General features: G+C 41.4%; 3 protein-coding genes across 5 annotated transcripts; 1 reads left to right on the top strand and 2 right to left on the bottom strand.

Annotated features, from left to right (window-relative positions):
- The first annotated feature begins 12,045 nt into the window (after positions 1-12,045).
- On the top strand, positions 12,046-87,621 carry HOOK1 (hook microtubule tethering protein 1). The gene is made up of 22 exons (XM_079776860.1): positions 12,046-12,252; positions 16,767-16,852; positions 24,832-24,904; positions 28,616-28,666; positions 30,696-30,828; positions 40,234-40,301; positions 41,544-41,606; positions 44,652-44,735; positions 47,756-47,922; positions 54,363-54,503; positions 55,621-55,822; positions 56,367-56,477; positions 60,728-60,815; positions 61,124-61,184; positions 63,172-63,312; positions 70,166-70,259; positions 72,839-72,873; positions 73,749-73,831; positions 74,443-74,543; positions 76,100-76,201; positions 78,730-78,798; positions 83,913-87,621. The coding sequence occupies exons 1-22, from the start codon at positions 12,190-12,192 to the stop codon at positions 84,081-84,083; spliced, it is 2,187 nt and encodes a 728-aa protein (XP_079632986.1). The 5' UTR covers positions 12,046-12,189; the 3' UTR covers positions 84,084-87,621.
- Positions 85,392-123,788, bottom strand: CYP2J2 (cytochrome P450 family 2 subfamily J member 2). 3 transcript variants are annotated; one of them, XM_079776862.1, is made up of 9 exons: positions 123,328-123,788; positions 121,243-121,405; positions 118,619-118,768; positions 117,160-117,320; positions 110,808-110,984; positions 107,799-107,940; positions 105,714-105,901; positions 102,174-102,312; positions 85,392-85,486 (listed from the first exon to the last, which is right to left on the bottom strand). In XM_079776862.1, the coding sequence occupies exons 1-9, from the start codon at positions 123,523-123,525 to the stop codon at positions 85,410-85,412; spliced, it is 1,395 nt and encodes a 464-aa protein (XP_079632988.1). In that variant the 5' UTR covers positions 123,526-123,788; the 3' UTR covers positions 85,392-85,409. The 3 variants fall into 3 exon arrangements, with proteins under 3 accessions (XP_079632988.1, XP_079632987.1, XP_079632989.1); XM_079776861.1 differs by lacking the exon at positions 85,392-85,486 and adding an exon at positions 93,000-97,159 and having other exon boundaries at positions 123,328-123,778; XM_079776863.1 differs by lacking the exon at positions 85,392-85,486 and adding an exon at positions 102,550-102,598 and having other exon boundaries at positions 102,235-102,312; positions 123,328-123,780.
- A 40,689-nt stretch (positions 123,789-164,477) lies between these two features.
- Positions 164,478-238,522, bottom strand: LOC307102523 (uncharacterized protein C1orf87; the record flags this gene model as incomplete). Its single annotated transcript, XM_079776118.1, has 11 exons — positions 164,478-164,638; positions 172,000-172,207; positions 175,483-175,562; positions 181,601-181,665; positions 198,779-198,876; positions 207,331-207,520; positions 211,054-211,175; positions 213,732-213,995; positions 214,558-214,686; positions 222,069-222,282; positions 238,416-238,522. The coding sequence occupies 11 exons, from the start codon at positions 238,520-238,522 to the stop codon at positions 164,478-164,480; spliced, it is 1,638 nt and encodes a 545-aa protein (XP_079632244.1).
- Positions 238,523-243,793: the final 5,271 nt, after the last annotated feature.

Raw genomic sequence — 243,793 nt, 5'->3', positions numbered from 1 at the left:
TTTATGGCCTAGATATGGTCATTTCTAGAGAATGTTACATGTGCACTTAAGAAGAATGTGTTTTCTGCTATTGTTGGAATGTCCTATATATGTCTCTTAGATCCCGTTGGAGAAGAGTGTTGTTCAGGTCTTCTCTTCCTTGTTAGTCTGTCTAGTTGTTCTCCCCATTATTGAAATGGGGTATGTAAGTGTCCTACTATTATTGTTGAACTACTAGTATTTTCCCTTTTTATTGTCAGTTTTTTGATTCATATGTTTTGGGGCTCTGTTTGTGTGTGTATAATAGATTATCTTCTTGACGGATTGATCTTTTATTTTTAAAGGAGGGAGAGGGAGAGAGATGGGGGAGAGGAGAGAGAAAAAAAAGCCTATGTGAGAGAGACACACTGATTGGTCACCTCCAACATGTGCCCCGACCAGGGACTGGGATCGAGCCCATTACCCTTCAGTGCACAGGCCAATGCTCCAACCAATGAGCCATTATATAATATCCTTCTTTGTCTGTTGTAACAATTTTTTTATATTCCATTTTTTATGATATTAATATAGCTAACCCAGCTGTCTTTTGGTGGCATGGAATGCCTTTGAACATCCTTTAATTTTTCAACCTAGCTTGTCTTTGGATCTCAACTGAATTTCTTGTAGACAGTATATAGTTGAATCATGTTTTTGTAAAATCCATTCTGATTGGAGTTTTTATTTCATTTACATTTAATGTTATCCTATATAATAAAAGCCTAATATGCTAAGTACCTGACTGTTCAACCATTCAACCACTTGCTATGATGCACACTGACCACTAGGGGGAAGACGCTCTGATCGGTAGGTTAGCTTGCTGCTGGGGTCCGGCCAATCAGGACTGGGTGAGACAGGCCCGACCTGCCCTGGAGCCTTCCTGCGGTTCCTCTCCGGCCCTGATCGTGCCCTGGTGGGGTCCCTTGGCCTGGCCTGCAGGGATCAGGTCAAAACCAGCTCTCCAACATCCCCCGAAGGGTCCTGGATTGCAAGAGGGCACAGGCCAGGCTAAGGAACCCCACTGGTGCACGAATCCGTGCACTGGGCCTCTAGTTGCTGATAAGAAAAAACATCTATTTTGCTATGTTTTCCATATGTCTTATACCTTTTCTTACTCCTCAATATCTGCATTACTGCATTCTTTGGTGTTAAATATATATAGATATTCATGTGTCCCAGATGTGACCTAGTTATATATATTTAACATGTATGTATATATATACAGGTATGTATATATATTTACCATTTCAACTCCTTTCTCATATTTTTCTACACATTTTAACTTATTTTCTTAGTTGGTTTCACTGAGGACTACAGTGAACATTTTAATTTATAACAATTTAGTTTGAATAAATATCAACTTAATTTCAATCATATATAAAAAGTTTGTTTCTATACAACTCCATCTCTCCCTTTATGTTATTATTGCCGCAAATTACATTTTAATGCATTATATTCTCAATATATATTTATAATTATTATTATTATATGAAGTTTTCTTTAAGTTATACAGGAAAATAAGAAGTTAAAAACTAAAAATACATAAATATGGGCTTTTATATTTACCTATGTAATTACTTTTGTTACTCCTCGTGTGTTTTTTTCCCTTTCCTTTCTCCCTTCCCTTTCATTTATTCCCTTTTTCCTTTGTTTTTTAGTACATGGTTAGGAAAAAAGAGAACATTGTATTTTATTATTATTTTTAAGTGGAAAGCTTATAATGTTCTTGGTGATCAATCCTTTCTCTTGTCTTTGACACTCAAAGATGTGTTGCAAATATGTCTCTGTGTTATTTGCCTTTTTTATATATGCAAGTCCAGCATCCCCAATCAGATGGTAAGCATAATAAGAGTGGAGACACTGCCTTATATTTCTCCACATTTCCAGTGTCAAAGGAAATGTTTTATCTAGAGGAGTTACTTAATAGGTGTTTGTTGATGTTGTCCTAGATATCCTGCCTCCTTTCTTCGGGCAGGCAAGCTATTATTATCCTCCTTTACAAAGAGAAAACAGAGAACCAAGAGAGTTCAGGAACCTGACCAAGGTAATAATAAGAAGGGGAAAAAAAAACTTGTTCTTTTGGGCTTTGTACCCAACCTTGTTTCTTAGGCAGCTTGCCTCGCTTATCTCTTACAAGACTACAACAGGCCTTCCCACCACCAACACTAACTTTTGGCAACAAGCAACACTTGTAATGAGTAATCCAACTGAGACTGCATTCAATTTGAGATGCCTATCTGTTCTTTTTGAAAAAACACTGAAAGCAAATAAAATAGAATTGTTTCCCACAGACTTCCTGAGCGGGAGAGAGAAACACTTGGACCTTATTCTCAACTGAAGGACAATGTTTGTGAGGGTGGCTCTGCATGCAAGTCACAGTGAGCAACTTCACATGGATCAGGGAAGGCAGCACAACCATAGTTGGCCCTGCTCAAACCTTGAAATGGGTGAACCTGTCTTCTTAGTCCAAGGCTCAGAGAATGGCAAGGGGTAGTGGAAGGTATCGATGAGGCTTTTGGGGTCAAACAAAGAAAGGGTTTGGTTCTTCTTATCTGCCATGCACACTGCAACTTTGAACAAGTTAGTTCCTCATTTGCAAAAATAAATATCATTGTGAGGATTCATTTAAATTGTGAATGTGATTGGTGCCTGGAATAGGAGAAGTTAATGTTATCTTTCCTTCCTTATCCATGGGCCCATCTCACTTCTCCATTGCCCCTCCCACTCTCACCTTGTCCAGTGTCCTCAGTCTCTCAGCCTCCAAATCCTTGTAAAATAAATTGGCTGTTAATTACTTTCACCCTAAAGTGTGACTATTATGTTCAGTATTTAATTTTTACTAGGATGCATTTGTTTTAACAGGGACTAAAATCTAATATCCAAGAAATGAAATGCTAATTATAAAATGGAACCTACTTTGGCCAAAGACATTCAGCCTTACTAAACACCACTCCCCGCAAAATGGAACCAATGCTTCTGGAGAAGGGCTGATTCCAGGATAAGGACAGGAAAGTACAAAGTGAACCTGGAACATCTTGTGCCAAGAAACAGGAAGTGGTTTTAAAAACCTGTAGAGGTATGCAGAAAGAACACAGGAGCCAACCTGAAGGGGTTCTCACTGGCTGAACTTGGGACATTCTGATGATTAAAATGAATAGTGATAAGAATGGATTATATCATATTGAATAAAAGTAAATCTGAATTCATGTTTACATTTAAAAATTTTTAAGGTGGGTGTAAAGAGAAGAAGAAAAATTCTTTTTTTTTTTTAAACAGAATGCCAACTAATGGATATAAATGGAATAATGGAAATAGAAAACCACCATTTTATGATCACCACAGTAATAATTAATTCAGGTGATAATTAACAATGGATGCTAAAAGCATTGGGTGACAAACTTTGGGGGGAATCATATACTCACACAGTCTCAAGTTAACTTAGTAATTACTAAGAGAAAAAGATCTTGACAATGGAAAAATCTGGTGGGCATCCATTCTAACCAAATGATAACATTTAACGTACACCATATCCAGTACTGTATTCCTGCCAATGTGATGTACTAAGTTCACAATATAATCTCTGCTAAAAATGGTTAAACCAAATCTGATCACAAAGAAATAATCTGACAGATTTTCCTGGACTAAACAATTCAAACACAGTGCTGTCATGAAATCTCTCTCTCTCTCTCTCTCTCTCTCTTTGTCTTACACACACACACACACACACACACACACACACACACACAGAGGCTGGGGAACGGACCTAGATTAAAGGAGACCAAAGCTACATGGCAATAACCATAATGCACAATCCTTGATTATTTTCTTTTGGACCCCAGAAGAAAAACAAGAGAAAAATAATTGGAGACAATTATGTAAATGTAAAGAGGGATCACATATTAAATAATGTTGTATCAATGTTAAATTTCCCAAGTGTGATAATTATATATGGTTACCTTATTCTTATATATGCTGAAGTATTTAAGGGTAAAGAATAATTATTTTTGTTAGCCTTGAAATATATCTATATCTATATCTATATCTATATCTATATCTATATCTATATCTATATCGAAAGAAAGAGAATGAGTTATGGAGCAACTATAACCTTAAAAAGTTACATATCTAAAGTATAGAGAGTGAGCAAGATATGTATCCTTAGGCAAACATTAATGTATTTTCAGTTGATATATATGTGGAGGTTTTAGAATAGCATATAGTTTTCTCAAACTATAATAAGCAGGATTTTTAACACAGAGATCCCTGTCTGCTTTAGAAATCCTATTTTTATTTCTGACTCCTATCTTATGAACATAATATTATCCACTTTCCATTTATACAGAAAATTAAACAACTTCTTATTTCCAAATATTAATTTTCAATATCTTTGCAAACAATAGGAAGTACCTTGGGTAGTTATAGTGTAAAGTTAGATTGTGCTTGCTTTTTAGAGACAAATATCTGTGGATTAAATGATTCGCCACTATGTGTCAGTGTTTGGTCTTTATTTTTAAAATCTGCTTACGTGGATTAGAGGAATTTTGTACATAAAAAAACTGGGTCACCAGCTGAATGAGAAGCATGGATCATCTCTTCTAACAGAGTGTAAAATGATGATGTCTTATGATTTACTTCAGGGGTCCTGCCCGCGGGTGGTATAAGGCCCCCAAAATCATTTGGTCTTGCCATGCCAAGGCATTAGGGGTGAGTTAATTAAATGTTTGACCAAATATAGCAGGTTGAATTTTTAGGTTGATAATTTTGTATGGCCCTTGAATGATGTTATAAATATCCAAATGGCCCTTGGCAGAAAACAAGTTCTCCACCCCTGTTAGGTAAACTGATATATAAAGTACAGGATTGATACTTTAGATTAGTTATATTATCAGTGCATTTTACCAAATGTCTATTTTTGTTACCTGTTATTTTTAAATTTTTAGAAATGTAGTGCATATACTTGAGTATTAATTTTTTTCTCATCTGAGTTATTTAGAACAAAGATAAAATAATTATGTCTAATTTTATTTAACTTAGAGCTTTGGGTGAGTTTAAATATGTTCAATAAGTGGAATGGTTTTATATATTCCACTCAGTAAATGGCAAAATAAACATTCTTTCCCATCAGTTTAAATTACAATAGGTATTATTACCCTGCAGTTCTTTACTTCCTCCCTCCTACTTCCTTCCCTTCCTTTACCCCTTCTCCCTTCCTTCTGTCTTTAAAACATCTGTAGGACTTCTGTTTGAGGGATGATGGAAGGGATAGCTGCATTCAAGCAATGCTGGAAGGATCCTCTGTATGTGGGCCCAACAAGTTGCTTCAGGTATTCACTTTTCTGGTGAGTCCACTTGGACTGTTTGTGGCTGATATGGTCACTCTGCTAGCATGGCTGCTCTGTCTGAATGTCTAGACGGGTGCCTGTTCAGGCCAGACTTTTCTTCTAGTTGGTGTCTACCCTCAGCCATCCAGGGTATCTAGATATCATCAAGGAAAACCTTAGACTTCTCCATTTCTTTATTCCATCACTTGTATGTGCAAGGCACGGAGTTCCTCTTCACAAGTCAAGCCTACCGGAGTTCTGTTTAAAGTACCTAACTAAGGTACTCTCTTGTCATTTCTTCATCTGCTTATGCCCACTTCAGAGCTTAAAATCTCATCCTGATTTTGTTTTTCTCTCTCTTAAAATAAGTATGTTTTTATTTTTGTAAAGGTATTTGTCCATTTTGGTGAAGCTGGAAAATAAAAATATTAATAATCACCATGAATAACTACTATTAATATTTTAACATATTTTTTTCAGGTCGTGTTTTAAATCAGTATTAAACACACACACACACACACACACACACACACACACACACACACACACACACCAAGACATACATACAGTGTATATAATAGCTAAAATGTATTGAGCAACTATAATGAGCTAGGATTTCTGTTTAGCATTTTATCCCCACAGAAATCCTATGAAAAGATGTGGATAGAATTGTTTTTGTCTTCAGGCATCCATCTCCCCACCCTCCATCTACATGGGGCAACTGCCCTGTGATTTCACCTGGGGTCTGCAGTCCTGGTGGGGTAGCCAGTCTAGGTGCTCTATCTTCTTTTGGCAAAGGGTTGGACACATATCTTATGATAAACCAATAAGATGCTTTCCCTGGGACTTGACTCTTGAATAGAATGACGCAGACAGGCTTAGTCACCATCTTATTCTATTCACCCAGGTAGTGCTGTCCTGACAAGACTTCCCCTAGTTTTGCTGCTAAGTCTGAGGAGCTGCTCTGGGACCAGCCCTGTCTCATGATGGGTTCCTCAGATTTTCCTCTGAACTGTGATCTTTCCCATATTCTTACAATAACATTGCAGCGGGCAGGAGCCAAGGCAGAGGCAGCAGAGGTCCCTGGCCATGGCCGTGGCAGGTGGGGGCCGGGGCCAAGGCCCTTGCACTAATTTTGTGTGTCGGGCCTCTAGTTTTTAAATAAAGTTACCTGATTTGATTTATTCCACACACTACAAAAAAAAAACAAAAACCCTAAACAATATAAAAATGCACAGAAATATACAAACATTATTCTAGTTTACAGAGACTGAAACTGAAGCTTAATGGAATTAAGCTGATACCCCTTTTTACTTGCCAGGATCACCCAGGCAAATAAGAAGGGGTATCAAGTCTCTGTAATACTAAAGTTTGTGCTTAATTTTAACCACTCTCTTCTCAACCTCTCTGTGTATATAACTCAGATGTAGTATGTGTATCTTTTTTTAATTAATATATTTGTATTAATTTCAGAGAGGGTGATGGAGAGGTAGAAATATCAATGATGAGAGAGAATTACTGACCAGTTGCCTCCTGCATGCCCCCTACTGGGGATTGAGCTTGCAACCCAGGCATGTGCCCTGACTGGGAATTGAACCTTGATCTCTGGGTTCACAGGTCGAAACTCAACCACGGAGCAACATCAGCCAGGCAGTGTGTGTGTGTGTGTGTGTGTGTGTGTGTGTGTGTTTATATGTATTCTTCAACAGTTGAAATCTGAACATAGTCACAGTTTTAAGCATTTTCAGCCTTTAGTTTTTTTGTCTGATAATAAAATTACTTTAGAAAATGACAAGATTACTGTAAAGTACAAAGAAGGTAAAACCCATTATTCCAACACCTAGCTATCATTATACGACTATTAACATTTTGGTTTATTTCTTTTAGTCTGTCTCTCTCTTGTTGGGTGTATACACACACACATGCATAACAAATACACACACACACACACACACACACACACACACACACACACACACTGAGTGACCAGATTATTATGATCTCTGAATGCATAATAATCTGGCCACTCAGTGTATATCCTATATAATAAAAGGCTAATATGCAAATTGTCTCCTCAACCAGGAGTTCGACCAGCAGGCAGGCCGGCCAACTGCCCATGTCCCCTCCCCCTGGCCAGGCTGGCTGGACCCCACCCATGCACAAATTCATGCACCGGGATATATATATATATATACATATATATATATATATATATATATATATATATATATATATATACACACACACATACATACACTGAGTGGCCAGATCATTATGCGTTCAGAGATCATAATAATCTGGCCACTCAGTGTATATATGTGGGCAAAAGTAGGTTTATAGTTGTTCATATGGAAAAATATATAATACAAGAATAAACAAGAATTAACTGTTTCGTGTATTCACAACTGTAAACCTACTTTTGCATATGTATATATATAGAGATCCATACTGTATGTACAGATTTGTATCATCCCAGTTTTTTCTTTGAACATTATATTGTAAGCATTTTCCTGAGTAATTAAACTTCTTTCAAAATATTTTAATAGCTATAATATATTTCAATGTATGGCTATATCATAATGTATTTAATCACTCTTTCATACATTCAATGGTTGTTTCTTTTTTTGCTTTAATAAATAGCACTGCAATCAACAAATTTGTAAGCATCTGCTTATTTTATTAGAATATATTCTGGAAGGGAAATTATTGGCTTAAAAGTCTTGAACATTATAAAGACTCTTAATATATATTGTCAAAATTTTTTCAGAAAAAGTGTGCCAATTTACAATCCTGCAATGAATGTTTAAACGTTAGTTTCATTCAACTTTCCAAATTTGAATGACAACTTTTAGAAATGAATGCCAATAGTTGGAAAATGATAGCCTACATTTTATTAGGCATTCCTTTTAATATATTTTTTTTTCTGATTATAAAGTAATGCAAACTAATTGCAGATTGATAAGTATAAAAGATTACAGAAAATAATAACACCATCCATATATAAAAATGACATAGTAGTGTGACAAGCATGTGTCTTCTTTCTGTGCACATGTGAAATACATAAGTAATATTTATAATGTTGAAATCTTGACTCATACTTTTATATCTAAATTTTTAATTTACTGTTATATATTATGAAAATTTTATGAATATCAAATATTCTCCAAACCATTATTTTTATTAATTGCTAAATAGTCTATCTTACAAACTTTCTATAATGTAGTTAACCTTTCTTGTTTATTGGACATGTAGTGATCAGTATATACAGAATATCAACACATATCATTGTTCAATAACCTTTGACTGCATTTTTGATGATTTCAATAGATTTTATGATAGGAAGTGGAATTATGGAACCACGGGTTTAAGTAGTATGTATATTTTAAAGCTTCTTGATATTGATAAAGATTAGGAAAATTTTTCTAAAATGCTTGTTCTAGTTGTGTATGAAAGTGCACTTCACTCTTCTTGGCATTATTTTTCCTATTTCAATGGTTCATATTTTACATTTTTCTAACTTTTTCATATTTGTTTGAATGTTTGTATTTCTTCTTTTAATTCACTGATCATGTCCTTGGCATATTTTCCCATTAGATTTAGGATCATGAAGAGCATTGAGCATCCTTCCCCGAGAAACTATTCTCTGGACAGAGCCCAGGATAACTCAATTACTCCCAGAAGTTCAATCACCTGTGGCTCTTAGTGTTCAGTGTTCTCATATGCTTCTCAGCATATACTAGTTGTACCGGTTAATAATGCGGATTTTTTTTCACGAGATGGAGTTACACATATGTTGATATATATGTGATTTGATATGTATGCTATTTTGTTGTATTGACAACAAGCTTCAAAACTTCATATGTCAAATTTGCTGAAGGTGTTAACATCATAGATATTTTTACACTTAAAAATGTCTAATTTCATGCCCCCCCCCCCAAAAAAAAAGAGCATTTGCGGGAAGTTTTAATTCATTACTTTATTTTGAAGAAAAGTGCTGCTGAAAGTTATCATATACTTTGGGAAGCTTATGGTGAACATGCTCCATTTCAAGATACTTGTGAATGCTGGTTTAAACGCTTTTGAAGTGATGATTTCGATGTGAAAGACAAAGAACGTCCAGGTAATACAAAAAAGTTTGAAGACCAACAATTACAAACATTATTGGATGAAGATGCGTGTCAAACTCACAAACAACTTGCAGAAAGATTAAACGTTGCTCAGCAAACAATTTCCGATCATTTACAAGCAACGGGAAAGATTTTAAAGGAAGGAAAATGGGTGCCACATCAACTGAACGAAAGACAAATGGAAAATCAAAAAGTCATCAGTAAAATGTTGCTTCAACGGCACAAAAGAAAGTCTTTTATGCATTGAATTGTGACTGGCGATGAAAAGTGGATTTATGTTGAGAATCCCAAATGCACAAAATTATGGGTTGATCCATGTCAACCATCAACATCCACTGCAAGGCCAAATTGCTTCGGAAAGAAGACAATGCTCTGTGTTTGGTGGGTTCAGGAAGGTGTGGTGTATTATGAGCTTCTAAAACCAGGTGAAACTGTTAATACTGATTGCTACCGGCAGCAAATAATCAATTTGAACCCCGCTTTGGTATGCACAAATTACCTGAAAGATGGGGAAATGTGTAGCTAGTGATGGATATTACTTTGAATAAAGTACTTTTGATGTTTCTCTTGAAATTATCGTGTTTTCTTTGATTACAAAATCTGCATTTATTAACCAGTACACCTAGTAATTGTAGTAATGCAGTTTGCAAAGGAGTTTTAATTCATAAAATTCTTCCACATCCATTATATTTTTGCCCACCTGTGAGGTAGGCAGGGTGGGCTAGTGTCATTAAGATTATTTTGGAAATGTGAGATTAGGTTCCAGTAAAAGACAGCTGTCAACAGCCAGTGGGGAGTAAAGCCAAGACTCAGACCAGGTCTTCAGTTCCTACATTCTTTACTTTTCATTGTCTTATTGCCAACGTTGCTAGGGACCAGAGATAAAATGACTCCACACAGGATAAGAAAGTTCTAGAATAATGTTAAGGGACTTGATAGCAAATGCATGCTATCAAGAATGAGATGTGGCCCTGACTGATTTGGCTCAGTGGATAGAGCATCAGCCTGCGGACTGAGCGGGGGGTGGGGGGGTGGGGTCGCAGGTCCCAGGTCCTAGGTTCGATTCTGGTCAAGGGCATGTACTTTGGTTGAGGGCACATCCCCAGTAGGGGGTGTGCAGGAGGCAGCTGGTCAATGTTTCTAACTCCCTATCCCTCTCCCTTCCGCTCTGTAAAAAATCAATAAAATGTATATATTTTTAAAAGAATGAGACTTGATTTTCATGCAGGGGCTTTTAATTGCAGTCATCCATCATATTTAAACTTTCAATGTCTAAATATAAAGATGCAGTGATATAAATGAGCCAGCTGCATTTTTACAGACTATGATTTGCTGAATTTATGAATGAGTTAAGTGATGGAAATCAACAGCATGAGTAAAAATATTCTAGCCCATTTCAATAGCCTAAGCCAGTGGTCGGCAAACTGCAGCTCACGAGTTACATGCGGCTCTTTGGCCCCTTGTGTGTGGCTCTTCCACAAAATACCACGTGCGGGAGCGCACGTACAGTGCTATTGAAACTTTGTGGCCCATGAGCAGAAGTTGGTTTTCGGCTCTCAAAAGAAATTTCAATCGTTGTACTGTTGACATTTGGCTCTGTTGACTAATGAGTTTGCCGACCACTGGCCTAAGCCATATATCAGTACTTCAGGAGGTTCCAATTTGCACCACCCCTCCGCCAAGAAGGTTCTCAGAACACAGGTTTTCAAACCACCAAAGGAAAATAGGATAGGTTGCACATTGATATCCTCTATGTTTTTTGAAAACAATCACTTCATTTTCCTACCTCAAATGGTCTTCCCTTTTGCCCCACTTGAAATAAAATTGCACATGGTTTGTGACCTTTTGAGAGCTTTTCTGACTTAAGCAGCTTTATGGTGTATTTTCCTCCTTGGGGAACACGTCTGTGCCACCTCTTCAAATTAAAATATCCTTTTCCAATGAACGCTTAGGAGAAAAATCAGCTCTCCCTATCTGGACCGGGTTGTATTCATGGGTAGGATCTAACTCTGAAGACCTAATGGAAGCTGAGTGTGGGTCTCCACAGGTGAACCCAGCGGTGCTGCCCTACCGCGAGGTAGGCGGCGGAAAGATGCCCCAAACTGAACCCACAAACGCTTGAGGGGGGACCCTCCGCCGCCTCTGCTTCTCCACTGCCCCGCCGCGCACGCGCGCTCCACCCCACCTTCCAGACACCTGCCAGGTCACAAACCCCTTCCCACCGCGCGTGTCCGCACCGGAGGCGCAGTCTTGTCTCACGTTGATTGGTCAGAACCAAGGGAGCGCGTCCCTCCGGAGCAACCTACTGGCGCTCTTCCCGCCCCCTCCCGCCCCCCTCGGGCTCCCACCTTCTCTGTGACTGGCGCGCGCCCAGGTCACTCTGCGCGGCGGGGAGAGGTGTGCTGTGGGGAAGGAGGGGCGGGCGGAGGGCGGGAGAGGCGGGGCGGGAGAGATGGGTGGGAGGAGGCGGGGCTCAGGTGCGGCGCGGCGGCCCGGGCCAGACCGGGGAGGGGGCGGGCGCGGAGCAGGCGGGCGGGCGGGCGGGGCGGGGCCAGGGGGCGAGGAGGGGGTGACGCCGCGACGTCGGCAGCGCCAGCTTCGCGCGTGAGCGGCGCGGGCGTCGGGCCTGGCTACCGAGCTTTCCCGGCGGGCGAGCAGGTCGTCGACGCCGGCTCCGGCAGGAGTGCGGGGGAGGTGTCGGGTCCGCGGCGGAATCACCTGCGGCCATGGAGGAGACGCAGCCGCTTCCGCAGTCCGAGCTGCAGCTGTGCGACAGCCTCATCATCTGGGTGAGTACAAGGGGGCGACGGGTTCGAGGGGCCGCGGCGAGTTGGCCCGGGGGGCGGGGGTTGGTGTCCCCCTTTTCCCTGGGGAGCCTGAGGAGTAGCCAGGCCACCTGCACCGAGGACTCGGCGCTTCGCCCTGCGCACCTCCTGGCGCCCTTGACCGCGAGAGTGCCACCTGCGGGTCGCGGGGCAGGTGTGTGTGTGTGTGTGTGTGTGTGTGTGTGTGTGTGCACGTTTTTACGTTTGTATGTGGGGGAGGGGACGGGAACTCTTGGGGGGGCGGGATGGAGGAGGCTGGTCTTAAACCCCCAATCCTGCTCCTTCCTAACAGCTGTGGCGCCCAACCCCTCTACTCTTCCCTGTCCCATTTTCTCCTGCCCCGCAACCAAGTGCTGGACTCTTGGATCACAGCCTCGCTCATCTTCCATCTGCTGTACAGCCTTCTCACAGGGACCTTTGTGCCACTTGGGAGTCAGGACCCCCTCCGAAAACCTCCCTTCCACCCCAGCCACCTTGCTCCCTGTATACAGGTGGCCAGAGGAGGTTTTAGTTCATGGATTAGTGCTGCTCCACGCCACCTGGGCATCCGATTTTGTAGAAGCCTCTTAGAAGAGATCTTTACACCTATTTATTATGAGGAGAAAAAGATGTTGGGGTGGGGCCTCCTATTCCCTGTTTCTCGCTGCCACCGCCCCTCCCCCCCCCCCCCAACCCCTCCAATCGACAAGCATTTTCCTGAAAGGAAAAGTCTTGGCATTTTTGTTTGTGCTTGAGCCATGCTTAGTATTTCTGTTAATTTGTGTTGGGTTTGGGCAGGCAGGATCTGTCCCCATTTATTCCCTTCCTCAAAATGAGGTCTCACCTTTTGGAGGTGCTCAGCTATCAGAGAGCTGGCATGATGTGGTTTCTAAGTCGGTATTGGATGATCCATAAGGATGTTGTTATTGATGCCCATGCCCAAACCAGTTGTTAAGTTTTGTGTAAGGTACTGTGTGCAAAATGGAATGTAAACAGACTGGATCGGGAGGCGGCGATTGGTTGATGAGATTCCCAAGCGATCTCCTAATGCACATAATTCAAAAGAGTGAGAAGTCAGGGAAGGTTTCTGGCGATTTGTGAAGTGTATTGGAAATTACCATAATTTAAAGCAACTGGAACACTTTGGAGGTAATTAGCTTGCTTTTAAGCGGAATGCAAGTATTCAGGGCTTCTGAGTTAAAGCAATTAGCTAACTGTTCATGTGTATTTTCATTTAAAGTAAGTATTGGGGTTTAGGTACTGTATTTAAGACTGTCATAGACAAGGCAACATTACTTTTAATGATGTGTTTTGTTAAAACAGGTGACTAATTAAAGAGTGTATCCTAATCTGTTGCATTGTTGCGCTAAACATCGATAGCGTAGTAAATGCAGTCTTTATGATGTCATTGACTTAAATATGAAGTGGTGGAGAAGTATAGGATTTTCTTGAATTGTATTGCAATATTTTTAAGTATTAGGTGACTATGTCCATTCTTTTTTTTTAATTGATTTTTTACAGAGAGGAAGAGAGAGGGATAGAGAGCTAGAAACATCGATGAGAGAGAAACATCGATCAGCTGCCTCCTGCACACCCCCCACTGGGGATGTGCCCACAACCAAGGTACATGCCCTTGACCGGGATCGAACCCGGGACCCTTGAGTCCGCAGGCCGACGCTCTATCCACTGAGCCAAACCGGTTTCAGCTATGTCCATTCTTTTAACCAGTATTTATTGAGTCCCTACTTTGCATAAGGCACTGAGGAAGACCAATATCAAGAAAAATTAAAGAACTTTCTATTTTAATTGGAGTCGTTGGCAGAGCTGTATATTTTTACAATGAAGGCAAAATTTCTTAAAAACTGTACAAACATTATAAACCAAATGATGAAGAATCAAAGATGGCAGAGTATAATTGGTCATTTGCTTCTCCAGTTCTCTCTCAGGCTGCTGAAACACTGGAGAAAATGGAATTACTGTGCAGGCTCGTCCCTCTACAAATGCCGCTACAGCCAAATCCACGTGTACCCATAACACTGCCCAGCTTTAAGAATAGCCACACAGTTCCTCTTACATTTCTCTTTGAAAACCTTTATCAGTACCCTATTTGAGCCGCCAACATTTCTCCCCCTCAGGAAAACGACCTCCGCATCTTTGTTTCTGTCTCTACATCCCATCCTTTCCACCTCTTCTAAAACTTGGCTCTTTCTTATCCCCTTTCCGTATTTACAACTTCTTTCTCTCTCCATGGGCTCCTTCTTCTCCACTTGCAAACTTGCTCCAATCTTCTCTATCTTAACAAGAGAGAGCGGAGAGCCACCACTTCCTGTATTGCCCCTTCCCTTTATGGGCACATTTCTTAAGTTTTTTAAACTTCTTGACCTTACATCGACACCTCAACGCACTGTCCTTAAGCTTGTTTTCTCTAAGACCTCTACTTCCTTACTCCATTTTGTCAACCATTTTGTGCATACTACAATACTCTTCCATTTTCTAAAACGTACTAAAGATGTCACTCTCGTCATCACCCAGAGCAGTGTTTCCACAAAACTGATGTGCATAAGAATCACTTGGGGATTTTCTGATTTAATATGTCTGGAGATTGTGATACCTATTGTTCTTAGACCCCACACATCCAGAAACCTTGAGTCATAGCGAATGTGCTAACAGCTATTGAGTTTATACCATGTGTCAGGCACTAATCTAAGTACAGTGTTTACCAATTCATTTAATTCTCAAAACCATCTTGTGAAGTAGAAGCTATTCTTACTGTTTTTCATTATATCGATGACACCTTTAAGGATAAGTCTGAACTTTTTGTCATGGCTCTTCAGAGGCCTGACCCATGACTGTACTCACCCCTTCCCCGTCCCTCTTTGCACTAGAATTCCAATAATACTGAACTGCACATTGCCTAAAAATACCATCTCTTTTCCTATACTTGTGCTTTTATTATGTCCCTATTTCCTGAAGTTTTCCTTCCCCTGACCCTTTCTTTACTCAAGACTTTCCATCTAGGAACCATCTCTAAATAGTCTTAAATACAAGACCTAATTTGATTAGTTGACTGGTATATTTCAGAACACTTTGTGCATACTATAATCACGGGACTACAGATCACATTTGCTAGAAATGATTTTTGTGTTCTTTCTCTTCTCCTTATCTCTTGATTGAGGCTACTTCAGGGTAGAAACCTGATAATTTTCCTTAGTAAATCTGTCCTGTACTACAGTGTCCCAATAGAGTAGAAGCTCAGTAAAGTATCTATGTGTACTTTGAAAGTAACTGTGGCTAGATTTAGTTTGTCTGTGCCATTCTTACATGTTGTATTAGGATAAGGGAGACATTTATAGAATCTCAAAATACACACAACCACTAAAGGTGAATTATGGTGGGAGAGAATTTTATTGGTTTAACATAAGTGGTAAACTAAAGGAGATGAATATATGTGAGAAAAAGAATCAATCATAGTATATTGAGTTAAAGATCATTATGGGTTGAGATTAGATTTCTAGAAAGTAGATGATCCATTTTTTGCTCTGTTATAATTTGCTTTATAAATCCTCACTGTAGGTCATGCTTATTCTAGAGAGAGTGGATGAGAGGGAGAGGGAGGGGGAGGGGGAGAGAGAACATTGATTGGTTGCCTTCTGTACGTGCCCCAACCTGGGGTTGAATCCACAACCTAGGTATGTGTCCTGACCAGGAATTGAATCAGCAATCTGACAAACTTTTAATATACTGGAAGACTCCAACCAACTGAGCCACACTGGCCAGGGCTAATTTGCTTTTTAAAAATTTGTCTATGTTGTGTTTGCTTTTTAGAAAAAGATGCCACCATTTTACTTCCCTTTTTAATATGTACATGAATGTTTAACAAATAGAGCTTTGAAAAGTTGTAATATCTCAAGCCAAATTAGATAGAAACAACTTGACATAGTAGGTGGGCTTTATTCTGTCCATGCCCTAAGGCTAATTGTTGGATAGCAGGCAGAAGTCCAGCCTTATTTTAGAGCTCATCAATAAACTAAGTAGTAATTTTAGACTTGACATTTCTAGCCTTTGTTTTCCTATCAAATGATATGACTGAAATTTTCACTTGCAAATGTTAGGTTATCTTAAAGTTCTTTTTCTGATGTTATTCTCCCCAAAACAGACAAAACACATACTATACGTAGGAGTTCTATACTTGGCTTTCAGAAAGTCTGAAGTACTTCATACATGACATCAGTATATTTGACTTAGGTATATTTTTATGATTTATGAAATGTTAAATATTTATTTTTATAAAAATATTACACAGCCACAGAAACTTATTAGTATAGTTTTATTTGTTTGGCAGGGTCTGAATTTAAAGAAAACAGGTCAGTTAGCTATTTTTCTCTCTAATTTTCATATATATGTTTATATATATAGATAAATATTTTTTGAGGGAGGTTGGTAATGCTACCCTGTAGGTATAAAGAGGCAGTAAAGTCATTTGCTTTATGTCCTTTTAGCTGCAGACATTCAATACCCCTGCACCTTGTCAGGATGTAAAACAGCTGACTAATGGAGTTGCCATGGCACAAGTTCTTCATCAAATGTAAGTAGTGGTCCCGGTTCTTCCTGAAAGAATTGTAAACCCAATACCAAGGAAGAAAACTTAAACTTGTATTTTAAAGGTTATTGAAACTTTATTCTTTTCAGTGATGACTCACATTTGGTATCAAAGCATTCTTGCATCTACGAAACAAAAAGGTGTATCACCCAATTAATCTTTGTTAATAAAGATATGTCTTAATTAAATGAGCAATCAGGATTTCTATTCCAGAGATGTTAATTTTAAACTTGTTCTGATTACTTTCACAACTTATAGTAACTGAAAGGAACAGGTTAAATTAATGGTATAATTGCTTGAAATGTTTTCTTTGGTTATACTCTTATCATTTGAAGGTATCAATGCAAACAAAATATTGGATTTAGAAAAAATATTAGATGTTTAAACCTATATTTGAACTAAGAGTAAATGTATTAATCCACTAATAATGAAATGTTGTATAAATGAAATTTAAAGTCACAAATCCTAGGGAACCTTAACTAATAAAGCAGTTCTCTTTGGGTTAGGCCCATTTTACTTAAATACATAATATCAAAAGTTCTTAACCCCATTATTTCCTGATTTTTGCCAAACATTATATAAGAATTAGGGTTATGACATCTACAATATGAGGTATGCACTTAGTAGAAAAAACATGGGCAATTCTGTAGTCATAATTTATTAATAGTCATTGATTTTGTATAAGCTTAACTTTCATGATAATATATCTTCAATCAGACCAGAATCCTATCTCTGCTATGTTATTTTGTAGCTGGAGATTTTTTTATTGAATTGTTGCTATTATTTTGTAAAGGTTTCTTGTAATTGAAAACCCCATGGATGGTTTAGCAAAAACCATTCTTTACCACTCTTAGAAAAACAACTTAAACAGTATAAAAATTCTCATTCCTTGGAATATTCAAAATGGTCTAATTTAAATAGACACATAGTTAACTCAAGATTAAATAATGTTTTAAGAGATAAGCTTAACATGTTAACTTTTTTTGGGAGGGCTGTCATTCTGAAATATGCCTTATTCCCTTGCTTTCTTAAAGATGTTTCTTAAATGTTTTGTTTATTCATACCCTGATTGGTTTCAAGTGATTTAATTAGCCAGAGCCAAGCATTCTGAATATGATTCTTTCTTGATGATTTTGGGATGTCATCATTATTTTTTTTGTCATAAGGATATACACCTGGCCTTTTTTCATTGCAGTATGTTGTAGGTATTAGTGTAGATACAGCTACATTGTGGTTGGTATGGATGTAAGGCTGATGTGTGTTCACTCCAATAGTGCTAGCCGAAGGTATCATTTAAATATATTGTGGTGCTTTTAGTAGCTTTATATCAAACCACGATAGAAGAGACCCGTTTTGACCATGATATGGTGCAATGACTCTTTGATTTCCTATCCTCTAGAACTGTACCTCATGTTTAGTGTAGGGTCAGCTTCCATACAATGAAATCTTAAAAGTCATTGCCTGAACTATATAACTTAGACATGGGAGTCATGGGGTTATTGCTTAGGGTTCTATAGTTCCTTCGTTACGTTTAGTTTGACTGCATACTATGTATCTCTCTGTTTTAAGTGTATGTAGGAAAACTGTAACCACAACGATATTAGTTTTCTGAGGTTGCTATAACAAAATACCATCAGTTTGACCCGACTCTAAAGCCAGTGCTCTGAGTCAGCTATAATCATTGAAATCTAGTATCTTGATCCCCTCCTGATAGATGAATAAATGAAAGGATAGGTGTCCAAATTACAGATCATAACTTCTGTATTAGGCACAGAAGGCCTTTTGATTATTTAAGCAGAATAGTATCAGTTCATTGAACCAATATAATTGTGATAAACATAGTAATCAGTAGGCATTAATTACTACCTGAGTTTAGTTGGTAAAATTGTCAGAAGACAAATACCATAGGTGGAGTTAAAAATTGTGTACTGATTCTCAGTTTTATTTGAAGACAGTTGGATCATACTTTGCTTTTTTAGTCTTATATCTCCTCCTTATTTGAAATTGTTGTGCACAGCCGCAGTTTAGGTGTTTACCTAAGCCGCCATCTTGGGTTCTCCCCTATATAATTATTTAGTAATTAATTTAGAAAATGAATCTGGGGATAACCTCTTCTAATTTTTCATCCTTTTGTCTTGCATTCCTCCTTGCCTTCCTTTCCATCCCAAATCAAATTTAGCCCTATACTTATTATGCTCAGATTGCAGACAAATTCTATAGACTGATGGCTTAAACAACAGAAACTTATTTCTCACTAGAGGCCCAGTGCACAAAATTTGTGCACTCAGCAGGGGTGGGGGTGGTTACCTCCTTAGTCTTATATCTCCTCCTTGATTTTCACACAAGTTCTGGGAAATATGAGAAAAGGAGCTAACTGCTGGGGCCAAGAGTCTAATTAAGGCACATAGATGTGACAGTGCAATAAGTAAAAGGAAGATATATGTCCAGAGAGTTCTGAGGTTAGGTTTAATAATGCCAAAGATTGGCTGTCATTTTAATTGTTTGAGAAGAATGGATTTGTTTATAAGAAAGAAAGTGGGAAATATATATTTATGGACAAGTCAGCAAGTATTTCTCAGGGACTGAATATTTGTGCCCCTTCAACATTCATATTGCTGAAGACTCAACTGTGTAGGGCTTCATTGTGTATCTGTATTGGAGATAGGGCCTCTAAGGAAGTCATTAATGTTAATCAGATGATAAGTGTGGGGCCCTGATCTGCTAGGATTAGACTTCTTATAAAAAGAGACATCAGAGAGGTTACTCCCTGCAAACATACAAGGAAGAGATCATGTGAGCACATACAGCAAGATGGCAGCTGCCTGCAAGCCAAGAGGACAGACCTCAGAATGAAACCTACTTTGCCAACATCTTAATCTTGGACTTCTTAGCCTCTAGAACCATCCTATATAATAATCCTATATAATAAAAGGCTAATATGCAAATCGACCAAACGGCAGAATGACTGGTTACTATGATGCGCACTCACCACCAGGGGCAGACGCTCAATGCAGGAGCTGCCCCATGGTGGTCAGTGCACTCCCACAGGGTGTGAACGCCACTCAGCTAGAAGCCAGGCTCACGGCTGGCGAGCGCAGCGGCGGTGGCGGGAGCCTCTGCCGCAGCGCTAAGGATGTCCGACTGCTGGCGTAGGCCCGGGTAGCAGACCTAAGTTGGCAGTCTGACATCCTCCGAGAGCTCCTGGATTGAGAGAGGGTGCAGGCCGGGCTGAGGTAACCACCCCCACCCCTGCTGAGTGCACAAATTTTGTGCACTGGGCCTCTAGTGAGAAATAAGTTTCTGTTGTTTAAGCCATCAGTCTATAGAATTTGTCTGCAATCTGAGCATAATAAGTATAGGGCTAAATTTGATTTGGGATGGAAAGGAAGGCAAGGAGGAATGCAAGACAAAAGGATGAAAAATTAGAAGAGGTTATCCCCAGATTCATTTTCTAAATTAATTACTAAATAATTATATAGGGGAGAACCCAAGATGGCGGCTTAGGTAAACACCTAAACTGCGGCTGTGCACAACAATTTCAAAACTACAACTAAAAGACAAAACCTCTATCACCCAGAGCCACGGGAGGGCTGGCTGAGTGGAAGATCTACAACTAGACGGAAAGAGAGAGGAGCGTTCAGGGCACAAACACTGAAAAGCTGAAGTACGGGGGCGCGCGCGCGCGAAACGGGCTGGCGGCGGATCCCAGCTGGTGGCAGTCGTTGCTTTCTTCAACCCGAAGGGGAGATGCGCGGGATCCAAACTCCTACGGGGAGAAGCATCCTCAATGCTTCTCTGTCTCTGGACGGTTTGCCATCGGGTTGGAAAGTGAGGGTGGCTTGCTTGAGGAGCTATGTGGAGGAATAATTGTTTGCTGCGCTGGGGCTCAAGACGCAGGACGTGGTCGGAGACACGGGAAGGCTGGCTGCCAGCCATTGCTGTTTGCCATGCCGTAGCCTAGTGACGCCCTGAGAGCCCGCCTCGCACAACCTACAAACCCACCCAAGCTCCAAGCAGCAGCTTTTGCATATGAATGGATCGTCGCTTAACCTAGCAACCAGTTCAGACAGCTCCAAAATCTCCAAATCCCAAGCAGGGAGGAGAGGACTGGAATTCTCCTGTAGCCCCGGCAGGATGGCCTCAGACAGTAGCTGACCTGCACCCCATTGGAGATCCAGAAGCCAGTGTACCTAGTGGTCAGTGTGAGACACAGATTTCAACTCCTCACATCCATAAGTGACACATTCAGGAGGCGGACTCAGAGAGCACCAAAGCCCCACTGAAACAAGCCCTGCACCATAAGCGTTTCTCTAGTCCAGCAGTTATAAACACAGCGGGTCCCCACAGCCAATTGCCCTGGAGGACAATTCCTCCCAGTGTACCAACAGCAATCAAGGCTTAACTACACCGAGACTTTGCACTCAGCTCATAAAGGGGTGCACCAAGACCATCCACCTCAGGTGATTAGGGAGGCTGAGCTACTGGCCCTATAGGTCACCTACCACACAAAGCCGCTCCATCAACACAGGGAAGCAGCCAAAATGCGGAGGCACAGAAACATGTCACCAATGAAAGAAATGGAGGAAAGTAAACTACGGGACGATATAGAGTTCAAAACCACATTTATAAGGTTACTCAAGAATCTTCTAAAAACTGCGGAGAAACTTGATGAGACCTTCAAGGACCTCAATGAGAATGTCAAAAAAATGGAAAAGGACCAGTCAGAAATTAAGCATACACTGTCTGAAATAAAGAATATACAGAAACTCAACTGTAAATCAATGTACCCCAAGAATCAAACCAAAGATCTGAAATATGAAGAAACAAAAAACACCCAAGCAGAGAAAACAAAAAATATGAGGAAACAAAAAACACCCAACCAAAAAGAAAAAAGGATCCAAAAATATGAAGATAATGTAAGGAGCCTCTGGGGCAACTTTAAGCATACCAACATCCGAATTTTTGGGGTGCCAGAAGAAGAGAGCGAGCAAAATATTGAAAACCTATTAGAAGAAATAATGACAGAAAACTTTCCCCACCTGGTGAAAGAAATAGACTTACAAGTTCAGGAAGCGCACAGAACCCCAAACAAGAGGAATCCAAAGAGGACCACACCAAGACACATCATAATCAAAATGCCAAGGGCAAAAGACAAAGAGAGAATCTTGAAAGCAGCAAGAGAAAAACAGTTAGTTACCTACAAGGGAGTACCCATACGACTGTCAGCTGATTTCTCAACAGAAACTATGCAGGCCAGAAGGGAGTGGCAAGAAATATTCAAAGTGATGAACGGCAAGAACCTACAACCAAGACTACTCTACCCAGCAAAGCTGTCATTCAGAATTGAAGGTCAGATAAAGAGCTTCACAGACAAGAAAAAGCTAAAGGAGTTCATCACCACCAAACCAGATTACATGAAATGCTGAAGGGTATTCTTTAAGAAGAGGAAGAAGAAGGAAAAGGTAAAGATAAAAATTATGAACAACAAAAAGACATCAAATACATACCTACCAACGAGTGAATCTAAAAATCAAGTGAATAAAAAGTCTGAAGAATAGAAGGGACTGGTGAATATAATGCAATCAGGGATATAGAAAGGGAGTGTACTGACAATTCTCAGGGGGAAGGGGATCTGAAGGATGTGGGAAGAGATTGGACAAAGGTCTTACACCTATGGATAAAGACAGTGGCGGGGGGTAAGGGCATGGGGTGGGGTGGGGAATCAGGTGGAAGGGGGGGGAAGAACACCTGTAATAATCTGAACAATAAAGTTTTATTTAAAAACATTAAAAAAATAATTATAACCCTATTTGAAGTTTTTTTAGGGTCAAAAACTGTTGTAATAGGGTTCTCCAGAGAGATAGACCCAATAAGATACTGTTGCAGCTAGAGTGTACAGTCAGAATTTGCACTTTCTCAGGGGAGGTCAGTCTTTTTCTTAAGGCCTTCAACAGATAGGCCCACCCACATTATGGAGAGCAATCTGCTTTATTCAAGGTCTACTTTTTTAAAATGTTAATCTTATCTAAAAAATACCTTCACAATAACATCCAAGCATGTGTGACCAAATACATGCCAAATATGTGGTTACTGTGGCCTTGCCAAGTGGACATAAAATTAACCATTGCAACTGACATAGCTCTTTTATTTAATCTGATGTCAAGAGAAAGTAAATTTACTTTTACAGTTTTGATTCATTAACTAATTTCAGTCTTTTCAGTTAAATATCTGGTAATATAATTTATACATTTAGCCAAATTATTTTGGTAAATTGTAGCCTCAGGCATCTGGGAAAAGTTGAACATAATTAAAATTAGTTAAAAAACAACAACAACAACAACAGTTAAGCCCTGGCCAGTGTGGTTCAGTGGTTAGAGTGTTGGCCTGTGTACTGAAGAGTCTCGGGTTTGATTCCTGGTCAATGGCACGCACCTGGGTTGCAGTTTCAATCTCTGGCTCCCTGTAGGCGTGTGTGTGGGAGTCAACCCATCAATGTGTCTTTCTCACATGGATGTTTCTCTCTTTCTCTCTCCCCCCACTCCTGTCCTCCCTCTCTTTCTATCTCTCTCTTCCGTTCCCCCTTCCTTCCACTCTCATCCTCGGGTGAGGATTAACAGAAAAAAAAAACACAGTTAAAATTCAAAATAAAGGAATTTAAAGTGGTGAAGCCATTTTTGGTTACTCCTGTCAGAAGTGAGATCTTCTGTATTAGAACATCTGAGGCAGACAGTTTCTGAAAAGCTAATCACTGTGTTCTAATTTCAGCTTTGCATTCTAAATTCAAGATACTGCCATGGAAAAGAATACTTTGATTTCTTTCCTCACTTTAGTTGCTGATCTGTAAAGTCAAGATTTCAATGGGACCTTTAAGACCTCTTCTAGCACTGTATTCTGATTTTGTCGTGTTGGCTTAACTCTTAAAGCATTTATCACATTCTCCTTTGAGTATAGTTATTTTTGCTTTCTATTTTTCCCTTTAATAATTATTTCTCTAAGAATCAGAATAGTAAATTATTTATCTTCAAATTAACCTTGCTCAATACCTTACTCAGAGCAAGCATCCAAATATTTGTTTTAAATATAATCTATTAATATAGTCAATTGTTTATAGTTAAATGTCATTCTTCAAGACCTTATTTATTTAATACATAAATATTGATATAGCAATTTTTTTGTGTTGATCTTCAATATCAATAGTACTTAGTTTAAAACTAAATTTGTCCTTATAGATTTCTCATTATACTCATTCTACTCAGTTACAATGAGATTTATTTGGGGCTTTGCCTGATACTAATTTCACTTGGGGCAAATTACTTAGGTTCTCTCATCCTCAGTTTTCTGAAGAGTAAGATTGAAAATAATAGATCCTTTGACCAAGTTAATGTGAAATTTATATGAAATAATATGGAAAAACATCTAGCACAGTGCTTGAGACATAGTAGACATGAAAAACTAGTTTTCTCTTTTTTCTCTCCTTTCTAGAATAGGGCAGTGGTCGGCAAACTCATTAGTCAACAGAGCCAAATATCAACAGTACAACGATTGAAATTTCTTTTGAGAGCCAAATTTTTTAAACTTAAACTATATAGGTAGGTACATTATTATTAACTTAATTAGGGTACTCCTAAGCTGGCCTTTGCTAAAAACTCAAGGGGCCAAAGAGCCGCATGTGGCTCGCGAGCCGCAGTTTGCCGACCACTGGGATAGGGACTTTCACATCTTCCTACTATCAGGGCACCTGTTGACATATTTATTAAATGTTTCTTAAATTGAAGTTGTTAATGACTTAAGTAGTTTATTATGGGAATTTCTGAAATGAGTCATTAGGAATAACAAAAAATTTAGTGGATCTTCTAAATAATATGTACTATTCTTATTAAGGACAGGCTTTAAAATATGAAATAACTTTCTCTGTTGACTAAATTTGGTATTTTACATGTTTAGCATTTCTATTTTTGTTTTAGTGATGCAGCGTGGTTCAATGAATCTTGGTTAAGCCGAATTAAGGAGGATATTGCCGACAACTGGAGGATAAAGGTATGCAGAATGAATTGAAGAATCCACTTGATCAAAGCATTGGTTCTAAAATTAGTACTAAGCTCAACTAAATCTTTTTTAAAAATTAACTTAAGGGTGCACTTATTGTATGCAGTTTGAGTTTTGACACATGTATGTTTCCTTTATAACTATCATCATAGTTAGAGATAGGAAATTTTTATTAATCCAAAACATGTGTTTATGCCCCTTCCCAATTAATTCTTATTCTTTATCTTGGCCCCAGTTGGCCACAGATCTGCTTTCTGTCCCTAAAGGTTTCATTTCTGGAGTTCCATGTGAATGGAATCAAACATTTTGTACTCTTTGTCTCTAGCATCTTTTACTCATTATAATGTTTTTGAGACTCATCCATGTTGACTGTATTAACAATAGATTTGCTAAGTATTATTTAGTTACATTACTATACCACATTCACCTATTGATGGATGTTTAAATTGTTTTTTTCCCGATATTGTAATTTATGTGTCTTGTGTTTTTGTCTTGATAAGTCTGGTTCAATCTTTTTGAATTTTATTGTGGATTTTTTTCCCCAAAGAACTAGCTTATGTTTTGTTTTATTGGTTTTTCACTTTAATCTTTTTTTTTTTTTTACTTTCTCCTACTTGCATATTCACTTCTTTTTCTTACTTCTTAATGTGGAAGCTTAAATCATCAGTTTTAGACCTTTGTCCTCTTCTCCCCCCTTATTAAGCATTGCCTCAGCCACATCCCACACATTTTTGACATACAGTGTTCTTATTTTCAGTCATTTCAAAATATTTGGTAATTTTCATTTGACCCATGGATTAATTAGAAGTAATATTTTAAATTCTAAAAAATTAGAATTTTTAAGTAACTTTTAAAAAATGTCTTAATTGCTAATTTAATTCCATTTTGATATTAAGAAATTCCTTTAAATTTAATGGACTGACTTTATAGCCTAACATCTGATCTGTCTTTGGTGAATATTCCATGTATACTTGAAAATAACATGTATTCCGCAGTTCTACAATTTATGTCAAGTTTATTGATAATACTGTTTGTATCTTTTATATCTTTATTGATTTCTTGTCTGATTATTTTATCAAGGTAGAAGGACTCCTTTAATTTTTAATGATGATTGTGGATTTGTCAGTTTCTCCTTTAAATTCTGTTAATTTCTAAATCTCATAATTTAATCTCTATTAATAGGTTTATATACATTAATTTTATGTCCTAATAGATGAATGAATATACTTATCATTATGAAATATCTTTCTTTATCTTTTATAATTTTCCTTGAAGTCTTTTTTTCTGATACTAATGTAGCCACTTCATTTTTATGATTATGTTTTGCTTTAGTGGTTTTTTATTTTTTTTTATTTTAATCTCTGAGTTTTTATATTAGAAGTGTTTCATGGAGACACCTAATAGTTGGGTCTTGCTTTTTTTTATCCAGGGAACAACTCTTTATTTGGTTCTTAAAAAAACAAAAAACCTTTCCATTTTTTATATCCCTGGTTTTTGTTTTTGTTTTTTAAATTTTATTTTATTGTTTAAAGTATTACACATAGTAGTACATATGTCTCCTTTATATCCCTGTTTTTATTGAAATCCTTGAACATTTTTAAACTAGCAGTTATAACATTATCTTCTAATTCTTTCATTTCTCATTTCTAGGCCTATTTCATTGACTTGAGTTTTGTCCTCGTTATAGTACACATTTTCTTGCTTTTTCACATGTGTAGTAATTTTTTATTGGATGCTAGACAGGTTGAGCATTATTATTTAGTGCTGAGGTTTTTTTGTATTTTATAGTGTGGTGGACTTTGTTCTTGCAAGCAGTTAAGATACTTGTGAGTCTTAAAAAAACAAAAAACCTTTCCATTTCTTATATCCCTGGTTTTTTTAAATTTTATTTTATTGTTTAAAGTATTATACATAGTAGTACATATGTCCCCTTTATATCCCTGTTTTTATTGAAATCCTTTGTTCTTGCAAGCAGTTAAGATACTTGGTTCTTAAAAAGTAATTCTTTTTTAAAAAAGTAATTTTTTAAAAAAGTAATTATTGTTGAAAGAATTACATATGTCCCCCTTTTCCCCACATTGACCCCCTCCAGCCCGCTCCCGCCCCAGCACCCTATTGTCTGTGTCCATGAGTTATGCATATATGCACACATGGTCTTTGGTTGATTACCTCCCCGCCCCCCTCCTACTCTCCTGCCTTCCCTCCGAGATTCCACACTCTGTTCTATGCTTCAAGTCTCTGAATCCACTCCATTCATCAGTTTATTTTGTTCAATAGATTCCACATATGAGTGCGATCATGTGATACTTGTCTTTCTCTGACTGACTTATTTCACTTAGCATGATACTCTCCAGGTCCCTCCATGCTGTCTCAAGGGTAAGCGATTCTTCATTTTTACTGCTGCATAGTATTCCATGGTATAAATGTACCACAGCTTTTTTATCCACTCATCTACTGATGGGCACTTGGGCTGTTTCCAGATCTTAGCTATTGTAAATTATGTTGCTATGAACCTAGGTGTGCATACATTCTTTCTGATTGGTGCTTCAGGTTTCTTAGGATAGATTCCTAGAAGTGGGATCACTGGGTCATCTTTTAAAGGTTTTGGGGTGTGGAAAGCAGATTCTCTACATTAGAGGTGGGGAACCATTTTTCTTCCAAGGGCCATTTGGATATTTATAATATAATTCTCAGGCCATACAAAATTATCAGCTTAAAAATTAGCCTGCTATATTTGGTCAAACATTTAATTAACTCACCCCTAATGCCTTGGGCAGAGCCAGACCAAATGATTCTGCAGGCCAGACATTACCCACCCCTGTTCTAGGGCTAGGTTAGACCTACTACTAAGTTGTGATTTTTTGGGAGTTATTAGTGAAAGCTTGTCTATACAGCATAGTCTCTTCACCCTGGCTGGTGGGAATTTCTTCAATTTCTGGCTTGTATAATCATTGAGAATTGTTCAGATTATAGTTACCAGGATTGTTCTTTCCTTGGAAATTATTCTTGTAAATCTCATTGATTTTTACCCGTGCACATACAAATTAATATTCAGGCATAGAGTCAAAGGAACCATTAATGCAGATTTCTAGAGTTCTTTTTCTCTATAGCTCTCAATTTTTCATTTGTCTGCCCTGTAAATTCTAAATATCGTGATCTTCATGAACATCTTATGTCTCTCTCCTTAACTCAACAAGAACATCAGGCCCTATGCTATGGTGTGAAATTGCCTCTAGAAAGAAATCTTGGATAGTGTAGGGGTCATCTTTTTTTGTTTTCCTTCTCTCAGAAATTATAGTTCTATATTACTTGTTGGCTACAGCTTGAAAACAATTGACCCTTGTATTTTCTCCTGTTTTCTAGTTGTTTGTGTCAGGAAAATTAAGTCTAGACAAGTTACTCGCTCATGAATGAACATGGACATGCTCAGTCTTTAAAGTTGGTACTTGACTTCATTCTGTCTCGTTTTAAATAGAATTACTCTGGTTAAACTTTATAAGCATGCAGACATTATTTTCTTTCAGTCAAACTGATTAACCCTTCAATGTTTAAAAATTATCATGTACTTATATTTGTAGAACTCTAACATATAGTATTTTTGTTGTTATTTTTATCAGGGGGCAGTTTATGTTGTCTTTCACCTTAGCATACATTTTCTTTCATTATGAAATTCTTGAATTGTTTTTTTTTTCCCCCCATTAGGCTAGTAATTTAAAGAAGGTACTTCAAGGAATTATGAGTTATTACAGCGAGGTATGAGAAACATCTGACTTTGTTTAACTACAAAATGCTATGTGATAATTATATGACACTGAAAAATGACTTGGCTTTTAATGTATAACATATTACTGGAAAATAATTTATAACGAATATATATATATATATATATTTTTGCCATTTTTAGAACATTCAAATTATGTGAACATAAACAGGCTTAAACTTAATATATTGATTTGGGAAATAATGTTGCTTCTATATTGATACTGTTTAAATTGATTATATTTTGAAATAGAATTGCCTCCAAATGATTTGATTTTATGCAATGCTGTAAAGTAGACCTTATAATGAAACTAGAGGCCCTGTGCATGAAATTCATGTACGGGGGTGTCGCTCAGCCCAGCCTGCACCCTCTCCAACCTGGGACATCCCTCTCACAATCCAGGACTGCTGGCTCCCAACCACTCACCTGCCTGATTGCCCCTAACTGCTTCTGCCTGCCAGCCTGATCTACACCTAACTGCTCCCCTGCCGGCCCAATTGCCCCTAACTGCCCACCCCTGCTGGCCTGGTTCTCCCCAACTGCCCTCCCCTGCAGGCCTGGTCCCCCTCAACTGTCCTCCCTTGCAGGCCTGGTTGCCCCAACTGCCCTTACCTGCAGGCCTGGTCCGCCCCAACTGCCCTCCCTGTAGGCCTGGTCCCCCCCAACTGCCCTCCCCTGCAGGCCTGGTCCATCCCAACTGCCCTCCCCTACAGTCCTGGTCTGCCTCAACTGCCCTCCCCTGCAGGCCTGGTTCTCCCCAACTGCCCTCCCCTGCTGGCCTTGTCCCCTCCAACTGCCCTCCCCTGCAGGCCTGATTCCCCCCCACAATTGCCCTCCCCTGCAGGCCTGGTCCCCCCCCAACTGTTTTCCCCTGCTGGCCTGGTTTCCCCCAACTGCCCTTCCCTGCAAGCCTGGTCCCCCCCAACTGCCCTCCCCTGCAAGCCTGCTCCCCTGCACCTGCCCTCCCTTGCAGGCCTGGTCCCCCCCAACTGCCCTCCCCTGCAGGCCTGGTTGCCCCCAACTGCCCTCCTCTGCCAGCCCGGTCACCCCTAACTGCCCTCCCCCTGCCGGCCATCTTGTGGCAGCCATCTTGTGTCCACATGGGGGTGGCCATCTTGTGTTGGAGTGATGGTCAATTTGCATATTACTGTTTTATTAGATAGGATTGCTATTATTTCATATTTAAAACATTGCTTTGATAGCTGTTTCTAATGCAAACAATAGCACAAATATACTATGAAATTATACTGGTGCAAATGAATTGGGGGAAAATGCAAAGTAAAAATAGTATTAAACACCTTAGCTAGTACATTATTCAGGTTTTGGTTTTTTTTTCTTATTCAGCATCATAAGTTCACTGCTAGGATTATTTGATATAACAAGGTTTATTGCTTAATGTTTGGGAATGGCAGCAATTGCCATTACATAATTATATTTGTTTTTTAAAGTTGTCACAGTTTAGCTTGTTATTTCTTCCAAATAATTTTAAGACTGAAATTTTTCAATTTATTTATGCCTAAAATCATTTTGAAGCTTTTTCTAATGCCACAAAAACTCTTAATTAGCTAAAAAAGAAAGATCAGGTCAGAAAAGATTAATTCATTGGATTTATTGTTTATGTGTGATTTATTTTGTGATTCTCTTAACTGATTGTATATTAAAATATCATGAATATTCCTTGGCATAACATAAATCTTTTTTTTTTTTAATGAAAAGGCCTAAGTATTGTCAAGATAGATCAGGCCAGGGGCTTCTTAAACAATCCCTTTTTTATAATGAGATCAAAGGATATTTTGTATAAAAGCATTTTAGTTGCTTTTGGTTTGTTACTCAAAATTTTGGGAGGTGGCTTGAGCTTTACTAACTGGCTTTAGTCAGTAATTTTGGGTGTATCATTTGTTAATTTATCTGAGTCATTTTAGGAACCTATTTATAATTTATTTTTCTAGTAATAATTAAATGTAGTAAAATTTTTGTAGCCTATATAAATAAATGATTTAATTTATTGTTTCAATACCACAGTTTTTGGGGCAACAGATTTCTGAAGAACTTATTCCTGATTTAAACCGAATAACTGAAAGTTCAGATTCTGTGGAGCTTGGGAGGTTACTGCAGCTTATTTTAGGTTGTGCGGTCAACTGTGAAAAGAAGCAAGGTAAGCGAGTTTCTGTCATATGAGAATATGTACTTTCTATAAACAACCTACATTTCTGTAGAAAGTAGCACTAAATGTACTGTTCCTGGTTGACACCACCCTGAGATGTAAGCCAGAAGATAGGAATTCTAGCACAGCTCTGCCACTAAAAAGCTACCAATCTTGAGTATCATAATGATACCTGGATTCTGAGATTCATATTCAGTGGCTAAATGTAATGTATTTTAATTTAATTAGTTAAATATGTTCATTTCTTAAGACTTAGTGGATAATCAGTAAATATTGTACTTATTCATTTGATACATTATCTCTTTCACTTGCAAGATCTAGAACCTTAGGTTGATTCAGAATCTATACTAATAAAAGCATAATATGCTAATTAGACTGGATAGCCAAACAACCTTCTGGACGTCATTCTGGGTGTCCTTCCGGACAAAGCTGCAGTGATGGAGGCCGAGGCAGAGATGGTTAGGGGCGATCAGGGCAGCAGGGGAGCAGTTAGGGGGCAATCAGGCTGGCAGGGGAGCAGTTAGGGGGCAATCAGGCCAGAAGGGATGTAGTTAGGGGGTGATCAGGCCAGCAGGGAAGCAGTTAGGGGCGATTAGGCCAGGAGGGGAGCAGTTAGGGGCATCAGGCAGTCAGGCAGAAGTGGTTAGGGGCAATCAGGCAGGCAAGGGAGCAGTTAGGGGCATCAGGCAGGCATGCAGAGTGGTTAGGGCCAGTCAGTCAGGCAGGCAGGTGAGCAGTTAGGAGCCAGCAGTCCTGGATTGTGAGAGGGATGTCCAGTCGAATTGGAGAGGGTACAGGCTGGGCTGAGGGATCCCCCCTCCCACCTCCCCCCATGCACGAATTTCATGCACCGGGCCTCTAGTTTTAGAAATAAATATGCAGGTGTTAAATTATAATTCAGGCTTCTTTAGATGATATTCTGCTCTTCAGAAGAATGCCTGTCCAGTGAATCCTCCAAATAAATAGTCTAATGATATAAATGGAATTGGTATATTATATTGATAAAAACAAACACAGTGATCCATGTTCTACTGAGTAGAAGAAGAGCATTTTGGTTGAATATAGTGAATAAGATGATGAACTGAACAAACCAAGATCTACTTGGCTGAAGGGCTTACCTTGATCTAGGTAGTAAGATTTTTGATGCTGGTGTTTTTTTGCATGATTCAGCCAAACTTGGCTTTAGTAAATTACCTTTAAAACAAAATGTTGGATACTTAACTTGTAAAATATTTTTAAAATATGTTTTTATTGATTTTTTTTAGAGGGATAGATAGAAACATTAATGAGAGAGAAACATCGATCAGCTGCCTCCTGCACACCCCTGACTGAGGATTGAGCCCACAACCCTGGGCATGTACCCTGACTGGGAATCTAACTGGTGACCTCCTGATTCGTAGGTTAATGCTCAACCACTGAGCCATACCAGCCGGGCTAAGTTTGTAAAGTATTTTAAGCCAGGTCCTTAGAAAACACATTCCATGTTATCTAATGAAAGAAGAGAGCATATGAGTCAGGATAAATTCAATAAAACAAATTGAGGAAGGAGAAAAATAAAAAACCTGACATTAATCCTATATAATACAAGGCTAATATGCAAATCGACCAAACGGTGGAACGACCTGTTGCTATGATGCACACTGACCACCAGGGGGCAAACACTCAATGCAGGAGCTGCCCCCTGGTGGTCAGTGCGCTCCCACAAGGGTAGCGCTGCTCAGCCAGAAGTCAGGCTCAGGCTGGCAAGTGCAGTGGCAGTGGCAGGAGCCTCTCCCGCCTCTATGGCAGCACTAAGGGTGTCTGGAGTGGGCCTAAGCCATAAGTTGGACATCCCCCAAGGACTCCCGGACTGCAAGAGGGTGCAGGCTGGGCTGAGGGACCACCCACCCCGAATGCACGAATTTCAAGCACCGGGCCTCTAGTTACAGTAGGTCCTTGGGTTACGTTGGAGATTCGTTCCTACAGCGCGACATAACGCAATTTTCGCTGTAAGTTGGAACCCACCTACATAAGCACCTATGTCACTCACATGGAGCACATACACAGCAGTAATGAAGTGAAACAGTAAAAAAAAATTAAAAGAAACATAACAATTTCTGACCTTTACTTGTGGTAAATAAATAAAAAACATAAAGCACAAATGTACATATGTCGAAATGACGGAACTCTTTTTTTTTTTTTTTAAATAAATGGGAGATGGCGATGTAACAACGAAACGACGTATGTAGAATCCAACGTAACCCGAGGACTGCCTGTATCAATAAAAAGGGATTGAGTATCTGGAAATTTTGATATTAGTCCTTCCATCTGTCATTAGCTATTTTGTCTATGGCACATCAGCACTACTCTAGAGGCTTTTATTTCTAACATAATGTCAAAGGTCTACCTATTGGAATGTAAGGAATGTAAAGTTAAAACTTCAGTAAGTGTTTAATTAAAAATTGACAAATCGAAGCTTATTTTTAGCAATGTTCTGTTATTGTGATCTTTTGAATTTTTTCTTTAATCCTTGTTTCTATTTCAGTTACTGGGTATATATAACATCTGTCAAATAGTGGGCATTGGCACTAATTTAATGCCAATAGGAATCCTCAGTTTGGGTGCTGTGAAGAAGGAAACTATATACAGTGCAAAACAGCTCAACTGTGATACAGCACTACTATGAAAACAGCAGGGCTGTGAGGTCGACTTGGGGTCAGGCTCCTCTCCAGCTAGACACCTCTGCTCTGCTCCTCCATGGTCTGCTTTGGGTTGAGCTGGTCTGCTCTGCTGTGCTTTGGTCTTTTGGTCTGTTCCTCTCTGGCCCATTCAGCTCAGCCAGGGAGACTCAGTCTTCAGTTTTTGGTGGAAAGGGAAAGTGTTCTCTAAGAGCTAGAGCGGAGCTGGCTTATATGGAAAGGAGTGCTTGCCTCTGCTCCCTGATTTTTCTGTCCTCATTCAAATGAGGAATCTAAATCCTCACAGTTTGGTCCAAAAGGCACTGTCTCATTGATTAGAATAGAGCCACTCTAGTTGGTTGGAGCTTCGCATCTCGGATTGGATGGAGAAAGCCTCAGGAACTCCTTTATAAGTTGGCTCTTAATGGAAGAAACACAGTGCAGGCAAGCAGTTAAGTGCAGATTCTTCCTGAAGTGCAGTTTGCATGTGAGGTTCCTATGTAGAAATGGCTGATAAACACTTTTATTTATTTATTCTTTACTAGAGGCCCAGTGCACTAATTCGTGCACGGGTGGGGTCTGGTCGGCCCGGCCCCTATCATCAGATCGGAGCTGGGCCGGCTTGTGGGGAGGGACCACAGGCGATTGGCTGGCAGGCCCTGTCCCCGATTGGGGTAGGGGGGAAACTGGGCGGGGGGAGGGATTGTGGGCTGATTGGGGTGGTGGGGGCCCATCAGGGGAGGGGCTGCAGGAGTTTGGCCGGCAGACCTCACCCCCTATTGGGGTGGGGGGTGATCAGGGATGGGGCCGGCCGGGGGTGGGGGAGTGCCTCGGGGGGGTTGTCCGGTCGCCCCCCCTCGATTGGGGTGGGAGAGGCTGATCAGGGGCAGGGTGGCAAGGAGGAGGGGCCATGGGGGGTTGGCCACTGGCCCACCCCTGGATCTGGCCAGTTTGCTGGCATCAGTGGGCATCATAGTGACTGGTTGTTACAGCATTCCGGTTGCTGGCTTTTTATATATATAGATTGATTACAGTGAGGAAGAAAGGGAGATAGAGAGATAGAAAGATAGAAACATCAATGATGAGAATCATTGATCAGCTGCCTCCTATTGCATACCCCCTACTGGTGATTGAGCCTGGAACTCGGACATGTGCCCTGACCGGGAATCAAACTGTGACCTCCAGGTTCACAGGTCTATGTTCAAACACAGCCACGCCGGGCGGGCTGGGCTCTGGTTTTTTAAAATTTGAGCCCAGTTAGCCACCAGGAGCCCTTCTTAGTAGGTGTCTTCTTTCTCAGGGTTCACACATTATTTTTGCTTAATTTTAGCAAAATTTTAGTTTGTCAGTTTTAATACTCTTTTTTTTTCCAATTTTTTTATTAAGGTATTATATGTGTACATATCTTACCATTGCCCCCCACCACCCTACTCCCATATATGCCCTCACCCCCCAGAGTTTTGCGTCCATTGGTTATGCTTATATGCATGCATACAAGTCCTTTGATTGATCTCTTATCTCCCCCATCTCTCCCTAACCTTCCCCCAGTAATTTGACAGTCTGTTTGATGCTTTACTGTCTCTGTATCTATCTTTTTGTTCAATTTTATAATGTTCTTTATTATCCATAAATGAGTGAGATCATGTGGTATTTTTCTTTCATTGACTGACTTATTTCACTTAACATAATGTTCTCCAATTCCATCCAGGTTGCTGCAAATGATGAGAATTCCTTCTTTTTTTATGGCAGCATAGTATTCCATTGTGTAGATGTACCAGTTTTCTGATCCAGTCATCTGCTGACGGGCACCTAGGCTGTTTCCAAATCTTAGCTATGGTGAATTGTGCTGCTATGAACATAGGGGTGCATATATCCTTTCTGATTGGTGTTTCTAGTTTCTTTGGATATATTCCCAGGAGTGGGATTACTGGGTCAAATGGGAGTTCCATTTTCAGTTTTTTGAGGAAACTCCATACTGTTCTCCACAGTGGCTGCACCAATCTGCATTCCCACCAGCAGTGCACAAGGGTTCCTTTTTCTCCGCATCCTCGCCAACACTTGTCGTTTGTTGATTTGTTGATGATAGCCATTCTGACAGGTGTAAGATGGTACCGCATTGTTGTTTTGATTTGCATCTCTCGGATAATTAGTGATGTTGAGCATGTTTTCATGTGTCTCTTGGCCTTCCTTCTGTCTTCTTTTGAAAAGATTCTATTTAGGTCTGTTGCCCATTTTTTTATTGGATCATTTATTTTCCTTTTATTAAGTTGCATAAGCTGCCTGTAGATGTTGGAGATTAAACCTTTATCAGTGATGCCATTTGCAAATATGTTCTCCCATGTAGTGGGCCTTCTTGTTGTTTTGTTGATGGTTTCTTTTGCTGTGAAAAAGCTTTTTATTTTTATGTAGTCCCATTTGTTAATTTTCTCTTTAGCTTCCACTGCCCTAGGAGCAGTGTCAGTGAAGAATTTCTTTTGGCATATGTCTGAGATTTTGCTGCCTGTGGATTGCTCTAGTATTTTTATGGTTTCCCGTCTTATGTTTAAGTCCTGTATCCATTTTGAGTTTATTTTTGTGTATGGCGTAAGTTGGTGATCAAGCTTCATTTTTTTGCATGTATCTGTCCAATTTTCCCAACACCATTTATTGAAGAGACTGTCTTTATTCCATTGTATGTTCATGCCTCCTTTGTCAAATATTAATTGAGCATAGTGGTTTGGGTCAATATCTGGATTCTCTATTCTGTTCCATTGATCTATATGTCTGTTCTTGTGCCAGTACCAGGCTGTTTTGAGAACAGTGGCTTTGTAATACAGCTTGAAATCTGGTATTGAGATCCCTCCTACTTTATTCTTCTTTCTCAGGATTGCTGTGGCTATTCGGGGTCTTTTTTTATTCCAGATGAATTTTTGGAGAGTTCTTTCAAGGTCTGTGAAATATGCCTTTGGTATTTTAATGGGGAGTGCATTGAATCTATAGATTGCTTTGGGTAGTATGGACATTTTAATGATGTTGATTCTACCAATCCATGAACATGGTATGTTCTTCCATCTGTTTACGTCTTCCTCTATCTCTTTTTTCAGTGTCCTGTAGTTTTCCGTGTATAGGTCTTTTACCTCCTTAGTTAAGTTTATTCCTAGGTATCTTAATTTTTTTGGCGCGATGGTAAATGGGATTGCCTTTTTAGTCTCTCTGTCTGTAAGTTCACTATTGGTGTATAGAAAGGCCATAGATTTCTTGGCGTTAATTTTGTATCCTGCTACATTGCCGAATTCCTTTATTAAGTCTATTAGTTTTTTGACGGAGTCTTTTGGATTTTTTATGTACAATATCATGTCGTCTGCAAATAAGGACAGCTTTACTTGTTCTTTTCCAATTTGGATGCCTTTTATTTCTTCTTCTTGTCTAATTGCAATGGCTAATACTTCCAGTACTATGTCAAACAGGAGTGGTGAGAGTGGGCATCCCTGTCTTGTTCCTGTTCTTAGGGGAAATGTTTTTAGTTTTTGTCCATTGAGTATGATGTTTGCTGTGTGTTTATCATATATAGCTTGTATTATGTTGAGGTATGAGCCTTTTATTCCCATCTTGTTGAGAGTTTTTATCAAGAAAGGGTGTTGGATTTTGTCAAATGCTTTTTCTGCATCAATTGATATGACTATGTGATTTTTATCTTTCAATTTGTTTATGTGATGTATCACGTTTATTGATTTGCGGATATTGTACCATCCTTGCATTCCTGGGATAAATCCTACTTGGTCATGGTGTATGATCTTTCTGATGTACTGCTGGAGCCGATTTGCTAGAATTTTGTTGAGGATTTTGGCATCTATGTTCATGAGGGATATTGGTCTGTAATTCTCTTTCATTGTGTTGTCTTTATCTGGTTTTGGTATTAGGGTGATGCTGGCTTCATAGAAGGAGCTTGGAAGTGTTCCTTCCACTTGAATTTTTTGGAATAGTCTGAGGAGGATAGGTTTTAGTTCTTCCTTGAATGTTTGGTAAAACTCTCCTGTGAAGCCATCAGGCCCCGGGCTTTTGTTTGCCGGAAGCTTTTTGATGACTGCTTCAATTTCGTCCATAGTTATTGGCCTATTGAGCTGTTTAGATTCTTCTTGATTGATTTTTGGGAGGTTATATTTTTCTAGGAATATGTCCATTTCCTCCAGGTTGTCCAGTTTGTTGGAATAGAATTGTTCGTAGTATTTTGTAACAATCCTTTGTATCTCAGCAGGGTCTGTTGTTATTTCACCTCTTTCATTTCTGATTTTGTTTATTTGGGTCCTCTCTCTTTGCTTCTTGGTGAGCCTGGCTAGAGGTCCATCAATCTTGTTTATCCTTTCAAAGAACCAGCTCTTGGTTTTGTTGATCTTATGTATTGTTTCTTTGGTCTCTATGTCATTTATCTCCGCTCTGATCTTTGTTATTTCCTTCCTTCTGGTTACACTGGGCTTTTCTTGCTGCGCTTTTTCTAGCTCTTTGAGTTGTAGGGTTAAGTAATTTATTACCATTGTTTCTTGTTTTTTGCAATAGGCTTGTAGAGCTATGAACTTCCCTCTCAAGACTGCTTTCGCTGTGTCCCATAGATTTTGGATTGTTGTGTTTTCATTGTCATTTGTTGTCATGATGTTTTTTATTTCTTCCTTGATCTCTCTGGTGACCCAGTCCTTGTTTAATAGCATGCTGTTTAGTCTCCATGTGTTTGATTTCTTTGGATTGTATTTATTGTAGTTGATTTCCAGTTTTATGCCACTGTGATCTGAGAAGATGCTTGATATAATTTCTATCTTCTTGAATTTGAAGAGATTTTGCCTGTGACCCAGCATATGATCTATCTTTGAAAATGACCCATGTGCACTTGAGAAGAATGTATATTCTGTGGCTTTGGGGTGAAATGTTCTGAAGATGTCAATTAATTCCATCTGGTCTAGTGAGTCATTTAAGATTGCTGTTTCTTTGCTGATTTTTTGTTTAGAGGATTTGTCCAGTGGTGATAGTGGGGTATTAAAGTCTCCTACTATGATTGTATTGCTAGTAATCTCTCCCTTGATATCCTCCAGGAGTTTTTTTATGTTTAATACTCTTTTTTTAAACAAACAACTTTGGCTTTGATTCTCTTCTATTTCTACTACTAAATATTCATTCTTCTATCTTGTTTCTTTCACTTGAATAAATCAGTTCTGTTTCAGTCTATGATTGGCATGTTAAGCTAGACTTTTCCCTTACGTTATAATTTTGTTGCTTCCTACAAATTTTAATGTAATATGTAGTATTTTCATAATTCTAAGCATTTCTTAGCAATTTGGTTCTTATATTTTTAAAATAAAATTCAATTCCTAGATACATAAATAAAAGCTTAGAAAGTAGTAAATATAAGGAGATAGTTTAATTTTCATTATTAAAAAATCAGGACTATCTACTTGGATTTATTTTTGGAGGAATGTGTCTGGGTTTTAGGAGTAAGCAGATAAATGAAAAAAAAGTCTTTAAGTAACAATTAAAATTTAAAAATAAAACACAGAATATAATGCAGCATCTACATCTTCATGCTTTGCAAACTTGATTTTCAAAATGATTCCAAAGTATTGCAACATTCTAATTATGAATGAATGAACTAGTTTGGTAAACAGTACCCTGTATATTTTGGTGAGGAAAATGATCATTCTTTTGACGACTTTAGCAAACTGGAAGTACTCTATTATCCCAAAAACTCAGTTAAAGGAAACCATTCCACTTCTTGTGCATTCTCTAGTTAATTCTTCCCCCTCCCACACTCTTATAGCACTTAGTTGTCAGGTACATACCAGAATCAGAATCTGTCTATTTGTTGGCTTCACAAATAAAAGAAAGACTTAAATAACTTCTTAGAAGTTTCCAGAGGATTTATTAAAATAACAAAACTATTAGAAAATAAGAAGTCTTTAAACTTGTTAGAAAATTGTTTTAGCTAGAAAACATGCAGTTGAAATGGATTTAAATCTGCAAATACATGAACGACGTTTTCTCATCATTCCTCCTTTCTCATTGGGATAGTATCAGCTTAACTTATTGCATGTGTGCTTGTAAGGTCTAAGTATCACCTTAAGATGAGACTTGGTAAATGTTAGATGGGCTTTTACAGGAAGCTAAATAAGTTCCTTCTTTGAAAGCCTTCCTGAAATGAACTAAATAGGCAATCAAATTAAACTTTCTGGGCTTAAGATTTTAGGAGTTCATTTAATACATGTGAATTTATTCCATAATACTGAATATTTTAACAAGAGGGAAGAAATTGTCATAATTGTTTTAAGGTTAATTGCAATCTCTTCTCTTCCTGTTCCTTATAAGAAAATTAGAAGTTTTCTTCTTTAAAAATAAACCATTTAGCCTTGGTTGGGTGGCTCAGTTGGTTGGAGTGTCATCCTGTACACCAAAATGTTGTGGGTTTGATTCCTGGTCATGGCGCATTCGGGAGGCAACTAATCAATATCTCTCTCTCTCCTCCTCTTCCCTAAAAATCAATAAAAACATATGCGTATATGAGGATTAAAAAATAAGTAGGTAAACAATTTAAAAATATTTATATGAATATTTTCAACTCTGCTTGTTTTTAATGAACATATTTCTTGTGGGAAAATAATGTACTTGCATAGACAATTGTATGTGGTAAATGCATTTTTATGCTATTAATTGAATGGCTAAAGCACTATGGGTAAAGAGTAGATTCTTTTTCAGATCTGGTTTCTTTTTTAAATCATAGAACATATTCAAAACATAATGACACTGGAAGAGTCTGTTCAACATGTGGTCATGACTGCTATTCAAGAGGTAAGTTATGTCATATTCACATATGTATGAAAATCTTAAACCAAATGTTATAAAACTTTTCACATAAATTTTATGGATGTTTATTTTTCTGTTTGTATAAATTTGCTCTTTGAAGCATGTTTACTTGCTTTTAGCTATTGTGTCTTCCCTGTCCCCCCAAATTTATATCTTAAAAGGACATCAAGCCCAATATTAGTTTCTCCGCATTTAAAAGATAAATTGATTGTCAAGATCTTTTAAATAACTTCAAGTAAGCAGGATAAATAATCTCTCTCTTTGTAGGAATTTTTATTTCTTCTCGTTTTTTCTGCCAGTTAGAACAATCTCTCCTGAAATTTTAAAGTGTGTGTGTATTTGTATTTATGTGTGTGTGTATGTATGTGTATGTGTACTATTTGCATTTTCAGAATGTTAGAACTGTGAGAAAACATGGTGATACTTACTAGGTTTTGGAGCCAAGTAGCCTGGGTTCAAGCCAGACTAGTTATCAAAGTTGAACTATAAAGTTTCAAAAATCATGTGATGCATGTTTATTCTTAAAATCAGACTAAAAAGGCAGAGATACAGAGCAGGGGAAACCTGAGGGAAATTAGAGTGAAGGATTACTGAAGACAACCATAGTTTGGAAGGGGCATTATATAGGACTTTAGAAGTCTGTATACTCTAAAAATGCATTTTTGGTTTGAATTCAAAGTGTCACTATATATAAATCTGCCTTTTATATTCAAAATAACTATTTTACGGAAATTTTTTCATATAACTCCTACTTTTAAAATCTCTTTAAATTAGTAATTTTGCCATATCACTCATTTTTTTCTTTTTTCCCTTTGATGAAATTACTGGGGTGTCACTGGTTAACACAATTATACAGGTTTCAGGTGCACAATTATGCTGTATCACTCATTTAAAGGCTGTATTTTAAAAGTTAATATTTATTATGGAAGAATCATTTTATTATGTTCATTCTTCTTTTAGAACTTGGATTATAATTCTTTAGTGCACATATTTTCAAGATGTGTACCTATTTTAAGCCTACTTAACTTATAATGTTCTCACTTGTATAATGCCTTGATTATTGTATTATTTAACTTAAACCTCTGTAAAATTTTTATTTGAATAATATTCTAAGGATTGTCAAATTAAGACAAGGAAAAATTATAAAGTATTCTGTCCTTTCAAGTAAAAATTTTTACTGTAGAAACATCACTTTATTGTACTTAATTTACTATTTTAATTTCCTAGTTGATGAGTAAAGAAATATTGAGCTCTCCTACAAATGATGCTGTTGGAGAATTAGAGCAACAGGTAAGTATTTCAGTATGTGAGGAAGATGTTGAAAGCAATGATATAATACTTTGTCAGTTACTATCATAAAGCTTACAGAGAACATATACAGATTATTTTCCTCCATGAGGTTTAGATAGTTTATGAGATCTCAATTGAATATTATGCATTCCTTCATGAATACAAGTAGTGATGGTCTGCAGAGCTTTTTATGATCATTTGAAGAGCTGAGAGGTATCGAACTTCCTTCCTACACTTAAAATGCATACTAGAGGCCTAGTGTATGAAATTCGTGCACTGGGGTGAGGGGTCCCTCAGCCCGGCCTGCGCCCAGGAATCGGGCCTAAGCTGGCAGTTGGACATCCCTCTCACAACCCGGGATCCTTCTTGCAGTCTGGGACCCCTCAGTCCTTACTGCCCACCAGTTTGCTGCTCCTTAGTGCTACCGCGGAGGCAGGAGAGGCTCCTGCCACTGCTGCTGTACTCGCTAGCTGTGAGCCCAGCTTCTGGCTGAGTGGCACTCCCCCTGTGGGAGTGCACTGACAACCAGGGGGCTGCTCCTGCGTTGAGCGTCTGCCCTCTGGTGGTCAGTGCGCATCATAGCGACTGGTTGTTCGGCCGGTCGTCCCGTCATTTGGTCGATTTGCATATTAGGGATTTATTATATAGGATGTGACCCATTTTATATATATACACACACACACACACACACACACACACATATATATATATATATATATATGTATATGTGTGTATATATATATATATCCTCTCTAATAAAATGGTAATATGCAAATTAACCATCACTCCGCTACATAAGCCACGCCCACCAGCCAAGCCACGCCCACCAGCCAATCAGGGCGAGTATGCAAATTAACCTCAATCCAAGATGGCTACAGCCACAGAGAGCAAGGTTTCCCAGGTAACAGAGCAAGCCAAGCTTTCCATAGCTGTTGCAGGCCTAAGTCTCCACTCAAGCTACAAAGTTTCAATTATAGAAGGTAAACAAATTCAAACAAATGGCAGCAGAATGGAGCTTGAGAGATCAGGCCAGGGTTGCCGGCGGCAACAGGGGAAGCAAAGCTTTCTGCACACCCTGGCTGGGCTCACCCGCTTAAGGCTACAAAGTTTCAATTGTAGAAGGTGAATTAACTGCCACAGAAATGGCTGCCGCCCCAGGCTACAAAGTTTCAATTGTAGAAGGAAAATAAATTCCAGATACCAGGGCCACCCCTTGGGTTGCCAGGAGGCGTGGCCGGCCTGCAAACCACCACAGGCCCCTCGCTCAGGCCGCCCCACACCCCAAGGAAACCCCCACCTGATCCGGGACGCCCTTCAGGGCAAACCAGCTGGCCCCCACCCCTGTACCAGGCCTCTATCCTATCTAATAAAAGAGTACTATGCAGATTGATCATCACTGCAACACACAATATAGCTGCCCCCATGTGGTCAAAGATCCTGCCCCCATGTGGACACAAGATGGCCACCACAAGATGGCCAGCAGGAGAGGGCAGTTGGGAGGCACCCGGCCTGCAAGGGAGGGCAGTTGAGAGGGACCAAGCCTGCAAGGGAGGGCAGTTGGAGGTGATCAACCCTGCAGGAGAGGGCAGTTAGGGGTGACCAGGCCGGCAGAGGAGAGAAGTTGGGGACAAACAGGCTGGCAGCAGAGTGGTTAGGGGGTGATCAGGCTGGCAGGCAGAAGCAGTTAGGGGCAATCAGGAAGGCAGGCAGGCAAGCAGTTGGGAGCCAGCAGTCCTGGATTGTGAGAGGGATGTCCGACTGCCCGTTTAGGCCCGATCCCAGGGATCGGGCCTAAACGGGCAGTCGGACATCACTTGAGGGGTCCAGATTGGAGAGGGTACAGGCTGGGCTGAGGGACAACCCCCCTCCGTGCATGAATTTCGTGCACCGGGCCTCTAGTATATATATAAAAGGCTAAGTGACCATCGCATCCAAAACAACCGAATGGACGACCGAACAGGCTGTGTGGGGCGACCAGGCTGGCAGGGGGTTAGTGAGGGGCGACCAAATGACTGAGCAGCAGGCTGCATGGGGCTATCAGGCCCGTGGGGGGGGGGGGGAGTTGCGGGCGACCAATCTGGCGGGGGGTGGGGCAGTGAGGGGAGACCAGGCTGGTAGAGGGAGGCAGTGAGGAGCGACCAGGTTGGTGGGGGGGGCAGTTGGGGGTGATCACGCCGGCAAGGGGTGCCCTAAGGGGCCACCAGGCTGGTTGGGGGGCAGTTGGGGGCGACTACACCTGCAGGGGAGGCTGTTGGGGGTGACCAGGTCAGCAGGTGGGGCAGTTAGGTGCGATCAGGCAGGCAGGCAGGTGAGCAGTTAGGAGCCAGTGGTACTGGATTTTGAGAGGGATGTCCCACTGCCGCTTTACAGATCGGGCCTAAACTGGCAGTCGGACATCCCCCGAGGGGTCCTGGATTGGAGAGGGTGCAAGCTGGGCTGAGGGGAAACCCCTCCCCCCCGTTCACAAATTTCGTGCACCAGGCCTCTAGTATGGTTATAAAATAGTAGACAATTTATAAAAAATTTTGCTGAGTTCAAATTTATGTACTAAGGTAATATAATTTTTGTCACATTTGCTTTCCTCTCTTAATATTGAAGAAACAGCTCAAAGACCCTGTACTCGAGTCTCCTTTCCGTGGCTCTATTATATGACTTTCTTAATGAGAGAAAATACCCTCTCCGCCAGGATATAACCCATTCTGGTTATAAAGGAAAGGGTATTTTTCTCTCAGAAAGATTTAAATTTAAACTTGTATTCTAATTTTTTTCTTTGTTGAAATTAAACAGTGCATCCACTAATACTCTTTTGCTTAAATATTTCACAAGGATTTACATAAAATTTTATTTCTACGTTACCTTAGCCTTAAATGTTAATGATATTATGTAAATATCACATAAAAACAAAATATTAAGACTTATTTGTTAATAGGTAAAATTTAAATACCTTTTCCAATATCAGTGTACATCTTATGTTATGATAAAAGTATATTTTTCAGTTTGTATCAAAACATGATTTACTAACAATTAGGACATTTTATATTTCAGCTTAAAAGGGCCCTGGAAGAACTTCAGGAAGCACTTGCAGAAAAAGAAGAACTGAGGCAGAGATGCCAAGAACTGGATATGCAGGTGCGGAAAAGAAACCCAATCTAAGAAAGTTCCCATTTTAAATGTACCAGAGTTTAATTTTAATTAGGTAATTGGCAAAGTGTATTGGAGGTTGGGTTTCATTTCATAGAGGGCCCATTAAAAGACTGTATTAAAGGTTTGAATATTCCAGCATGATTTTCATAATTATTTTTCTTTATAATTGAAAATTGCTGGCTTAACTACTTTGAAAAGATCATTCTAATTATAGAATTTTAACTAGTATTTAGATGTGGTCTTAGTTTTTTCTTTTGTAAAAAGGGGAAATTAAAGTATCTACTTAATAGTTTTTGTATATTAAGTGAGGTGATGGTTAGAAGTACTTAGAAGTGCTTGACTCCCAATAACTGTGAGTGTCAATTTTGTTTTGCTAACATGTATGTGAATATTAACACATGCATATATAATTCTTGTGTTTATCTGTTTAGCAGAATAAACTTGATTTAAGAAACAATAATGAATGGTTAAAGAGATAAATTTTCAAACCAGGCCACCTATATCCAGAACCTGGCCATGATATTAACTGTTTATATCCTCTCAAGCAAATCACTTAATTTCTATACTTCATCTTAATTTCTATCACATCTGTCAAGAAATGATGTGATAATATTATATATCTCTCAGAGTGATTATGAGTATTAAGTGAGTTAATATACATAAAGCACTAAGAACAAGGCCTGGCACATGTTTGCATAGATATATCATTGTTGCTATTATGTGAAGATGCAATTGTAGAAGTTATGCAGTAAGTCTTAAAACTATACAAATGGTTAATTGTACCATCATAATATGCTATGTGTAGACTTAATTTTTGTTTATGTTTCTATTGTAAGGATCTTAAGGGCACAAACTCTTATTCTTTTTTGTATGTCAGTCACTTAGGATTATACATGACAGATAATAGTCACTAAACTGCTTTCATGACAAGGAGGGATAATTGTTTCCTTCTATAGCTGCCTGGGGACAGTTTTCCAGACTTTTTTTGTGTTTCTCATTTGGAGGACAATGTCTGTAATTTTCCTATAAGTGTATTTAAGGTAAAATTAAGAATTTTAATTTCCTGTTATTAGCTCAATGTGTGAATATATAGTCTCATTCACATAAGTGGATTACGTTAAATATACCTTTTGAAAATAAAAATACCAAACTTGTACAATATGTCAAAAATCATGATAGGTCAAGTTTATTTTTGCGTGTGTGTGTGTGTGTGTGTGTGTGTGTGTGTGTGTAAATCCTCATTCAAGGGTAGGGTATGTTTTTATTGATTTTTAGAGAGAGGAAGGGGAAGAGAGAGAAACATGGATGTGAGAGAGAAACATCAATCGGTTGCCTCCCATATGTGCCTGGACTGGGCAGGGATCGAACCTACAAACTAGGTATCTGACTGGGAATTGAACCCAAAACTTTTTGGTGTATGGGACGATGCTCCAACCAATTGAGCCACCTGGCCAGGGCAGCTCCAGTTTTGTTTTTTTGTTTTTTTAAAAAATCTCAATAAAATCAAATGTAAACTTATGGCTTTATAAAAAGTCACAGCCTTGCTGTAAAATTTTAAAGGTGTTTTAAAATGAAAACAAGTAGAACAAGAGAGCAAATCATGCTTGTTACATAAATATGTAAGTAAAGTAGGAAAACATCTGGTACTAATATTGATGTGATTTTAAAGTTACATATTGTTACCCATCCTATATAATAAAATCCCAGCCACCACAACAGTGTAAGGACCAGAACGACTGCTCGATCAGTCGCTTTGAGGTGCACTGACCACCTCTCAGTCCCTCCCTCCGGCCCGCAGGCTCCAATTGCTGGATGGTGAACAGGGAATCACGGTGGGTAGCGGCGGCAGGGTGGGACTGGGGACGGGCGAGCCGGTGGAAGGTGGCCCTGATCGCAGGCTAGGCCTAGGGACCCTTATCACGCATGATATCATGCACCGGGCCTCTAGTTTTAAATAAAAGAACAGTCTCAATGTACATATAAATTTAATTCAGATTGTTGTTATTGATTCATAAACTAAATAATGTATTTGTCCCCTGAAGACTTGATGTACAACTGATCATTTTCTGCTATGAAACTAAAATGATAACTTTGTGCATATGTCTATGTATTTTGGCTTACTAGGTAATAGCATCCTAAAAATAAATTTATAACTAAAATGGGAACAAATTAATTTTCAAAGTTAATTGATATATCACAGTTTAGAGACTTAGAAAAATTTTCTTTTTGGAACCAAGGCAAGCATAACATTTTGGAAATATTTTCCTTATCCTATATAATAAAAGCCTAATATGCTAAGTGTCCGGTTATCCAGTCATCCATTCAATCAATCAAAGCGTAATATGCTAATGATATGCTAAGGCTGTTCAACCACTCACTATCGTGTGCACTGACCACCAGGGAGCAGGCAGTCAACAGGTCGACCAGTCACTATTATGTGCACTGACCACAGGGGGCAGAGCCAGGGTCCGTAACGTCCAAAATGACCAGTAGGTTAGCTTGCTGCTGGGGTACAGCTGATAGGGACTGAGTGAGATGGGCTGGACATGCTCTGGAGCCCTCCCACAGTCCCTCCCTGGCTGGCCAACCTCCTGCGTCCCTTCCCAGCCCTGATCATGCACCTGTGGGGTCCCTCGGCCTGGCCTGCGCCCTCTTGCAATCCGGACTGAAAGACCAGGCCCCTCCGCCTCCCCCCCCCCCCCCCCCCCCAGTGCACGACTTGCATTCACCGGGCCTCTAGACTCTAGAGAGTGTGTGTGTGTGTGTGTACACACACACACAATGTATATATACACACACTCTGTTTTCTATGTTAATCAAATTAATCTTATTTCTTCTGTTTGGAACCTCCTAGACCCAGATTTCCAGATTTCTAGAGTTGGAAGGATCCTAGAAATTATTTTGCCCAAGCTAATTTAATGGGTTTGCCAGAATTAGAACCCGGAACTCTGGACTACAAGCTTTTTGCTATTGATGCTTATATTTGTGTATTTGTCTTTTTTTAGGTGACTGCACTTCAAGATGAAAAGAATTCACTGGTTTCTGAGAATGCGATGATGAATGAAAAACTTGACCAGTTGGATGGATCTTTTGATGATCCAAACACAATGGTTGCAAAAAAGTTTTTTCATGCACAGTTACAACTAGAGCAATTACAGGAAGAAAACTTCAGGTAGCATTTTTAGTTGAAATCATTTTATAGAGTCTTATTAAGCTGATAGCTAAAGAATCATATCTACAACTAATCCTATCTAATAAAAGAGTAATCTGCAGATTTATCATCACTGCAGCACACAATATCGCTGCCCCCATGTGGTCAAAGATCCTGCCCCCATGTGGACACAAGATGGCCACCACAAGATGGCCAGCAGGAGAGGGCAGTTGGGAGGCACCCGGCCTGCAAGGGAGGGCAGTTGAGAGGGACCAGGCCTGCAAGGGAGGGCAGTTGGAGGTGATCAACCCTGCAGGAGAGGGCAGTTAGGGGTGACCAGGCTGGCAGAGGAGGGAAGTTGGGGGCAAACAGGCTGGCAGCAGAGTGGTTAGGGGGTGATCAGGCTGGCAGGCAGAAGTGGTTAGGGGCAATCAGGAAGGCAGGCAGGCAAGCAGTTGGGAGCCAGCAGTCCTGGACTGTGAGAGGGATGTCCGACTGCCTGTTTAGGCCTGATCCCACCGGGCAGTCGGACATCCCTTGAGGGATCCCATATTGGCGAAGGTACAGGCTGGGCTGAGGGACAACCCCCTCCATGCACGAATTTCGTGCACCGGGCCTCTAGTTACATTATAAAGCATGTTTAGGACACTGATTAAGCTATTGTAAGTGATTCCTGACCTCACAGGGCTTATAGTCCAGTAAGGCAAGTGGGATACATATATAAAAGTGAACCATTTAAAATAACATGTGATAAGCGCCAAATGAAGGTCATAGGCAAGTTCACTAGGAGTTTAAAGGAGTGATTGCTGAAGCCTAGTGAGAATGGGGTGTTACTTAGTACAGGGAACTTGATAATAACTTGAAAAAAATGTAAACCTGATACTAAAGAGTTGCTTTTGATTTTCATGTACATCTTACTTTTAGTAAACATTGATGGTTTTGCCGAAACCGGTTTGGCTCAGTGGATAGAGCGTCGGCCTGCGGACTGAAAGGTCCCAGGTTCGATTCCGGTCAAGGGCATGTACCTTGGTTGCGGGCACATCCCCAGTAGGGGGTGTGCAGGAGGCAGCTTATCGATGTTTTTCTCTCATCGATGTTTCTCTCTCATCGATGTTTCTAACTCTCTATCCCTCTCTCTTCCTCTCTGTAAAAAATCAATAAAATGTATTTAAATAAAAAAACAAAAACAAACATTGATGGTTTTTTGTGTGCTTGCCACTGAGCCTTGCACTCTGTGGCCTGAGAGCAGGTACTCTTGTTATACTGTATATGCTCTTTTTGTTTCTTTGTTTGGACATAATTTAAACTTACAAAAAAAGTTGCAAGAATTGTATAAGGAATCCCTTTATACCTTTCACTCAGATTCAATATTTTACAGTTTTCTTTCTATTTAGCAGTGTCTCTATATTTTTATATACTAGTGTATAAACATATTTTTTTCTGAACTATTTGAGAATAAGTTAGAGACATTCCCCTTTATCTCTATCTGCTTTGGTATGTGTTTTCTAAGAATAAGGACATCCTAATATATAAAGAGCCAGGGTCCGTAACGTCCAAAATGACGAATGCCAGGCTGCATGCGCAGCAGGCTTGAGAGGGCAGGGACTGGTGAATGGGCTGAACTGCTGACCTCTCGGTCCCTCCTGGGTTGAGGGCGCTGCAGCGACCCAGCACTGACTGCTGGCGCCAAGGCGGATGTGATGTGATTGGTCGGGGGCCCCACGATCGCCTTGCAGAGGGAGGCCCAGGCTACTTGGCCAGCGGTAGTGGGCGGGGCCTCACTCTGCGGGGCGATCAATCACGGGGCTCCGGGACTGTGAAAGGGCGCAGGCCAGGCTGAAGGACCCTCCCACCCTCCCTGAGTGCACGAATTTCCTGCACCGGGCTTCTAGTTCTCTTATAAATAACAGTATATTGATCAAGTTTAGAAAAATTGACAATGATGTAATATTATTATCCAATCCACAGATCATATTCAAATTCCATCAGTTATCTCAATATCTTTTATAGCTATTTTTTTTTTTCCTGATTCAGAATCTGATTTAGGATCATGCATTGCATTTAGTCTGGATTCTTAATGTACTATAAATCCATTTCTGGCATTTATTTTAATGTTCATATTGTCCCACAGATTTGAACACGCTGTGCTCTTTAAATATGTCACTTTTCTTCTTTGAGCATTTTCTTCCATTCTGGCAATACCAGTGTTCCCGACTCATCTCCTTTCCCTTTCCCACCTCTGGAATCTGCCATTTCTCCAAGTAGCCTGATTTCTTTTAGTGGAGAATGGTATTTAGAAACAAAGATCTATGCTCCAGATGGATTTTTCTATCACTGCTCCTAGGCCACTCTGGTGTACAGAGCAAGTAGATGCACTTGCACAGGTTCATACTTGCCCACGTTCACACACTTGTGTATAAACATATCTGGATTTATTTTTTATGTTTACAATTATGAAAAATCAGTTTATATTGACCTCTTTTATTTTAGTCCAGTGACTTCAGGGTTCATTCTGATCTCCATTTTGATATGGTAACTTCCTACTCCAACAGCCAGAAACCTGCCTTACATTTTCCTCAGTATATTTACTCAACCCCAAAATACACAGAAAGTAATTTAAGAATTGCTAATGCAAGCTAATAATAGACTTCGGTATGTTTACAGTTCTTTTTACAAGATAACATTTACATATTGTGAAATGAGTAAATACTGAGTACAATTTGGCATGATTTAACAAATGCCGACATCTGTGTAAGTCACACTTTTATCATTGGATAAATCATTTCTGTCACTGCGTAGAGTTTCCTTATGCTTCTTCCCAGTCAGTCCCTACCTCCCAGAGCTATTTACTCTTCTGATTATTTTTCACCATGGATTCCTTTTCTCTCATATAGAGCTCTCCATATAAATTGAATCATGCAGTATGAACTCTTTGGTGACTGATTCTTTTGTTTATTAGCATGTTTGTGCGATTCATGTTGAATGTATCAATAATTCATCATTTTTTATTGTTGAGTATTATTCTATTACTAGAGGCCCGTTGCAGGAAGATTCCTGCAAGAATAGGGCTTCATGTGGCCATCTCCGCTGCCTTGCTCCCTCCCATCTCCGCTGCCTTGCTCCCTCCCATCTCTGCTGCCTCACTCCCTTCTCTGCCGCTTCACTCCCTTCTGCAGTGCTTGGCTTTCTTCTACACAGTCTTCAGCCTTCGCTCCGTACCTGCATATGCAAATTAACCTTCATCTTTGTTGGGTTAATTTGCATACTCGCTCCTGGTTGGCTGGTGGGCGTAGTGGAGGGACATTCAATTTGCATGTTTCCCTTTTATTAGTGTAGATATGGAATTATTCCACATTATATCACACTTTGTTTATCCATTTCCTTTATTTTTTTATATTTTTATTGATTTCAGAGAGGAAGGGAGAGAAAGAGATAGAAATATCAATGATGAGAGAGAATCATCCATTCGCTGCTCCCAGTACACCACCCACCTAAGATTGAGCCCAAAACCTGGGCATGTGCCCTGACCAGGAATTGAACCTTGATCTCCTGGTTCATAAGTCAGTGCTCTACTGCTGATCCACACTGGCTGGGCTATCCATTTTTCTTTAGATGGACATTTGGTTTTTCAGATTTGGGCTAATAGAAATAAAGCTGGTATGAACATTGGAATACAAAAAATTTTGTAAATGTTTTCATTTTTCATTGGGAAATGCATAGAGTGATATTGCTGAGTAGGTCAGTGTTTGGTTTTAAAAAAGACTGGCAAAACTTCCAAAGTGGTCATACCATTTTACATCTCCACTGCCTGTGTTTACTGCTGGTTGCTCTAGTTGCTCTGCTGCATATGGTCTTATCAGTCGTCTTAATTGTAGCTATTTCACGGAATATGTTAGGGATATCTAATTGTGGCTTTAATTGGCATTTTCCTGATAACTAATGATGGGTTAAGCCCTTTTTCATGGGCTTATTGGCAATATATCATACTATGTGAATTATCTCTTCACACAGAAAGCCTATTTTTAAACTTGGTTGTCTTATTTTTAGTTATAGGAGTTTTAAAAATACACATTCAGGATATAAATCCTTTGTCAGATATATGTAATATTTCACCCATTCTGTGGCTTGCCTTTTCATTTTTAAATAGTATTTATAAAGGTTCTTAGATGAAGTCTGATTTATCAATATTTTAAGATTGTTGCTTTTTGTGTTCTGTCCAAGAAATCTTTGTCTGCTTCCATGTCGTGATGATAGTCTCTAGTATTTTCTCCTAGAACTTCATGGTTTTATCTTTTACGTGTAGGTCTGTGGTTCATCTTGAATCGATTTTTGAAAATAGTGTGAGGTGATCAGGTCAAGTTTTATTTTTATTGTGCATCTGAGTACCTACTTGCTCCAATATCATCAGTTGAAATGATTTTTATTTTGCTTCATTGCTTTGGCACCTCTGTGAAAAAAGATCTAAACATAAAATTTGGGTCTTTTTCTTTTTCATTGGTGGGTTTGTCAGCTAGTCAATTTCTGTTAAAAATACCTTTTGTGATTTGGACTGTATATAATTGATATCAACTATATTGAGAATTTCTATGAATATGGCATCTTCATTTATTTAAGTCTTTAATTTCTCTCAGCAATGCTGTGTTGTTTCCATAATTGAAGTCTTATATGTCTTATTAATTTTATTTCAAGTATTTTTATTGTTGATGCTATTACAAATGAACTTAAAACGTTACTCTGAAAAGTTGCTTTTTACATTATTAGTTTTAGATATATTCTTTATTTCTTGCCTTTTACTTTGAATTCAATTTATTCTTTTTCTAGCCTCTTAAGGTTGAGTCATAGATGATTAATTTTAAATTTTTCTTCATTTCTAATATAAGTCTTTAAAACTATAAATTTTCCTTTAAGCACTGTTTTAGCTTTGTTCCCAAAACTTGTTTGGCTGTATTTTTGTTGTTATTAAGTTTGAAATATTTTCTAATTTCCTTTGTCATTTCTTCCTTGACTGATGGATTATTTAAAAATGTGTTGTGTAATTTCCCAATATTTAAGGCTTTTTTTAGATTTCTAATTTAAAAAAATATATATTTTTATTGATTTCAGAGACAAAGGAAGAGGGAGAGAGAGATAGAAACATCAATGATGAGGGAGAATCATTAATAGGCTACCTCCTGCATACTCCACACTGGGGATCGAGCCCACAATTCGGGCATATGCCCTGACCAGGAATTGAACCGTGATGTCCTAGTTCATAGGTCTACGCTCAACCACTGAGCCATGCTGGCTGGGCCTAGGTTTCTTATTGTGACTGATTTCTGATTTAATTTTTTTGTCATTAGAGAACATATTCCATGAAATTTCAATCTTCTTATATTTCTGATCCTTTTTTATTGCTCATCATATTTTAGTGTGGTCAGTATTCCATGTGTACTTGCAAATAATGTGTGTTCTTTAGTTTTTGACTGATGTTTTATAAATGTCAGTTAAATCAAGCTGGTTAATAGTGTTATCCAGATCTCTTCTACATTTTTACTGATATTTTTGTTTAGTTCTATCATTTATTGGGAGACTGGTGTTTAAAATTTTCAACAATGATTATGGATTTATGGATTTCTAATTTTGATTTTGTCAGTTTTGCTTCATGTATGTTAAAACTCTGTTTTTAGGTATACATACTTTTATATGTCTTTCTGATGAATTAAGCCTTTTATAATTACGAAATATTTCTTTATCTTTGGTAATGCCTTTTGTCTTATAATTTATTGTTTAATAGTAACAAATCACCCTAGCTTTCTCTTACTGTTTGCATGTTATTTTTTTATCTTTTTACATTTAATTGTGTCTTTATGTTTAATATGTCTCTTGTAATTAGGATTGATGCATTTTAGTCCCTTTGCTTTCATGTAATTTTTGATATGGTTATATTTAGGTCTGTCTGTCAATATGCCATTTTTATTTTTCATATCTATTGTTTTGTGTGTTTTTTTCTTCCTTTCCTGCATTTTTGGAGATTGGTCAACTAATTTTTTAATATTTCATTTTAATCACTGTATTGTCACTTTAGTTTTTGTTGTTGCAGTAGGGCTTGAAGTATTAATTGTTAATTTATCCCAGTCTACAAAGAGTTAATATTTTGCTACATTATATGCTATGTATATTTTTGAGTAATTTTAATATATATCTATACATCCTCTTCATCTTTTGAAATTAAATTCCTGTTTGGACTAGAGATAACCAAACACAAATGTTTCAGAAGTGAAAATGAAAATTCAGAACATTATTTACTTCTCATGTCTATTTGAAAAGCAAGAACTCCAAAGTACCTTATTTCTTTAGTCTTTCTTCTTTGAATTCAGGATTTAAAATAATGTAGAAGTAAGTCTTGTTAACCTCAAGTCTCAGTGAGAAAGTAAATGATGGAAATTGAATTATTAATATCTAATTTGTTTCCTTTATGCAAGGCTTGAAGCTGCAAAAGATGATTACCGTGTTCACTGTGAAGAACTTGAAAAGCAACTAATTGAATTTCAGCATAGGAATGATGAATTGACTAGTCTTGCTGAGGAAACAAGAGCCCTGAAAGATGAAATTGATGTTCTTAGGTATGGCATGTCTAAGTAGGATTGTCACTTCTAAGTTATTACTTTCATTTCAGTATTCCATATTTTAATCAGTGATTCTTAGATTTACCCCTGTGTGTCGCGTATTGATCAATTTTTATTCAAGCTCCTAGTCTTTAAGGCTTGTTGATGATAATTGCAACTTAAAGATAATTTTCAATTCTTCTTAGGACAATTTTATATTAGAACCGATAAACCTAAATAAAATGATACCTTTTTTCTTAAAAGTTTGTAAGTTACTTTTATCTTTACCTCTATCTACTCATTAGTTTATCCTGTTGAATTTTTATGTAAGGAAATGCACACTCTCACAATTCATATTTTGGTATTTGCTAAAATAAATACATAAATACAGATAAGAATGCTAACATTTATTTCAGGATCATCCCAGCGTTCTCTTAATTGTATTTGACAATATAAAATTTATAGTTAGCTTTGCTTATAAAATGTTGTTTAAATAAATAGACTATCCACGTGCTATTTATAGTTTCGGTTACAATTTCTTAATCAGCCATTTTGATGCACATTTTTTAATGTCCATTTGAAACAAAATCCTTATAACCATTTATTTGAACCTGCACCTGAGAGTGAAGTGATTTGGTTTGCTTGTTTGTTTTTGCTCTGGCTCAATTGGTCAGGTAAGCACAACTCTAAAGGGAAGTGCTTTACGAGACAAAGTATAAATTGAATTAACATACAAAGCATATCACTTACTTGAAATAAAACTTCACTAAATGTTATTTATGCACAAAGCACAATTGGTCCATAATCTATAGAGTAGCTCAGAATTGTTCGATTATATTTACAAAACCATTCTTTTTATACAGCATGCTAGTCCTTGAAACAGTTTTATTATTTAGTGTGTCAAATTTGAAGCCTTTTTAAAAAAAGCCTTTGTAACAAAAAGGCTGAATTATAGATAGTGTTATGCCTGAGTCTGGTTCCAAAGTTCTCACAAAGTTTATTACTCTGTCTCTCTTTCTTTCTTTTCTTTTTTTGCCAATCGAGAGTTTATTTGAAAGACTCATTTTTCAGCCAGAAGAAAATGATGTGCATTTGCTAGTTTTCACACAGTAATATTTAGTCTTTATCATTATAGGGCTACCTCTGATAAAGCAAATAAGCTGGAGTCCACAGTTGAGATATATCGTCAAAAGCTACAAGATCTGAATGACCTTCGAAAGCAGGTGAAAACGTTGCAGGAAACAAACATGATGTATATGCACAATACAGTCAGCTTAGAAGAAGAATTAAAGAAGGCAAATGCAGCACGTACACAATTAGAAACATACAAGAGACAGGTAAAAAAAATCTTAATTTTTTTAATCATTAAAATCTAAAGACCTCAACTTCGTTATTCCATTTGCACAGAAGTGAAGAAACATTGCCTATAGTAAAGTGTGAACTTATGATAAATTTCTTCTATGTATAATTTCAGTTCAAGGGTTGATTTTGAGTTTGAATTATCTAGGTCTTTGATGTTTTTATTGGATCTGAGTGTATATATATTTTTTTAGATAGTTTATTTTTATTTTTTTAAGATTTCTGGCAACCAGTGATAAAAGCCTAGATAATGGAACTGTAACCTAAAAAATTCTGTTTTGTTATTTATCATCCAACCTATGGAAACAGTAGAAGGCTGATAGTGTTTTTTGTCTAAACTGTTATTTGGGTGTTTTAAAATTTGTTAATTCTTCTTATCTACATGCTATTTCCACAAATGTTTAGACTTAGACTATAATCTTACTATAATTTTATTTACAATCAGTTTTTCATTCATTGAGCTCTGAAATCAAACGATCATTATCCTATATTCTTGTGTTTTACTTTTGTTTCTGACAAAAGGTTCAGGATCTACACAGTAAACTTTCCTCTGAATCCAAAAGGGCGGACACACTAGCATTTGAAATGAAGCGGCTTGAAGAAAAACATGAAGCTTTACTTAAGGAAAAAGAGGTAAACATCACTATAATTGATAAATAATATGTCTGTTTGCTTTTAGATTTTAATGTGATCCTTGCTCTTCTAAGAATAGAAGTGATATATATCAGTTCTTCTGTCTTCAAATTGAAGTTGTTGGTGTAAAAGAAAGTCTTGTAAAAATTCTTCATGCAGTTTTGATAGTTTTCTTCACAAGGGAAGATCAAGTGACAGAGCCGAGGTCATACGTCTTGATTTAATGTTATTCAACTCAGGACTATCAACTCCTTGAAAGTGAGGACTGTAGATGCCGTTTTTAGCAGCTTTATTAAGATATTAGAGGCCCAGTGCATGAAATTTGTGCACTCGGCGTGGAGGGGTCCCTCAGCCCATCCTGCGCTGTCTCGCAGTCTGGGAGCCCTTGGGGGATGTTTGACTGATGGCTTAGGCCCGCTCCCCATCTAAGCCAGCAGTCGGACATCCTTAGTGCTGCTGCAGAGGCAGGAGAGGCTCCCGCCACCATTGCTGCGCTTGCCAGCCATGAGCCTGGCTTCTGGCTGAGTGGTGCTCCCCCTGTGGGAGCGCACTGACCACCAGGGGGCAGCTCCTGTGTTGAGTGTCTGCCCCCTGGTGATCAGTGCCTGCATCATAGAGACCGGTTGTTCCACTGTTCGGTCGATTTGCATATTAGCCTTTTATTATATAGGAAAATTTACATACCATAAATTTTGTCAACTTACAATATACAATTCAGTGGGGTTTAGTATATTCACAGTTTGTGCAACCGACACCACAATCACATTTTAGAACACTGACAGCACTTCAGAAAGAACCTTATGCCTCTTAGTGGTTATTCTGCATTCTGGCCCCCCTCACTCCAGCTGTTGCAACCAGTAATCTCTCTCTATAGATTTGCCTACTCTATCCAGAATATGTAATCATACACTTGGCGGTCTTGTGACTTGGTTCCATAGTTAGCATAATGCTTTCAAGGTTCATCCATGTCATAGCATATATCAGTGCTTCATTTTTACTGCTGAGTAATACTCCATTTTATGGATATACGACACTTGATTTATCTGTTCATCAGGTTATGGTCTTTTGGGCTATTTCTACTTTTTCATTATTAAACAGATAATGTGGCCATGAACATTTATATGCAAGTTTTTTATTTGGACATATGTTTTCATTTTTTGAGACTGGAATGGTATTGCTTGGTCATATGATAACTGAGTTTAACTGTTTAAAGAACTAGACTGTTTTCTAAAGTGGATGAACCATTTTTTACTCTCACCAGCAATTTTTGAAGGTTCCAGTTTGTACATATCCTTACCAATACTTACTATTTTTAGCTTTAATTTTCCCCTATGTATGAAGTGGTATGTCATTGTGGGTTTGATCTGTAGGTTCCTAATGACTAATGATGTTGTGCATCTTTTCATGTGCTTATTGGCCATTTGAATAGAAATGTCTCTTCAGATTTTTTGCTCGTGTTTGATTTAGATTATTTGCTTTTTAATTATTGATTTTTAAACTTCTTTATATATTCTAGATACATATCCTTGTCAGATATATGACTTACAAATATTTTTCTTCTATTCTGTGCATTATCTTCTCACTTTCTTGATGTTACTGTTTACCAAATAATTTTTATTTGATGAAGTCACAATTATCTTTTTTTTCCCCCCTCTTGTTATATGTGCTTTTGTAGGTAGTGTTTCTGTGAAAGCATTGAATAATTTGAGGATATAAAGATTTACTCCTGTGTTTTCTTTTAGGTGTTTTGTATTTCTTGGTTTTATATTTAGTTTGATCAATTTTGAGTTAATTTTTGTATATGGTGTAAGTGTCCTAGCATGATTTGTTGACAAGACTGTTCTTTCCTCCATTGAATTGTTTTGGTACCCATGTTAAAAATCAATTGGCCATGAGACTGTAATGATGGATACATTATACATTTGTCAAAACTCATAAAAGTAAAGTAGAGTGAACTCTAATGTGTAAACTGTAACCATTAGTTAATAGTAATAGTGTATCAATATTGGTTCATCTGTTCTTATAAGTAACTATACTAATGCAAGATGCTAATAATGAGGGAAACTAGGCAGCATAGGAGTGGGAGAAGGGAATATTCCACCTCAATTTTGGGGGGCAAAATTAATATCTATTAATTGATTATTAAAAGTAAAAATAATTTTGACCATAAATGTAAGAGTTTATTTCTGGACTTTATTTGTCACTGATTGTATGTCTAGCTTGATGCTAGTACCACTAAGTTTTAAAATTGGCAAGTATGAGCTCTCCAAGTTTGTTCTTTTTAAAGATGGGATTGTCTGAATCTGTAGATGAATTTGGAAATATTGCCACCTTAATGGTATTAAGTTTCTCATCCTTAAATGTTGGATCACATTCTATTTATTTTGGTTTTTAGCTTCTTTCAACAATGTTTTATGGTTTTTATTATATAAGATTTAGACTTTAAAAATTTTTATTTCTGAGTGTTTTATTTTTGTTGCTATTATAAATGAAACCAGATGCCCAATGCACGAAATTTGTGCACAGCGGGGGGGGGGGGGATGTTCGTGAGCCCGGCCTGCACCCTCTCACAATCCGGGACCCCTCGGGGGATGTCCCTCTTACAATCCAGGAACCCTCATTCCTAACTGCCTGTCTGCTCGCTCCTTACCACTTGGCTCACTGCTCCCTTAGCACTGCCTCGGAGGCAGGAGGGGCACCCGCCACCGCCGCTGCGCTTGCCAGCCGTGAGCCTGGCTTCTGGCTGAGTGGCACTCCTGCTGGGGGAGCGCACTGACCACCAGGGGGCAGCTCCTGTGTTGAGTGTCTTCCCCCTGGTGTTCAGTGTGCATAGTAGCGACTGGTCATTCTGGTTCTTTCGGTAGTTCTGCCTTAATGGTCACTGGGCTTTTATATATATAGATTATTTTCTTTTTTTGATTTTTCTATTGCTAATGTATAGAAATACAATTTATTATTGTACATTGATATTGCATTTTGCAATCTTGTGGAATTCACTTCATATTTCTCATAGTTTTTAGTGGGTTCTCTAGGATTTTATAGATAAAAGATCAGGATATCTGCAAAGAGAAATAGTTTTATTTCTTGCTTTGCACTTTGAATGCCTTTTTCTTTTTCTTGTCAAATTGCCATGGCCAGAACTTCAAGTACCATGTTGAATAGAAGTATCAAGAGTGGCCATCATTCTTTTGGTTCTAATATTAGGGAGAAAGCGTCATTCACCATTATGCACATTTTAGCCATGTGTTTTTTATTGCTGTTGTTTTGTTTTGTAGATAACCATTTATGAAGTTGAGGAAGTTTTTCGTTTCATATTCTTATCATGAAAGGGTGTTAGAATTTGTCATATGCTTTTTCTGGTTCATTGAGATATATGATTTTTGTCTTTTTTTGTATTAATGTGGTTACTTAGTAGTGTGGTTAGTAATTGCAATGATTTTAAGATATTAACCCACAAATTCATACTTCCAGGATGCTACTTATCACTTTTTCAGTAGAGTTTCACACCAGTGATAAAAAGAAATAACAATTCTCCAGCATCTTTTACACATAAAACTATATTCTGTGTACTTGACAAACATTATCTTATTTGTTGCTCAAAACACCTTTTAAAGGGTTTGTATATGTCAGTATTCCTGTTTTGATAATGAGGATACTAAAGCCAGAAAGCCACATCTCTTGTCCTACATCAGGGTCCTCAAACTTTTTAAACGGGGCCAGTTCACTGTCCCTCAGACCGTTGGAGGGCCGGACTATAGTATAAAAAAAACTATGAACAAATTCCTATGCACACTGCACATATCTTATTTTGAAGTAAAAAAACAAAACGGCAAAAACACCCGCATGTGGCCCGTGGGCCGTAGTTTGAGGACGCCTGCCCTAGATAATATAGCTAGGAAGGAGTGAAACTGGAATTCAAGCCACAGTCTATTTGCTGCCAAACTCCATGCTTTTTTTTTAATTATTATTACTCTGCAGTTGTATATTTGTACTATGTTGCATAATTACATTCATTTGGTTCAGAGACAAACTATGTAATAGGGAGATCACAAGCGTTGTGTTATACAAAAACTATATAGTTATATGATTTATACAAGAGAAAATTACTCCTTAGCACTAAAACTAAAACATTGCCATTTTAAATTAAGCAACAATTATCAAATTAACTTAAAATAAATTATTATAAGCATACAGTATACCACCTATGGGCATAATTAAAAATTTTGCTTACATGAACAATTCTTTTTTAGAGACTAATAGAACAGCGTGATACACTGAAAGAAACGAATGAAGAGCTTCGATGTTCACAAGTACAACAGGATCACCTAAACCAAACAGGTAAATTTTGTTGAATTCAGAAACTTTTTTTTTTTAATATATTTTATTGATTTTTTACAGAGAGGAAGAGAGAGGGATAGAGAGTTAGAAACATCGATGAGAGAGAAACATCGATCAGCTGCCTCTTGCACACCCCCGACTGGGGATGTGCCCGCAACCAAGGTACATGCCCTTGACCGGAATCGAACCTGGGACCCTTGAGTCCGCAGGCCGACGCTCTATCCACTGAGCTAAACCGGTTTCGGCAAGAAACTTTTTTTTTTAATGGTAGAGATACTGAAATATTCATCTATTTTGTTGTTATTTAGATGCATCTGCTGCAAAAAGTTATGAGAATCTTGCTGCTGAGATTATGCCAGTGGAATATAGGTAAATTTGTTTTTATTAATTGATAATCTATACTTAATATTAGAAATATATGATGTCTTTTTTTGTTGTTGTTAGTCCTCATCCAAGGATCTTTTTTCCATTGGTTTTTAGAGAGAGTGGAAGGGAGGGAGGGAAGACAGAAGGAAGGGAGAGAGACACACATGTATTGGTTGCCTCCTGCACATATCCCAAGCAGGTGCAGATTGAACCTGCAACGCAGGTACATGCCCTTGACTGAGAATTGAACCCTCAGCCCTTTGGTGCTCAGGCCAACACTCCATCCATTGAGCAACACCAGCCAGCGCTGCTTAAGCTTTCTAAGTCAGCTTGTTATTGCTACTATACCAGTTTCAAATTTATGATAAGTAAAATTTTACAACCTAACTGACTGAACATATTCTAGTTTTTAAAATATGACCCTTTATTGTGTTGAACTTTTTTTTTCCCTTATTCTGAACCTCTGGAAAATCTTAATACATGGCATTCAAATCCAGATGGTAAAAAGAAAAGGACAGGAGCTGTCAATAATAGAAGGAGGATTAAGCAGAAGTTAAAATACAAATTTAGAGGTTCCTCTTGACCCATCTTTTATCTTAGGTTTTACTGCTATGTTTACTTAGACATTTGAATAATCTGGTATTTTTATGTTTTTCTTTTCCTTTCTTTCGTGACAGCTGTATTTATTCAGTACTGCAAACTCTATACTTTATTTAAATGGCTTTATTGAGATTCACCTATTTAAAGGTGTAGAATTTGGTGGGTTTTAGTCTAGTCATGAACTGTGCAACAATTAATGCTATCAAATTTCAGAACATTTTTTATTCCTCCAAAAGATAACTTGACATAAATAGCAGTTATTTCCCACTCCTGCCTCTCCTCTATGTCCATCTCCAGGCAACCAGTTATCTACTTCTGTCTCTGTTGATTTGCCTGTAATGGATATTTTATATACATGGAATCATACAATATGTGGCCTTTTGTGACTGGCTTCTTTTATTAAGCATAATGTTTACAAAGTTGTTGATTTTTATTTCAGTTTTTGGTCATGCTGAACCGGAAACCATTTGTACTTTTTAGTTATTAATATATAGTGATATTAATATTTTTTAAATGGCCATATGAACCTATTTTTTAAAGTTTAATATAGTGCTAGCATTCAGAAGAATAAAAATAGAGATTGATAGTGGTTATTTTGAGGGAATGGGACTTAGGAGGGGAGCAGGTAGGCCTGCATTATTTATTTTCATTTTTAAATATATTTTTATTGTTGATAGTTACTTTTTTATTTAATACTAGAGGCCCGTTGTACGAAATTCGTACATGGGTAGGGTCCCTAGGCCTGGCCAGCGATCAGGGCCGATCAGAGACTTCCTTCCCCCAGCTGCCAGCCGGGGCCTTCCTTCATTCCACACTGTCCCCTGGTGGTCATCACATGTCATAGCGAGCGGTCAAACTCCCGAGGGGACAATTTGCATATTAGCCTTTTATTATATAGGATCGTTTCTTTCATTTGTATTTTAAAAACTTGTAAGTCTTTAATAAATTTTTCTCTAAAAACAAAAATATCTAGAGATAGTTATATGACTGCAATTATCACAAGAGTGTATTTAAAAATTGTATGCCAACTGTGGTTTCTTAAAACTATTGCTTTTCCTGAACATGTTTTTTAAGGATATGCTCTATGTTAGCTTTGGTAAATAGTTTCTAAATTATAAAATTAAAATAATTCATATTATCTCAGGAATTTGCATAGTCATTTAACAATATGTAGCATAATCTTACATCTTTACCTTAAAATATTTACTAATTGTTTTTGAGACATAGTCTTATAATGTACATAGCTTTTTATTTAAAAACTTTCAGAAGCTTTGGTAACATTTTAAAATGACAGCTATTGAGTTGCCAGGCGTTTCCCTTTTTAGAAAGTTAATGTAAAACTTCTTACACTTAAAACAATTTAAAAACAAATTTTACTTGTCAACATCAGGGAGGTGTTTATTCGACTGCAACATGAAAATAAGATGCTTCGCCTGCAGCAGGAAGGTACTGAGAACCAGCGCATCGAAGAACTCCAAGAGCAGCTAGAGCAGAAGCACCGCAAGATGAACGAACTGGAAACCGAGCAAAGGTGACACTCCTTCACAGTGAACAAGTCATGGTGATTTAATTACCAACCACAAAATCGTGGTTCACAGAAGTGGAAAATATCATTGTCGTTAACATAATTAGGATTTTTAGAAGAAGATTAATTTTTGTTGTTTTTAGTCTCGTACTACCATTTACTTTTAGCAGACTCTGTTAACCGGGTTGCTTATCCTTGAATTTTGTTTGCATGTCTTCACAATTGAGAGAAAATATAACAAATGAATAGATGACAACCTGGCTTTCTACTACAGTCTGGTGCAGAGATGGGACATAGATTGTGGAGTCAAATTTGAATCCCACTTCTTAAAGTTATTAATTATTTGGTTCTGAGCAACTTACTTAAATACACACTTGGTGTCCTCAGCTATAAATTGGAGGTGATACCTATTTGCAGGTTATGAGGATTATAGCAAATGGTTTACTTATTTAATACCAATGAGGAGTGTTCAAATATATTATTAAAAAAAACTAGAGGCCTGGTGCACGAATTTGTGCATGGGTGGGGTCTGGCCGGCCCGCCCTGATGGGGGCCAATCAGGGAGATGGGATGCGGGAGGTTGGCCGTCAGCCCCGCCCCCAATTGGGGGGGCCAATTGGGTGGTGCCAGCTGGGAGTGGGCTGTGGGCAGTTGGTCGGCTGGCCCCACCCCCAATTGGGGTTGGGGGCGCTGGGCCGGCCTGGGGAGGAGCCGCAGGAGTTTGGCGGGGCTGAACAGGGCCCCCATTGGGCTAGTTGGCTGCCACAGTGCGCGTCATAGTGACCAGTTGTTCCGGTCGTTCTGCTGTTCCAGTCACTTGGCTTTTATATATATAGGTATGACTTTTAATATGCCGTACTTTCCGGTGTATAAGACGACTGGGCGTATAAGATTTTCCTGGGTTAAAAAGTGGTTTTATATGCCGGAAAATACGGTATATTGGACTATATTGATGGGATTAGGTATAATGGATTAGATATATTGGACTACCGTATTTTCCGGCATATAAAACAACTTTTTAACCCAGGAAAATCTTATACACCCAGTTGTCTTACACGCCGGAAAATACGGTAGTGGTTACTGTATGCCAGGCACATTTCTAAGCACATTTGGGTATTAACTCAGTAAATCCTCGTAATAACTTTATGAAGTAATAAGTATGATTACCACTGTTTTATGGGTAAGGAAGTGAAGTACAAGAAGATTAACTGTCTTGCCCAGAGTTACACAGCTGGTAAATTCTGGATCCTACATTGACCCTCTGTCAATATGATTCCTGAATCTGTGCTTTAACCACTATGCTAATATTCTCTTTATAAATAGACTAGTGGCCCGGTGGGGAGCGGGCCTAAGGCATTAGTCGGACATCCTTAGCACTGCCGCAGAGGCGGGAGAGGCTCCTGCCACCGCTGCTGCGCTCGCCAGCTGTAAGCCTGGCTTTTGGCTGAGTGGCGCTCCCCCTGTGGAAGTGCACTGACCACAGGGGGCAGCTCCTGGGTTGAGCATCTGCCCCTTAGTGGTCAATGCGTGTCATAGTGACCAGTCATTCCGGTCATTCTGCCATTAAGGTCAATTTGCATATTATCCTTTTATTATATAGGAGTAGTGGCCCAGTGCATGAAATTCGTGCATGGTGGGGTGGTATGTCCCGGAATTGGGTGGGGGTTCCTTTGGGGCATGGGACAACCTGGGCAAGGGGCCTGTGGTGGTTTGCAGGCCGGCCACGCCCCCATGGGGTGAGGGTCCCCGCTAGGGGGGCTTGGTCAGCTTGGGTGAGGGGCTGAGGGCCGTTTTTAAGCTGGCCACACCCCCTTCAGGGTGGGGGTCCCGCTGGGGTGCCTGGCCAGCCTGGGTAAGGGGCTGAGAGCTGTTTGCAGGCAGGCCAAGCCCCCCAGCGGGGACTCTTACTCCATGGGGGAGGTGGCCAGCCTGGGTGAGGGGCTGAGGGCCATTTTCAGGCTGACCACAGCCCTTTCAGGGTGGGGGTCCCACTGGGATGCCTGGCCAGGGGCTGAGGGCTGTTTGCAGGGGGGAGGGGCTGAGGGCTGTTTGCAGGCTGGCCAGGCCCCCCAGCAGGGACTCTTACTCCATGGGGGTGTTGCCAGCCTGGGTGAGGGGCTGAGGGTTCTTTTTAGGCTGGCCACGCCCCCCGGCGAACCAGGCTCCCAGCCCCTCCTTCCCTCCCCCCCCCAGCCACTCCTTGAGCAGTGACCAGGGCAGCAGGAAGCTTGGCTTCCTCCGTCGCCGGGGGCAACCCAAGCCTCCTGCTCCAGCTCCGTGACCACTGCCATCTTTGTTGGGTTAATTTGCATACTCCTGATTGGCTGTTGGGCACAGCGGAGGGACGGTCAATTTGCATGTTGCTCTTTTATTAGTGTAGACTAGAGGCCCAGTGCACGAAATTCGTGCACTTGGGGGGGGGTGGGGGGTCCTTCAGCCAAGCCTGCCCCCTCTGACAGACTGGGAGCCCTCAGGAGATGTCCTACTGATGGGGAGCGGGCCTAAGCTGCAGTCTGGCCTTCCCCTGCGGGAGGTGACTGGGCTGATCAGGGGAAGGCACCAGCCCCATCACCCCACTCCTGCCGCCACTGTCACAGCCGCCAAGGTGTTTTCACCAACACGGACTCCAGTCCCTTCTCCATGAAAAAATGACAGCTTTCTTTAGGCACTTTCAAGATGTGTCTTTCATAGGATATGACATTTCTTTTCTTTCTTTCTTTTTTATCCTCACCTGAGGATATGTTTCCATTGATTTTTACAGAGCTTGGAAGAGAGAGGGAAAGACAGAGAGAAACATCAATGTGAGAGGGATACTTCGATTGGCTGCCTCCTGCATGAGCCCTGACCTGGGCCCTGGCTAGGGAGGAGCCTGCAACCTAGGTACATGCCCTTGATCAGAATCGAACCCAGACCCTGCGGTGGGCAGGCCGAGGCTCTATCCACTGAGTCAAACTGGCTAGGGCAGGATATGACATATCTTAGCCCTCCAGCAGCAGACCTTTGTTTTTCCTCCAGGAGTGTGGAAAAACCTTAGAACACTTTCTTAGGTTCTTATTACTCAAGTTACCAGAACACTGTGAGAGGCAGCTTACAGGGAGCTTAGCCAATGAGGCTTCAGAAAAGGTGTTTCTTCTGCAGTTCATGCACAGAGGATCTCCTGCATTGTGTCCCCAGGGCTTCTGTCCACTGGGCTGGGGGCATGCCCCAAGCTGCACTGCGGGGGGTGCCAGGGGCATGCCCTCAGCCCAGCTTCCCTGCTTTCTGTCAGCTGCGCTTCTGTCTGCTGGGCTGGAGGTGTGTCCCAAGCTGCACAGCATCGCTCCCTGGCCCAGTGTCTGTCCGCTTGGCGTGTCCCAAGTTGCGCTGCAGCAGCTCAGAGCTCACCTCCAGCCCACCGCTTTCTGTCAGCTGGGCTTCTATCTGCTGGGTCGGGGGCCTGTCCCAAGCTGCACAGCGCCGGCTCTGAGCAGCTCCCCCCGGCCCCAGCGTCTGTCCGTTTGGCGTGTCCCAAGTCACACTGCAGCAGCTCAGAGCTCACCCCCGGCCCACCGCCACTTTCTGTCATCTGGGCTTCCTTCTGGTGGGCCGGGGGCGTGTCCCAAGCTGCGCAATGGCGGCTCTGAGCAGCCCTGGCTCTGAGCAGCCCCTGGCCCAGCGTCTGTCTCTTTGGCGTGTCCTATGTCGCACGGAGGCAGCTCAGAGCTCACCGCCGGCCCACTGCCTGCTTTCTGTCAGCTGGGCTTCTGTTTGTTCCAAGCTGCGCGGGCTGCGGCTCTGAGCATGCCCCCTGCCCAGCAGCCCAGCGTTCTGTCTGCAGCTCTTCCTCCCTCTGCGGCCTGTGAATGGGACGCTAGCGTCGTCACCATGGTGACGACGCTAGCGTCCCACCCTGGTGCTATGTGGGCCGCCATCTTTGTAGCGGAGGTACGGTCACTTACGCCTTTATTAGATAGGATACTTGGAGTGAAGGTATTTAAATGTACTTGACCAACCTTCACTGGATTTTAGAAACCACAGGAATGGAAGACACTTGAACCTTGTCTCTCATACTTGTATGCACACATTACATCAGCTCTGGTAAAATGAAGAATGCATTTTGGCTTTCTAAAGAGACCATTAAAGATTACTATCTGTCACAGTTTAATATCAATTGACACTGGAGATACTAATTTTTAGCTTTTATAATATAGGAAACTAGATATATCAATAGGTAATTATTATGTGATAAATCTACACCAATAAAGAGAAACATGTTAATTGACCATACCTTCGCAACGCCCACCAGCCAATCAGGAGTGAGTATGCAAATTAACCCAACAAAGATGGCAGGTTAATTTGCATGTACAGGCGCCGAGCGGCTGGGGCCGGGGTGGGATGCTTGCATCATCGCCGGGGTGACGACGCAGGTGTTCTGCACCACCCCAGCCACTCCGTGCCTCTGGGCAGCATGGGAAGGCGGAAAGGTGGCTCCAGGCCGTAGCAGAAAGGCCACTCCGGGCTGGAGCGAAAAGATGGCTCTGGCCAGAGTGAAGGCGGTGCTGGCAGCCAGGGGAAGGAAGGCCCATTCTTGCACGAATCTTCGTGCATCGGGCCTCTAGTATGTATGTATGTATGTGTGTGTGTGTGCGTGTGTGTGTATGTATATATATATATATATATATATATATGTATATGTGTGTGTGTGTGTGTGTGTGTATATATATATATATATATATATATATATATATATATATATATATGAAGAAAGTCAGACAGATACTCCTCTACTCCTTTTGCTGTTAACTTCCAACTATGGTAACTTTAAAGTAGGTTTTCAAGAAATGAGATTATGGCAAGTAAAAAAATCTACATTAGTTGGTAGTGCCAATCTCTTTAATTTAAATAGCAAGTCATGAAGAAATGGTTGGAAAATAGTGACCTTCCTCTTCTAGTACACTGTGAAATCTGAAATAGGAAAAGGAAACCTAGTTTCCATTCATTAAAAATACAACTATAGGAAAATTAAGCTAGTTTTCTTGTTTTTATTCTAGTAAGTACAAGTGTAGAAATGTTGTATTTTTACTACTGACACATAAAATACCTTAAATTTTTAAATGTGGGTAAATATGCTTTCAGGATAAAAATGTCTTCTTTTATTAAATACTAGAGGCCCAGTGCACGAAATTCGTGCATGCGGGTCTGTGTTCCTCAGCCCAGCTTGCACCCTCTCCAATCTGGTACCCTCGAGGGATGTCCGACTGCCCGTTTAGACCCGATCCCGGTAGGATCGAGCCTAAACGGGCAGTCGGACATCCCTCTCACAATCCAGGACTGCTGGCTTCCAACTGCTCTCCTGCCTGTCTTCCTGATTGCCCCTAACTGCTTCTGCCTGTCAGCCTGATCACCCCATAACCACTCCCCTGCCAGCCTAACTGCTCCCCTGCCAGCCTGATTGCCCCCAACTGCCTTCCCTTGCAGGCCTGGTCACCCTTAACTGCCTTCCCCTGCAGACCTGGGTCCCCCCCAACTGCCCTTCCTTGTAGGCCCGGTCGCCCTCAACTTCCCTCCTCTGCTGGCCTGGTGACCCCTAACTGCCTTCCCCTGCAGGCTTGATTGCCCCCAACTGCCCTCCCTTGTAGGCCTGGTCCCTCCCAGTTGCCCTCCCCTGCTGGCCATCTTGTGGTGTCCATCTTGTGTCCACATGGGGGCAGCCATCTTGTGTGTGGGAGTGAAGGTCAATTTGCATATTACTCTTTTATTAGATAGGATAGAGGCCTGGTGCAAGGTGGGGGCCGGCTGGTTTACCCTGAAGGTTGTCCCAGATTAGGGTGGGGGTTCCCTTGGGGCGTCGGGTAGCCTGGGCGAGGGGCCTGTGGTGGTTTGCAGGCTGGCCACGCCCCCCGGTGACCCAAGTGGAGTCTCTGTTATCTGGGATTTATTTATCTTCTATAATTGAAACTTTGTAGCCTTGAGCGGAGGCCAGGACTGGCCAGGAAGCTTGGCTTCCTCCATCGCCAGGGGCAATCCAAGTGTACTGCTCTCTCCAGCTCCATGGCTGCCACCATTTTTGTTGGGATTTATTTATCTTCTATAATTGAAACTTTGTAACATTGAGTGAAGGCCAGGGCTGGCCAGTGCGGGCGGGAAGCTTGGCTTCCTCTATTGCTGGGGAAACCCAAGCCTCCTGCTCACTCCGTGGCCGCAGCCATCTTGGTTGGGTTAATTTGCATACTTGCTCCTGATTGGCTGGTGGGTGTTGTAGGAACCCCCGTTTGGGCTCCAGTTGTGAGTGTACCCCCACGACCCATGTGGTTCAGGGTTCAGGTTCAGGGTTGGGGTTCTGGAGGAGGCTACACACAAATGAGAGAGACTAGAAAGTATTAATTTGGCAATATTGGGGGCCAGGCAGAAGCCCACCTCAAGGGGAGGACTACCCTCCGCTCTGGCCTTGCTATCCCTTTTATTAAGGTTTGGGATCAACCCATAGCCAGTAATAGCCAATCAGCAATGATTTACATAAGACTAAAATGTGGGAGTTGGTTGGCTCTGACCTTTCAGAGCTTCAAGGTTGACCAGCCTTCTGGGTTCCTTGTCCACACCTCTCTGCTAGTGAGGACAATGGGCGGCTTCCGACAGGGTGTGGCTTGTGGGCATAGCGTAGGTACAGCCAATTTACATGTTTCTCTTTTATTAGTGTAGATATCCTTGTAAGTAGCCTCCTATATACTGAATACTATACCTAGCCACAGAACATTGTTCAGCATCTGTTATTGCAATTAAATGCATAGTTTGAGTTAAATTGCATAAATGCATCTTTTCTAGATCCTTAACTACTTTGACTTTCAATAGAAATAAACACATATAACTCATCTTAAAATAGGCTGAGCAAAGAGCGCATCCAAGAATTGCAGCAGCAGATTGAAGATCTCCAGAAGTCTTTACAGGAACAAGGCTCCAAGTCTGAAGGAGAAAGTGTAAGTACCTGGAAAATTATGGTGATTCTATTCTTTGGCTTCTCTGTTAGGTCCCGATGCCCAAATTAACCTTGTATTTGAAAGTGCTACCCTTATCATTGATGACACCCTTAAATACCGTATATATTTGCATAACAGATGCAGTTATTTTGCCAATTTGGAACCTGTAAATTGATCATATGTATTGGAAGGTGATTTCTATCTGTCCTACTTCAATAGCTAATACTATGTTCATAGCACTTCCTGACTGAGACCTGCTGCAGTTGAGGCCTTCCCAGTTCTCCTGGGAACCCAACAGGGCTGGCCTGAGAAAAACTCTAGTGAGAGTAAGCATCAGCTAGAAATGAGGAAAACTTTTAATAAGAAAAAGAATGAGAAAATAATTTCTACCAAAAGAACAGTTAAGAAGTGTTTTATACCAACCTCCAAAGGACAGAAACCTTAATGCAGTCTTGAAGACATTGCCCCCTTCCATTCTAGCTCATGACCTTGCCATTTCTAATGGATTTTGATAGCATATATTTTGAGAGCGGAAATAAGAGAACTTGGAAAAAGAACTTAAAAAAGATCAAACAACGCCAGTGTGTCTCAGTGGTTGAGTATTTACCCATGAACCAGGAGGTCATGGTTAGATTCCTGGTCATGGCACATGCCTGGGTTGCAGTCTACATTTCATTGGGGGGTGTGCAGGAGGCAGCTGATCAATGATTCTCTTTCATCATTGATGTTTCTAACTCTCTGTCCCTCTCCCTTCCTCTCTCTCAAATCAGTTTTTTTGTTTTTTAAATCAAACTGCCTAAATATACTTAGCAGTGTTCCTATAGTTGGATCTCTATGTATAGAGAGGATAAAAGAAAGAAGTAACAATTGAGGGAGGGATGTATTTAACTAAAACAACAGAAAAAAGATAGGGCTAATTGTGTGTTAGGTAGACATTGATTAGATGGAGTTTTAGGTGATTCTACCTGTGTTGATGGGGGGAGAAAACTCAGAAGAATAAAGAGATGAAAAGGAAAATTGAAAGGGTTACATTTCCTTTCTGTCTTTTTTATGCTTTATATGATTTTTTCTTTTTTCCCTGGGGGCTTGGAAAATAGAAATCGTCTCATGCATGGCGGCATCTCATATGTGCATATATACGGTATTGTAACCTCTCTAATACAAATATATTTTTAAGACACATTAGGGAATAATTGAAAAATCAGATCTATTTGGAGGAGTACATTTTGGATTAAAATTTTAAATTTATCTTTTAAAAAATTGTGTTAGTGTCCAAATTATATACATAAAGATAGAAAGATATAGTTATGTAGACATATAGACATATATGTATATATATGTAAATTTAGAGATATATTTGTTTTGGTTAACCCTCACACGAGGATATTTTTTCCATTGATTTTCAGAGAGTGGAAGGAAGGGAGGAAAATGAGTTGGGGAGGAAAGAGAGAGAGAAACACCATGTGAGAGAGACACATTAATTAGTTGCTTCCTGCATGCATCCTGACCTGGGCTGGGGAACAAACCGTAAATCTAGGTACATGCCCTTGACCAGGAATCGGGCCTGTGACCCTTTGGTGCACGGGCCAATGCTCTAACCTCTGAGCAACACTGACAGGGCTCAAATTTATATTTTAAGCTCTGCAGCTATTCAGTAGGTGATACAGAACTACTATTGCAATTTTAATTTCTGGGTTTTTTTAAAGGAAATTTTATGTTTTGAATTTTATTTTTTAACAAAATCTAATGACTTCATTTTTATATTAATATTAAAGTGTTTGCATTTATAATGATTAAGGTTTATTATAAAGATAAGTTAGTTATTTCAGTCCATTCTTCATTAAAGTCCTAAAATCTTAAGCATTTTATTTTAAACTAGAGGCCCGGTGCACAAGATTCGTGCACTCGGGCTGGGCGCGGGCGGGGGGGGGGGGGGGGTCATCCCTCAGCCCAGTCTGCACCATCTCGCAGTCCAGAAGCCCTCGGGGGATCTCCGACTGACGGCTTAGTCAGACATCCTTAGTGCTGCTATGCCACCGCTGCTGGGCTTGCCAGCCATGAGCCCGGCCTCTGGCTGAACGGCACTCCCCCTGTGGAAGCTCACTGACCACCAGAGGGCAGCTCCTGCGTTGAGCGTCTGCCCCCTAGTGGTCAGTGTGCATCATAGCGACTGGTCATTCTGCCATTTGGTTGATTTGCATATTAGCCTTTTATTATATAGGATAAATTATTCTGTAGCCATTTCAGTGTTTGATACTCCTCCATATATCACGTTCAGCTTGCATTTTCTATTTTTCTTCAAGTTCAAATTGTATTTGCATTGTATTCAGAAATATGAAGCATTTTCTTTTTACTATTGTACTCATCTTATTTCATTTCCTATTCTTCTTTCCTTTCCTTTTGAAGTGAAAAGTACCTAATTTTATGTTTTTAAAAGTTTATTATTAGATATATAAATTTTTAGCACATTTATATTTTAAATAATATGCCTTCAAAAGGAGATAAAGTGATTCTGATGTCTGGAAAATTTATTGTTGCCACAATAGTTATCTTACAGCAACTGTTTTTAATTTTTATAGTCCAGCAACCTAAAGCAGAAGTTGGAAGCTCATATGTAAGTAGAATTGGTATTTCATTTCAAATATGAGAGGGGAAGGGTTTTAAAAGGATTTAAAGTTAATATCCTTTTCTGATTTTGTTTATGAAAACAAATACCCTATGAAAGAAAAATACCACATGATCTCACTCATTTATGGATAATAAAGAACATTATAAAATTGAACAAAAAGATAGATACAGAGACAGTAAAGCATCAAACAGACTGTCAAATTACAGGGGGAAGGTTAGGGAGAGATGGGGGAGATAAGAGATCAATCAAAGGACTTGTATGCATGCATATAAGCATAACCAATGGACGCAAAACTCTGGGGGGTGAGGGCATATATGGGAGTGGGGTGGGGGGGGCAATGGTAAGATATGTACACATATAATACCTTAATAAAAAAAATTGGAAAGAAAAAAAAAAGAAAACAAATACCCTGATTCCAATTGAATGTTCACCATTGCCATCAAAAAGTGAAAAGAAAAAATGTGCTAGAAGGTTCAGCCTGCCTGCCAGTGATCCCAACGCTCAATTTTTTCATTTACTGATGCCATTGAGGGGTTTACAGAGCTGGCAACTATCAGCACTAGATTATGTGGAAAAAGGGATGTTTATCCTATAAAATACCTGTTGTAACTTTCTTAGGAAGCAAAGGTTGTAGGGGGAATAATTTCACATTTTTTGCACCCAGCATGTGCCAACCAATTTACTTCTTCACAACAATCCCTATAATATTTGGCAGATATTATTCCCATTTCCTAGGTGAGGAGAGTAAGGATCAGAAAGTGATGAGCCCACAATCCACAAATATTATGTGGCAGAAAACCAGTTTTCATTCTTAGATCTGTTTGGCTCCAAAGCTCCTTGCTCTTCTTTCTACTGCTTAGGGAAAAACTAACAGAGGTACATGAAGAATTACAGAAGAAACAAGAGCTCATTGAAGATCTTCAGCCAGATGTAAACCAGAATGGTAGGTATTTGTAAAAACCTGGTTCTAAGGACTTGCCCTTTTTAGTTGACGAATACAAGAATTATGTATAAGTTTTTGGACAAAGTATAGATACATACATTGCAAATAAGTGCTATGATAATTTTTAGTGATTAAGTAATAAATGATATAATCTTAATGCAAAAAAGTAAGTCTAATAACATGAACTTATTGATATATAGGAGTATCAAACATTTTGTAATATAATAGAATTAACACTATGAAAATATAAATAAAAGGATTTAAAATCAGATTAAAATGAACTTCAAACATTGCATAAAAGAATGTTTTATTTTCTCATGATGGTTGTGCTAAAATTGTACAGTATGTTTGCTCATTGAAATGCTTAATTGAAAGAAGAGAAATAGCTAGATAAAGCAGATTATAGATATTTTTAAGAAAAAAATAATATGAAATGATCAAGGATGTATTGGTTGCAATTTAAAAGTTTTAGATAAAAATTCACTACAAAGAATAAAAGGTTTCTCTTTAGTCCCTAGAAAATAAATGTGATAAATGTATATTTTTGTGTGTGAGGATAGAGTATTTTAAATAGGGAGTAATTGATTATTTCATTTCATTTTCAACAATAGCACAAAAGATCAGTGAACTTGAAGCTGCTCTTCAAAAGAAAGATGAAGATATGAAAGCAATGGAGGAACGATATAAAATGTACTTAGAGAAAGCAAGAAATGTGAGTGATCTTTCCTATAGAACTCCCGCCTCTGTGACGCAGGTGCTAAGTAGGCCTGTTCCACCTGATTGTACTGCTCTTCTTGTTTCCCTGTCAAGTCACTTCCCTCCCCACTCTCTGTCTTGCCTGTCAGGCTCCTGGTGGGTTCCAGGTCAGTCCTCCCATCCTCTCCTCTCACTCATCAGCCTCAGGTAAAATGAACGCATGGCTTACAGAAACAGTTAAGCATGGACAGCAGTGACCTCTTTAGAGGAAATGACCACTGTGATATACAGCACCGTTAGCTTTAAAATGAAGGCATGTTTGCCTTTTGTGAAAATTTAGCTATTTAAATTTGTTTGAAAGTATTTTAGCATTTAGTCTAGCTTAGGCAGTTATATACTGTTCTAATGTTCACCACACTAATCTTTTTATTTTATATTTTTTACTAAATATCTGTAAAGTGACGTTTTCATAAAATATTTTATTTTCATGAATACCATATATTTTCCCAATTATAAGTGTTCTTTCACAAAATGTCAATGTACTGTTTTCAATATACTGAATGAAAAAAAAAGAATCCCATCTAATAATAGAGTAACATGTAAATTACCATCACTCTGCTACGCCCACGATTGGGCGGCAGGAGGCTGGGGGGCGGGACTCGGGGTGGCCTATTCAGCCATTGAGAGGCACGGATCCGCTGCCACTGAGGGGGGCTACCCTGCTATTGAGAGGCGCAGGGGGCGGGACTCCCACCCCCTGCACCTCTCAACGGCCAGATCCGCGGTCGCTGAGGGGGCCTGCCGCGGACACCCAGCTGCACCTCTCAACGGCAGGGTAGCCAGGTGTCCGTGGCAGCCCCCCTCAGCGGCCGTTGAGAGGCGCAGGGGGCGGGAGTCCCGCCCCCTGCGCCTCTCAACAGCAGGGTAGCCCCCCTCAGAGGCCGCGGACCATCAAAAGTGGGGGAGCTGGGTGCCTGTCAGGCACCCAGCTCCACCACGAAAAGCAAAAGCGTGTAGGGGACCCTATACGTGCATGATTCAATCATGCACTAGGCCCCTAGTTTTATTATAAAGTTTGAAAATATTGCTAATGTCTGCCCTTTTTATGTTTAAGTTTTATATAATATTCATTAAGGCGTAAATAGTATCTATAGCAACAGATAAACTGCAAGATCTTCTTAAGGCTTAGCAAAATGAATGTTACATGAAATCCAGTCATCAGTGGGGGAGGCACTCTGCTTCATGCAGTCATTCAGTCTCATTTTCGATATGTTTCAAGACTTCAGTGCTCAAGGATGGTTAAGGCCAAATAACTATCCCTGATTATTGAGCCTTGGAGAAGGGACATTTGATTTTGAGATGGGGATTTTTTCATTTTTGTACTGAATTTTTATTCTCTTTCTCACCTATAGAATAAATTATTTTGTAATTAAAATTAAATTATGAGACAAATTATAGTAGTTGCTGGATCACTTTCTGTATAATTTTCCACTACACTGATTTTGTAGACTGTGTTCTTACATTTCAACATTTTATAAGATAAAGTGAACATACTTTTTTTTCTTTAAACAGGTAATAAAAACTTTAGATCCTAAATTAAATCCAGCATCAGCTGAAATAATGCTGCTTAGAAAGCAGTTGGCAGAGAAAGAGAGAAGAATTGAGATTCTGGAGGTAAAACTTCATATTCATACCTCTCCTCTTAATTATTCTGTATAATCCTGATAATTAACTGTTGACATATATTAGCCATTAATGATCAAGTCTCACAAGAAGTTAGAAATACTCTGTTTTAGCACTGTGTGTTCATTGCAGAGCATCTCACTGGCCCACGAGATTGGTCTCTGCAGTTTGTGCTCTCTGCTGCATTGTATCTCCCTCCCTCGTAACAGCCAGCCTATGGATGTCTCTTATGAGTTTTTAATAGACTCCACTATCATACTCCTTTTAAAATTATGTGGATGAGAGTTCATTCAGAAAAAAAAAAAAAGGAAATGAAATGAAAAAGAAACCAAGCTCACCTTTTAAATAGAGAACTGTATTCAGTTCACCAAATATATCTTATCTCTTTTCCCTGGTCCCATGGGGACCCAAACAAACTTACTAGGTGGAATTCCTGAGAGAAGGAAGTACTTCAAAATCTCAGTAAGCCCTTGAATAAAGTGCCAGTTTGTTACTGACCATGCAAAGTTATGGTGGTAGTAACATCTTTAAATTTTAGAGTTATTTTTATATCATGAACTGGGTGAAGTATAAGTATGTCAATACCGAATTGTATATTCTTAGATTTTTATAATTGGGCATGTTCTACTTTTCTTTGCAAAGTGTTTCACAAAACTTCTGTTCTTAATACTGTAGTGAGATTTGATGTTATTCTTGAAGTCAGTATATACTTCCTCATAATCACATATGGGTAATTGCAGAGCCCTGTTGAATTCTATATACTCACCTTGAAATTCTCATAATTGATAATTGGTTTCTATTTGAATCAAATAGGAATGCTTTATTTCAAAGAAACACGTTATGTTCACTTATCACTTTCTTCGTGTCATTTCTGAGCCAGTAGATATGGGCTGTGGTAAAAATATTTTATTTAAAGATTTAAAGACTTGAATACCCAGAATATACAACAGTCTTATGTGTACTTTCTATAAGTTCCCGTTCAGGCCATATTGGCTGTTTTAAAAAGCACTGGTTAGCGGGTATCTCTCTGCAGAAATGCTATTCATTCTTGAGGATTCAACTCAGATGTCTTCCTGGGTAAAGCTTTCCCTGGATTCCTTAAGCAAAATTAATTCTCTCTCCAGAGTTTGTCCATGCACTGTGAACTCATGAATTCATTCCACAGTAGTATTCTTTGAATTAGGCTAGAAGGCTGTGAACTGAGGCCAGAGGCTGTATCTTATATCTCTGTACTCCCACCATTAAATATTACATAAATCAGAGGCCAAGTTGTCAGCTTTATTAGTAACTTATCTTAAAGTGATCATCTTTCTCCTTGGCCAGTGTGGCTCAGTTAGTTGGTAATCAAACAATCACCTAAAGGTTGCTGGTTTGATTACTGGTCAGGGCAATCAATGCCTGAATTAAAAGCTTGATCCCCTGTAGGGGGTGTGCAGAAGGCAGCCGTTCAATGTTTCTCTCTCTCCCTCTCTAAAAAAAAAAATCAAAAAAAAAAAATCAATCAATCAAAAAAAAAGTAATCACCATTCCTCTCTGGTCCAAGTAATGAGACGTGGACTGAGTCTCTGAAATCTAAGTTGCTCTGACTATTCACTTCCCATCAAAAGCCAGTGAGAATGGACAGCATTTTTGGTGCTTGAAATGCAGCTCCCCAACATGTATGATGGAAGAGTGGTGCCTCTACCTCTAGGGCTCTAAGTCACAGCATCTGGGCCTTTAATTTGTGTATTTATCTGTACACTGAAAAAAGTAGAAAGAAGAGTAGAGTAAGATAAATAGCAGAGGTTATTCTATCTGCCATCTTTCTTGGGGAGTGTTTGCCTGGAGTGGGTGTGAGCCAGAAGAAAGGCATCTTGCCTCCCTCATTTTCTGTATGCTTTTTGTATCATCAGCATCTTGCTGTGAAAACATTCAAATGTGTTAAGGTTATGATTTTTTTAATGAATCAACTATATCTGGTACTCAGTAAAATAATAAAAGTAGTTGTATTAGAGTAATTAAGAAATGGATGTCTGTCACTAAGGTGGCTTGTAACTATGACCACAGGCAATCTAGTACACAGGTTATTAAGAACTGAGAGATAAAAACCTACACTAAGCCTTATAGGAGATTTAAAAGATTTCCTGGGATATTTTTTATTACATCCTTCTTCTCCTTAGTTTTTACTCTTCAAAATAGGTGCAGCTCTGTTTTGTTACCTAAACCAGTTGTTACTTTTTTCTAGATATAAAGGATAGTAGCATAAGAATCACTAGTTCTTGTGGGCTTTGTTTTTGTTTTTTAATACCTGTTTTACCAGTAAAATTCTTGAAATAAAGATTTACTAGTCGCAATCTTACTTCTTTATAAAGCTGTTATACATGCATTTCTCCATGAAATCTATGTTTCGACAATTTTTTATACCTCAAAATGCATTCACCCAATTCTCTCAATAATGAACATACAAAGAAATGTTGTTACTATTTTTAGTAATTTGGGGTTATTTGGGGGATTTTAGTAGTCTTCCTTTCTTTTTCCAGAGTGAATGTAAAGTAGCAAAATTCCGTGATTATGAAGAAAAACTAATTGTTTCTGCCTGGTATAATAAGGTGAGTTGAAATTCAGCCAATGATTGGATGTTTAGAACAGTGTTTATCAAACATTTTGATCAGGAAACATTGATGAAAATGTATTTATACCACAGATCACTATATACACATATTATATATGTAAACAAGTTAGCCTATGTGCATTGCATTAAGATATTTTCTGTCATACTCTTTTTTTTTTAAATGTTGGTCATAATCCCAATTAACTATATATTTTAGTTTAATGTGTTTAGTTGATTTTTACTTTTTCAAAATCAGTAAATTGATCTCATGACTCATCCACCTTTACTTAAAGCACATGAAGTGTACATGCAACAATCCATAAATATTTTTAAAATTGCATTATTTGAGTTAAAACATTATATTTGTGTTGCATAAAAGGTTTCTTTAGAAATGTGAATATCTGTGTAATGCAACATGAAGTGCTTCTAATAATCAGCATTTATTTTAACATCCCCTGAACCCTCTCAGTGTGTCCTTTAATGTATTTGTTTTTTGTTTTTGTTTTTAAATCCAGGGACTACTCCTCAGTAATTGTCCTTACAAGGAGAAAAATAATATAAAATAATTTAAAATGTTTTTGCTTTTTTACTCTGAATATCTGTAGGATGTTTTCAAGAAACATAGCATTTCATGGTTCTTTTGGGTTATTCTAATCAGCTAGAATAGATATTAATGCAAGCACAACCTACCATAAGTGCTGCTTATTTAGTATGAGAGAATATTAATTTATAGACCCCCCTGTGCTTCACCACATAGAACTAGTTGTCCCTCCTTAGACATGCTTTGTTTCTTTCATGCCATCAAACTTTTTGTTCTCTTTTCTTTCCTTCACTGCTCTATTTGGTAAAATCTGACTTAATTTAACAAGGCTTTGAAGGAAATTACTTGTGAAGTGTTCCCAGAATCTTCCATCATGGGTTAATCATCCTAGTTAATATAGAGGACTATGGATTATTTTCTTTGTTCTCCTGTGGCCCTTTTAAAAATATATATATATATATTTTTCATCACCATTAATCCTTCCATACCTTCCTTCACCTCCACTACCTCCTCCCCATGCAATCACCACACTGTTGTCCATGAGTTCTTTTTGTTTTTTGTTTTTTGCTCAATCCCTCCACCATCCCCCAGCCGCTCCCATGCCAGAGATGTCAATCTTCTCTCTATCTACGAGAATCTGTCTCTGTTTTGCTTGTTATCTCAGTTTATTCATTAGATTCCACATATGAGTGAAATCATATGGCACTTGTCTCTCTCAGACTGGCTTATTTCACTTAGCATAATATTCTCCAGGTCCATCCATGCTGTCGCAAAGGGTAAAATTTTCTTTTTACGGCCAACTGGTATTCCATTGTGTAAATGTACCAGAGCTTTTTTATCCACTCATCTGCTGATGGATACTTGGGTTACTTCCAAATCATGGCTATTGTAAATAACATTACAATGAACATAGGGGTGTATATATTCTTTCGAATTAGTGTTTCTGGTTTCTTCAGATAAATTCCCAGAAGTGGAATCACTGAGTCATAAGGCAGTTCCAATTTTAATTTTTTGAAGTGTCTCCATACTGCTTTCCACAGTGGCTGCACTAGTCTTCAGTCCCACCTTGTTTGTTGATATATTAATGATAGCCATTCTGATATCTCATCGTGGTGTTAATTTACATCTCTCTGATGATTAATGAGCTTGAGCATCTTTTCATATGTCTGTTGTCCATCTATATGTCCTTTTTGTTATTTAATTGGATTGTTTGTTTTTATTTGGTGTTGAGTTTATGTTATTTATAAATTTTGGATATTAACCTCTTATCAAATGTATGGGCAAATATGTTCTCCCATTCAGTGAATTGTCTTTTCATTTTATAGATGGTTTCCTGTGTTATGAAAAAACTTTTTAGTTTGATGTAGTTCTATTTGTTCATTTTTCTTTGTTTCCCTTGCCCTAGGAGATATATCAGAAAAAAATATTGCTACGAGAAATGGCCGTAATTTTACTGCCTATGTTTTCTTCTAGGATTTTTATGAGCCTAATGTTTAAGTCTGTAATCCATTTTTAGTTTATTCTTGTGTGTGGTGTAAGATGATGGTCTGGTTTCATTTTTTTTTTTTTTTGCATTTATCTGTCCAGTTTTCCAACACTTGCATTAATAGACTAGCTTTACCCCATTGTATGTTTTTGCCTCCTTTGTTCAAATATTGCTGTAAAGGCATGGGGTTATTTCTGGACTATCTCTTCTGTTCCATTGATCTATATGACTTTTTTTTTTATGCCAGTAGTACTATACTGTTTTTTAAAAGTGTTTTTAAAAATATGTTTTTATTGATTTAAGGGAGAGGGAGAAAGAGATAGAAGCATCAATGATGAGAGAGAATCATCTATTGGCTGCCTCCTACAAGCCCTCTATTGGGGATGAAGCCCACAACCCAGGCATGTGTCCTAACCAGTAATTGAACCATGACCTCCTGATTCATGGGTTAACACTCAACCACTGAGCCACACCAGCTGAGCACCATGCTTTTTTGATAACTATGGCCTTGTAGTACAGTGTGATGATAGGTAGTATGAGTCCTCCCACTTGGTTCTTTTTTCTCATGATCATATTGCTATTTGGGGTCTTTTGTGGTTCTATATAAAATTTGGGAATAATTGTGTGACATATGCCATTGGTATCTTGATAGAAATTGCATTGAATTCATAGATTTCTCTGGGTAGAATGGACATTTTAATGATAATTATTCCTATTCATGAACAAGGTATATGCTTCCACTTATTTGCATCTTCTTCAGGTTTTTTTTGGTGTTTTTTTTTTTTTTGCATCTTCTTCAGTTTATTTCTTTGGTGTCTTATACTTTTCCAAGTACAGGTCTTTTACATTCTTGGTTAAATTTATTCCTGGGTATTTTATTCTTTTTGAAGCAATTTTGAATGGAATTGTTTTCTTAGTTTTCCTTTCTGATAGTTCTTTATGCCTCCCAGTCTTACTAGGGTGGCCTTATGTAGTAGGTGTCCTGTGGGACCCAATGGTGCAGTCTCCTTGATCACCTGAGCTGGGTGCTCTGAATGTTCCTGTGTGTGTTATGTTGGCCCTCTTGTTGTAATTGAGTCTTGATTACTATTAGCCTGTTCGTGCATGCGTTTGACCCTCAGGCTGTCCAGCTGTGAGGCTTAAGCACCAAGGCATTATGCAAACTGTTGTGCAGCTGATAATCACATGAAATGGAATTTGCCTTGGCAGGGTTTGATGCCTGACAATGTCTTCCTGAAGAAATGTTGCTTGTGAAGCTTACTGGATTCTGCTCTGTTGTTGTCTGAAACTGGCCACTGGGTGTATTGGTTCTGGGCCTCTTGAGGGGGATTCAGCTGCAGGCCTATGTCAGGCACTGCCTATGACTGGCTCTGGGCAACCTGTTTGCTGCTATCAGTGATCCACAGCTTGTGGCTCCCCTTGCTGGACCTAGGTGCATGCAGAAAGCACCAAACTGAGCACCAAGGCTGGCTTTGTTTCAAAGTACCCAGAGTTCCGCCTCTGCTTGTAGGCTGCCTGGTAGGTTTAGTTACTGAAAGAACCTCAGGCTGTACTCCTCAGCAGGGTGTAACTCCACAGGGTAGGACAAGAGGCATGCAGCAGGTAGGACTATTGCTTACCCCCAGGCTGATGCCACATGGAGGGGAATGCTTTGCTGGAGAAAGATGGCTTCTGCAGTATGCAGGAATGACTCAGCACAAGGATCCTGGCGGCTGACCCTTCAGCTCTCTCCCCAGAGCCACCAACCCTAGACTCTCCTCATGCAGCTCCAGTTCACTGCCCTCTCTCTGCCAGAGCCAGGGTGAGTGGCTGCAAACGAAATATTCTGTGTTGACCCTTTAAGAGGGTGCTTCCATCTCTATTCTGTCTCTCCCTGGTAGACAGAAACCCCACTGCTTTTCATAGCTGGGTGTTATGTGGGCTCCTTTCCCAGTTCTGTTGTTCTAGGCTTGGGAGCTTGCATTGGGGTTTAGACCCTATACTTCTCAGGGGCAATAACTCCCCCCCACTCCCACAGCTGAGATATTTCTCCAGAACTTTAGCTGCTCCCCATAGGAGCCCAGCCAGCCTTCTCATGCCTCTGCACTTCCTACCATTCTTGGTGTGACTTCTGTGAGTCTGTGGTTATAAGGCTTCTCTCAAGCTTGTCTTCAGTTAGTTATTCAGGATGATTTTTTCATTCTTTAGTTGTAATTCCATTTTGGTCTGGGGAGGAGGTTAGTGTAGCTTCCACCTAAACTGCCGCCATCTTCCCAGATCTCTGTGGCCTTTTGGTACATAAATCATTAAAAATATTAAAGCTAAATAATGCATTATTTATTCATTTTTCAAGTTATATGTTTTGAGCATCTACTTGATTCTGTGTCTTATACTAATCACTAATTATTCTCAGTTCAGTAAACTTGTGTGATGTGGTCTAGTGAGAAAGAAGAAATGATTTCCCTTACTAAGAAACCCAATAGCCACAACTATAGTAATTTTGTCAGGTATCAATACGTAGATAGATCATAGTAAATTTGAACTAGATTGTGGTTTTCAAACTTAAGCATGCATCTGAAGACTTTGTTAAAATATTGGACTCTCCTACAGAGCTTCTTACTCACTAGGTCTGGGTAGCATTTACAGGTAGAACTTACATTTTTTAACAAATTCTTGTTGGTGCTAATGTTAATCCAGGGGTCACACCTAGGGTAACCTTTGACCCAAGCTTTTATATTGTGTTATGGGTGCTCATTGTGGGTGGAGTGATTGCCCAAACGCAGAAATTTGCTTTGGAACCTTTTTATTTTAATTGTTCTTGTAATTAAAGTTAGTTCTAGAGCATTATTTTAAGGTGCTATTTTTAATGATTTTATATTTAGTGGATTTACATAGAGAAACTAGGTTTTATGCCCTTATTTTCTTCTTACTAGCAGTACCAGGTACAGATGAATTAACTTCTGCATTCTTATTCTTTAAATTAAAAAACGAGGCAAACACCAGCTTTGTAGTATTGTTTTGAGGATTAAATAACTTTATGTCTGTAGAAAGCACTTTAAACTCTAACTCTAAGTAGTCATTTTATTTTTTATTTATTTTTGTTCAGAGTCTAGCATTCCAGAAACTGGGGATGGAATCTAGACTTGTGAGCAGCAGTGGGGCTGGCAAAGACCCTGCTGCTTGTCCTCCTGCACGGTCTTTCCTAGCACAGCAGCGGCACATCACCAACTCCCGAAGAAATCTCTCTGTTAAAGTTCCTGCTGCAACCTCTGATTAAACTGCTAAAGACAACAAGCAGAAGTGCCCTTAAAATAGTTTGTGTCTTTCAACCAACTACCAGACTGAAAAAAAGATGTTTATGATGCTGGATATCAGCTGTTCAAGAGGCACGGAATTAAGTTTGCTGGCTGACATTGAAAGCAAAATATAGAATTAGCTATTTCTCTGAGGGAGCACATTTGAATAATTAGAAGACGTAATTAGGCACCCACCTAAACATTTGTGTTTTGAGACTATTATAATTTCAAATTGACTTTGTATATTTTAGTTTAGTGTTTTCATTTGTGTCAGTAAATTGGTTAATTTGCAATGTGTAATCAGTAATAAGTAATTTAAAAATGCATCTATATTCATTTTGTTGTTTTGGTCCATATAAAAATAACCTTAAGGTAGGCACATGTAGAACTATAAAAGAGTTGTATTTTTTTACTTGATATATATAAGGCTTGACCTCTAGTCTCTAACTCTGTCATTGAATGGGTATATCTTATCGTGAAGTAGAAGATATGACATTTGGAAGTTTTGATTGTTGAAATTACTTTGTTATAGCAAAGTGACTAATAGTAAGTTTTGCAGATTCAGAAGAGGTTATATACTTCTGTTACCTACTATAAACAGGGCTTCTATTCGGCATGGTGGAAATGGGAAGGGTAAGTGGATAAATTGATTTTCTGATGGGAAACAAGCTAAAAATATACTTTGTGTGAAACATCCACATGCTCTTTAATATAATAACGATAATAATTATTTTACTTTTAAGCATAAAATTATCAGGATTTCTGCTAAAAATGCTATAATAATTTTGCCTCCTAAGAAGAAATGGTGCAGCAATGAAACAATTTGGAATCAAGTTAATTTTGTTTAATAAGAAAGCAATCTGTCTTGGGCTGTGTTTATGATATTCAGTTCGTTTCTGTCCAAAGCCCATTATTTTCAAAGGTGTTACTTTCTCATTTTTCAAGAGTTACTTGTTAGAATTTTAATTAGTTTAGTAAAATATGTGCTGTTCAATATTGTAGCCACAAGCCACATGTGGCAATTTTAGTTAAGCTAATTAAAATTAAGTTTTTGGTTGCACCAGCCACAGTTCAAATGTTTAGTATCCACATTGGCTAATGGCTACAGAATTAGTGCAGATATAAAGTATTTCCATCATTGCAGAAAGTTCTACTGAACAGTGCCATGCTAACTCTTCTTATAATAACATTGAAAAGTAAAAAGAAGAAAATGTCAGGTCTATTTCAGTTTGAAAAGGAATTGAATTGTGGCAAAACTAGCATTTGCATTCCTTAAAGTTGAATAGCTTGTGTTGTGACATTCATAGTTAATCTTTCCAGTACTCTTCAACAGCTGCACACTTATCCGCTTGTGCGTAGTCCAGGCAGGGGTCAGCACACTTTTCTGTAAAGGGGCAGATAGTAGTTACTTTAGGTGTTGTTGGCCATGTGATCAGTAGCAGGTAAATCAGCTCTGCCCTTAAGTATGAAAGCAGTAGCCATACACAGTATGTAAACCAAATAGGCGTGGTTGTATTTCAATAAAACTTACAAAAACTGGTGTTAGTTCAGGTTTGGCCTGCAGGCTGTAGACCTCCTTGGGTCTCGAGTTTATTCTTGGCCTTTCCTTGAAAATATAAATATTGTTCCATTTGCAGTGTTACTTACTTAGATTCTTGGTTTTTTGATTCTCTACTAGTAAATTTTTTTTAAATTACTGAAAATACAAGAATTGCTTTCATACTGTATTTTGGTCTCTGAGATTAGGGCACATCTGTCAGGATATTTTGTTTTATCAGAGTTACTTCTGTTGACTACCTCTTAGATTTTGGTGTCTTTTTTCAGTGCAGTTTTATAGTTGGTTTGCTTCTTCATATAGCCTTATAGTCTCTGCGTGCCTGTGACTTTTGGTGAAATGAAAATGTATTAGCATGCCAATTAAAATTTTCTACATATATGGCATTTTAGAATATTTTGGTCAGTGTAAGACATGAGCTCCTTTGGTATTTACTACTTGCTTATAATTGAAAATTTACAACCTCTTCAAGCTCCCTTTTAATGAAATTTATTGTAAAACATCAATGCCAATAAATTAATATTTTCACAATTCAATTGCTCACAAATTTTCGATTATACTTGGAATTTCTAAGTAATTTGTGCAATTTATGAATAAGGACTTAAAGCTAGATTCTTTTATCTTAATAGAGAAAAAGCAAATTTTGTGATTTACTACTTTTCTAGTTTATAAGTAGAATTTAAATTGCTTGATACATAAGTATTTATACAATACTGATGTAATTTAAAGTTCTATATTATTGTGATTTAATCATATGGAAATTCAGGAATTGATCAGAAGTGAGATTGTTTTCCACATCTGGTTAATAGAGTGAGATTGACACCCTGTGGGTGGTAAAGCATCATAAATATGCCTCATAAACCATGAATTATACATGTCTGTGTTATAACTGATGCTTAAGTGCATATACCAGGGAAGAGAAATTTAGCATTTATCTTATGTGGTAATGAGTTGAATGTCCCAGTGATAATAAAGTAAAACCACAGATCATTTGGAAATTATCTTTAATTTTGAGCATTTGCTGTGTAATTAATATTACTTTCTCTTTTTAAAATAAGTATGTATACATATGGCAATGATGTTTACCCTGAGATTAACTTAATGTATTGAGAAATATTGTAAGTTCACTGTATTTTTTTAATAAATAAGACTGCTGAACTAATGATTTAGTATAGATTAAAAATTAATGTCTTGCCCTGGCTAGTGTTTCTAAGTGGTTAGAGCACTGGTGCATGCACCAAAGGGTCTCGGGTTCCATTCTCCATCAAGGGTGCATACGTGGGTTGCAGGTTCGATCCCCAGTCCAGGTTCGGGTGCGTGCAGCAAACAACCAACCGATATTTCTTTCTCTTCCCCTATCCCCCCATTATCTTCCCCCTCCTCCCCTCCCTTCCACTTTCTCTAAAAATCAATGGGAAAAATACCTTCGGGTGAGTTAAATTATTGTCTAGAAACATTAAACTGGGCATTCCTCATGAAGGTATCATCTTGGATACTGGAGTGCTGATTTGAATGTTAGATAATGCTTGTACACCTATACTTTTTTCTGTATAGTGGCACATCTGGCTCTTTGGGGTGGTTTATAGGGTACAATACTACCGTGTTAGGTTCTCTCTGTGTATATTTAACAAGAACCATTCCGCTGTAAAATGAGTGTATATGGTTGTATGCATACAGTCTTATTGTGAACCTGTACATTGCGAAAAAGTCGTTTGGGAATTTGTAAAGCACTAAAGCACAACCACAAAAGAATGGTGTGCAGTTATTAAACATGATGTAGCTTAATTGTAATGTTTAGTTTATAAAAGGTCCTTTCTATTTTCCATGGCAAAGACTTTGACACTTGAAAAATAGAAGCAATATTTGATTTATTTTTGTAAGTATTTAGAATATTTTAAATAAATGATTGTCCAATAACAGTATAATGTTGTAAAGTGTTTTAGTAAATAAAGTTTCTGATTCTGTGTGATGGTTATGATTGATTTTTATTAGGTACAGGTACACGTTTATTTGCTGCTTTAAATAAAGGACTTAAAATATTTAGATCAGAAAAGGAAAATAATAGCACTAATTTAATTTTTTTAATGTTGTTCTATGTTTGAGTTTTTTTGGTAAATGAGTAGATGTGTAAAAGTAATTTTTTGGTTTGCCCAGTTACATCCCCAGTTTCACTACTGGAATCTAGGCATTTTGTATTATTGTGGATTCAAAACATTTCTGTGTTTTCTTTGGCAGAGATTGCTACTCATCTCTTAATTTCCATTCTCTCGTTTGTCCTTTTGTAATAGAACCCCATATTTTAGCTTGTTACATTTACCTTACCTCCAGGGAGAAAAAAGTAAGTACTTCTTGGACTTTGTTATAACTAGGTAGGGTCATTTCACTGAGTTCCTGCCGAAGAAATGTGAATAGTAGTGATGTGTGCCTATTAAAAGAATGGGTATGTTTGCCCCAGCCCTTTCCCCTTCTAGAATGCCATGGTCTGAAGGTGACTATCAAGGACAGTGGACCAACAAGGAAGAAAGGACTTGCATCCTTGAAATCACCACCTTGCCGTATCAGCTGCGGACCTGCAGTCCATATTTCTCTTATTTAAGCAAGCGGTTTTTCATAGCTATTTTATTTTGGAGTCTCTCTCTTCTGGCATCTTATTTTATTTCCCTATCTACACAGGCTTGTCAAAATAAGTTGTGAAAGTTTTTGAAAAGTGCAGGTGCTCCATGTTCTTGGATTATGTTTTGGAAAGGTTTAATTCCCTTGGTGTTAGTGGAGGCTCAATAAATGTTTGTTTAATGCTGAGAGTAAAGTTAATGTGCCAGATATTTAAAGGTGGAGACAAAAGTGAAGTTCTGTCTCACTTTAGGTAGATCTTCATGATCCCCGAAGACCACGATTCTCTAAATTTAACTTTCTGGACTGGCCCAACATCACATAATGTTATGAGTGCTTTATTAAGAGCAACTCAAGGTTCTAGACCTGCACTGACCAATATAGGGGCTGCTAGCCACATTAGATACTTAATCATAGATTTTAATGAAATTTTATTTCCTCATTACAGTCACACATGGCCATGGCTATGATATTGGACAGTGCAGATAGAGAACAGTTCTGTCATCACAGAAGATTCTCATGGACAGCTCTGTTCCAGAGGCCTAGGTTGAATGGACACATTCTGTATTTCTTGGAAGTTCCCCGTGATGAGGGATCACACACGTAGTGAGGTGAAGCTTTCAGACATATCCCTGCACAGTGACACGCCCAGGGAGAGAGCCGCAGTGGGCTCTTCAGCTGGCTATGGGTCTGATGGTGAAGTGCTCCCTCCATCCTTTGCTCAACTGGCTGCAGCAACTTGCTCTCAGTACCTGGTAAATGCTACATTTTAGACCTCTTGCTTCAGCGTTAACATTCCCCTCTTCCATAAATGCTTCCATAATTTCTCAAACAAGGTGAGAAATCCATTTTTCTAAAACTTGAAGTCTTTGTCTTAGTGACCTTAATTAATCTTACATATTTTTTAAAAACATCTGTCCCTCTAGACTAAGTTTATTTATTTTTAATCCTCACTTAAGGATATTTTTTCCATTGACTTTTAGAGCATAAAGGAAGGGAAAACGGAAAGGGGGGGTGGGAAGAGAGAGAAACATCAATGTGAGAGAGACACATCGATTGGTTGCCTCCAGCACAAGCCCCAACTGGGGACAGGGATGAACCTGCAACCTAGGTATGTGCCCTTGACCCGGAATTGAACCCGGATCCCCTCAGTCCATGGGCCAATGTTCTAACCACTGAGAAAACTGGCCAGAGCTAGACTTGAAGTCGGGGACTATAGCTTAGCTCTGTTTCCCTATGGCACTTGGAACACTGTCTTCCAGCTGAACTACACTTGTTGGTGATGGACCAAATATTTTCGGTAGAAATCAGTCTCAAGATGCTCTTGAAGGAATTGGAGGAGTGCATTGGAAGGAGCACCTACATAGGCAAGAAATTAACAGATCACGATATTTTATTTCAGCCCCACAACTAACCAGCACCTATCCCCAAGCCTCTTTCTTGATTTTACCACAAGTCATATTTCTATAAGCGCTTCATTGAGATAAAATTCACATACCATATGAACACGTTTAAAAAGTGTATAAATCAGAAGTTTGTAGGATATTCACAGTTGTGTGACCATCACCATTCTCTAAAAACATTTTGTCACCTCAAATAGAAACCCTGTAGCCATTAGCATCTGCTCTGCTGCTCCTCTCCTCCCAGCCCTGGGTACCACTAGTCTACTTCCTCTGCCTATTTTGGACATTTCATATACATGGAATCATATAAAATGTGAGCTTTCGTGAATAGACTCTTAAGCATTATGTTTTTAAGGTTCATTCTGTAGTATGCTTCAGTACTTTAAGCATTATGTTTTTAAGGTTCATTCTGTAGTATGCTTCAGTACTTCATTTCTTTTTATTGCTGAATAATATTTTGTTACATGTTTGTGCCACATTTTGTTTAGTTGTTCATCAGTTGATGGATTTTCGGGTTCTGGCTATTCTGAATAATTCTGCTATGAACATTCATGTCCACGTTTTTGTGTGGAAATAGGTTTCATTTATCTTGGATATATACCGCCACAGTCTGATTATGTCCCTCTAAAACTCTTATGTTGAAATCCTGCCCCCTAAGGTGACAGAAATTAGGAGGTACGACCTTTGGGAGGCGATTAGGTCATGAAGGCTCATAATGGGGTTAGTGCCCTTATAACAGGTCTGAGAAAATCTCCCTTCCCCTCCCACCATGTGAGGACACAGCAAGAAGGTGCTGTCCCTGAATCAGAAGGTGGGCCCTTGCCACACACCAGATCTGTTGGCACCTTCATGTTGGCCTTCCTGCCTCCTGCCTGCACTGTGAGAAAAACATTCTTGTTGTATATAACGTACCCAGTTTATAGTATTTTGTTATAGCAGTTCAGTTGATACATATACTTGCGAATGAAGCTGCTGGGTCATATAATAAATCATGTTGAACATTTTGAGGAACTGCCAGACTGTTTTCTAAAGTGCTTGCAACATTTCACAATTCCACCAGCAATGTGAGTTACAGTTTGTCCAAATCCTCACCTAAAATAGCGATTATTTTAGCTATCCTAGTGTGTGATGTGGTATCTCATTGTAGTTTTGAGTGGCACTTCCCTAATAATGAGGTTGACCATAGTTGGATATTTACTCATTCGTATCTCTATCATCTTTAAAGAAATGCCTATTAAAATTATTTTCCAGTTTTTTAATTAGCCTATTTGTCTTTGTATTGTTATTTGTTGTGGATCCAAAACATATTAGATATGTGACTTATAAATAATTTTATACTGTCCTGTGGGTTGTATCTTCATTCTTTTGGAAGTTTTGTTGGTAGAACAAAAGATTTTAATTTTGACGAATTCCAGTTTACCAATTTTTTTTCTTTTTTACTTGTGCTTTTGATGTTATATTTAAGAAACCAAAAGTCAGGAAGATTTCCTTCTATGCTTTCTTTTAGGATTTTTATAAGTTTACATCCTATACTAGCCTGTGAGCCATTTTGAGATAATTTTTACATATGGTGTGAGGTAGAGGTTCAATTTTATTTTGCTGCATGTGGATATCAACTTCTTCCAATACAGCTTTTTGAAAAGATTATTCTTTCTCCATTGAATTGTCTTGGCCCCCTTGTTGAAAATCACCTGACCTTTCCTGAATGCTTTTATTCCTAAACACTCAAGTCTAGTGCCTTGGTCTACACATCTACCCTTGTGTCAGTACCACACAATTGTTATTACCATAGCTTTGTAGTAAGTGTTAAAATTAGTAAGTATGAATCCTAAATTTTCTTTTTCAAGATTGCTTTGGCTATTTTAAAATGCCACAGAGCTCACTTCTTACTGAGATCTGGCTTTTTTTTTTTTTTCTTAAGTGCTCAGATTGTTGCAAGAATTCAGGTAATTTCCATAGTTCTGGAAATGTTGATTTTGACAAGTTTGCTAGTCTTCTCAGGGTTTTTATGGAGGAGTGAATTTTGGGAGGTCACTTTGCCACTTGAGAAGTTCTTCTCTCCAGGTCAGATTTTTAGAAGTAGAAGGGGTCTTAGTGAGCAATCTTTGAAGTCCACATTGTCCAGAGTATGCAACTAGGATGCAGAGAGGTAAATGGCTTGCTGCATAGGAACAGAAACTTCTGACACACTGAAGCATTAGCATTTCTGCTCTGCCTCAGTCCCTTGGCTCCTCCCCACCCAGAGCTTCAACAAACATTTACTGAGCATCTACTGTGCATCAAAACCATTAGGTACTGAACTTATGTGAGCAAGGCACAATCTATGTGAGCAAGACACAATCTATGTGAGCAAGGCACAACCATCTCTGCAAAGCTGAGTGTAATTGGGAGATTACATGGCAATAGCAAATTAAAATTTTTGACTAACATTCTCAGAGAATGGATGGAGGAGGGAGCAACTGACTGGGAGAGTCAAGAAAAATGTCATTGAGGAGTTGACATCAAAGTTGAGTCTGCCAGGTGTGATTAGACGTTTCTTACAGAAAACATCTATAATAATAAAAATGTAATATGCTAATTAGACCAGATGTCCTTCTGGAAGCCGGTGACCAGAGGGAAGCCCAGGTCCCGGGTGCCAGAGGGAAGTTGGTGCTGGCAGCCAGGAGAAGGAAGGCCTACTCTTGGAAGAATTTCGTGCATTGGGCCTCTAGTACTTTATATAAAGACACACTGAAGCATTAGCATTTCAGATTTTAAAGGACCTATCCTGTGTAGAGAATTGGTAGTTGGGCAAGAGATATGATTGAAGAGGTGAGCAGGTTTCAGATCCCAGAAATGGTCATACACCCAGCTAAGGAGCAGGCCCGCACATAGGGCTGTTCACAGAACCCACTCCTGAGAGCACTGTTCACCTAGACTACCAGTGACAGCCTCCTGGGCTTTCACAATGCCGCAGCCCTGCCAAAAAACCTACAATGGTCCAGTAGTCAGTAGGGAGAAGGATTTACTGCTTTGTGAACCCAAGGAAAAGGTCAAATTGCCAGGAAAAAAAGGTAGAGAAATAAGCTCTCCAGTGTCATAACTAGAGGTGGTGTTTGAAGTAACCATAACAGTGTTGTAGCTACAATTTATTATATCCAGGTACACTATGTCTTTATTTAATATATATATTAAAGTTATATTTATATATATATGTTATTTACATTAACATAATATAGTGTACATGTATTATAAATTCATACTTATATATTAAAGTAACAGTGTGTGTGTGTGTGTGTGTGTGTGTGTGTGTGTGTGTGTATAATATATATATATATATTTTTTCCCCCTTCTGTTTTATCAGACAATTTAGGATAAGTTATGCTATAGTAACTAGCAGTCTCAAAATTTTAGTGGCTCACAATAAAATAGGTTCATTCCTCACATCGCATATCCATTTGAATCAGCTATGGCTCTGCTCTATGTCTTTGTCACGTGGATGTAGGCTGACAGGCCCTTATCTAGGACATTGCTGGTTTCATGGCAGAGAAAATGGAAACATGAACTACTAGCTTACTCTTAAGCACTGAGAAGAGACTCATGGAAGTTTTCTCTCATTTATTGGCCAAAGGACACGCCATTCCTGCATATATCAGGGTGGTTATGTGTAATCATCCCACAGGGAGGTACACCACAGAGAAAGGCCACCAGAGAGGGATAGTGGCCCTTTTGACCATCATCATCAACCGCACAGATATTAATTCTATTTGAAGACTGGGAAATTGGTTCAGCAAAGTAAAGTGTCCTGTTTAATTTGCAAGCAAAAATTAATAAATGAGAATACCTGGATTGAATTCAGGCCAGCGTAACTTCAGAGCCCTAACCCCAGTTCATCTGATTCCCCGTGCTACCCAACCCCTGCACTGAGTCTTTTAATGTTGTTTTGTGTGTTATCTTTGGACACTTGATGTATTTGGGTGAAGAGAAGCCTTTTTTTCTGACCTTGACAGTTGTACTAGGCACCATCACGATTCAGTGCCAGCCCTGGAAAGTGAGCTTTGCATTTGACCCTTTATTCTTGCTTCGTATCTGTTTCAAACGTAAGAGGGAAAGGTTGTTAGATTTTCAGAGCAGAACAGATAGCTCATGTTGCATGCACAAAAACACAGTGTGACCCAAATAGTACAAAACGCCCATCTAAGAACATCAGTCTGTTCTTAAGAAATAAGCATGGAGAAATGGAATAGGTGGCCCCATTCCAGAAAGCCAGCTGGGAAATGGAACAGTGAGCTAAGGACAAGCCTGCACTTTCCACTGTGTCATTGAAGGATTATAACAGAAGTTGGCATCGGGACCGAGAAATAGGACATTGGAGTGAGGTGACAGGACAGAGAAGTAGTGGCAGAGATCTAATTTTAGTCAATAGATACAATCTAGTGCCAGCCTACAATGATTCAACCCTTTTTTATTAAAAAAAAAAGATTTTTATTGATTTCAGAGAAGGAGAGAGAGATAGAAACATCAGTGATGAGAGGAAATCATTGATTGGCTACCTCCTGCATACCCCACACTGGGGATCAAGCCTGCAACCTGGGCAAGTGCCCTGACTGGGAATCAAACTGTGACCTCCTCCTGGTTCACAGGTCAATGCTTAACCACTTAGCTATGCGAGCCAGGCAATTTCCGCCTTATTTTATTCATTTTATTGGTCCCTACCAATATTCTTAATATTGAAAAAGACACTGTTCCTGCCCTGAAAGAATGTAGTACGTAACTATTGCTGTGTAACAATGCACCTCAAAATGTCGAGGTTTAAAACAATAATCATTCATTTAAGGTCGGCAATTCAGGCTGGATTCAGTTGGGCAGTTCTTGTTTCGGATGGGCTCACTTATGCATCTGCATTCAGCTGTTGGTTATGGTTGGGTCTAGTTCATCTCAGTTGGCCCTTTGCACAGCTCTGTGGTGGGCCAGCTGTCATCTAGGGCAACATGACAGGAATAACGAGGCCATGTGTTTCTCCTCATCCATCAGGGTAACATGGGCTTGTTTAAATGGTGGTCGCAGAGTCCCAAAAGAGCAAGGAGAAGCCCTAGCTCAGAAAAGTCATTTCACCACATTCTGTTGGCCAAAGTCTGTCAGCATGCCAGCCCAGAGGAAAGGGAAATGAACACAGTCCATCTCTTGATGGGGAGAAATTGTCAAGCTGCACTGAAAAGGGTGTGAGTACAGAGGGGAATTATTATGACTATTTTGGGAAATGAAAGTTGTTCTCACCCATCTTAAATTTCACAAAAACTCAACACGGTGATGAAACTTATGCTTCATGGTATGAAAGAGTCATTGGCACTGGACTAGCGCTTCTATCATCAACAACCAGAAAATTAGGCAAAGTAAATAAAAATAAGTTCTCAGCTATTGGAAAACGGACACTTCCGAACTATGATTCCCAAGAGAAAGGAACAAATGAGATGATCTCTAAAATATCTCTGGCTCTCCCTTCCTCTCTCAAAATCAATTTTTTAAAAATATTAAGAAAAAACCCCCACAAAAACAGCGCCTAGAGGCTTTTTCTCCACAGGATCCTCTCATGCAAATGGTACTTCAGGGAGAAGCCTGCACTAAGCTGCCTGCCTCCTGCACTCAGCTGCCTTTCTCCACTATTTCTGCCATTTGAACCAGTCCTTGAGGAGTTCCTAGAATCCTGTTTAAACCAATAGGACTGAGGTTTCTCCATCCAATAAAGTGGCACAGCTATATCCCCATTAACATCTCCACCAGCCAATAATTGGAGCAGCTCTATTCTGACCAATAAGGCCATGCCTTTTGGACCAATCAAACTGTAAGGATTTGGAGTTCTTGGCATGAGCATGGACCAATCAGGGAGCAGGGGCCGGGACTTCTGTCTATATAAGCCAGTTCCCCTCTGGCTCAGGAGTGCACTTTCCCTTCCCACCAAACACTGAAAACCGTGTTTCCTTGGCTAGAGCAGAAACACTGAAGACATGTCACTGGAGCAGAGGAAACAGACTCACAGGGGCAGAGAGAGGCAGAGTGGAGGAGCACAGAGCAGAGGGGCAAGGCCACAGGGCTGCCTCACAGCCTTGCTGTATCACCATTGAGCTGTTTTGCACTGAATACACTTTCCTTTACCGCACCTCAATTGTGAATTCCTGTTGGTGTTGAATTGGCACCAAGGACCATCTCTTGACAAGAGTCAGAGCTCTGAATTCCCTGTTCTGACAAAGCAGCTTTCTCACCCAGGAAGCTGTCTTGATTCCTCCCTTAGTCACCTAGCCAGCCCCTGGCTCCTGGCTGTAAATATGTAGGGCATTCTGAGAGGCCCTTTACTGGACCCTCCCCCTACGGCATGCAGGCCTCCTCTGCCAGACCCGAGCACACTTCCGTACTAACTCCGTGTGTCCTGCTCCTTCTCTGCTGTAAATCCTCTGTCCCTGGACCAGTTTTAATTTACAGTGCAGTTGGCCTGTGTCTGTGTCTCTTGGCAGGACAGCAGTAGAGAAAGACTCACAGCCTGGATTTGCTTTCGGGTAAAATCTATGCCTTGACCAGGGGGCCACAGAAAGTGTCATATGCTTGCACATTGTGTGTCAGACACTGATGGCAAAGGAGGAGGGGAAGGGGCCCTGAAGCTTTCAAACTAGACAAGAAATAAGAGAGATACAAATCAGAAGAAACCTTTGTGTAATGCTTGGGCAGGAAGAGATCTCAAATTAGAATCCCTCTAAGGAGCTTTGAGAGGGGGGAAAGGAGTCGTTTTTTATTACCAGAAACTTCAGCCATCTATTCCCCAAGGTTTCACCATAATTGTGGTCATATTCTCTTGGCTCTGAGTCCCAATCCATCTGTTAGGTCCAGATGAGTGCTGGGCACTTTACATTTATTCCACACGGAGTGTGTGAGTGCCTCACCATCTGGAATCAGGACAAATGGACAGCAGAGCAGGAGTGGAACTCAGATCCTTCACCAAAGTCTTTCATTTTACAGATGAGGGGACTGATCATATTATGAGAAATATTTTGGCCAATTTCCCAGTCTCCTACTCGGGTGATCTGATTGGGAAAAAGAAATGGAAGGCAAGATCCCAGGTATTTAGGAAGTTCAAGGCCTGATGTGATTGGTTTTATTCTAGGAATATCTTTGAGGGTGTTTTCTAGAGATACATGATTTGCTCAAGGCTACATTGCAGGAGATAAAACTGGATTTGAATCCAGTTTCCACTCTGGTCCCTCCCTTCTGAGCAGGCCCCGGGGCCTTCGGAGGACATGCCCATTCTTCCTGCTTTCCTTTCCCCTCCTCCCCCAATGCCCTCATGCCCGAGGGACTGCACGGAGGCGGTGTTCTACTGGGGAGATGGTGAGGCCCATTCTGATCTCCAGGCTCAGCTCCTCATTGTCCGGGGGCTTAAAGGTAAATTTTTGCAAAAGGGAGGTAAAGAAAATAAATAGCTCAGCCTTGGCCAGCTGTTCTCCAAGGCATACCCGCTTTCCTGAAAGACAAGAACATAAGAGTTAGCTTTCCAGCTGGTGTCCGTGCCCAGAGGGATTGAAATCTTCTCTAAAGTTTTTCATATCTTGAAAGCAGGGGGAGTGGGAGGGGGGGAGGGCCTTCTAGGCCCCGGGGCTTTCTGTACTGAGGCTCATTCAATCTGACAACACCGGGCTTAAGCAAAGCACAGAATTTATGTCCGGACTCACTCCAGTGCCTTCAGGGGTCAGGCAAGTGGAGGTGCAGGTTGTAGGCAGTGATTGAAGTGGGAGGCCTGGGTTGACCTAGAACGTGGGAGTTTAGCCTACAGGCTCTAAAAAATCAATTAACAACAATGACAGAAGCAGAAAACAACACTATTAATTTTTTTTTGTTTTCAAACCTTAAAGGAATACTACCCAAAAGTATAAGCCAGTAAATGTCAGAGCAGGGTGTGTAAAGTACAAGGCCTCTTTCTCCTGCTTACATTTTCCTCCTCGATGATCGGGCACCTTGCTAACATGGATGGCTCTCTACCCTGGACCTGCTTCAGCCTCTGTGCTTGACAGTCCTTAGGCCTGCCGGTCCTTCCTCCCATAGTGCCTTTGATTCTAGCACGGGGCCCTAGGCTGCGTCCTTTGCTCCATGGCTCACACATGGCCCTCCCTCTCCAGGCCACATCCCTGTCCCTGTTGTGTGAGTTCAAAACTGGAAGCAGAAGGACAGAGATCCAATTCTACTACTCCCACTTTCTAGACATGGGATTTGGGAAAAATTAAGTAACTTCTCGAGGCATTGGTGGAAATGTGTGCTTAACATGGGAACTTTATTTTATATACTAGAGGCCCAGTGCATGAAATTCGTGCACAGAGGTTGTGTCCCTCAGCCCAGCCTGCACCCTCTCCAATTTGGGACCCCTCTAGGGATGTCCGACTGCCCATTTAGGCCCGATCCTGGTAGTATTGGGCCTAAATGGGCAGTCAGACATTCCTCTCACAATCCAGGACTGCTGGCTCCCAACTGCTCGCCTTCCTGCCTTCCTGATTGCCCCTAACCGCTTCTGCATGCCAGCCTGATCACCCCCTAACTACTCCCTGCCAGCCTGATTGATGCTTAACCACTCCCTTGCCAGCTTGATTGCCCCTAACTGCCCTCCCCTGCAGGCCTGGTCACCCCTAACTGCCCTCCCCTGCAGGCCTGGTCATCCCCAACTTCCCTCCACTGCCGGCCTGGTCACCCCTAACTGCCCTCCCCTGCAGGCTTGATCACCCCCAACTGCCCTCCCTTGCAGGCCTGGTCCCTCCCAACTGCCCTCCCCTGCTGGCCATCTTGTGTCCACATGGGGGCAGCCATCTTTTGTGTTGGAGTGACAGTCAATTTGCATATTACTCTTTTATTAGATAGGATTGCATGAGCTACACATGGAATCCAAATAATTTAATACTGTAGAGAGCAAAACAAAGTATTTTAATACATCTCCTGGATAATAATACAGATTCTAGCTATACAATAGCTTATCTGTAAGTTCATCCTGTTTCTTATTAAAAAAAAAAAAATCCGGAAGAACACAGTTTAAAAGATGATTTTTAAATAAATCTTGTGGGTGGTAACATTACTAAAATAGTTTTTTGTGTATTACAATTCCTTACTGTGATACTTTTCACGTTGTACCTTTTATTCTGAAGTAATTTCAAATGTACGGAAAACTGGCAAGAATAATACCAAAAAAAGTATTTTTCCTGAGTTATTTGAGAGTAAATTGCCTACGTCACCCATGAAACCTTTAGTATGTATCCCCTTAAATAAGGATGTTATCTCACAGAATCACTAAATCAGGAAATTCCCACCATCTTCTCCTCAGATCGCAATCAGGTTTTGCCATTCTCCTAATAATGTCCTTTCTTTAGTAAAGGGACCCAGTTTCGTATCAGGAGTTGCATTTGGCTGTCGCACAAGAGATTTCTCAACATTCCTGACTTTGGCACTTTGAAGATGACAGACCCATTATTTGGTTAATATCCCTCACGTCCCCTCATGATTAGACTCAGGTTGGGAGGTCATGCATTTCTGGGGCTAGGATCATCCAAGGGAGGCTGGTTCTTATCATTGCACTCTGTCAGGTGGGACATGCTTTTTATTTGCCCCATTATTGGCGAATTTAATTTGATTACGGTGGTGTCTATCCTTTCTCCCCTGTAAAATTATTATTTTTCTCTTTGCAACTGATAAATACTACTTTGAGACTAATAACCATTCCTCATTGGACTAGTTTCCTTTGCTATTTTTTGCCCAAATTATTAATTATTCTAATGGTTGCCTGATTGGGACTTTTAAAATTCCATCATTCCTTCCACATTATTAGATTTCTACTAAAGAAAATGCTCTCTCCCTTATTTATGCACTTATTTATGCACTCATTTATATCAATATGAATTCACAGATTCCTATTTTATTTAAAGGGTTAAAATTTGTTATTAGTGTTTGGATCTCAAGATATTCTAGGTTTGGCTAAAATGAGCATTCAAGCTGGTATTTTCTTACTTTGGACAAAAAAACACACACACAATGTCCCAGGCTTATCTCATGCTTTCCCTTCCCTAACCTGGAATCAGCCAATTTCCCCAAAAGTCCTGGTTCCCTTTAGTGGATAATGATTAGATCTTGGCATTAGACATGCTCATTGGTATTGAGGTGATGTTGCTCCCAGGCATCTCAGTGGGTATAGCAACTCAGTATCTACATATATAAAAAGCTAATATGCTAAATGTCCCTCCGACTATCTGACTGGTCACTATGATGTGCACTGACCACCAGGGGGCAGATGCTCAACGCAGGAGCTGCCATGATGTGCACTGGCCATTTACAAAGAAACATCCGTGGTGCCGACAAAGCAACACTCAACTTCCCTCAAGTGGGACACAGGCCCACCACCACCCTGGAGTGACACCCCACCAAATCACAGCCAACACTGCTGAGACCCCATGGCGCAAAATGCGGCCCATAGCCCAGCCCAGAAATAGTAGCTGTGGGCTCCGGGTAATGATGTCACATAGCAACACCTAGCTTCCTCTCCCTAGCAACTAGCCTCCTTGGAGTTTCTTCAGCCCAGGAACATGACTTGCTGTATAGCCAGGTGCAAACATTTTCACTGTAACCAAATGTCTGTGAAGCGTTTTCCTGTGCCTCATCTCATTTTATCCTCACAGAAGTCCTGGAGTAGGTAGATAGGAGACTTGGTGGAATCCTATTTTCTTTTCATTAGCCGGAAAACAGAGATTTAGAAAGCTTAGAAACTTGACCTGACTGAAAAGAAGTAAGAACCTTGAAAATAACTTCAGGTTTTCTGACTGCGCAGAATATAGTCAAACACTGCTATAGTTAAATATTTTAACCTTTGTTCTCCCTGTATGATCTACAATAATAATTTGCTTTGTGTTGATATTTGATGCTGTGTTGCTGACAATTACCTTAAAGAGAAGTTGGGGTGCTTCACTGGGCTGGAAAAAGTTTAGCTAAATCAGAAAGCAGGTCTAATTAAGCAAGTTTATCTATATATATATATTAAGCTCTCACTGGCACCAATCACGCACATGATTTTTGATCTGTCATTGTTGAGCATGAATTTGGTTGACACATTATAGAGAAAGGACAAATAGTGATATTAAAATATTTCTTCTAATTAATTTCCTTTCAATGTGCAGGAATTTGTGCACTGGGCCTCTAGTGTATATAACATGAGTATATATTTAAATGTGAGGATATATACATCCATGTTTATGTCTATATTTACTTCTATATCTACTTATCTACCTACCAATCTATTAAAAATCTGAGTTTGTATCGATAACCTCTTATTTCATTCCAACACCACAGAGTTCATTCTATTATCATCTCTTCCCTGTTTATAATTCCCTCCCGCCCCCCTGCCATTAACCTACTTATTGGATCAGTATCCCGTGTATATAACTTATCTTCCATCAGTACCATAGCCACTCTCTGCAGATCCTACCTCATCTTCCTGGTGCTCTGACACCCACTCTAGGCTTCTGCTATCCCCTCCCCTTTGCAAATGCCCCCCCCCACCTCACCCTGCTTGGGCTACAACACCCCTCACTGGTCACTACCACCATCTCTCTTCTATGTGTAATAATTTATTTTCTCCCTAAGTAATACATATTCAATGCAAAAAGAAAAAAAATAAGTGTAAAAAGGGAAAATATAAACAAGACAATAACAGATATAAAAGATGCCACAGTTGACCCCTCAAGCCTCAGTTTCATTATCTCTAAAGTATGCTCAGGGCTGACTACTGGCTCAGGACACATTTCCAGGACTAAAGAAATAACTCATGAGACAATACCAAATGCAAAACTAATAAATATACTAAGAATTTTTGATATTCATTTTACAATGTTATGAGTTTAAAAAGCCTTTGGAACTGGCTGTTTGAAAACATGAGTTTTCACAGCATCCCTCTTTTGCACCATTCAAGTTGTCTACCCTGTAAATGTATTAACTAAACTTTTACAGCATAATTAAAATGTAAAAAGGCAAAAGGGGGTGCATATAGAATAGAATGAATACAATCCCATCTAGTCAAGGATGGCATTAGCATCACTCCTGATGCCCATAATGATAAGCAAGTAGCCACTTTCCTTGCCCCTCCCCACCCCCGTATTATAAATTGGCTCTAGTTCTGTGTGAGTGGGTGGCCCTTAGAAATTCTGTGAAGATGGCAAGTGCCCAACCTTTTAGAGGCAGGGTCTGCGTCTCTGTCCCCAGTGTTCCAGGGGACAGAACAGAGTGAAGCTGGAATCTTCAGGCTGCCCTGCCTGCCAAGCAAGGGCTGAGGAAGAAAGGGCAGCCTGGAGCCATGCCAGCCCTGGGAATCCTGAGCTGGAACAGCATTAACAGGAAATCACGCTGGGCAGGGCTGTTTGGAGGCATTTCAGCTAAAGCAAAGGATGATGGGGAGAGGAGCAGGGGAGGGCGGAGAGGAGCTCTGGATTCACACCCTCTTATTTTGTAGAACTCACCTATTGAGAAAGGCAGAAAGGCTTCCCTTTTCTTAAACTGTCCATTCTCTAGAAAGTGCTCCGGATTGAATGTGTCGGGGGTGGCCCACTCTTCAGGGTCCCTGTGCAGTGCCGTCAGATTGGTCAGGATCATGGTCCCCTGGAGAAGGCAGCAAAGACTCAGGCAAGGCTTGACCCATGCAACACCCATGCAGAGGGCTGGAAGTCCCCTGCTCCCAAGCCAGGGCCTGACCATATCCTCACCCTCCCCAACTCACTGTCTTCTGAGCCCAGCTCCCCACCCCCAACCTTCCCAGGGCCCTACTTTGCCGTGGTACAACTTGCAATGATGGACTGCAAATGCCTGCTGGGAATTTCCTAGGGAAGTACGGCTTACTCTTGACTGCAGTATGGATGTTCTCTGCCGGGACCAGTCAGTGTAAGACCTGAGAGCGGACATGCATGCACCAATGAGAGAATAACATAGAGCTTTGCCTGTCAGTACTGTACCAAAGTCAACCCAGCTGCTCAGTGAAGTGGTGACCATGGCAGCTCCATCGAGGTAAACTATGTCTCATTCATCCCTGTTCCTCCTTTCTCTTCCCTCCAATGTCGACTTACTGCCCAGGTTTAACCCTTTGCACTCGCTTGCTTTTTTCTCGATTCCTTTATTCTAATGCTAACCGTGTCGAGTCACACTTGACATCCGAGTGCAAAAGGTTAATAATAGAACCAGGTTGTCCAGTAAAAGGATCCACTATTCAACAGGTACATATCAAGAAACCCAGGAGTCCTCCTTAATGCCTCCCTTTCCCCCATTGATCCTTCAGTGAGGCTGGTCAATTTTACTTTAAATTTCTCTTAATTCTGTCCCCTTCATGCTATGCCCACTGTTACCATCTTACTCCTGGCTACATCCTTGCCTGCCTATACGCCTACAATAGCTGACTAACTATGCCCTACATCCTCTCTTTCCCCTTTCAATCTGCTCCATACTCTGAAAGCCCAGTGAGCTTCAAATAAGATTTAATCATGTCACACCTACCTACCCACCCACCAGCCTTGAACTTGATAGAATCCTTCAACAGCTTCCCATTGCTCTCGGGTGACAAATCCATTGCCTGACCCCTGTCTGGGTCACTCTGTCTCTGCCTGCACTTCCATTTCATCAGCCTTTTTTCAGCTGCTCAAACAGCTCTGTTCTCACTCATTTTGTACCTTTTAAAATGTTGTTTACAGTGTCTTAATGTCTTTCTTCCTAACTCTTAAGCATTCTGCTGCCCTCACCTCAACCATCACTTCCTTTGGAAGCCTCCTCTGACCACTCCTGCTATTACTCCCCATTCCAGCCAGCCTCATCTTTATAGAGATGTGGGAGTTTTTTCAGTGGGGCAGTTGTCATGGTTTCTGAGTATGTACTTGCATGGTTATTTTCCTCAGGTTTGTTTTCCCAGGCCTGAGCATTTTAGGTGCTTAATGAACATTTGTTGGATTAATAAAGGATAACTTATTTTAAGTACTTTCCATACTAAGCACAAGATTTAACATTCGACATGAATGACCTCATTTTACCTCAACCTGTGAGGTAGGTTTAATACACTTTACAACTAAAGAAATTGAAGCTCTGAGGGGTTAAATAATGTGCCCAGAGTCACATAATGGAGGAGGGAGAACCATGGTTTCTACTAGGTCTACTTGATGTCAAAGTCATGTCGGCTTAGCCTCTACAACTTAGTCACTTAGATCTCTCAGTTCCCAAGATGGTTATTAAAGTGGATGTTAAAAATAAGTGGTAGAGCTGGGGTGGTTCCTGGAGCTTACATGAATTTCTATAAAAATGCAAGCAGCCCTAACCGGTTTGGCTCAGTGGATAGAGTGTCGGCCCGTGGACTGAAGGGTCCCAGGTTCGATTCCGGTCAAGGACATGTACCTTGGTTGCAGACACATCCCCAGTAGGGAGTGTGCAGGAGGCAGCTGATCAATGTTTCTCTCTCATCGATGTTTCTAACTCTCTATCCCTCTCCCTTCCTCTCTGTAAAAAAATCAATAAAATATATTTTTTAAAAAATGCAGGCAGCACCTGTGACATAATTTAAACCTCAGCCTTCACCTACAACATGGTCAATCGGCAAGAAATCGTAAATGCAATAGCTGCAGGTATAGCGGCTTTTCCTGTCTCTGCAGGGACAATGACCAAAACGTGTACAATGGGAAATCCCCTCTGGTTCTGCCTCTTAAGTTCGTCTCCAGGTAAGACATATGCAGAGGGACATAGACAACTGGAATGGACCCACAGAGGTTGACCAAATTGGTGAGAAAGCAAGCAAGCTGTAAAGGTGCAGTGTGCAGAGAGGGCACTAGAGGGCATAGGAGAGATGTCTGCTGAGATCATAAGCCTGGTGGGTAGAGTGAGATCAGAATTTCCTTTGTGAGGACACAGAATTAAACAGGGACGAATTGAGAGCAATTGCAAGAAGACCCTTTTAAGGTCAAAGTCAAACAACTCCTGTATAGAGAACATGATGTAGTACAAAAAAGATGAGCCTGGGAAACAGAACAGATCTGGTTCTTGAACCCAACTCTTGTCACTTTGTAGTTGAGGGACCTTACACAAGCTGAATCGCTAAGAGATCGTACTTCTCAGTTTATAAAATAGAAATAACAGACTTATTCTGAGGACTGATTAAAATATTTTGAAAGAAACTTGTAGTCCATGGAACATAATTACTGCTTAACAAGTGTGTGTTCTTTCTCTCCTTTTCTAATACTTAATATTGCACACACTTGGATTGGTTTCTCCCATCACAGGGCTACAAGTAAAAACTGAAAAAACACCTATCGGGATATTACGTTAGAAACACCAGTATTAATGTGACGTTGGCCTAGATCTGTGGTCAGCAAACTGTGGCTCGCGAGCCACATGCAGCTCTTTGGCCCCTTGAGTTTTTAGCAAAGGCCAGCTTAGGCGTACCCTAATTAAATTAATAACAATGTACCTACCTATGTAGTTTAAGTTTAAAAAATTTGGCTCTCAAAAGAAATTTCAATCGTTATACTGTTGATATTTGGCTGTTGACTAATGAGTTTGCCGACCACTGGCCTAGATGGTCTCAATTCTCCCTTTATATTTTAATGTTCTATATAGTAGACCCAGGATTGTGAAGCAATATTTTCTAAAGTAATTCTGGCAAGTCCCTAGTCCTGCGAGATGCTCTACCAAGGCCAAGAAGAAGATTCCATGCAAAGTCAGATGCATCTCCACAAAGATTCACAATACACATTTAATAGTAAAAACACTGAGCAATCCCACCGCAAAGAAAAGCCAGTCTTTGGTTAGACATATTTGACCTAGGAGTCCCCCTTCCTTTCCATAATAACTATTAGTACCTAGTTGAATTAATGTTCACACAGGAAGGACAAAAAAAATTAATATTGAAACAAGTATAATATCTCTCCCCATTAAAGTGATTCCCTAGGACAAGAATCTGTCACTTTTCAAGTTCAGATTCCTACCATTTAAAGCAATAAGCTTTAAGATCTGAAGCTGGAGTCCCTCATTACCTTGGGCAGGTGGTATCCAGCCACGGTGGTAGCATTGTTTACTTCCCTGGGCACATTCAGGGGGATGATATTTCCCATTCTCTGCACCTCATGGATGACGGCATTGGTGTAAGGCATGAGCTCCCGAGCATCCGTGCTTGGCTGCTTCGACTGGCCAATCACTCTGTCGATCTCAGCTTGCACTTTTTCTGGAAAAGAAAAGTAAGTTCTTGCATTCGATACCTTTCCTTGAGCCTTATGACGCTAAGGAGTGGAATAACTAGGATCAAAATGTTAAAATTATAGTAGGCTCCATAGACTCTTGTTTGTCAAGGAGGTAATGAGAGTGGAAAGCGGGCCCTGCAATAAGACAATTCCAGTTGTAAGCTTTGCTCTACCAAATTATGCTGCACATTACTTAAACTGAGCCTCAGTTTCCTCTTCTTATTAAGTGAGGCTAAATCTATCTTCATCTTAAGGATATTTTGAAATTTATATTAACTCATTTAGGTGAGCACCCAACAAATGATAGAAACTGCTAATTGTCTCCCAATATCTGTTCCCCCCCCTTCCTTTTTTTATAATAATAGAGATTTTAGCTGGATACCTGGTTTCTATTCTATTTTCATTTTAGGGGGGAAAAAAAGGTCTTGCCCTCGCTTGTTTGGCTAAGTGGATAAAGTGTCAGTCCGCAGACTGAAGGGTCCCAGGTTTGATTGTGATCAAGGGCATGTACCTCGGTTGCAGGCTTGATCCCTGGCCCTGGTCAGGGAGCATGAGGAGGCAACCAATCGATGTGTCTCTCACATTGATGTTTCTCTCTCTGTCTCTCCCCCTCCCTTCCACTCTCTCTAAAAATCCATGGAAAAATATCCTTGGGTGAGAATTTTTTTTTTAAAAAAGGTCTTGATTCACTAAATAGATTTTATATCCCTTTAATAAACTGTTACCCAGAATTTAAAAAGTTGTATCATAACAAATTTAATCCCTCATGTGATCAAACTGTTCTGGGACCTGGAGAAAGAAAATTGATTATAACAGTCATTGTCACTGAATGGACTAGTTTGTGGGGCAGATATACAAATAATATGCAATAGCACAGTTATGGAGGGACATCAGGTCATCTCTAGAGAAAGAGAATGCTACTAATTTTCTAGAGGATTGGGAAAACATGAGAGGTGGTATTGAGCAGATTCTTCAAGCAGAGCTAGTCGTTTGCCAAGTAGAAAAATTAGGGAAATGCATTCTTGAGAAACACTAACAGGGTCACCTAAGACCATCGGAAAACACAGATATTTACATTATGATTCATAACAGTAGCAAAATTACAGTTATGAAGTAGCAACGAAAATAATTTTATGGTTGGGGGTCACCACAACATAAGGAACTGTATTAAAGGGTCGCGGCATTAGGAAGGTTGAGAACCACTGTTGTAGAAGGAACAACAGGTGCGATGAAACAGGCACAAATAATGACAATGCAAAGAAAATGACAGGTAATTTAATGAGGGCCCCAAGCAGGGTGGGTGAGTTGAGGCTGGACAGGAAGTAAGAGGCACAGCAGAGGGTATGATATATCAAATAAGAAGTTTGGACATTTTCCACACGGCAGTGCCAGACAACCTAACAGGAGAGAAGGCTAGGAACAGGTCTTTTTCCTCCCTCCCTCTTCTTTCCCTCCCTCCCTCCCTCCCTCCCTCCCTCCCTCCCTCCCTCCCTCCCTCCCTCCCTCCCTCCCTTCCTCCTTCCTTCCTTCTCTCCCTCCCTTCCTCCTTCTTTCCTTCCTTCCTTCCATATTGTCTGACATCTAACTTCCACTAAGACCAGATTTCTTGTGAGAATGTAACTTTCCCGGAACTCACCACAATGTCAATTAACTTCACTGTTTTCCCCAGTAGAGTGTCCTGAGGGCAGGGACTCCTATCATATTTATATGATGTGGCTCCATTACAATCGCGACAGAAAAAATGAACATGCCTGTTCTCAAGTCCACATGGCCTGATGACTGTCCTGCCTATCTTTCCTCTCCACCATGCTATCTTCTCCTCCCAACTTTGGGGCAGTGTGTCCAGGAGGCAGCACTGTGTCCTGGCCCAGGCTTGCTCACCTTGGATTTCTGGGTTGAGGGCCATGTAAAGCAGACCCCAGCGCAGCGTCGTCGAAGTTGTCTCGGTTCCAGCAAAGAAGAGATCCAGGGTACTGTAGATGAGGTTTTCCTCATTGAAACTGGAAGCATTATCGCCCTTATGCTACAAAGCACCATGTTTGTTAGTTTATTTAGAGGGTTCTTGGTGGCCACAATGCATAGGGGCTTCATCCTGGGGAGACAGGTGGGAGGAAAGAGCCCCAGAGAAAAGCTCTCCCTTCGGTCTCCTTGGGAGGCAGTCTTATCACAGCAATATTGTTAGCATAGTCCTGCCCCAAGTGCTGGAAATGTTTATTAGTTTGAATGAATGAAAATCAAATGATTTTTTTATGCCTATAATTTTGGAGACACTATTAGTGGAGAGTCAGACTTGGGTTCCAATATTAGCCACCCCACTCACTGTTTCTATGACAGGGCAAGTTACTTACCCTCCTGCTTCAGTTTCCCATCTTGTAAAATAGAAATAACAAAACACACCCATGAAGATAACATTATGAATCCCGTGAGAGGCAAAGGGCACATGGCAAATACTCAACAAATGTATATACTGATACTAGAAAGAATAAACTGAACTTGTCTATGTGCAACAAGTCGTATATCTCTCAGTTAATCTTTTCCTTCCAGGTGAAAACTTGCTGATTCTAACAATCATTCTTCATGGCATTTCATCATTTTTATCACCTTCTGAAAGCTTTAACTTCTCAACATTCCTCTTAATGTGTGGATCCATATAGCACATGAAGTTTCCTCCTCTGAGTAGAAATCAATGTTTCTATTAATATAATGCCAATAGAGTGAAATAAGAGAGGGGATGGGAAAGAAATTCATCACTCTGCCAACTTTCACAGGAGGTTCAACTAATGTGATAGTCAAAAATTATGACACTGATATGAAGTCTATTAATCAGAAGGATTACAGTGTTAAATACTACACATCTAATTTGGCACCCCCACCCCTGTTTCTTTCCTAGCCTATCTAATAATAGACAAATATGCAAATTGACCATACCTCCGACACACCCACAAGCCACGCCCACCATCCAATCAGAGCGAGTATGCAAATTAACCCAAACCAAGATGGCTACAGCCACAGAGAGCAAGGTTTCCTAGGTAACAGAGGAAGCCAAGCTTTCCGCCTGCCCTGGCCAGGCCTAAGCCTCCACTCAAGCTACAAAGTTTCAATTATAGAAGGTAAACAAATTCAAACAAATGGTGGCAGAATGGAGCTTGAGAGAGCAGGCCAGGGTTGCCGCCGGCGACAAGGGAAGCAAAGCTTTCTGCACACCCTGGCCGGGCCCACCCGCTTAAGGCAACAAAGTTTCAATTATAACCCCAACACAAATGGCTGCCGGTGGCCTCGGAGGGAGCCCCAGGCTTGGCTCCACTCCAGGCTACAAAGTTTCAATTATAGAAGGAAAATAAATTCCAGATACCAGGGCCTCCGCTTGCGTTACCAGGGGGCGTGGCCCGCCTGCAAACCACCACAGGCCCCTCACTCAGGCCGCCCCACACCCCAAGGGAACCCCCACCTGATCCGGGACGCCCTTCAGAGCAAACCAGCTGGCCCCCACCCCTGTATCAGGCCTCTATCCTATCTAATAAAAGAGTACTATGCAGATTGATCATCACTGCAACACACAATATAGCTGCCCCCATGTGGTCAAAGATCCTGCCCCCATGTGGACACAAGATGGCCACCACAAAATGGCCAGCAGGAGAGGGCAGTTGGGAGGCACCCGGCCTGCAAGGGAGGGCAGTTAAGAGGGACCAGGCTTGCAAGGGAGGGCAGTTGGAGGTGATCAACCCTGCAGGAGAGGGCAGTTAGGGGTGACCAGGCCGGCAGAGGAGGGAAGTTGGGGGCAAACAGGCTGGCAGGGGAGTGGTTAGGGGGTGATCAGGCTGGCAGGCAGAAGCGGTTAGGGGCAATCAGGAAGGCAGGCAGGCAAGCAGTTGGGAGCCAGCAGTCCTGGATTGTGAGAGGGATGTCCGACTGCCTGTTTAGGCCCGATCCCACCGGTGGGATCGGGCCTAAACGGGCAGTCGGACATCCCTTGAGGGGTCCCAGATTGGAGAGGGTACAGGCTGGGCTGAGGGACAACCCCCCTCCGTGCACGAATTTCGTGCACCGGGCCTCTAGTAATGTCATAAAGTGGACAATCTAGGGTCCTACTCAGTCCTTGACGATAAACTCTCCCATGCACTCAGCTTTTCTTGTAGGGGTAGGTCATTGGGCACAGGTCCATATAATAATAAAACAAAGTTCTGAGGATCAATTCTTACCTTTCCTTTTTCATACAGCTCCTTCAAATATGGAGGGTAGAGAATAGAAGAAGAAAAGGCAGTATTTGTGCATTCCCAAGACCTCAAGCCAAATACCACTGAACCCATATCTTTATTCCTCATCCATCCTGAGTTAATGCTACTCTTACACTCTATGAAATTCTGCCTCTGTTTTTACTCCCCTGTGGTAAGTTGAATAATGACTCACAAAGATGTCTATGTCTAATCTCCGAAACCTGTGGATGTTATATGGGAAAAGGAACATTGTAGATATGATTAAGTTAAGGGTCTTGGTTTGGGAAGATGATCCTGGAGCATCCCAATGGGCCCAATACAATCACAAGAGGCCAGAGGGTTGTAAGGAGAAGATGCAAGGATGATAACAGAGAAGATGCTACATGGATGGCTTTGAAGATGCAGGAAGGGGCCATGAGCCAAGCAATATAGGCGACCTCTAGAAGCTGGAAAGGTCAAGGAAACGGATTCTCCCCTAGAGCCCTCAAAGGAGACAGTCTTGCCAACACCTTGACTTGAGCCCAGTCCAACCGGTTTCAGACTTATGACCTCCAAAGCTGTGAGATAAATCTGTGTTGTTGTAAGCCACTGAGTTAATTCGTTACAGCATCAAGAGGAAACCTGTACATCCCCATTTGTTCTTCAAAAACAAAGCACAGGAAACAATTTTCCTCACCTTTTCTATTTCCTTGAGGTATGCATCGATAAAATCTCTTGGTTCTGCAGGATTCCAATCTCTCTTGTGGTTTTCAGTCACATGAGAAATAAACAACTTCAATTGCTTCCATTTGCTAAAGAGTGTTCGGTGGGATCCAGGAAGAAAGTTCATTATCCGTGGGAAGGTATTATAGAGCTAATTGAGAAAAACAGAATATGAAAACACCATGGTGCCAGTACCCCACTTTATGAGACAACAGAAACATTCTCTTTCTAGCTCTTATTTGCTTACACTTAGACCCTTACCTTCTGATTGCTCTCATCCCTCTTCTCATCTCCCTAGCAAAGCATTTCAATGTTCCATCCAAAGTATATAATTTCAGACCACTTCTCACCACCCCAACTGCTTTGTCATCCTTATACAAACCACCATTTCTTATCTGGGTGCTGTAATAGCCTCCAGCAGGCTTTCTGATTCCATTCTTTTTTTGTTTTAATATTTTATTGATTTTTTTTTACAGAGAGGGAGAGGGATAGAGTTAGAAACATCAATGAGAGAGAAACATCGATCAGCTGCCTCCTGCACACCCCCTACTGGGGATGTGCCCACAACCGAGGTACATGCCCTTGACTGGAATTGAACCTGGAACTCTTCAATCCGCAGGCCAACGCTCTATCCACTGAGCCAAACCAGTCAGGGAGATTCAATTCTTAATCCCATTCCCAGTCTGTTTTCCACAGAACAGCCAGGGTAATCATTGGACGGTCTAATCCAGTGGTTTTCAACCGGTATGTCACAAGAAGTTTTAAAACATGTAATTCCTGACTACTAACCTATTTTCCCTTAAATTGTCAAATAAAAAAAATGACAACAGCCAACACAATAGCCATCCAGTGTGAATGAATAAAAATTACACCCATTTTTTGTCATATTGGCAAAAAAATATATTTTGTGGTATGCCATAGAATTTTAGTAATTAATTAGTTTGTGTATGCCATAAGATGAAAAAGTTTGAAAATCGCTGGTTTAGTCAGATCATTTCACTTTTTGATCATCAATTCTCCAATGATTTCCCATGACACGCAGAGATTACTTCTACATCAGTCTCTGGGCATAGAAGCTCTACATGAGTGGGTCCTTATGCACCTGTCGCATGCTTTGCTGTCACTCTCTGCCACCTTACCTTCTCCAGTCCAGCACTATTGGTCTCTGTAATGACATCAAGGGTGTTCCTCTTTAGGTCTTTCCATTTGCTATTCCTTCTACCTAGAAGACTCTTCCTCCAAAATCTCTAGAACTCTCGCCCCTCACTTCATTAGGGTGCCGCTCAAATGCATCTACTTGGAGTGGTCTCACCTAATGATCCTGTAAGTGGCAGTAGCCTTGCCACTCTTTTTCCATTCCCTTATCCTATTTTATTTTTCTTCATGGCAATTTTCACGTGTGTGAGAGAGATATCTATCTATCTATCTATCTATCTATCTATCTATCTATCTATCATCTATGTATCTATCCATCCCTATATAGATATACTGAAGGCCCGATGTATGAAATTCATGCAAGAGTAGGCCTTCCTTCCCCCAGCTTCCGGCACCGGCTTCCCTCTGGCACCTGGGACCTGGGCTTCCCTTCAGCCAACGTCAGGTACTTGGGGCCCAGGCTTGCAGCCCTGACTTCATCCAGAAGGTCATCTGGAAGGACATCCGGTCTAATTAGCATATTACACTTTTATTATTATAGATAGCTATATAGATATGTGATTTAAACATATAAATGTATTTGCCTGCCTCCATACAAGTAAGACATTTTCACGGAAATAAATTGGTTTTTGAGTATATTTTCTCTAATAATATCTGGTAGGAAACAGACAGCATAACATAATGGAAAGTCATCTAGACCTAAGACATGACATGGGTTTGGCTACTAGCTCTGTTGCTTTCTAGCTGTAGTACTTTGATGATAATAATAATCATAATAATAAAAGGCCAAGAGGCGTCATGACCAAAACAACCAAACAATCGGTCACCATGAAGTGCATGGAGCACCTCTCTGGCCGGTGCCCCGTGAGGCACCTCCTCGTGCGGTGGGAGGCGGGAGACGGACAACTCCTCACAGCGGTGGGAGGTGGCAGGCCAGGTGCCTCCTCGCAGTGGCGGGAGATGGGAGACAGGGCATCTACTTGCAGCAGTGAGAGGCAGGAGGCAGGGCACCTCCTTGCAGCAGCGGGAGGCAGGAGGCGGGGTGCCTCCTCGCAGCGGTGGGCCTCTAGTCTCTATATATAAAAGTCCAAGTGACCATAATGACCAGACGACCAGAGGACCGGACAACTGGATGGTAGCTATGACATGCACTGACCACCAGGGGGCAGAAGCTCAACACAGGAGCTGCCTCCTGGTGGGCAGTGCGGTCCCACAGCCAACCTCCTGCAGGACTCCCCCTAGCTGGCCCCAATTTGCCCTGATTGCCAGCCAGGCCGAGGGACCCCAACTGTGCACAAATTTTTGCACTGGGCCTCTACTACTACTACTACTACTAATAATAATAATAATAATAATCCTGCCGAAACCGGTTTGGCTCAGTGGATAGAGCGTCGGCCTGCGGACTGAAAGGTCCCAGGTTCGATTCCGGTCAGGGGCATGTACCTTGGTTGCGGGCACATCCCCATTAGGGGGTGTGCAGGAGGCAGCTGATCGGTGTTTCTAACTCTCTATCCCTCTCCCTTCCTCTCTGTAAAAAATCAATAAAATATATTAAAGGTTAAGCCTTTATTCAAAAAAAAAATAATAATAATAATCCTATCTAATAAAAGAGTAATATGCAAATTAACCATCACTCTGCTACACCCACAAGCCACGCCCAGTAGCCAATCAGGAGCGAGTGTGCAAATTAACCCCAACCAAGATGGCTGCAGCCATGGAGAGAGCACGAGGGAGGCTTGGGTTTCCCTGGCGATGGAGGAAGCCAAGCTTTCCACACACCCTGGCAGGCCCAGGCCTCCACCTAAGGCTACAAAGTTTCAATTATAGAAGATAAATAAATCCCAGATACCAGGGCCTCCACTTGGGTCACTGGAGGCCGTGGGTGGCCTGCAAACCACCACAGGCCCCTTGCCCAGGCCGCCCCACGCCCCAAGGGAACCCCCACCCTGACCTGGGACACCATTCAGGGCAAACCAGCTGGCCCCCACCCATGCACTAGGCCTCTATCCTATCTAATAAAAGAGTAATATGCAGATTGACCATCACTCCAACACACAAGATGGCTGCCCCCATGTGGTCAAAGATCCTGCCCCCATGTGGACACAAGATGGCCACCACAAGATGGCCAACAGGGAAGGGCAGTTGGAAGGGACCAGGCCTGCAAGGGAGGGCAGTGGGGGCAATCAAGCCTTTAGGGGAGGGCAGTTAGGGGTGACCAAGCCGGCAGAGGAGGGAAGTTGGGGCCAAACAGGCTGGTAGGGGAGCAGTTAGACATCAATCCGGCTGGCAGGGGAGTGGTTAGGGGGTGATCAGGCTGGCAGGCAGAAGCGGTTAGGGGCAATCAGGCAGGCAAGCAGTTGGGAGCCAGCAGTTCTGGATTGTAAGAGGGATGTCCGACTGCCCTTTTAGGCCCAATCACACCGGGATCGGGTCTAAACGGGCAGTCGGACATCCCTCGAGGGGTCCCAGATGGAAGAGGGTGCAGGCTGGGCTGAAGGACACCCACCGCCACCCCCGCACGAATTTCATGCACCGGGCTTCTAGTAATAATAATAATGAGGATAAAAATGAGGATGTAACTTGTTGCTCTTTTGTTTAACTTCGTGCCTGTGGGGCCTCAGGATTATTCTGGTGACTCAGTGGCATGCAATCCATTAAGAACTTAACACAGAGCCAATGGACCATGATCTGGCTTTGCTCACACACTGCCATGTCTGCCTGCACACACCAGGATGCTTCATTTCATCTTCAAAGGGTTGTTGTGAAAATTAACTTAGATCAAGTATGTGTAGTTGTTCATCAAAATGCCTCGTCTATGTTTGGACCCCAAGACATGCTTATCCCCCTCCTCTGCTGCTCCTTCTTACCCTTCCAGGGATTCATTTTCCCTGGGGAAAGTCACGGGGTACCCTCTGAGCTCGCACCTTTCCTGGGTTCTATCTTATTAGGAAGAACAAAGTGGAATCACTGGATTGGGGACTACCATGACTGGAAGTGAGAACTAGGAATTCAAAAATAACTTTGATAATAATAATAATAGCTTATATTCATTATGGCCTTTTCCTGTGCCAGGACTCATGATAACTTCTTTATCCATTTTGATATGATGGAGCCGTAAAGCTCTAAGCAAAGATGCTTGTCAGAAATAAATAAAAAACAAATCCACTTCTAGATACCAGAGAGGTGACTCAACACTTGCACTGATTAAAGATCAAGAAGCTGAACAGTTTCTGAAAGACTCACAGGCCCCCAGGGACAAAAATGGAGCATAGACAGGGTCCACCAAGGAAGGGGTGAGGTTTAATAATAATGATAATAATTATCCATCTTTACCCTATGAAATTAGATTGATAATATCCTGTTGATGGGTGTTTAAACAGTGTAACGGTTTTGGAAACTTTTAGGCAGCATCTTCTATGTCCAGGTTTATATATGCAAGAGAAATGAATGGATGTGTCCACATGCACAGTTGTACTAGAATGTACATGGCAGCTTTATTCATAACATTCAAAACCTGGAAACAATCCAAGTATATATGAATAGAGAATAGAGGGACAAACAATACCATATTCATAAGATGAAATACTCTTCAGAATTTTTTTAAAAAGGGCAACTAACACCAATGAATCTCAAACAGCCCGCTGATGGAGAGAGAAGGTCTGAGAAGGCTGGCTTAGGGAGGGACAGGATGGACAGGGGAACTCAAAGGCAATGGCACTATTGACCTTTTTAACCCTTTGCACTCACTTGCTTTTTTCTCGATTCCTTCATTCTACTCGGGATTTAATTTTTTAAATACCCCAGATTTTACAAAGCGCGGCAGTAGAATAAAAAACTGGAGTTTCTTGTCATACAAACTTATTTATTTGGATTTTTTTATATTTCAAATACATATGAGCTGCTACCGATGCTAACCGTGTCGAGTCACACTCGACATCCGAGTGCAAAAGGTATAGGTGCTTGCAGAAAACCATCTCGCTAATTAGAAAGATGTGGACAAGGAACCTGAAAGGCTGGTCAACCTTGAAGCTCTGAAAGGTCAGAGCCAACCACTCCCTAATTGAAACAATGGTAGTGGAAGCAACTTCCCCACCAAATAATCATGTAAATCCTTACTGATAAGATAGTCTGCCTGCCGAAACCGGTTTGGCTCAATGGATAGAGCTTCGGTCTGCGGACTGAAAGGTCCCAGGTTTGATTCCGGTCAAGGGCATGTACATTGGCTGCGGGCACATCCCTGGTAGGGGGTGCGCAGGAGGCAGCTGGTCGATGATTCTCTCTCATCGATGTTTCTAGCTCTCTATCCCTCTCCTTTCCTCTCTGTAAAAAATCAATAAAAAAAAAGAAAAAAAAAAAAAGATAGTCTGCCCGTTCCTGGAATTGCCTGCCTAAGGGCAATGGGTGTACCCCAAACCTGAATAAAAGGGATGGCAAGGCCAGAGCAAAGCGTAGTCCTCCCACTAGAGTTGGGCTTTCGCCTGGCCCCCAATTCCCAAATTAATATCTTTCTAGTCTCTTCCATTTGTGTGCGGCCTTCCCCAGAACCCGAACCCTGAACCTGAACCCTGAACCATGCAGGACATGAAAGGGGTTCTCACAGCTGCACAGGTGTATGCCATGTAAAGTTTATTGCTTTGCATGAATGCTAGAAATGTTCTTTGTATATAATAAATATTTTAAAATATCAAAAACTCTAGAGTCACACTAGTTGATTTCAAACAAGTTTGTGTTGAAGTCAATTTTAAAAGGTTATATTGTAGCTTATAAAAACACTAGAGGCATGGTGCACAACATTTGTGCACACGGGGCTGGGGTGGGGGGTGTCCCCTCAGCCCAGCCTGCACCATTTAGCAGTCTGGGAGCCCTTGAGGGATGTCTGCCAAGGGGTCCTTACCGCTGCCATGGAGGTGGGAGAGGCTCCCGCCACTGCCGCTGTACTTGCCAGCCATGAGCCCAGCTTCTGGCTGAGCAGCGCTTCCCCTGTGGGAGCGCACTGACCACCAGGGGGTAGCTCCTGCATTGAGCATCTGCCCCCTGGTGGTCAGTGCGCATCACAGTGACTGGTTGTTCCACTGTTTGGTCGATTTGCATATTAGCCTTTTATTATATAGGATCCATGTCTAACATCAGCCCCAATATCCTTAACCATGTATGAAAAGAGAACCCCTTACCTGGCACCACATTGTCACCTCCAGACCTATGATATCATCCAGCAACCTCAGCATTTCTTGGAACTGACTATCCTGGTACTCAAAGCGCTCCCCAAAGGTGATGGAGCAAATAATGTTGGAAACTGCATTGTTGATCTTGAAGTGAGGGTTAAAAGGCTGTCCTGGAGATGAAAGAAAAGGTGGGCCCTACAGGTTGGTTTGTTTCTGTTTTCTACTGAGAGTCTACATGACATAAGACATATGACATACCGAGCACAGAAATACATCTGAGGCTCTGGCCATAGCACCCTACCTGGGATCTGACAGCAAGTGCTTCACACAATGCCTGGAAAGTCGAACTGATGACCAGTGTTTAAAATCAGTAATGTTGAACCAATGTGCATATTACCAACTACACAATGGGGAGAGAAGGGTTTAAACATTTTGAGGCATGCAACCTATTTTGCAAGAGAAGCAAAACATTCTACAATGGCATGGGAGTGTTCTATGTTTTCTAGGAGGAGGAGGAGGAGGAGGAGGGGGAGGGGAAGGGGGAGAGGGAAGGGGGAGAGGGAAGGGGAGAGGGAGTAGTAGTTAGGAAAAAATTCAGACAAGTGGAATGAGGAAGTAGGAGCTTACATCTTCTCACCAGAGCCCCCATTGCCAGGAATAATCAAAGGGAAAGAGTAAATGGCTGGAGGCTCCTGTGTGGTCCTGGGAGTCATAACAACAACAACAACAATGCCCCCTCTCAACCAGAAGGTGGAGTCAGAATTTGACACCACAATGTTTGGAGACAATCCCCTACCCACCCACATCCTTGGAAACAAAATTCCAATAACTAACTGACCAGGAGCACAACTCCCTCTCAAGTTGGCCCACACCCACCCTGACAGCCCCGCATGCTGTGCTTTTCGCTCCTTTCATAGGGGTGTCTGTGCCCGGGCCTCTTTCTTTTCCTCTACTTGAATAACTTGCTTTATTCTCAAAAAGAAAAAAATAAATCAGTAATGTCTTTGTTTTTTGTTAATCCTCACCAGAGGATACTTTTTCTGTTGCTTTTCAGAGAGAGTGGAAGGGAGGGGGAAGGGAGAGAGAGACATCTATGTGAGGCACACACATCAACTGGTTGCCTCTTGCATGTGCCCTGACCAGGGAACAGGGAGCGAACCCACAACCCAGGCATGTGCCCTTGACCGAGAATCAAATCCACGATCCTTTGGTGCATGGGCCGATACTCTAACCACTTAGCAACATTGGCCAGGGCATAATCGGTAATGTCTTTAATGCCAGTCTTCTTTTGCTTAGTAATTCTAGCGCTCCATGAGCGCAGGGCCATGGTTAGTTGTTCAGTTTTATCCTTAGTGCTTAACACACTGCTGGGCACAGGACAGGCATGTAAGTGCTAACTACTGGTAATATCTGTTCAGTGAGTGAATGAGCCACAGTCTCCAGCACCTGACCTAGGAAATATACCCACCGTTCTCCTCTTCTATCGCCTGGTTGAGGTGGTAGGCCTCCTCCTGCATGCGTTCCTCTAAGCTCTTCTTTCCTAAACCAAAGTTCCTCAGTGTTGTCAGGGTGAACCTTCTCTGCTCCTTCCATTCCTGGCCATTGGACATGATCAAGCCTGAATGAAAGAAAGCCAACAACGGGTACAGGGACTTGTATCAGATGGCAGAAGGGAAAAGGGCATTAGGCAGGGGAAAGTATTCAGGAGTCCACCCAGAGCGATGAATACAATTGCCAACATGTACTGAAAGTTTGCAATGCCAGGCACATTCGCATTTTTTGTGCATTACGTAATTTAGTACTTACAGGAACTCTGAGGTAGATACAATTATCACCCCCTTTCCCACTTTTGCTGATGAGAAAACTGAGGCACAGGGATAAAGTAACGTGTGCAAGGTCACACACATAGTAAGCAGCTGAACAGGCATTCAAGTTCGCATCCCTGAGTGCCCAGCCCACGCTTTGATTACCAGCCACATAGGTCGATTTATGTGTTTATGTTATGCTGCATACTAAGAATGCAGTCCCAGGGAAGAAAACCCAGGTTTGTAAAGAGGCAAGGCGTTGCTGGACCTTAACAGATGAGTAAATGACTGAAGAAAGCAGAGGAGTGGATATCCTGTGCAGGCAAAGGAAAAGACAACATCTCGTTGTGTTGCACAGAGCATCCATTCTTTCATAACCCAGGTAAGGCCACGCTCCTGTCATCTCTTCACTTCCAGAGCACGCTACAACTCCTTTTCATACCTGGCTCCGGCCTCCACCATCTCCATGAAATGGCCCTCCTGGCTGGCAGCTCCAGGGATGCTTTGCAACCTCACCTTCCTTGGTCTTTCAGCAGCACCTGACCCTTTCGTCCTGAAACTCTCTCCTCCAGGGGTGCTCAGGGCACTGCACTCTCCAGAATTGTCCCCTAATCTCTGAAAGCAGAGAACTTCCATGTCTCTGGCTAGTTTATCTCCTGCCAAATTATGAAATGCTGGAGTTCTTCAAGGTAAAGTCTTCTCTTCGTACCCTTACTCCATTCCTGGGACATCTCACTACACCTACAATTTTAAGTAACATCTATTGACAGTGACCCTCTATTTCTGTTCCTTGAGCTCCAGACACATATACAGGTGTCTGCTTGACTTTGCCAATGTAGCATTTCAATCTCAGCCTATCGGTGACTGAATTTATGCTTTTCTCCATGCAACTCCCCACCCAAGCCTAACCAGACACCTTGTCCTCCAAATGTTCCTTCTTTCCATCAATCCACTCATTTGGGGGTCTGCCTCACACATCAGTCTCCCTCCAGTGTCCCTCCCTCTGGGTCATCATGTCTTGCTGGATTTACCTCCTGGATACCTTAAATCCATGTATTTTCTCTGACACTGTCCCATTTTCACCTACTGTCCTTTCTTGCCACCTCTCTAGTCCAAGCAACCACTTTCTCCAACCTAAAATGCTGCACCAGTCTCTTGCTTCCTTTATTTTACTCTCTACATTGAAGCCCAAATAAGGCTTTAAAATGTAAATATGATGATTCCTTTCTCTACTGAAAACCATTCAAGAGCTTCCTTGTTATTAGGATAAAAACCAACATCCTTATTGAGAACCTGAATAAATTATTCCAGGCCAAGCTCAGCAACTTCATCTCCATTTAATTATTCCATTGAATCACTGTGCTTGCTACACTGGCCATTTTTTCATTTCCTCAGGTTCACTGTCCTCACCTCAGGGACTTTTTATATTCTAGTCCCTCTGCCTGATTGCTTCTTCACTTTATTAAATCACTTGTCATTTACTTACATTAGTTTTTCCTGAATCTCAGGACTAGATTAGATACCCCTAGTAAGTGCATCTGCCCTCGTCTACATAAAGGCTTGAAATTATTACAGATAGTTGATAGTCTTTCTCTCTGAATAGAATTTGACTTACATAAGGACATGGATTTTTATCTGTTCTACACATTGTTGTATCACTGGTGTCTGGCACTGTGCTTCCCCTTGCAGATAATAAATAGAGTAAATGGATGGAGAGTGAAGCAGTAAACTATTTCAAAGAGGACTTGGGGAGCACTTGAAAAATATGGTGCTCTGGTGGAGCAACACATTTTCATTTAGATTTTTAAATGTTTCACTTTATTTAATGATCATTTAAACTATTCACGCCAAACTCTTCTAACATAGACTGGAAGGCTTGCGATGCCTGTGGACACCTTAATGATAAAGCAGAAGGAACTAGAGGCAAGAAGAAGAAGCAATCTCAAAAGCAGCGGAAGGAAGCGGAGGCACAGAAAGAGCAAATGTATTGCTGCCCCCTCTGCTCTCATGGAATGAAGGGTTACGTGTTTATCAAAGCATCCAGAGTGAGTGAACGCACACCGGAGATGCTGTTTTCCCAAATTCCTGTCGTTAGGACTGGCCCTGCTTGATCCTCTGAGAGAGTGCCTTCATGGGGAAATGTGAGCATCAAGCTTTCTTTAAAGGCGGGAGTTCTATAATGGGCTTGGTCTCCGGGGAGTGTTGGAGGATTACAGTCACAGAGGTACCGCTGACAAGCCTTAAAGATATTAAGACATCCACATCTGACATTGGTCAAGAAGCTTACCATTTGTCTTAAAGATCCGTTTTCGAACAGGGAACATGGGACGGTCCAAAACGTTGTGACCCTGGTGGACAAGGGCTTCTTTGATTAAGGGCAATCCAGTTACAATAACTGAAGACCAGACACCAAACTCCATGCTAAAAAGGTTCCCGTATTGCTTCACATACTGAAAAGTAAACAGTCACAGTTGAGCACGTCCATCTCTGTGTCCAGGAAAAGAAGGAGTGTGGAGCTGGGGGCTTGTATTGAGGGCCTGGGTGTATGCCCTGAGCCTCTCCTCCTCTCAACCAGGCCTGGATGCAAGTCACTACAGGGCGTGGACATACCTTATAAAACATTCATTTTCAGAGTGAGCCAATAAGAACACCTACCCTTGTCCTGAAATGAGTTATGAAGATAGCGCTTCGATAAAATAAACAAGGTCTCTAACCTTACGCATCTTAGAGTCTAATAAAGGGAGAGACTTGGTGACTCACCAAGACAGCTGAGACCCATGTAGTGCACGTCTGGTGTAGCAAGCTCGGACTTTTTTATTTGTTTCATTTTTAAATGTATTTTTTATTGTTGATAAGCATGGACTTTTTAGTAAATCATATCATTTACGCAAAAGAGAACACTTCCTTTCTCAACATGTGCGAGAAGACGGAAAGTTCCTTACCCGGCTGGGGCCTGGTGTGAGAAAAGCCCTTTGGCTCTGGAGCTGTGTGTGAACCTTAGCTCTCTGGTCACCAGCTCTGGGCTCCTGAGAAAACTGTCTCACCTTTTGGAACCTCTGCGCCCCAGCTATAAAAGCGAGATGATCCCTCCCTCAAAGGGCGCTGCGAGGGAGAAGGAGGGCAGCAATGCGAAAGGCACTGTGTTTTCTGGTACCCGGCGCACGGCCACTGGGGTCCTGGAGAAGGAAGGCGCCCTGTGTGCAGAAAGACGTGGGCGTGCGCTCCTGGTGATGGCGAGGACCGGAGTGCAGGGATGTGCCGGAGGATGGCACCCCTGGTCGCAGCAGCCATGCTCACTGGATATCCTGGTGAGCACCTTTTCACCTTTTATCTTATTTAATCTCACAAGTGTTCCAGGGTAGTAATGAATTTCAGAAAAGGAAAATGAGTGGGAGCTGAAGGAATGCAGCCAAGGTGAGGAAGCTGTAGAGTGTCAGAGGGAATTTCTCAGGCATTGTGTAAGATTGGAGGACAAGACCCTAAAGTGGCTCCAGGGCCTTCGAGTTTAGTGGCGACCTCAGAGTGTAGTTGGGACCTCAGAGTGTAGTGGGGACCTCAGAGTTAATGGCGACCTCAGAGTGTAGTGGGGACCTCAGACTGTAGTGGGGACCTCAGAGTGTAGGGGGACCTCAGAGTGTAGTGGGGACCTCAGAGTTAATGGCGACCTCAGAGTGTAGTGGGGACCTCAGACTGTAGTGGGGACCTCAGAGTGTAGGGGGACCTCAGAGTGTAGTGGGGACCTCAGAGTTAATGGGGACCTCAGAGTTAATGGGGACCTCAGAGTGTAGTGGGGACCTCAGAGTGTAGTGGGGACCTCAGACTGTAGTGGGAGTGAGAGAGTGAAAGTGAGAGGATGGCAAAATGAGTGAAGGGGGTCAAAGGTACAAACTTGCAGCTGTAAAGTAGTAAGTCCTGGGATGTAAAGCACAGCATCCTGATTGAGGTTAATAACACTATAGTGCTATTATTTGCTAAGAGTACATCTTAAAAGTTCACATCACAAGAAAAAATTTTGTAGCTACTCGTGATGACAGATACTAACTAGACTTATTGTGGTGATCATTCCCAGATGTATACAAATATGGAATCATTATGTTGTACACCTGAAACTAATACCATGTACTATGTCAATTATACCTCAGTTTTAAAAAAATGTGGTGTGATGACAGAATACTACATAGCTATTAAAGTGGATGAACTGAAACCTCGTGTATTGGAACTGTTAAGATCTACTCTCTTAGCAACTTTCATGTATGCACTACAGCGTTATTTACTATAGTTGCGCGCTGTGCTTCACACCCCTAGGTCCCCCCATGGTCCTGCCCTCAGGTCGGCGGTCCAGACTCCACCCAGCACCTGTGCCCGCTCCTACCTTCTGAATGGACAGATGCGGCTCCTTAAAGACCAGTTGGAAAAAGTTCCCAAAGATGGGCAGACCCAGCGGCCCGGGCGGGTAGTTCTTCGGGATCCGGTTTTTGAAGAAATTGGCAAGGAGCAGGAAGACGACTGCACCCAGCAGGAGAGAGCTGGGATGGAGCACCCTCCAGATGGCCGCTGCTAGGGAGCCCATCGCGAGAGCCTGGCTCAGAGGTCCTCAGGCTCCGGCGCTTTGAGCAGGGACGTCCCGCCTGTCTCAGTCGCAGCAATCCCAGCACTGCCAACCCTCCGGCCCGCCCTCACTCAGCCGCGCCCCCACCCTGCCGGCCCCGCCCTCCGAACTTTGTCCCCGCACTGCACCCACGGGCCTGGTGAATCACCTCCATCCCCCTCCGTCCCGCCCCGCCCTCCGCCTGCCCCCAGCCAGCCTGCCCTGGTCAGATGCCAGGCGCTGGATTTCAAGGGAGAACCCACTGAGATCTTGGAAAGTCTCCGAGACTGTTGGGGCTCTGGGGTTTATGGTTTCAGTGCAATTCAGAGAATGTCACAGACTTTGAGTCTCCGTCCTCTTCTCTTCTTCCCTCTTCTCCTCTCTTCTCTTCTCTTCTCTTCTCTTCTCTTCTCTTCTCTTCTCTTCTCTTCTCTTCTCTTCTCTTCTCTTCTCTTCTCTTCTCTTCTCTTCTCTTTTTTTTTAATCCTCAACGGAGGACAAGGGAGGACATGCTTGTGGAGAGAGAAGGAGATGAGAGAGAGAAGGAGATGAGAGATAGAGATAGAGATAGAGATAGAGATAGAGATAGAGATAGAGATAGAGATAGATAGATAGAGAGAAGCATCTATTGGCTGCCTTGCATAAGGTGCCCCAACCTGAGATCAAACCGAAACCCAGGTTTGTGCCCTGACTGGGAATCGAACTGGCAACCTTTCGGAGCACAGGATAATGCTCAACCAATTGAGCCACTCCCTCGGTGTTTTTCAGTCACAATCAGGTTCTCACCCAAGGATCAAGCATATGAACCCTGCCTGGCAACCAGTCAAGCCAGCAGAAGCACCTGGTATTTCTTGGACACTTACTATATGCCAGGCAGCACACTTGCCTCTACAGACATTGCTTCCTGCTGACAAAATTAGGTTGATGCTCTTCTTGCATCAAGGGAACAGACGGAAGTACCAAATATGTGGTGAATAAATGAATCCACTGGTTTGTAAAACATCTAAAGGCAGTCCTATATTTGTAATTGTTTTGAAGATTAAAAAGTGTTATCTCAAAGCTCCTAGCTGGGGTATGTATATACTGGAAACTAATATAATAAAGTATGTCAACTGAAATTGGGGGGGAAAGGGTTTAAAAAATAAAAATAAAAGCCTTAGAAAGAAACAAACGAATAGCTCCTAGCACTGACCCTAGTCCTTGAATAGGTGATTAACTCTGAAGCCAGGTCTCTTTAGGGAGAGACTAGGCAGCTTTGCTTTTGTCCTTCCAGTGGACAGCTTCCTGTTTACTCCAGTTGTTAGGCATCCATGAAGTGTTGTGACTATTTACATAACTGTTATTTTTAAAGAATTATCATAGAACTGCTTTTAAAAACCCCTCAGCATTATGTGTTTGAGATCTTTGAATGAAGATCTATAATGAACTATAAAGCCACAGGTTGATACCTGAGGCTTTATAGTTCCTTCATTTCAACAACTATGTTTTATTCTGTCATTGCACCATGGCTTTTTAAACTGAGGTGTAACTGACATAGAACATTATATTGGTTTCAGGTATACACCATAATGATTCCATATGTGTATACATTTGGGGAATGATCACCACAGATAGTTACAAATTTTTTTCTTGTGATGCGAACTTTTAAGATCTACTCTCTTAGCAACTATCAACTATGTAATGCAGTGTTATTAATGATAGTCATGACGCTGTGCTTTACATTGCCAGGACTGACTCATTTGGTATCTGCAAGTTTGTACCTTTTGACCCCCTTCACTTATTTTGCCAACCTCCCACCTCCTGCCACTGGGAACCACCAATCTCTTCACTGTATCCATGAGACTGTTTTTTTTTTTTTGTTTGTTTGTTTGTTTTTTTAAAGACTCTACCCATGAGATCACATTATTTGTCTCTCTCTGTCTGAAGTATTTCACTTAGCATAATGCCCTTGAGGGACACCCATGTTATCACAAATGGCAAGATTTCATTCTTTTTTATGGCTGAATAAAATATTCCATTACATATAGTTTCTTTGTTCACTTATTCACCAATGGACATTTAGGTTGTTTCCATTTCTTGGTTATTGTAATAATGCTGCAAAGAACATGGGGGTACATATGTCTTTTCAAGTCAATGCTTTTATTTTCTTCAAATAAATACCCAGAAATGAAATTGTTGGGTCATGTGCTAGTTCTATTTTTATACCACAATTTACCCATTTCCATGTCAATGAAAATTTATATTAGTTATCTCCCTCCTTCAATTTATAGTTGTGTGTTTTTTAATATAGTACAGCATTAAAATAGTACTGAAGGTGAAAGGTTGTGCCATGGACTTGGATGGATGATGTCATGTTTAGATTAGATTATCTCTATTGACTTCTCTTAGACCAGTGGTCGGCAAACCGCGGCTCGCGAGCCACATGAGGCTCTTTGGCCCCTTGAGTGTGGCTCGGCGTTAGAACCACTTCTTCAAAATAGACTCGCCCTGGCTGAAAACTGACTTCTGCGCATGGGCCACGAAATTTCAATCGCACTGTACATGCGCACCCGCACGTGGTATTTTGTGGAAGAGCCACACTCAAGGGGCCAAAGAGCCGCATGTGGCTCGCGAGCCACGGTTTGCCGACCACTGTCTTAGACTTTGTATAAACAAAGTGCTAGACTTGACCTGAAAGCTGAAAACAGTAATGGTTTAGATAGATTGGAAACAAACTGATTTAAACTTCTATAAGAAGAAAAACTGAGACCACTTATTGGAAAACAAAGATGAAGCCTCACCTTCCAATGTGCTTTCTCATTAGCTCTTTCCGAAGTAAGATTTTAAAGGTGACTGGTAGTGTCTCTCATACTGAATGCAGGATCTCCAAGGAGGTGCAAAGTCAGTCACTGCCTGGGGCCACCCAGCAGGAGCTATATAGAGATCTGCAAATTCCTCCTCTTTGTATCAGGTTTGGAAGTGCCCAGATGAGGCCCAGGGGTGAAGCAAGGCAACCCTGACCCAGCTGCAAGCTTGTTTGACCGGTTTTAGGCTGAGAAAGGACAGGCTGTTCATATGCAAAAGCCATTGCATACAGCTTGGGTGTGGTTGTAAATTGGGTAGGGTGGGGTCTCAGGGAATCTCCAGGGTGGAGCAAACAGCAATGGCTGCCAGTCAGCCCTACACCGGGGAGGTTCCAGCACAGGAACAATGAACATAGCGAGTACCTCCCTCTGGAAGAAAGCCACCCTGCGTTCCTGCCCCGATGCCAGACAGTCCAGTTTCCCCCTATATGTGTCTGGGTCCCCTAGAGTCTTGCCTGGCACTGGAGCTCAGAGCAAGTGGGAGCTTGTATCTCCTTCCTGATTTAAAAAGCAGCACACCCAGGTGCCAGCCCATTATGCACCTCTGCACCTCCTACCAGTCTCAATGCACTTTCTTCTTTATCTCTCTAGTTGTCATACTTCCATTCAGCCAGCTCTCCTGTAGTTCTGGATGATAGTTGTTATGTATTTTAGTTGTAATTTTGATGTGGTTGTGTGAGGCAGCAAGTACAGGTGTTTACCTATGCTGCCATCTTGGTTCTCCCTGGCATCTGTAAGTTTGATTACAAGCCATTGCAGTTTTTTTTTTTAACTAAAGAGTGAAGTACTGATTTCTTTCCTGTGAAATGACACTGCCTTTCTTGAAGAAAATGTGCTGAAGTTGTAATAGTAGAAGCAGGGAGACAGTCTAAAAAGTCATTGTAGGCATTGTAGTGAACAGACTTGTGGGTAATGGCTAAGAATGGTGATAGTAGATGAGATGAAGAGAATCATATGGAATTCAGGATGTGTTTTTGGAAGTAGAGTTGATAAGCTTGAGCTTGTTGATGGAAGGAGAGTCTTAAAAGTAATGATGATAATACCTTTGGGGATTTTGCTCAATCCTCATAACCACACTTTATTTAATTATGTTTTTAAATCCTCACCCAAGGATACACTGAGTGGCCAGATTATTATGCGTTCAGAGATCATAATAATCTGGCCACTCAGTGTATATATTAGAGGCCTGGTACATGAATTCATGCATGGGTGGGATCCAGCCAGCCTGGCCAGGGGGAAGGGACATGGGTGACTGCTGGTCAAACTCCTGGTCCAGGGGACAATTTGCATATTAGCCTTTTATTATATAGGATATACACTGAGTGGCCAGATTATTATGCGTTCAGAGATCATAATAATCTGGCAACTCAGTGTATTTTTCCATTGATCTTTAGAGAGAGTGGAAGAGAGAGGGAGAGACGTTGATGTGAAAGAGACACATCAATTGGTCCTGCATGTGTGCTGACCAGGGCCCTGGGCCGGGGAGGAGCCCGCAACTGAGGTATGTGCCCTTGACTGGAATTGAACCCAAGACACTTTGGTCCACAGGCTGATGCTCTATCCACTGAGCCAAACCGGCTAGGGTCTCATAACCACACTTTGAAATAGATACTGTTGTGAACTTCATTTCACAAATGAAAAAACGGTAAAATATCTAATTTTTAACAATTAAGTAAAGCTAGGTTAATGTTTTGACTGTGAGCAGTAGCATTACTTGTTGAGATGAGGGAAACTGAAGGAAGAAAAGGTTTGAGTAGGAAAATACGACTCTTTTGGCCCTGCTAAATTTGATGCATTTATTATCTAAATTATTATCCAAGTGGACATATCAAGTTGACAGTTGAATGGTCTGGTCTGGTGTTCTGGGCAAAAGTATTTTTAAGTGATGGGATTGGGTGATATCACTTAGGAAGAGTAACCCTGAAGAGACTGAAGGATGCCAGCACTTAGGGGTGGAAGAGAAAAGAAGCCCATAAGAATCCATAAAGACCAGACAAATGGAGAAGCAGAGAGAAAGCTTTTGGTAACAGTTAGTAGGCTGAGAGACTGAAAGGGCAAGAGTGGTTAGCAAATGTTATATAGGCATAGAGATTGGTCAAAAGAAAACAGGTATGGAGGAAGAGAAATAGTAGGTTAGAACAATACCGAGATCAGCCAGTAGTTCTCAGTAGATGGCCCAAGAATAAACAAGTTGGGGAAAGTACATTCAGAAGTTGAAGTTTGGCAAGAAAACAGCATTTCAGCCAGTCTGGACAAGTACATGCCATGATTTCAGGTAAGCAAGAGAAGCCTGCAGGCTCTTGCAAAGGTGTTTCAAGAAAGATTGTCAGCCTATACAGGGGTAAGAGGAGATGAAGAAGAATCTGGCATCTCAGAGAACATAAGAGGAAAATTTTTCAAGAAAGAGGGAATGGTTAGTGCGTTGAATTTATGGAAATAATGTAAGATAATAGCGACGTGATACTTGGAGTTCTCAATCTGGAAATCACTGATGTCAGAGTATCCCAGCTGAGTGGCGGAAAGAGAGCCTGGTTGTGGTGGGCTGCAGGAATGGGAACTGAGAGACAGCATTCAGAAAGTAGCTGTAGATGTATATACATTTGTAATTGTAGTCATCCTTTTAAGGTACAAACTGTTGCTTACTACAAATATGATCCTAAACCTTGCTATTTTCACTTAGCAAAATGTCCCAGCAATCATTTTAACTAGGCATGACTTTGGGCAGTTTCAAAAGGTGACTGGACATATTAATATTATAAACAATGCTTCAGGGAGGGTGTTACTTGCATTTTTAAAATTCTTATGTGAGTATGTCTGTAGGATCAATTTACAGAAGTAGAACAATTGGGTCAAAGGATATGTTTATTTAAATACCGAGAAATATAACCACATTTTTCACAGAGTCCCCACTACCTATGTACCAGGTACCGATTTCCCCTCATGCTTATCAACTCAAAGTTAACGATTATTTGCCAATTGGATTAATGAAAAATGATTGAGTCTGATTTCAATGTTACTACTTTTTTAAGACTTATTTATTTATTTATTTATTTATTTATTTATTTATTTATAAATATATTTATTTATTGATTTCAGAGAGGAAGGAAGAGGGATAGAGAGATAGAAACATCAATGATGAGAGAGAATCATTGATTGGCTGCCTCCTGCATGCCCTCTGCTGGGGATCGAGCCCACACCCGGGCATGTGCCCTTAGCCAGAATCAACCCGGGATCCTTCTGTCCGCAGGCCGATGCTCTATCCACTGAGCCAAACCAGCTAGGGCTCAATGTTAATTATTTTTTCATTACAACATTTAAAAGCTCAAAAGTGGTGTTGTGCATATTTTTGTAAGAACCATTTGCATTTATTTTTCTCTGAATTCATGACCTTCTCCCAGTTTTGTTTTTCTGCTGGTGAGTTGGTCCTTTCCTTATTAATTTGGTTGTACCATAAAATATAAATGGAACTGGACTTTTACCTATTATTTGTGTCGCTCATGTTCTCCTCACATTTTCCCTGGCCTTCTGACTTTGATTATAGTATTTTTGCCATATAGAAATGTTTGTTTTTAATATAGTAACAATTATTAATCTTTTCTTCAGGTCTTCACAGCTTGGTGTCATGCTCGGGAAAACCATCCCTACTGAAATAATATAATTTCCCCACATCTTCTTTGACTTCCTCTATGTTTTGGCTCTTGGAACCTGTCTGCCTGTATCTGCGACATTCCCCCTCTTCAGTCTGTTGCAGTCATGCTGCTGTCCTTAGACAGGCAGACCCCCAACTCTTGCCCAGGATATCTGCACAGTTCTCTCCCCAACCCCCTTCAGTGTCTGCTGAGAAATTATCTTCTCACGAGGGATTTCTCTGACCACCCTATGGCAAGCTGCAACTCCTCCCGTTCCTGCTCTGTTCATCTGTATAGCACAAATTCTCACTTAGCACAATTCATGCTCCGAATTTTGTTTATTTTCTCTCCCTCTGTTCCCATCTAGAATGTAGGCTCCACAAGAGCAGAGTTTTTAAAAATCTTTTTTTGTCCCCCGTGCTATTGACAATAAGCACATAATAGATGATCATAAATACTTGTTGACTGGGTCAACAGATGTGAAGAGGAAGAAGAAAAGAAGAAGAAGGAGAAGGAGAAGGAGGAGGAGGAGGAGGAGAAAAAGAGAAGGAGGAGGAGGAGGAGGAGGAGGAGGAGGAGGAGGAGGAGGAGGAGGAGAAGAAGAAGAGGAGGAGGAATTCACATTCTAGGAAGTATAAAAAATAAAGCAATTTGAAAGAGACATTAAGGTAGATAGGTCAAATATTAAAAAAGATAATGAGAAGATTAGATTTTGTAAGGTAAAAGTATTTTAGGATATATATAAAAGGATATTTTGCACATAAGAAAATAAGTTAATATTTACATTAGTATCAATAGAACTTCTAAAAATGAAAATATAATCTTTAAAATGATAACATCCAACGCATCTGGTACTTGTTGCGTACTGGCCACATCTGAAGCATTGAAAGGCATTTTTGGAGACTAGTTTAACTTGTGGAAGGTAACATGGGAGAGCTGGGGTACAGAGATGAAGGGCTCAGGTGATCTGCACTCCTCACCACCCTTGTTCTCTCGCTATTTTAAGTTCCCAGTTGCACTTTGTTTTCTCTGCATGTGCCCCTCCTTGAGGTTTATTTTTATAATCTATAAAATGGCTGGACTGGGTTTAGGCTACACAGTGTGCTGAATTTTGTAAAGCAGACGGTGTTTACAGGCTCTGTCAGGCTCTATTGCCAGGTCCTGTGGAATATTATTGGTGCAGTTTGAAAACTAAAAGAACAGATTAGAATTTGACTTGAGGAATCCCAAGGACTATTTAGAGACATCCCATAAAAACACTGTTAATTTCTAAAAAGTGCATTCTCCCAGACAGACAACACAGAACAGCACCCAAGACTTACACAGTTATTTGGAATGTTCAGTTGAAATCAAGGTCTGAGCTGAGCCAGAGACCTTTGGAATGTGATAGGTTGAGACCGCCCCCTAGTGGTCACAAGGTAAAATGACAGAAGCAAGCCAGCTCTTGGATGCTGGGAGAACTCTGCTATATCCTTGTTTTCTTCCAACCACTATATCCCCTGATTAGTAAGACTGGCTATGTCAAGAGTTTTCTAGAGAGAATCCAATGTTTAAACTGATCACTGGACAAAAATTCCTTAGCGAGTATGGCATTCTTAGCTCTTTGTAACATGGGCCTAGCTATCCTTTCCATCATTCTTCTGTGCACGGCATGCACACGCCTCACTTTGGCTTCTGCAGGGACGATCCCTTGGCCTGGAATGCCGTTGCCTCCCTTTCTTGCAGAATAAATCCCCTGAATCTTTGAAAACCCAGTAAAAATGTTGGTGTGGCCCCGGTCCCTGCCACGAAAAGCCTGAGTTATTTTGGGAGAAAAGGAATGCTTCTTTTTACCAGACTCTCTGACTGTGCAACCCACTAGCAAGCTGGTACCCATTGCTTTAAAATATTCTGACATGCATTTCATCCCAGGAGTTTGAAGCAATAGAAAACAACTAGTGTAGGCAGTTCTTCCCCTCTCTCTCCCCACTATGACTCCTGAAACATCCTCTTAAATGGTTTCCCTGCCTCCATTCTTTTTGTCCTTTCATTATTCTTCAAACAGTTACCAGAATGGTATGTTCAAAAACAGACATTAATAGCCACCATTTTATGTGAAACCCTTTGATGGCTTTCCCTTACTTATGGAGCTGCCTGCAAAAACTTTTATCACGCACCTCTATTAGTAAATACTCTTCAGCATGCATCTGTTACACAGATTTATTTAGGTATTTATAAATCACATACATGTCTCTCTACCCGCATAAATTGTGTATGTTATAAAACACATAAAATAAAAATTAAAGGCTTAAAAATAAGAAAAATATTTTTATTGACAGTGTAAAAAAACATATTGCATCAGATTATATTCTATGGTGAGAGTAGTGGGATTAGGTGTACTTGGTTATTTTTGAAAATCTGTTTGACACTGTTTTAGTTTATTTGGATATTTCTTTTTCATGGTTGTTGTAACAATAATAATAGAAGTTCAAAGAACTGTTTATTATCCCAACAAAGTCTTGCGTAACCATTGGTACAAGTGCAAATACACTTTGGAACTACTGGATCCGAACTCTCCAAAGTGGCATTCAGGAGTCTTGGAAGCCTGACCCAACCTACTCTTCTACCTGGTCTCTGATCATTGTCTCCTGACATCCTTGACCTCAGACCTACTGGACAACGTATGGGTCCATGGGCGCACCATATGCTTTCACGTGTTTTTGCCTTTGCACATGCATATGAATGGAATGTCTTTGACCTTCTTTGTCTGCTATGCATTTCTAGTCATTTTTTTTAAAAGTATGCATATAGAAGCCATTTGTCTCTAGCTTTTCTAAATCCCATCCCAAACCCCAGAATCAATTGCTTCCTCTTTTGGTGTTTGAAGGACATCTTTACATTTCCCCCAACTACAATATATATATATATATATATATATATTAGTGTATTGTGGGTTTTTAACTTACTTATCCCATTTCCTGAAAGACTTGAGGGAGGGAAAAAAAAACACCTGTTTATCTGTGACAACCTTCCCAGTTCATAGAAGGAGTTCAAAAATGTTTATGGAGTAAATAAGTGAATGCCAATACCTATCATTAAGTCTACAGAGTGTGTATGTCCCCCAGTAATTCCCAGTCACCCCAGTCAGGAGAGGGACAGGTCCTAATCTCTGTGGTGGGAGATCCTGATCTCCTAGGATGGAAGCCTTTTTATTCTTCCTTTGCAGGAGACTTTTCTTAGTGGCCCCAGTTACCTGGGATAATTCTCCTTACCCTCCATGCCACCCTAGGAAGGCTGTTATTGTCTGTGCTACCACTCAAAGGAGAAAGAGGGGGAATATCCCACAGACATTCTTGGATACCCAGGTTTCTTTCTCTTTTTTTAACTTTCGCTATCATCTGGCCTGACGATTTTTTGGGGGGGCGGGGGGCGGGTGGGGGGGCTGGAGATTAGGTAAGGGAGTGGAATGGTCCAACTGAAGAAACTGAACAGGAGAATCAAGACTTTCTAACAATTAATAAATTACACCTTGGGCTGGATGTTCTGTTGTCAATTCCATGTTGGTAGCACCCCATCCTAGGACTCTGAGAAGCCCATGGAGTTTCCGGTTAGAGCTGGCCAATGAGCAGCACTAACAGAAGATGTGGAGGGTGGAGGGGAAGCTGTTGTCCTGGAGCCGGCTGCAGCCACAGCAAGAGCAGAGAGGGAATTCTCAGAGCTTTTTCTACAAGCTCTTGGGACCATTTCTTTGCTCTTACAGGCTGACACAATTGGTGGGAGCTTCCCAGAGATCATTAACTGTCTGGCAGGCTCTTTAGAACCACCCACTTCAGTTCCTCAGGCCGAGTCTTCGGTGTTGGCTTCCCTAGCAATTCCAGTGGGTAAGTCCTTTACTCCTATGTTGAACTCCTTTCACCTGGAATGCAAGGAGTGGTTTCTGTTTTGCTAACCAAACTCTGCCACCTCTCATGGTAGTGAGGTGTATAGCATGAATGAGATAGTTGTGCTGTTGACCAGCTGTAGCCGGTATCTAAATCATTCCAAAACATAGGGGCTCAGAACGATTTCCATTTCATTGTTCATAATTCAGTGGGTTGTGACCTCAGACTCTCAGAGCTCAGCAAGGAGGTGCATGTCAGTTCCACGTGGAGCTTCCTGCAGTGACAGGACTGAAACAGGTGGATCCAGGATGCTGACTGGCTGGTAGGACACCTTAGTTCTCCTTCCCATGGCCTCTCTCTCTCTCTCTACGTGGTCTCCCACCACTCAGGAGGCTAGTTTGAGCATCTTTCCATGATGCCTGGCTTCCAGGAGGCTGAGAGCAGAAGCTACAAGGCTGCTTAAGCCTTTATTGGCAAAGCATCACTTTTGCCACATTCTGTTGGTCAAAACAAGTAACCAGCCCAAACTGAAAGGAGGGGAACCAGAGTCCTCCTTATGAAGGGAAGAGTGGCGAGATCAGTTTATAAGGAGTGTGGGAGGGAATGCTGCAGCCACTTTTGAAAACAAGTCCACAGCAGCTGAAGAAAGTGAAGCACCGAGAGGTTAAATAATTTGTCCAAGCTCACTCAAGGGCTCAGTGGCAGGCCCAAGATTGAACTCTGATCAATTTGACTTCCATGTTCATGTTCTTTGCCACTCCACTCCACTGCCTATCTGTTTTACTCACCATTGGATGCCCAATACAAAGTTCAAAAAGGATTATAGTGATTGAACTGATTCGGTGCCCTCAGCCAGGCCAGCCCTGGTCCCTAATGAGATTGTGGTTCAGACAGAGTGAATGACAGTGGTATATAATGACGTGCTCTGGGGCTGCCTTTGCCCCAGGGAAGAGCAGGAGGCTTTATCTCTCCGAAGGGCTACCCAAGAGCCAATAAGCTGAGTAATCTCAAGTGAAGCCATAATGAACCTCAAGTCAGAGGGGCCCACCGGTTGCCAATTCTCTATGCATATGGTGCTCTTTTTGCTAAACTTCCCTGGAGCTCCTTTGCTAATTTAACTTTCCTTAATAATCAGCAGATGGCTTCTGTCTGGGCAATCATCAGCTGGTGCTTAGCGATGGCAGATTCAAGAGGAGGCATGGGACTTGTTAGGGGTGGGGAATCCAGATGCCAACGTGCACAATGCCAGGTGAAGTTATAGGCATTTTCTAATTGGTGTTGGGGGCAGTGAGGACAGCTGAGAGGGGTATTAGGACATACCCTGCCTGAAAGGGGGAGACTGCTGCTTGGGGAGGCAGGCAGAACCAGAGAAGACAATGACAATGGAAATTAGCAACAGCTCCAGAAGAGAGACTGGCTCTTTTCTGAGTACTCATTACCTAGTAGTAATATAGGCACACAATCAACATACAGGAAATATAAACTGGGGCTCACCATTTATTCACCTATCCATCCATTCAACAAATACGTGTTGAGCCCCTAATTGTACACCAGGCCCCGGAGAGCTGAGGTAATTACACAAATCAGCTTCTCTCTGGCATGGGTTGAGGATAATCCCAGAAGGAGTTGATTTCCTGACACTTCCCAGATGCAGACAGTGGTAGCGAGAAGTGCTTTGGGCACTCAGAAAGGTTCAAAGCACTGATTGTGTCTGATATGTAGGAACTTTTTCAGTATTTTGACCATTGTATACCCAGAGACTAGAACCTGCCTGGAAATTAATAGGGGCTCAATAAATATTTTGGAATGAATACTCAACCAAACTGCCAATCAATACTAAAAGCAGATTTGACAAAGGTGCCAAGGCAATTCAATGGGGGAAATAACAGTGTTTTCAATGAACAATGCAGGAACAACTGGATATCTGTATGCAAAAAGATGAATTTTGGACCTTGACCTCACACCCTTCACAACAATGAACTGAAAAACAGCTCCAATGAGTAAGGACTGATGAGACACTATCTTTTTTAAACGTTCCAACTTTTTTTGTGTGTTTCATTTTTATCCAGGACATTTTGTTTGTGAGTAGCTTTATCCTATACCAGTAGTCAGCAAACTCATTAGTCAACAGAGCCAAATATCAACAGTGCAACAATTGAAATTTCTTTTGAGAGCCAAATTTTTCAGACTTAAACTTCTTCTAATGCCACTTCTTCAAAATAGACTCGCCCAGGCCATGGTATTTTGTGGAAGAGCCACACTCAAGGGGCCAAAGAGCCGCATGTGGCTCACAAGCCGCAGTTTGCCACCACGGTCCTATACTAAAGGTCCGGTGCACGAAATTTGTGCATGGGGGCGGGGATGTCCCTCAGCCCAGCCTGCACCCTCTCCAATCTGGGACCCCTCGAGGGCTGTCCGACTGCCCGTTTAGGCCCGATCCCAGAGGAATCAGGCCTAAACGGGCAGTCAGACATCCCTCTCACAATCCGGGATTGCTGGCTCCCAACCACTCACCTGCCTGCATGTCTGATTGCTCCTAACCACTTCTGCCTGCCAGCCTGATCTCTTCCTAACCACTCCCCTGCCAGCCTGATCGACACCTAACTGCTCCCCTGCTGGCCCGATTGCCCCCAACTGCTCACCCCTGCCAGCCCGGTCACTCCTAACTGCGCTCCCCTGCCATCCCAGTCACCCCCAACTGCCTTCCTCTGCAGGCCTGGTCCCCCCCCACAACTGCCCTCCCCTGCAGGCCTGATTCCCCCCAACTGCCCTCCCTTGCAGGCCTGATCCCTCCCAACTGCCCTTCCCTGCTGGCCTGATCACCCACAACTGCCCTCCCCTGCTGGCCATCTTGTGTCCACATGGGGGCGGCCATCTTGTGTGTTGGAGTGATGGTCAATTTGCATATCACCTATTTATTAGATAATCTAGATAGATATTAGATAAATTGATAGATATTAGATTATCTAATAAATAGGTGATATGCAAATTGACCATCACTCCAACACACAAGATGGCCGCCCCCATGTGGTCAGAAGATGGCTGCCACAAGATGGCCGGCAGGGGAGGGCAGTTGCGGGCAATCAGGCCAGCAGGGGAGGGCAGTTAGGGGCAACCAGGCTGGCAGGGGAGGGCATTTAGGGGCGATCAGGCAGGCAGAGGCAGTTAGGGGCAATCAGGCTGGCAGGGGAGAGCAGTTGGGGGTGATCGGGCCATCAGGGGAGGGCAGTTGGGGGCAATCAGTGTGGCAGGGGAGCAGTTAGGCATGGATAAGGCTGGCAGGGGAGTGGTTAGGGGGTGATCCGGCAGGCAGGCAGGCAGGTGAGCGGTTGGGAGCCAGCAGTCCCAGATTGTGAGAAGGATGTCCGACTGCCGGTTTAGGCCCAATCCTGTCGGACATCCCCCAAGGGGTCCCAGATTGGAGAGGGTGCAGGCTGGGCTGAGGGACAACCCCATACATAGGTATGTGAATTATATCTCAACTAGAGGCCCGGTGCACAAAATTCGTGCACCGGGCCTCTAGTTGAGATATAATTCACATACCTATATATGTATAATCTCACACTGAGATTTATAATTTACCCATTGAAAGCATACAATTTCATAGTTTTGGATATTACATTATTAAAACTTTTTTAGTTGTAAAATGTATATAACATACAATCTTCCATTTTAACCCTTTTAAGTATACAATTCAGTGGCATTAATTTCATTCACAATGTTTTACAACCATCACCAATATCTAATACCAAAACTTAGTCATTACCCTAACAGAAACTCTATATTCATTCAACAATAATCACCAATCCCTCCTCTACTTAGTCCTTTTTTTTTAAGTATATTTGACTATTCATGAAAATCTGAGATTTCCTTTTTCTTTTTCTTTTTTAAAAAAATGTTTTTATTGTTTTTTTTTACAGAGAGGAAGGGAGAGGGATAGAGAGCCAGAAACATTGACAAGAGAGAAACATCGACCAGCTGCCTCCTGCACACCCTCTACTGGGGATGTGCCCACAACCAAGGTACCTGCCCTTGACTGGAATCGAACCTGGGACCCTTCAGTCCACAGGCCGATGCTCTATCCACTGAGCCAAACCGATTAGGGCTCTACTTAGTTCTTAGTAATGTCTAACTTACCTACTATGTTAAGATTGCCTGTTCTAGATGTTTTATTTAAGGGGAATTATACATTTGTCAATTTATGTCTGTCTTTTTTCACTTAGCATAGTGTTTTCAAGGTTCATCTAGGATGTAGCATGTATTAGAACATCATTACTTTTTAAGAGTAAATTATATTTTATTGTATTTATCTACATTTTATTTATCTATTCATCTGTAGATAGACATTTGGTTTTTATCTACCTTTTGGCTATTGTGTGTAATGCTGCTATGAACATTGGTGTACAAGAACCTGTTTGACTTCCTGCTTTCAATTAAGACACCTTCTTGAAATCAAAATACATGAAATTGGGAGTCAAGGGTCCTCATGTCTGGCTTTTAAAATTTTTATTAGAACACTTTCTTTTAAATTAGAACACACTTAGATGTTCAGGATTTTACATAAGATTTCACATGAAAAATAAATAGATAAAAGTTGTATTCTATTAGTACAAATATATTTTACAAGTTCAAATTCATAATGCAAAACAATGACCATAATGTATGCTATTTTGATATGTAAGAAATAAAACAAGAGACTACTGATGACAGTTTATATCTATTTGGCACATTAATATGCCTCTTTCTGAAATTACAAGACTACCCTCCTAATTTTTTCCAGGTGCTGAGAGATTTGGTCTCTGATTAACCATGGCAAGAAACAAAACTCATTTGAGATGGTTTAAGCAAAATGAATGCAACTATATAGATAGGTAAAAGGAACATTCAGGTTAGAGAATAGGGCCTGGAGGTTACACAGCCAGATTAATACCTAGTCACCCTTCTGGAATACCTTTCATTGCAACCTTACCTCTATCAGCTCTGGCAGTACCACCACTAGGATGTCTGGCATTGATGTCCATAGAAGTTCATCATCACCACTGTTTGCCTCCTACCCACTCCAAGAATGGATTAACCAGTGTCTGCTTCCTCACATTTTATGTTGTGAATGAAAGTCTTGCCAAGGCTGAGACCATGGGCAGAGCCTAGGTCAGGGGTCCTCAAACTTTTTAAACAGGGGGCCAGTTCACTGTCCCTCAGACCGTTGGAGGGCCGGACTATAGTTTAAAAAAACCTATGAACAAATTCCTATGCACACTGCACATATCTTATTTTGAAGTAAAAAACAAAACGGCAAAAACACCTGCATGTGGCCCGTGGGCTGTAGTTTGAGGACGCCTGGCCTAGGTCATGTGTCTGTATCCTAGTTGCAAGAGACACTAGAAAATAGAGTTCTGGCTTCTACTTTGGGAGATAGCTTGCACAATACAAGGAGTTCCTCAAATATAGAAAATAAATCCAGAATTTGTGGATTCTTTCCTGAATTCTTTCCTCTGGAAAATGTGGATTACTATTCCATATATGAATTTACTTAAAGGAATCTTGATTAATTCAGCAAAATTTGAGTGATTGTCAAGATTGTAAAGTGATTGATTGCCTTTTATTTTGAATCTTATGGGAAACCAAAGGTGGGCTTTGAGCAGATAAATTACAGGATTTGGCTTCATTTTAAGGAATCTCTTCATGGGATGTGAAAAGAATATTTGTATCAGGGCACAATTGAAGCCTAGCTCAGTTAGTCTATTTTAATCATCTAGGTGAAAGATGATAATTTAGGGCCATATGATATTTGGAAAGTCACAAGAATAGGACAAATTGAGGGTATATTTTGAGATGAGCGTGTGTAAGATTTGCTGATAGCATGAACACTGAGTATATGAAAAAGAGAGATGCCAAGAATGATGCTTTGGTTTTGGCTTGATCAACTGAGATGTCATTTTCTAAAAGAGGGTGGATAAAGTTTGTAGTGATGATGTGTGGGAAATTAGGATTCATTTTTGGAACTGTTAAATTGGAGATAACTCAGACATTGAAGATATTGAGGCGTTAGATGCCTGCAGCTCAGAGGAGAGGGCCAGGCTGGGAATATAAATTGGGAAGCATTGGATGTAATTGGTACAAAAAGTCATGGATTAAATGAAATAAACTAGAGAGTGTGTGTAGATGGACAAGAGCAGAGTTCAGAGGGCTGATCCCTGGGCTACTCTCTGTGCCATTAATAGAAGAAGAGAATTATGTTTATGAGAAAAGACACAGAGTGTAAGAGATGCTATGAGTGGTCATCCACTGTCAGAGTGGTCCAGCTTCTTGTTTGGCAGGATGGATTTCCAAATACCCAACTCCTAGATCTGCCATGTGGTTGTCTTGGGATCAGCATCTCCATGTAATGATAGTAGTGAGCTGTGGTGAGCTTGATGGTATAGTGTTATGTGGGTATATGTGAATTCTGATGATCACAAGTATTATGAGTTTGTGTTAGTTGGGCAAGTTGCAAAAGCATGGGTAAGCTCCCATGTCTTTGGTGTGTGGTAGGTGCTGCAGTCTTTTAGCAGCAAGAGTTCAGGAATCTGGAGAAGGGCTGTGCATAAATGAATAGAGACTAGACAAGAAATATAAATTTGGAAGGCATGGGGAACAAGACAGAAACCAGCTCTCTAGTAAAGTGGCTCCCCGAATCTCTGGACCCACGGCTTTTTATTAACACACTAGAGGCCCGGTGCATGAAATTCATGCATGGTGGTGTTGTGTCCCTCAGCCCAGCCTGCACCCTCTCCAATCTGGGACCCCTCGAGGGATGTCCGACTGCCCGTTTAGGCCCGATCCTGCCGGACATCCCTCTCACAATCCAGGACTGCTGGCTCCCAACTGCTCGCCTGCCTGCCTGTCTGATTGTCCCTAACTGCTTCTGCCTGCCAGCCTGATCACCCCCTAACCACTCCCCTGCCAGCCTGATTGATGCCTAACTGCTCCCCTGCCAGCCCAATTGCTCCTAACTGCCCTCTCCTGCAGGCCTGGTCACCCCTAACTGCCCTCCCCTGCAGGCCTGGTCCCCCCCAACTGCTCTCCCCTGCAGGCCTGGGTCCCCCCCCCAACTACCCTTCCCTGCAGGCCCAGTCGCCCCCAACTTCCCTCCTCTGCCGGCCTGGTCACTCCTAACTGCCCTCCCCTGCTGGCCTGATCACCCACAACTGCCCTCCCTTGCAGGCCTGGTCCCTCCCAACTACCCTCCCCTACTGGCCATTTTGTGGTGGCCATCTTGTGTCCACATGGGGGCAGCCATCTTTTGTGTTGAAGTGATGGTCAATTTGCATATTACTCTTTTATTAGATAGGATTTTGGCCTTTAGAAAAATACATATCACAGGTAAGGTTTGATATACATATCAAAGGTAAGATTTGATAAACAGGAAAAGATTATCAGGTTAGGGGAAATGCCTACAGCTGTTCAGCAGCAGCAGGTAATAATATGCAGATTTTCAGCCCTGCTGAAGCCCCAATGTCCATCAGCCTTCTGATGAACTTCTTGCATAATTATGACCTGCTGGAATTTGCCTCCAGCAGGTAGGGTTATTTATTTTGGAAGAGTTGTGATGTTCATGATCTGATGCTACCTTTTGACCTATATCTTGACTCCTTACATGTCTTGTCATTATTTGGCTCAGAAGCAAGATGGTGGCAGAGAGAAGTAATATTGATTAAGCTCAACCCTTAGCTGGTAGTAATGTAAGCTTATCTCAGTCTTCATAGGATGACACCTCAACCTTTCATCACAGCACTCTTCTCCTTCCTCATCTTCACTTCTGTCCCAGGCCTTCCTGGACAGTCTTCATGGACATTTATGAAGAGCTTGCTACATCCTAGGTATCTTAAAAATATCTATTCTTTCATTTAATTATATCATCAGAGTAACCCTATGATGTATATATTTTTTTATTCCTACTATTCCCAGTTTACAGATGAGGAAACTAAGGCTTAGGTAGATCATGCAGCTAGCAAATGGCAGAACTGAGAACCAAATTTAGGACTGTTTGACTCCAAAGCCAATATTCTTTCTGTTATATCATATTGCTTTTTGCTAATAATACATCTTATATATTAAGTAAAAACACATAAATCAGCTAATAGTTGCTGATGAGGACTAAGTAGGTTTTACTAGAAAAAGTGCAGGTGGAGCTGATAAAAAAATACACAACAAAAAACAAATAGAAAAACCAAAACCAAAAACAATAGCTGAATTGTTTTAATAGAAACATCTTTGCAAAAAGGTGAGTGACAATGAAGGCAAACACAGGTTGCAGATATGACTGTCATTCACACCAAGGAATTTGGCTGAATTCACTTTGGAGGAAAAAGGTAAATAGTATAAATATTCATCCATACCACCAAACCAAACACCTATGATTAAATTTTTGATTTTATGGGTAATTGTTTATGTATCATGAAGTCATGGGTGTTTATGTCTCAGATAGCGTTGTTGGTGGGTGGTTGAAAGGGACAAAATATTTAGATCAAGGAAATCTAATATCTTCAGGCAAAACTACTTCCAAGACCAATCATTTACATTGTATAACCAAGTTCCCCCATTCTTCTTCCCATTGAAATATGACCTTGGCCTCTGTGTCTGAACCAGCCAGCCTTTGAGCAGATGTAGTTTTACGGTTTAGGTTGAGAACTCCAGATACAAAAGCTTACACCAGTTTTAAGAATGGGCTGAGATAACCACTAAAGAAAGCTCTTGCAGGAGGAGCCACAAAGCCAGGAACAAGTCTCCGGGCCATGTAATCACAGGGGTTTATGCAAACCTCTTAAGGGAGGTTTACACAAATATACAACCAATTTCCTCTTTGGAAAGGGCTGTTCCTTTCCAATGAGTCAGTGTTTAACAGAGCTTGGCAAAGCATGAGCCTGTCGGCTGGAAGTAGATGCGGTTTGAAAACTCGACCTATTCTTTCAAGGAGAAAATAATCCTTAAGCTGCATTAACATGGCCCACCATGAGCAGCAGAGACGGACGGGGATTCTGTTATCAATGTATTCTCTGGGCTGACGCTTCCTTGCCAGGCTGCAGCGGCCTCTGCTTGCCTGCACCTGCCTTGTTATCTGCCTCCTGCAGACAAGACCTGCCTTTGTGTGTGCCATCTCTGAGCATGTATCTGTGAGCAGGGCTCAGTTTTCTGAGCTTTAATTTTGAATGAGATGGAAAACACACTCAACACAGCCTCTGCCTCCTATGTCTAAGTCCTGGGGCAAAGTTCATTTCATGTTCCTATCTCATGAGAAGAAACAGGCTGCATTGGGTGTAGACATGCTGGGATTATGCCGTACCATGCTGTTTTTAAGTACCGACATACTGGCCTTATACAGTAGTATAATACTGTCTTATTAGCACTTTTTTAAAATCTAAAATCTGAATTCTTTGGGTCTTGAGTTCAAGATCAAAGACTCAACTTTTTCAACATATGTGAAAAGATAAGTTGCTGGACAGTCTACCAGTCTGTCCAGAACTGTGAGATTCACATTCCCAGTAAGCCCCCAAGTTGTGGTATCACAAATCTTCTGTTGCAAGAATAACTCTTCTCTGCTTTCCCCAATGAGTGGGATGTGAACTTAAAGTAATGCAGTTAAGTCTGCACTCACTGGGGATTCCACCTGCAGATGATATGAACAGAAACAGAGATAAATCAGAAATGGCTTATTTGAAACCAATACTATAGCTGTTGATATAAACCTTGTGGTGCCTGTCCCTTCTCCCTTCCCCCCCCACCCCCCAAAAATTGTTTTTTTTAAAAGACCTTCAAAGTTATCAAATAGGAGATGAAACTATTTAAATAAAGTCAAATGAAAATATTTGGAATTATTTTATACCACATTATGCCCCCCCCCCCCCCTTATTGCTCTTCTCTCTGTGTCTTTTTTCTGTCTTGCCATCCCAACTTCAATCCTTTCTCCCCTTGGTCCCAATTGTCTCCCACAAATAAATAACTGGACCCTCCCAGAAGAGATGAGCTGGTGGGGTGCTTGGAGAGCCTGGAGTCTCAGGGAGGAGATGGGGGGAGGGGACACAGCCTGACCAGGACTGCTGGTTCTGGCTCTCAGCTCACTCCAAAGCCATGAATATCCCAGTGCAGTTCATCACCACTGGTTGCATGGACAAGGCCAGTGAGGGTGGGTCCATGGACAGAAGGAGAGTGACAGTCAGAATGGACCTGCAGAGCTAGGGGGCAGGAATGAGCGCACACTAGGGGCCTAGATTACTAAGATAGCAGTTCTGTGCCATCTCTGCCATGGGCCTCTCCCAGCTGTTGCATCCAAGGCTGTAACTCCATGGTTTGTGCTTTGTCCTTAAAGTTTTGAAAACATTGAACAGTTTTAACAGGGAAAACTGATGTTCCATAACCCTCAGTATGAGGGGTAAGATAGCTGTAATTTCTGTGTTCGATTCCTACACCTATACTCCCTTGGTTGTAAGGATGCTAAACGAAGGCAATAAAAACACCTTCATTTATTCTTAGTTTATTGAAGACTGAGCGATTATGATACAGGAAAAAAAACCATTGACATCAACTCTGTATCTGTTAGGTACTGTAGATGCTCCACAAATATTTGATGATCAGTTGTGTTTTATGGAAATATGTCCTGTATTTTTGGTTCACTAGAAAAGCTTAGTAATCCAGGGACCCATCCCTCAGGAGCCTGCTAGATGGCTGGCATTCATCTGGTGACGGGTCTCTGTTAGAGCTCAGGGAATTTTAGAACTAAAGGGTCCTCTGACATCACCTTGCCCAGAGGGTGAAAAGTGACTTACCCAACATCCCCCAGTGAGATTTTGGTAGAGAGAGCGATGGCCGCTCGATTTACTAGGCAGACCCTCCCAGATAACATTTGCAGGAAGCAGAAGTGTGGGACCAGTGGTGGAAATTTCAGCAATCCTGAGAGCCAGCCAGTTCAAGGAACTATCTGACCTCAGGTTGCTCTTAATTGCTCCCCCATTAGTGCCTCAGGCATACCCTTCCTCACTCCCATGTCCTTTACTGCTGTCACCCACCTGGTCTCTCCACTTCAGATGGGCCCAGGTATGGCCGCAAGTCCTTTCTCCTATGTCCCAGCGCAGCTGAATGAAGGCTGCGGGTAGGGGTTTGAAGGAGGTCGTATTAAACGCAGGGCACATGGGCAACACACTTGCCTCTTTCCATCATCGGAAGAGTTAGGCTTCCGTAAGGACCCCATCTCCCAGTGACCGTCCTAGAGGGACAGTCAAGCCAGAGACACAAACACACAGCAGCTGCAGGGTGGGCTGAGCGATCATTTTTATTTTTATTTTTTAAACAGCCTCTTCCTCTTTTCCACCCTAAAGGTATGTTCATTTCCCTCAGATTTCTCTCCTTTTGCACAAGAGGGCGCTGGAGTCTGTATTACCGTGCTCTCTGCTTGGAGACTAGGATGCAGGGAAAGGCAGAAAAAGCAACCTGAGTGTGTTCCAGAGGGTGGCATTAGCCCTGCCCGCGTCAGGGTCAGGTCTACTCTGTGTAGACCCTTAGAGGCAGTGACTGAGGGAGGATATACACTCCTCCCAGGAACCCAGCAGCTCAGGGGTCCGGCCATCTCGGAGGGTGGGCTGCAGAATGTGACGGGCTGTGTGAGAACTGGCTGAGGGGCTCGGGACCTTTAGGCCTGGGGTAAAGAAGGTTAGGGGGCGATGGGCACTGTTTCTGTATTTTTAAAGGGCTTTTGCTTGGAAGAGAGACCAGGCTTATTTTATGTGTCTCTAGCAGCAGACGTAGGTGGGACCTATAAATAATATTTATCGAGACAGATTTCATCTTGCCACGTGGAGAACTTGCCACATGGTGTAAGCAGTAGGAGCGTGGGCTGTGGAGGAAGCCCCGAGTTCCCCCTCTGACCTGCCCCCGCTAGCTCTGTGACTGGGACAAAGTCACCTAACCTTTCCTGGCTCCTTCCTCTTCTCTGTAGATGCGGATAATGACATCGCCTTTGCAGGTGGTGCAGACTCAAACATCTGAATAAAGTGCTCAGCATAGTGCCTAGCTTTTTTTTTTTTTTGAGAGTTCAACAAACAAACAAAAAAGATTATAGTAGGTAACCTTGAAAGCATATTCTGGGAAAGGCCCCCTTGCCATCTCCCGCCCATTATCTCGAAGCCCCCCAACAACCCTAGGAGGGGAGCGTTCCTACTCTGATTTTACAAGAGGTAAGCGGGTGTCAAAGAGGGTAAGAGATGTGCCCAGCGTCTCAGCCTATGAGGTTGGGCTGCCGAAATCCTAGCCGGGCCTGCCTGTCTTCCAAGCCGCTCTCCTGCCAGGACACCATGCTGCCTGCCTGTGTCAACGTGGGGTCTTCACCCAGAGGCCCCCGGGCGGCGGGCTGTCGGCGGGTTTATCCATCACACACAACGACGCAGGGGCACATATGCTGTTCTGGCAGAGGCCAGGCGCGCTCTCCAGTGTGGGTGGGAGCAGTGGATGAATAATCCAGGAGAGGGATCAACAGAAGGGGCCAGAGGAGGCCAGCTCCGCATCAATTCCCCCGCCCCCAACAGGGGCGGCAGAAGGCGCAGCTGGCAGGCCCCCAGATCGGAGCCGCCAGCCCAATCATCTTGCCGCTGGGTTTTGCACAGCTTTCCCTCTCCATTCTTTCTCGTTTTTGACACTTGTGATTATTACCGATCCTGGTGGCGCTGACGCAGGGGAGTGCAATGGTTACCATGGCACGCTTAATAGCGAGAGCAGATGTTTGGCAGGCGAGCTCCTTGCATTCTAAATACACAAGGCGAAAGTCGGTGGAGGGCGTAATTGATTTGCTGACTGCAGTGGGAAGCCAGCCAGTGCCAGCGCTGGGCCCGGGCACCTTATCACATTCTCTCCAACACAGCACACGGTCTCATCACGAGCTGACCCCTCGCAGGCCCCTCTGGCCTCGCATGTTATCAATTCCCACCTGCTCTCTCCTCTTCTGCCCTGCTCCACACCTGCAGCCTCCCAAACAAGCCACCGGCTGTCTCCTGTCTGGGTCTTCGCACCAGATGTGGCCTCTGTCCAGCACCCCATCCTTTGTCGTGTGGGTGATGCCCTCACGTCCCTCGGTTCTCACCCGACCTCACTCTCTAGCATGCCTACCCTTCCTAGAATGTACTGTTGTGCTGCAATTGCTTGTTTGTCTTCCCAATAAAAGGCGCATTTCTTGAGTGCAGAAGCTATGATATTTATAGGTATAATTTTGACTTTAATTTATATAAAAATGACATGAAATAAAATGGCCATCTTTACCATTAGTATCACATTTCTTGTAAAACACCTCACAATTGGCCAGGACAGCAAGTGCCCATGACCTCCTTCAAAACAAAATTTTATTCTCTGCATTCAAGGCACACGTCCCTACCTCCGAGCCTCTGTTTGCAGCATCACCCCCACCTAGAAACCTGGTGTCCTTCTCTCTTCCATCTCTACCTTTTCAAATTCTGTTCATCAGTCAAGACAGCGCTTAGCTGCCCATGTCATCTTCTCTGGTATACCCTTTCCAAGAAAATTTGATCGCTTCTCAATCATAAACCCCTTCCCTAACACCCCCACTTCTACCGCACACTTAACCCCACAATATACTGTTTGCGTCTCTTTTGAGACCCTTGACTTTTCAAGACCCAGCCAAGTGAAGTGGAGAGCCCAGGCTTTGGACTTAGGCCCAAGTTCATGTCCCGAGTCTGCCATTTGCTTGTTATGTGTAACTTTGGACATGTTACATGACCTCTCAGCTTCATTTCCCCCATTATTGAAATGGGCATGATCACATTTCCTCTACTGGGTAACTGTGTGGATGAAATGGGATACTGAAGAAAAAATACGTAGCCCAGTGCATGGACTACATGAAGGGCTCATTAAATGGTTGCTATTATTAAGTTGCTATTTACATATTTTCCTGATGCCATCAAGGAGACTGTGCCCTCCTTGAAGTTGGTGCCATGATACCTGTGTACACCCAGCTCCTGTCATATACAGTGGGGAGAGTGGCAGAAACTTACCCTACCTGTGAGTCCCACCGCCTTGTCTGTAAATTGGGGTGATGAGATAATTGGGAGCGTTAAGATTTGAGTACGTTTTAAACTGTGAAGTTCAAAAACAATTGGAGTCCATTTAAAGGGTCAGCCTGAGAGGAAATGCATGGAGCAAAGGCACATCCCTTTCTGCTTCACTTTGAAGAGGCTGGGCTGAGGCTGGTTTGCAGTAGGTTATTTCCCTGGTGACCTGAGTGTTTAGTATTCACCTTCTCCAGGAGTTCTGACCCAGGGAGGGAAAGAGGCAGAGAAGAGAGAGCTGTGTGTGTGTGTTTACTTGTGTGTGTGTGTGTGTGTGTGTGTGTGTGTGTGTTTTGGGGAGGGGAATGGCAGATAGAGGGTTTTCCAGAGACAGAACAACTGAGAATTTGCCTGGAGAAAAAGAAGACACTTTGGTTTTGACATTATTTTTGAATAATCACAACTACCACTTTTGTAACTGTGACCAAGATATCAAATTACTAAAGGAGAATAATAAATTTTCTTACCAAATGGTTTGATGAAGGATATTGACGAAAGTGAACATTTGTGAGGTCGCTGAGCCCACCCCAAATGGGTGAGAATGGTAGAATTGAGGGGTCCTGCCACTTCAGTTTTACCAAAGTGCTTAGAGCCTTTTTTTCTATCTTAATGAAAATTTGTGATTTTTAAAAAACTCTGTTTCAAAAGAAATGTAACTGTGGCTCATTTCTCAAATTATCAAGTGTGTTTTTTTATATCACATTTGCAACAGTTATAATTTCCACCTCTTCAGAAAGTTTCAGGAGATTCATAATTCCTTTCCATGAGTCCCTCCCTTGATTTGGTGCTGATGAACATGAACTTCAGGCATTTTCCAGTGTGGGGTGGGCTAGAGCTAGCTTGTTCTCACTCCCTCATTTCAGTTAGCCATGTGAGCACAGTGAATGAAGTCTCGAGTGACTGTCATCTATACTATCAGACTCTGGCTCCCAGCATGTATGATAGCACCACACAGCTCTGAGGTCTGGAGAGCTGGAGTCTAAATCCAGATGTGGTAGTACCTTGTAACACTGGGAATGTATTTTCAAGCCTCTCATCTGGAGAACACCAGGGTTGGACTCTATCACTTTCTGTGTCTATTCAGGTAATCATGTGGTTTTTCTTCTTTTGTCTGTTGATATGGGTGAATTGCATTGATTGCTTTTTAATTGTTGAACCAGCCTTGCATTCCCAGGAGAAACCTCACTTAATGTATTATTAGATTTGACTTGCTAGTATTTTGTTAAGGATGTTGGGTTTATATTCCTGAGGGACATTGGTCTCTAAAGTTTTTTTGTTTGTAATGTCTTTGGTTTTGATATCTGGATAATCTCAAAAATGAATGGAGATTCACATCTCTATTCGCAAAAATGAGTTGCAATTCCTATTCTATATTCTGGATAGTTTGGGCAGAGTTGATGTTATTTCTTCCTGAAATGTTTGATGGAATTTCCCAGTAGATGCCCTCACTTTGAAGGCTTTTCATATTCAAGGCAGCCCCAGGGCACCTGAGGGTCCTTCCTGTGGAAAACTTAGAAGCTCCCCATGAACAGAGGAATAGGGGGACCCCTTTTTCCCAAGCCACACATGGAAGGCTCCTCTTCCCTGATCACTCCTAGTGTTATCTCACCAACTTGTTGGTCACAATATTGTCAGAATGATTCTGAGTCTCTGGGAGGCAGTGTGATACTGTGAAAAAAAGCTCAAATCCTTGGCTCTAGCACAGATCATCCTATGACCTCAGGCCCACATTCCTGCAGTTATTACTGGGTGTGGTGAATTTTAGCTCACAAGGCCGCTGTGAGGATTGAAGAGAAAATACTAAAAATGACCAACATAGTAGGTTTTCAGTGAACTCTAGTTTTCTTTCTGTGGAAATAGGAACACCGTGTCCTATTTTACTCTGGCCATAGGATCCATGTGGGTAAAAAGCCTGTTTGCTCACCTCTGAATCTGGAAGAGTGTTTCTGAAGAGAGTCAAAAAATGCAAAGACAGAGCTCTATTTTTTTTTTTTTTGCCATCTGTTCAACAAGATGAATGAGTTTACCTTGAAAACAGTCACATTACAAAGTGATTGCTGGATGGGAACAATTTGTTATAATGCTCCAATTTCGCTGCTTCCTTCCCCATGGGGAGAATGCCCTCCTCAGTGATGGAGGCTGCAGAGTGTTGCTTCCTAATGGGAACTGGAGAACAGGCAGCTATTCAAATTCTAACTAGAGCCTAGAAGGATGGTTCCTTTTGATTGAAAAAAAGTCATGAGTCAGCTGCTTAGGAGAATGCTTTGCTGATGATATTAGTACATAGAAGCAATTTCATCAGTCTGGGAAGCGCATTTTCAAGAGGCAAGATTGGCAGGGCAGAAAGGACAGAATATTAATGAAGTTGTCAGGGGGGATGATGGTGCTGTTGCACCTCTGGGCAGCAGAGAGAGCTGTTGTCTCCTAATCCTGAACTAGAGATTTGGCAAGAAGATGACATGGAAGAAACTGGCTTCTTCTTGTTGGCCGTTGTAAAGTTCTATGATTGACTTAGTAACATTACATTTGGTTGGCTCTTAGACTTCACTAGCAAGAACCAAAAGGACAAAGGATGGTTAGTTACAATATTAGCTAACATCCTGCCTAAAACTTGCCATGAGCCAGTTCTAAGTACTTTGTGTATATTAGTTCATTAAATTCTCACAACAGCAGTGTAAGAGAGGGAATAATATTACTATGCCCAATTTGGAGATGAGGAAACTGAGGCACAGAGACATGAAGTAACTTCCCCCAGGCCACACAGCTAATAATTGCACTCTCTTAACTGTTATGAGCAAAATGCCTTGCTGATGATATTTGTACTTTTGATCCCATTCAGTCTTGTAAACAGTTCTGTGTGGTAAGTACATTTTATTACCATTATTTTATTAGTGGGAAATCTGAAGTAGAGAGAGAAGAGAGAAAGAGAGAGAGAGAGAGAGAGAGAGAGAGAGAGAGAGAGAGAGAGAGAGAATGAGAATGAACTTCACAATTTTTGTCCTGAAGTATCCTAAACAGTGCTAATAATCTAGGCTTCATATGGTTGGCTAATAACACAGAGAAAATGTCAGAAAGAAAGACTCAGTGCAAAGTCTGACTCCAAGTCCAGTGCTTCTCACTACTATACACTTCTTGCACACCTCTCTCCCCCGTGCCAGGGTCTGTGGGGGTGAGGGGTCAGGAGATAGAAAAGCCTAGTCTCTGAGCCACAGGTGCCCTGGATTACACTGGCTTCTCCCCTACTTGAGACTCTCAGCCACTGGACCTGAACACATGGGGTGCAATTTTAGCACTCTCATTTGTTAGCCTGGTGACCTTGACACTATCTCTCTATTCAATCTGCAGCAGTCTGCTTTCAGGAGGCAGGGTTGAAAGACAGGAGAAAAAGAAATTTCATTTTCACCACCAGACAGGGAGAAGGCAAGTCCTTGCTCCTCTGAGGTTTACTTTTAGTAAAACAGGTATTTAGAACATACATATCAAAGGTCTTTAGGGCTGACATTTTAAGAAACAAGTTTGGGTCAACCTGAAGTCTGTTATTAAATCTTGATCTGATGGCAGGGGATCTCAACCCAAAGGAATGACTCTAAGGCAAGGTTCTATTGACATTTCGGGTTGGATAATTCCTTGTTGTGGGGAACTGTCTTGTGCATTGTGTAATGTTTAGCAGCATCCCTGACCTCAGCTTACTAGATGCCAGCAGCACCACAGCCTCCTTAAGTTGTGACAATACTAGTAAGACAAAACCTCTAATGGTGGGAACACACACACTATGGTAGACCAGAAGGACAGATGCTTTAGGTTGATGATGATGATTATGATGATAATAATAATAAACAACATTTTTTCACTAGCTGTTATGTTCCAGGCCCTGATATACACAGTCAGATGTATTCTCATTTCATCTTCACAACTACCTTATGAATTTAGTATTGTTTACTTCATTTTTTGGAAAAGGAAACAGAGGCACAGCAGATTAAATAACTTGATCAATGTCACACAAAGCTCATAAGCAGTGAGCTGAGACTTTAGTGCTTTCACCATCTGCTTCCCTCAAGATAGACTAGATGGCAAGACTCAATGTTTGGGTCACAGACTGGTGTCAATCTATGGATTGTTTGCTTATAGTCCATGATGAAGTAAATGAACTACATCACCAAGCTAACTGTTTAGTGCAGCTAATATATATATATATATATATATATATATATATATATATATATATATAGTAGCCAGACTTTCTCAGTGAAGAAAGCATTGCATAGATTTATACCCTGACACAAGTTCCTTATCTTGTTGCAGGCAAGCATATTGTTACAAACAGGCACAGAAATGAAAATGTCATCTAATATTCTCATAGAACTTGACCATTGATGAGTTGTACTTCCTTCTATATTCTTGCTTCTTATAAAGGTTCCTTTCCAGACCTAGTGAGGTTTACTGAAGAGTCAATGTAAGACAGTCGTCCCTTTCCAGTTGAGGAGACCAAGGCTCAGACAACTCAGCGATTTGTCCTTGCCATTAAGATAATAAGTTGGGAATCTGAAATCAAGTCACGTTTCCCAACTCATAGTCCATGTTCTTTCTGAGTCAGTGTAAGGGCCTAAAAATAGATTACCTGCACTGCATGGGTACGCTTCTATTAGATATGACAAGGTTATTGATATAAACAATATCACATTTCTTTGGTCAACGTACTTTTCATTCAAAAAGCACAGTGCTCATTTGAATCTCTGGGGTTGTGGAGAGAGTCTGAGGTTTGAAATCAGTCTCAGCTTCTGTATTTACAACTTACGTGATCTGAGGCAAGTTCGTAAGCTCCTCTGACCCTCAGTTCCCTCACGCGTCAGATGGGAGTAATCACATCTACCTTCGGGGTTGTTACAATGGTACAGTGCCCGGAAGGATGTCACCTGCATGGTGGGAGCGAAGTCAGTGTGACTTTTCTCTCCTTCCTATCTAGCATGTGCTTTTTGATTCTCTTCCAGATCTCTCAAACTGTCTTCTAACATAGTAACTAATAACAGTGGAAACTAATCTTTATTACTAATGCACAATCCATCTGGGAGAATGTCATTCCTTCCTAAATCAGGACTAATCAACGGGGCCTCAAGACCCAGCCCCATCCTACCCTGAGCTCATAGGAACAGATGGAAAATAGGCTGGGCAGATGGAAAAACTCCATTTTCCAACAGGAATTATTTATTTGTGAAGTTGGAGCCACTTGGAATGAGTATTTTGAATTAGGGGGATGAAATATTGTAAGATTCACAACAGGGCCATGAAATTAACTAATGCACTGCGCCTACCAGCGTCACTGTGAGGCACGGAGTAGGAATAATAATGGGGCTTTTAAAAAATGGTCCAAACACATAAATTATTTACTCGTGTGTGTGCATCAGTGTCAGTGACTCCCTTGAAGCTGTTCTACTGCTGGCATTATCCCTCATGCCCTTCCTAAGAAAGGCTGTTCTCGTTGCAAGCTCCTTTGTCTTTGTGATGAGGTTATTATAGGACATGGACGTTATAAAATACCTAGCTGCCATCCTAGGAGACCTGTTTAGTGTTACACACTGTGCGTAGTGTTTCCCACACCTTATATGCAGCCCTTTTGATGATCCTGCAAAAGAGGTACTTTAAAGCTTATTTTGCAGATGAAGACCCTGAAATTCAATGATATTAAATAACTTACCCAAGTCATACAATAGACAGTAAGAGTTTTTCCTGCCTCTATTCTTGCATCTCAGAGTTGTCCCCAAGTGCTCCCCAGCAATCAAAACATTCATCCAATCGCATCACAGCCTGTTGCCCTCTACATGGAGTCTTAGCAGGGTATCAAGAACCTTCCAGATCTGAGCCTACCTTATCCAGCTTCCTTCACCCTCATATCATGCTTCAGATGTATGTAACCAGAGTTGCCAGTACTCAGAAAAAAGACTGGGTTCATGGCTTAGGGGCTTTGCTCATCTTGCTTGGTCTACCAAAAAAACTCAGCCCTGCCATTCTAGGACCCCACTTCTCACCCCATTTTGACCAATTGCTTCTCATGTGCCAGGTGCACCTCAATTATAAATATTCTAGGAAGCCTTTCCTGACAACAGGGGTGTTGCTGTCACTGGGCTGAGCCGTGTGCCCCTGTGCTGCGGCCAAATACTCCTGGCTCTCCCCTCACATAGCACCTACACTCTGTTGTACTTAACACCTTCAGTGTCTGTTTTCACTGACTGGTTATGAGCCCTACTTCACTCATCTCTGGATGCCTGGTACCCAGCACAGCTCCAAGCACAGTGGGGAGTTTGAGTTTGTTAAACCGATGAGTAACTGAATGATTGGATTGATAAGAATGACAAGTGCTATCTGCCAAAGCACCCATGTGGTATTTCTGTGGTATTCATGATGGCCTCGAAAACAAAGAAGTCATCCATTTAGGAATAAGTCATGAATGTCTCATCTGGACCCCAGAGAGGGCTGGGGGAAACCATAGTTCTGGCTGAGTGACCTTCTCAGAGTGAGTAGGCCTGAGCTGGGACAGAGGTAGATGGGAGTGGACATGTGTTTTCTGAGCTGATCAGTTCCAGGGAAGGAAGCTACCAACGATGCAGTTCCACAGGGACCAGTATGGGAAGGAAGCCCGAGTTAGTCAGTAATATTTGGACAAGACGGTTATCTAGGCAGTTTGGAAAAACCTTAGGAAGTCCATTCAAACTGTTTACTGAGGCCTGGCTGTAGTAGGTGCTCAATAAATACTTTTTAAATAAAAAAGAGAGAACTATACAGGGCTGAGTGCTTCTCTTCCCTCCCTAGACACAAGAGACCCAGGGTAATTAGAAGCTCCAGAAAGAAGCAATTCAGGCCTTTACTGGCTTCTACAGGCAACCCAGGGTAGGTTGGAGCTGGGAAGGGCTGTGTTCAAATCATGACTCTAATTACCACTCTTTTGCTGAACCTCTGAGTCTCAGTTCTTCATTCATAATTCCCACCTCCGAAGCCTGTCATTAGTGATGTGTAAGATCATAAAATCTGGCCCAGAGTGTGTATTTAAGGGAACATTCTCTTCCCCTTCCCTTGGGTCCAGTGAACCTTGGCACAAGGCAGCAGGAAACAAATCCCAAGCCACACTGGTATGTGGGAACACAGTTCCTTACACCCTGCCAGTCAGGCTCTCAGAATGGGGCAGACCTGCTACTGGCAGGTGGATAATAAGCCAGGATGGAGTAGGACTGGCAGGTCTGGCAAGAGATGGCCACTAAGAACTGTGCTGAGGGAAGGCAGGTCTTCATCTCAATCTCCAACTCTTGCTGGACCTTTATCAAAGTCACATCCTCATCTGCAAAATGGTCACCATGCTTTTCATATCCCACCCTACCCTTGGCCTGCTCTTGTGTGTTGTTCTGAGGGTATTGGGCATGCATGGAAACATGCCCTAGGCAATGCATCACAGTGGACCTGGAGAGAAGGGAAATTCCCTCAGGAGGTGGGGGAATAATGCTCCTTTTAGAGGCAGGATTTACATTGGATCTCAGGCTCTGGAAGCTCCCACTGTACACAGGCCTTTGTTCTAGATCTGCCTGAGAAATAGCAAGGGTCTTATTAGACTGAGTCTGCGGCCCTCAAGTCAACTGAAGACATTGATGTGATTATAACTGTGCGTCTTACAAAGGAACAGAAGAGACAAATCCAATCTGGGGGTGGTGATACCTTCTCTCTTTTTCTGCCATTGAAATAAGGTGGCCAAGACATGGCAACCTTTTAGATGCTTCGTTACTTGGAATAGTATTCTCTACATGGGAGGGACCACTCATCTTTCCCATCACTGACATATTTTCATCCATCTTGAGTGCTTCTGAGGACAGAAAACTATCAGCTTTATAGAGCAGTCCACTAACAATTATAATTGTTAGTTGAACCCAAATCAATCTCCTTATAATTCCCCATTCCTCCCACCACTCTTAGACCTAAAGAGGAGCAGAACACCTCTCCTACCTGCCTTTCTATTCCTTCACTCTTTCTCCCACATGCTGATTATGAGGGCAGGTGGTGCCATGGCTGAGTAAGGAATGGGAAGTGTTGTTAACCAAGGTCAGTTCTGTAGTAGTATTCTGAGGTTGAGAGGGGTCATTTGGGAGGGGCTATTTATTTAGAGACACACTAATATGAAGCTAAAAATTGAGGGTGTTGGTCAGGGTTTGGGTTACATAGTAAGGCACATATAATTTTGATTGTGCAGAATGAAAAGGAATTTAATAACTAAAAGTAAGTAAAAATGGTATTGCAAGAAGAGAAAATTGCATGTGCAGAGGCAAAAAAAAAATCACAAACATGCATAATATCTTTAGGAAGCTGGGAGTGGTCCATGTGACTGAAATAAAGATGGGGAAATAAAGGCAAGTGAGGCAGAAGAGATGGGGAGTGTTGAGACAAAGGAATGCAGTGAGATGATTATTTCTAGCTAGTTATTAGCCAAGCTACAGTTAGTCTCATTTTGGTGGCTGGATATTTTAAGCAGCAGCTGGGTCTTCTATTTAGTCATTATGCAGTTTTTTTTACACTTTTTTCACTTATGCAAAGATATTTATTTGGTATCCTCTATAGGCCAGGCCCTATTCAGAACCCTGATGATTTGGCAGCATAGGGACCAGGACATAGTTTATGCTTTATGTGTATTTGCCAAATAAGTAAGTATGGTAGCCAGCTTGTATAACTTATGGTATTATAGCTTCTTAAGACATAATTTCTTACAGTGTCTTGCGTAGAACGCTAGTTCTGAAGAATGTCAAAATGTTACTTGAAAATAAAAGTAGTTTGCTCAGATAAGTTTGAAATAATTAAGGGTAAGAGAGGCTTTTTGTTTTGTTTTAATTGTATGTTCATTGGGCATTCAGACTCACTAATGGAGAAAAGATATAGCCTATAGTGCTTCCCAAATTTTCTTGAATATGGAACAGCTGTCTGGAGAAGTACCACCTGGTCTTAGTGTTCCAGGGAACATATTCTGAGAAATGTAGATCTATAGGTATCAGAAACTAAGTAAAGAGGAAGAATGGTTTTCATCATTAAGAGCATGGTGGAGGGACAAAGAGTTAGAAAACCCAGCTGCTGCTTAAAATATCCAGCCACGAAGTAACCTATCTGACTTCCATTTTATTTCACTTGTGTTAACTAGTCACAAAGCTGTGCCTAGTTACAAGGAATACTGGAAAAGTAGTCTCTGCCAAATGGCTCCTTTTCACTTTGAACTCCCCATTATGGGAATACAAATTTTGGTGGACAGCTAACTATCTCTGCCATAGTGTCTGAAAGAAAGGTTCCATGACTGAGCAGAAGAGAGAAAATAGAAGAGTCTGGATATGCAATTTCACACAGCTGAGTTCCAAGGGCTATTATTGGTAGTTACTTTACTTTTCCTCTTACTTGCCAGGGTGTAGCAGTCAGTTTAGGCAAGTGTTGCCATGGTAACAAACAATCCCAAATTCTTAGTGGCTTAGTTTTTGTTTGTGCTCAAAGTTTATCTGTATAGTATATAAAAACCTAAGTGACCGAACGACTGGTCGACCAGTCGCTATGATGCGCAGTGACCACCAGAAGGCAGATGCTTAATGCAGGAGCAGCCCCATGGTGGTCAGTGCGCTCCCACAGCCAACCTCCCAAGGCCTGCCAACCTCCTGAGGTCCCTCCTCCCCAGCTAGCTGATCCCAATTGGCCCCCATCGGCCCCGATCACTGGCCAGGCCGAGGGACCTCACCCATGCACCAATTCGTGAACTGGGCCTCTAGTATATATATAAAATGTTGATTTCTGCTCTGATTCATGTTGCCTTTACTCCAGGTCCTAGGCTGCTCTCTGAGAGATTGCTGGCTTGTGGCTGAAGAAAATTAGAACATAGAAGAACCCACAATATCTTTTAAGCTACATATTGTTAGGAGGGACATATTTCTTCTACCCAATTTTAATGACCCAAGTAAGTGATTGGGGTTGACAGGATGGTGTTGACAATTCTCTCACTGGGAGAAGAGTGAAAAGACACAGGCTAAGCCTAAAATCAATGAAGTAGGGAAGTATCCCCTAGGGCTGTGGTCGGCAAACTGTGGCTCGCGAGCCACATGCGGCTCTTTGGCCCCTTGAGTGTGGCTCTTCTACAAAATACCACGGCCTGGGCGAGTCTATTTTGAAGAAGTGGCGTTAGAAGAAGTTTAAGTTTAAAAAATTTGGCTCTCAAAAGAAATTTCAATCATTGTACTGTTGATATTTGGCTCTGTTGACTAATGAGTTTGCCGACCACTGCCATAGGGAGAAGACACATTTTTGGACAATAGTTGTTTTGAAAACAGTATAATATATCAGAGAGGGGAACCAGAATTTCTACCCTTTGGGGTTAGGGCACTGGAAGGTCCTGTGACATTACCAACCAATTTCAAGGGAAAGTCATACCTTCAGTTGTTGGCAGTCACTCGTCATTAAATAGGGGATTGGATTTCTAGTCTTGTAACTATTACAGGTTATGTCCTGCTCTCTGGGACTGCTCTTAGCACCCCTGAAGCTCTGAGTCCAATAGTCTCTGGAGTACAGCACCCTTGATGAGGAAAAGAATCCCAAATCCTGGCCTATGAAGGTGAGAGAAGTGTCTATACAACCTAGGGTGTGTGAGTGTGTGTGTGTGTGTGTGTGTGTGAGTGTGTGTGTGTGTGTGTGTGTTTATGTGTATGTGTGTATGTTGGGAGGAGAGGATAGCAAATCTTGAAAAACAGTGAGGTGAAAAAGAGATTAGATGTGGCTTGGACATGCTCTTTCCTTTCCTGGTAACATCATTTCTCTTTACTCACCTGGAAAAATCCATCTCAGTATCCCAGGGTGAGCACAGTTGTCTTCTCTCCCAGGGAGCTCTCTCTAATCCACTCAGACGAAGACATTTCTCATTGTGCCCTCCTTCTTCACAGGGAAAATATAGGAATACATACTTATCACACACAGACAATTATTTATGTACTTGTTATTATGGGCTGAATTGTATCCCACATAAAAGATATGTTGGAGTCCTAACCTCTAGTACCTCAGAATGTGGCCTTATCTGCAACTAGGATCTGTACAGAGGTCATCAAACTAAAATTAGGCCATTATGGTGGGCTCCAACTTAATATGACTGATGTCCTTATAAAAAGGGGGAATTTGGACACAGAGGCAGACATGCACACAAAGAGAATGCCATGCAAAGATGAAGGCGGAACAAGGTGATGCATGTACAAGCCAAAGAACACCAAAGCTACAAACTACATGAAATTAGGGAAGAGGCATGGAACAGATTCTCCAACCAACCACTGAGACACCTTGATTTTGGACTTCTAGCCTCCAGACCTGTGAGGCAAACCATTTCAGTTGTTTTAAGTTACTCAGTTTGTGGCACTTGGTTATAGCATTCCTAGCAAACTTGATTGCACATCTGTTCCTCCAGTTTCCTCCCTTTTTCTGAGCCTCCTCCCCAACTCAAGTCAGTTCTAGAGGAAAAGTTTTTTTCTCTCTCTTCCCTTATTTCTCTTCATTCCTTCCTTTCTTTCCTTCTTTATGTTTCCTCTCCTCTCCTCTCCTCTCCTCTCCTCTCCTCTCCTCTCCTCTCCTCTCCTCTCCTCTCCTCTCCTCTCCTCTCCTCTCCTCCCCCCCCCTCTCTCTCTCTCATTTCTAGAAGGTCCAGGGTTTATACATTCATAGTTGCAATTATTGGTCAAACTTTACATTCTCTTTGGCCACAAGGAAGGATAGCGAGTGGATTAAAAGAGAGATCAATTTTAGCAAAACAAATTGGAGCTGGAGCTGCCTAGAGAGGAAAATGATGACAAGAAATGAGGTCCACATCTCTGAATGTGTTCAAACCTAGGAAGGCTGAGGGAAACTCTGCTTAGGGTTGTTTCCATGAGAATGTTGAGAAATAGCTTTGCTGGTTGGAATCTTCTAGGAAATGCTGATCAGTGTTTTGTAATTCCTGTGAGACAGAATCTGGGTAGCCATCCCCTCCTGGAGCTGTTGAAGATTGTGTGGGAGAGTGGAATGAGTGTTTTGAGCAAGGGCTTGGTACAAGGTGCCAATTTCTTTCCATCAGATGAGTCTTTGTCAGAGTTCAATCTGCTTGTGAATTATTCTGGAATCCATTCCCAGCAGAGCCATCTGTTCACAATTGTTCTACCATCTGACCATTTACCCTCTATGAACACCTGTCCCCTGGGCACTCCCACTAACAGTTAGAGTCAACCCATTGTTCAACCTGGATAAACTGAGTCTGAGGAGAGACTGGAAAGGAGAGAGGGGAGGAGGAGGGAGGCCTTTCAACACATTGCCATTCAGGGCCAAGATGTGTCTGGGGAGGCCCAACCAAGCCTTCACACAGAACTTAGGGAGAGAGCATGTGGCCCTGCCAGAGCCATATTGTGCCCCAGGCAGTCTGATGCCTCCAAAAATAATATTGATGCCTTTTGTTTGGAAACTCTTTATGGAGGCTTCCCATTTCCCAACAAGCCACGCTAAATGCTGGTCCTCCCCCAAGCCACTTTGCCTTTTGCACAGTCCCTCGGCCAACTGTGCAGGCAGATGAGGGGCCCTGAATGCTAATGAGGTGAATGGCTGGCATTCCTGAGGCACCCCAGCTCTGGGAACCCCGCCTTTGTTGCTAAGGAGCCTTGGAACTGTAGCTGAAAGGCTCTAACAAGGGGGGGAGCGAGGAGAGGGAGAGAAGAAAGGCAAGCATTTATGTTCAGAGCTTCACAGTTCTCTGACCATCTCCAAAGCTGTCCAATTTCTGATCCCAATTAGAATATCAAACCCTGTTATTGTTTCTCTTAATAATCTTGGGAAATTCCTTTGAAGAGTCAGTGAGCACTTAGCAAATGTTTTGGACAGTGTGCTCCGTACCGTTGTACTTCTGCTTGTGTGAACAGACCACGCCGAGCATCCTGAAAACACCCTTTATTCCAGTCCCCAGAAGGCGGTCATGAGGTTGGGAGAACTAGAAGAGCGTGAAAGCTGTTGAGTTTTCAAAATGTTTATGTGAGAGCTCCATTCAACAGATGTTTTCCAGGTGCCCACTTACTGGTGAATCTGGGTTCTGTGCTGGGCACAAAAGTGAGCAAGATCTTGGTCCTGGCTTGGAGTAAGCTTGAGACTTGCCAGGGAGACAGATCTCACATACTAAAGAAAAATCTGTAGGTTATTTGCTCTTTCTGTGATCCAGAGAACACTGTTGAACTTGAAGTGTGCACTGAATTCTAACCCTTGCGTAGTCCCTCACAAGCTGTAAGTCCTTAGGCAAGTACATTTATCACCTTAAGCCTCAGTTTCTCATCTGTGCAATGGGCATAGTAATACTAACCTAGCTGGGGTATAGTGAAGACAAGTGCAGGTGAGAGAATCAGGAGCAGGAATGTGGAGGATATAGTTTCTCAGGATCCCACTATCAGTGAGCCAACTGTTGGCTTGGAAGGTGTCTGTACCTGAAAAAGACAACTAATGATTTGGCCTATTAAATAGGGTATATCAAAATACTGTCTAAGAGTAAAGTACTAAGCCAGTTTCCCTTTATGGAGCATGTCTATGTGCCAGGAATAATGCTGGGCAATTTGGAAGCATGATCCTCTTACCACGAGAGCAAGCAGTGAATTGCTCAGCATCACACATCTGGGAAAGAGTCTGCCCAGCTAGGGAGACCCAGTGCCTGTCTTTAGTGCTCTTTCTGTCTTCAGAAGCTGAGGCTTTCGAACAGTTGGGGAAGACACAGCTGACACCATGACTCTCCAGAGCATATAGGAAGTTAACCAGTCCACTACACACAGACACTCACTTGGAAAGGTTTGGCTAGAGAAAGTTGGTCAAGACCACAGACACCCTCTACTGTGTTCGTTAGAACTTCACAATGACACAGCCATAAGGAGTACACAAAACACCACTGATCTGAGTAGAAAGAGAGAGAGAGAAATAAAAGGTTTTTTTTTCATAAGCAAACCATGGAGAACTCCTAGCATAGAGGTCACAACAATATTCTGAAGTGTGATGACCTCATAGCATTTTCCTGTTTGTGTCCAGGGGTTTGGTTTGTTGATTGAACCTCTACATTGTCAACTTGATATCTAAACTTTTCTCTATGACTAAAGTGGAATTTTGGTTCTTCTAGTGTTTACTCAGAGAAAAACTCATGAATATGTACTTCTGCAAAGAGCAAGTTTTGTATGTCTGTGCACAATCACATATACACACACATACACACAAACACATGCAACAGATCTTGAGTAAAGTAGTGGAGATTCTCAGATAGGAGTTGATCCAAGAGCAATGACCACTTGGCTCTAGAAGGCAGATATATCTCAAAATTTGTTTTTGCTATAGCAGAAAACTTCACCTCTATATGCCATCTCACACAGACTGTTGTTCAAGCTTCCTGATGCTCAGCAGCTAAGGGAAGGGACATAAGAAAGGTCCATCTCTACCATGAGCAAGGAATTGTTCAAACAACATGGCCTTCAGGGTTTATAACACTCCTCTGCAAAGATAGGATTACTCCCATTTTACAGATGGAAAAACTGAAGCTCAGGGAGAGCCAACAACTTGCCAAGACTACTACCTCCTAATTGTTAGAGCTGAACTTTGGCTATTTTTAAAGCCTATTCTTTTTCTACTCTGTGTTGAAGTGTAGGTGATGATCAGGGACAGTGACTATGGATCTAGATCTGGCCATGGCTATCCCACTTATAGAAGTATTCACCCAATCAACTCTACAGAAGCACAGGGTATGTACCATCTGTAGTCACCTAGCTCTGGGGACACCTTTCATGCTATGCCAATGGAGTTCCCTGCAGTTGTCTGACTTGGTAGGTGCTGAGGTTCTCATCTATTGGGAGCTATACTTAGATGCTGGACATAAAGAATTGAGCCAGGTATAATCATTGCCCTTCAGGGCCTTATGACTTAGTCTGATAACCCCAGCTTCACGTTCAGGGCCTTCCTTTACCTCAACTCCTTTTCCAATCCATTCCCCCACAGAGAGGTATCTTAAGTATCATGGGACCAGTGGTTTCCAAAATGCCCTATACATCTGGCCAGTTATCATCAGGCCCAACCCAGAAGCTTTCTTGTCACTTTCCTGAGGCTCTGTTTCCTCATCTGTGAAACTGAGCTGTAAAAACTGCCTTATTGCGTTGTTAGAGTTGAATGAAACAGAATATGTCAAGTCCCTAGTGCATAGTAATTGCCCGTGCATATTGAATTGTTTGATCTAACATTCTAATTTTCCTCATTTGGTATTTTTAGCATGAGAAAGTCACATCTGTTGACTTACTTCTCTGACCTAAAAGGCAGCTAGTAGGTCCAAGAGTTCTAGAATGTTAGAGAGATGATCAGTCTGCCTCCAGAAGCATTTCTCTGGGCAACTCAAGGATTATAAAAATGAAAGCAGGTTAGACCAGAGGGCCCTTAGAGGTCATTTATGTTAGTGGATCCAAATGATTTTGTTCATAAGGTTTTGTTCAAAAGACATTATGAAAAGACACCTACTGTATACAATGGATAAATGAGGGTACTCAGAGAGCTTTCTGTTTGCTTTTTCCCTTGAACCCAACTCCTCCTGCTATCTCCCATACAGATGAGAAAACCAGGATCCAGGTCATTCGGCATTAATGATGGTCCTGGGAACACATTTGTATCTGAAGTCCTGGACCAGTGTTCATCAATGAGCTCGTGCTACCTGTGTGGTGTGTAAGTGTGTATTGGTGTGGGAGGTGCAGAGTTGAGGGTGTAGGGGATGTTAATGATAGACGAACTGAAAATTGCTGGAAAGTTTTGCTTGATTTTTCTGCCAAAAGAAGTGAAGAAAATGCTACCTATTTCTAGAATTCTTTGTCCCAGGAGTCCCTCCTCAAAACTTCTATCCAGTACTCTGGGAAAACATCCCTGGAGACAGTGTAACATTATCTAGTTTTGTACTAGAGAAAATATTGGGCTTGTTTAGAAAACCTCAGTTGGAATTCTACTTCTTAGTATTAAGATAATATATTGTTAATAGTTTTATTTTTCCTATAATGTGGAAATATTTTCCAGAACAGTGACTAGAAGAAGGGCTGACTTACTTATCCAACAACGATGTATTTAGGACTATTATGTGACAGGCATTCTGGGGAATTGACACCATCTAGCCTGTTTTTTATAATATGAAAATGCAGGGTTTGCAAAACCATAGCTTGATCAGCAATGTAGAAAAAAATATGTAATATTCATAATAAGCTTTATTAGAATAGAAGGGGATTTTAAGAAATTGGGTTCTTGCCACTTTAGAAGAGAAAACCTGATTTTCTTGGATCACTTTGAGCTTCTTATGAGCGAGCATCACAGCCAGAAACCAAGGCCAAGTCCAAAGCATCTACATTAGCTGCATCGGCCTCTACCCTGACAGCGCCTGCCTCCACCACTACATTCGGGCTGGGGATCAACATGTGTGTGGGTAAAAAGGGAGATAAAGGAAACATCTGTTCTCACAATATGGGCTTGTTATCATAGCTCCTTTAAGTACTGGAGTGCTGGTTCCAAGAGCATATTTTCTCCCGAACGGAATCTCCTCAAGGCCTGGTCGATTTTCCGAGGGCTCAGGGACAGGTTGTAAATGAGGTTGTAGTTGTGAATGAGGCGCCTGGCTCGTTCCTTCTCCAGGACTCCTATTATTAGGTGGGGTTGGTGGGACATTTTTAAAAGAGGACAGAGAAAACAAAAAAGAATACAAAATGTATTAGCTTGAATGACTTTGGAGTAACCATGAAATACTAATATTTTTGAAACTTTAAGCTTCTTAAAAATCAAGTGACACCTTAAAAAGATATTTCTAGTCCAGGTATGCATCATAGATGCCAGGAGGATTTTTAGGGTGACTTTGGAGAGAGGAGATGGGGGTCCAGTAAAATCTGTAGATAGATTATAAAGCAATTTAAGCTTGTTCTTTGTGGCCATAAAACTTAAAAAGCCAAGTTTTGAAATAGATGGGGTGTCTGCTAAAAATAATTTTTAATTGTTCTGGTTTATTTTTATCTGTGAAGTATCCAAACATATTCCTAAACATGCAGGATTCAAAAAGCATTTTCATGCCTTTCTGGAAATGTATTTACTGTGACTCCTTCCAGCTTGCTGTGTAATCACAGGTAAACCACATAACTTCTTGTGGCTCAGAGTCTGAATCTGTCTATCAGAGATGGTCATGTTTATCATTATTGGATTTACTCTGATACCCACGTGTTGTATATACAGGTGCCAACCTGTTTTCCATGGTAAGGTTAGGTAGATTTCAATAGTTGCAAAGAGTTTAAGGGTAGAACATGCCATCAGTTAAGATCAACAACTCATTCATATGCCCCTAATTGTGAACTTACATATGTCAGACACTGTGGTTGGGAATATAGAGGGGTTATAAAGGTGGTCTATTACCTCAGGAAACTTCCAACCAGTTGGAGCTAAAAGATATGCAAAAAATTAACTAAAGTGCAACAACAATAACGATAATGACTGATACTTATATATAAACTAGAGCCCAGTGCATAAAATTCGTGCACTGGGGGGGGGGGGGTGGTTGTCCCTCAGCCCAGCCTGCACCCTCTCTTGGGATCTGGCCTAAACCAGCAGTCAGACATCCTTCTCACAATCCGGGACTGCTGGCTCCCAAACGCTCGCCTCCCTAACTGCCTGATTGCCCCTAACCGCTTCTGCCTGCCAGCCTGATCATCCCCTAGCCACTCCCCTGCCAGCCTGATCGATGCCTAACTGCTCTCCTGCTGGCCTGATTTCCCCCAACTGCCTTCCCCTGCCAGCCCGGTCGTCCCCAACTGCCCTCCCCTGCCGGCCTGGTCACCTCTAACTGTCCTCCCCTGCCAGCCTGGTCGCCCCTAACTGCCTTCCCCTGCTGACCCGGTTGCCCCCAACTGCCCTCCCCTGCTGGCCCGGTCTCCTCCAACTGCCCTCCCTGCCAGCCCAGTTGCCCCTAACTGCTCTCTTCTGCCGGCCTGGTTGCCCCCAATTGCCCTCCCCTGTAGGCCTGGTCCCCCCCAACTGCCCTCCCCTACAGGCCTGGTTGCCCCCAACTGCCCTCCCCTGCAGGCCTGGTCACCCCTACCTGCCCTCCCCTGCAGGCCTGGTCCCCCCCCCCAACTGCCCTCCCTCCCCTACAGGCCCAGTCGCCCCCAACTGCCCTGCCCTGATGGCCTGGTTGCCCCTAACTGCCCTCCTCTGCTGGCCTGATCACCCACAACTGCCCTCCCCTGCCGGCCATCTTGTGGAGGGCATCTTGTGACCACATGGGGGCAGCCATCTTGTGCGAGGGCATGATGGTCAATTTGCATATTATCTCTTTATTATATAGGATTCACCATTTTCAGGCACCCCTACAAATATTTTACCAATAACGATTCATTCAATCCCCACGAGAACCCATTTTACGGAGTGAGAAACAGATGTGGAGATGGCAAGTCACTTGTCCAAGGTTGCTCAAGTCCATACATTAAATCACTTCTCTAGATTATAGAATTAGGGGAAGGAGAGTGTTTCTAGTCAGGCTCATATTGTTTTCTGGATATGTTCCTTGATTGTGAAGCTCTGTGCTAGCGGAATCAATGAGAAGGTTTTAAATATCGAGATGAAAGATACACCCCTTAGATGTTGCTTTACTACTTTCTTGTACTTGTGCAGACTGTAGTAAATGATTGTAAAATTCTTTCTCAAAGACTCCAGAGACGGTCCCCTGGTCATTTATCGAAAGCCACTGCCAGGCCATGAGAGAGAGGTCTAGTGGATGTCTGTCATCTCTGTGTAAGTTACCAAATACTGTTTTCATTGGAATGTGTAAGGACTGTTAAGCAAGATGTGCCCCTCTGAGCTCCCATCCAATGGGTGTTCTTATCAGTGGGCTACAGACAGGTGGTCCTAATGTGATTTATTCCTTCCACTTCTATTCTGTCTTGTCCAGTCCTAGTCGATATCCCACCCATCCTATCCCAGTTTGTTTGTTTCTATCCTATTCAGATTTGTTTATTGTCTATCTCTTCTGTTAGAATGTTGGTCGTTTCTTCTGCAGAAATCTTTTTCTTTGATGTTGGCCAAGGGCATTGCTGCAGATCTCTGGATTGGGTGGCTGCTGTTGGTCTGGCCTGGAATTGATCCCTCAGGACACTTTCTCAGACCCTGTCTTTGGAGTAAGTGTCTGCCTGGGAAAAGTACTTTAACCTTTTGAGCCTTGGTTTCTTCAACTTTAAAATAGGGATAATAAAATTTGTATAAAAAATCAGTAAAATAGCAAGTGCTTAGCAAAAGGCCCAGAACTAGTAAGCACTCATTAGTGCAGTTAATACCAGAGAATAATTATAGCAATTATAACATCAACATTGTTTAAAATATATAAGAATGTATTTTAATAAAAAGAAATAATTAAAAACATATATCCATATATACTTCAGTGTATATTTTAATTAAAAATTTTAAATAATGTTAAAAACACATTTAGGAATCACCACTAGTATGTGTGTGTGTGTGTGTGTGTGTGTGTGTGGGCATTTTCTACTACTTTCTAAGCTTTATCATTGGTAGGGACTCCCTACTGTCAAACAAAAGTCCATTGCCGGACCTGGTTGGGTGGTTGGTTGGAATGTGGTCCCATACCCCCAAATGTTTCAAGTTTGATTCCCGGTCAGGGCACATACCTAGTTTGCAGGTTCGTTCTCTGGTTGTAGCAAAGAGGAGGCAACTGTTCGTTGTTTCTCTCTCACATCAATATTTCTCTCTCTGTCTCTTTCTCTCTCTTCCTCTGTCACTAAAATCCAATAATAATAATAATAATAATAATAAAACATATTCTCAGGTGAGGATTAGAAAAGAAGCCCATTGACTGGAATTTGTATCTGTCTGATTTACAGTCATTAGGGGCTGCCCAGGACAGCTGCCTAAAATAACCCTTATAATCCATCTTAGTGATAGAAAGCTGGTCTTTCTCCCACCAGAATCAAAATGAAAGAAATAATAAGAAGAACCTCTTTAGCATCCACTTCATTCTATAGTTCACAAAGCACATTCAGATCTCATGTGACCCTTTTTCAAATCTGGAAGGTACATTTTATTATTATCCATCCTCTTTTATAGAGGAGGGAAAGGGTCACAGAATATAAGTGATTGGCTTTCAAGACTCAGAAATTGGTAACATCTGAACTTGAATTTAGGTCTTTTGGTAAAAGTCAACAAAGCAACAAAAGTAACTCATGTTCTTTCTGGTATGTCATGGGAGTTTGGTGTAGTGGGAAGTCCAATAGATCTGGATTTGAATTATGGTTCACCTTCTTACTTTGAGGTTGGCTTTCTCCTCCAAAATAAGGACACTAATTCTTCAACATGTGGTTGATGTGCGGTGTCAGTGAGGCAGCGCATGTGAAGTCTAGACCCACCCAGAGAATGTCCTTGAGGGCTCTCATTGCATTCTGTCACCTTGAACTCTAAAATACTTTTTATCCAGCCTTTAGTTCACTGGGAAAATTCTAAATCTACCATTCATCCCAACATTTATCTCAACTTCCCTTCCTTCTTTAGAAAACATGACCAGTTATTCAGTCATTTCTTATTCCTTCTCCTCAAGGATATTTTCTTGACAACCCCCATTAGAAAATAAGCACAAAGTAGGTTCCCAGAAATGCCAATTTGATGATGGATGGTCTGCCATCATCCTGGATGGAGGACACCCTGGCCTACATATTTTCTTGCACATAATAAAGAACAGTGATTCATCAGTGGGCAAAATAGGTATCATCTGCTCAGTGTCTAGAATGGGGCAGTGGTGGTCTGCTGAATACTGGGGTTAATAAGCCAACAAAATGACTTCAGTTAATCCTCTTTCCTAATTAAAGATAGTTATAGATGTTTCCAGATCTGCCTGACACATTCCTTGGCTGTTGAGGAACTACTGAATTTCTTAGAAACAGAGAAAACAGACATAAATAGTAAAGAGGCCATGAGAAAGGCATTTCAGATCTGCTGGACTCTGCCTCCAAAGTCAACAAAATGCCATTTTTCCTCAGAACAGTTCAGAAGCATGAGAAAGGTCCTGGTCTTTGGGGAGTCTCTTAGCAACTAAGTTTATGATCCATCATCCATCATTGTAAATCAGCATTTGTTTCTTTGAAAATGTCTTTTATTTTTACTCAGTTTTCTGTTTTTGTTTCATTTTTGTGTGTAACTCATCACCACTCTCACAGTACTGGTCTGAATACCTAGAGTCATGATTATTTCAATAACCTTTTAATCTCCTTTTCTCCAGTATCTTCCCTAAATGATCTATCTCAGCTTTCCTTGTGTTGTCCTCTGGGTGAACCTTTGCTGAACACTGGGTAGAGAATGAAGCCCCACCCTAGCTCTCAGGATTCATAATAGCATCTCAACTTCACTACTCAACCAACATGAGTCTCGAGTTCTGACCTGTTCATGCCCTTCGCCAAACTTCATTCCAACCTCCAAACTTTGCAGAAGATGGTTTCAAACTTGGAATGCACTACCCACTTATCCAAAGTCTACTGCTCCTCAGGCTAATCTCAAGCTCTCTTTTGCATGGAGCCCTCTCTGAGTATCCCAGCTCACATTAGACAATGAGCTTCTTTTCCTCTCTCTCACTGTCCTTTGGACTCTTTAACTCTTATATGTGTCTTTAATTGTAATACTTTACTATACTATATGCTGTGTTTTTTTTTTTAAAGATTGGTATCAAACTATTGCTAGTCCCTGTGTCTTACCTTCTTACCTAAAAGCCCTTTGAGGTCAGAGGCCATGTCTCATTCTTTCTTGTTTTCCTCCCAGTCCAGCCTCTAGTACAGTGCTGGTCTCATAAGAGATGCTTAATAAATTATTTTTTGATTCAGCTAAATAAATTTTCATTGGAAAACTTCCTTGATTTGTTATAATTATTAAAAGTCCTTGGGTGATAGAGGGTAGTTATTCTTCATGTGGTCTATATTTAATTTCCTTGGGAAATTCAAAACAAAATGAAACAAAAAGAAAAACACAGAGAGAATGAAAAGACAGGCATTTATATTGTTGTATAATTGCTTCTAGGGAGTACTGATGTGTATGCTAACTTTTAAAAAATTAATTACTTTCAGTTTTATTGAAATATAACAGCATGTGAATTTAGGGTGTACAATGTGATGATTTGATACATGTATGTATTGCAAAATGTTTACCACAATAAGTTTAGTTAAAACAACCTTTACTTCACATAATCACCATTTCGTTGTTGTCGATACTATTATGGTGAGAACATAAAAGCTATACTCTCATATCAATTTTCAAGTATACAAAGAGCATTGTTTAATCACCACCCTACACAGTAGATCCTCTGAACTTATTGCTCTTATAACTGAAAGTTTGCACCCTTTGATCAATGTCTCCCCATTTTCTTTAGCAACCACAATTCTAATCTCCATTTCTTTGAGTTCAATGTTTTTAGATTCCACATATCATAAACTAACTCTTCATGAACCACAATATGTGATTAAATACAACAATTTCAGTCCATGTGCTTTTTTATAAGCTCCCTCCTTTCCATTCCCCAATTCTCTGAGTTCTGGAATTCATTCTCTCACTTGGACATTGCAATGGCCTCCATTCCTTTTTTCCTGCTTTCATCTTCTTTATTCAGTCACACCATCAAGGATCTTTATGAAATACAACTTTATCACATACTCCCCTGCTTAGAAACTACTCACTGTCTTTTCATTAAGTTCAAATTCTTTGGAGCTCCAGTGGCGCAATCGGTTAGCGCGCGATACTTATAAGTTCAAATTCTTTGATCCAGCATCTAAGAGCTTCCTAGATCTGGTCCCATCCCATATATCCATCTCTATCATTTAATATTCTTCTTTAAAAATTTTATTATTATTTTATTTTTAAGTTATTCATTTATTTTTTGTTTTAATTTACAGTTGCCATTCAATTACTATTCTTCTTAATAGCACCTATATTACACCCAAACCAAACTCCTTGCTTTGAGCTTTACACATAATACTTTGCTTGGCCAACTTGCACCTTTGCCAGGAAGGAACCTGTATTTCATTCCTTTGTATACAAACTGCCTTTTATCTTAATGATCCATTTCACATTATGATCCAGTCCCTGATCACCTCACTAGGAAGGAATTCTCCTTTCTCTGAATGCCCACATAGCACATTCTAATGGCATTTAGCGCCTTCCATCTTGGATTTAGTTATTTGTGTACATTCATGCATTTATTTGCTGCCTCAAAATTATGTTAAACAGAATTGTGCAAGGTGCTGGGGTAAAAAGGTAATGTAGTCTACTGGTGAGATAGTACTAAGCCCTTAGACTAAAAAAATACAATGTATCAAATATGATAATGGATGTTAAACAATGCTGAGAGACCAGATAAAGGTTTGCCTGGGTCTGTCTGGGGAAATCAGGGGAGTCTCAGAGGAATAGTGCTTCAGTTCCAACATATAAGATTTATAGGTATTAAGAAGCCAGGTGGAAAAGATGGGAGGTGTCAGGCGGTGGGGTAGGCAGAAAAGAGGCAAACAGCTCAGATGGAGGGTGTAGGGTTAGAAAAGGCAAGCTCCAGGAGAAAGCAAGGCAAGTCTGAGGAAGGCAAGTTATTAATTATGACTGGGTAAGATATGCTAAAAGAATAACAACTGAAGAAGAGACTCGTCAGTCAGGTGGACAGGGCCCAGGTTTTGCCTTGCTAAGAAGTTTGGAGTTAGCCTGTTAGCAGGCATGCTGACGTATTTTATTTAGGAGAATGAGATTGGATTATAGGTTAGACTCAGGTAGTAGCGTGGACAGAGGATCAGAGACACAAGGAAACTGTAAGTAGCCTGGTGGGGGATTCATTCATGTCTTGATTCATCTTTATATTTCTTGATTGTGCTCAGCACAGTGCCAAGCACTAGGTTTATATGCAAATTGTATTTTTAAAGAAATGAAAAAAGGTGTGTCCACTTTCAGACTAGAACATGAAGAGAAAGGTATATCAGCTTCACACACTCACCTGTATTACTCAGATCACACAGGTAGAGGGCATTTTCTAGCTTCCTGAACCTGTCAATCCACATCTCACATTCTTCAGATTTGTTCTCCATCACTGGACTCACAAACGGCTGTGAGACTGGTCTGATCGTCAAAGAGCTCAGGGGATCTTTGGGGGCTGAAATCTCAGCAGGAAGGTTTTCTGACTGCAGCTCCTCTTCAGGAGATTTCTACCAAAAAACACACAAGAATCTCACTGGCAGCACATTCACCAGCCAGAGCGCCTCCAGTCTTTTGGCCAAAGATGAGACCACACAACTAGTACGATTTATTGCAAGGTCTGGCTTTATAAAGGTAGGAGGATGAGTTTCAAATCCTCAGTGCCATAGGGCCATATCTGCCAAGTCTTGTTGGATATAAACTACTATCTGAGTGTGCATGTGTGTGTTTTTAAGGAGAAGGGTGAAATCATGACTTTTATTCGGTTTGCATTTCTGATTTATACAAAGCAAAGTTTTTGTAACTGGCTGAGACTTTTCATGATGGTCTAGTCTTCATATTAGTGGCACCAACAGGGCATGGGATTCAGGAAATGCTTACAATATCTTGGTGGGAAAACCTCTGGATCATGAATGTGAGTTTCTTGGCAAAGAGTGGTTGAAACAACAGTGATATTACTTTAGGCTAGTGGGCTCATTACAACAGACCATAAAGCATCTCTAGTTCTGTCCATTCCATTCATTTAACAAAGGAAGCTGAGGTGAGTGGAAGTGATTTCTAAGATCATGCATTAAATGGTAGACAAAACTAGAGCAAGGGTGTAGAGGTTATGTCTAGTTCATCTTGATATCATAACCCCATGTTCAGTATAAAATAGAGATTTTTTAAAGAATAAATAAGACAAACAAGTCCCAGCAGGGCCATCCTGTCACCTACCATGTAGAGAGAGGTTATAGTTTGCTCTACCCAACTCCACTTTTCCAGGAATTGCTGCTCTCTACATGGTTGTAGAGAGAACCGACATATATCTAAGTACTTAGTATAGGGCTGGGCATCTAATACAAAGTGGGTCAATAAACACATTGTCTAGTGATTTTGGAAATATTTGTGGGAGGTAAAGATAGAGAGATAGACAAACGGAGATCTCTGGGTGAGAGGTAGGTACTCCAGCAGGTTTTCCACTGTGTACCGGAAATGAGCAAAAGCTGGCCAATTGAGATATAGATGATAGATAGATAGATAGATAGATAGATCAATAGGTAGGTAGATAGATAGATAAGAGAGATATAGAGTTGACAGAAGAGAGGAGAGAAAAGATAGAGGAAGTTATGATAATGCCTAAGAACCTGATTTTAGTTCATTGTTACATTTCTAACTTTAGGTAGCATAATATGCTTCTCTATTCATCCAATAAATTATGTTGGTAGGGTTGATTCTCGAATTGCCATCCAAATAAAGTTAACTAATTTGCCATAGAATTATGCCTCTAACTTGTGTATAACATCTGTGCTTCCCTCCAACTTTCAAATACCTGAGTTTTTCCAATATTTGTACCTTTCTTTCAAACTTCTCACTTATAAGCTATGAAAAAAAAATCCAATAGCTCTAAACAATAGTAATTGTAATAAGAAGCCAAGTTTTGAGTTTGTTAACAAACGTGGATTTAGCTGCTACTAGGGATGTGAAGAATTGCTTCATTTGAAATAACAGAATGATATATGAAATTGTACCCATATGGAGGATCAGCAACCAGTAAATTTTTAAGAGATTAATATTAAAAAAATCCACTGTAATAAAATCAATTTTGGGAAAATCTGCAAGCTACATAAAGAAAATTGAGTGGTGAGGGAGTCTTATACTTGTTAGAGCTTTGGGTCACTTTAGAAATCTGAAGGAAGCTTCAGATTATCTACCCAGGTAAAACCACATTTTCATAGTTTGGTGGATATTTAGAGGGTCCAAAGAGATCATTGGAGGTGAGAAAATGATTTTAAATAACTTTATATTTCTTTAGATAGTTCAACATTCTGTTTGACCACTAAAGACAGGGAAAGGGTAAATTTGTATGGACCCGAATTAAGCTCACTTACTCACTCACTCATTCACTCACTTACACATCTTATACTGTTTTGGTTCCATTGCATCTAAATGAAGTCCAAATGCCTTTCTCAGCAAGCAAGAACATTCAAGTTCTTGCTCTTGCTATCTTCTTTCAGTCCTACTTATATATCTTTTTCACCAGCCACATAGAACCAGAGAAAAATGAGGTTGTTTTATGCCTTATACATGCTGTTCCCTCTTGCCACTTATGCATTGATTGGTTGGGCTCCTCCTACTCATCCTTCAAGACAGGAGTCTTATTTCACTTCTTGTGGGAAGCTTTCCCTGGCAGCTGGGTTAGGGGCAGTTCTTTGTAGCTTCTTTGCAACCCTTTTATCTACCATAGCACTTACTGTGGGCTGTTATAATAGTTATTAGAGTACCTCTCTCTTCCACCAGAGAACTGGAGACTGGGCCCATGGCATAGTCACTTATATGTCTTCAAGGTCTGGTTAGTGGCTGGAACATAGTTCTTAAGACATGCTTCCTCAGTGAATCAGTGAATGAGTGAGTGATTTTATTTGGGGCAATAAGAAAGTTGCTTTACCAAACCTCCGCTTCAATTTCCCTTTCTGAATTCTGTTGATACAGGAATGTGAGAAGTATCAATTATTGCAGAGATGCAGCAAAACCCTCCAAAAGAGGCAAAATAAAAGAGCAAAGTCTATTTTTCATAATCGTATTCACAACAGACTTAACACTCAAGGAGAAAGCGTTTGCTGCTGTTTCCTGCATGGCAAGCGGCTTGCCAAAATGGATACTATTTTTCTAAAATATTTCAAAGTGTGAAGTGCATGAAGAGGCCTCCCGTCATTTTAAGATGAATTATGTTCTAATCCGGGCATTTCAAAAACAACAACAACAGAAAAACTCAGGCTGGTTTTCAATTCTGTCTGCATCTCCTCCTGGCTAAGTGCTGGGAATATTAAAACAGATTTTTACTGCTTGCCAGATTTCTTTTAAAGCAAAGAGAGAACCCATTATATTTTAAAATGTGATGTCTGGTGAAAAGGTCACCCTCAGTTTCTGGAAGCTGGGCTGAAGATGTTAAAATAGGTCTCCTGACCATCCTTTATTTTGATAGCAGCTGGTGGATGGGTCACAGGCTTTGGAGGGACCCTGTACATGTGCTACAGGTCCAGTTTCTTGGGGCAGATGGCACGCCTATCACCAAGTGATGATGAGGTCTCTGCATACATGCTGGCTAGGACAGGGACCAGCCCACACTTTAGGAGTCCTACTTCCCTTCTCTGCTGGAGGAGAGTCTCAAAGTCAAAGGTAGTCTGACATCAAGGTATTGGGTGGAAATAAAAAACCCAGAAGGGAGGGCCCCACCCAGCATCAGAGACCAGAAGGGGCAGGACTGGTGAAACCCTCCCCGAGCTCCATACACCCAGGTGCGTACCAGATGTTCGGTTTTGCCATGAGACATCTCGGGGCCTTCAGCCTGCACTGCGGTGGCAGAGGCTTCCTTTCCTTCCTTTCCTGAACAAGAAATAAAAAGTGGAAGGGTTTAGTTTGGGCTCTTCATTTTAGTACATACACATATGCCCCCAGGCAAAGAAGATGTTGAGGCTCTGCTCTATGGCTGGCACTGTGTTGGGTGGTGGGGATACACTGGTGGGTAAGAAAGGCTGATTCCTGGCCTGATAGAGCTCTCAAAAGGGAGGCAGATGCAACATAACTACTCAAAATTATCATTTCATTACCAACTATCATAAACACAACACAGGAGAATGTGAAAATATTTAGACTTACTTTGGGGTATGTGTGAGTGTTAGAGCATCAAAGAAGGCTTCTTGGAGGAAGTGACACTTAAACTGGGGACCTGAAGCGTGAGTAGGAGTTTCCAGGCAAAGGTGATGGTGGGGTGCACTTGGTACAGAGAGTTCCAGATAAGCACAGACAATAGCCTGAACAGCCCTGAATCAGGAGGGCTTTTACAGTCTGGGGAGTGGTCCTGTCTCTTAATACAGAAGCAGGCACTTCTGCCTCTCGCTCCACACAGGTGTGTGCCTGAAGTTCAGGTAAAACCTTAGTCTTCTCCCTTCTTGCTCCTTTCAGTGGTCAGAGGCCCTGTGCAGGAAGATGTTTGAATAGCATCCTTAACCCAGGGATTCTACAAGTTGCTCAGTTGGCTGTCTTCATGGATAGAAGAAATTTCTTTAGGGTTAAGGAAAAAGACACAAAGACCTTCTGCTAAAACCCTCTAAGAGTTATTGTGAGTATTCCTCATTCATCACTCAGTACCTTCCATCAGATTGGCGACTGATTTCTTTTACAAATCTGTGTGATGACCACACAGTCCAGATTTCTGGATGTTTCAGCTCCAGTATTTAATGCAGATTAAAGTATGCCATTAAGAAATACATACTGCTTCTGAGTTGGGTTTCACTATCTATACTAATAAAAGGGTAATATGCTAATTAGACTGGGAGACCTTCTGGATGTCCTTCTGGACAAAGGCATGGTGGTGGGGCCGAGGCAGAGGTGGTTAGGGGTGATCAGGCCAGGAGGGGAAAGCAGTTGGGAGTTGGGGGTGAGCAGGCTGGCAGGGGCGTGCAGTTGGGGGTGAGAAGGCCAGCAGGGGGGTGCAGTTGGGGGCAAGCAGGCCAGCAGGGGGGCAGTTGGTGGTGAGCAGGATGGAAGGGGGGCAGTTGGGGAAGAGCAGGCAGGCGGGGGGGGCAGTTGGGGGTGAGAAGGCCAGCAGGGGGCTGCAGTTGGGGGTAAGCAGACCAGCAAGGGGGGGCAGTTGGTGGTGAGCAGGATGGCAGGGGGGCAGTTGGGGGAGAGCAGGTAGGCTGAGGGGCAGTTGAGGACGACCGAGCTGGCGGGGGGGGGGAAGTTGGGGTGAGCAGGCTGGCAGGCAGAGTCGTTAGGGGTGATCAGGCAGGCAGGCAGGTGAGCGGTTAGGAGCCAGTGGTCCTGGATTGCAAGAGGGATGTCTTCCGAGGGGTCCCAGTTTGGAGAGAGTGCAGGTCGGGCTGAGGGACACCCCCCCACACACACACGAATTTCATGCACCGGGCCTATATAATAAAAGGCTAATATGCAAATTGACCTAACAGCAGAACTACCAGTTGCCATGAGGTGCACTGACCACCAGGGGGCAGATGCTGAATGCAGGAGCAGCCCCCTGGTGGTCAGTGCACCAGAAGCCAGTCTCACGGCTGGCAAGCACAGTGGCAGTGGTGGGAGCCTCTGCCGCCTCCGCGGCAGCGCTAAGGATGTCTGACTGATGGCTTAGGCCCTCTCCCCCTAAGGGATCCCAGACTGCAAGAGGGCGCAGACCGGGCTGAGGGACCCCCGCTGTGTGCACGAATGTCATGCACTGGGCCTTTAGTTTTTCAATAAGTTCTGACTCCTTTCTCTACTGGTTGCATGACCTTGGGCAAGTTACTTGACCTCTTTGTGTCTCAATTGCCACTTCTGTAAAATGCGGAGAATACCACCTAGACGTTATTGTGAAAATTAAATGAACTAGAAAAGATAAAGCAAATACCTGGAGCATAGCAAGTGTTCACTAAATGTTAATTAATAGAATTACCTATCGAAAGATGTTTATATAAATAAATTCACCTACCAGATTAAAAAGCCTTTTGTTAGACTTTTAACACTGCACCTGCAAATCATTAAGAATCTTCTCTCTCAGTTTCTTGATGGAGAAAACAATGCAATATCATAATCTTCTCTGAAGCCCCAGCACCCAGTGTTAGAATAAGGACTCAATGCATGCTTGTTGACTAAGTGAATAACCTTGGAGTTTGGTAAATAAAATCACTAAATATATAGTTCTGTTTCTCCAATTCCTTTCAGGCCCCTAGAAGAGAAGGAGTTTTCTCTGTATTTCTGTATCCTCCCATACTTAACCCAGCCGCGATACAGAGTAAAACTTAATAGATGCTTAATGAGGATCTTGATGACAGCCAGTTAGGGCTGCCTCTTCCAGGCAGGTCTAATTTCATCTGCTGAAAACTTAAGTTGTCATGGGAACTCGTCATCACTTAGTAGCAATGGCCCCTGCTTATTTCACCCAGAATGTAAAAGAAGCTTTCTGTTTCCTGTAAATGAAAAAAGGTTCACATTATTCTGAATCATAGAGTCAGAGAGTTAAAGGGATTCTAGAAACAGTATATAACATAAGGGCAGAAAGGTGGATTTCGGAGTCAGACCCGAATGCTATTCTGCTTCTTCCCTTTTGGATTTTAATTTTGTCATTTGTGAAAAGGGAATGATATCAGTAATCTCAAGTACCGTGGGGATTTTTAAAAACTGTCTTAACACAGGGAAGATGCTCAAAACAGGATTTATTATTTCTTGTTGTGTTATCTATAATAATAAAAGCGTAATATGCTAATTAGACTGGACAGCCAAAGGCCGGAAGGAAATGTGAGGGCCGAGCCGCTTGCATGAATTTTGTGCATCGGGCCTCTAGTTATAATTATATGACCATAAGCATGTCTAGAAGAGGATTTAACATTAACTAGGATGTGCCAGGCATTCTTCTGGGCACTGTTCATATGCATTATTCATTTTAGTATAAGGTCTAGAATCTAGACTTTGTCCTAGTTCAGTTTCACTTTACTGTCTGCACTTCTGAAACTTCTTTTAGGAGAAAATACAGGGGTGTCTTTTAAGTTTCTCTGTCTCCCTCCTAATACCTATAAGCATATAAAAAGCTAATGATTTGCACATGTAAAAATCGGTGGAGAAACCCCAAGGCAGAGCTATTTTTTTTTTTCTAACACAGCAGGAAGAATAAATAATAACCATCTGTCTAGTCGACTTGCCAGCTGAAGATTTGTACTGGAGGAAATCAGCCAAGCTGGCTTCTAGAGATTTCCAGGTGTTGGAAGGGTCAGGTTTTACAGGGCTTCCTGTGGATTCTGATAGTTACACAGCCAGTGCTCCCATTCCTCCCCCACCCCCACTCTCCCTGTCCTCCCCCATCTGCTGACTCCCCACAAATAACTTGAATCAGTGGTCTTCAGTGCTGGCTGCTAACATGCTAATACCTGGGGAGCTTTAAACATTACCAATTCCCAGGCATCACACCAGGCCAATGAAATCAGAATCTCTAGGGGTGAGAACCCAGCTCAGGACTTGTAAAGAATTCCCTAGATAATTCTTAAGTGAAGCCAGGGTAGCTAAAAACTGATTTAAATACTGGCTTCTGGCCTCAATGGACCTACAGAATGAAGTTCTTATGAGAAGGAAAACAATATATGTCAAATATCTATATATGCCAGACACTTCCCTCACGTTTTCTTATCTCAAGAATAACGCTGTGAGGTAGAAACTATTTCCATTTGACAGATGAGAAAACGGAGGCAATGAAAGTTTCAGTTACCTGCTTATGGCAACAGAGGTAGGGATAGGTCTGGGATTCTAATTCATTCATTTATTCAACAAGCATTTGTTAAGTGCTTACTATACACTAGGCCCCGTTCTATGCACTATGATACAACTATGAACAAGACATAATCTTTTCATGGAGTGTGCATTCCAGCGGTGGGGGCAAACAAATAGATACGTAAAATAACGTCAAGTAGTGATAAATGTTATGAATACATCTAAAGCCAATTATGGGCGTAGAACATAGCGGCGGTTGCTATTTTAGATAGGGAATTTGCCAGAGGCCTCTCTGAAGTGACATATAAAAAGATCCATGAGTGAGGAAACAAGAGAGAAAGGCATGAAAATGTCTGGGGGAAGAGCATTCCAGAAAAGAACTATGGCAAGGGCAAAGATTTCAGAGGGCCTGCTTAGTGTGTTCCAGCAATAGCTGAGAAGAAAGCCTCTCGTACCCAGGATGTAAAGGGAAGATAAGTGGGTCAAGTATTCACACAACTAAAGGGCCTCATAGGCCGTGCATCTGACTGGAGTTGATTTTTTAGTATTTGGCTTCCCAGCATTCATTCCTTCTCTGATATCCTTCCCTTCATTACCCTCTTATAGTGACAGCAACTGTCTTTTGCTTTCTCTGGCCCACTCCTCCCCATCCCAGTGTGTGGTATGGTAGGAATGTTTCGGCTCCAGGCTTGGTCTCAAAGAGTTGAAGACTAGGGTGGGTCTTACGTCCAATGAAGAGTGGTGCCTTTATAAGAGAAAAGAGAGAACTTAGAAAGAGGGACACAGAAGGAGGAAAGCCATGTGAAGACAGAGGTGGGGTTTGTAGTTATGCAGACACAAGCCAAGGAATGAATGCCTTGGGCCCCCAAACCTGGAGGAAGTAAGGAAGGACTCTTTTTTAGAGTACCAACTTATGGAAGTTGGTATTATTTATTGAAACTAAAGTTGAGAACCCACAGGTTGAGAACCGCTGCTGTAGAGCCTAAGACCATTGGAAAACACAGATATTTACATTACGATTCATTAACAGTAGCAAAATTACAGTTATGAAGTAGCAACGGAAATAATTTTATGGTTGGGGGTCACCACAACATGAGGAACTGTATTAAAGGGTCGCGGCATTAGAAAGGTTGAGAACCACTGCTTCAGAGAGACATGATTGATTTCAGACTTCTGGAAGTATGAGAGAATAAATTCCTATTATTGTAAGCCACCCAGTTTGTGGTATTTTGTTACAGCAGCACTAAGGAAATGAACACACTCACCATCCTCTTTTTGCTCTCTCAGTCTCTCAATATTCCTATAACCAATCTCCCAATTTCCTGTTGTGAGTTCCCATTGTTTGACATACCTAGTAAGGTTTTTGTTTTTCTGCTAGAATAGAAACTGACATACTTCCCCACCCCCAGACGCTCAGTACCTTGCATTTTGATCCAAAGGTAATCAGTAAATGGTTGATGGATATAGTACATAGAGAAATTGAAACAGCAGATTAATATCAATGCATATTTTTTCACCTGTCATATTTAAAACTTGCCAGTTGCTAAATATTTTGTCCAATTCATCCTTATAATTTTACTTAATAATATGTCTTGGAAATCTTCCTGTATTAGGTCAGCCAGGTTATTACAGTTGTATAGTTTTATCAGTTGGATATATTGTCATCTAAGGAAATGGTTCCTAGAGAATCCTTATATTCTTTCCATTTATTAAAACATTAAAAAATGCTGCCATAAACACACACACACACACACACACACAGATACACACACACACACACAAACACACACACTCACGTGTGTGGAGTGTTTTTTTGTGAGCTATCAGTCAGATAGGTCTGTACCCTTGATCTAAAGAGCTGCATGACTAAGGTTTCAATAAATAATACCAACTTCCATAAGTGTGCTGCATTCACCGTAAAGGGCTAACACTAGAGAATACTTCATGATATCATACAAATTGGAGAGTTATGCATTTTATGATCCAACTGTCCTAAAAGAATAGTCATTAAGGTAATTCTCACTCTTATTTTTTCTGCACTGGTGAGCCATTTACATTTCTGGGAGCAATGAAATCAAACCCAACAAGCAAACAGTTGGAGCTAAGCATTAGAGTCAACAATAGCTCTGGGAGATAGGAGGTCCTCAGAGGAACAATATTACTAAACTCACCTGTAGGCAAATCGGAGGACAAATCAGAGGAAGCTCTGCTCAACAACTCAACAAAGTTCTGCCATCTGTGCAAAAATGGAGACAAAATATTGGTGATCAATATCATTGCTCTGGAAGAATGTGCAATAAAGCTCAAAGTTTATATTGATAGTTTTGAAGGAGCTTATTTTTTTTCATCCTCCCTGGAGGACATGCTTAGAAAGGGGGCGGGGCAGAGAGAGAGACAGAGAGAGAGACAGAGAGAGAGAGAGAGACAGAGAGACAGAGACATCGATTGGTTGCCTTCCGTAGCTTCCCAACTGGGATCAAACTGGAAACGCAAGTATGTGCCCTGACCAATCAACCAGCAACCTTTCTGTGCAGGGAGGACACTCAACCAACTGAGCCACTCCTGCCGGGCCTGAAGGAGCTTTCTGACACCTGTATTATTCAGGGTGCAATGTAGGAAACAGAAGCTCCTTTAAGTATCTCCACTAGAAAGGACTTTAATATATGGAATTAGGTGCCCACAAATGACTGCAATGCCCAGTAGAATGGAAGTTGATGTCTGCCCCTAGGCTCAGGGTCTGGCCTCCCTCAGCAGATATAGTCTAGAAACCAGGACATTGCAGGAAATTCTGGCTCATGTCTCAGTTGCCCCTGACCATCAGGTTGGTGACTTGGCTGTACAAACTGCATTTTGACCACTGGAAAACTGATGCCTGCCAGGGTCTGGAGACCCTACTACTGCAGGGAAAGTAAATACTTAAAATATCTTTGTCCCACTTCCTTCTGTCTTTTAAATCTCTGGTGGAACTTGAATCAATTTCAGAACTTTGGTGTCAAGAGAGTTTTAAAAAATGTTCTTTTTAGCCTTCCCAAGTATGGGATGTATTGCAACACAGGAAAGAGAATAGAAGGGAGTAGGAATGAGTGCTGAGTGCAAATAGACACTATTTAACAAAGTCCCCAAGCATAAATTGCATTGAGCAATACATCTGCATGTGACAATTAGAGTCATGTAAGCTTACAAGTACTTTAGGAATGCTTTGGTATTGAAAAATCACTTGTACTTGCTTGTCCAGCATCCATCCACTTTCCATTTATATACAAATATGTTCTTCTCTGGGGCAATGGACCACAATCAAGGTCCCATACCCTTCCCTGGACAGTGCTGTGACCCTCCTTGTCTAATTAATCTCTATCTATCACTTTCTCCACTCCCGCTTCCTCTCTCTCTCACACACTCTCTGTCTCCGTATCTCTCCTAATTTTTGGTTTGGTACTTCCTGAAGTTTTATTTTCCCCTAATTTTGTGTAATATTTCACATCCTTTCAAACATTTATTTTGCTTATGTTAGCCAAGGGCAGTTTCTGTTGCTAGCAACCAAATTACATCTGATAAAAATTTTTATCTCCTTCTTACCCATCAGAAGTTAAGCAAAAAGAAAGAGCAAGTTGTGAGATATATGTCCTAGGTTTTCTAGAAGATTTCTAGTGTCACGTGATTGTATTCTCTTCAAATAAAAATAATTTGTTAGCTATGTAACTAGTTTTGCTTACATTGCATAAAACTCTTCCTGTACATGATATCACAAATCAGCAAAGTTTTTAGATTGGTATAGAAAAATATGGCCTCCAGAGCTTCATTCATTTTGGGGCACATGAATACAAGCATAGGTATATAGAACCAGAAGCCAGATAAGCTGATGACTACATCAGCTGCTGAAGGCCAGGCAAGGAAGGAGAAGCAGGATCTGATATTAGCACACATCTGGAAATGAACTGCAATAGAAGTAGTTCCTGTCTTTTACACTTGCTGCAATTTATTTCTAGGCCTTCTCAGGAGGGCCACGCTTATAATTAGAGCATCTTCTGATCTGTTGAAAAAACAACAGCCTGACAAACAAAACCCAGATCCATTCACACTCTCACACTGCATAACATTTATTTTTTCAGAACTGATCGGTGTTATCAAATATGAGATGAGGCCTCTGGACAAAATGGCACCAGAAACTCTCTTGCTCCTTCTTGATCATGTGGTGCTAGTAGGGGAAGGAGACTGTGGGAAAATTATTCTAAGTACTGAGTTTGGACATTACCTGATTTATATGGTGCATAGGACTAATATGACCAATACATGTCTTAAGATTATTTGAATAAAATGTTTTCTTCTATATTTTAATTACATTTATTGGGGTGATACTGGTTAATAAAATTATATAGGTTTCAAGTGTACCATTCTATGATACATCATCTGTATATTGCATTATGTGCCCATCACCCAAGGTAAAATCTTCCATATTCTTTATTTGACCTTAGCACCTTTAAAAAGCCATATGTGAGAATGGGCTCTTGTTGTCATAACAAGACTATACTTCTAATCACAGAAGCAGATGCCAAACGCCTAATATCAAGTCAAAGAAATCAGGACAAGGTCTATGAGGCTGATCCTAGATTCAGACAGATCTGAGTTCAAATTCTAACTGCGATTTAATTTATTAAGTTAAAATGGCCTTCAGTGAGCTTTCTGAGGACTTTATGTGCATTTCTCATTTAACTGAAATAACCACTTTTTGAGACACGCAGATAACTTGCCCAAGGACATGGATCAATGAGGCAGCCAGGATGTAAACCCTGGCTGTCTGACTCAAATCCTGTGCCCTTGACCATTGTACTATGTGATCTTACATTTCCATTTCCCTCTTTGGAATTCCATGAGCACAGCTCCACTGTCTTCCGACATTTATTATTGCAGAAGTTTGAGGTTAGTCTGATTTTTGTTCATTTGTAATTATTTTTCCCTTTATTTGCTTTGGTTTAGTTTTATTTTGTTTTTGGCCTAGAGCCTTAAATACTTTTCTTTGTCTTTTTAATACATAAGTTTTGTCAGGATTGACATGGGTACATTTGTTCTTTCTTTCTTTTTTTCAAATATATTTTATTGATTTTTTACAGAGAGGAAGGGAAAGGGATAGAGAGTTAGAAACATCGATCAGCTGCCTCCTGCACACTCCCTACTGGGTATGTGCCCACAACCAAGGTAATGCCCTTGACCAGAATCAAACCTGGGACCCTTCAGTCTGCAGGCTGACGCTCTATCCACTGAACCAAACCAGTTAGGGCTACATTTTTTCTTAATTTAGTTTAGAGCAGTGTGAATCCTTTTCATCTGTACACAGAGAATTTTTTTTTCTCTTCTCCCATCTTTGCAAAGTTTCTTCAGTTGTAATTTTTGTTTTTATATCATGAACAATTTTTCTGTTTTCTTATTTTACAACTAGTGACCTGGCGCGGAAATCACGCAGCCCCTCCCATCCGCACGTGCCCTGCCCACACACCTGCCACCCCGCCTTGACACCCTAACCTCTACCCAGAGCTTGAGCGCACCTGGCCCCATCCCCAACCCCTCCAGCCTTCTCTGGCTGCTTCAAGCCCTACCCTCAGTCCTGTGAGTCTCCTCAGGCTGGTTCCGTCTTCTCCAGGCGCCTCCCCACTTCTGCTCCATCTTCAGTGCAATGTGGTGGCTTCGCCCTATTATGGTGCCAGAGGAGAGCATGGAAGCTCCCACCTGCAGCAGAGTTTTGAGCGCCACTTCCTGGCAGCACGCACGCTGCACTGCTTCCCCTGGCAGGTGGGTGGTGGGTGTGCTGAGTGCGAGCGGTGGGTAGCAAAGGACTGGTGAAGAGGGCACTATGGGCTCTCACCCTTGCTCTCCCCACCACAGTATGGTCCTGCCTCCTCCAGGCACCTCCCCACTTCCACCCCATCTCCGGAGCAACATGTCGGCTTCGCCCTGCTGTGCATGCGCATGCAGCCTCCTGCTGATCCGTCATTATGGCATGAGGGTGTTATGGCCATTAGCATATTAGCTCTTTATTATATAGGAATTATATAGGATACCAAGGCTTTGGGGGTTTGATCTAGTCTTATTCTTCTACATCTACTATCATTTCTTATTTTTTTCTCTGTTCTTCAGATTTTGTGGGAACCTCTCAAAATTGACATTATGTATTAGATTATTTTTAGTGTTAATTTTGATTTTTATTGAGTATTGGTTACTCTTTTTTTTGATAAATAATATTTTATCGTAACACATCCATTAGTTATGTGTTGCTTTTTTACTGTTTTCAGGCTATGATCATATAATTGAGTAGTTGCAACAGACTGTAGACCCACAAAACCTAAAACATTTACTCTATGGCCCTTTATAGAAAAGGTTTGCTGATGTAAACATCTACACTAATAAAAGAGAAAGATGCAAATTGACTGTCCCTTCATGACGCCCATCAGCCAATCAGGAGTGACTATGTAAATTAACCCAACAAAGATGGTGGGTTAATTTGCATACACAGGCACTGAGTGGCCGGGGCGGGGAGGAACACAGGCGTTCCGCACCGCCTCAGCAGCTCCAGGCCTCTGGGCAGCGTGGGAAGGTGGAAAGGTGGCTCTGGGCTGGAGCAAAGGCAGAAAGGCGGCTCCGGCCAGAGCAAAGGTGGTGGCAGCAGCCAGGGGAAGGAAGGCCCATTCTTGCATGAATCTTCATGCATTGGGCCTCTAGTTTAACATAAATGCCATCAAATCCTCCAATATCTAGTAGTATTCACATTTCCTTAATTGTTTCATAATTTTATTGAGATATAATTTACACAACATTGTGTTGGTTTCAGATGTAGAACAAAATAATTCAATATACGTACATACTGTAAAATGACAAATACAGTAAGTCTAGTTAACATCCATTACCACACATAGTTACAATCTGGTTACTTCTTAATTCTACCTCTTAACTGTTTGCTTGAAACTATCCAGAATTCCCCAAGGTTTTATTAATTTCTTCTATTCACCTTTTGTGCTTTTTAAATTCATTTTTATAGCCTTTTAATCTCATTATGCTTATTATTTTCCAATTCCTTTCAGCAGAGAACATACCTTCTTATATCCTGTGTAGAGAACACAGGTGGTTTTCTAGTTTCTAGAGTAAATCATTTTTAAAAAGTTCGTTGTTTTGGAGTTTGCAGAATCACAATTCCCTCTTTATGTTTGCAGTATTTTAAAAAATCGGGCCTTACATGTTGGGTTTTCTCTTTATTCAGGGTCAAATGAGGAACTGTTCCCATTCAGCACAATACAGCAGGTGAGTTGTGTAGATTTCCCTTGGCCTACCCCCTGCTCATTTAATCCTGTAGTTAAAGGGCAGGTGGCAACTGCCACCAATGCCTGGATGCCTGGTGCCCTGCAGTTGAGACCACCTCAGGGGTGGGATCTTTTTACCCCACCTATTGAATATCAGACACTAAATCAGTTCATTATGTCTTAATCGATATACCCCTCAGCATATACAATTACCAACATACACAACTGTATTTTCAGGAATTTTGCTTCACCAGATGTAAACATCATAGCCAGCTTTTCCCTTTCCTGCCTTCCTTTCCCCAGTTTACTGCTCTGTCAATCCTGGGAGTTGTACTCTCTACATAGGTACAGAAAGTATGCAGTGTAGACCCTGAGGAGAAATAAGCTGCCAAGGATTCCTTGTGGTTAATTGGGCTCAAATTCATAACCAGAACCTAGCAGCCATTGCTGACAGAGCCCTCTCACATACACTGCACTTCAGGGAAAAAGCCACAGACTGAGCTGCCAGCCTCTTGCACTGTGTTCCTGCAGGCTGACCAGTTCCTTATAAGGGAGTTCCTGTAATCTTCTCTCAACCAATGGGTTGAGACCTGCCCTATCCAATCAGTAATGTACAGCTATAACCTCATTTGCATCTTTACTGACCAATCAGAGCAGCTCCATAATACCGATCAGAACGTGTGAATCAGACCATTCAGGATAGTGCTATTTGGGCCAATCAGAGTGTGTAAATCTGGGTTTCTCATTTGCATAGAAGTGGACCTATCAGGGAGGGAAGGGGGTGGAAACTTGACATAAGCAGGCCTTCCCTTTACCAGGTGGGGATCACTCTTTTCCTTTCTAGGCTTCTCTGGTTTGCAAACTGTTTACCTGAATAAAGTTTGTCCTGTTTACGAACCCCAGACTCAGAAATCCTGTGGCATCAGACTGGTGGCAGCAGGTAAGTGTATGTTTGTGTGTCCTTGAGTGAGGGTCGGAGGAGGTGGAAACAGGGCTCAGGCAGCTACAGAGAGCACCTGTGTTACTTTCTGGTTGGTTAAAACATGGAGCCTTCAAATCAAAGGGAAGGCACAAAATGTCTTCTTTCTTCTGCATGTCTTTTAGGTAGGCAGGGTAAAACTTGGGGAACCAACTCATTGATTTTTCCAGATTCCGTTTATTTATAGTTGGTAGAGATTCCTTTTAGATTGTGGCACTATTTGTTTTTGTTACTGATGCATTGTTTGTGTCTGTTTGTCTACTGGATTTTGGTCAGGGGTTGTGAAGCAGATGACATTTTATACGGAACATTTTATATAGAGAAACAAGACAAAACAGAAGCCAAACACACAAAACGTGAGCTTTTTCATAGAAACACCTGTAATCATGATGAAATTAATTACAGGTGGCATGTTTCTCTGCGCTTCATACAGGCTTCAATCAAAGGTGTTCAGGCGCTTCCTTCCCAAGCCCATTACCTTTTCCCCCTGTGAAATGTACACTTCGGTCATAACAACAGTGTAGTTCTCCAAACTTGCTATGCTTTTGCTCACTTTTTTGCTCCTTGTCTTTGAAATACTCTTCCCCATCTCTCATCTAATTAGTTCCTACAAGTTGAGCTGACATTCATGATAGAACAGTGCTGAAGAGAAGGTCTGTTCAATTGCTAGACTCAAAGGTCAACTCCCCTGATTCGAAGAGTTTAATCATTCTAGCCATTCCTTTGGGAATGTAATCTACTCCAGCTGAGAAGATACAAAGTATGCTAGAAGGAGGAGGCAGATGGGAAGGGGACTATGGAGGAGACTGTTAGTGTTTAAGGCAGGGGTGGGGAACGTCCGGCCAGAGGGCCATGTAAGGCCTGAGAAATCATTTGGTCTGACCCTGCCAAGGCATTAGGGGTGAGTTAATTAAATGTTTGAGCAAATATAGCAATTTTTAAGTTGATAATTTTGTATGGCTCTTGAATGGTATTATAAATATCCAAATGTCCCTTAGCAGGAAAAAGTTCCCCACCCTTGTTTTAGGGGCTGTATAGTTTACTCAGGCTGCCATAACAAAATGCCACAGACTGGGTGGCTTAAACAACAGAAATGTATTTTCTCACAGTTCTGGAGGCTAGAAGTTCAAGATCAAGGTGTCATCAGATTTGGCTTCTCTGAAGGCTTAGATATGGCAGGCTTCTTGCTGTGTCTTCACAGTTGTGTCTTTTCTCTAGGGGTCCAGATTTTCTCATCTCATAAGGACACCAGGCAGATTGGATTAGGGCCTAACCTGATAAACGCATTTTAACTTAATCACCCCTTTGAAGGCCTTATGTGCAAATATAGTCATAGTCTGAGGTCCTCAGGGTTTCAACATATGAATCAGGGGTGGGGATGAGGATATAATTCAGCCTATAACAGGAACAAAGACACCCAACTTTTGGAACAATTTACTTAAGATCTCTGAATCTCAGTTTACTCATCTCTGAAGTGGGTATGAAAAATATAACTCATGGACTGCTGGGAGTGTTACAAGAGATAACCTATGTAAAGCATCTAGCTCGTGCCTGGGACATGTTAGGTGCTTTGCATCAATCTCTTACATCCTTAGTTCAGGTGGGTATTTGATTCACCTGCTGGGTGCTCATTTATCATTGTTTTCTATTGTCACCTGAGGGTATTTTTTCCATTGATCTTCAGAGAGAGTGGAAGGGGGGGAGGGAGAAACATTGATTTAGTGAGACATATTGATTGATTTCCTCTCCCTGTGCCCCTGCAGGGCTGGAGAACGAACCCACAACCCTTTGGTGTGTGGATGGCGCTCTAACCATTTAGCAACATCTCTACAGCTGGGTGTTCATTTAACTGCACTGTCTTCCTTTGCTTTTAGCTTCTTGGTCATGTAGCCTGAGCCATATTCTTCTCTTCTTGCATATTCACCCTGATAGTAAGTCCTTCCCCCTGACACACAGGCAGTAAACTCAAATTCAGACAAAAGGATTCTTTTTCCACCTGACAGATGGAAAAGCAAGAGAAAATATTTACTTGCCCAAGTTCCCAAAGCCAGTGCATTTCTGGGATAGGATTTCCATCTTGGCCTATGTGATTCCGGAGCTCCTGCTGCCTTTCTGCATGGATGGGGCTAAAGGGATATGGGGAGTTTCAAACAGTGAGAAGAAGTTACCTGCAAGCCCTGAGCTTCTTTGGATCATATCTGCTCCAGGAACTTAAAAGCCTCCCTGCTTTTGTATCTGTATCCCTCACCTCTCCTGGGTCCTGGAGGAGAGGCCAGGAGACACTCAGCGACTGGTTCAGAACTGTGTTCAGTATCGAGCCCAACGGTGGAGCCTGCCATGGACCTCAGGCAGTTTGCCTACGGCCCCTGTGCCTAGCCACCATCCTATAAACTCACAAAACTTGTAGAAGAGTCAGTATGGTGTATTAAGAGCCCAAACCCCTAAGCTAGAGAGCCTGCATTTGATTTAGCCTATTGATGAATTCATTTATCAGTTGCATATTGGTTTTAGCCCTCTGTGCCTCAGTGCCTCAGTTTCCTCACCTGATAAACAATAGTACTGACCTCATGTGGGCACTTGCAAAGATTAAGAGTCAACATTTATAAAGTACATAGAAAACTGCCTAGAATATAATAAGCACTATTTAAGTGCTGGCTAACCTATATAATAAAGATATAATATGCAAATTAACTGTCACATCATCATAAAGATGGCTGTGCCCACAGCGGAGGCGGGGTTCCCATAACACAAGATGGCTGTGCCCACAGCAGAGGCGGGGTTCCCATGAGTGATCAGCAGGGACCTGAGGCTGCGAGGAGCTGGGCCGGGAGACCTGAGGCTGGGCCCCCCACCAGGCGGGCCTTGACAGGGGTGGGGCCGGCTGGGTCTGGGTCTCACACGATTTTGAGGTGCACGCAGGTGGGCGGGGACTTGACTCTGGGTCCCATGGTGTGCCCCAGACTCTGACAGGAGGAAGATTTTCATATACATTTTACTAATTTTCTTTCATCTCTGACACTTCTATTATAGAGAAAGGGCAAATAGCAATATTAAAATATTTCCTCTAATTAATTCCCTTTTAATGTGCACGGTTTTCATGCACCAAGCCACTAGTTAATAATAACAATAACTTTATTATTATTATTATCTTCACCGCATATGAATTGTGGGCTTCTGCAAGAGAAGACTGGAATTAATACTCTTAAAGCCAGGTCTAGTTTCCAAGACCAAATCAATGGGTAGATCCAAGACACATCTGTAATAATCCACTGCTTAACAATTTTCCTATTCTCATTAAAAGTAATTGCTAAATCAGACTCCTCATGTCTCCTTTATCTCCTAAAATACTCTGGTTGTTCTTGGGATTTTCAAACCAGTCCTTTTCAACCTAATTGCACTCTTAATAATGGGCCAGATGTGTATGATAAGTCCTACTTGGGGCTGTGTCAATTGCTCCACTCTATTTATGAAGCTTCTATAGCAACTTCATTATTTATCCCCTACCCCAACACAATTTGGCTTGTGTGCCTGTATTTTAAACTGGGTTTGAAGTGTTTAATTTTGCCAATACAATTTCAGAGTATTAGTTTGCCTCCTGTTCTCTCTCTGCTCTCCTTAATTACCATTTATTGCAAAGTCACACAGAAATATTAAATGATAATTCTGACTTACATGTTCCCAGCCAACAAGAGGGATAATAATTTCCATCAAACACAACCTGAACTCATTTTACCTCAGGGTGATTCAGAGTAGAGATTTGAATTGTAATCAAGTCTTTCTCAAAATCGCCTTACCCTGGCAGTCATTCAGTAATGTCTCTGCTAATTGGTAGGCAAATTGCAAAAAATAAAATTTCAATGTTACACACACACACACACACACACACACACACACACACACAGCAACAACTTTGCAACAGCATTCGAGAAATTGTTCCTCTCATCAGCTCTTGCGACGTGACAGTTTAAGAAGAGATCACAATTCATTTTATTTGGTTAGATGGGGCTAATCCCACATCACCATAATCCCTCCTGATGTTTTATTGATTCTAAAGGACATTTAATCAGGAAGCAGCTCAGCACTAGAATCCTGCTAATTAGCAAGCAGCCGTATTCCAAATGGGTTCCCAATTGAACAGCAGATTAATGGACAATATGTACTAAAATAATGATTCGTGCATTCAGCTCCTAAAATGTGTTTCTGAATTGCATCTTTAATCTCTTAAGGATATAGGTTTGCATACAAAGCCCTTAACGGAATGGATTTAATTCACCAGAAGAAGCTTTAGCCAATAACTGTTTAAGGATGAAACAGGTTTATCACTTATACATGCAATGCTTCAGTAGTTTCATTGTTTTGATGTCCTTGAACATTCAAAGGTCAAAGACAGGTGAATAAAACAAATCAGCTCCTCTGATATGCATATTAAACAGTGGGAAAGTGAAAATATTGATATAATTATAAGTAGCCTAACCTCACTTGCTCTCCATTCACTCTTATTCTCACATCTCTGATTCTTACAATCTTGGTTCTGAACATCAACTTTCAATTGAGTATACTATATACCAGGTATAATGTGAACTTTGATACTTGCATTTCCTCCCTTTATATTGTTGCCTTTTGAGGCCTCCCAATTTTAGCTTATTGGTTTTCTACTCGGCTCTTAGTCCACTTCTCTGCTTTTGCTGCTTAACCACCTCCCTCCAACCTCACCCAACCACCCCTCCAAGGTTTTATTTATTTTTAATTTTATTTTATTGTTTAAAGTATTACAAATAGTAGTACATATGTCTCCTTTTTACCCCATTAACCTTCCCCCGGCCTCCCCTCCTCTCCCCCACAGGCACGTGCCCTCCCGCTCCCCCAGTGTCTTGCGTCCATTGGTTATGCTTATATGCATGCATACAAGTCCTTCAGTTGAACTCTTACCTCTCACCCCGCCCCCCAACCCTCTCCAGCCTTCCCACTGTCCTTTGACAGTCTGTTCGATGCTTCTCTACCTCTATCTATTTCTGTTCGTCAGTTTATAATGTCCTTTATTATCCATAAATGAGTGAGATCATGTGGTATTTTTCTTTCACTGACTGGCTTATTTCACTTAGCATAATGCTCTCCAGTTCCATCCATGCTGTTGCAAATGGTAAGAATTCCTTCTTTTTTACAGCAACGTAGTAGTCCATTGTGTAGATGTACCACAGTTTTCTAATCCATTCTTCTGCTGATGGGCATTTAGGCTGTTTCAAAATCTTAGCTATGGTAAATTGTGCTCCTATGAACATAGGGGTGCATATATCCTTTCTGATTGGTGTTTCTGTTTTCTTGGGATATATTCCTAGAAGTGGTATTACTGGGTCAAATGGCAGTTCCATTTTTAATTTTTTGAGGAAACTCCATACTCTTTTCCACAGTGGCTGCACCATCTGCATTCCCACCAGCAGTGAAGGAGGGTTCCTTTTTCTCCGAATCCTCTCCAGCACTTGTCATTTGTTGATTTGTTGATGATAGCCATTCTGACAGATGTGAGATGGTACCTCATTGTTGTTTTGATTTGCATCTCTCGGATAATTAGTGACTTTGAGCATGTTTTCATATGTCTCTTGGCTTTCTGAATGTCCTCTTTTGAAAAGTGTCTATTTAGGTCCTTTGCCCACTTTTTGATTGGATTGTTTTTCTTCCTTTTGTTAAGTTGTATGAGTTCCCTGTAAATGTTGGAGATTAAACTCTTATCAGAGATGGCATTGGCAAATATGTTCTCCCATGCAGTGGGCTTTCTTGTTGTTTTGTTGATGGTTTCTTTTGCTGTGCAGAAGCTTTTTATTTTGATGTAGTCCCACTTGTTTATTTTCTCTTTAGTTTCCATTGCCCTAGGAGCTGTATCAGTAAAGATATTGCTACAACAAATGTCTGCTATTTTGCTGCCTATGGCTTCTTCTAAGATTTTTATGGTTTCCCATCTTATGTTTAAATCCTTTATCCATTTTGAGTTTATTTTTGTGTATGGTGTAAGTTGGTGGTCTAGTTTCATTTTTTGCATGTATCTGTCCAATTTTCCCAACACCATTTATTGAAGAGACTGTCTTGACTCCATTGTATGCTCTTGGCTCCTTTGTCAAATATCAGTTGAGCATAATGACTTGGGTGGATTTCTGGGTTCTCTGTTCTGTTCCACTGGTCTATATGTCTGTTCTTGTGCCAATACAAGGCAATTTTGAGAACAGTGGCTTTGTAGTATAGCATGATATCTGGTATTGTGATCCCTCCAACATAGTTCTTCTTTCTCAAGATTGCTGCAGTTATTCAGGGTCTTTTTTTATTCCACATGAATCTTGGAGAATTTGTTCTAGGTCTTTGAAGTATGCCATTGGTATTTTAATGGGGATTGCATTGAATTTATAGATTGCTTTGGGTAGTATGGACATTTTAATGATGTTGATTCTACCAATCCATGAACATAGTATATTCTTCCATTTGTTCATGTCTTACTCTATCTCTTTTTTTAGCATCCTGAAATTTTCTGAGTACAGGTCCTTTGTCTCCTTGGTTAAGTTTATTCTTAGGTATCTTAATTTTTTTGTTGCAATGGTAAATGGGATTGCTTTTTAAATTTCTCTTTCTATGAGCTCATTATTGGTGTATAGAAAAGCCATAGACTTATGGGTATTAATTTTGTATCCTGCTACATTGCTGAATTCATTTATTAAGTCTAGTAGTTTTTTGATGGAGTCTTTGGGGTTTTCTATGTACAATATCATGTCATCTTCATATAAGGACAGTTTTACTTCTTCTTTTCCAATTTGGATGCCTTTTATTTCTTCTTTTTGTCTGATTGCAATGGCTAGTACTTCTATGTTGAACAGGATTGGTAAGAGTGGACATCCCTGTCTTGTTCCTGTTCTTAGGGGAAATGGTTTTAGATTTGCGTGTCCACAGTGGCTGCGGGATTTCGCCGTCTAAGACTGCCCAGTTTGGCAGCCCCTTGGAAGACCTGCAGGATCTAACTGTCCTTAGCGCTCTCTCTCTCTCTCTCTCTCTCTCTCTCTCTCTCTCTCTCTCACACACACACACACACACACACACACACACACACCACACATGTCCACACACTCCTCTATCGCTCCCTCACTCTCTCACACACTCTCCCTCCCTACTTTCTTGCCGGTCACCATCTTTCCAATCCTCCCTCCAAGGTTTAAGAGAAGAGAAACTCCTTTGTCCAAAGTTGGTCTGGCAGAAATTCACTGACTAAGCTCAACCTTCTATCATCATTTGTTTATTAATTGATGTTTCCTTTAACCTTTAGCCTTCTTAGTTTTTCTGGATTGCTCTTATCACCATGTGATATGTCACATGTTCTAGCTTGTTCTTTCCCATTAGACTACAAGCTTCATGAAGGAAGGAGCTTTGTTTTATTCACATCTATATTTCCAACAACTAGAATAGTGACTGGTGTACAGCAGGCACTGAGTAAATGATTGTTAAATAAATAAATTAATTAATTAATCAACATTTACTGTGTACCTACCATATGCTAGATACCAGCCTACAAGATGTTGAGAATAAAATAGGAAGGAAACAATCGTGGCTGGTGTTAGTGGTTAGAGAGTCAGCTGGAACACCGAAGGGCCGTGAGTTTGATTCCCGGTCAAGGGCACTGACCTGGGTTGCAGGTTCAATCCTCAGCCCTGGTCAGCACATGTGGAGGCAACCAAAGGATGTGTTTCTCTCACATTGATGTTTCTCTCTCCCTCTCTCTGTCCCTCCCTCCCTTCAATTCTCTCTAAATATCAATTGAGAAAGGAGACATATGTAAAACTTTAGACAATAAATAAATAAATAAATAAAAATCAATTGAAAAATATCCTCTGGTGAGGATTAACAACCACAACAATAAGAAAGTGAAGGAAACAGTCATGTTTTTTGCCAGCATGGAGATCACTATCTAGACATTAAACTAACAAATCACACAAATAAATATATAATTACAAATAGTGATAGGTGCTAGGAAATATATTAAAAAGGAGACTGATTTTGATGAGGTGATTAGAGAAGGCTTTCTTCAATTTGATCATGAGCCAGGGACTAGGCAGAATTCATGTATCTATATCCTTAAGAGTATTTTGAGACTATATAACTTTTCTAGTTAAGTTCAATTCCATATTTTTTGAATGCCTACTACATGCACAGGCAATCACAAGCATGTCAAACTCACATTAAATAATGAGTTTCACATGCTTATGAGACCCTTTGGGATACATAAATGAATAAAACGAAGATCCCGCCTGTCCTATGACACTATAGTCTATCAAAAATCAACAGATAATAATAAAAATCACACCAGCAAATTACCAAATACATTAGAAGTTGATAAATGTATAGAAGAGTGCAAAGGAAAGCAGGTTAAGGGTAAGAATGGGGGGGATTACAACTTTAAATAGGGTAGTTAGTGTAAGCCTTATTGATAGGTGATGTCTGAGCAAAAACTTGAAAAGTGGAGTAGCATGAAGATATCTGGGGAAAGCATTTTAGGTAGGGGGAACATTTGGAAAATAGGTGCTAAGGTGGACGTGTGTCTGGTGTGTTTGAGGAAGAAGAGGAGGACAGTGTAATTGAAATATAATGAGCAAAGAAAGTTGTAGATGGAACCAGAGAAGTAATGGGGGAGCAGATCACGTAGAACACTTTGTAAGGACTTGGATTTTTTTCAAACCTCTGAGTGAAGTAAGATGCTCTTTCAGTGTTATGAGCAAAAGAATGACATGAACTATTTTAGGTTTTAGGTCACTATAGCTGCTGTACTGAGGATAAACTAGAGACAAGGGAAAAGAGAGTTCAGTTTGAAGGCTATTATAGTAACACAGGAGAAAGATAATAGTTGCTTGGATGAAGTGTAGTTCAGTAATGATAGAGGTGGTGAGAAGTGACCAGGTTCTGGAAATATTCTGAACATAGAGTTGATTTACTGATGGGTTACTGATGAATTGGATGTGAAATGTGGAAGAGAGAAAACCCAAGGATTATTGGTGTGTTGTGTTTTCAGTTTAATTCAGTTCAATATATATATATATATACACACACACACACACACACACACACACACACACACACACACACTAGAGGCCCGATGCACGAAATTCGTGCAAGAGTAGGCCTTCCTTCCCCTGGCTGCTGGCACCAGCTTCCCTCTAGCACCTGGGACCCCAGGCTTTCCTTGCAGCCCTGGCTTTGTCCTGAAGGATGTCCAGTCTAATTAGCATATTATGCTTTTATTATTACAGATATATATATATGTGTGTGTGTGTGTGTGTGTGTGTGTGTGTGTGTGTGTATGTGTATATATATATATATATATATATATATATATATATATATATATATTTAAAATCTTTATTGTTGAAAGTATTACATATATCCCCCTTTTATCCCCCATTGACTCCTTCTATCCTGCCCCACCGCCTACCCCTGGCCTTCACTGCCCTATTGTTTGTGTACATGGGTTATGCAATATGCATACAAGTTCTTTGGTTGATTTCTTCCCACCCACCCACCCCTGACTTCCCTCTGAGATTTGACAGTCTGTTCCAAGCTTCTAGTAATTTCCCTTGTGATTTCTTCTTTGACCATAGGTTATTTGAAAGTATATTATTGGACTGGGGTTATTGGTTTTGGTTTTCTTTTTGTATCTTCCCTAGCTCTCATTAGGCACATGCTTTTATGAGCATGTGAAGTGTATTTATAATTACTCTTTTATTACTCTTATCCACTATTTCCATCATCTCTGTTTATTAATTTGCTTCTATTAATTGGTTTTTCTCCTAATAATAGATTGTACTTTTTTTTGTCTTCTTTTCATGCCTGGTAATTTTTGTATGAATGCCAGAAATTGTGAATTTTATATTTTGGATCTTTTTCTGTTATTCCTTTAGAAGTTTGTTCTTGGATATAGTTAAGTAAGTTGGAAACAGTTTACTCATTTTAAGCTTTATTAGGATTTATAAGATTTGTTAATTTGTCCTCACTATAGCACCATATCCTTATGATGACTCCACTCAATGCCACATGTGTTCCTTTCCAATTTGTGAAAATATGAACTATTCCCAGCCCTGTGTGAGATCTAAGCATTTTCCCACCTTTTTCTTTTGTTTTTTCTTTCTCTGGACTTGGGTAGTTTCCTCAAATGCACACATTGGCCAGTTCTCACATGAAGACTCTAGGGCAACTCTTGGGAAAACTCCAGAAAGAACTCTCTGGGGATCTCTCCTCTCTGCTACCCTGTACTGTGCCTTCTAACCTCCTTGGCCTTCCTGAACTCCACAGGAAGTAGAGTACAATATTACCTGAATTTTCTATATGAGGAAACCATGATTTAGAGAGATTTTTCTCTTTAGCTCAAGAAAAATTCTGGACTAAGTTTAGTTTCCCCTGTGTTGTTCAATAAGGCGAGCTCACCTCACTTTATTTTTCTCTATCAGGAATCACTGCTCTGTGCTGCCTCTTGTCTAGTATCTGAAAACCATTCCTCCATATAGTTTGTCCTATCTTTTAGTTGTTCAAAGTAAAATGGTAAATTTGATTATTGATAGTTGATAATGGCTGGAAATGGAAGTTCAGTGCTTTTGTTTTTCTCTGGCTAAGTAAAGCATTTGGCCTTAACACATTGAGGCTGGGAATAGTTTATATTTTCACAAATCGGAAAGTGTTTGGCCTTAACACTTTGCGAATCACGAGAATTCTCGCTTCATATTACACAGTGTTTAACGAAGTATCATACTTTCAAAAGATATTAGCTTGTAAGAACATGTAATAAATAACTTCAAAATGCAATGGTTATTTAATTTTAAAGCGTGCCTTTAACATTTATGTAAAATGTGTTTTGTACTCCTTCAATAGAAACCTATCTGGCCACTAGGTAAAGCTAGCAATAAAACTACTAGTCCACAATGTGTTTTAATATAAGCAAACATTTCTTAACTCTGTCTTTAGGTAATGAAATTGATAGTTTCACACATAAAACTTCTAATTTAGAGACGGATCTCTGTGTTTGGTATCCTGTGAATAGAGGATTATGAATAAAAATATCAACTTACTTTATTTCATTTTGGTAAGCCAGATCTTGATGGTTGAGCAATGTTTCCAGAAAGCTCAAAGTCAGATATAATCCATGTTTCCCACAGATGGCCCTGACCTGCACATAAAAAGGATGTTGTCACTGTAATGAAATTAAAAATTAAAACCTATATGATTTTGACAAAGAATTAATACCCCAGAGTGCACTATGTTTACCATTAGGATATCATTCAAGACAAGAATGTCCAACTAAATGCTCAGCAACAGCAAGATTTTATTTGGTTGATACAGAGTATAGTTCATTACCCAGAAGTCACTGAACTTTAAAATTCTGATCTTACATATTTGTCAGCCACAGAATTGGTGGTCAAGTCCTAGAAATTATATACTTACTAGGAGCCCAGCACGCAAATTTGCGCGGCACCGCCCACCCACCTGCAGCCTTTGCCTTGACACCCGGACCTGTTCACGCAGAGCTCCAGTGCGCCTGGCCCAGCCCCCAAACCCTCTGGCCTTCTCTGGCCGCTTCAAGCCCCGCCCTCAGTCCCTCGAGTTGTCTCAGGCTGGTCCCGCCTTTTCTGGGCGCCTCCCCACTTCTGCCCCCTCTCCGGAGCAATGCAGTGGCTGCACCCCGTCATGGCACCAGAGGAGAGCATGGAAGCCTCCTGCCTGCTGCACTGTGCTCCTTTCCTTGGTAGGTGGGCCACGGGGCACTCAGAGTGCGAGTTGTGGGTGGCGAAGGACTGGTGACGGGGGCGCTATGGGCTCTCACCCCTGCCCTCCCAGGCACAGGATGGTCCCGCCTCCTCCAGGTGCCTCCCTGCTTCTGCCACATCTTTGGAGCAATGCCCCAGATAATATGCTAATGTCCTGGTCATTACCCATTATGGCATCCCGACCATTAGCATATTAGCTCTTTATTAGTATAGACTAGAGGCCCGGTGCACAAAATTTGTGCACGGGGGTGCAGGGGGGGGGTGTCCCTCAGCCCTGTCTTGGCCTGCAAAGACGCCAGCATCCCTCACCCCGGCCTCTAGCCAGAGGTTCCTCCTCTCCTTCTGCACAGCCTCTGGGAAGATGCTTGTCCTGGGGCCTCCTCAGGGCCCTGGCCCATGATGCCCTGCAGTTCATGTACTCGGGGGCTTGGGCTTTCAGGTCTGGCTTCCTCATCTGGCATGGTGAGCATCAGCTGCCATGGGAGCCTTGCCTTAGGAGTCACCCCCTTAGACCATACTACTTGCGAGTGTGTGTGGGGGGATGGCCTCAGTGGCAGTGATTTGATGTCTGTAGCATGCCCGCTGACACCCACCACCACAGCGCCACACTGGTCCCGTCTGGATGCTGGCAGGGGGCTTCCAGTCTGCGACTGGGGCTGATGGGTTACAACTGGGGGCTGCAGGTGGAGGACCCCAGCACCCATAGGGCTGTCAGCATCAGGAACTGGAAAGATCCATTTTTCTGGTTCCTCCCCTGCCACGTGGATGCTGAGCTCCGGGCCCCAAAGGCCCATTCACTCCCGCTGCACGGCCGGCTGGGCCGGGGACGTGGGCGCATGGCCCCGGAGGCCTGTTCACTCCTGCTGCACGGCCAGCCGGGGCGGGGACATGGGCGCGCGGTGCCGGGGGTCCTTTAACTCCCGCCGCACAGCCGGCCAGGGCAGGGGTGCGTGTGCACGGCCCCAGAGGCCCGTTTACTCCCACTGCATGGCCCGCTGGGCCGCAGCACAGCCATGGCGCAGACACCGAGCTCGCGCCGCCCCTGGTGATGCGAGCTCAGCGTCCTGCCAGCCCCATTTGGTCCCTGCTCAGCAGCGCAACGGCCGATCGCAAGTCCCCGCCCCCCGCTCCTCCCACCGGCCCAATCGGCTACCCTGGCCACCCCAAGTACTGCCCCCCGTGCCTCCCGGCCCAATCGCGGGCATAGCGGAGGTACAGTCAATTTGCATATTACCATTTTATTATGTAGGATTATATAGGTAAATTGCAAAATGTTTTTGCACATCTACTTTGATTTACAAAACAAGCTTGTTGTATTTGCATGGTTAATATTGCCTGTACTTTATATATGAGGAAACCAAGATTTAGAGAGATTAAGTGACATTTTCAATGTCACATAAATCATGGAACTTAATCTAGAAACCAGATGTTCAATAAATTACTTGTTGGACGAATGAATGAAGTGTCACTGCAGTTTCCTATGTACTTAGTATTCTGAGTCTAGTTGACAAACCAATTCAGTTCTCAACTTGGTGGGTGGGTGATACTTAGATTCAAACATGTCAAACTTTTAGGGGTGCGATAGCATATGTTGTATGGTTAGCATAATGTTTAAGCATATAGATTTTGGAATAAAACAGGACTTATTCTGAACACCCAATCTGCTGCCTGTTATCTGTGTGACCTTAGGAAGGTTAGGGGCAATCAGGCCAGGAGGGGAGGGCAGTTGGGGGCGAGCAGGCAGGCTTAACCTTGCTATGCTCAGTTACTGCATCTACTAAATAAGACTAATGTTTTCTACTTCCCAGGATTCTGTGAAGATTACACGAGAAAATAAGCAGTTAGAATAGTGCCCGGCTTTCGGTAGACATTGAATTAATATCTGTTGAATATAGAAAAGAAGGAAGGGAGAGAAGAAGAAGAAAAAGGGAAAGAGAGAAGAGGAAAGGAAAGAAGTAGCAAGAGAAAGAACAAGAAAGAGGGACAGAGGAAAGGAGAGAGAATGGAAAGAAGGAAGGAAGGGACAAAGAATAAAGAAAAGAAATGTTGAATTTAGTGTTAAATAGTAGCTACTATTATTATTTTGAGAACAATTTCAGTATAATAAGTGCATCAAGCATGCCTTTCTATTCCGATCTGGTTTTTTAACATCATGGGGCTTTGCTGACTCTGGAGAGACTGCTCCTCTCAGGGCTAGCCAATTCCTAGATAAAGTAATGGACTGGCAGGAAAGTGTTCCCCTCATATGCAAACCAACCACCTCCTTCATTGGGCTCTCAGCTTGAGCCACTGTTTCCCTGCCCTTGTCACCCCAGGGCCAAGTACCGCATAAATCAGAACAGAACCTATGGCACAGGGTCCAAATTATTCAATCTAGTCAACCCTAAATCTAGTTACCCTGTCTTGCTCATTCCACAATGAAGGACTTGCCCACATATCCCCTGATAGCCTCTGGTGCTCCCCCATGTGACCTGGGGGGGGGGGTGCCATGCCCCTTCCTCTTGGGAACTATGAGTACCACACTAGTTTTTCAATGGCAATCATCTCCTGATCTGTTGGTCTGACCATACCTGAATGATAATAAAAACCAGACTTAAACAGAAACAAGAAGATAATTTTCATTTGTCTATATGGAAGGAAACTAACAACAAATCTAGATTTGAAACTTGCAAGCATTACTTACTAGATGTAGAGAGAGGAGTTGTATCAGGGACGCTTAACAGCAAAAACAAACAAACAAAAACAAATAACACACACACACACACACACACACACACACACACACACACACAAGATCGATTTGAAACATGAAAAAACAGCTAAGAGTTGGCTAGGAGAAGAAGGGGTTGGGGAGAATCCAGGCAGAAGAAAAGCATTGTAAATAATGGGTGAGATAGAGCATGGTGCTTTTTAGAGACTGAATGTATTTTGACATTATTCACTCTCTAGTTTTATACCCCTTTCCATGCTGAGCTGTAATTATCTGTTCACTAGAGCTTCTCTACAAAACAGTGGTGTACTGAGGACTGGAATTGTGTTTCATTCATTTTCTTATCACCACTGCCTAGCACACAGTTAAAAAATAAAAGAGCAATAATTATTGAGTAAATGAATACATGGATGAATGAGGAAGTGAATGAATGAGTTGAAGATACTGAATAGTGGAGTGTGCATGGGCAGAAGTTAGTAAAGAATAAATTTTGAGAGGTAGAAATTAGTCACATTATTCCATTTTACTCCATAAATAAGAATTGATTCATAGTTATGATTACAGCATATTATTGTATTTTTATTTTACTTTTTGGAAGGAGGAAGAAAGGGAGGGAAGCATTGGTATGAGGGAGAAACATCAATTCATTGCCTCCCATACCCCAGCCTCCAACCCGCGTTGGAACCTATAACCTGGCATATTTCCTGACCAGGAATCAAACTCACCACCTTCTGGTATATGAGATGATGCTCCAACCAACTGAGCTACACTGGCCAGGGCATATTTTGAAACATCAATATTAAAAGGTTATTCTAAAAACAGTTTATTTACTGCTGGCAATATTGAATTATGCTCCAGGCTAAAATGAGCGGCAGATTGGAAATAGTACGTCAGGGTTCCTAGAAGCAGAATGATTGATAGCTGCTAAGAACTGACTGCTGACAGCTGTAGAGGAGTAACAGAAATATCTACCAGGACATCCTGGCAGTTTAGTGTTATTCAGAATTATTATTAAAATCCTTTAAAGCATAGATATTAAAAGGATGACCCTTGTTCAATAAGAAAGTGATTATGTGAAGTTTCTTCTGTTTAATCAGGGATTTTTAAAAATCAAATGGAAATAAAGTATCTCTTATTTAGAAACTGACACGTGAAATAAATGTTCATTTCCCCAAAATCCTCATTGAAAGAGTGGTGCACAGATGCCCTCAACTTCCTCTCTTCCTATTTGCTTCATTTGCATTTTACCCCATCACAATGGATGCTTAAACTGTGTTTACCAAGCCACTAGTCACCTCCATAGTTTCAAATTTAATGAATACTTCTCATTCCTAATTATCGATGACAGCATGCGATATGGCTTATCTCTTGGCTTCTTGACCACTCCCACGTGTCTTTTGATTATTTTTCATCTCCTTTGTTATCTTCTTCTTGTCTACCTATTCCTCAACAATGAGTATCTTCCTCACCCTTCCCATCTCACTTTTCGTTGTGTCCCTAGTAACCCTAACTGCTCACATGGCTTCAGCTCCGTATTGAAGAGTCTTAAATCATTTTTTAGTTTTAATCTCTAAACCTAGGTCAACATGTTCAAAACTGAACTCATTATCCCTTCCTATACCCATCAACTTTTCTGTTTCCTGTCTCAGAGAATGGTACCACCAGCCATCAAGTTACCAAAGCCAGAACCTCGGGAGCCATTTTTGATTCTTCCTAATTCAGGCCCCCATTCAAATAGTCATCAAGAACTACTTTGTACTTCCTTAATAGCTCCATCCCTCCTGTTAACTTCCTTGGTTTAAACCCTCATAATTTCTTGCTTGAATTACTGGACCAGCCTTTTAAAGATCTATCTGCCTCTAATTCTCCATATTCTATTAGAATGCTCTTTTCAAATTCCAAATTTTATCATATCATTCACTTGTTTAATATCCTTTGATGATTCCTCTGAGCCTTCAGGATAAAATTTACACTCCTTAGGAACGTCATAAATTAGCGCCTACTTCCCATTCTGGCATCATTTGAGCAGCATCTCCCACCATCCCCAGCTGCCATACATTCACTATGTGCTGCTTCTACATAGAATTAACCATGCTCTCTCTCTCTCATTTCAGGGCCATTTCTCATTGCTCCTTTTACCTAGAACACCTTTCTGAATCCTCCCTCTGTTTCTTCCTCCAGTTCTTTGCCAAATTAAGCTATCCCCCAAGATTTAGTATTTGCATCTTCTGTGGAGAGTTTCTGGATTAGGCTAGGTTGGAGTTTCTTCTCTGTGCTCAGTGTTATGGCCATTGCTGCATTTGTTATACAGAACTGTGACATGTTTAAAAATGTCACCTTTCCACTGAGCTCCCGAAATTGTAATAGTCTGTTGCCCTCAGCCTTATCACAGTTCCCAGAACACATTGAGTGAATAACATGTTGAATGCAAGTATAGAATAAACATGCCATTTTGATCAGAAAGATGGCTGCTGAACTGGAAGAAGGAAGGATTTGAAGTTAGTAGAAATAATTTTATAATTTTAGGGCAAAGTGTACTGATACAGAAACAACAAGCTACCAAAGAGGAGCTGACAAACTGCAGAAGACTGTCACTAGCTAAACTAGTGTCATAGTGTCTTGTCACCAGAACAAACTTCATATTCACAAAGCCAGGGTTCCCTCAGTAATGGGACTCCCTGTTGATGGTAATGAGGAAGTTGCATGAAAATGAAGCAGAGTAATTAGAAGGACAGCCACCTGCGTTCTAGCTAACTCCTCCTGGTAGGGAGGTCTGGGAGTAGTTTGGGATGTAGAGTGGGAAGAGAATGAGTTCATGAGATGAAGAATGAATAAAAGTTATGTATAAAAAGGGTTAAACTGAGCCTATGTGCTTGGGAGCATCTTAGTTTATAAAGACCCACTGAACCTACTTGGGTAATGATCAAGGTGGTTAATAAATGTACGTGGATCCATGATGCCTCAGCAGTCCTTCCAGAAGCCATCATTGTATTAAAGACGTGCTAGAGGAACAGGATGAGTGAGTGCGTAGGATGAAGATGATAGGTAGTTGATATGTTTTCATACTGCTCTCTGACAATGATCAAAATTTCATTGATTTGAGTGACAAGACTCATATTACCCTTCAAGACTGCATTTATTTATCGGAGAGGCTAGCGATCATTTGTGAACCCTCTGAAATGTTGGCTGCGAGGAGGGGCCTCAGCACCCCACCTCTGTCTAGCCCAGGGTGCAGAGATTTTACGAGAAACTCAAGGAGGTCTGTGATTCTCTGCACTGTGACTCTCTGACATCAAGGAGATTTAGTACTGGTCAAAAAGAAAACCCCTTCTAATCAGATGGCTCTTCCCAGGCCACTCTGAAGTCCTGTGTCCTGAAATAAAGATGCTCAGCTGGAACTCCTGCCTTCCGTATCCAATATCCCTTGGGCTTCAATTTGTCTCACGTCCTGGGGAAACAGAATTGTGTCTTACATGCCTCCCGGAACTGTACTATACTTTGAGTGAGTTCCAGATGTCTTGAGAGATGCCAGATGGCTCACGAGAGGCAGACCAGCTTTCAGGAAAATGTGTCCCATTTCCTTGGATATGAACCATGAATTTAAGCTTGCAGGGCCAGCTGTGGGGGGAGAAGTTCAAGGCCCGCTCTGCCTGCCCGTGCTCAGGTATCATGCAGTGTGCTAAGTGCCTTCACATACTTATCTTGTTTAACAACAGACAGGAGGCAGACATCTGGAACCCAGTGTTTCCAGATGAAAAACCTGAGAATCAAAGAGGTTAAGCAAATTTACTTTGATTTTCAAGTCATTTATGTTCCACTCTAAGAGTATCATCTGAGAACATTTGAGTGTCACTGATGCTGTTATGTAGTTTCTAATAACAAAGAATTGGTGCTTCTTAATCTATTCCTACTGATCTACTCCTGAGCATTAAAAAAGTGTGTGTAGGATGTGTGGAATCCCCCATAGTATCCTCTCTATCTTTCTAGTAAAACATGCATGAAAGTGTAACACACACACACACACACACACACACACACACACACACGAACTTTGCCTTTGCATGCTTCGTTGACTGTATAAATGAAAGCACAGAGCAAGCTACTTCTGTGCCAGAATAAGATCCCACTTTCAGCATATTGTGTCCTTGCTTCCTTAGCAAGTATCACTTGTTCTTTAAAATTCTCTGCTCTCAATTTTAACCCCTATTTACCTATATGAAAGGTATTTTTAAATTTTTCCAATGGGACTCACACCCTGCCCCCTGCTGTAATTTTCAATTCCTTCTATTTCTCTACTCCTCTGGAATTCTAACTTTTGTGTACTGAGCTCAATGGAACCTTCCAGATAGCTTCTGCCTAATGGCGTGCGGATTCTAGCTCTTAATTTTCAGTTTGTCTCTATACTTTGAATGCCGCCTCTGCCACTTGCTAACTGAGGGCCTTGGGTGACTCCTGAGGCTCAGTTTTTAAAACATATTAAACGGGTTCTAACAACTACTTAGATTTTGTATTTTCAGTGTTAGGTGAGATGATGTAAGTAAAGCATTTAGCGCGGGACGTGGCACTTGGTGAGAACACCGGCAAGCTTGGTGGTGACGCGTTGGTGTTAAAGGAATTGTAGCCTTTGTGGTAATTATTATTGTGCCTGTATCCTAGGTAGCCTCATGACTGGGGTTTATGATTCTGGATCTTTTTCCATAAAACACATCTGCACTGTTAACTAACACTCCCAAAAACAGCACACTCAGCTCTATCAGCAAGAAGTCGCACCAGTCCCTACAATGTGCTGTTCCTAAGGAATGGATACCACATGCTGACCTCCCGGAAGCTGGGGAGGGTGTGAGGAATGGACATTTGGCCTTGGCAAACACTTGTTTTTCACTGTGAAATATTATTTGGGTATTGCTATATTATTCCATATTGTTGACACAAAATATAGCTAAATATAAGTAATTCCTGGATCAAGGCTGCACATTTCACAATTCCTTTTCTGTTTTGTTTCTCTCCTCTCTGGCACAGAAAACAAAACACTGTGCGATATAATCCACAGGCAGAACACAGATCATAACTGGGCCTTCTTACTACAGACCCAAAGCTCCAGGGTAGACTTTTAGGGTTGAACAGATCTGAAATCTAATTTCGTTACCTTGGGTGGGGACAGGAAGCCAGACAACGCGTGGTCTTCTTTTCGAAAACTCCGACGGAGGCTCTCTAGGTTGAGCTTGCCGTTGGCTGCGCTGAGTGCCAGCTTTAGGATCTCCAGCAGGCTGCTGGCCACTTCTGACGGCGAGTCGGCGTGTTGAGGGGCAGCGCTGCTTGGAGGGGCAGGGGAAAGTCTGTGAAAAGGTGAACCCCTCAAGGAAGTCGCTGTGTATTGCATACTGTGTCTCTCACCTGCGTTACACACCTTCTAAGTCCTGGGAACCTGGTCATGGGACTGCATGTGGCGACTTCACAGATTCACTCAAATCTGTTCCATTCTAGGGAGGAGGAACCCACCCATTCGACTAGAATATGGACCAAATTTGTAATCTTGCCAGGTTGAGAGAAAAAAAAAAATTAGAGGTGTCCATGGTAGTTTACTTTACCCACTTCTTACTTTTTTTTGAGCCCAGATAATCAAATTTCCTAACGGTACATGTCACAAGCAAAGCAAGGCAGACCCTGGCAGATCCCTGTGACCTGTAGAGGAGGAAATCCTGACCTGGGCGAACTTCCTGCATTATCCTTGACTCTGCTCTTTGTAGCTGGAAAACCCAGAAAAGTTTGGGAGTAATTACGTATTTACCAGATGGAATGCAAATGTATGTAATTATTCAGGCAGTTTAGCAAACTGGCTTTTGATACTTTCCATAACAGGTGAAAATTACCAGAGTGATAAAGTGTCAGAGTCATTTATTTTATGAAAGTAGTTTGAGGTGTTTACGTACTAGTATTTCACTTTCAAAAGTATGTATCCTTCCAGACCTGGCCAAACTATTTTCTCAGCAGGGAAACGTTTCCTATTTTCCGTTGTCTCAGCTTCAGTGCCACTTTTCTAGAGGGACATTCTATGACACCCCCCAACTCCTACTCATGTAAATTCGTTTATTTACCTTGGTGTGCTGGTAAATCTAACAACCAGCTCTTCAAGAGAAAGCCCTAATTTGGAGCATTACTGATTTTTGTGGTGTGAATACTCCCACCATGGCTGGTTTCAGGCTACCAAGATAATGTCACTGAATGGGAATTGATGCACACAGTAGGCCCTCAGGATGCTCCAGCACCCCCTGCTGGATAAACTTTTTTTAAAAATTAAATTTATTGGGCTGGCATTGGTTAATAGATTCGACCCACATTTTATGAAGCAATCTACTAGGGAAATCTTCTTGCTCCGTAAGATGTGGGTAGAGTCTGTTTTGTTCCTTACTATTTCTGGGAGATGTGGTACAGTACCTGCAATGGATTATTTTTAGATGTATTTAACTTTCCAAAAGGTCATATGGATCTTCCTTTTGCTCTTACTTGAGCTTTGACACCAAACTATGCCTTTCTGAATTACTTAACAATAGCTAATATTTTCCAAAAGTTTGGTACAGAAAAGGAGGAAAAGTGTCTATTTGTCTTTGTCTTTGTGTTGGTCACCCACTTTCCTTGTTCAGGGCGTTCCCCAGCCCGGGAGTCTGCCTCTCAATCCGGCCAAGGATCATGCCAGCTATTTGCGTTCCCAGCCTCTCTTTGCTGCTTAGGGCACATGGCCTTGTCAATCAGAAGTATCTGTCCCAGATTTGAATAAGAAGTTTTTCTTTCTTTCTTCTTTTCTTTCAATGCCAGTTTCTGGGGGTGGGAATTCGTGGGGCTCTGGCCCCCATCTCTGTACACTGGGTCCTAAACTGGCAGGTGTTGTATGGAACCCATTTACTGCAGCTGGTGGGGTTTCTTAGGAAACCTGCTACAGGAGTGGATTTCATCTGGTCCCATTAGTGATGCTGGCGGCTTTTAAAACATCACAGAGCTGCCTCATTTAAAGCTCTACCTGCAGAACACACGAGGGTATTTTCCTGAGCAGCACATTAATGAACACGGAGCCTGGGTTCATTACAGGCCATTTGTCCTGCGCCTCTACATACACACTACCTGGTTCATGTAAACAGCGCCTTCTGTGATGAGTTCAAAATGATCTCTTCAGGCCCCATTTTTATAGGGTAGAAATCCAGATGTCCCTGCACATGAAGTGATGCAAGCTCTTTGGATAATGGGAGGTGGCAATTACATCCAACAAGCATTTACTGAGCATCTCCTATGTGCTGGGAACTATGCTAGGCCTGTGCTAGACACTGAGTGGGCCAGGACAGACACTATTCCTAACCTCAAATGTCAAATAAGTAATTACCAGGACAATGTCTGTTGTGAAGGGAGACGTCTATGCCACCACACAGCAAAGAGACATAACCTAGTCTAGAGCTAAGGAGAGGCTTCCTGTCTAAGACTCCTAAGACCCACCGTATCTGTCAATGCGTGGCCACGTTTTCCTGTGCACAGCATATTACCTCTCACAATCTGTATTGTATGAAGCGTGGTTGCTGACTATTAAAAAAATATAGGGCTTTATGGGTCTCGGTAGGACAGTTACTCCTAGAGTGATATTTGTTTGGACTGTGAGCCCTTGAAGGAGTGACTGGGCCTTGCCCACCTCTGAATTCATTGTGCCCAGCAAAGTGTGCCTGGCACGCAGCTGGTTTTCAATGACTGTTTGATGAAGTATCAGAGTCAACAGAGCACATGTAGAAGGGAATTAAGTCTAACCCTTGGCCCAGGGACATTTTTACAGAAAACCATACCTTTTTCTTAAAGAGGTAAATTCCTTTCCCATGGCTCTTAATCACTGTGTCACGTTATTTGTAACTGGGAAGAGTATCTACTGGAAGGACAGTTAAAAAGTAGTAACAAACACTTCCATAGCACTTCCCGTGTACCAGGACTGACTTTAAGAACTTGGCATGAATGAACTCAGTCACTGTTATACATTCTTCCCATTTTACAGTTGGAGAGTGGGGGCACAGAGAGGGTAAGTGACTAGCCCAAGGCTCCACCTAGTGGCAGAGACAGGATTGAGCCCAGGCTTCCGGCAATGGGGCTATGCTCCTAGCCACGGCCCTCTGCCAGTTTTCTTAGAGAACGCAGAGACTGTCATGTTTTACTGTGTCTCATCTCTAAGGATATTCCTCATTTCCTATGTTTACTTTCAATCATTTCTTTCCCTTGAGATTATGGGAAGGGATTATTGATTCTGTACCTCAAACTTTTCTGTGCTAGTACCTGCAGCCAGGAGTTCACTGACTGAACTTATTTCCGGAACATACTCTAGATGAGTACTGCACCAGGACGCAATCCTTTCTTTCATTTCATTTCATTTATTTATTTAAAGCCTCACCCAAGGGTATGTTTTATTAATTTTTAGAGAGAAAAGGAGGAGAAACATCGATCATTTGCCTCTGGTACCTGTCTCGACAGGAATCGATCCTGCAACCTAGGTATGTGCTCTGACTGCGAATCGAACCCGCAGCCTTTTGGTTTACGGGATGATGCACCAACCAATTAAGCCACCTGGCCAGAGCCACAATCGTTATTTTATTTCAGAATGGGTTTTTTCATCTTTACACTGAAACCTCATAAAAAAGACACACACTGCTAAGAAACATATACAATTGTTGCAAATAATTTCCTATTCCCACCTGTTTACAGCACAGTGAGAGAAAACTGTAATGTAAGCTGAGTGTTGGTGAACAGCTATGTTTCTGCACTGCTCACCTAATAGGGAATTGCCTCCAAGAGGCTGGCCAGCTCTGAAAGTCTTGGAATAATGTGCCCACAGAAAGGGAGGAAGTACCTTTCGCTGTGATGGGTACCACCCTGAGCTTCCCTCAGGTTGCTGTCCACAGCTCTTCTGCTTTGCTGTGGATCATCTGAGGCTGCCACTTTCAGAAAACAGAGTAGCTTCTCATAATCCACCTGAAAATTAAATACGAAGCACAACATCCTCATTTAATTTACATGTAAGGAAAAGAGGCCTGCTGAAATGAAATGTGTTTGAAATATTATACCATGAAGAATTTTTAAAGCAGCTTTAAAAATATAATAATTATTAGTGTTTTTTAAAACCAAATATTACTATTATTCTCCCTCCTGGACAAATGGTAAAATTGCACTTCCTGGGTAGGACCATGTGACCAGTTCTGGCCAATGAGTTATAAGCAGAAGGGACATGTGCTATTTCTGGGTTGAGGATTAAACTGTTGACATGAGGCCTTCAGAACTCTTTCCCCCTCTGCCATATGTCCCAAACATTCCAGAGTGTCTGCTTCATCAGCCTGGGTTTTGGAGCTAAGATAATGACAGTGCCGAGAAGAGCCTGTGGCAAACTCATTACAGAAATGTAATGTAAATGAAAAATAAGCTTTTGCTGTTTTAAGCAACTGAGATTTGGGACTATTTGCTACTATGCTATAACATAGCCTTTAGCCTTTCTCTCTTTTATATATGTACTAGAGGCCTGATGCACGAAGATTTGTGCAAGAATAGGCCTTCCTTCCCATGGCTGCCAGCATCGCCTTCACTCTGGCCGGAGCTGCCTTCCGCCTCTCACCTTGTCACGTCAATATGCATATTCCCTACTTATTGGCTGTGGGTGCCACCATCTTTGTCATGGAGTTATGGTCAATTTGCATATTCTGTCTTTATTTGATAGGATTATATACAATATATGCTTATATTTAGATATATTCAGTAGATATATTCAGGTTATTTGGGGATAAGGTCTTAGTTACTAAGGTAAATGAAAAAATTTCAAAGTTTTATTTTATTACTAGAGGCCTGGTGCATGGATTCGTGCAACGGTGGGGTCCCTCGGCCTGGCCTACGGGGATCGGGCTGAAACTGGCTCTCTGACATCCCCCGAGGGGTCCCACATTGCAAGATCCCTCCTGCAGGCCCAGCCCCAGGACCTGGACACCCACTGGCTCCCTCCTCCCTCTTCTCTGGGTCTGGGGTACAGGTGACCAGATTCGGGGCTGATAGTGCCCCAGCAGCAACCTAACCCATGGCCAATTCCACAATGAATTGGGCTCCCTCCTCTATTGGTTGGGGCATCTGACGCCTGGTGGTCATTGTACGTCATAGCTACTGGGCGAATGGTCAGACAGTTGCTTAGGCTTTTATATATATAGATTTTTATTTTATTTATTATTATTTTTTTTACATAGAAAAGGACTGAAGGAATGTTGTCCATTTTCATTGCTGGGCTGGATGGCATCCTAAGGATTATGGTAGACAGACAACTCCAGAGCAGTGGAGGGGGCAGCATGGGAGAAGGAAGCTAGACAGGGTCCCGGATATAAACTAGATTTCAGACCAGAAAATTTGATTGAATTAAAGATCCAAGGAGGTTGTACTAATCAGTTGCCATTGTACTGCTAAATATTTCTCATATACATACAACTAATTTTATTTTTGCAGTTTAAAGATGGGCAGGAGTGAGAACTTACATTAATTTGTGTACCTACTAACTGCTAAGCATGAAACCAGGTTGGTTTTGGCCTGGTTTTCTATCATCACATGTTCACTAATGATTTTCCCATTGCTATTACTTCTTCCTCTTTTAGGGCACTTTCCTTTAGCTTCCTGAATTTGGTTACACTTGGACCTTGTTTTGTATTCACTTTCAAGTGTGAGCTTGGAAAGTGCAAGCAGAGAAAGAACCCTGCCCTTGTATTGGGGAACATTTATGGCCCTGGGTCTGCCATTAATTCTCTAGGTGCCCTGTGCAAGTTCCTTAACCACTCTGGGGCTCAGTTTCCTAATCAGCAAATTGATGGTGGTGAGTTATATTTCAAAAACTACCCCCCCCACACACACACACACTCTCTAATGCTCTAGGAACTGTCACACTTTTTAGTCAAGTTCTCCATTCTTACCAACTGCTCAGCTTGTAAACGGATTTAAGTGCACTCATTATCTTGACTCTCTAACTATCCCACTAGTGTTAGGAGTAAACAATGAAAGTTGGGAAGGGAAAGCTCATTAAAGAGAAATTAAGCAGGACTAAGAGACCTAACTTGCCTGGTTGGTGAGGCTCAGTGGTTGAGTGTCAACCTATGAACCAGAAGGACATGGTTCAATTCCCAGTCAGGGCACATGCCCAGGTTGTGGGCTCTATCCCCAGTGTGAGGTATGCTGGAGGCAGCCAATCAATGATTCTCTCTCATCATTGATGTTTATCTTTCTCCCTCTCCCTTCCTCTCTGAAGTCAATAAAAATATATTATATATAAGAGAGAGAGAGAGAGAGAGAGAGAGAGAGAGAGAGAGAGAGAGAGATAAATCTATTTTCTATTCTGGTGTATTCAACTAGAGATTTACACATATGAATATAAATAAGCTTTGCATCTTAGGGTTCAATAGTAAAGGTTATTTTTCAAGAAAGAAACTAGATTTTTAATTCTATTACTCTGGTGGGTTCAAGTAAAATAAAGGAAAGGAATGCACACTGGAAATTTCGAGGTGGCCATACCATTTTAGGAGAGCCACTCCTGGCAAACCTCTGGCAGAGGATCTTGACTGTTGCTAACTGCAGAGGGACTTCATGCCTCAGGAAGAGGTGGCTCAGCTGAGACTGAAGAAGAAATCCAGAAGCGATGGGATCCAGGATTTTCAGCTCTTTTTGAAGTTTATCTAATAATCCAGAACTCAAAGAGTGGGACTCGAGTTCTTTTCTGACTAGGGCGAGAAGAAAAGTGTCTTCTTTTGTCGTTCCACTTAGCCTCTGGTCAATATCCTGATACAACAACAACAACAACAACAACAACCAAAAATTAACAGGGCTCTGAAATAAGATGGCTGAAGGACCATTGTAAGGAGGCAGAAGCCTAGTAGGGCTGGTATCAGAGCATCTGCTTTCATGCCTAGCCTAGTATAGGACAAGTTAGTAATACCTGAGAGTAAGTGTCCAACCTGGGTGTACTTATTAGTTTACAATGCCTCGGGACCTTCTTCTTCAGAATAAAAGAAGCAAATAACTTCAGAGTACATACTACTTAAGGTATATCATCTTTGTTTTACAAAATAACCTTTTGATTATGTGAGAATTTAGAATGACATCTTAGAAACCCATTGGATTTGGGAGATGGAAAGTGGGAGGAAGGTGAGAAGTTCAGTTGGCACATTTGAGGTCTTCCTGTGAACTCTTCAGGAAAGTTTCCTGAAAAGCCAATTAGATATGTGGAGTTGGCTGTCTACCCTCAGACTGTCTTGTCTGTTCCACATCAAAATACACAGTCAATAAATAATACCCCTTAATCCACAACAGAAAACAACTCACCAACTCATAGTATACACACCTCTGGCTGGTCAGAGCATCCCCTTTCCATCTGCTCCAAAGACCAGTCTCTAAGTTTTCTCCTGGGGAGGCCATGGATATAGGACAGGGACTGGTCTCCAGTTGGTACAGAGCTGCAGTGAACATTTGCCTGGTTGGGAGTTTTAAAGAAACAAAGACAAATAAAGGGTAGTAAGTTTCAGAAGGGGAGCGGGGAAGAGAAAGAGGAAAGAAGAGAGAATATGACTGAGCCAACCAATTCCTTCCAACATATTCCCAGTTCCAACTGACTTAGTCCATGGAGTCTTTGGGTCATTGAGTCCCCAAAGAAGGAAGTTTGCCTCAACATCAATTTCAGCATTATGTAATCAACAAGTGTTTGACAAATATATTAATAATTAGATACATTTCATTTGTGTAAGAAAGAAGGTGTCTGCACAAAGTAAAATTAGGTGTTTATAGGCAAATTAGGGTTCTTATTAGAGAAGGGGTATCCTTAGGCTCTTGTATTTAGAAGATTCAGGAAGGGTAGCAAAGGCAATTGTGAGCTTTGTCAGGAATGGACTAGAAGAGATTAAAAGCCCAGACTATTACATCCCAAGAGCGATGTTTTTAAAGTTTACAATAGAATAAATGATGGAACAAGGGCCAATGATAACATCCCATTCCCTCTTGCCATGGAGTATGTGTATTAATCATGCTTTTTTCCCCCCTGTGTTTTATGAGAGTTTGATATCTTAGAGGGCCTGGCTGGAGGAGACTGTTCCTCCCAGTCCTAATTAATTCCTAGAGATAGTGAATAGCTTCCTGCTACCACACTGTTCATATGAAAACTAACCAGATCTTGGGTTCATATCCCCATCCATCTCCTTTATCTAACCCTCACACACAGAGCCAGTATTTCCCCTGCCTGGAATCAACCGAGGTCTAGATACCAGATCATTGGAGACCTATACCCAAAGTCCCCTGGGTTATTTAAGTTAGCCAGTTCTACTCTGTTAAGCCTGCCTTGCCTTTCTCAAGGAAACCCCAATAAAGGCCATGGCCTGTGCTTTCTCCTCACTTCTCCTACCTCCTGACTGACCTAGTTGCTTTGTTGCTTCCCTATGTAGCCCTAAGTGGTGTGGTATGCCCCTTTTCCTGGAAAACACAATAAACTCTTCTTTCAAAGGCAGTTGTCTTTATATCTGTCACTTTGCCATATCTGATGAAAATAAACTTCCAGGTACAAATCAGGGTGCATGGTTATTGTTAATATCAGGCAATTGGAAGGAGACATTATCAGAAGCATTTACTGAAAACTGAGTAGCCGTACTCAGTTGGTTGTCATGTTGAATGAATGACCTATTAGTATAGATAGCAACCTATGATGCTTGATGCTTTATAGTTATAAAGCATCCTATATAATAAAAGGCTAATATGCAAATTGACCAAACAGTGGAACTATGATGCACACTGACCACCAGGGGGCAAATGGTCAACACATGAGCTTCCCCCTGTTGGTCAGTGCACTCCCACAAGGGGAGCATCCCTCAGCCAGAAGCTCTTAGCCGGGCTCATGCCTGGCGAGCGTAGCATGGCAGCAGGAGCTTCTTCTACCTCCACAGCAATGCTAAGGATGTCCAGCTTCTGGCTTAGGACCGCCTCTCCTCCCCCCAGGAGGAGCGGGCCTAAGCCAGCAGCTGGATATCCCCCAAGGACTCCTGGACTGTGAGAAGGTGCAGGCTAGGCTGAGGTACCCCTAAGTGCACGAATCTTATGCACAGAGCCTCTAGTTTTAAAGAGAAATTAAGAGGCTCTCTAGAGTGGGCAGAGTGAGCAGAAGTAGCAGAGTTCTAGAATAGTCATAAAAGTAAAACATTTATTGGCCACATACTCTGTACAGGCATCATATAGGTGTTTTGCTTAATTCATTCAATTTAATCCCTACAGCAATCCTTTAAGGTAGATGCTATATATAGCACCCTTTTATACTTGGGAAGCTGAGGCTTACAGAAACTAAGTAACTTTATTCCTTCATTTAAGAAATATTTATGACTTGCCTAGTCTGGGCTAGGCACTCTGATAGGTTCTACAGTGAACAAAGCAGACCTGGTCCCTTTTCTCACAGAGCTACAGAGTGTGAGAGACACAGAAAGCAAAACATGGCATGGGGGCCACTATCAGAACAGTCCATGAGCCACCTAACCTGGACCTGTTTTGCAAATTCTCTTACTGTTTTAGTAGTTGCTTCACTAGTTGTTTTGAGAGTTTATGTGTATAATCTTATAATCTGAAAACAGTTTTTCCTATTCTTTTCTAATTATGCTTTTAGTTGCTTTATATTGTTTAATTATATTGGTGAATACCTCCAACATAATATTAAGAACCAGTGGAAAAAATACATACATTTACTTCTCCCAGGCTCTAATGTGAAAGCCTCTAGCATTTCTTACATAGGGAATTTTGGAAATAACAATGAACAAGATAAAATCTTATTCTCAGGGGACTTATAGACTCATTGAAGGAGAGAGACAAAGAAACAACTTATTTTAATAGTATGATGACATCTGCTATAGGGTTATGCACAGGTTGATCTAGAAGTACATTAGGAAAGGCACATACCTCAGTCTTGATGATTAGACAATGATGTTTCTCGACAGATCTGATATCTAAATTGAGACCCCAGTGTAATTAGGATTAAATAAAGATAGGGCGAAGAGAATTTCACACAAAAGGAATAGCATAGGGAAAAGATCTATACATATAAAAGCCTAAGCGACCGAACAACCGAATGACCAAATGAACTACCGGTCGACTGGTTGCTATGACGTACACTGACCACCAGGGGATAGGCACTCAACACACAAGATTGGGCTCCTTCCTGTCTGGATTGGGCCTGTGGGGATTGGGCCAAAACTGGCTATCTGACATTGCCTGAGGGGTCCCGGATTGTGAGAGGGCGCAGGCCAGACTGAGGGACCCCACTGGTGCACAAATCCGTGCACCGGGCCTCTAGTAGGAGATAAAAGAGAACGGAACTCTATTTGGGAAACTGAAGTTCAGTTCAGTGAAAGGTGGGGATGGGAGGGAAGTAGAGAGTAGACAAAGTTGAGTTAAAATGATCAGTTAAGGAGTTTGAATTTTATACTGGGGCATTGAGAATTAAACAGTGGTCTTAAATGTTTTAAGTAGGGGTTACATTTGATCTGTGGTTTTGAAGTTCCTCCCAAAAGAGGTAGGGTATATATATCCCTGCCCCGTTAGTGTTATGCTTTGCCATGTGGCTTGCTTTGGCCAATGGGAGATTAGTGGATATGACACAAGCAAAGGCTTAATGTACTTGTGGTTGAGTTTGTACTCTTGAAATGTTTCCATTACCGTGACAAGAACTTGCCTTGATGAACCCACTGATTCAGACCAATAAGAAAAACACAGAGCAGACCTGAACCAAATTTTCCATCTGGAGCCAAGCCTGGGAATGTCCAAGTGAAATAAATTAATGCTGTGTTAGCTCACATCTGCTGAAGTAAGCATAAATTACTATAAACCACTGAGTGAGTGTTGGGGTGATTTGTTACACAGAAGTATTATAATAGCTGACCAATACAGAGAGGGAAGCATAGAAAAGGAAAGCCAATTTGATGATAATTAAAGTCTCCCTGCTGAGGTACAATGGTGGTCTGACTAGGATGATGTCAGAGGAAACATAAGGAAGAGGGCAGTTTTTGAGAGACATGAAGGAGGTAGAATTTAAAGGGCTCAGTGACTAGTTGGATATCAGAGTTAGGGAGAGAGAAGAGGAAAGCATGCCCAGGTTTCTTGCTTGTGCAACTGGGAGAACTGGGACATCATTTTGTGAGACAGACCACAAGACGAAGAGTGGGATTGGAGATTTTGCTTTGAAAATATTGAATCTGAGCCACCAATGCATAGCCAAGTGGAACTGTCCTTCACATCTGTCTATTCATTTCTTAGAGGAAATAACATTCTGTGCCTCTACCTCCCTCACAGGGCTATTGGTGTTTTGTTTTTTTTTTGTTGTTGTTTTCTCACAGGGCTATTGAGCAGAATAAGCAATATAAAACATGCAAAAGGGGGTTAAAAGAAACACCACCAATCAGCCGTGATAATTATCAAAATGAAAGCACTAACACTTTCATTTTCATGCTGCCAGATACAAAAAGCACACTCTAATTTTATTTTTGAAACCATGCTACTGAGTTTGTTGCTAGTCACACATTCTTTTTTATTTTCTGAGAGAAGGCAGAACTGATTTTTCTGAGAAATAATGTAAACAACATATATATTTTCAAAAACACATAAGGAGAAGAATTTGGAGACAAAAAGATCCTAGGGTTGGTGGTGAGAAGAGCCAGGCTCTTCACTTGTGAGACTGAACTAAACATGAAGCTCTCTGGGCCTCTCCTTCTTCATTTGTGAAATGAAGGTTTGTACTGGTTGATTTCTAAGATATCTAACTGTTCTCACACACATGAAATAATGGATTTACTTAACATTTTCTGCTTTACTTACCTCCTATTAATGATATGATACCCATCAAGCTGCATCTGTAATTTAGAAAAGTTTCCCACTTGCCCATCCTCACCCACGTTAGCATAAATCTTTATCAGTAAATTCTCTTTTGAAGCAAATTCAGTCCAGATTATCTGTTAGATACCACGCAGGAAAGCTTATTTTCATCGATGTGTGAGGGATGAGGATCTAGAATGAGTTCTGATTGGTTTGTTTTTTTCACTGAGGCATGATTCCATTTACCACTTATCAAGGTGGTAATGAGGGTCTCTGTACCAGACAACTGTGGCTGCCATCTGGCAGGCCAGCTCCACACACTTGGCAGACAGAACCAATTAGGCCCACACCTCCCACGAGGCCTTGCTGTGTTTGGTGGTTGAGTGTTAGCCCTACTGAGCCTCCCACGAGAAACCTCACTGAGTTTTTCTTGTGGGGGAGAGACATGTCATCTCCCTCTGTCGCTCCAGTGCTAGCAAAGAGTCAGATTATGGAGGCTCATGAACAGCTTACCCAGCGAACATGCTGCCCATTATAATGGCTAACACAGAGCCTGTTCTAGGAATGGGCAGCTCAGTGTGGCAGGGGGCATATTAAGAAAAAATTTATAAGAGAAAACCTAGAAATGACTTACATGCCAAAAATAAGGAATTAGTTAAATGAGCCATGTTATATTCCTATAAAGGAATGAATACAGTTTGATGATTAAAGACCTAGAACCTGGGCTTCAACTGGGCTCTGCCACTTCTCAGTCTTATGATCTGGACAAGGCTCTTGAACTCTCCGTTTCTCAGTTCTTTCACCTGAGAGAGGTAATAAGTGTTCCTACCTCATTGGGTGCTTGAGAGTAGTTAGTTAGTTAATCTATGTAAAGAGCTTAGAATAGCTCCTGGCACAGAGTAAATGTTATTTAAGCGTTCTGAGTATGACTCATAGAGCCATTAAAGAGGATGCTTAAGGTGAATTTTGTGAAGCTGGAACAGAATTCTTGCTATGAAGTGAATCAAGCAGGATAACAGAGTATATATATCATGATTCTTATTTTATATCTATCCATGGAGGACAGAAGAGAAAGCTATATACCGCTGTTTTTTCTTTTCAGTTGAGTTTTGTCTTCTTGTATTTTCCAAAATTCCTACATGAGTATGTGATATTTTATAATTAGGAAGATCAATATTAAGAACAGAAAAGAAAACCTGGGTAAACACCTTATCTGGACATTTTGGAGTTACTTTAATTTTTCTGTGTCTCAGTTTTATCATCTATATACCATAGTGATAGAAATAACCTCACAGATTAATTCCAAGGAGCAAATAATAAAATTTACCTGAAAGTGACCAGGCCATAATAAAGTGTTTTATAACTATAATATTCTTACCAAAGTCATCCTTGGGAAGCAACAAAAACAAATATATTAATGCCAGAGTCAAAATTAGGTGAAACCTCAGAGGTCTTTAGATGTTCATAATAGATTAGTTTACCTCTGCAGATGCATTATGTTCTGCTCCAACCAAGTCCTAAATTCAAGGACTCATTATTAGAAAGCCAAAAGAACACATGACTTGGGGAATAGGAAGCCAGAGTTCCAGCACAGGCTGTGCCACTGACATTTTGGGCACGTCACTTTTATTTCTGGACCCCACTGTTCAAGTAGATCTTTCAGAGTATGGTCTAAGGTCCGTTGTTGGGCTGTTAACTACTCCAAATTGCTTTTATCCCCCCAGAGTTCTTATGAACAAAAGTCACAAATCCATAGGCTTTTATTTTCTCATATAACTAAAAACTAGCTCGTATCTGAGAGATTTAGTAGGTGTTATTTAAATTAGAAACTAAAAATAATTATATTAGAGTGTACTGCAGACTCTCAGTATTCTACTAAAATATCTGGCTATCACTTAATGCTTGGCAGTACTTCAAAACTCCTACTCTATGTATCTGTTTAATTGCTGTTTCAACAATTTTTGGAAATGGCACTTTTGTTATCAATGAATTGTTAGTTTTGTCTTGATTTGGATCCAGTTTGCAATTGCTGCTATTCTTGTTTTTTAATTACAAAATACTAATCATTTAGATTCCTCATTATCATGTTAGTTTGTTGTGGATGATTTGGTTGATTCTGAACAAGAGTGCAGTGATATAGATTTCTATCCAGATAGTTTTGGGCTGATAATTTTTTGATGTCTAGATATGGTTGCACTGGATTTTGAAAGTAAGTGATCTTTCCCTGGAATGTTAAAGAAGACAGACCACCCTACCTCTAACCTACCCCAGATTTACATGTATGGTGATAATTATCACTATACTAAAGGCCTGGTGCATGAAAATTCATGCACTTGGGGGTGGGGGGGTAGGGGGAGTGTCCCTTAGCCCAGCCTGCATCCTCTTACAGTCTGGGACACCTTGAGGGATGTCCACCTGCCAGCTTAGGCCTGTTCTCTGGGGGATTGGGCCTAAGCTAGCAGTCAGACATCCCTCTGACAGCCCAGAGCCCTTGGGGGATGTCTGACTAACGGTGTAGGCCTGCTCCCCCTGGAGGAGGGAGCCATTAGTTGGACATCCTTAGCACTGCCACGGAGGTAGGAGAGGCTCCCACCACCGCTGCTGCGCTGGCCAGCCATGAGCTGGCTTCTGGCTAAGCGGCGCTCCCCCTGTGGAAGCGCACTGACCACCAGGGGGCAGCTCCTGCATTGAGCGTCTGCCCCCTGGTGGTGAGTGCATGTCATGGCTACCAGTTGTTTCAGGTGGTTCCACCAATAGGGTCAATTTGCATATTACCCTTTTATTATATAGGATGTCCATCATTGAGTGAGTCATAGACAGAGTAGGTTGACCAACTCAATTTGTGGTCAACAAAGATGCAATATATACAATAATCTAAAATTCATTTTCAGATATAAAAAATTCATTCTAAGTCTATCTTATGCAAAATACATCAATTACCATTTGTATGAATATATGCCTCTATCCTAACTGAATTTTCCTAGCCCATTACCAAGAACAGTTCAGGTATTTGTCACTCACTTTGCCATCCAGAAGTCTGCGACCGAGTGCTCCCGTTAGGAGTTTCTGGTTGTCCTTGGGGGGCTTGTTCTCTTGCACATCTTCTGGGCCATGACTGATTTGATGATCAGTGGGATTACTAGGAGCTGGGTGGTCTCTGCACATCTGCCTTGCGTTATCAGTCACAGATTTCTGGAACACTCTTTGAGTGTCTGCCTTCAAGTTCTCCTCCTTGCTGTGAAGAAAGGTTTTGCACTTTGTTACTCACAGGGTGGATTTGCATGTGCTAGGCTGGCATGAGAAAATAGAAGGTGTTTGTTGGTGTGAACAGTAGTAACCCAGCTTTGGGGAACATGGAAGTAAATGTTGGTTATTTGTCTAGGGATCATTTACCATAGAGAGGCCATGTAATTATTTCCTTAGCCTTCATTTCCCCTCCCCTCTTCCTCATACTCATAAAGATCATCTGTCCATCTGCTCCAAAGCTCTTACTGTAAGTAATGACAGTGTCAAAATGAACCTTACAGATCATCACATATCTTGCTTACAAGCCTGAAAGGTATTTTTGCTGTTTGTAACTAGAAAAAGAAGAAAGTCAAGGCTGTTCACCAGCTCCAGGTCTGCTCTGTGTCTTCCCTCAACTCTCACTTTGAAGCTTCTTTTCCTTTCATTAGTCCTCCATTTAAATTTAATGTTACATAGGCAGGGATGGGGAACTTCTGGCCCGAGGGCTGTATAAGGCCCACAAAAACATTTGGTCTGGCCCTGCCAGGAGTTAATTAAATGTTTGACCAAATATAACAGGCTAATATTTAAGTTGACAATTTTGTATGGCCTGCAAATGATGTTATAAATATCCAAACGACCCTTGGCAGAAAAATGTTCCCCACCCCTGAATAGAGAAAAGAAAAGGAAAATAAAAACCCGATAGGAATGATTCATGAAAATGCAAATAATAAACAAAATTTAAAAAGTATTCAACCTTGTTTCATTACTAAAGACTTATAAGTCAAAACAATTGCAAGGCACCATTTTAAATATAGAAAACTTAAAAAAAAAAGTGAATGGCTACACCAAAAGATCTAAGTAATTGAATGGGTAACCTGACAAAATGTATTAAGGGTCAGGAAGTTGAGACTCTTTAGCTTATTAAATCAAATTTTTATGATTGTGTATTATGAAAAAAAATGTAGAGCAGAAAAATTAAAAACTCTAAATATTTAGTAATAGGTGGATATGTTGAATATTTAATTCTATGTCTATATGATAAAATGTATAGAGCTATTAAAATAGTTAGGAATAATTTTAATGTCACAAAAAAGTCCAGTTATACAAATAAGTAGAAAATATAATTATCTCAACTATGTACAAAGTATGTCTGTAATATATGTGTTTATGTGTGAGTACACAGTATATCTAGAAGGATATAAGCCAAAGTAAACAGCAAGTATCTCTGGGTAGTAAAACTCAGTAGATTCCATTACACTCTACTACATTATGCAAATATTATATAACATTACATCTCATAAAACTATTCTTAATTTCCTACATGAGAAAATATTATTTTATAATTGGAAAAATAAATTTCAAAATAGTTACGTCTAGAAGGGATTCTATAAATTCTAGATGTTATTATTAATATAGTAGGGAGGATCTATTTTAAAGCATGTCATACTCTGAGTATGAAACAGTCACCCCAGTATTTGTTTATTTAGTAAAACCAAACCAAAGGCAATGATTTAGATGTATTTTTTTGGTAGTAATCCTCTTGGTTTAGCATGAAAAGGAAAGAAGGCCTAGGAAAGAACCCTGGGAACTCCTACATTTAATAGAGGGAAGAGGAGCCCTAAACGGCAATTTAGAATAAATTTTCAGTAAGGTGGAGAGGGACCAGCAGTGTGAGTTCTTGGCAGCAAAGTGAAGAGGATGTTTCCAGAGAGAGGGCATAGTGAACAGTGTTAGTTACTCCTGAGAAAGGTAAGCACTGAAAAGTGTCCATTGACATCACCAGGAATCTTGGCAAAAGAGCTTCAGTGAGATAATGGGGGTGGATACTAGACTGAAGTGGGCTGAGAAAAGAGCCAACTGAACCAGAGAAAAGTAGAGGATATCATTGATAAAATAGGATGATCTCTGACAAAGTGAAATGGGGTGTCACTGAGAGAACAGAGGTGGAAATGAAATCTCAAGGTTGGGTAATAGGGAGCTAGGTGAGGATGTAGGCAAATTTATTTGTACATTTGGTGCCAGGATGTTGATCAAATTGCTGACAGCTTGAATTTTCTTTTGATATACATGGTATGGGTACCTGTTGGCTCTCAAGGGGGAAGTGCTGGGGTAGGAAGTCTGATTAAGGGTAGATGGCTTGAAATAGCTGCTATGAAGAGTGGAAGATAGCTGATCAGTTGGCGGGGCAAAAGTGAGTGAACATGAAGGCTGGAGATCATGACTTTGTGGCATCAGCCTGAGAGGGTGAATGCTCTCCTCCAGGAGTGCCCAGTAGTCCTTGTGGAGATGTAAAGAACACAGTGGGGGCACATTCAGGGCTGGGACCGTGCCAGACAGGTACAGTCAAATAACAACAGAGCAAGATGGGAATATAGAAGAAAGATGTATATTTAATAAATAGTTCTTGCAATGAGAGAAGATGTATAGCATATGGTCCCTGCCCTTAAGGAACTTAATTTCATTTGGTTGTCCAAAAATAACACAAATAATCAAGTTAACAGCTGGTATAACTTGCTTCTATAAGTTAGATAGATAGCTCCTAGCTAGAGGTTACCTTTTGGAGAGTTGTAGAGCCCAGAAGGGAATTCCAGGAGGGCTTCTAGGATATTGGTACTATTCGGTTTTTCGATCTGGATGGTTGTTGCATGGGTGTATCATGTTTGTGAGAATTCAGTGAGTATACTTATGATGTGCACATCTATGTCTATGCATATAGATATATTTCTAAGTATTTAAAGAAATCGACATAAATTTTATACAAATAATATGAAACATATCTCATTAACTTATAGATAAATGTCAAGTGAATGTTACAAAGAATCAGTGATATTTGAAATTCATAAGAGGAATAACCGAAATAAATCAGACAAATACCATATAGTTTCACTTATTTGTGGGATATAAAAAAACATGCAAAACAAAAACAAACTCATAGATACAAAGAATGAACTGGTGGTTATGGGAGGGGAAGGGACTTAAGGGGAGGGTGAAAGGGGAAGGGACAGAGGGGACCAATTATATGGTGATGGATGGTAACTAGACATACAGTGGTGAACACTATGTGTGTATACAGATATCAAATTATAATGTTGTACAACTGAAATGTATTTGTACCCCAATTTTACCACAAAAAAACTTAATGAGTAATAGTTACAGTTTGCAATGGTTGCAAAAATAATGTTACGGAGCATTTAACTCCATGACAGTCACACTAGTCACTTATATACTCTAGTTTATTTAGTCTTCAGATCAACCCTACAGATAGGTGATATTTGTCTCTCATTTTAGGATGAAGGCATTACGTGTCAGAAAGTTTATTTGATTTGTCCAATTCTACATGGCTTTTCAGTAGTGAAGCCAGAATGTAAACCTCGGTCTACCTGGTTGCACCTAAATTCCTACTGCCCATAGAAGAGACAGGAGAGACTGCATGGAAGTTTGGGATTACATGAGGAGCAGAAAGTAGAGAAGGTGGCAACAAAAGCAGGTAGTGCAGGATTTACAGGCAAACTGGGCACAGGGGCAGAGAGTTAGTTCTTCCGGGTGAAATTAAGGGATAAATTATCTTCACTTTAATCACCTTCAAAATCTTTTTGTGGGCAGTCTCAGGACAGACTAGCCTGAGAAATGTGAAATATATCTGCCTGTCTTTAAACAACCACAGTAGATATAAAAACCAAAAATGACCTGTTAAATGTTGTTTTTTTTTAAAAAAACACACACACATACACAGCAGTTTAAAATTATCATGAAAATGACTCCCCAGCTGAGAAATGGCGTGTGTCTATTGTTAGCACAAATAGCTAGTCAACACACATTGGTTGTTATGCTGTTCACAAACTCACAGTTCTTTCTTCTAAGCTTGTGTGCTATCTACCTGTGGTACTGAAACTAGAAATCTGCCATTTCAATAGAATAAAAAAAAAATGCCATCAGTACTCTCTTGGAAGCAAGACACAGCTCGCTTCTTCATAGGTACTTCTGACTTAAGCTGCTGCTCGCCGGGACACAGTGAAGAGTTTTGTGTCTTCTGGGAACTACAGTAATTAAGGGGGATTATTTTATTGCTGAATGATAAATAAACGTGGAGAAAACTATCCAATTGTTCCCTCTCTCACACTGGGCTCTTTCAGCCTTTTGGTGCCACCCTCTGCTACCGTTCAGAGTCTCAGAGTTAGAAAGGAACATTGCAAAGGTGGCTAGAAGCATCCCTCTCCCGAAGAACATCAAATCTCAAATGTAGAACCTGAGGGGCTCAGCAAAAAGGTCACCAGATGCGATCTTAAAGGTCTGCCAGTCTTGGCAGGCACTCAATGTCACCGATTTCCAACTGTGCGCTATCTAACAGGCCCAAACCCTCTGGAGAAGGCGGCCCAGAGTATGCCAAGGCAGTGACTGGGGATCTAATTTCAGCAAATGAAAGCATGTTCTTATTTGGAAGTAATAACAGATAATCAACACAACCAGACTTTTCCTTTTTTAAAAAAGACAACAACAAAATAAAAAATAAAATGAGACTTGGGAGGGAGTGCAACTGAAAATCTCACCGAACTCCATAGGGAAGCTGTAATAGGAAGCCTGTGCTAATGTAGCACATGTTATTGTGAGGGGTTTTTCTTCTTCTGCTTCTTCTTTTGTAATTCCCTAAGCCACAGTGTGTATTATTATCATAGAAATTTATTCTGCAGCAAGAATTTTAAAAGACTTTAACTGCCAACCCTATGCCCAAATCATTTATTTCTTCGTTATTGTAATTTTACAAGCTAACATTTCTAAAAGCTTATGTGTCAGCTATCACATATAAATTTGCATAATGTTTTCCATGCTGTACTAATAATCCTGAAAAGTAGGTATTATTATCACCATTATACAGATGAGAAGACAGATGATCAGAGAGATTAACTGCCCAAGGTCACCTTGCTCATCAGCACAGATCCAGGACTCAGGCTCAGACTCCAGACCAAATGCTCCTTCCTCTACATTACTCCTCAAGTCTACACCTATAGTTTACAACTGTCTGTTTTAAGCAACAGGATTTTGCTTCTCTTTAAAAATATCAGTTAAATACCATATATAAAGGCATCTAGTTCATCTTCCCACCTAGACCTAACGTCCCTCTACAGAATACCGAAGTGACTGTCATTCAGCTTTGGTTTTTAACCTTCTCAGGGACAAGGAATTCAATGCATTTTCAAAGTTATTCCCAAAATATCCCATTTCTTCCTTTATAATATTGAGTCAAATTCTCACATCAATGAAAATAACCAAATGTATTTTAAATGGCATTTACACTACAGTATTTCACGGAATAAAAATGATTTCTCAAATTAAGGTCATATTGGCTGCAAAATTAGCAACCAAATCAATCAGCAGTTGTCCTTTGGTATGATGTACTTTTAATGATATCCCAGCAGCCCTTCTCTTATGCAATCTTCTTTCTTTACTTACAGCATTAGCCATGTTTACACTATGGACATTTTCTTATATCTGACCTGTCTTTGAGCTACGCATTACTACCTTCTCAGTCGAGGTAGTAGTGGGCATCCAATCCACTCATTGTCTTCAGACTATGTTGTCTTAAAATTTATAAAAGTAGGTGATAACTTAAAAAATGAAGTATGTAAAAAGAGATTTGGGACCATAAAGGAGTTTCCAACCCAATCTGCTTAAATGGGATGAAAATGACTCCATGAAGGAATTATGCTATAAAATAGCAGTTGAAGGAGAAAATAAGAGGTGGAAAAACATTCCAAATGGGGTGAAGGGCTTGTTCTTGAAGGAAATGACAGTGATTCCTAACCATTGAACCTCAGGCACCTGAGATGGGCCATAATCATGCAGGGTGCTGGATGATAAAATAGATATGTGGACCACTCTGATATTATTAAATTGGAATTAAATAGTACAAGAAAATCTTGCTTCTTGGAAAACATCTCAGATGATTCCTATGTGCACTAAAGTTTGAGAAATAAAAGCATAGAGAATGAAAAAGGAAGGGTTTTTTTTTCTATAATTGTGCAAAGTTTACCCATAATTTCAGGCAGTGTAGTACTGATTTTGAATCCTAGCCTGATAACTTGTGTGACTTTTGGCAAATTAGTTCTCATTTCTGATTTTCAGTCTTTTATCTGTGAGATTAGAAAAATAATACTTATCAAGGTAAGATGTATAAAATATTTAGCATCGAGCCTGGTGCTCAGGCAGCCCTTGACAAGTGGTAATTTTAGATTAGTTATCAGTTAAAGTGCTGTCTCCTTTATCCAAACCTCCCCATCACTCAGGTACAGAAAGGATGCTCTTTCCTTTGGGTCCCCAAAACTTTCTTATTGATAGATAAAACTAGCATCCAAAAGATCGAAGTTCTATAGTACACAGGAACTGAGGAAAATCTATTTAACTAGATAAAAAGAGAGATTTAATGTAATCTGTCTAATAACAGTAATTACCAGTTCTAGAAATCACCCACTTAAAAAAAACAAAGCAGAGTAGTTAAGATTAAAAATCTTCAGAATCATTCATTTTATAGAAAACAACAACAGAGCATCACCACAATGTCCGCAGGTGGATGATACCCAGGAGCTTTGCAGACTGTGCTGCTTTTAAATCTTTCAGCCAGCCTTTATCGGCTTGAAATTTAATGTCCTTTGCACTTGCACTCTCCCCTGTTTTGCAATTCTAAGCAAAATAATCGTGCAACTTCTTGTCCTCTTCACCAATTATCTCAGTGCTTTAAGGTACAGTTTCTGAGCCAGGTCTTCTGTCCATACTATGAAAGGAGGCAGCACCAACAGCTCTCCTCGCTCCCTGCCACCTTCTGGATACATACACGTGGTCTATGGGAATGGGGAACAATAATTTTTGCTATGTTATTTTCTTGAACGAGGTTGAACTAAATCAAGGGTATGAAAAGAGATCATGGATTTAAAAGGAGGGATGAATAGACAGAACACAGGATTTTTAGGACAGTGAGACTATTCTGTATGACACATAATGATGGACACATGTCATTATACATTTGTCCAAACCCATAGAATGGACAACAAAAGAGCAAAGCTTAAGGTAAATTATAGACTTTGGGTGATTAAGTTATATCAATCTAGTTTCATCAATTTTAACAAATGTACCATTCTGGTGGGGGATGTTGTTAATGGGGGAGGCTATGCATACGTAGGGAGAGGTGTATATGTGGTATCTCTATAACTTACCCTTAAATGTAAAACTGCTCTAAAAAAACCATCCCTAGCGGGTTTGGCTCAGTGGATAGAGTGTCAGCCTGTGAACTGAAGGGTCCCAGATTCGATTCTGGTCAAGAGCATATGCCAGGGTTGTGGGCTCAATCCCCAGTAGGGGGTGTGCAGGAGGCAGCCGGTCAATGATTTTTCTCTCATCATTGATGTTTCTCTCTCCCTTCCTCTCTGAAATCAATAAAAAATTAAAAAAAATAATTTGTGTCCTCCACTGCTCTCAGTTCTATAAAGAACATTCCATTCTCCATAGAACAGACCCCGAGTTCCTACCATGGCCCACATGACCTGCTACCTGACTTCATTTCCTACTCCTCTTCCCTTGTTCACTCTGCTCCACCAACATTGGCTTCCTTGCTCCTCCTCAAACACGCCAAGAGGCTTTCTTTTGTCAGTTCCCTCAGCCCAGAATGCTCTTTTCTCAGGTGTTTGCATGTTAACTCTCTGTGTAGATCTTTGAGGCATGAGGATGGTGGTGGGCACAGCCTGGACCTCAGGAAAGCAGCAGCTCCATGGGTGCCCTGATCTTTGGGCACTGTGCTCCCAGAAAGAGACATTGTCCCACTTTTTATAGAGCAAAAAAAGGCAGCCTTGCGGAAAAAAAATCTGCTTGCATTCCAGGTGGTTGACTTAGGTGCTGTTTGTAGTAGTTGCTAGGAACACCAGATGTCTAATATTTGAAGAGCTTCGGGCCTATAGAAAGTTGCAGTCTTGAAAATGTGTGTTCTGTTACTATTACTTTCACTTGTAGTGTTCTATATTTCAGTTAGTTCTAAAGTGTTTTTTAGTTTTTTTCTTACTGATATCTGTTAGTGTACATATCAGTTACCGAGTCATGTTAATATTTCCAGCTATGATTATAAATTCATTTTGCCTTTAACTTATGTCAATTTATGTTTCATACATTGTAATGTTATGCAATTGAGTTCATATTAATTAGTACTAAATCTTCCTTTTTTCCTATAAAATATTCTTTTGAAAATTTCTACTAATGGGTCTTGCCTTAAAGCCTGCATTGTCTGATGTTTGTATGGCTATACCATTTTTTATGGAATGTTGGAATCTAGTGAGCCATGCCCAATGGGATAAAGTTGGGCCAGTCTTAGCCAGCTCACTGGTAACTAACCATGGATAATTCTCATTGGATAGTTCTAGCTCTTACCTCCAGGCAGTCTCAGTTCAAATGTCACTTATGCAGAGAGGCCTTCGGGGAACACCTTTGAGATCGAAATACCTTTATGATCCTCCTTTACGTTTGTTCATTTCACTATCCTCACTTGAATGGTCATTGTCTATATGTTTGTTGTGTGTCTCTCATCACTAGAACTTTAGGTACATTGCTGTATCATCAAAGCTTGGCACTCAGTAAGTGCTCAGTTACTGTCTATGGAAAGAATGTTGATGGGATTCCATATAAGCATTAATTTTTATAGCTGTTAATGTTAACACTTTAAAAAAGTTCAAGAAAGCAAAAAATAATGTATTAATATGAAGGGTTTTGAGGGGCTAAAATGATAAGATATGGGCTCTAGGAGAGTCACATGGGAAAATATAAGGACTTTATATATTTCTTGGTTATAAATATTAAAGTACATTATTACAAATATTTGCTACTTTTTCCCATAAAATCTTGCAGTCAGCTTCCCTTGTGCTTAACAATGCTGTACCAACAGCAATGTAACTATGGAATAAAGTGCTTTGGGTCATTGATTCTTGGCACTGGAAGTAACTATAGAGGCCAATTTTATTCACTGGAAGTATTTCTACTCACAGGAGTTTCTTGAAATGAACCCAACTCCTCTTTTAGTTAACAACTCAATCCCCAGATTCTATAAATGTTCCCTTAAGCCACATTTCACACTGGATCATCTATAATGCCACACCTTTAGTGTCCACTCCTTTAGTGTGCCACAGTCCCTCCTAGAATGTGACATCCAGAATGAAGCACACTACCCCTCAGGTGACAAGTCCAGTTCTGAATACAGTGAGCCTCCCACACTGTCTATCTGGATCCATTCTGCTCATGATGAGCTCAAACACAAGTGTAAAAGGGAAACGACATTTTATCCTCTACTTTCTATTACCATCACACACTGCTGGTCACCAAATATGTAGGATTTTCCCCACAGTGAACAATTCTCCCACACCAGCTAGGTGCCCTACAATTCAATTAAGTTCTGACACCATCTACATGGAGTTATTGCAAACCCCAGAAGTTAAGGGCTCAGTCCTGTAAGACTGCCCTGCCTCCTTCAGATGTCAATCCCAAGCCCAGGTTGTTACCTGTATTTCTAACAGATGGGCTATAAGTCAGGGTTCCCCTAACTCCCTCCTCCAGTTTGATTAATTCCCCAGAGTGGCTCCACCAACTCAAGAAAACTATTTACCCTTTAGATCACTGGTTTATTTTAGAAAAATATAACTCAGGAACAGTCATATGGAAGAGATGAACAGGGCAAGGTGTGTGAGGAGGGGCATGGAACTCCCATTACCTCTCCAGGCCCTCTACCCTCCCAGCACACAGAAGCATTACGCATCCCAGAGGCTCTCTGAACCTTATTCTTTTGTTGTTGTTGTTTTTAAATTAAGGCTTTATCTCATAGTTGTGATCAATCATTAACTCAGTCTCCAGGCCCTCTCCCCTTCTGGGAGGATTGGGTGGGAGGTGCTGAAAGTTCCAAGCTTTTAATCATGGCCTCTTTCTGGTGACCAGCCTGAAGCTATCTAGGAACCCACTGAGAGTATCCTCATTAAAGCAAAAGACATCCCATTATCTAGGAAATTTCAAGGGATTTAGGAGCTCTGCCTCAGGAACCAGGGTCAAAGACCAAATATTAGAACAACAACAAAAAAAAAATGTTCCTAGTACTCATATCTCTTAGAAAATTGCAAGGGTTTTACAAGTTTTATGCCAGGACCTGGGAGCAGAAATCAATATATGTTTTTCTAGTGTTTCATATCAAGTAAAACCCAAATATTTTATATATAATCATTTACACATACCCTTAGCTAAAGACAGAATATATCTTTGCATATATCTCTGTTGATTTCGTCTTGTTTTAGCTCACTTTCCTGACAAGGCTTCCCAGCATTCTATTACCTATGTGTTTACTGACATGATTTGTCTGTCCCCCTTCAACTGTGGATTAAAGAATGTTGACTAAAAACAGGGTCACACAGAAATCCTCTCCCCTTTCTTCACTCCTGTTGGGACATTAACTGTTCAATCACCACCATGTTGGTATGGCATCTATCTTAACACATTGTGGACGGATCATGAGAATTCTCCTGTTTTCTGTTATTATACAGTGTTTTACAAAGTATCATACTTTAAAAATGTAGTAAGAACATGTAATAAATAACTTCAAAATGCAATGGGTATTTAATTTTAAAGCGTGCCTTTTACATTTATGTAAAATGTTTTTTTTGTACTTGTTCGATAGAAACTTATCTGGCCATTGGGTAAAGCTAGCAATAAAACTACTGCTATGCAATGTGTTAATACTATCAAGTCCAGAATTATTTGCCTTGTTTCAAGTCTTTGTGATAGAGATGTGCCTAATGGCTGACTGAAATGAACAAACACTATATCTTCATCATTCCCTTCATTTGGACTGCAGTTACCTCATCAATAAAGAGAATGGGACAAGTTCGACATAATCTGTTTTTAGTCAACATGTACCAACCCTTAGTGACCATCACCTTTGTGTTTTGTTTTCACAACTAATGCATTTAATTCTTTGGCCTGCAATTTTGCCAGGGATTATCTACAAGCCTTAAAGTTCTGTGGTTTTATTACCTACTTTTACACCTTTTAGAAAATGTGAGTATTTTTCTCCTGTTATCTGGCATATTTTCTTCTCAATGAGCTATCCAAGATTATGCATTGGGATTTCATAGTGACATATGCATGCTATTTTAGCAACATGGGTCTTTGGACTTGAATTTAAAGCAACTAAGTATTGTCTTTTTAGATATTTATTTTTCCTGGAGTTCACTGTGCTCTAATTTGTTTATCAGGCTTTCAATATGTATAAGACTTTTTGTATGTAGAGTTTTCAGTTAAATGGGGGAGACAGAAATGCATAGGAAATTGTCATAAAGTGTCATAACCCTGGAGGGGGTTATGGGAGTCTATAGAAGGTGGGGGCAGGTGATTTGGGGCTGATGGTGGTGACATCTGATTAGACTTGCATTTTAGAAAGTGGATACTGGTAGTACTTGAGAATTTGGCTTCACTGTAATGTTATGTAGGAGTCACCTGGGAATTGACTAAAATGCAGATTCTGATTCAATATGTCTGGAGAGGGGCCTGTAATTTTGCATTTCTCACAAGGTCCCAGGTGAGGTTGGTCGAGATGGTCCTTGGACCACACTTTGAGGAGAAAGTTTTTAACCAGTGGAATAGAGAATGAGAAGAGGAGAGGCAAGGAGTTGCATTGGAATGCTGGTGTAGTGATCCAGGAGGAAAGTGATGATGGCACCAACTAGGGGATACTTGTTTCACTCTTTGAAGCCTATAGATTGGTCTCCCCTGTAAAAAATAGGTAAGTAGGTATGCAGTATTTTCCTTTCATCTGCCAATAATTGTGCTAAGTTATGGAAAGAGGGAGGGAGCTCAATTCCAGTCTTAGTTCTTAATAACTGGCCTCACTTTAAGCTCATCAAGGCCTCAATTGTCTCCTCTCTTCTGTAAAATTAAAGACTGGGTGGTTATGGATTGAGTTGTGTCTCCCCCAACATTTATATGTTGAAGTCCTAACTCCCAGGATCTTCAGAATGTGACCTTATTTGAAAATAGGGTGACTGCAGATGTAATTAGTTAAGGTGATGTCATGCTAGAGTAGAATAGGCCCCTAATCCAACTGACTGGTGTCCTTATAAAAAGATGAAATTTGTACACAGACACATATTCCATGGGAAGCTTAGAGTTATGCTGCTACAAACCAAGGAAATACCAAAAGCATGGAAAGAGACCTGGAAAAGAAAGATCCTTACTGGGAACCTTCAGAGGGAGCATGGCTCTACCAATGCCTTGATTTCAGATTTTAGCCTCCAGAACTGTGAGACAATAAATTTCTGTTGGTCTAAGCCACTCAGTTTGTGGTACTATGATATAGCAGCCCTACCAAATTATACTGATTTACTAGTATACATTTAAGATAACTTTCAGATGTAACATACTATTCAATCTTCTCCACATATCCTATAGGAAATCTGAACTAAATGTGGTTAAACAGAAAGACTTCTGTTTTTCCATCCATTATTCATTTGTGATTTTTCTTTTAAATTCAGATTCTCCTTTTAGAGTCTTTTTTCTTTTTTTGGTTTTTACTTATGTTTCTTAAGTAGATCTTTTCACTAATACTAGTAGGCCAACTGATTCAATCCAAAGAAAACACATTCTTGGGCCCCCTGCTAAAAGGTGTAGATGTAGTAGTATGACTAAATACTTTGAGGACAGATTGCGGGACACGCATGAAATGATAGCAGTGAGTCTGTCCTTACATCAACAATAAGAAGGCTTTTGAGAATTATTTATTTTTGAACCACACTGGAATACCTTAGCAAAGCATTGTCTTAAGTCATTCCAGCAACAGTAACATCAAGCCCATAGAAAACACAAATAACTGCCTAATATAAAAAACAGTTGTCATAGAAAAAACAGAACGATGTCTTTTATTTTACAACTAGTAGCCCTGTGCACGAATTCATGTGCCAGTAGCTCTCTGCCACCCTCCTGTAGCTCTCTGCCTGCTGCCCCACCCTCCTATAGCTCCCCCCGCCCCCCCATAGCTTGATGCCCTGCTCCCTCCTGTAGCTCTCCACCACCTGCTTGTAGTTCACTTGCCTGCACCTTGGGCCGGCCCTGGGCGGCTGGGCAGCTGACATCTGAGGCGTAATCCGTGATCTGGTTGTTACGTGGCCAGTCGTTACGCCTCATGGCATAACAGATAATTAGCATATTCCTCTCTTATTATATAGGATTAATATAGCTGATTTAATGTACTCCTTTATTTCCTGGATTCTGAGTTTACAGAATAAACAGGAAAGCCCTGGACAGTATGCTAAATGGTTAGAGCGTTGGCCCAGGCACCACAGGGTCGTGAGTTTGATTCCTGGTCAGGGGCATGTGCCTGGGTTGCAAGTTCACTCTCCTCTCCAGGTCAGGCGAGTGCGGGAGACAACCAGTCCATATGTCTCTCTTACATTGGCATTTCTCTCTCTCCCTCTCTCTCTCTCTCTCTCTCTCTCTCTCTCTCTTACTTGTTCTCGCTTTTGCTCTTTCTTTCTCTCCCCCTCCTCTCTCTCCGTCCCTCCCTTCCACTGTCTCTGAAAAGCAATGGAAAAAGTATCCTCAAGTGAGGATTAATAAAAATAAAAATAAAAGAACAAACAGGAAAAATAAAAGGCACCTTCTTATAAGACAAACGGAATTTTTCCTTATTTAAAAAGACAAGTATCCTTCCCCTAATCACCCATTTGGAACATATTAGAGTCCTGGAAAAAGGAAGGGGATTGGGATAAAAGAAGCTAAACAAACAATATAGAGAGGAAGGGAATTAGTAGAGCAGTAATGTTGCTTTCTGGGTAGCAGAACTCAGCAGAGAGTGCAAACTGATCCTATTTACTTTTCTTGACAATAACTGGCATTTGACAGAAGATCTTACAATAATCACAGTGTCTCAGGTTTCCTCACCTACAAAACAAAGGTAGTGTGCCTCCTAGGCATAGAGTATAAAAAGGATGGAAACATTTCATAGAAAGAGATTTGTATCCATGGAAAAATTTGCTTCAATAATAATAGCAGAACAATTTATAAGCATATGGAATATACTGTTAGGCACTGGAAAGATGTTTTGCATATTTTTCTCATTGGCTCTTCACAACAACCCTACTAGATAGATGTGTTTTTCCCCCACTTGATAGATGTACAATCTGAGCCCGAGATATTAATTAACTTTTTCAATGTCCAAAGGTCAGGAAGGCACAGAACCAAGATTCACTCTCATCTCTTAGCTCTGTAGGGATCCCAACTGATGTGCTGCAAAGCCCATTTCTGGTGCTATGGCAAACTTTACTGATCATAGCACTTGCTTTGGAACCTCTTGGGGCTGACAAAATGATGGAGGGGAGGTAAAACCAGTGTGCCCTTCTGAAGCCTATACTCCATAACAGTGGTCCTGATGGTCCCTTCTGAAGCCTATACTCCATAGCAGTGGTCCTGATGGTCCCTTCTAAAGCTTACTAGAGGCCTGGTGCACGAAATTCATGCATGGGGCAGGGGGTGTGTGTCCCTCAGCCCAGCCTGCACCCTCTCTAATCTGGGACCCCTCGAGGGATGTCCGACTGCCTGCCTGAATGCCCCTAACCGCTTCTGCTTGCCATCTTGATCACCCCCTAACGGTTAGGCTAACCACTCCCCTGCCAGCCTGATCACCCCTAACTGCCCTCCCCTGCAGGCCTGGTTGCCCCCAACTGCCCTCCCCTGCAGGCCTGGTCACCCCCAACTGCCCTCCCCTGCTGGCCCGGTAACCCCTAACTGCCCTCCCTTGCCAGTCTGGTCTCCCCTAACTGCCCTCCACTGCCAGCCTGGTTGACCCCAACTGCCCTCTCCTGCAGGCCTGGTCACCCCCAACTGCCCTCCCCTGCTGGCCTGGTTCCCCCCAACTGCCCTCGCCTGCTGGCCTGGTCCCCCCCAACTGCCCTTCCCTATAGGCCTGGTCCCCCCCAACTGCCCTCCCTTGCAGGCCTGGTCCCTCCCAACTGCCCTCCACTGCCAGCCATCTTGTGGTGGCCATCTTGTGTCCACATGGGTGTGGCCATCTCTGACCACATGGGGGCAGCCATCTTGTGTTGGAGTGATGGTCAATTTGCATATTACTCTTTTATTAGATAGGAGGATACCACATAACAGTGGTCCTGATGGTCACTTCTGAAGCCTATACTCTATAGCAGAGGGCCTGAGAGTTGCTCCTAAAGCCTATACTCCATAACAGGAGTCCATCTTCAGAGATTCTGATTCTTTAGGTCTTGGATTGGACCCCAAATCTTTATTTTAAGGGACACTCCTGATGATTCTGATGATAGCCAGATTTTGTAGCCATTGCTTTCTGCACCTATGTTTTGTAAGGCCAGATATTTTTTTCTGTTTGTCTGTTTGTTTGGTCTGTTGGGTTCTGAAATAGAGAAAAGGACTGTGGAAATCATCTTAGGAGGGAAAGGCAAGGATTGACTAGATACTGTTTATGGAATGACTATAAGATGAAAGGCAGGTCTAGTATCTTCTTCTGACCACAACTTTGGAAGGAAGAGCTGGTCAGACTGTTCTGTGCCACATGTGTAGTTAATTTTAGAGATATACGAGTGTGCTCCCTTAAACGCGGCTGTGGTGACCTTGGAAGGGAAGAAAGACCTCTTAGTTATGCTCAGAGAAGCCCCTGCTTGGAGGAGTATAAGATAAGAAGAAGAAGTGAAAATCTTACAATTTATAATTTATTTTTAATTCCACTCCTTTAATTCATAGCAAATTGACTAATGACTTTCTCCCTTACCTCCCCCCCACTCCAAATTACTACACGTGGTAGATTATAAGCCTGATGAAGAGAAGCAGCAATACTCCATTAATATTTATAAATGTCTCACTGCTTCTATTTCCCATCTATTTGGAAAATCAGCCCAAGTAATTAAGGGATATGGGGAATTATAAAGATGAAAAATATCAGGAAAACAGTGCTCATAGAAGTGCTCAATGCTATTTTACTTCTACTGTTACTGCTTAATGACTTCATTTTCCATGAATGGCATTGTTAAAATGTAAATTTCTAGATGAAAAACACACCCAAATTTCATTATGATCTAGGCAAAACAGATATTTTTCAAACAATAAACTTACATGGTCGGCTTCTCCACAAGGTACCGAAAGTGTTTACTTCCGATGATTTTCACCACAGTCTCAGGCATTGCATCTGATGCACGAGGGGTCTTCCACACTGAAGACATGATTCTTCTCAAAACTCCTCAAACCCCTGGGGGTGGAAAATAAGTAAGTCTCTCCTCTTTTTTAAAAAATATATTTTATTGATTTTTTACAGAGAGGAAGGGAGAGGGATAGAGAGCTAGAAACATCGATGAGAGAGAAACATTGATCAGCTGCCCCCTGCACACCCCCCACCAGGGATGTGCCCACAACCAAGATACATGCCCTTGGCGGGAATCGAACCTGGGACCTTTCAGTCCACAGGCCGACGCTCTATCCACTGAGCCAAACCGGTTTCAGCAAGTCTCTCCTCTTGACTTTCCAGTTGGCAACTGTAACATCCTTGCCAATAATAACAATCAAAATGGTGGATTAAGTGCTTTAACTATATTATCTCACTTAACACTCCCAAGGAAGACAGGAGTAAAATACTCTTAATTACTATTATCATTGTTGTTTTGCAGTTAAGGGAACAGGCATAATATAGTTATTGTAACTAACTCAATATCACATAACCAGTAATTAACAGAGTTGGGACTCCCACCTAAAAGGTCTGCACAATTGGTCTACTGAGCCATTTGGTGACTCTACCTTCCTTCCTGATACCACCAGATGGCATTCTTGTGAGGTTAGAGTGGTAACCAGGACTTTAGTGGGACATAAGAAGATCTTATAACCAGCTCTGATGATGTTTTCCCTTTTATAAAACTTGGATAATTCCAGTTATATTCTAGGGACTCAGGGTGAATCCAATGAGATAATATAACTGAAGTAGCACCAATCATAGGAAAGAGGGTGTTTTTATTTGTTTGTTTTTTATATGGCTATTCTGCCTTTGCAATAAGCTAATGAATCTGAAATTGAGATCCTGCATTAGATAAGCACTGGGAGTTTCAACAGGTCTGATGCCAAGGGGAACTTAGTTCCGTAAATCTGGAGACTGAAAAGCCTTTAGAAATAATTCTAATCAAAATGCCTACATTACAGACTAGAAGACCCGAGGCCCAGAGAGGGTGTGTTATTTGACCCAGGTTTCACAGAGAGTGAGAACATAATCTGTTTCCAGCGTTCTTTCCAAGGCCCCAGCTTCCCTTGGTGTGTGGTCAGCACTAGGACCGCTCTATAAGGGCAGCCCGCTCCAGCGGGAACTGCAACCTTTTAAGGGCCAACATTTATGATTGTGTGGTCTCCTCTCTTCCCAGCATCTGCGAGTCCTGAGCCCTTTACCAGGAGAGAACAGAGGGGATATCCTTACCGTTTAGGTTGCGTTTCCCCACCCAGGCAGCTCAGGGTTGCTCTGTAGGCACTCTCCCTGTAACCCCCTGGAGGCCGGGAAGCAGGGCGGGGTGGGGCTGGGGATTGGAGCCCAGGAGTCTGGCCAATCACAGGGCCTGGCTCACGTTCTGAGGCTGCTCCTGCCCAGATCACTAAGGACTCTGAGGGCTGTTGCTGGGCTAGGACAGGTTTCTATCCACCTGGGGGAGGCAGGAGTACTCCTCCACAGCTGCCAGGTTGTCTGGCTGCTGATGGGCTTACTAGTAGGTGTTTTCAAATCCGTGGTTTGGTGCTTCTTCAAGGATCTGTGAGCACCTTCCTTGAAATCCACCTACGTCACCTGTTGTGGTCACATTTGTCCCTCTCTTTCCCTTAAGCTTCATTTCCTTTTTTTAAAAAAATTATTTTATTGTTTAAAGTATTACAAATAGTAGTACATATGTCTCCCTCCCCCCCCCCCTTTTATGATATATGCACGTAGTTGGAAATCTTACACTTGTCACTTCAAATCCAGGCTACTCCACTGTATGGCTTTGAATAAATCCACACTTTACCCTGAGATTCAGTTTCCTCATTTCTAAAATGGAGAAAAGTAATAACATGGACCTAAAGTTAAGTTGGTGATGAAATTAAATAAGAATGCAAAAAAAAAAAAAGTTTTGAGTTGTATGGATATGCCAGATCCTTCATTTGAACCAGATAACTATTACTTTATAAATTACATTGTCCAATAAAATAATTTCATTTCTATTTTAAAGATTAAGAAAACAGGTCTTAGGGTGTTGAGAAATTTCCTGAGATCCCACAGAGGCCCACAGAGGCCATTGACAGAGCCAAGATTTGAATGTGGACCTACATTCCAAATATCCAGGTACATTTTACTATGCTAAAGACTTCAGCATATGTGGGCAAGGGCACTTTAAATGGACTCCAAAATGATGTTATTTTTTCCATCAGCAGCAGCAGCTTCCCAGCATCCATACCAGCTGCCTCCTGCCCTCTAGTTGTACTGTGTTTTGTGGTTTACTGTTTTATCTACTGGCACATGCAGCCAGAAATGCATGATACAATCAGCTCCCCTCCAGGGCTCACTCTCTAGTGGGCAAGACACACATGCACATTCTATGATACACAAAATGCCATGGCATAGAGGAGAGGGGCCAGCTCCCTTCTCACTCCTCCAGCCCAGCCTTCACATTGTCACTGTCACCAGCTCAGACCTCACAAGGCTCGACTCTGATAGCCCCTTCCTCTAGTTCAGTGTCTCAAAGAGCTCCCATCAACCATGGAGATTGCCCAGCCCATGGTTTCAAAGTCTATGTCCTGACTTCAACCTTGATCTCCCAAGCTTGCTACACATCCCTGTGACTTATTTATTTTATAACTGGAAATTTGTATTTCTTAATCCCCTTCACCTTTTTGCCCACCCCCCTCCCTGCTGTTCATTCATTAAATTTCATCTCAAATGGTCAAGAATATGGGCTCAAATTCTAGCTTTGCTATTTCAAATTCTAGCTTTGCTAATTGGGCAAATCAGTTAACAACTTTGTAGCTTAGTTTCCTCTTCTATAAAATCTGGATAAGTTTGTTTGTGTGGAGATTAATTGATTTATAAGTAAACAATGTCTGACACATAATGAGCAATGTCAATGTTTGCTATCATTATTATTATAACTAGAGGCCCAGTGCATGAAAATTCATGCACTGGAGTGGGGGTCCATCATCCTGGCCTGCCCCCTCTCACAGTCTGGGAGTCCTCAGGGGTGGGAGGCGACCTGGTGATCAGGTGAAGGCAATGCCCCCATCACACCTCTGCTGCTACCACTGCCAGCAGCACAAGCCTTGGCCGGCCCTGGTTACCTGAGCCTTGGGCGGCCCTGGGCGGCTGCGCAGCCGCCATCTGAGGCTTGCCTGTGCCTTGGGTGGCTCTGGGCAGCTGGGCAGCCACCATCTGAGGCTTGCCTGCACCTCAGGCCGGCCCTGGGCGGCTGGGAGGCTGAGGGGACTGGGGGACTCTGGAGGCAGGCACACCCGCCTGGAGGCGGGCTCGGCCTTGCCGTGCACCTGTCGCCCTGGCAGGGCTGAGGGGACTGGGTGCTGCCATCTTGTGGCTGTGGACACCTTCATCTTTGAGGACATGGCAGTAAATTAGCATATTCCCTCCTTATTGGCTGTGGGTGCCGCCATCTTTGAGGGCGATGCAGTCAATTAGCATATTCCCTCTTTATTAGATAGGATTATCTATCAAGAAGCTGAGTCAGCCCTGTATCTGTGGTCAGAACATTGGCCTGCACACCAGAGAGTTGTGGGTTCAATTCTCGGTCAAGGGCATATACCTGGGTTGCAGATCCCATCTTTGCCCTTGGTTTGGTCCCATGTGGAAGCAACCAATCAATGTATCTCTCTCACATTGATGTTTCTCTCTCTCTCTCTCTCTCTCTCTCTCTCTCTCTCTCTCTCTCTCTCCCCCATTCCCCCCTCTCTTCCATTCTCTCTAAAATCAATGGAAAATATATCTTCTCACTCCTTGGGTAAGGATGAAGAAGAAGAAGAAGAAGAAGAAGAAGAAGAAGAAGAAGAAGAAGAAGCAGCCGCCGCCAAACCAGATCCTAGGAGCCAAAAATTGTTTCTCCATTCTTTGTATAATTTGTGTTTTTTCTCTTATAAAATACTATAGGCCTGGTGCACAAAATCTGTGCATTGGGGGTGGGGGGGAGCGTCCCTTAGCCCAGCCTGCACCCTCTCAAATCTGGGACCCCTTGGGAGATGTCCGATGTATGGATCGGGCCTAAACCATCAGTCAGACATCCCTCTCACAATCCGGGACTGCTGGCTCCTAACTGCTCACCTGCCTGCCTGATCACCCCCTAACCACTCCCTTGCTGGCTTGATTGATGCTTAACTGCTCCCCTGCTGGCCCGATCACCCCCAACTGCCCTCCCCTGCCAGCCCGATCACCCCCAGCTGCCCTCCCCTGCCAGCCTGGTCACCCCCATGGAAGCTGCACGGAGCAGCAGCCAAGACCCGCTCCCTGGTGGGGCTGACGGAACTCCGGCAGCAGGTGCGTGGAGTGGCTGCCAGACCTCCCGCCCCTCGTGGGGCTGCAGGAACTGCAGTGGCAGGTGCAGAGCAGCTGGCCCCACCCCTGCTGTGTCCACCGCCATCTTGTGATGGTGTTACTGTGTGAGGGTTAATTTGCATATTGCCTCTTTATTATACAGGATATCTTTCTTTACCTGAAAGTATTACTATTTGTTTGCATTGGTTTTCATATCTTCTTGGACTATGCATGTGGTAGGTTGAATAATGCCCCTCCTCCCCCAGATGCCCACTTCTTAATCCCTGGAACCTATTAATATTATCTTCTGTAGCAAAAGGGATTTTGTAGATGTGGTTAAGTTAACCATCTTGAGAAGGGGAGAGTATCCAAGTGGGCCCTAAATTTAATCACAGATACTCTTAGAAAAGAGGGAGGCAGAGGGAGATTTGACCACAGAGAGGAAGTAGGAGATAAGACCATGGAAGCAAGAGTTTAGAGTGATTTAAAGACAGGGTCCTGAGCCAAGGAATGCAGGTGGCCTCTAGAAGCTAGAAAAAGCAAGGACGTGGATCTTCCTCTAGAGCCTCCAGAAGGAACCAGACCCCACTCACCCCTTGACTTTGGCCCACTGAGGCTGATTGAGAATACATTTGTGTTGTTACAAACCACCAACTTTGTGAGAATTTATCATGGCAGCCACAGGAAATTAATGCAATGCTGTTGAAGGATCCACTTCTTCATTGATCACACTTATGCCTTAAGTAGGCCAAAGTTCTTATCAATGACTGGTACACAGATATTGAAGGAAAAATAAGTCTTCTATCTGTTTGGGTTACTAAACTCTGAGTATTGAGGCTGTGGGCAGATGTATTGCCTTTTGTTTTCAGTAGAAGAGAAAGCCACCTCAGAGTTGAAAATGGAGCCTGTGTGGCACAGGGGAGGAGAGCAAAGAGCCTGGATCCAGCTGTGCTTGAAGCTA

This window comes from Cnephaeus nilssonii (genome assembly GCF_951640355.1).
Source record: "Cnephaeus nilssonii genome assembly, chromosome: 7".
NCBI lineage: Eukaryota > Metazoa > Chordata > Mammalia > Chiroptera > Vespertilionidae > Cnephaeus > Cnephaeus nilssonii.
The sequence above is the reverse complement of the archived record's forward strand: the minus strand, read 5'-3'. Positions and strand labels throughout refer to the sequence as shown.

Bases quoted from the DNA above. Each gene is read 5' to 3' on its own strand.
- HOOK1 (XM_079776860.1), top strand. From the start codon at position 12,190: ATGGAGGAGACGCAGCCGCTTCCGCAGTCCGAGCTGCAGCTGTGCGAC. The intron at 54,504-55,620 runs GTATGGCATGTC...TTATCATTATAG, and splicing joins GATGAAATTGATGTTCTTAG to GGCTACCTCTGATAAAGCAA. The intron at 73,832-74,442 runs GTAGGTATTTGT...TTTCAACAATAG, and splicing joins GCCAGATGTAAACCAGAATG to CACAAAAGATCAGTGAACTT.
- CYP2J2 (XM_079776861.1), bottom strand. From the start codon at position 123,525: ATGGGCTCCCTAGCAGCGGCCATCTGGAGGGTGCTCCATCCCAGCTCT. The intron at 110,985-117,159 runs GTAAGGGGTTCT...TTTCTCAATTAG, and splicing joins AGGTGACAATGTGGTGCCAG to CTCTATAATACCTTCCCACG. The intron at 107,941-110,807 runs GTGAGGAAAATT...GGTGCTTTGTAG, and splicing joins ACCTCAAGGAAATAGAAAAG to CATAAGGGCGATAATGCTTC.